Raw genomic sequence first — 282069 nt, forward strand, 5'->3', positions numbered from 1 at the left:
CCTTCAAATAAAAAAAAAAAAAGCAGTGGCACACAGTTTTCTGTTGACAAAAAGAAGGGAGGGAGCTTCATATTTTCTCTCCATCCTAGATATAAAGGGGAAAGCGGAAGGGAGACAGAGCTCTTGAACACCAAGGAATGTAATGGGCCTATCCATAGGACACACACTGATCCGCTGAGTTTGATTCATCCAAACAAATGTCACCTGTCCAAGGAGGACTCATATCCACGGTCAATCTCCGCATCACCCCCAAACGTGGAGCTTCTCCACCGTCACTCTCCCCATCACCCCCAAACGTGGAGCTTCTCCACGGTCACTCTCCCCATCACCCCCAAACGTGGAGCTTCTCCACGGTCAATCTCCCCATCACCCCCAAACGTGGAGCTTCTCCACTGTCAATCTCTGCATCACCCCCAAACGTGGAGCTCCTCCACGGTCACTCTCTCCATCACCCCCAAACGTGGAGCTTCTCCAAGGGCCTCCTCTCAGAGTGCAGCCAGTTATAGGAGCTAGCATCTTGAGGAATGTTCTTGAAATCCTCCTCATCCTAACTCCTCGCGTAAAATCAGTGCAATTCAGATCAGGTCCTCAGTTACTATTAAGCCTGCTCTGAAATGCACTTGGAATTCAACCATTCCTCTCCATCTCCACGGCCTCCATCCTCTCCCAAAGCACCATTACCTCTCATCGAGACTGAGGCAATGGGCTCCTATTCTCTCCACATCCAGTTTTCCCTTCTCTAATGCATTCTTCACACAGAATCCAAAGAACTCCTTTTCCTTTAATGTATTCTGTTTTATTATATCACTATCCTCATTAAAATTGTTCAGTGGCTTCCCACTGCACTCAGAATAAAACCAGTTCTTACAGAGACCCATAAGGCTTGCCTGGGCTGACCACTGCCCTCACCAAACTCATCTCCCTGTTGACCTTGCTCCAGTGACTCTGGCCTTCTCTCCAACCTTGAACACAACGTTGCATGTACTGTTCCCTCCGTGTTTACCCACAATCTGCCCATCCTTAGAACGACCATTCTAGACCTCACCAAACTATATTAGTTCCCCTCGTTAGTTTCTCCTGTTTAGAATTCATCTGGCTACATAGGACAAATGATCCTCTAGTCTATGATTTTATGTATATTTATATATTTGTATGTCTAATATCTTCTTCACCCACAGACAATCAAGGCCATGAGAACGGAGACATTTCTCACTATATCCCTGAGGCATAGGACAAGTCTAATACACAGCATGAATCCAATAAACACTCGATAAATAAATGAATCTAAAATGTAAACTCCAATAGGGTAGTAGTAGTCATCTATCACTGGTCTACTGTTGTATCCCTACTGCCAAAGGATATGTATCTTAGAAACATTGGTAGATGCCCTCAAAGTATTAGTTCAATAAATAAATAAACAAACTGTTTTCCCCACTAATAGCTAATTCCATTGAGAGACAGGCCTAATTACAGAAAATTCCTTCTCAAAGTGAGTTGGAGTCTCTCAGTCTGTCACTTCTGTGGTTTTGCCCTTTGATCTAGACCTAACTACACAGAATAAGATTAGTTCCTGTTCAGTATGAAGTTGGGACATGCCAACTTCCCTCAACCATCTTCAAGTGAATGACGTGACTTCCAGACTTTTCTTTACTTTGCTTGTTGTTCCCTGCACATACTCTAGTTTTATAATTGTTTCTCTTGAAATGCACTGTTCCAGACTGTACCTGTGACATATACTAAGGTATTATTATCCCCATATTTTCATGCTGGATATTTTTATTAGCAGTGCCTAATTACACACCCTGGCAGGCAGGCTCTAGTATTAATTTACATTGAACTTTCAGCTTACTATTAAACCCCAGGAATGCAATTAAATCAGGTCCTCTATGTCTACTACTTATGCATTTGATTTTATGAACCTAAGTTAGGATTTTCCACTTATCCCTAGTAAATAGCAATGAGATTTAACTCTAATTTTCACGCTCTTGAGATCTCTTCAAGTCCTGGTTCTGTCATTCAGTGCACCTGCTCTCTGTCTCAGTTTTATATCATCCAGCACCCCAAAATGTTGACTGTACCCACATTCTTAAAACGCTCTCCCTTATGAGAAATCACTCTCTCTTAGTACTCTGTCATCTTTCTAATGCTCCTTCTCAGTCTCCTCTGAGGCTTTCTTGTACTTACTTATTCACTCGTCCATTTGATAGGTCATGAAATAAAAGTTTACTGAACACCTCCTCTGTACCAGGGACTGGGCTAGTGTTCTGGATGGAAATACGAAGATGTAAAAGACACAGCCTTTGTCTTCCAGCTCATTTCCCAAAAGTCCCTTGGCCTTCACTTACTACTGTGCAATGTTACTTATAAACATTGCTAAAAACATACATTCTGCTAAATTCTGAATCAATGTATCCATCTTTATAATCTCTCCTAAGCTCTAAATGCTTATTTTCAGTGCTTTACTCGGTTTGACTTAATTATCCCCCAAAAATCTCAAACTCAACATGGCCAAAACTTAATTCATTATTTATCACTACACCTGAGCACCTCCGGGATATTTTCGATATTCCTGATCTTGATTGATGGTATCATCATTTGCCCAGTCACCTAAACTAGCAAATTAGGAGTCACCCCAGATTTACTGTTATTTAACTTTCACATAAAATGGGTCACCAGGTCCTGTCAATTCAATCTCATAAATACCTCGAATACTTCTCTTCCTCTGTATCCCTACTGCTACTATTTTAGTTATCTTCTATCAGATGGATTATTTTTATATTCTAACTGACGTCCATATTTCTAATTCCATTCTCTCCAAATACATCCTTCATACTGCTCTCTGAACACCAAAAGGAATTAAGGCATTTTTATAAAACATGTATCCTGTACAGTAGTAAGATTTCAACAAACAAAAGAATAAAACATGAGGCCAGGCAAAAATAATCTAGGAAAAAAAGATGGAGCCTGGAATAGTATCTAATGTTTATTCGTTCTTCCTGGGACTCTGATACTGCTCTAAGTGCTCTGCATGTGCTATCTCTTAACAATCATAGCCACCCCTATGAAGATTGATAAGGAAACTGAAAGGTTAACATGTCCAAGGTCATTTGGCTAGTGACCTAGTAGATCTGAACCCAAGATGTCTGTCTGTAGAGCTCATGTTCTTAATCACTCACTATGCTGCCTTCTAAAAATGAAATAGAAGTACAAAAGTTATGCCATGAAATTTTATAAACTTGCTACAGGTGACCAACAGATTTAACTCTTAACTGTCAAACAGTCAACACAAAGAGGAAAGAAAACAGATACAAGGTTCATAGTGTTGTAAAGTAAAACAAACCAGTTACCCATGGAAAACACAAATTAATGCTAAGACCAATTTAAAAAATGGGAGCAAATTGACATAAGCCAAGTTGGCTGCTCAAAACTGTTAGGTTCTCTTGGTAGGATCTGTATAGCCTCTGACAGTCAGAAGTAGGTAAGGGCTATAGGTTCCTTCCAGGAGCCACCCCACACCATGTTGGTATACTGTAATGAGAGCAAGTCTCGATCTAAATTCTGACATTCTTTTCAACATTTCGTAGCACCCAGACAGAAGAAAAATATAGTCACACAGCCTTAAAAATCTAGTGAAATCTCAGCTTCCACCTGAAGCACATTGCAGGAATGGTTTACTCAGGCCAGATGTAGTGATGTTCTAGCAGCTGAATCGCCAGCCTCCTAGTCTGACCAAGTTACAGGATCCTCGTGGAGTGACAGGATGTTTCTATCCGTGTTAGGTTGCTTCCATTCATGCAAGGACAAGGGTAACTTTACAGCATTTCCAGCACATCTACCAGTATTGAATGCCGGTGAAACATCAGTGAAAATTTATTTCTATCATCTCTTTGCCAGGGGTTCTTAAATATTTTGTGCCATAGACCCATTTGACAGTTTGACACAGAGTGGACTACTTCTTGGGATAATGTTTTTACATATATTTAGGGGGAAAAAACCCATGATATTTCAAAGAAAGCCAATTACATTGGAATGCAGTTATCAAAAATAATGTAATAAAAATTGTGCTTCTCTTTTAAAGCATTGAATAGTAAGGCTTAAAAACTACTGTAGATCTTCTTAAGTAATGAATCTAAATTTTACCTTGAGATATCTACAATAACTGTAATGCTACATGAACATTGATCGGATTGTTGGTGAAGGATGCTCTTTCGATGTCGCCAATATTTCATGGTATCAGATGACGATGGCTTAATGTATCCATCTCAAGTTAGACATATTCCTAACACAGAGATCAGAAAGAAAATAAGTCCATAGATGTAAGTAAATGTTTTCTAGGCCAAAAATAAGAAGAGCAAGTAACTTTTATTGTAGCTTAAATGACAGTTTTCACATATGAAAAGAATCCAGCAAATGATGGGTGTGCAAAATCTACATGTAACAGAAAATGTGAAGGTAGAAAGCCTTGCTCACCGAGCACCATCCAGGGTCCAGAATCCTGTTTATAGAAAACATTTAGTTGTAAAGGTGCTTTTGACTATACCTATTCTTACCTACTGTGTATTGAGACTTTTAGTTTAACTCTCAAAATACGGTGAGGAAGAAAGGGAGTTGCCTTTGCTGGTCCCCTTATACTACAAGGACCTTTAGGACTTCTGTGGACAGTCATCAAGGAGTCTCTGATCGTCCTGAACATGGGTACAAACTTTAGTACAAATAGGTAATCCACAGCTCTCACCAGATTCTCAAAAGGGACTTGACCTGCCAAAAGATAAGAAGCATTTTTCTAAACTATTTTTTCCTTCCAGGGCACACCTGTTGATCTCCTTGGCAATAGCTTTACATTGCTCTTTTGGGTATATTTTCTTTTCTTCACAATTTCAATCTAAATCTTTCTTAACCTGGTCAAGAAATCTCCTGTTCAGTCTTTCAGAACTTTGTGAAGGGCACTAAATTCCTTTCTAAAAAAGCCCCTCTAGTGTGTGAGCACCAGTTACGTACCACCACCACCTGAAAGAGTTTAGAGTGGGCGCTCTCTGAATTTGGAGTCAACACAGGAACCGTGTAAAAAGAGAAAACCTTCCTCTTCCCAGGTTTTCCTCTTTTTAAACTGAGGTTCATGCTTGGGACCCCAAGAATCTAGATGAAGAAAGAGAAAAGATCAAAACCACATTGTTCTAAACACATAGCTATTTGGAAGCACATAGAGAACGATAAAGAAGCCCATGTAACTAGGAGCAAACTACAAATGCTTAGAAGGGGATTTGTCATGCACAAATTGTGGATTTGTCTCTATTGTCCTGGTGGCTCCAACCAGGCAATGTCTGTCCCCTTGTTGACATAGGGCGGTCCTAGAACAAAGAAAGTTGATGACATAAACACATCCTTTTCCCAGCACTTGAGTGTGTGTGATTTAACCTTTAACTCTTGCTTGTTGATGTAGGTGAGAAGTCAAATACTTTCTACTGAGCTGCTGGCAACTGTTTAAAGTGTTTTCATCACTCTTCCACTAAGATGAATCCAGGCTCAGTCTAACCCGTCGCTGTAATCGAGTTGCCTCCTCCACTCTCTCTCTTCTCTCTCTGCCACTTCCTCCAGACCCAACAGGAAAGCGGCGACAAAAACCAGGGTTCAACCTGGTAGTCACTGTAAAACTGCAGTTACTTCAAGTGTTGCTTCCTGTTTTTGAAAGAATACATTCCTAGCACGGAATAGAGACTGCGGTCTTGTGACCAACTGTGAACAAAGGATTTAAACTGTCACACAAACAATAGGGAGTCCTATCAGATACTGTAATCCCGTTTTCATCCTCCTTTAATTCTTTAGACTCAGAGATAAAGCCTTTTACTTCCTCTGGATCAAACCTGCCATGAAAAGACAAAACAGTGCCTTCTACCCACTTCACAGTTAAACCCATTCCAACTTTTCCTGAGGCTGAACCTAAACCCATCTGTCTACTCAAAGTTTTAAATGGACATTTCTGTTTAATGTTTAAGCCAAAAGTATAAAGTTCTTGCTAGTTTTGCCTTTGCAAGACAAAGGTCCTTCCACCACCAAAAGAGGGGCAAAAGCATGAAACTTCTCAGCAGTGTAATGTCATATATATTTTTTTCTTAGTGGTCATTCTTGCTACCTTAGAGATAGGAGACAATCCTGCTAAAAGAATTAACTCTTAAGAGACCAGCAAAATAACAGCACTTATTAGCACATACCTGGAGAAATGAACTTGTATAGACTAAACACCGCCATCCACATTTTCATGTTTTCAGTCTGAAGCTTGCACTCATTTCTTGGAAAGGAAATCTGTTTCATTAAAGAAAACAGGTTATGCCAAATATACAAAAATAACAGTGGGAGGTGGTGGGCTGAGGGTAGGGTGGAAGAAGGGCACTGCATGACTCAGAGAAGCCTACCTTCTATAATTAATACTTTAAAGCCATTTTAATTCATATTTAAAATAGAATCGTATGGTCAGAAGGGAAACAACTAACACACAGCTAAAATAGTGTTTCTAAATCATACATATACACACAGATACTATCACAGAGCTAAAGTGGAATGTGTCAAAACTATATATATGTGTATATATATATATATATACACACACACACACACACACACATATATATACATACATATATATATTGTTCATTTTTTTCTGTATGGATAACCAGCTTCTCAAGTTATATTCTGTATGGATAACCAGCTTCCCAAGTTGCATTTCTCTTGGCATCTTGTCAGATACCTATTGACTGTATATGTATTGGTAATTTCTGACTCTAATATTTGTCTATTCTTCCACCAAGACCACACTTAAGTTTTGTAATTTTATACTGTAGCAGTTCAGTTCTCTCTGTTCAGTTCTGCTTCCTTCCCTTCTTTAAGTTTGTTTACAAAAGTATTCTTCATTAAAGTTTTGTGCGCACACACAAAAACGATATACATATATATGTATGTCTACATGTATATAATCACACGTGGGTAAAGTACGGTGTGTCTTTTATGTGCTTATTAAACATGGATTTTTAAATTATCCATACCACATAATAAAAAATGATCTCAGCTGAACTGTCTACTGGGCAGTCTACTCATGAAAACCTTTCCACAAGAATGTTTAAAATAGCCATAGGTTCAATTCTTATTTCACCAGTCATTTAAAGCAGTCATATCCATTACTACACCTTGAGAGGAAGAGGTGGAAATTTAGGCACTTTTGGAATCATGACGCCTGTCTCAGATACCATCTATAACCACTCCATGCACTAAATAACCCAGTGGCGCAGTAGCTTTAAAGAGTTCATGTACATCTCAGAAGTGGCCTCAAGGATTACCACTTAAAGATATCCCCTGACATAAAAAATTCCATCTGTAGAAAACAAAACTTAGGGAATTGATAAAGTATGGTCCACACTTGTTAAATATTAGCAGCCCCAATTTCAGATTCAAGGCATATCAAATTTCTAAATTACAAGCTAGAGAATGTGAAAGTTTATATGGTTCAATTTAGTAACTATCCAGGGAGGTAAATACTTCATGGGGTTCATATTTTAACTCATAGGTAGACAAGAAAGGGCAAGAACAAAGGGCAGAGGTAAATAGAGCTCTGCACGATACCAGAGCAGACTGTTTAAGTAACACAGTTTAGTCCAAAGCCAATATCACTTGACTGAATTTAACAGATTTTTAAAACTGAGATTTAGTCAAATTATTTTTGATATACAGACAAAACCTGCAACATCTCAAATTGTATTTTGTTTGTAAAAAGTATCCGTTAAAGTGATATGGTAATATGTATATTTTGTGGCATTTATGCGCATCAAGGTGTTAAGACAAGACACAAGTTTCTTAGAAGTACAACAGCATCATACTTAAAAGAAAAAAAAAAAGAAAGGAAACCAGAATCGGGGCACTGGTTGAAGTACCTCAACAACTGAGGAGCTTGGATGTCAAAGCAGCAGCAAATGGAAAGTGACTTATCAGGTCATAGAGAGCCTGACTCTGTTCCTTATCAAAATGTTCACTTCGGCAGAGTTTGTCAGGCATGCATCCTGACCCCTTCCCTTCCTCTGCCTTTCCACTCCTTCCCAGTCATTCCGGGGATCCCCTCCCTTATGTTTCTCTTACCTGTTCCATTGTTCTCCTTTCTCTATGCTCCATACTGTTGGCAAAACCTATAATTCATTAGACACTGAAATGTCATTTTATTATTGAAATCATATGCCCACAAATCCATATGTATGCATACAACAAACACACACATGTACAGTCTGCTTACTGTTGTAAATCAAACACATAAAGAAATTTGTGGCTGTTTTTAATAGCATACGTAATAGACGAGTGAATTAACCATTACGGCATTACACTTCACCTAGCGTGTGCCTTGGTGCCTCATAAAATAAGGAACATACCAGACCCAATTCCGTAAGAGACATTTGGGGAGATGGAGGAGAAATCGGAAGATGGTTCATTCCCTTTTCCTATCGGCAGCCCCAGAACCGCATAGTGTTAGTACCTACCTCTCCTTCCGCATTTCCTGTTTCAGTCCTACAAGCCTTGGCCTGATTCTTTTAGTCCTTGGCCTGATTCTTCTTGACACATGATATTTTCACATTATTTTAAATTTGCTTATACCATACTGATTTATATGCTCTCACTATTACCAAGTCCTATGGTATTGTTCACAGTTCCTCAATCATTCAGGTACAAGTAATGTTCATTTGGGGATGAATGTCCACAGGACAAAGCATACAGTAGTTGTGTTTGTGATATAGTAGGTCAGCATATCAAGAAAGTTCAAGTGGAGCAAAGGATCAGTTTACTGTAGTGGAGTGAAGAAATTCATGTGTGTTGACCTCATGTTCCTCAAAACAAAGAGCTGATTGACCAGCTTTTTCTTCCCTCCTCCCTCAACAATTTAGGTTGTTTTCATGTTTTTGAAACCTAGGGTTTCATGGGAGTCTCTTTCTCTAGACCTGAATAAGGCATATTAAAGAGGAAAAAGACAACCAAGAACATGCTTATTTTATTTTATTTTTTTATGAACATACTTTCTGTTTTTAAATTTTTATTGAAATATAGTTGATTTACAATGTTGTGTTAGCTTCAGGTGTACAGCAAAGTGATTCAGTCAGGTATACATATATGCTTTTTTAGATTCTTTTCCATCATAGGTTATTATAAGATATTCAGTATAGTTCCCTGTGCTATACAGTAGGTCCTTGTTGGTTATGGTTATCTCTTTTATATATCATAGTGTGTATATTTTAATCCCAAACTCCTAATTTATCCTGCCCCCACTTATGGTTACCTTTACCATAAGTTTCTTTCTATGTCTGTGAGTCTATTTCTGTTTTGCAAATAAATTCGCTTGTATCATTTTTTTAGATTCCACATATAAGCAGTTATATGATGTTCGTCATTTTCTGTCTGACTTACTTTACTTACAATGATAATCTCTAGGTCTATCCATGTTGCTGCAAATGGCATTGTTTCATTCTTTTTTTACAGCTGAGTAATATTCCATTGCATATATATATATATATATATATATATATATACACACCACATCTTCTTCATCCATTCATCCATCGATGGACACTTAGGTTGCTTCCAAGGAACATGCTTATTTTAAAGTTAGCAACAACAGCAACAAAAGCTTTCACTTTAAATAAGAGGAAACAAGGTCCAAGCAACATGCACACACACACACACACACACGTAAAAAAAGAAAAAAAATGAATACAGTGTTTACTATAAAATTTGCTTTAATTTACTGAATTTACTTTTATTTAATTTACTTTAACAATAATATGGAATGTTGGCAACGGCGTTATAAAATGGTATTCTTATTAGAGCCATTACACATTGGCATGTCGTTTTTGGAAAGTAACTGCCAATATGTTGGTAAAAATCGGAACATAAGTTGATGGTTTATTTAAAATTTGCATGCACTTGACCTGGTAGTTGTACTACTATTAGTGTAGTCTATAAATGAAAATCTAAAATGAACATCAAGATTTATGTACAATTCTATTATTCCTTACAGCAGTGTTATAAACAGCAAAAGATTGGTAGCAACCCAAATTCTGAAAATAGGTGTATATTTAAATTATAGTCAATCTATAGAATTTATGTTCTGTAGACATTGAAAATTAGATTTTCAGAGTAGTACATGACATGAAAAGTTAGTAATGTTCAAGAAGAAAATACAGGGTATTAAACTGTGTATGTAGCAATCCCCATGTATAAATGTATGTAAATAAATGCATATGAATAAAATACAGATATAGATAAATGATAGAAAAAAAGAAATTGGAATGAAATATATCAAAAGTGATTATATTTGGGTAGTAGGATTACAGGTGATTTTGATACTATCTTTCTACTTTTCTGTGTTTTCCAAATTTTCTTCATTCATATGTGTTAACATTTTTTTTAATCCAAGCAACATTTTTTTTATCTATCTCTGCACTCTCCACCAACTTCTTTCAAATCTGTCAAGTAACCTATCACTGATGTTTTCTTTTTCTTACATTCTTACCTTAAATTTTGTTTTCTTTAGATACTGCTGCTGACAGTCTCCCAATTGCTCCCTTTGTCTTGCCGTATAAACTCTGATAGGGACCCTTCTCATACTTTAGACTCCTATAGAGCTTCTCTTTGTGTTCTCATCATTCAGATATCGTTGTTGATAATCAGAGTGTCTTGGATAGGAGGCCCTAAAAAACCAAGGCTAGGACAGGGCTTCAGATATATGTGACTTATTAAGGGAGTAGTCTTTAGGAAAAACCTGAAAGGAAGTAGATCAAGCTGGAAAGAGCTAAGGAAGGATGCGGACTCAGGTAAAGTGTAGCCTTGGCTGGTGCATGGGAGAATGGAACACAAATCCCACCACAGACTTGTCTCACCTTGAGGATATGTGGCCTTGAGGATTTTATATATCTAAACCTGTCAGTCATTGGCCACTCAGGACAGTGGGGGGAATGGTGACGCTGTCACTGTCCCAGCAGTTGACTCCCATCAGCTATTGGCAATTCTCCAGAAAGAACTCAAAACACTTGAGGGGCAGATGCACCAGCTGGCGAAGGCAATCAGGGTGAGGAACCAACAGAATCTATTACCCATGATGATGAAGGTGGAAAAGAGAAGAGAAGGAAATGGAGGTGAGGAGGAGAGTTTCCAACCAATCCAGGTAGTGTCAAAAGGGCACACTTTCAAAGTAATGCTCCCATCCCAATTGGAAGAATGCTGATTCAGGGTGATGCAGCTGCAACAGTCCAGTATTATAGGAGACCATGAGTAGACTGGAATGATAAATAAGCCATTTAAAATCTCAAAGTTTTTAACATAGGAGCTTAAAGAGATTCCTGTTTAGATGAACCCTCTATTTTCTCTGAACTCCTGAGAAAATATTAAGCAGGTATACTTAATTTCTTCTAACACTAATACTTTTTCCATGCAATTGTGAGCCTTAAAAACAGCTGCTATACTTCCCCTAGAGATGGCTTCATTTTGGAATCAGATGAAAGGCCTTCTTGGTCCAGTGGTACAAATTACTGAGATATTGGGATAAGAGGATCTATAAACTATGCTATAAAAAATCTACCATTCCTAGCTTTGACATCTTGGTGTTGCCAACAAATATGATATACTTTCCAAATGTTCCTCTTCATTCCATCATGCTCTGTGGGCCTAGCTGTCAGGGATAGTTGAGTCATCCCTTTGGTAGCAGAAATGTTTAGGTCTTGTGAGAATTCCTTCAGATCTTTTCAAGGCCCAGATCTACAGGTTCAAAGTCTGCTGTCACTTGAGGGAAAGAAGGCAATCAAATCTATTACTGGATGTTCGGTAGGTCGGAGAGCTCCTTACTTTTCAACATATTGTGATCATATCATGTGGATCCAAAAAAGAGCATTTTTTATTTCTCTTCACTCCTCACAATTCAAAGAGGAGAAACCCTAAAGCAGACATTGAAAATATTAAGTATTAACACAGAAGGTGCAGAAGTAGGGAAAAACATTATTAGAAATGCTAGAAAAAAAGGAAGAAAAAAATGGAAAAGAGACGTTTGAAAAACATCTTTCTCTTTACTAAGCAATTTGTTTCCTAACTTTTTTGTGTCTCCAGTGATAGTCTTCAGGAAACTTGGTGATGTCATTTCCTTTCAATTGGCCAGTTACATAAATGTTGGGAAAAAGCCAAGTAAAACAGCCCTGAAACAGATGGCCATGTGTGTAAATGCCAGAAAGTGAGAACAGCCATTTGTAGTTATTTTTTTTTACCCCACACATGGTATAATGTTTATTTTACAACCTCTCTTATGGACTTATGTGGACCATTCTTGTCATTTTTCTTGGGAAAAAAGAAATCCCAGAGGAAGCAGTGATAAAATATAAAAGACAAATCATGAAATAGTGAAAAATAAGGTAACGAGAAGAAGTGAGCATTGCATTGGGAGAATCTAAACCATCAAAGAGTGGTCCCCACAAAGCTCTTTGGGTGATGACACATGCTGGGAAGGGAATATCTCTAACTGTCAGGAAATTTCAAGTGAGGGAGACTTTACAAGGCAAATGAATTCACCTTATGATCCACAAGAAGTTAGAAATGAAATACCCCCATGGCTTTCACAAAAAAGCACACTTTCTTGATTTACTTTTATTCCTTCAAAGCAAATCAAAATGTAGCTGCAGAGTTCCTTCACAATGAGTGGTCTACATACCTCCCTGTTCCAAGTACATATTGATGTAATCAAGAGGAGTTTACACTATTGTAACTGTGAAGAATTTCAGTTATGCATAATAAAACACAGCAAGGAGTTTGAGGCTTTTCAGCTTCAAAACCTAAACTCTGTTCTTGTTGTCTGCAAGGACTGATAATAGCATTTTCTGTCCTTGCTGCTAATGAAAAGGAAACAAGGGTATTCTTTTAACACCTAGTACAGCACATGGCACACGTTACGTTAATGCAGGTTCAAAGTAAGTTAATCCTTCATAAATTCTATCAATTAGCTTCCTCTGATGTTTCAATATTTCAATTAAATAAGGACATGTAAATTTTTTTTTAAAGTCTATCCTCTTAAATCCAGGTGTCATAGAAATCAGCAGTGTGGGGGGGGGGAAATAAGAGTAAGCTAATCATGGTCCTTCTTTTGATTATTTTCTTCTTTGTTAAATTGTTTCTTTTATTTCCATGGAGATTAAAGGATTTGCTTTCTCTTTCATCCATCAAATTTCCACATGTATGTAGCTATGCATTCTAATCTCTACTTGAACATACAGCAGTAAAATGTCAGATTTATTTGTTCACAAATATTTATTAAACAACAATTATGGGCCAACGACTGTGCTAGAAATGAGAAATAAAGTGATACCAACTGAGGGATCATTACTGAAACAGGTCAAATATTTCACAAACTCTTACTTAAACATTACTTTTTTGATCTTTTCAAAACTTCTACCGACTTTTGTGCTATTCTAACACTTGAAGCCCAGGAAAATATTTGGAACTCTGCTATTTCCTGTGAGAGTTCTATACCTCTTAGGTCAGGGAAGGACAGTTTTAGAGACCCTGTTACCTTTAGGTAGGATTGTGTCCTCAAAAGGTTTTTATGCTTACTTTGGACCCTGCTGCCTGAACTCCACCAAGCAGTGTAATAAGTTCCATATGCCCATTTTTTTGAAGAACACATTTTCAAAGCAGCAAATGTTTTGACGGATTGGCTCTTGGAGAGTCTGAATACTGTTATACACATCGTTTAGCATTTCACAAGGCCCCTACTGTTAAATTCTGGGAATGGAGCCAGGGTAACATACCTACTGGTGCTCTAAGTAACGTTAAAATATTGAGAATTCTTAACCATCATGCTTCACTAAGACATATCTGGAATGTGAGGATTTCTTTGCTGCCATGGAACTGTGCAAATGTGTGTGCATGTGTGTGTGTGTATGAACGCACGCAGGCGTGCATACATACGTGAAAGTCAAAGAAAGAAATAGACCTTTAGAGTCAACAAACGAACAACAACACGAAAAACCTTAATGATGGGAGTTTTGAATGCTTAAACTTTTAAATCTTTCATCTAACGTAGTTACTGAGTTCTGATCTTAGATGTATGAGAAGCAATGGAAAGTGACAAAAATACAATAGTGAGCAGACAGTAGGTTTAATTTTCTTTACGTAAAGAATTTCATAAAGTCTTCTTGCTTGCCTAATGTAATCATCTCTGAACATCCTGTACTACTCATATAATAAGCATTCTCTGGCTCAGTCTTCCCAAATTTGCTTAAATCCAATATTCTTCTGGGATACCTCTTCCTTCCTCCCCCCCACCCCACCCTGCGATTCTGAATCAGTAGATCTGGGGTTGGGCTCTGGAATTTCTGTTTTTAAGAATCACCTCCAGTCTTTCTCAGGACCCAGTATGAAACATTTAGGAACTTTTAAGAAACCTTACAAAAGCCAAAAATAAGACTATACCTGTGAACAGCCACCAAATCTACTATTCCTGGTTATTTTTCTTCTAACTTATTAGCTTCTGAATTATTTTCATGAAATCTATCCTTTTGTTAAAATCTGAAATCTTATTACTATTTCAGTATCTGACCTTCCGCATTGTTCCCACATCTTTCTCTTAGCCCATGTATAATGAAAATATTATAGATACATGGCTTATAAACAACAGAAATTTTTTTCTCACAGTTCTGGAGGCTGGGAAATCCAAGACCAGGTCACCAGCAGATTCTGTGTGTGGTGAGGTCTCACCCTCTGGTTTATAGACGACGCCTTCTAGCTGTAACCTCACGTGGCAGAGGGGATGAGGGGCCTCTCTGCGTCACTTTTATAAGAGCACTAACGTCATTCATGAGGACTCCACACCCTTATGACCCCAAACACCTCTGAAAGACCCCCACCTTCAAATACCATCACATTGGGGGAAGAGGTTTCAATATATGAATTTTGGAGGGACACAAATATTAATTCTATAAATGTCTGTCTGAAAAAAATATTAGATACATTGATCTGAGTGTTCAAGGTGTTACATTTTAAAACCTTTTTTTATGGTAAGAAATGATATACCGTGGTAACATATTTCTTCCAGAAATGTGGTTCATTAGGGAAGGGGGTGCAAAGAACTTGAAGATAAAAATGTTAAGAATTACTGCTCACTGAAGAGTAATACAATCTAATAGTCTCTGATAATACAAGGCAATGAACATGTTTTGCTTGATTTATTAAATATGGAAGCATATTTAATTAGGAGGCAGTCCAGCAAGGAATGCATTCAGATGTTGAAATTAAAATCCCAGTTAACACCCTTAAGAACATTGAGATCTTGAGCCTGTTATCTTCTCTAACTTCTAAGAAGCCTCTTTTTTCCTCCTTTGTTGAAATGAAAATCCACCTCACAGAGTTGATTTGAGATTTAGGGAGATAATCTAGGTAGAGTGTGACGTGTAGTAGATGCCCATACATTTTTAGGTTTATCATTAATATTAATGTTATCATTATTGAAATATTAATTGATGGCCTACTATTGGCCAGGCATTCATAAGATAGCCCAAGTCTTCTGTTCTATGCAGACCCTAGTGGAATGGAGAGAAAATAAACAAATATTGAACATAAATAAAACAGAATTTCAGCTATCAGTAAATGCTGGGAAGAAAACAAAACACGGTAATGTTCTGGGAATTACTAGGAGTCACCATTAGCTAAGATGGCCGAGAGAGCCTATTCGGGATATGGTGCGATACTCTCCACAGAATAGGTGATGGCTAAGAATCTGTTGTCCAAGGATGCAGGGAGAGCAGTCAAGGCAGAGGTGGGAAGGAGGCCCATGTGGATGGACGGTGAGAGTGAGGGGGAGTGGGGTGAGATGGAATAGGAAGGAGGCAGGAATCAGATGCATGCTTCCCCATTTGACTGTTTCTTTTCAAAATGGAGATATACATATTTGTTAAAAATAAATTATTCTCATTGAGGATGGGGACAGGAAAAATACTTTTATGTTGTTTTTTTCTTTGATTTGGTTTAGTGTTTTAAGGCTCGTATCCAGAATGGTTATTCTTTGTGGTTGACATCTATTCTGATTGGTGGGAGCCCATATGCCATACATATTGTTACAGATTTTGAAAGTCACAGCTTCCATCTAATATTTCATTTTTGACTATGAAAAGTACAGATGGATTTTCCTTTAAACCTAAAACAATCAATGTGCCCTATGACTTGTCAGTGAGGGAAGAAAGAAAAAAAATGTACTTGTTTAGTTAGAATGTAATCTCAGCATTCGCCCCTTTTCCCATTATGTTGGGTCACCAATGACCTAATTTCAATTATGTTGGGTCACCTATGGTTGTTCAGCTTTCTAGTTAATTTGCCCAGGCTGTTAAGTCATTGCCCACTCAGTTATGAGGACATTGTGCTCTACCATAAGGAATGTGGCTTTCTAATACATTGAACAGTTGTATATACATTCTTAGGAATAATTTCCATACATTTCTACAAAGGAGGAACAACAGATAGCAAAATTAACAACTGCACATTTTAGATTAAAAAATGAGGATTTTTTTTACAGAATTATAAAATTTCAGGGTTGGAGATTGCCATTAAAGTTTACTAGTCCAAACTGTCATTATAGAGATAAAGAAAATTAAACCCAAAGATGTTAGCCACTTTCAAAAACCTGCTTAATCAAAAAGATAAGGTTCTAACTAAAATCCAAATTACTTAATTCCATGGCTTTTGCTCTTTCTATTCAGAAACACACAGGGACACATACGTTTGCTGTGTATGAAGGAAATTGGATTCTTAGGAAGACATAAAGGAAAAATAAATTAAAGCTTTCATTCAATCATTATATGAGTCCATTTTATTGAATATTCATCTAGGACCAAATTATCCTCGTTGATCCAAGCTTCCAACAGAATGAGCTTCATAACCTATACATTTCATGTCTTAGTAGCTCTAATATATAAAAAATGGAAGACTAGATAGCAGGAAACTGTGTGCCCCACTTTGCCAAGATTTAGAGGAATTTGGGATAAACATGAATATAGATCTTGGTTCTCAGGCTGTGATTGGACTTCTAGATTCATCTGTTTTTTAAACTGTAGGAAACAATTGCAATTACGCACTGAAGTCTCCCATAAGATTATAGCCAAAGGGCATTATAGCTACTCGAAGAAGAGTGTGGCCATTTCAAAATTGAGACCCTCAATTTTTCTTTTTTAGCCAAACTGAGAAATCTTCTGAAATACAACAGGGTTTTCCACTGATAGCTGCTCTGTTCCAGCTGGTAAGTGGTAGGACAAAAGATCACTGACCTCCCAATGGCACCATTGCCATGTCAACATGTCCTGGCCACCAGAGAACGATCTACAGGAGATATTTAGATTTTATGCCCACTAATGCAAATCAATATTAGGTAAGGAATGCTGATGATGTCATTCTGTAGGGTAGCTGGATCGAGGGCCTATGGTACCCAATGCTCAGTAGTGACCTGAAGGACATAGAAACCGGAGATGCCCCAGAGCAGATCATGAACACCTACAGGTAGGCATAAACTTTGTCTATAACTCAAAGGTGGAGAAAATGGCAGACAGCAATGTGAGGAACAGACAAATGTGCATTAAGGTGCAAAGCACAAGGGAAGAGAGGAAGAAAATGAGTATGTATTAAATACTTCCTATGAGCTGAGCTCCATGGGAGTCACTTTGAACATTATATCATTTAAGTTTCCCAATACCCTTTGAGGAAGGGATTATAGCTGTTTCACAAAAAAGGAAAATGAGGATCAGAGAGTTTAAATAAGTTCCTCAAAATTACACTGTTCCTCAGTGGAGGAGCCAGAATTTGAACTCATTCCAAACCAAATCTCCTCTCACTGAACTGAGCCTTGAGTTCATAACCCAGTTCTGTATCCAATGAGGGCATCCAGGTATGAAAAGCAAAACAGCATGTGTGGGTTTGGTCAAGTAATTCCAAAGAAGAGTCTGTGAGCGTCTGTTTTGTTTTTCTGAGACATGGCCCTGCCAAGTTTTGGACAGGACAATAGTCTTGATTCTTAGATTTGGGATTAAGTATTTCTGATCCTCTTTCTTGCAACATCAGAAATGTGGCTTTGCTTCAGAAAATATGTCTCGTACGTAAAAGGGAGGATTTATATATAAGTGAGTACTTATCCCAACTGCTGACACGACCATCACTGCCTCACAGCTCTCAAGTCTAAAAATTTTCTGCATCTTCCCTGGGCCATCACCACCAGGAACTGCCACTCCCTAACACTGGTTTCATAAATTTTCATTCTCAAATCCACCGGTTCAGCCCCTGTAATAAAACAGGTCAAATCCGCCAGGACCTGTAAAGTGATGATCTTCAGGTACAGCCCATTGCTCCAACAACGGTTTTCTTTGTAAAGAAAATAATCAAACTCTATCCCTGCTCCAGTGAGTAAGAATGAAAATGGGTTATGCTTCAAGGGGTCTCATAACAGAGTAGGGAATTAAGGTTAGATGGCTTCTCACCTTTTGGTCAGGTACCAGCAGGATCTGACAATCAAGGTCTGAAAGCTTTATTCACTGTGAGAACCAGTACATCCAAGAAGCACTTGATCCAATGGCTCTCCTTTCTTAATGAATATTATATATAATAAATATTATTTATATAATATAAACATATATAATAAATATTATAATTATAATATTATTAATAATTTATATTATTATATATTTATTATATATATTTATATAATATAAATATTATATATAATAAATACTATATAATAAATAGTCCTATTATAGCACCAAAAGAATAATTATGACACTAGTCAGTATTTACTGAGCACTTAACATGGGCCAGACCTGTACTTCATATTTGATCCTCATATGGGTCTATGAGGTAGGCATTATTATCCTTGTGGGCTGTAAGAACGCTGAAATTCAAAGTTGTTATGTAACTTCTCCAAGTTTGCAGAGTCAATGACAGTGCAGGCTGTGAAGTCCATGAAGTCCAGCTGGACTTGAGGTTGAGCCTTGGGCATAACTGCTTAGTGGGTCCAATTTCCTCTGCATTAGTCAGATATTCAGACTTTAGTAATCTGCCTACTGTTCCAGGGAACTCATAATAGGGAAGCAGGTTGTACAGCAAAGTGTAAAAGACTACTATTTTATGATGAACATGCATTTTAAGATTTACCTTATGGGTCAAACCTATTTTCCATCCAAACTGGTGATACGCCTCTGCCTCAAACGTTCTAATTTGCCTTGAAAACACCAGTGCTTGTGACTCCTTCAACCATGAGTTTATGTGAAACTTTCTTCAACTTGTGTTTTTAGTCTCAACCACCTCTTTGATTACTTCAGTGACACACAATAAAAATGCCAATAATAAAAAAAGCAGTTAGTACTTATGGAGTGCTTCTTCTGTGCTCACAATTATGTTGATTAATCCTCACAGCAGCACTGTGAGGAAGATAGTTCTATCAATCTCTATTAGCGATGAGGAAATCGGGGCTCAGTGAGGTTAAGTCACTTCACCAAGGATATTCAGTTCGTAAATGGTGAAGCAAGGTCTCCATCTACCTCGAAGTCCACAAAGTGTGCTCTAAACCCTGATACTCAAAGTGTGGTCCCCAGGCCAGCCCCAGCATCAGTATCATCTAAGAACTTGTTAGACATGCAGAATCTTAGGCCCTACCTGGGACTTACCAAATGTGGATGTGAATTTTAACAAGTACTGCAGATGTAGGGGGTGCATCCTGAAGGATGAGAAGCACCGTGTTAAGTGACACCCTTGACTGGAGGGTGGGGTGGCCAACTGTCCCTGTTGACTCAGGACTAAGGGCTGCTTGGGACATGGAATTTTCAGTGCTAAAACTAAGCAGGTCGCAGGCAGACCAGGATAACTTGGTCACACTAGCTCTAGGACTAGTGCATTGGGCCCCTCTGCAGAGAGGTCAGTAAGTACTTTCCTCTTTTGTGGGCCTGGAGTGCATCCTGTGCTGGCTTTCCACCCGCCATGTGGTCACAGGAGATGTTGCGTGTGTCTTCAGATGGCGCTACTCATCCCCTCACTGTGGATGGGGAACACCATCCAGAAAAGACGGACCTTAAGCCCTCAGATCCCTGTGCACTATCAGTGTCCACCTCTGGGTTCCTGAATCTTGACATTTGACCTAGGCCATGAGGGGAAGCATTCTTTTCCCTTTTCTCAATCTTCCTCACTGCGTTATAATCCCAAATGAACACATTAAAATTGCAAATAAGTACATTCCCACTCACTGTCTTATGGGTTCATTCATTCAGTTCTTGAATGTTTTTCTAAAGCTTCAGAAAACTCCAGATATGTGAAAAACCCTCATTATTTTAATACTAATGATTTCCATAAGAGAAATATAAGTCTGTGTGTTATAATTCGTTCAAACATCATCATCCCAATGCTTTTTAGAAACTACTAAGGTTTAAGTCATTGCTACAGATTTCTCCTCATGAAGGAGAAGTTGTAGATTTTTTAACCCAAATCATGGCCTAAAAAGAGTTTGCACATTTTCAACAAAGATAGTATATGAGTTCTACCTGTGAGTTCTAGAATGTTTCTTTGTCCCAAGGGGGGGGAAAAACTTTTAATATATTTTAAACAGTAATATTTATATGCAGAAAATACAGCAATTTTTGATATACGGAGCAAAATGATTCCACTTTTTGGCTTTAATTTACTTTGTGTGTAATGAGGTCTTGGCATTATTCTCAACTGTTAATACCCTGTGGAGAGAGGACTAAAATCTTCAGTGGCCAAGATTAAATCTCCCTGTCAATTTCATTACTTTGTTCTCCTCTGAAATTTGCAACCAGTTGCTCAGACCCCTACCTGGTACTAGCACTACCTGTGATTTCATTGTCATTTATGTTTAGGCTTTTATCTTGCCTCTCAACCACACTGAGAAATTTTAATACAATCACTGCCATTCATTCATTTATTCAGCAAACATTTATTGATCACCAGTGCTGTGTGTTAGGTCTTACATAATAAATAATTAAAATGTCTTCGATGCCTTAAGTGACTATGAGATAAAACTCAGAAAAATAACCATAATGCAGTATAGAATGTTTTAACAGGCGTTACAGATGTACATAAAAAGAACTTAGAAATTCAAAGGTCCAAGAGATTTCTTCTTACTGGGAGGAACAGAGAAGAATATTAAGGAGAATATCGTATTTTGAACTGGCCTCCTTGCGAGATTTATAGAGAAGGAAGCCACAGACAGAAGTCGGGGCGCAGGAAAGAACAGGGCATGCCACGGGAATAAAACATGTCTGATCTGGCTGGAGTTTATGAAAAGGAGCTGGAAGAGCTGAGGTTTTAAAGGAATTTGGAAACTGATCATGTGGGTTTGAGATGTAATCCAGTAAAGATCAGGAAGTCAGTGAGGGTTTCTGAGCAAGGAATTTTCACAGTTGGACAAAATCGTATTCACCCAGCAGGAATGTATAGGAAGGACAGAGCAGGAGACAAACTTATGGCACAGAATTTATTCAGAGCCTGTTAAAATAGTCCCAGGATAAGTAATAAAACCTACATTAGAATCTCTTTCTGCCATACTTAGCCATTGGCCTCTCTTTTCATCAGATACACTTACCAATGATTTATCCATATGTCTCTCAGCATCTTTGAAGGAATATTTGTGCTTTTTGCACTTTTGTTTATTTTTGTTTTTTGGCAACGAAGAGCCTTCAAGTGATTCTTAGTTAAGAAGTACAGAAGAGGGTAGGTTTAACCGCATACACAGAGAGACACTATTGTTTTCAACAGAAAATTAATAACTCATTTATGAAGGACATATTATATTATGTCACACACAGTATGCTAGGCACTCTGCATATAGCTTGCTTAATTCTCAAAACAGCCCCATGAGGATGGCATTATTATTTCTATTTTAAAGTTGGGGAAACTGTGGCTTAGGTAGGCTCATTCCATGCATGAGCTAAGGATATTGGGTTAATGTTATTTTCAACAGGAAGAATCCAGTATTCTTTCATTCTGGAAGAGTTTAGAACCTTGCTCTATTTTTAATTCTAACCTTCAGTCAGAATGAACTTATAATCAGTGCTCATTAACGCTGAGGGCACCCAGCCGGAGAGGCTATGAGGGAATAACGAGGAGACAGGGAATGGATGGCCGTCTTAGGACACGAGGTTCCAGGCAACCCTGGGTGGAAATGGGGCAGAAAAATTAGAATGGTGATGACATTGTTAATTTTTAATATAAATAATTCCTTAGAATAGAACTGTAGATGTTGTAGGGACATTGGGGAAATTGGAGACTTTTAAGCACCTATTCTCAATTGGATAAAACTCATTGAACTAAATGGATAAAATTAAGGCAAAGTTCAATATTCTCAGTACAAGTAAATAATCTTTGGGTTTCTGTTGTCCCCTGTTTCTGCCATCAAGTACCCCTTAGAATGGCCCCTACAGTGGGTCTAATACCCAGCAGTCTTTTCTCCTAACTTCATGTAAAATTGAGGAAGCATACTTCATCTCTTTGAATTGACTATAGCCATGAAGTGTCCAGTGAAATCAGATCATTTGGAATAATGAAAGCATGAAATCGCTCCCATTTTTCACAGGAAAGGCTAGAATATTTAACAGAAACCAGGCAAGAACCAGGATCTATGAATCCATTTTATCAAAATGTCCCCTTAGCCAGAATTCTCACGGAAATAACCGTGCATCCTTTCTCTTGGCAACTCTAAATATTCCTGTTTCATCCTCAGAAATAAAGGAGGGCTCATGTGCTATCAACCAGAAAGCTCAATGACCAGACAGTGAGGTAGAGCCCATTTTCCCTTTTTCTCCTGGCTAGACACTTTTCCTGGGGTCTTTCTCTTTCTGGAGTCTCTAACTCGCACTCGCTGTAATCGGTTGTGTGTCTGAAAATGACACCACATTTCTAAACGCCACAGTTTTGGGAGGAGGGCTCATGGTACCATATTCATCATGCTTTTCCACTTCACAGAGCTGGAAGCTAAACGTCGCAGGAAAGCCTTCCTCAAGTTTTTATGGGGTGGAAGATTTTGACTCTACAGAAAATCAGCCTAAAAATAATGTATTCAGTCTTCACCTATCTATTTCACAAATAGTCATTATCTACGCGGCACTCTGCTGGGTGCTATGAGGAAACTTTTGAAAAGTGATTTTGTACAATTACAAGTTATACTTAGTTGACACATTCCAATGGATGTGCATGATGCTTCTGGAGATTAACACAGAAATGACCTAAACTGTGAGAACACAGCCCCAGACTGGGCTTAATTAAATATGTGTTCGTAAGATGATGATGATATCTGTCATAGCACATGCTAATGGTATTCCATCAGTGTTGTGGCCATGTCTTTTCCAAGTGTGGATATGGAATAAACCATCTATCTTACTTCCAAGACATCATGTCTCAGATGTTATTATTTTTATATCTTTTATTCATGTAAAATTGGAATATGGTTTATTATTATAATAGTATGTTGCATATATTATATAAAATCACATTTAATTTATGTGCACATATGTGTGATGAGTAGGTACAAAGAAAATAAGGACAGGGTGGGGGATGGAGGAAGGAAAGAAGGGAAGAGACCGTGAGAAGAAAGAGAGCCTGTGCTTTCCAGATGTTTCCATTCCTCCTTACTCTGTCAAGAGAATGCAGTTTTCCACAAATTAAGCCACAAATGTCACATTACTCTTTCCTCAATAAACCTAATTTCAGTGCCTCACTCAGCAAGGTTGATAAGAAGTTTGATATCCATTGTTCTTGGGGTCTGAAGTCTCATAGATGTCCAGAAAGAGGACTTTCCGTCCCCATCCAACCTTCTATGTTTTCTCCTTCTAGGACCTTGAAGCTGGTTAGGTGTGGCACTCCATCAGGGGTCTCACACCGTGGACACTTGTGCAGATGTTTGCCCAGGACACTTTGGATGGGCTGTGTGTTGTTGAGGGGGGCAGGGGTGGTCCATGGGTATCATGGGAACCGCTAGCCTTTTTTGTTTTAAGTATAGTTGATTTACAATATTGTGTTAGTTTCAGGTGTACAGCATAGATTCAGAGTTTTTGCAGATTATATTCCATTATCAGTTATTTCAAGATAATGGGTATAATTCCCTGTGCTATACAGTATATCCTTGTTGCTTATCTATTTTATATATAGTATTCTGTATCTGTTAATTCCATACCCCTAATTTGTCCCTCCCACCTTCCCTCTCCCCTTTGGTAACCACAAGTTTGTTTTCTATATCTGTGTCTGTTTCTGTTTTGCATATGTATTAATTTGTAATATTTTTTAGATTCTGCATATAAGTGATATCATGTAGTATTTGTCTTTCTCTGTTTGACTTGTTTTGCTAAGCATAATATCCTCTAGGTCCATCCATGTTGCTGCAAATGGAAGTATTTCATTCTTTTTTATGTCTGAGTAATAGTCCATTGTGTATATATATACCACATCTTCTTAATCTATTCATCTGTTGATGGGCACTTGGGTTGCTTCTGTGTCTTGGCTATTGTAGATAGTGCTGCTATGAACATAGGGGTGCATGTATCTTTTCATATTAGTGGTTTTGTTTTATTAATATACATACAGGAGAGGAATTGTTGGATCATATGGTAGTTCTATTTTTTGTTTTTTAAGGAAACTCCATACTATTTTCCATAGTGGTTGCACCAATTTACATTCCCACCAATAGTGTACAATGGTGGGAACCTCTGGTCTTAATGCCAAGTTTTTTAGTACAGATCCCACCCCCCAACCTGAGAGTCTGCCACATTTGAGAGATAGAAAGTTGCAACCCTTTCTTTCTCTAGTCCCCACCATCCAACCACCTTTTTGAGGTGAGACCACTGCTCTTTATATCCTCAAGAATCCTCTCCATTTTAGACAAGGCAGTTTAAACATCTCTGCAGGTTAAAACTTGAAAAAATAAAGAAAAAAATAATGTTTTCCCTGACTTGAGAAAAATCCAGACTAAAGAATTCAAAAGCTTCTCTCTCCTCTTGGGAGGGAAATGAAAACATTTCTATATCACAGATAATTATTTATATTTATAGCTATTATCAATGTCTACTCATCTACTTCTATATATTAACTATCTGCATCTTTCTATATATCAATCTATAGCTATATCTACATCTCTATTATCTATCTGTATCTCTCTCTGCATAGCTACCTGTATCACAGATTATATCCTAACGGATCACTTGCCATATTGTGTTGTCAGCAAATCATCTTGATGCACTTATTATCTCCTATTAGCCACACCATTCCTTTGGAAAGATTGCAAAATCAGAGGAAGTGTAGGGCTGAAAAGAATCTCCGAATTGACTTATTTGGTATTTCCTAAACTTTTAATATTTCAGCAAATATCTGGTATTTCCTAAACTTTTAATATTTACAACTTTTGTTATACTCACATGTCATAGTCTATTATTTTCTTGATAACTTCTTTAAACCAACTCATTTATTTTACTAAAATACAATATTCTTTAAGTAAATCTTATTAACATAAATGGAGAAAAACTTGCAAAATAATTTCCTTGAGAATAAATAAAATGAAAACAAGACATTGTTCAGTCCTAGTTGCTAGAGTAGGCAGACTCTGAGCTTCAGACTGTTTCTTGCCCCATTTCTTTGTGACCTAAAGGAAAATTTGAAAAGAAATGACCTTCTCTGCTTGTGATTTAATCATACTTAATTCTGAGTCTATATGTCACCAAAAAATATATATATTATGCATCACACTTTGAGAAACACTGAAGGAATTTTTCCCTTCACTTTGCTCAAGAATTTAGCCCCAGAGAAAATGGGTTCCTACCTTGCTTCTGACAAAGTGAGACTAGTCTTCGAGTTTCTTGATCTTGAGCTCTGTGCACTAACCCACGTCATCCAACTAACTTACCTATAGGTTATTACAGGACCATTCCTTTATCTGTGCCCTGTCACTCTAACTGGATGGCAGGCTCACTGAGGTCAGGAGCTGTGACCCTGTTCTTTACATACTCTCCTGCACATGGTGTCTTTCACTCCACAGATGCTCAAGAAGTAAAGTTGGATTTGATGTGAAATGCTAGTGGTGTCACCAGGAAATGTTTGTGAGGAAATCAGAATTGCCCCTCTGTCACCTCCAGGTTAGGACAAATGCCAGGCATTGTGCCAGAGACTTGGGTGACTGAGACACAGCCTTTGCCCCCAGGAAAGTCCAGGTGGTGGCAGGAAAGAAGACAGATGGATGGTGGAAGGGTTGCATAGATATAATTGTCCTAAAGGCAAGACATGCAGTAAGAGGGCTAGTCATCAATAGCTTAAGGAGCACAGAGGGAAGAACCATTATGAGAACAAAAACAGATGAGGAATTAAAGTAGGATGTGGAAGAAGAGGAAAGTGAAGAATAAGAGAAAGAGGAAAACCTATTGGTTCAGAAGACTAGAACTCTCTATGACGCCGACGGAGGACTAGCTCAGCTCAAATCAGAACACTTGAGGAACCTCAGCTATAAAGTTTGGATTAAAATTAGAATATAATACCCAGAGCTCCCCCAGAACAAGGGAATTCAGTTGCAGTGATGTCCAAAATCTCTGTCTAGCCTATGGAGCTGGGTTGACCACATTGGTCCACAGTCTCTCTCTCTCACTGACTTAACATGACTGTGCTGATCTCATGTTGGTGGCCTAATGATTTGCTACAGGGCAGACTCTAGTGCCATATGGGAAGTTTGTAGCCGTGGACCACCCAAGCCTCAGGTAATGGAGCAAGTGTTGGGGAAAGTCCACCCAGGCAGCTGAGGTAGATCCAGCTCTGCAGCCTGACCTGACAGAAAATTGTCTTGTGTCCCATATAGAAACTTTTCTGTTTGCCTTGTTTCTTAACTTGCCTAAAGGCCAATTTACACTTCTGACAAAAAACTCGTTCCTTGGGTAATATCCATCTACAATTTCCCTTAACTGCCATATTACTGTAAACAGGAGAGAGCTCAGGGCAGCTGTGTTGGCAGAATCTATTACTGCTGTGTTTTTATGAAAATCTAGCAGCTTCTCAATCCCTTTTATTTTAGCACCCCCCTATAACTTCCCACCCTCACACTCCTGCCACCTATCCCCACCCCTGCTCCTTCTCTGGACTCATTATTTTTCTTGGAAATATTCTTTGACATATCAACCAACTACAGGAATTGGCCCTGATGTACTCCAGCCTGGAGAGGATTCACAGTTAATGTCAGAAGGAAGCAATTGTCCAAGTTCACTCCAAGAGAATCAATTAGCTTCTAATAACAACCCATCTCCAGAGAATGCGATGGCCTAAGTGTTTGAGCAAAAAACACAGGCCGAATTCCCCACCTCCTACACTCATTTTTCACTCCCAGATATAACAATCAGTTTTTCCACACTCTTCTTACAGACTCTCATTCATTTTTGTACCCCCACCCCCCAAATCTAACATCATGGTGCTGAGCAATGCTCAACACAGAAGCTTTGCCAAATGAATGATTCATAAGAATTCAGGAATATTCCAGTGAGTTACATGTAAAGGTAAAGTAGATATGTAGATATCCAGTAACTTCCTGGTAATTCAACACATGGTTGTCGCACTACCTAGAGATTTCCTGTAAAGTACTCATAATTGAAGTACTTGTAGGTCATATGTGACTTCTTGGTAGTGTTATTCGTTGTACTTTGTGCATTCTAAAGCACAAAGTGTTGCTTTGACCCGTATGATTTATTAGTTTAATTAATAACGCATATCGCCTGTGGAAGCACTATTGCTGTTTGGAGAGGTCAGCTGTGAGGCTGCAGAGACGCTGCCTGCACAGAGCTGTCTGAAGAAAGAGTATATGAATAAGTAAAGAAGACATTGAGAAACAGAGAAAGATGGAGAGCACTAACCTGTCTACAGAACGGGCTTCAAAACAGGGGAGAGGAAAGAGGTCAAAGCACTGAAAATAGCTTTCAAGCCATGCCAGATCTTTTCCTGGATCAGCACTGCTTTCCAGGGGGGTCTGATCTGGTAGACAGAGCATAAGGGCAAGATTCTAGGCTGGGGTGCTTTGTGAATCAGGTGGCCAGTGATCAATATCATGATTCCAAGTGGTCCATCTGGCTTAGAGCTCAACTCCTGTGAACAGCTAGGGATGCAGATGGGAAGTTGCAGAGATAAGAAAAATACATTGGTAAAAAACTGGGCAAGAATCCTGTTATGGGTTGGATTGTGTCCCTCCCCCGTTCGTATATTGAAGTCCGACCCCCAGTATCTGAGAACGTGACCTTATTTGGAAATAGGGTCATTGTAGATGTAATTAGTTAAAATGAGGATGTACTGGAACAGGGTGGGCACCTAATCCCATATGACTGGTGTCCTTATGAAAAGGGGAAATTTGGACGCACACACACACACACACACACACACACACACACACACACACAGGGAGAACACTATAGAAAGAGTGGAGTAGTATGGCAGAAGCCACAGAACACCAAAACTTGTCAGCAAACTACCAGAAGCGAGGACAGAGGCATGGAACAGCCCTCACAGCCCTCAGAAGAAACCAATTCTACTGACACCTTGATCTCAGACATCCAGCTCCAGAACTAGAAGACAATACATTTCTGTTGTTTGAAGCCACTGGTTTTGTGGTATATTGTTAGGGCAGCCCCAGGAAACTAATATAAACCCCCAGTCAAGTCAACTGGCAAAGCTCCAGGGAGCTGGGGCACCAAGCAACACTTGGGACGTAAGGTAGAAGGGCAGTCACGGGCACTAGGCAGATGTGGCAGAAGTAAGGAGGGGATAGCTACAACTTGTCCATGCCACCTCAGTCCCCCCCACCCCCAAATCCATGCACTGGAAAGAGAGCAAGCCCGATCTGACACACTACCAACTGGGGGCCCAAGCCTCCCCTTACACCCCAATGCTTTCGCCAGTCCAAGGTCTGAGTGGGTCGAGAACAAAAGGGCTGAAATTCCCTGCGCCTGTAGGGAAAGATAGCAAAGCAGGCACAGCTGATGCCTCATAGAGAGGGTGAATCAGAGGTCATTGCCCGCCAACTCGGAATTCGCAGTTCTTTTCCTGACACCCTTTTACAACCATCCCACAGATTTTTTCTATGATACCTAACATCCCTTTGGTTCTTAAATGGGTTTGGGATTTAAATTTAAATCCCTAAAGCCACTAAATGGCTTTGGGGATTTAAATCTGAGTTTTTACCTGCCAGTAGCCTAGGTTCCCCAAACATCTCTCTTATAAATGCCAACCCCAATATTTGTTTATAATACTTGAATTTCCTTTGGTTCTTAAATGGGCTTTGCTTTTTGGTTTAAGATCTGTGTATACCTGCTACTAGCTTAGACTACCCAAATGTTCACCCTCTGTTCACGATTACCCCATTTGCCTCCTGGGATCCTTTCTGACCTCCACCCTCCCATCTCTGGTTAGTGTATCCTTCTCTTTGACCTCCTGTAATGGACTAGTCACACCCCCAGAGACTATTTCTGCTAAGTTCTGTCCAGTGGGACAGGACACCTCCCAAACAGGCGGCCACCAGACAGATTAGGAAATCGTATGAGCCAGAACAGCTGCTGTGGGACATGCTAACAGTTCAACACGATGCGAGTACAGAAAATTACTGGCTGTCCAGAAGCAGAGAATTTTAGAAATGTACCTCCTACAACTCTTATTATACAGATCGGGAAACAGATCAGCAATTTCATCATACTCACAGAGCTAGCAATTCAAAGAGCTGGCGGTTTGCACTGTACCTGGTAGGACTTGCTGTACTTGGGTGGGCAGCAGGTTCTACAGAAAGGGGCCAGCAGCAAAGGCTTGGACAGGAACGGGAGAGTAAATGAATACTCTGGGCACAGGTATGGGGATGGAACCAGCCAGAGAATGTGTTTACAGCAGAGACCTCAGCAAGACGTGCCCAAAGGGAGCTGAGGTGGGCAAGAGAAATACCCCAGAGCCACAGGATAGCTAAGATGGATAGCTAAGATGGATAAGTGAGACTGCACTCTTGAAATAGTTCGTGGTAGAGGGCAGAGTGATCGGAGAAGGAGCTTTAAAAGAAAGGTGAGGGCTTCCCTGGTGGCGCAGTGGTTGAGAGTCCGCCTGCCGATGCAGGGGACACGGGTTTGTGCCCCGGTCCGGGGAGATCCCACGTGCCGCGGAGCGGCTGGGCCCGTGAGCCATGGCCGCTGAGCCTGCGCGTCCAGAGCCTGTGCTCCGCAACGGGAGAGGCCACAACAGTGAGAGGCCCGCGTACCGCAAAAAAAAAAAAAAAAAAAAAAAAAAGAAAGGTGAAAGTCTTACTGTACTGGGTAGAGACCACGTTAGAGAATTAATATATCAATTGTTCTTAGACTTTGGTGTGTAACATATAGATATTCAGTCCTAAAGATGCCGATCGGAGCCTTTGGAGTAAAGACCTGGAAGTCTATGTTTTTTACCAACACCCACCTCACCTCATGATTCTGAGTCTCATTACTGCATGTGAATATGATAAAGACCCAGTTTGTCTTCCAGGCTTTTGCGGCCTATGTGTAGGTATGTGTTTGTGCTGCACTCAAGATCCTAGGGGAAGGGAGTATATGATTCTCAAAATAAAACCTTAAATTTGTTAAATTTAAAGGAAAAACATTCAAGGGATTATTATTTATTTATAGTAACGGCATGATGTATTTGCTAAAACATCATGAATACAGAATTAATATTGAATCAGAGTTGGAAGAAGGGGCTCGGGCTGCCAGTGACAGACAGGCAAGGAAAGAGGACAACGACATGCTCATCTCTTTGCTGCCGTGTGTGGAGAGCAGCTCTGTGATTTGATGGACCTCCTGTAATCCCAGATACTGACAGCGCCCAGTTTGTCAGCACCTGAGCCCTTTAAACAGCTCTATGAGCAGAGCTTCCAAAGAGAATAAAAAGGCAAGTTGTCCATGGCTGCCTACAACTGAAACCGGAGCTGGACAGACCCAGGCCAAGAGCAAACCCGAACCCAGCCTGAGACATGCACGTGAGCACACACGCAGGCATGAAAAAGAAACCCACGCTGGCTTTTTTTAACCATCAAAGTGTAGGAGTCACATGGGTAATACCTTTGCAAACAGCTAGCACTTAGTCATTTTTCACAGCTGATGGATGGTGTTTCCTTTAACCTTTTGGATTACATTAAAAAAAATAAAAAAAGAGCGACCACAGGGTCTGCACTGAAATCACCAGGGACAATGAACGGCATTGAATCCACCAGGGAATGCACCCTTCCCTCTTTATCTTCCTTTGCCCTGTGTGTAAAAATACTTACATTTTTCAAAACAAGAAAGAATTTGAGACCCTGTGAAAATTTTATAAATTGTTCCTGTGAATCACCCTCGAGTCACCCTCGAGACCTCTGCATCCCATTCCAGTAAGTGTTATATCAGTTCATGACTGTGCTTGCTGGCCGCTGCGAGATCCCTGGGAACAGCTTGGACCTGGCAAGATGGGTCCTCAGGGTAATGGCCTTCCCTGCCGGCTGGAAAGAATCATTTTTAAGTTCAAGAACAAATATTGTCTTTTGCATTTCAGTTGTTGGGTTTTATTAACCAACTGTGTCTGCTGAAGACATCTTGACCTTAATACTAAAATGTCCATTTGAATGTTTCTATATCTTAGTAATCGATTTTTTCATGTAGTCATCAACAAGTTGATATTGAATACCTACCTTCTTCTCTGCATTGCACAAACATTATCTGGAATGAGCATTCTATAGGAAATAAAAAACTTATACACAGCCAAAAATTCTTGGTTCATGTAAGATTAGATATATGATTAAGTGTCAAGATTAGGTAGACATTCAAATTCCAAGCAATATTCTCATTTGTAAGTGTAGTAGGCACATAAGGTGTCACTATGTCAGAAATTACCCAAAGTGGAGATTTTAAACCCAGCTGTAAAATTAAGCTTTGGTTCACATGCCAGGGTTTCAGATGATGCTGGATTCTGTGAAGGGATATTAAGCAGTAAATTTAACATGTTAAGTAATTCTGTCCCTGCTTTTTTAACGCACATGGATGGATTTTCATCTAAATCTGAAATTGTGGGTGTTCTATGAATGCATTTGTTGCTTCTCAATGTATATTCTGATCAATAGTTTTCTCATTTCATGTCTATTGGGTGACCTTCTTGTGATAGAGGGAGAGAGGATGTTTCTAAGAAAAAAGGTTGACACTGAGTCCACTTGAATAAGACTAATGATAATTTTGATATGATGAAATGTATTTACTTATTCTTTTTTTGTTTGTTTGTTTTTGTTTTTGTGGTACGCGGGCCTCTCACTGTTGTGGCCTCTCCCGTTGCGGAGCACAGGCTCCGGAAGCGCAGGCTCTCCGGACACGCAGGCTCAGTGGCCATGGCTCGTGGGCCCAGCCGCTCCGCGGCTTGTGGGCACAGGCTCCCGGATCGGGGCACGAACCCGTGTCCCCTGCATCGGCAGGCGGACTCTCAACCACTGCGCCACCAGGGAAGCCCTACTTATTTATTCTTTAAAAAACAAATTACATGGCTGGATTTGCACAGGTTAAATTTAAACTGTTCATAGTGTAGAACTTTCCAGTCTCTCTGTGATTTAGCCATTATATATCTGTGTGTTATTTCAGGATTGCTTAGAAGTAGATGCCAAGACAGAATTAGATATGCAAGAGATTACTGGGGAAGGAAGCAGAAAAAGACAAAGAGATCCTTGATATGGGGCTGCAGGTCTGCTACCAGTAGGAGGAGAGAGGAAAAGGAGGGTTGGGTGGAAGAGTTGCAGACGGCAATGAAATTTCACAAAGTTTTGGCCAGGCCAACGGGAATTCCTTGGGTCTGATGGAAAGTCCTGCATCTCACAGCAATTGGCCTGTGTTAGTCTCCCCCATCCCCAGCTCACACCCTGTACTCAGTCATGGCTAGGAGCAGTCCTTGGGAAACATGACCAGAGCACAGACACAGTGATGGATTCAGAGGGGTGGCAGCTGAGGCCCTCTGTCAGTTATGCTCCCTAACAGGAGTTGACTTGAACAACACATTCTAATGCCCACCACTCTCTGTCAATAAAGGCCTCATCAAGGATGTGGAGAAATTGGAACACTTGTACACTATTGGTGGGAATATAAAATGGTTCAGCTATTATGGAAAACAATACGAAGCTTCCTCAAAAGATTTTAAATAGAACTACCATATGATCCAGCAATTCCACTTCTGGCTATATATCCCGAAGAATTAAAAGCTGGATTTCAAAGAGATCTTTGCACACCTGTGTTCATTGCACATGAACCAAGTGGTGGTTATCTTCACAATAACCAAGAGTTGGAAGCAACCCAAGTGTCCATCAGAGGATGAATGGATAAACAAAATGTGTTATATATGTACAATGGAATATTATTCAACCTTTCAAAAAAAAGAAGGAAATTCTGACATATGCTACAATGTGGATGAACCTTGAGGACACTATGTTAAGTGAAATAAGCCAGCCACAGAAAGACAAATACTGTATGATTCCATTATATGAGGTATCTACAGTAGTCAAAACTTAAAAACAGAAAGTTAACAGTGGTTGTCAGGGGCTGGAGGGAAAAGGAATGTGGAGTTGTTGTTTAAGGATATAGAGTTTCAGTTTTGCAAAATGAAAAAGTTCTAGAGATCTGTGGCACAACAATGTGAATATACATAACACTGCTGAACTGCACCCTTAAGGTGATTAAGATAGTGACTCTTATGTTTTTTTAAACCACAATTTAAAATTTTTTAATTAATAAAAGCGTCATATAACCAAAGTTTGTGGATCACATTTGTTCACTCATTTATTGAACAAATGTTTACTGAGACTTTACTATGTGTCAGGCACCATGTCCCTTACTGTAGACTCTACAGGAAACAAGCAAAGTCTATACCCTCATGGATTATATTGTAGAGTGTATTAATACCCTTGAAAATACTGCCTGATAATGAGGCTCTCCTTCACTAGAGACATGTTGCCCACTGCTGATGGTTAAGAAAATGACTACTTTGGATCTTACTTGAAAGTGTCTATTTGGGGACTGAGTTTGCTGTCATTTACTTATTAGAATCTGCACACAACTATATAAAATGATCCTGCCTGCGTTCTACCCTAATCTTTTAATTTTAATACATTGGATTGAACAATTACATAAGTCAGTATTTCTTAAATGTATTTGACCACACGACCATTCCCAATTCTGTGTGTTTGTGAATTTTCCCTTCGATAGTTGAGTGTGAAATCTAGAATAGTGGATGACAGAGACATACAGAATTGGGGGAATATAGTAGGGATGAGAAGAAGCCATCCTAGTTTTGTTTTTTTTCCCCAATGTATATCCTGTTTCTACCTCAGTGTGTGCTCATTCCCATGTACTACAAAACCTGAAATTCCATCATTAAATATTAATCCCTTTGATGTAAGGATTAGACTCTCCAAGTTTTTCTCTTTTTTTTCAAATTGCAAATGGTTTGAGAGAAATAATATATACATCATTAACACCTTTGTGTGGTTGAGGCTATCAGCCTACTTTTCCTGGATGAGGGGAAAGAATGTCACGTTGGGATTACAAGATGCCTGGAGGTGAGAGGGACTGAACTGATAAACTCTAAGTTTGTCTGTGGTCAAACAGAGAACGTCAGAAAACACAAGTTGCAACATCATCAGTGAGATGGATGGTGATGGTAAACTGGTCTGCTGGATCCCAATAGGAGTGTTATCTCTGAACATACTCTGGCATTTTTCTAATTCTGTCATTGCAAAGGTATGCAAAAAAACTCAGATTTCAAACCAATCTTGAATCTGCAGAACAGTAAAAAACTAGATAATGCTGACCTGTCGAGTGCAATAACTATGGCAGTTTTCACTGATATTCACAACTTTCAGAGTTATCATCAAGTAAAATTGTTAAATAGACGAAAATGGGTTTGGATGGCCCTTATCTCTGCTCTTGACACCCACCAATTCCCCTTTGTTCACCCACCTGAAAATGCTGTATCCTGACCTCTCCCAGCCTCCCTGACCAGTGTATCATGTTTGGGACCCTTTCCAACTTCATACATCGTCATCACCATCACCATCATTGCCAGTATCCATCTAGTGTTTTCCCTGTGCAGGCGTATTCCATGCATTATCACATTTAACACCCACAGCCCTATTAGGTGTCTAGGTTTTATTATCATCCACGTTTAATGGATGGGTACGTTGAGGCTCAGGAAGGTTAGGCAACTTGCACAGGGTAAGGAGCTAGAATGTAGAAGTGCTGGGTTTCCGATCCAGACTTGTCTGGCCCATACACTTACCTCATACACGATCAATTTTGGCTACCAGTTTAGGGGAGGTGGACACCAGGCACATCCCAAAATCTATCTAAGGAGAGGTTCCTCCCCACGTACTACTCTGAATACTTTGTGTGCATAAACACATTTGTGTGCAAGCTGAAGACATGGCTTGCCCTTACTGGCCTGGGCCTCATAAGTCTTGACACAAGGGTCTATTCCATAGCAATTAACTCTGGGCTATGCATTCCCATCCCAGGATCGGGAATCGATTTGGGTTTTCAATAATAGCTCAGGAATTCCACACCCCCACTCCAAGTTTTTCTACTTCCATCTCCACCAGGTTTCTGAGTAAAAACTGCAATTTGTTATTCTCTTTCTTTAGGAGAGAGCATCGCAAATGGTAAAAGGTCTCTATCATGATTCCCTGGTTTTATTTGCAATCAGATGTGATCAGGCCACAGGAATGGCCTCTCGCGCATTTTACAGTCTGGATAAGGATGGCCACGTCAAGCGTGTGATTCATTAAATGACAAGTAGCTACTATTTGTGGTGCTTTAATCATTCAACACATATTCCATGAATGCCTTCTCTGCCAGGCACTGTGCTACATTCTGGGCATACAGTGAGCAAGGGAGACTTGCTTCTTGGCCTCACAGAGTCTACTGTTTGGAATCCCAATACCCGATATGTGCTAATAATCACCATATTCTTTGAATACTTAGGCACTCAGTACTTTACATAAATCAGCTCTAATCTTTACAACAACTGTGTGAAGTAAGAAGACAATAGCCCCACTTTACAGATAACTAAACTGAGGCTCAGAGAGGTTATATAATTTGTTCACTGTCATGTGGCTAATAAGGACAACAGCTGGAATCAAAACCAGCTGTTTTTGACTAGAAAGTCCATTCTCTCCTTCATATCATTAACTATAAAGTAGGAGTGAGGGAACCTCAACTCCAGTCCCAGCAGTCTCCCCATGCTGCCCCCTCTGTATTACAAGGTAGCTGTTTTAGGGCCTAAGGAAACCCCTTTACCCCTTTATGTTTCATCTTTCTTAATTGTAAAATGGAAATGATAATTGCACTTTTATAGGAATGCTTAAATGGTGAAAAATCTATAAATACTAAATATCATTATTAATTTAATAATGTGCTCCAATTTTATAATTCCCCCAAATTCCCAGTGAAGATGAGTTCGTAGTCCTCTTGCATTCTAAGTGTGTGTGGAGTGAAGGCTCATACAGCCTCCTCCCACTCTAAGTGATGGTTCAAACAAAAATTGGAGTTGCCTTTGGCTTCTCATAAGGCAAACCTCAGCTTTCTGGAAAACTGTGCCAATGAGTATGATTCAGTTGAAAATCAATTTGACTAAACTGGTGGTCAAATGAAAGTTCTGCCCATTTCAGTAGAACACAGTAAAAAGAAAACATTGAAGTATATATAAAACAATTAACACTGCATCTGGGAACACTGGATTTGCTGATTCAGTTGGATATTTATGTGGTCCCAGTTTTCCTGGCACAGATCCAGTTTATGCTGTAATACTAATAGATTTCACTTTTAATTAATAATAGAATTATTAATTAGCTAGCAGAGTTTCCACACCAGAAGAAACCAATCCCAAGTATGGTGATTTTGCTGAATGACACAGCAGAACTACATAGATTTTGCTTTAAAGACTAAAAAAACTATGTGATCAGAAGCCTAATGAAGTAACTTAGAAGCATCTGTCACTCCTCAATATTCTGTCCCTGGGGGCTATGCATAATTCCAGCAAGGACTGGCACAGGGTTAGAGGCCATTATTTTGGAATGTTAAAATTATGAAATCTTAAAGCACCGTACCTACCTTTAAGCCCAGAGTCTCCACTTCCCCCAGTTAGTTCAACAGTGTCAAACAAAGGTCAGCGAAGTTGTTTACATTGAAATAATCAGCACCCTTGTAAAAGACAATCTGATCTTCACACTGATGAATCATTTTCACCAGCTCGCAGATGAGTTCTTTTAGAAAATCTGTAGCCACATGTACCATCCTCTTCTCCTCTTAGAATAACCAGATTCAGAGACCATGTCACTAATATCTGGGTTCCTTAAAATTTGAAAGCCAGAAGGATACCTTTTAGTGAGCTAACATACCTAGTTATTGAGGCCCTAGTAGCCTAAAGAGTTACTATGGCAGTTCTCAAAGCATGGTGCCCAGAATCACAGCAGCATCACCTACAGACTTGCTAGTAATACAAATTCTCAAGCTCTCTCCCAAACTCACTGAATCAGTAGCTCTGTGGCTGAGCCCAGAAATCCGCATTTTAACAGACCCTCCAGGCAATTCTGCTGCAAGCTAAAGTCTGAGAATCATTGAGTTAATAATACAAGTCCCCATCATTTCTGATTTATTCTCAGGATGTAAAACTTTTGCAGCTTAGCTCAGGAGCCATGAAGTAGAAAGTTCAGCAACTAACAGACAAAGTCGAGTTTGATAGCAGATTGACTTGCTTGATGGAATCTCTGTATGAAGTTTCAAAATATGGAAAATTGAGCTCTGAAATGTTATGATGTTGGTATTGGCAACCAGTACTGCTGAATTGCAGAGAAATACAGGATCCTCCTGCTGTTTCTTTTTCGCTGAATTCCTTTCTGGCCTCTTGGAAAGGTTCCCTTGAGGCATTTCTGAAAATATAAACCTCCCCATGTAAATGAGTTGTTTACCCTCCCGATCATTTGTTAGAAAGCATTGAATTTTGCTGAATCAGGAGAAATTGCTTTTGACAAGCATACACATAAAACAGTAAGTGATACTGAAAACACTTGGTGCAAGTCTCAAAACTTGGAACACTCTAGATTCTTAATAATGGGTCAAGCCATTTGGCAGATCTTTTCATGCAATCTTAAACAAAGTCAGGCCGACCAACAGAATAACAAAGAGTGAATATTAACAGTTGAACACAAATGAGACCTTATCCTGGTAGAGAGACAGAATGCAAGGCATATTAGAGACTGCAAAATGCTGGGGCTTTTAAATAGGGTAAGTTTAAGCTAGTCTGTCTCAATACTACTTAACTAGGAAGAGACAAATCTATAGATAGAAAAACTGGACTCAAGGAAGTGGACAGTTTTTTACTGCTCCAGGAATAGAGAAAAAAAAAAAAAAAGGGTAAATTAAAAGAAAAAAAAGCAAACTATACTATTTAAAAAAAAAAGTTATCTTCCAAATGTAGTTGCATTTTAATCCTTTAGTAATTTTAATTTATGTATAATTTAGTTCACTTTTTCTTTATTTTTTAATTATGAAAGCATAGTATTAAATGCCAGTATTAAATTCAAATATATGTAGAAGAGGAGAGAATAAAAGGTGAAATATGCCCCCCGCCCTGTTCATTTCTTCTTGTTTTTCTATCCATACTCTATCTAAGACGTTGCCACTGAAAATTGTTTGGTGTAAATATTTCCAGGCTTTTATATGTGCATGTCTTTAAATTTGAATCATATTTCTGCCTTTCGGTCTTTTACTATATCACGTGAAATTGGCTCAGTGAATAGTCACCAAATTTTGAGTATATACTTGAAGACATCTTAAATAAAATAAACAAGAGCCGTTTGCAATATTACTCCACATTGAACATGAAAAGGGCAAATATTTGAATTCTATGTATTTTTATTTGGAATTAAGCTGCTTCTCATGTGAGCACTGATCTACAGCATAAGCCAAGATAAATTACAGCAGGTATTTGTTTAATTAATAATATTTAGGTGTCTTTTCAGAAAAAAATGGACACAATAGCTTTGTTTTATGTTTATTATGAAATAAGTGACTGTACATATTGTCATGTATCATGAATTTTTTTCACTGTATTTATTGTGCACAAGTTTGCACGTCAGTTTATACAGATTTACTTCATTCCTGTGGAAATGGGATAACAGCCATCGTATAAATGAAGACTCTACCATGATTTACTAAGCCTCTCCCCCTTGAAAGGCCTTGGTTTTTTCCATATTTGCTACCATAAACGATCCACCTATAGCCATCCTTGTACATTAATTGTTGTGTATTTTTGTGAGCATTTTGGTAAAGTAGATTCATAGAGGTAGACTTTCTGAATAAAAAGCAAGGAACATTAGAGTTTTGTTTTGATAGGTACTGCCAAAGCATTCTTTTAAAAGGCAGCAGGGAATGAAAGCACCTATGTTCCCACAGTCACCAAATCTGAACTGTATCACTGCTAAAATACTTCTGTTCTAGTTAGAAAGAGGTATTTTGCTTCAAGATTCATTTCTTTGTTAGAAGATTTGAAAAGCCATTCTGTGGGTTGTCTTTTCACTTTCTTCATGGTAGCGCACAAAAGTTTTTAATCTTGAAGAAGTCTAATTTATCGTTTTCTTTTGTTGCTTATGTTTTTTGTATCCTATCTAAGAAACCATTGCCTAATCCAAGGTCAAAAAGATTTAGTCTATATTTTCTTTATGGTTTTAGTCTCACATTTAGGTCATTGATCCATTTTGTAATTTTGTGTATGGTGTGAGGTAGGAGTCCAGCTTCATTCTTTTACAAGTGAGTATCCAACTGTCCCAACTCCATTTGTTGAAAAGACTCTTCTTTCCTCCATTGAATTGTCTGCTACTTTTGTCAAAAATCAGTTGCCTGTGGTTTATTTCTGGATTATCAATTCTATTCCATTGACCTGTATGTCAATCTTTTTGCCAGTGTTGCACAGTCCTGACTGATGTAAACTTGCAGTAAGTTTAGGAAATTAGGAAGTGTGAGTCCCTTAAATTGATTCCTTTTCAAGATTATTTTAGCCATCCAGTTCCTTTCCATATGAATTTTATGACCACTTTGTTGATTTCTGCAAAAGCTATCCAGGATTTTGATAGGGATTATATTGAGTATGTAGATCAATTGGGGGAGTATTACAAGCTACAGGCCCCAAGTTTTTAAAAATATATTTGCCTAATGGCATGGTGACCAACTTGAATTTATGAAACTTTTATAGTTTTATTCATTCATTCATTTAACACACTTAGTAAACACTTAGTATATTCAAGGCACTATGCAAGGAATTCCAGGAATTCCAGGATGAATAGGATACAGTGATTCCCTTCAGAAATTCATATACATGTATGTGAATAGATGACATATTCACAGGTAATTGCAATACAAGGCAATATAAAAATGCCATGTGAAATATGGCATCTTTCATGTGGCATCAACTATGGCAGGGAAACTTCTTTGAAGAGAAGCATTCCATATACAGAGTGAGGAACAGTAGCTATAAGCCCTTCCTAACCTAAGATTATAAACATTCTTTTTCCCAATCTACTTTAGAGAGTTGTTCAATTCTTACGGGTCTATTTCATCATGCTGATAGAAAAGAAAGAATGATAAACTGAGCTTCAGTGACTCTGTGCATGTTCAAGTTTGCTGCCTCATCTGATACTTGGAGGTAGTGTGGCAGGGGCGTGCTTCTAGTGCATGGAAGGCCATCACAGACTTCCCTCTGGCTAAGGCCCCAGGAACAAGTTTCAAATTCTACCATTCATCCTTCACCTGCTGGAATAGTGGTTTGCATATCACGGTGGCTCTTGCCCCCGAGTTTGATCCTAAACCTTTCGGTCTGGGCAGATACTTAGAATCGATGTTAATTTAGGAGCACACATATGTATTCCAGTACTAAGATATGAACTAAAGCTGAAAGTGGACCAAAGAATAAACTGCCCACCCAGAAAGCCATGTAACCCACACTTGAATTTAACAGAAGAAGAAAAATAAATCCCTGCCATTTACTTTGAGCAAGGCAGTAGAAAGAATGTGGAAGACTGTTGAATCATCTATTCACTTCTCAGCTTGAGATGTATTTTTTTTTTTTTTACTAATCATATTCCTCTCCACCTCCCTCCTCTTTGCTGAGGGAAAGGGATGGAATCAGTACCCCGAACAACCATAACTGTTTTAGGTTGGCAGTGGGTGGGAGAATGGCTCCCCCTCTATGACCGGGCGGTTGACCTGCTGGGCTGTGGCAGTGCGCCACGCATACATTATCCAAATAGCCTGCGGTGCAGCCAGCAACCATGCGCGAGGGCAGCAGAGTTACCCCCAGAGGAGCTCACTGTCCCCTCTGGAGAAGAACATTGCTCCACCCACGCTCGCTGGCCAGCGTCTGTGTATCAAGGATTGAAAAAAGTGTGGCTAAGGGTGGTTTCTTCTTTTAGAATAAACGTTTATCCTCTTGGGTTAACATCCACTTAAATATCCACCCCAGTCCCTCAAACACAAGAGCACATTGCTGCTTCCAAATGAATCTGTATAAATTGCGTCGAAGGCAGAGGAAGCCTGGTGCCCCCTACACCTCCGCTTAAATTCTAGGCTTTGCAAGCGTTTTGTTGGTAACTGGGCCGTGGCTCTCTCTAGCCAGGGATAAAAAAAACATTCCTGAGATGAGCGTGCCAGTAATCAGTCTTAAAACCCCTTCACCATCGCTCAGTCAGAAGTGTTTTCCTGCCCTCTTCAGTACATTTTCCTTGATCTGTCCTTTCCTCATTTTACCCCCTCTTTAAGACAGTCCTTGTGCTCACTGTAATCTGATTTCAGCTCCATAAATGATGTTCTGATCTTGTCTTCATTTGAAATTTTGATACAGTGATTCCCTCCGGATTTTGTTCACTGTGGATTTTTTTGCACTTATTTTCTTTTTCAAAATGTTGCATTCAAATATTATTTATCTTGATGACTGAGGTTTTTGGCACTCTGTACATTCTGTTCCCAAAGCAAGTGACTCCATGGCCTTGCCCTAGTGGTGGCCCTGATCAGCAGGGTTACACTCAGGGATTGGACAACCGTTACCCTCCCTCTGTCATGGCCCCAGCAGCCAAAGCTCTTTGGAAATACTAATATATCCATGAAAACATGAGGTTCTAATAATAAACTCCCTTGTACCAGAGTCAGTAGTGCTGGAACCCAGAAAGACAATAGCATGCCTACCTCTTCCTGCAGCTGTGTTTCTATGGAACCCTTCTAGAAATGTTCTGGAAAACATTTGAGTACAGCCTAAAGACACATTCTCTATAACATTATTTCTCTGTTCTCGTATTGAGTTTTGCTGTGAGGTGCTCTTATAATAAGTATAAAATTCGAAAGTACAGGGAAGAGAATATCTTGAGGCACATATTATTTATTCTGAGATAGAAGTCTCCTGCTGGTATATGAACACTGATCAAGCAAAGTGGAAACATTATGGAAAATAAATGATGAAGCAAAGCTGACAAGCTTATTTTCAAAGCAAGAGACGTGGATCTTGTAATAACTTTCCACTATTGTAACTCTTTCTATTATTTCACATGATTGATGTATGTTTAATGGTTTTTATCTGATGTGTCCGGGAACTGGAGAAATGCAGTTGCTTAGGTGAGTGTACATGTCTTTCTTAACAAGTGGAGATGTTTTTATCCACAAATCGGAGATCTTGCTTTTCAACTTACATTCTTCTTAGAGAATCACCTGGTATGGCTCCTTCACCTTGAGAGATGCAGTCCAGTCACCAGGTTTGACATAGCGGTCCCTGTGCTCCTAGTAACATCACATTTATGGGAAAGTTTTATGTGTGTGGTTTTGTTCACCTACTTATAACGCTATCTTGCAGTGGGTTCACAGGGGAGGAAAGTGGGGTAAGAGAGGATAAATGAAATGTGTAGGTGCGCATTGAATTGGCGGTGGGCTCAGACTACGTGCTCCAGCCTTCTGAGTGTGTGGCCTGTGCTCTTAGCTAAATGGAAGATTTAATTAACTTTTGTGCTTAGATTATTAATATACCCACAAGCACATGAGGTTCCATCTATTTTATATGTTAATTATATCCCTCTTTAGTATCTTGGAGCACAAGCCATGTCTGAGAGCTCACATCTATCTTTCTATTTTTATCTGATTTCCACTCCCTTAATCCTACTAAGAGGTCCTTCTACATTAAGAAGAATTCAAGGAGGGGGATATGTCCTGCGCAGCAGAAGCCCTTTAAAGTGTTGGTGTTTAAACTGATTTTACCAGAGATGGGATAAGACACTCAACCTACCGGATCAGATTTGTCTTCAGCACATTTTTCTTCTATTATATTTGTTGTTGTTCCTTCCCTCTTATTTATTCTGATCTCTTCCTTTGGGACATATGTTATTCATATTTGGAGATTCCTTCTATGCCTTTTATATCGAATGTCTTCTGAAATCATTTTTGTGTGTTTGTCCCTTCTGATTCTGGAACACATTTTCATCTGTGTCTTCCTACTCACTCCATTTATCTCCTACAGTTTGCATTGTGCCAGTTCTTCTTCTAATGTAAATGTAATCCTGTTATCCTAGTTTGGTTTTCTCTTATTCTTTCTCTATCCCCTTTACAGTTTCCTATTTATTTCTGCTTGTCTCCCAGCCAGAAAAGTTTTGTTGTGTTTTGTTTTGAAATCCCAGTCTGCTGTCATATCACCTCATACTTAGTTCACAAGTCCATAGGCTCTTGATTTTTATTAAGAATCAAAGCAGGTACTTGTAAAATTATTTCTCATTTCTGCAAATGCTTGTGGTTCCCACAACACCTTTAGTTAAATCTCTTCTTCCATCTTATGAAAGCTTTTAATGGGCCCCATGATGTTTTGTCCTGTTACTCATATATGAATAAGAAAAGGTGCATTAGGGAATTTCTCCAAACTGCGTGCGTACATGCTCCTGGGTTCCTAGGTTGCTCTTAAATACCCTTTCTCAGATATTAAGCTAGAGGACTGACCTATGTGTGTTCCCTGCCACCTGAGAAGTGGTGGGAAGAGAGGAGAGCCCCAAGGAACAAGCAACCTCCATGATAACCTCTGTACCTGCAGCAGCCTCCCCTGGTGCAGCCTCGGTGCTTGATGGAGGCCTCGCTGTTCATGGACCTTCGACTCAGGGGCAGCCCTGGACTGGCCAGCCTTCTATGGGTGTGGCTGCCTGTTTTCTCAGGGGTTCTGCCCACACTTTTGCTACACCCACTACTCACTGCTTCCTGTGCTCATGACATGAACCCAGGGCCTCCCAGAGGTACTAAAATGCCACTTAGCTGCAGGCTGCTAAATGGAACCCTAGCAGTGTGCTCCCCCAAGTAAGACATTTTGATGTAACCAGGTCAGGGTGAGATTTTGATGTAAGCTTTTGGATACATAGTCTTTTATCCAAATGGGCCGTAAGAGTGTATAATCAACGGTTCTCTATTACCAGCTAGAGTCTGCACAAACATCCCTGAACCCAATGCTGATTATGGTAGACTTCTATATTTGTTGTTATTTCTTGAATTTCTCTGTTGCTGATTTTTCCCCAAAATATAAAATCCTTGGGAATCAAGTCAGTACAAAATTTCAGATGAGTGTGAGAATCTAGAGTTAGACTTTTGAGATTAAACTCTGACTCCATCACTTACTAATTGTGTGACCATAAGAAATGTCCATGTACCTCAGTTTCCATAGCTATAAAATGGGGAAAATAATACACCAAACTTAGCATTTTTAAACTTAGAATAAATTAGTTAATATACGTAAGGCTTTAGACTAGTGCCTGTCACTGGCTAATCACTCGATCAATTTTAGATAACATTATATTTTTTAAAGATTTTTGTAAGTGGATAGATGCCCATTTTCTGGAAGAAATGTGAACACTCAGAAGATTATAAAAGAATTAAAGTCTACACTCCTAACCCTTCTAGAACTCATTCCCTTCCATCATAAGCTAGGATAGAGCAATAAGTAGTTGGGGGCAGTAAATCCTTTTTTAGGACTACCTGGTGCAATTCCTCTCACATATTGGGCATGCAATAAATGTTAGCTTATTTAAAGGGTCTATCTATGTGATTCCAGGGCATCTTATATATTTCTGGCCCACAGACCATTTCCATATGGCACAGGGCATCAGAGACCACATATCCTGACCAAAATGACTGAGAGATGCTGTTTTTAAAGAGACAGTGATAAGGGCTATAAACTGATTTATTCTAGACTACAGAGAAAGTATTAAGGTAGTTGTATTTAAATACTAAAATTATAAGAGACCAGCCCAACGGCCACCTGGAGGATCCATAAGGGCCACCAGTGGTCATCAGACCACACGTAGAGAACTGCCGGTTTATGTCTATTTTTATATCCCCATAGTGAGCTTCCTTTTTAAAATGACACTGCTCTATCATTTTGTCATGGTCAGTTTGGGCTTCACTTATACACTGCCATAGCCTTTTTCTGCTCTGGGGAGATACAGCAAGTTTAAAATTAGTTTTTTTGCTCTATTTCATTTTTAGAGTCATATAAAATACAGTTTATAAAGACTCAAGCACAAGCCAACAAATGCTTCTATTAATGCCATCAAGAAAACAGAATAACTCCTGAAAGCAGAACATGAAACAACAGATTTTTAATTGCCATTTCTCTAAGCTGTCTTCCTCCCTACCAAGTTCTAGTCCTATTTCCCTATTTCTTTCCTTTGAGGCCCAGCTTTGAAATTGGCACTGAACAGTCAGAGTGGCCATTAAAGATTCCATTGGACTAAGTGTGCCAAGCAGACATACATGCCGAAGTCCTGAATAAACACACTGCCTGGAGCCTTGGGAATCAAGAAGGGACGATGCTTGTATAGGTCAGGGGCACTGGGCCTCCCAGCAGCCGTAGACCACAGATGGATTCTGGATCTGAGCGACAGTGCAGATTTCTGGAATTAAGATCCCCAGCCCTCTAGGCAGGAAGCCTGATCGGAAAGCTTGGAAAGCCAGCGTTCTGTAGGAAATAAATAAGGGACATTTTCTCCCCAAGTATTTCCTGTTTTAAAGAAGAAGTAACAAAACAACTAAATTTGCTGCCATCTCCTTAAGACTCTGATTTCTTTTGGTTTAATATTAAAAACAGTTTTTAGGGAGCAAGCCCCAAAAAGGAGACTTATGCTAACTGGAATAGTGGGAGGAAGATTTCTTCCTAACACTTAACAACTCTTAAGAGCACTGGAGGAGGAGTCAAGACCTAGGATTCACTGCTTTGAGTTCTCGGGCACTTCATGAGCCATGACTGAGCCGCATTTTTAAATCAGCAACATGAATTTTTTGATGGGATTATGAATAATTACCTTTAGGATCCTTTCTAGGTCTAGAGTCTTCTTTTGTTCTTTTGCTGCAGGATCCTATTCTGCTAATGATTTCATACACTCTGAATTTGATAGTATAATAGTAAATAAGAAGGCAGTACAATATTAACATCAAGCCAGTGTCAATCTTAACACTCTTTTGTCTTCTAAATCCATATCAATCATTATATTAGCACACAGCCCACCCTCTATTCTTAAAGCTCACTGAAGAAAAGATTGGAGATTATATATATATATATATATATATATATATATGAATAAAATAGAATATATTCTAGTACATTGTGGGAGATTTTATATATATACAATGTGTGTGTGTGTGTATATATATATATATATATATATAATTTTATAATATATATAAAAACTGCGACAAAGCACTAGATTTCAAAGTATGTAAAGACCTACAAATCAATAAGGGAAAAAGGACAAGCTTACAGAAAAATGGTCAAGACTTGAAGAGTCATATCACAGAAGAGGGGCAACTACATCAGCAATAAACATATGAAAAGATGCTCATCTTTGATAACCAGGAAAATGCAAATTAAAACCATGATGAGGAATACATAGATGAGCAAAGTGAAAAAGTGTCACGAGTTCAAGTGATGGTGAGGGTATGGAGAAAGAGAAATGTTCATGCACCGTAGGTGGGAAGATAAATTTGTGTGACTCTGGAAAACAGTTCTACATCATATGGTGAAGTTGAAGCCTGTGATATAGCACCATGACCCAGAAATGCGGGACGTTTTCTCCAAGGCACATAAACAAGAATGCTCATAGCATGCTCATAATAGCCCCAGTCTGGAAACAACACAAACATTAACCAACAGTAGCATGGGTTGTCTTTATACACTGGAATACTATACTGCAAAGCAAATGAAAAGGCTCTAGCTAACCAGCATGAATAAATCACAATATTGAGTAAATGAATATCTATAGTATGTTTCCCTTGACGTAAAGTTCAAACATAGGATGAATAAGACTATATTAATTAAGCATGTGTATAGTGGTAGTAAAACTACAAAGAAAACCAAGGAAAGTAATATCATAAAAGTTATTATAGTGAAGGAGAGAGGATGTTATGATGAGGAAAGAGCAGAGGGAAGCAGTTTCAGGTGGGTTATGCTTTGTATTTCTGTTCTGGGTGATAGTGGTGTGGATATTCTCTTCATAACCACTTTGTTAAACCCTAGTTTTAGATTTTGTTTTTCTGAATATACATTATATTTCACAGTTGCAGAATTTAAAGTTTAAAAGAGAGAAACTTTTTAAAAAGACTAGCAGATTGATGTCTGAAAATTAGAATCTCTACTGAAGAATCAAATGCTTGGTTGGAGTGGAAATGACAGACATTTGGGGGTCAAAGTGTGATGTAGGAAGATTCCAAAATTAGGAAACTAACTTCTACGATTAGGAGCGTATTCATTTCCCAGAACAAGGCAAACTATGAGCCAAAAACATTCCTTTTTAAAAATTTTACTTTTATTTTCTTTGGGAAGGAATTCAGAGATCTAAACTGGCTCTACATGTAAAACTGTACTTGGTTGAAATGGTTAAACAAGTTATAAATATTAACGTAATGAGTAACTTCTCTGAAAAAGTCTGTGTAGCCAGTAACAATGCCAGAGAATCAACTGAATGGGTCTCTAAAGAGTGAAGCGCTCACTCTCTTCAATTCCTGCATATGATTCACCCATCCGAACACTTACATACATCCCTAGTTTGTTAGTTCTTTTAAATTTTTCATCAACAATCTATTATGTCGACTAGTTTACCTAATTCCTCTGTGCTCCTGTTTAATCTATCTCCACAGAATATGGAAATGGACAAGATATATATGACTTCATATATATATATATGATTTCAGTTTCTTTCAGTAATAATGCGGTATCCTCAGCCTTAGCTACTTGAGCTTAAAAGTCCCAGTTTTTGGCCGGGTCCCTGTAAATCTCAGCAGTTGTAGGACTTCTTATAGTTCTCCAATTAGTTTTTTGGTTCACTTCCTGCCAATCTTTGTAACATCTACAACCATAGGGTGGATGTTTATTTTCTCTTTACAAAGTTTGCCTATTAAATTAAAAATATTTTAATGTGAACTGCTCAAAAAAAAAATAAACACAGAGGTCATTCATTATCAAAACTCCTTATTTGAGAATGGATTTGTCATGCTATGCAGACCGTTGATCGCCCAGCACATGCAGGTGATGATCCCGTCATGTGGCCCCGTGGACAGTAACACCACGTGTGGACAAAACATCGTTTCTTTACTAAAAATATGGGAGCAGGGGCAGAAAAAGGGAAAAAACAGCTACTAAAACTTTGCTTCAGATGGCTGCAATTTAAAATGTTTCCTAATAATTTATCCAAAGTTATGGGAATACTTTCTTTCTAATCCTAAATCTAGACTATATGTTTTTTGTTACACGATTTAAACACCTTTGTTACGCTTTCTCAATTGCGTCCCGAAGTTCAACTTTGACACCTCACCAGCAAACATTCTTTTGCTCAAGCTTCGTATGTGACGTTCTCAGGAATATTTTCCATACTTGAGGACAGACCATTAGAACATGTTATTTTGCTCTGGACTCACCAAGAGAATCGTTTTCCTTAACGTGGTTTCACCCTGAGATCTGAGACCACCCAGTGTTGAAGTGACAAGGATTCTACAGCTTTGCTGTCTCTGCTCCCCTCCCCTTGAGCCTATGCCTGAAGTTGGTTAAGAACATCTATGCCAAGGGGGCAAGATGTGCGGGCAGAGAGGTGGCGAGGAGGCCCGTAAAGGGAGCTGTTCTGCTCGTTTCCTCCCCCTGCACCTCATGCTGTGACCCAGGACAGGGGACACAGTTACCACATCCTGCCAGATGGACGAGTGCACAGAGTCAGCCCTTTCTTCCTATTTCCTACATGTAGAACACCTGAGTGTGTGGTAGTCAGAAAACTGTTTCTATTTCATCCAATTATTTACTCCTTTTAAATATAGAAAAAGAGAGATCAAAGTGTCTTTTCTAAAGCCTCTGCCAGTTTTCTGGTCATCCGTATCCTGACCTAGTTGGGTTGAATAACTGCAGTGCAAAGTTATTCTTTCACTGTGGCCACAACAGAGAGGTAAATTGTTAACAAAAGACCAGGTGAGTCCATAATTGCTGACATTCTCGGTCTCTATGATGTCAGTTGAGGCCACTGTGTAATCAAGAGCCTGGTGTGATGGTTGTAAACAGGGCTGAAATGCTATCAGTACATCCAGTCTTCCCATCCAGCTCTTCGTTTAAGTTACTGAAATTTCTTTCAGCTACCCTTCCTACCAATCACCCACAGTGTATTCTCTCTCTGGACACAAGTGAAAGTTGGCTGTGGTAACCACAGTTTACCATGCACATTCTAGTTGCGTTTTATGTTGTGGATTTCACATGTCAGTCTAAGGAGTTAAGTTTCTTCAGAAAAGTCTCTTTTCTAGTTGACTAAAACTCAGGAATCCCCAGTGCAATAATAAGAAAGTTCATGCGGGCAGTCTTTCATGATTAGCTCACTTGTGTTGGACAGGACGAAAGGAAAATTTCCTCCTGCGTGTGCAGGGTGGATTGTGTCTCTCCAGCAGCCAGTGTCTGCAATTGTGATGTGCTGAGACTAGAGGAATCATAAGAAATACATTCTGGAAGACAGAATGAAGGCAAGGCAAGGAGAGGGAGTTCAAGAAGAGAAAGAGAGAGGGGCTCTTTATTTCAGGGTGTCAGGAGACAGAGCCTCCGTAAAGTCTGATGAGGAAACCCTGCCAAGGAGGGGCAGAATATGGATTTAGCCAATGGCGGGGCACTGCTTCAGAGGAGTGCAATCCGGGCTTCCGAAGGGATGCTCTGAATTCAGGGCATTTCGCAAGACCATTGAAAATGCTTAGTAATTGTTTGCAGCTGCTCTTCAGCCATTTCCTTTACATTCCATGGCCCGGGAGACAGAAAGAACAAATTCTTTATGCCTGGTTTTGTGGATCATAGCGTTAGTTGTAAATCCACTGTAGTTTGTAAGATATTGTTTTTATTTCATTGTTTCCACTTCATGCCAAATCATAAAATTTTTAAAAATAAAATAAAATGAAAGGAAGAAACAAATGTAAACAACAGAACGTCTCTTTCAAGGAAATTGCCCTTCATATACAATAAAAATTCAGTGATTCAGATCTGTCTAGATCAGTGAAAAGTCTGGATTGCAGGCTCTAGAGTCTCAACGTTTAGGTTCTTAGAGATGTAGGTGCATGTGTGTGCATGCGGGTACTTCTTTTCTAGGGTAACACAGATGGCCTAGCACGTGAACTGTGCTGGACCGGGCACTGGGACCCCTAACAGTCTCTGGGCCTCAGGCAAAGTTCCCTGAAATGAGAGATTGGGCCAAGGCAGGATGGCAGATACGTGGTATGTGCAGAGTAACTTTCCATCCTTCTCCCATGGCCAATTTTACTAATCTGTCTCAGTTAACTTTCTATTAGGCCCAGAAGCAGCCTCAGAATGTGTCTTAGCATAGAGTTCCAGGAAACATTCATCAATCTCTCAGCCTCAGCATACAACATTAAGTCTAGGATGGTACTAAGATGATTTCAAAGATTCTTGGAGCACTGTAATTCCAAAATGCAGATAGAGCTCCTGAAGGAACCCACGTTAAGGAATGCAAAAACATAACTAATATATGGTTTATAATGTACAAACCCTTTCCAAGTTGCTACAGTAGTTCTCACCAGACTAAAGAGAAGGGGTGGCAAGGAGAAGGAGAAGGCGGGCGCGTGGAATCATCTAGGGAGACTTCTAAAAATACCCAAACCTGGGACCCACACTGTCCATTATCTTTGCTTAAGTCTGCGATGGAGGCAGGAGAATATTCTTGCTTAAAAATCTGTTTGTTAAGTTTTGAAACAGACTCCTGTCCAAAGAGCATTTTCTGGAGTCTTGTTTATACGATTTATTTCTTTAGACCGCCTATTATTTCCAGAAAAAGCAATGGTAGATGTTATGTCAACCCCTACTTAAATTAAATTTACACGTTTCCAATGAGTACAGTGCAAATAAAATGATGTTACCATTGATTGAATTTGCAGCTTTATTTCTGGACCAAAGACATTGAATTTTTCAGATAATGGTGTCCACTCAACCCTTCCAGTTTTTCGGGCCAAAAACCCGGGAGTCATTCTCAGCTTTCCTCTTTCTTTCACAGACCTCATCCAGTATATTCTGCCAATTCTGTCAGCCCTTGCTGCTTCTCACCACCTCCTTTGCTAGAGCCTTGTGCAGATTACTCCGCTATCTTCCTAGCTGGTTTCCTGCTTCAGTCCTCGGTCCCCAGTGTCTATTCTCCACCCAGGAGAGAGAGATCCTAATAAAACTGAAGTTGGACCATGCCATTCCTCTGTTTAGAAACCTCCAACTGCCCTCGCAGCTTAGTCTCATTCACACCCAAAGTCATCGGAATGGCCTGCCAGACCCTGTAACTCTTGACACTCCCCCTGCCTCCTTTACTCCTTCCTTTGTCCACTCAATCCTGGAGACTTTGTTCCTAAATTTGCATGTATCCTTCTACTGAAAGTCTTTGCACATGCTGTTCCCTTTGCTTGGAAGGCAAATCCCCCAGATACCTGTATGACTCTCTCCCTCATCTCTTTCAAGCCTTGAATCAAATGTCATGTTATCAGGGAGCACCTTGCTAATCACCACTCTCATTAAAATTGTAACCCTACTCCCCATCCTGCTTTCCTGTTTTAATGTGCTTTATAGAATGTATCACCATATAACATAATAGGCAGTTTAATTACTTATTTTGTCAGCTCCCCGAAGGCAGGGGTTTTGGTCTCCTTTGCTCACTTCTCTATCCCTAACATGTAGAATAGTGCCTGGCACATAGAAGATGCTCAATAGATATTTGCCTAATCGAAATAAAAGAATGGATCAGCCAATAGATAATATGATTCAGTGATCGGAGGAAGCAACATTAATAAGCAATGAATAATTGGGCCAAGGTTCTCTGGGATATTCCATGTTCGGTTTCCCCCACCATAAAACTGACTAATCATTCCTCCCTTTCACCAGGTCACAAAGTTGCAGTTAGAACAAACAGGGATTTATTTTAACACTTTGGAAGAAATGTTCTGTCTTATCTAAATATACAGGAAATAATTATGCAATTTGCTATTTGTGTCATTTACCTCTTCTTTTCTTTCCCTGCACTATTTCACTTAGCAATTTCATAAAACATCAATAGTTAAAGAAGGGATAAAAGTAAGTTTCAAGCAAATCCATTCAGTTACTCACTCATTTCTTTGTAACTGAGGAGAAGAAAGTTCAAAATACGAATTTAAAACAGACATGGAGATTATCTGTTTAATATAATCTCCATTCTCTTTAGATAGAGTCATCATATTTTACAAATAAAATACGTTAGGCCTCAAAAATAATTTGGGGAGAGTTTCTAGATATAAAAGGCAATCTAGAATAAACAGTACGACCCCAAAATATTTGAATTAACCAATAATAATGGCTAATATTTATGAGCATTTTCTAGACAGCCATTATACTACAACTTTGCATGCATAATCTTATTTTATCCTCAAACTCTAAAATGGAGGAACATATGAAAAAATTGAGGCTTCAAAGTGTAAAACATCTTACCTAAGTTCACACAGCTTAGTGGGTGGCAGAGCTGTGATTCAAATTTCAGTCCATCCAAATCCAAAGACAACATTTGTAAGAGCTTCACTTTTCTAAGACAGTGGTTTATGGGGATGGTAAGATAAAATATTTCAAATGACGATAGTTCTATAAAAATTGGGTCATAAGCTTAGGGCATTTTACATTATCCTGAATTTCTAAGTGTTGACTGTAAAAACAGAAGTTATTATCCTAACAAGTCAGAAGGAGAAAAACTGCTGATAGTACCACAGGGTGACTTTCCCCCAGGAACCACAAAGTACTTTCACAAGACATACCAACCAAAAAGGCATTCACAGCATAAAGTAAAATGGGGATTTGGCATTTGTCCAGATAATTGGATCAATGGGGTACAAACTGGATGACTCAGCTCTCAGATTAATTTTTTTCATTTTGAATTATTCAACTTATCTTTTATTCATCTTATATCTATTATTCAACTTCAATGAATTGAAGCTGGGACTACAATGTCACCTCCTGATTTCCTGTCTGGACCATAACGTATTTCCAAGTGAAGGCATTTTGTCAAATTAGCACATCAAGAGATGTCTTCAGTAAGTCTGTCATTTGAAATTATATGCCTATTCCTCTGCTTACTTTAGAAAGAGAAGGAGATATGGGACCTTGCAGAGAGAAAGGAGAAAAGAGTTGAAGCATACGTATGTGGTGTATGGTGTGGTGTGTGGAGTGTGTGTGTGTGTGTGTGTGTGTGTGTGTGTGTAGAGTTTTCCTGGCAACTCATGGCATACCAGAAGTGAGTGTGTAATGGGGTAGGGGTGCTATATGGGGGATCTGAGTTCCTGCCATCCTGTTATTTCCCAGCAAGTTCTTAGGAATTCCTACGATCTTCAAATACATTCTCTACCAAAACACACACCACGAAAGCAATCAACATGACCTTCATTAAGTCTAAAGTTCTTGTTTTCTTTCCCTTTATAGATGACTTATGTGACCATTTCTGAATATTGTGAAGCTATTTGTTGCTATAAAATATTAAAAAGGACTTTCTCCCTATTTAATATATTTTTCTATTTAGAACTTTTCAATCATTCATTTATATCCCAGTAAACCTCTCACATGAAAAGACAGAAAACAGAGACTGTGAATCAGTATAATTTCATGAGTGGAAGATGAGGAATCTTGGTGAATCTAAGAGAAGGTCCATGGAAAATCAAGGAAGTGTCGGGAAAAGAAATGAGTGGTGATGACGAATGGCTCATGGGCTACTCGATACTGGCCCCCGTGCCATCTTTGGATCATGAGCTAAACAACATGACTTCTGCCACAAAGGGAGCTGTCTAAATGTAATGTGGGCCCAAGGCTTTGACCTTGAATTAAAACTTTTACTTCTTTTAATGTATAAATGATTATGCTGAACATTAGCCAAGAACAATTCAATACACAGAATGACGTCATATTTAAGAAACACTTGACACGACAGAAATAAATCATCTTAGAATTAACGAGGATGAGAACATATGATATCTTACTAATGAAGAAAATACAGCCTCCATTTAGGGGAAAGCAAATGTTCTAATTAACACTATTAAAAAAAAAAAGAAAGAAAGAAACTACTAGCTTAGAAAAAAATTTTTCTATATTTACGGGAACTGTTTTTGTAACTAAGGCTAAAAGTATGCAGTAGGCAGGTCTTCAGTTTCAAATGTCCTTTCCGAGTTCTGCATCAGAGTGGAATGAATCAGGTGGAAGCATTTCCATGGAGGGCTAGGTCAAAGCAGAGATGTGCCACTAACGGGGGCTTTGTAGATGCAACCAGAGATTCCATGGTGATTAAAAATACAGCCTCTGGTGCTAGACTGCCCAGGTTCAAAACCAAGTTGTGCCACTTACTAGCTGTGCTATACTCAGAGATATTATTTAATTATTTAACATCTAAACTGTACCTCAGCTTTTTCTTCTAGAAAATAGAGATACAAATGAAGCCTTCTTCATGGGGTTCTCAGGAGGATCAAAAAAGTTAACTTCTATAAAGCACTTGGAACTGTGCCTTGCACAAGGTCAATGCCATATAGTATTAGCTATTGTTATTTTTATTGTTACAGGCGAATAGAGAAACAAAAAGAGAGCTGGAAACATCACTGTTGTACGTGAATCACTCCTGTGACAGGAGGTGAAGTAAGCCAAGATGACAAGTCACAGGGTGGTACATGGCACAAGACAGAGGATTAATAAATATATGTTGAATGAATATATTAATAAGTGAGGGTCCTATTTGTAGGCCAAGAAGATTTAAAGCTAATCTGTATGAATATGAGAACAGCAAAGAAAATAGAAGCAAACTAAGATGGCCAAGACTTGGTTTCATTGTCAGCTCTGTACACCTGGAGTGAACAGGGCTAGACTGTTGTCAAAAAAAAAAAAAAAGGAATACATATTACTAACCTGAGTCCCTCACTGTTTTAAAAACTTGTGCTTTGATTTAAGTAATTCTTTTTCTTGTACTCCATTCTCAGTGATTTGATGCATTTAAGAAGTCTCAGTAGTAATGCAAAATGACACTGCAATTCACTGGATAATTTTGGTACAATAACAAATAAGGAAATGTGACTAATCTGCCTTCGTCTTATCTTTTTCCTGTAGTAATGAACCAGCTATTTTGGGATGGTTGAATATTGTTTTCCCTTCCCATACACTCCCTTTCCTAAAACACTTTTGGAAGTTTTGTTCGTCAAAAGAAGTGTATTCTAACTACTTCATTCACAACATGCATTTTACAAGCTTCTGACAGAATTCCCTCTTGTACTCTAAAATAGTTTTTTCCTAGAACTCTGTACCAAAAAGACTTTACCGTGTAATGGTTAATATTTTCAAGGTTCCATCTAGTCATTACCACGGCCTGGACAGGTCAAATAAAAAGTAAAGAGAATGGCATAACCATCTAGGGACAGTCCAGAATGTCCATTTTACTATGCTGGGTCTTAGTCCGCTGGCCAGCAGTGTAGGCGGGGGTTACACTCTTCAGGTTATCAACACGAATTCTGATAAGTTAAATAGAATGATGAGGGATTGGGTAGTCATGACGTTGGCAGAACCCAGGATCTCCAGGACTCAGATGCAGTACAGAAGATGCAAATACTTTAATTGCAGATTAAATTAAATGCAGATTTAATTGGCATGTGGTGTCTTGGATAGTCTAGGGGGCAGCATAGTGGACTTTAGTCAAATGAGTCAGGAAGCAGGGCCTGGCTTGGAGCAGCTCGATGTCTCCAAGCAAGAATTGTACTGCAGCTTCCAGAAGCCTCTGCTGCCTTTTCTCTTAGGACAACTGAGGCACCCCTGCTCAGTCTTCTTATTCCTGGCCAGCCTTTTGGGCTTACAGGATCTTCTGTCTTTCCTGAATAGGTGGCCTCACCTTCTCTATCTTTTGGCAGGTGCATTCCCTGAAAAAAGCAGAGGGGGATTTGCAAGAGAAATTTAAACATTTGGGGAAAAAGGTCTTGTGTCACAGACTCCCACTCCTGCCACTATTGCAGCCAAGTAATATCCTAAGATAGGTCAACAGTTATGAAAACGAAATTAATTTTAATATTAAAAGACAAACGTCTGCTTTATAATAGTTAGGGATTTTTGATCAAGGGTAGAAATAATACAGTATGAAATTTCAAAAAATTGGATGTAACTATTTTGCAAGTCAAATGAACGTCAGCCAGAAAGTCTCAGAATGGGAAGTTTGGGGTCTGATTTGTCTCAATTCAGTGGTCCACCACCCTGGCTACATATTAGGATTGACTGAATGGCTTTTAAGAAATTTACTCTTCAGATAAGTTAAATCAGAATCTCTGGGAGAGGAACCCCCAACACTGGTATTGTTAAAAGTGCCCCAGGTGATTCAGCATGCGTTCAGATTGGAAACCCACTGGTAGAAATTATCCTGATTCGTTAGTTGCCTTGACTAGAGGTTCCCAGACATAGCTGTTTAAATGCTGTTGAAAACAGACTCCTCAGTACAGAAGGATTGAATCAAAGTCTTTAAGAGTGGGAGTGGGTGAAGGAGGGGTTTGGGGGTGTGGTGACATGGTGGTAAGAGGCAGAAATCTGTATTTTAAGAGTACTTTATGGGAAGTCACTTCATTTCACCATCCCAACTCTTAGGAACAATTCTGATTTCATGTTTTGGTTTGCTTAAATGAGTAATCTGCTAAGTCATACTCCTTAGTTCAGACTGTTTTCAGTCTTATTGAGAATATTACCTTGAGTTTGCTTGATACAACACAATTCAAGATTAACTTTCCAGATGGCTTTTCTCTGTCAGCTTTTTACAAGATAATGAGACTGCTTTGATAAAGACCCGCCCTTATAAATCTGTGTGCTGGGCTTTTGGAATTCCTTGCTGGATATGCTCTGTGAACACTCATGCCACATGTTATGATGAACCAGGAAGGAAACAAAGGCATCGGGTTTTTAAAAACTGAGCTTCATCATAGACCCTTACCATAATACACCACCCTACCTTTCTAGACTCTCCCCCCTGGACTGACTCTTCTGAAAGTTTCCCTTTAGCAAACATTAAAGACCGCCCTGCTCTCCTAAAGGACCTCCAATGCTGGAGTGTCATTCACTGAACCACTGCTGGAGCAGAAGGTTGACTTCCTGATTTCCAAATGTGCCTATTTCCATTAGGCAGCAATATTTTATTCTTTGTGGTTTCCCAGGCCTCTCAATTGACTTTTTCTCTATAATGGAAAAAGTAGAAAGACACCCTCTCTGCATTTTTCTCCAGTTCTACTATGACCAAGCATACTTCCTTTTCAGAGGGGAGGTTTATCCACTGGCAGAAAAGTCCACTTTCCCTCTCGCCGCTGACTTCCTCTACGTGGGGCTAATGGATTTTAAACTCTGAGATTTGGGTGCTCACCCATACTGCCTTACTTTGTTCTGAGGCTCTCAGAATGCAATTATAGCTAAGAGTCAACCTAGTACCGCAGAAAGGAGAAAATCTGCAAGGGCTGGGCAGAAAGTAGCTGTTTTATAAACACACTACAACAAATACCTTTGACTTGACCTCCGTCTTATCAAACAGCAAAAACAGACCTGTGGCAGAGAGTCCTGAGGCCATAAATTCAAGAAAGGCTTGCCTCTTAACCCAGTAGAAGAGGAATTTTGTTTATCCCAGAAAACTTTTTTAGTTCTTAATATACAAACTTTCTATTAGAAGATTGGGCCTAAATTAGTGATGAAGGCTGCCTACATTGACCAAAAACCCTTGAAAATAGCTCAACTTTACACTTCAGTCAACCACTGAATATAACCATAGTCAATCCAGTTTCCTCACATAAAAAAGAAATGATGGTAAATGGAACTTTTCAGGGAAAATTGAGATCAGAGTGAGTAAGGTCAAAGGGAAGAAGGTATTGAATACTGACAATCTTCCAGGAGCTCAGTTTGTACTCATAGAGAACAGACATACAAAAATGAGGAAGTGATGGAGAGAAGCACTGCATCCCCAAAACATTCATTTTATAGTGCATCCACCACAGGACAAAGCAAAGCAAAACAAAACAAAACAAAACAAAAAAAATTGAGTTATTTCCTTAAAAATATTATAGTCTTTGTAGGAAGATAAGGCAGACACCCTGAAAGGTGAAATAAGAATGCAGTGTAGTATTTGACTAGATTCTAAGAAATTGGAAAAGAGAGCAAATGTTGTAATGGTTCAGAGGTTCTTCTTGGTAGGGTGTTGTCTTGAACCAAGTAGGATACAGCTGGGCCGTCAAAGACAGGTAAGAGCTCTAAATAAGGAACAGATTTTACCAAAAATAAATAAATAAATAAATGACTATAACAATCATCATAATCTTACACTCACTTGAAATAAAGAATAATAAAGGATTTGTTTCTTCATATGTAGCTGTTTTGAATTATTTTATCTTCATACAACACATATAAGCTGGTTCTAGAAGCTCTCTCAGATTCCATGCAGATCTGAGAGAGTCTTGGATTCCACTGACATCACTGTTGATCCAAAGGACAAAGCTTAACTTTAATTAAAACCCTCGGAGCCTGTATATCAAGTCACTCAAGAAAACAGGTCTCATTACATGATATTGACCATTATCACCAAACTTGATCCCCACTTATTCACCAAGCTGAATTCGAAATAACGGGAAAAATTAAATCTGTTCTCAAAGGAAAATATTTTACCACTAATGAGGTTATTCAAAGAAACATATGGCAGGTTACAAAAATAATTGCATGAAAAGGAATTCCAAAGTGGTTTCAGGCTGTGGCATCACTGCTGAAATAATACATCCTCTTACGATGAGTACGTGAAGCAAATGCCCTTCTTTGGATCAATGACCATCGTTTTGTAAAAATTCAGGCCCATTTCTCTTCAGTCATACCTCATGTAAATGATGTGATTTCAAGACTTCCTTGGGCTCCCCAGTTTTCCATTTGATTTGGGGTTGAGGGAGATTGGACTGAATCACTCCTTGTTGCTTACCTTGAGCCCACAGAATGGAGGCAGGGAGCAGCATGGTGGAAAGGGCCTAAGCCTTGGAGTCAGACTGACTATTTCAACCTGGGCTCTACCACCTATTAACTGTGGGGCCTTGGATAAGTCACTTAACCTGTCTGATCCTCAGATACCCTATCAGAAAATAGGGATGATATATACTACATAACAAGGACCTTATAAAGGTAGATTCCCAATACGCAGGAGTAATCACCCTGGCATCGTCATTAATATTTACTTGTATTATTACTTCTGATGTGATTCTGGACGAATCACTAACTCTTTCCAGATTTCAAATGCCCTGGTTGTGCCTGAGTGGGATGTTATGACAATCTTTTCACTTCCTTCCAGTTCTAAGATTTTATGAAGGAAATCACATCTGCCACCAACCTAAACCACAAACACAAGCTAGGAATTTCTGCTGAGAAGTAGTTCTACTTCTGCATTAATGGAAATTTCACAATTTACTTAAAGAAGACAGAGCAGTGGAGGCAGAGGGTTTGCTAGCTACATATTTCTCCAAAACACACTCTCCAACCTGGGTTCCGGGCGAAAACCCAGTTTAGGCAAGGGGAAGAATACCATCTGTTGGAAACAGGAAAACAGCCCTGATGTTTTCCATAGGACTTATTTATACAATATTCACATTATTTTTAGTGAACTTCTCACACAAGATTGTACGTAAATCAGGATGCTGTGGCCAGGGAAGAAGAGACAGACAGGCCTGGAAGAAAGGAGGCCCTGCTTTGATTCCCAGCTCTCCTCTCTGCTAACTGTGTGACCTGAGTGTCCCTTGTCTTATCGTCAGGAGTAAGAACGTACACATTCAGGGGTGCTGTGCGTTGGCATTGCAGCAGGTCTGGAACATAGTGATTCGGTCCCAATGATCTTGTCTTCGCCATCCACAGGGACAGGCACGTCACTGTAGTCTTCTTAGTCAAGAAAACTACCAGCGCTAGACGGTCAGATAATAGATGTTCAATAACCATTTGCTGGGTTGAATTGGACACACATTCTTTCAGGAGTCAGTTGACTTCCAGAGAAAACTGCAAAAGTTCATTTTTTTAATGATGACCAAAATAGTGATCTGCCAACATTTTATCCCACACATCTAGAATCAGGCTGATTTAAAAGCAGCATTTCCCAAAATGTATGGACAAGAGCTCTTGGAGAAAGGAGTGCAGCTATCAAATGTTTTTGAAAAAGCTGGTGTTCTGAAAATGTACTACCACCATCCCTCCACTTCTCCCACCCCTTCACCCTCTCCCCACCACACACACGGACTTAGGAATTCACAGCGTTAAATAACTGGTTAAGGGCTCTATGAAATGCTGCAGCAAGAAATTTGTTTTGCTGTTTAAGCCAGTAGCATTTGACCATGGAACCCTTAGAATTTAAATTGAGAAATACTGTTTTTTCAAGAAATGGGAAGGAAGTAACAAGGATGCTTAATACGTTCAGATTTTGAAAGCCATTATAAAATACGTTTTAGAACTTCAGTCAGTGCTCAATTGGGCGCAATGTTTAGATATGAATAAGAAGCTTTGAATAAAGCTTAAAAATAGAAAATTAATGTTCCCAGATACTTCAGATCTTTTTCCCCAAACAGGTATTATCATTTAATATCTGGAGGAATTATAGAGAGGAATGAGCTAGCATTGATCAGTGAGCAATAAATATTCTGAAATTAACAAAAAATAAGTTAATAAAAATGTGACTAGGCTTCCCTGGTGGTGCAGTGGTTGGGAGTCCGCCTGCCGATGCAGGGGACATGGGTTCGTGCCCCGGTCCGGGACGATCCCACATGCCACGGAGCGGCTGGGCCCGTGAGCCATGGCCGCTGAGCCTGCGCGTCCGGAGCCTGTGCTCCGCAACGGGAGAGGCCACGACAGTGAGAGGTCCGCGTACTGCAAAAAAAAAAAAAAAAAAAAAAAAAAAAAATGTGACTAACATAACGCCACAATTCATGAAATGACAAGACTAAGAAGAAAATAAATATTTTAAGATTTAATAAGTATATGGTAGATACATTTTCATGTATTTAGGTTTAAATCTCTAAAATTAATTCAAATTGAGTTCACATTATATTTCAGGTAGGGTGCTGGTTTCTAGAAACAAAACAGTGGGGAAAAATTCTTGCTTGCATGAAGGTTAAGAGATATAAATCTAATAATAAAAATAGGCGTTAAGTTCTGCTTGCAATAAGTCCTGTGAAAGAAGACAGACTTGTGCTCTGATTTCCACTTTGGACAATGAGATCAGGAACCACACATGCCTCACTTGCTATTGTATCCCAGGCCCGGGCACAGAGCCTGGCACAGAGAAGTTGCTCAGTAGGTATTTGTTGAATTATTTGAGCGAATGCGTAAGTGAATAAATGAATGACTGTAGGAGGATATGACAGAGTTGTCAAGGAAGAGGACCCCTTAATGAAACTAACTTCTGAAGGTTGTTCATCGAGTAAAGAAGGGAGGGAAGGCTATGCCAGCGAATTCATGTGCAAGGGAGGAAGCATGGCACAGGAGGGCTGGGGTGGGTGTCATAAAGAGGAATGGAGTCATCCATGCAAGATGGCACTGGGAGCTAAGCAAGCGGGGGGAGGAGGTTTTCTAAGACCAGGTGGGGATTTTGTTTTTATCTTAAGGTCAAAGGGAAACCACTGAGTACCTTAAGCCAATAGGAAGTGTAACGCAATCAGATTTGTATTGAAAATAGCTATTCCACCTATTGCATCGAGGTGGGGTGGGAGGAGCAAAAGGAATTGTAGGTGGGCGATCTGGGAAGCTAGCGCGATGGTGTGGGTAAGATGATGGTGACATGGGGCTTCCCTGGTGGCACAGTGGTTGAGAGTCCGCCTGCCGATGCAGGGGACACGTGTTCGTGCCCGGGTCCGGGAAGATCCCACATGCCGCAGAGCGCCTGGGCCCGTGCGCCACGGCCGCTGAGCCTGCGCGTCCGGAGCCTGTGCTCCGCAACGCGAGAGGCCACAACAGTGAGAGGTCCGCGTACGGCAAAAAAAAAAAAAAAGTAAGTTGGTGGTGACATGGATTAATGCAGTTTATGAGGGAATGGAATGATTTGAGAGGGGTATCAAGGAAGGCCCCTGGATTTATGGTCTGAATAACTGAAAAGATGGTGTGTCATTCACTGAGTTAGGAAATAATGTGAGCATGGAGGGGCAGGGACTCATGGATTCAGTTACAATTATGGAATGAATGGTTGTGAATGAATAATTTAGGGCTAGAGCAAAAGAATCAGAATATATTTTTTTGCCTTATTCTTTCCTGTTTCATACATAGTTAGTGAGCACTTCTTTTAGCCCAGGTTGTGGTAGTCATTGCTCCTTAAGGCCACTGGTCAGTGTGTGTCCCTCACTTGTTTAAAAAGCCACAAGATAAAAAAAAGTGTGTAACTATGTGTGGTGATAGATGTTAACTAAACTTATTGGGGTGATCGTTTCACAATATGTACATATATCAAATCATTATGTTGGACACCTTAAACTAAAACAAAGTTGTATGTCAATTATACCTCAATAAAACTGGGGGTGAGGGAGCCAATACAATGCTGGGCACATGAAAAATGATTTTAGGAGTACTGATACTTTCCCCATACAAAGACGAACAGAATCTCTCTGTAAATGTGATTTTAGCATCATTCTTCTTTTAGCATACCTTTTTAAGAAGCCCGTAAAGGATTGAAGAAATGACTGTAGAAATACAAACAAAATAATTTGTTGTTGAGGGTTAGAGGTAATCCCCTAAAAGTTCACTCAAAATACTGAAAATGGGGGAAAGAAAAAATAAAGTCCCAAGAACAACTAACAAGAGAGTAATAATAGTGCCCCCTACACAAGGTTGTTGTAAGGATTTTAACTGAGACGATTATGGGCCTATTGTATTTCCTGAATGTTAGCTGCTGGGATTATTAGTGTTATTAAAGTCATCACATCAGGAGGTGATTGAGACTAAAAGCACACATTAGTTGAAGAGTGTTTTAGGTAACTTCATAGTTGATGGATTCACAGGTACTGTAGTTCTCAAGGCAGATCAGAATGTTTGAGGCTAAGGCATATCACTGTGGTATCTGATCATTGAGTTTAACCCACTAGGTAAATCTTATATTCTATGTTCATCATTTCTCATTAATCTATTCAGGCTGCCTGCCCAAATACCAATGCTGATAAAACAGAATTGTACCAGTTTCTAGACACAGAGGACTCAAACTGTCATGACAGGCATCGACTCTGTGTGAGAAAATTCAACTGCAGGACTATCATAAGAATATGTTTATGCTCAAACAATTGCATGCTTCTATAATAGTAAGACTTTTCCCCTCCAATTCTCTCCCAGTGAAATGCTTTTGTGTCCAACATTAGAGATGCATAAATTACCCGGATTTAAAAAAGCATGTGGAGAGAAGACGATATACTCAATCCATCTCATTGAACACGCTGTGGATTTAAAGGGAACTCTGACTCTTTTTGATATGCAGTGTGCCCCACAGGTCCTTCTGGGACACAAGGGGGGTGAAAGTCCTTCAAAAATAATTTACTTATTGACTTCAGTTAGTCTGAAGGAGAACAATTAAGTGCTTTCAATTCATTTTATCTCGAACAATTGTGCATTGAGAGTCAACTGTACGTCTGCCATTGTCCTAGGGGATGTGTAAGGGCAAGAAGTTTAAGAGTCAGTTCCTAGGCCCAATAAGTATATGACTGATTTGTCAGAAAAGTCACCCACACATGAACAGCAGCAATGCGCAGGGTGCCATGTGACTGATTATCAAAGTGGCATTCACAGGAGGTACCAAAGGAGGACAGAGACGGGAATGATTGGGATTTGTGGAGAATAGCATCTGAGGAATTTGATTTGGAGCTTAGAGAGTGACAGGATTTGGATAAATCTAGAAGTCGGATAGCCATTCCCGGCCAAAGCAATAAGAACAAGCCTGGCAGCACGTGGCGGTGGAGGACTTGGCATCACTTTGGGCCTGCAGAAAATAATGGAAAATTGTAAACTAATATCCTTTCAGTATAGTGGGGCAGGACCGGGGAAGGAGTTTGACAATCAACTGAGGAGACTGGAATGAGAGAGGGCAGTGCACTGGAGGAATAAGGGTGTGAATACATGTATGGTTATAGATGTGTATGTACATGTGTATTTAGTTAACAGCTGGGGAAACTGTTGAAACTTCCATTTCCAACATAACATCAGGTGATAATGCTAACATATAGATTATGTACCTGTAGCACGTAGCACTTAAATCTTGTCGACAATGAAAGAATTCTGGTGTCAGAGTGTGCGTTCATCCTACTCTTCCAACCAGGAACTCATATCTAGCAATATATAGAAGGACCCTTTGACTTGAAACTTTTGTAAGATGATGAAAGAATTTACCTAAAATGATTACATCCTCACTCTCAAATAAGAATTTTAGGCACTTTAATTTTCTAATTATAAACAATGATGTAAAGAAGACCATCAACATGTTCTACTAAGCAACTAGTCATAAGACTTGTCTACATGACTAGGGGCTATGGAAACAGATCTGATCTTGTCTGATGCTCTTCTGCGTGTGCACAGTTATCTGCGCAATGTGTTGTCTGGTTTGGGTTGTCTGGCTGGAATGTCCATTTCTTTCTTCAGGATCCTTATTCCTAAGTCTAGGTCATTATTCATGCCACGGTTACTCTTTATTGATGAAATTCTTCATAAAGTTCTTCTTCCCTTAAATGCTGACTATACTTTGCTGCACTCTACTCTGTGTCTGTAAGTGCCTTCTCCCTGGCAGCTGTGTTTCCTCTGGGAGAACAGTGGTCTTCTGTCTGCTGTCGCAAGCAACAGTCACTTCTTCTTGTAGTGAGAACTGAAACCAGAGCCACCATATGCCATTTCCTGGACACTTTCTATTAAAGTCCCCTTCCCCTCACCCAGAGAAGCTGTAGTTTAGTGGTTAGGAGCATGGGTTCTTGGATTTGAACGTCAGCACTGCCACTTATCAACCGCATGCTCTTGGACATTTAATATTTTTCTGTACATCAGCTTTCCTTTTTTTTTTTTTTTTAGAATGGGATAATAGTGCCCACCCATAGAGTTATTGTGAAGATTAACTAAGTTAATATGTGTAAAAGGATTTAGAAGAGTGTTTGGCACATGACAAGTACTCAAAAAAGGTTGGATTCTTTTTCTTCTTCTTATATCTCCTTATGCCCCAATATCATGTGGATATCACTCAATCACTAACTTTCTCCACTCAAGATAGATTCTACCACTGCAACCCATCAGCTAGTTGACACATCCCTGAACCTGTACTCTGGGGCAAACTGAAACAGTGTAAAGCAATGTAATTCCTATTGATGATGTTATAGAGATGAGATTTTTGTGTATGAAAAAATTAAAAAGCAATACAAAATTGAGCACATTATGAGAGGTCAGGAAAGAGTGAGATAAAACAGGCTGAAATTGTAGTGTGAAGAATGGAGAATAAATACCAGGAAACATTTATGAACAGTCAATGCTATTAAAATGGGGTCATTACAATCTCCTTCCCCAAGAGCCTTAACAAATGAGGATTTAGATATAATCCTGTTTTAGCTCAATAATTCAATGCATACTTTGGAGGCAAAGGGAGTGGATTTGATTATCTCGTTAAGGGTCCTTTGGTGCTGTGATGCTATAATGCTGAAAGAAACTCCTTGGTACCTAAATCTCATGTTTCTCAGTTAAAAACAGAAGAATAGTAACTTTGTGTCTACAGCGCTCCGAGATCTTTGAGCTGAAGGTGTTATAAGCAGCAAGGGCACATGTATTTATTACTAACTGGGGGAACTGAAGAAAAAGGAGGCCCTCAGAAATTTTTACATACTTACGTCTTTCTTAGCATTTCTTGATTTTAGAAACATTCATCTGTAACCAAAAGCATTCTACAATATTTTTAAAGCATGTTATATTTCAGTAAAGTTTTTCTTACAGAAGAAAGTTACTAAAAGCTAAACTCTAAGACTGAATCAAGAGGTATTTATTTTAAAAGCATTATAATTGTCTCTTCTGAAAATATAGCACCACTCTCCCCCGCTAAGGTAGAGAATCCGTAAGGAATGTGCACCTACTGCTGATTTAATCAATAACCCAGCTTGGAGTTCTAGTTACACTGTGTACAAACTTGGAAGATTATTAAAGGACTTCTTTACGTATCTTTCCTACTGTGACCTTACAGAGAAAAATTTCTCCTCTTTGTATTCATTTTGGAGCACATAAAATATGCCAGATGCTGTGTTGGATGTGAACTAGAGAAAGACAGATAAAAAATAAACAAATAAGGAACTTTCAAGAATGATATGTGCCGTGATGAAAAAACAACAAGTTAGGATGTGTCTGGGTAAGGGTGGCTACTTTAAGTTGGGTGATATACCTATCCTTTTTTTTAAAAAATTAATTAATTTTTGGCTGCGTTGGATCTTCGTTGCTGCACACGGGCTTTCTCTAGTTGCGGCGAGCAGGGCCTACTCTTCACTGTGGTGCGCGGGCTTCTCATTGCGGTGGCTTCCTGTGTTGCAGAGCATGGGATCTAAGCATACAGGCTTCAGTAGTTGTGGGGCACGGGCTTCAGTAGTTGTGGCGCACAGGCTTAGTTGCTCTGTGGCATGTGGGATCTTCCCGGACCAGGGCTCGAACCCGTGTCCCCTGCATTGGCAGGTGGATTCTTAACCACTCTGTCACCAGGGACGTCCCGATATACCCATCCTTGATCTGATTCCACTCAGATTAATTTCTCCTCCATGTCCTGCTCTGCTCTGTACCAGAGTGGGGCTGACCTTGCGGGTTACATTCTGCAGGCTCTTATTAACATAGCTAACCTATGGCTGGGTTTAACAAATGGAATCACTGAGATTGGAGCACTGCAAGAAGGGAGAAGTTAACGTGTTTTTCCCCTCTCTCCCTGCCTTGGGTAGTGTCTTCAGCAGAGGCTACATCCCTTCCCTGACTCTTGCCAGTCATGCCTGATGTGCTTCTAGCTTCTGCTGTGGTCCTGGACTTCAGTCAACCTACCTCCTCTTTTTGCCTCTCCAACCCAGAATTGGTAGTAGCTTTCTGTTGTTTTCAAGCTCTGGGTTATTTTTCCATCTCCTTTTTGGCTTCTCAGCTCTCCCACCACATGTGTAACAACACTGCGTGTTAAAATTCCTGTTTTAAATACTTAAGAGTGGTTTCATTTTCCTGGATAGACTCTGACTGTGACAGAGTATCGGGAAAGACTAAACGGAAGAAGCAAGATTTAAGAAAAGAACTAGGAAACTAAAAGGATCCAGACGTATGATGCTCTAGAAGGAGGACAGTCCAGGTTGATAAACATGAACGCCCATAAAGAATGAATAGCCTTGGACTTTCTAAGAAGCATAACGCAATCCAGTGCAGCTGTACCATCGTGTGAGAATGGACAGCGATTAGTTAAAGCCGGAGAGGCAGATGGATGCAGGATCACATAGGTTTTCATTCTAAGTGTGAGAGAGATGGACAGACATGCTTTGATTTGAATTTTTTGAAGATTACTCTGGCTACCTTGTCTGTAGTGGATTCAATGTTGGGAGGAAAGATAGTCCAAAGTAGCAGCTAAGGAGATGAAGAAGAGTGGGAAGATTCACAAAGAGCTTTTTGAGATAGCGTAAACCCAATTTATTAGCAGTGTCGATGTTGAGTGTGAGAGAAGAAAAAGAAGAACCAAGGATGACTTTGTAAATTTTTATTGGAGCAACCAGGTGGATCCTGGCACCATCAATTGAGAAAAATGAGGAAGAAGCAGGTTGAAGAATGAGAAACGGAGAGAATTAAGAGTTCTGGTCCTGTTAGGTTGAAATGCCTCTTAGACCTCCCAGTAGAGATGTATAAAAGGCAGCAGGTATTTGAGTCTGGAGTTTAGGAGAGAGGTCAGAGCTGGAAAATAACTTTAGGAGCTCTTGGTATATAAATGGTTTTTTAAACCACAGATTTGGATAACATTGCCTGAGAAGGGAGTGAAATTGGAAATGATTTATTGCAAGCCATCTGTGATTGTTCTAAACACAGGATTTTGAAGGGAAAAAAGTCATTAGACATAACCATGTTGTAATAAATAGACTTTTTACAGAACAAGTAGAAACTTTTTGTATGTATGTTTAAAAATAGCCTGAGAACCCAAAGGCTAGCCCTACACAATTAATTTGATTAATGTAGACAGCTTTTCAAATAATTTAGAACACATGACAGATTGCCTGAATGGTCTTTGCCATGTATATGGTCTCAGTGAAACAGATCCTAATTAGAAACTCTTTTCCTTCGGATACATAAATTTTCCCAGGAAATCAGTCATATGTGATGCACTTAAAATGAGTGTAGAAATATCAACTGACCCTGAATATTACAAAGCTTTAACAATTTATCCTCCATTTCCTGTATCTCTATCAGAGCAAGTCATGAATCATCTTTCAAATATTCTGAGTATGGACACTGAGAAATCTTCAGCTTCTTACTGTCTTTGGCATTCTGTGTTCAGTCAGTTAACCAAACACGACATGTACTTTCTGTAGCTCATATCTCTTCTTCTTTAATCCAACTGCTCCACTTCTAACCCTGTGGCTCTCACCTTCTCTCATCTGGATCACCTTCCTCCTTCTGGGCAACCCCTTCCCAACACCATCCCCTTCATATGTTCTCTCACTGCCATTTCCAGAGCAGCATCTTATCCTGTTACCTGGAAATCCTAGAAGGGCTTTCTAATTCATTCCTGATTACATCTTCTGTGTCTCTAGTCCTCCAAAAGAGCATCCACATGGCCTTATCTGAAATCCCAACCTCTCGGACATCTCCAAAACATCGCTAGCTGCTTATATCAGTGGAATACCAGGCGATTCAGTGTAAAATGTTTGCTATGCTTTGTTCAACATGTGTTTTTAAACAGTCAGAGAATAAAAGATGTAGTCCCTAAATAAGAGTAAAGTTTATTTTAAAGATTTAGAATTATAAAAGAGGCTGCATTGCAAACTGAGTATTGGTAGTGTAGGGAGAGGAAAAGTAAATGGAATGAGTCAGTCGTGTGTTTATTGGCTGTTTTCTCTTAATTGAAAAGCATCTCGGGGTTGGAGGATAGTTTTAGCAATGTAGAGAGTGGGATTCTCCCCCATACTTTTCTGACCATGCTAAGAAAAAGGAAAAAAATAAAGGCACTCTAAGTGTAGAGAAGAGATAAATATAAGCCTTCCCAAAGATTTTAAGACAACCCTATTTCTCACAAAAAAAATATAAATTTTGAGAACTGAGGAAGAGGAAGCATTAGATGAAAGCAAGGAAACGTTGACACCCCATACAGTACAGCTGGATACACACCAGGTGAGAAGAAATAAGAAATTCCTGGTCATAAAGAGGAAAGTTAAGGGTAGCATGATGGGGAAAAAAATGAAAATAGTTTTATTATTTATTTTATTTCTTATTAAAATTATATATACAAATGTAATTTTAATTGTAGGTCACTTAAAGAGATCAACCATCTTCACCTAGGAAAATACCTTGAAAGTTTGCTCTGGGTAGAAAAAATGAGACCTCTCCCAAAACATGGTGTGTAAAATGACAGGATTTTCAGAGATTAGATAAGCTGCTCTTCACAAACAGCTAACAGTTAATCAGTGATTGGGGTAAGAAAAAAGAGAAAAGAGGGATGAAAATTAGAGAAGGATAAAGGAGCTAAGAAACACAGCAGGCTGCAAAGCCTGTAGAAGCGGGGCTCCATGAGAAAGCCCAGTGGCGGGGGACTGGGGGTTACTTGTGAACAGCAGTGTGAACGCTCAGTTTAAAGTTATCTGTAGCGCTGTGATGGAAATCCCCTGCATTGCCCTAAAGCGTCAGCAAAATCTGTTACACACGTGTGCACCAAGGCTTTTCAAAAATTACAAAGTAATAGGCTTTGTTCAACCTTAGAATGGCCTGGAGCAGAGAGAAAAGAGGAGCTTCAGTTGATGAGACAGGAAGGGAAACACAAGCTTTCCCCCCGCCGCACCACCAATTCCTGGATATATTGGAGGAACAGTAAGAACAGAAAATAAGGTATAGGACCTCATTTGTATTTAAATCTGAAAGAGAAGACGTCCCCCTTGACATGTGGATTACGTAAGCATTAACGATAGGTAAATTCATTGGGAGAAATTATTTAATTTCCAATGCAGCTGTTTTCACGTCTCGTATTATGTCATATTGGCATGTTTTTAGCTTGTAAAAATAGTAATTTATAATTATCTTTGTTGAAATCCTTACTTTTTATGAAAATGTGCATTGAGTGGCTCGTGGACTAAATGTTACACCGGAGAAGGGGTTACCTCTTGCTTGCATATTCTTTGCCAAGCAGAGAATTTTAGTCACAGTGCCTAGGAGGTAATTATTACCGATGCCTAACTGGTTCTAGTTCCACGGAACTTTGAGAATCTTTTTTAAACTGTGGATCTTCCATCCAGACGAAGAACACTCACTTAAATTTAAAAGTTTGCATAACATTTCAGGGCTTTATTTACTGCCCTGTATCTAAAAGCCCAGCTCTATTGTGTGTGTGTTTAAAGGGGATGGCGGGGGTGGGGGGGTGGGAAATTGGGAGATTGGGATTCACATATACACACTATTATATATAAAATAGATAACAAATAAGGACCTACCGTATAGCACAGGGAACTCTACTCAATGCTCTGTAATGACCTATATGGGAACAGAATCTAAAAAAGAGTGGATATGTGTATATGTATAACTGATTCACTGTGCTGTACAGCAGAAACGAACACAACATTGTAAATCAACTAGACTCCGATAAAAATTAATTAAGAAGGGCTTCCCTGGTGGCGCAGTGGTTGAGAGTCCACCTGCCGATGCAGGGGACACGGGTTCGTGTCCCGGTCCGGGAAGATCCCACATGCCGCGGAGCGGCTGGGCCCGTGAGCCATGGCCGCTGAGCCTGCGCGTCCGGAGCCTGTGCTCCGCAGCGCGAGGGGCCGCAGCAGTGAGAGGCCCGCGTACCGCAAAAAAAAAAAAAAAAAAAAAAATTAATAAAATAAAAAAAGTTGGGAAATGTGGCTCCCTGGCCTGCCTGCCTGCCCCAAACCAATACAACCAATCCCTGTTCTCAACAGTTGACTCCTGACCCCCTACCTCATCCAAACCAACTTCCCAAAGTGATAAGAAAAAAAAAAAAAAAAGGAAATGTGTTGCTTTTCTTTATCTTTTTGCTAGAGGTTCTAGAATTTTTTTCAAATATCCCTGTTTGGAATTCATGAAAGTCAGTATTGGTTGGATTCTGACCTATAGTTCAGAGAAAAATGGACTTTACCTTCATCCTCAGTCTGAGCGTGGCATAATAATGAATGAATGGACTATTCGTTACCCAGCTTCCATGGTTCTTGGATCCCAGCACTAAGAGTTCTACCCTCACTGATAGAACATGGAGAACATCATTTAGGCTCTCTGGGCTCTACCTTATTCATGCAAAGAGGAAGTTTACAATTTCTTCCGGCTCTAACATTTTATTCGTCATAATATAAAATTTTATCAGAATAGATAAATATTCCTCCTTCTGATCATAAATTTCTGAAAGCAAAGCTGTGCCTAGTGCCTCAATAGTCCCTGTTTTTAAAATATATGCACAGAAAAACAGACTCTCGTGATTATAGTCCTAGAACATTACCCATTGTGGGGAAAGGATGTTCAAATCTACTACTTTCCAAATACTGTATATTCTTTCATCACAAACATCACACTAAGGAAAAGTAGATCAGATGAATATACCAGTAATGATGCCATGAATTATCAGGATGACTATTTCCATCCAAATACAGCCCTTATTTCTCTGTACTATGGCATCAGCAGTTCAGATTGTTTTCCTGCATCCAAGAATCATGGAGTCAGGAGTCAGGAGGGTTTGGTGCTGAGCTTGCCAGAAACTAAAGCATTAAAGCCAAATAATATGTCATCTTCAGTCCTGAAATGTGCAGAAAAATTCTAAGTGCCTTTTAATAGGTTATGTAACCTATCCTCTATTAATGGGCCTTTGGATTGATTCCAATTTTTTTCATATAAACAATGCTGCCATAGACATTTTTGGATAAATGCCTTTGTGGATACATTTGAATATGTGTATATGTTACGTATATGACCTTCATTTGGTAACCATATTATCAAGATGTATGAGGTCTTTCAATCAAATCACAAGCAATTAAACAAAGGTAGTTGAGATTCAGATGGATCGAAACCAATGCCCCGCTTTCTTCTTGTCAGTAGAATGTCCTTTGAGGTTGCAACTGAATAGCAAGGGAATGCCATGGGACAATATACAGGTTCAGTTGATATTATTTTAATATATAAAAGAGTTACATTTGAAAGTATATATAAAGAATGCAGGCTCCCACCAAGTTTTACAAACTGTAGAGTTAGATATGAAAATCAGTTCCTATCTTAAAACTCAAAAAAGTGGCTAAGCTTCTCAGGTAATCAATTAGATGAGAGATAAGCAATCCTTTCAACAGACCATGGATCTCTGCTAACACGAGGTAGGACTAAAATACCAGACTTCAAATTATGAAGTCCCTGTTATGAACTCTTAAACAGGCCTCAGATGTTCTATCAGAATTCAGTGAATGTCCTGACCTAAATTTCTGGTTGTTAAGTCACCTCAAGCAAGCTGAGACATCAACTCCAAAAATGATATTAGATGACATAATTCCTTTCGTAGCTAAGCATCCTTCAACCCTCGAGAAACTTAGAATTAAGTATAGAAACGTTTAAGAAGATCAAAACAATCTTATTAATGTTTTTGGTTAAGTGATATATCCATGTTTGGAAGGAACTTGGCATATTAAAATGAGAAATGAGGTCAGTAATTGCAATTTAAAATGCATAATGAAATAATTGATATAGACTTGCAATTTTAACTCATACAATATATATATAAAAGCTTTGGAATATGAAAGAAGATTAACCTTCACTATTTTTATGTGCTTGGTATTTTTAAAGATTTTTAAAAATATTAAGTATTTGGGAAGGTTTTTCAGATAGATGATCGACATACTTGAAAAGGAAGTCAAGCAGATGAAATTTACAAAATGAGTTTAAAAATATATGGAGGAGGACTTCCCTGGCAGCGCAGTGATTAAGAATCCGCCTGCCAATGCAGGGAACACGGGTTCGATCCCTGGTCCGGGAAGACCCCACATGCTGCGGAGCAGCTAAGCCCGCGCACCACAACTGAAGTGCTTGTGCCCTAGAGCCCGTGCACCACAACTACTGAGCCCATGTGCCACAACTACTGAAGCCCGCGTGTTCTAGGGCCTTGCATGCCACGACTACTGAGCCCGTGCGCTGCAATTACTGAAGCCTGTGTGCCTAGAGCCCGTGATCCGCAACAAGAGAAGCCACCGCAATAAGAAGCCCGCGCACAGCAACGAAGAGTAGCCCCTGCTGGACAGGACTAAAAGAAAGCCTGCGCGCAGCAACAGACCCAACACAGCCATATATGGAGGAGTTTAGTTAACTAAGTGCATAAATGTGATTACACACACTCAAAATTTCCCTAAAAATGGTTACTAAAACCATCCAGATTTATAAATAGAGTAATAAATGTGTAAACTGAATTTAAAAGCTTAAGTAAGAAGTATGGCTTTGGATTTTTAATTTTAATCAATTAAATGCTAAGTTTTTAAGCAAAAGCAAATCTCTGAATAGTCTTTTCTACATACAGAAACTACTTTTAAGACAAAAATATTCATACTTAATAGTTGTCACCTACACTATATCCCTCATAGCAATGTAATAGGGCTAAGAAATAAATTTTTAAAAAGGAACTCCTACACATAAATAAGAATAGCCCATTAGAAAAATTGGCTAATTTTAAAAGAAACGAAATACAAACAGCCAAAATATATGAAAACGTACTTAACCTCACTCATAGTTAAAGACAGGGAAAAAATCAAAAGTGTGGTCCCATACAGATTCAGTGAGACACAGTAACTGTCATATGTAGATAAACATGTTAACTAGAACTACTTTTTTGGAAGACAATTTGCCAAAAACTCATGTTTGAAAATGCACCTATCTTTGGATGTGACATTTCTACTTCCAGGAATTTATCATGTATACATATTTGAATGTGTTCACAAAGGCATTTATCCAAGAATGTCCACTGCAACATTGTTTGTAATTAAAGAGTTGGAATGACCATCAGTAAAGGACAAGTCAAATATATTATTAAATCCATGCAGTGGCTTCTTAGCACACAGCCATTCAAAAGAACAGAGTAGCTTTTCATATATTGATATAGAAAAATCTTCAATTATGTTAATATAAAAATAGATAATAAAGCCAAATATAGAGTAGATATGATATACTTCCAATGTATACTGGAAGGAAAAAAGATATCTATGTAAAGATATTTACATAGAAATTTTCTGGAAAAATATAAATACATAGATGTCTCTTATAGGTGATTGATGATAAGGAAGATGTATCAGCTTCTTAGAGCTGCTATAACAAAGTACCACAAACTGGGCGACTTAAAACAACAGAAATTTATTCTCTCACAGTTCTGGAGTCCAGAAGCCAGAAATCAAGGTGCTGGCCAAATTGATTCCTTCTGAGGTCTGTGAAGGGGAACCTGTTCCATGCCCTTCTCCTAGCTTCTGGTGAAAGCTGGCAATCCTTGATGTTCCTTGGCCTGTAGATGCATTACTCCCATCTCTGCCTCTATCTTCACATGACTTTCTCCCCATGTCTTTATGTCTTCACATGGTCTTCTTTTATAAGAACAATAATTGTATTAGACTAGGGACAAATGCTTTTCCAGTACGGCTTCATTTTAACTTAATATCTGCAGTAACCCTATTTCCAAATAAGGTCACATTCTGAGATACTGGGGATTAGGGCTTCAACGTATTTTGCCAAGGGGGTGGGGGGCAGAATTCAACCCATAACAGAAGGATATGGCCATCTGGGCTTAGAGTAAAACTGGTTAATAAGAAAGAACTACTAGTTAAGTGATACAGGCATGATTAAGTGTTATTTGTGGTCCTGATCCGTTCTGAGATAAACATTTGGACAGCAAATACCATGCTGTATAAACTGATCTTCCAAATCTCAACATTTGGCATTCAATTAATTTTAACAGTGTTTCTCTCCCCCACTCAGAAGACTTCCTTTTGGTTCAAAAGAACAAGTCATTAAAACTCAATTTCCCTCAAATGATATTTTTAGTTCATGGAGTCTCAGAGGTAAAAGGGCCTTTAGAGACCATTTCGTATATGCCTGCAGTGCTTGACAGTATCTTCAGCAAAAGGCCCAGTCTCTGTGTGAACACTTCTAGGAATGAAAAACCTACTGCTCCCAAAGCAGCCCTTTCTGTGCCAGGACAGCCCTGATGGTTAGAAAGCAGATACTGAAATTCTGCCTCCCTAAAATTTTCACCATTCTGCCTGTAGTCAGCCATCTGAGCTTTGCAAAATCACATGTATATTTAATATTTAAAATTTTATATATACGTGTATGTAAATATATATTTTATAGAATGTATTAAAATATATTAAAAATACATTTACACTACTACTACTAAAATATTGTGGGACATCTTTGGGCTCTATCACATGTCTTACTTGAGTGGCAATTACAACCACTTCTTAGAGGTAAATATCAAAAAATCAAAAACACAGAAGTAACAACCAGATAAAGGAAAAATGCCAGAATGAAAGTATTGGATAATACAAGCAATCAGCTATCTAAAAAACAGTACGTGGCCACATTCTCATTGACATTGATCCTTTCAAATACATGCGTAGCAAATGCTCATCACACAATTTGATTAACATTTTTATAAGAAAATATCCAGTATAAATGTAAGTTCTACAACTTTTCTTTGAAGACTCAAGTCTTATTTCCAAGATGTTCCTAAAGAGATATATTCTCTTGGGGAGAATGTTAAGAACCGGAAAGTTATCTCATGTATATAAGGAAGAGCTGAAAGCCTTGAAAATAATAGGGGAAATTTTGTGGGAATTTTGCCCAAGAAATCTTTTAGAAAACTTAAATACTTTAGGCAGCTTGAACAAAGGCATGAATTCTGTATGTGAAAGGATTCCATAAAATTGTGACAAATTGTTGCATTCACAGTTACTCCGCCAGATTTTGTCACACAGTTTGAGAGACATTAATAAGTATATGTCAGCTTGTCTTTCCTTGACAAAATACTCCCTTCACCCAAATAAATGGAATTGTTTGAGGCTACAGTAGCTGTCTTTGTCTAAGAAACACTCACTCAGTTTGTAGATGCAGGCTCTTTGCTTGCAGCACCAATTCACACAAAACTCTTTACACCTGGGCAAAAACAACAATGATGCTTCTTTGGAAATATGAAATATATCTAGAGCTCTCAGAAGTGCTGTGGGAAAGTACAATCATGAATCACTTGGACTTTTCAATAATAGTCAGAAAATCAAACCTAACGTGTTACAAAAATGAAGCTCTGTATCAAAGTAAGTTTGCCACCCAGTTGTACAGTGAAGTAGCTCAGAAAATTGACGATCTAAATTTACCCTCTTTCTTTAATCAATTGTAAAGGATAACATTTCTTCATTGCCTCTCTGATTTAAAGAAAACAATAAAATGTCCCCTGATAATTAAGGCCTGAGAATCACAGCTTCACAGCAGGAAAAAAAAAAAAGAAAAATGATCACTTAAAAGATAAAAATTCTACCTTTACAATAATACCTATGACTGACGTGATAAAAACTAATGGTTGTACAATCTGTGAGCACTTTAATGATATATCCCACTGGCTAAGCAACACCCAATCATGGGCTTTTTCTGCTGTACTTAAACAGAATTTTCTTACCAGGAAACAGTTGATTCGGTTCTTAGAGGTGAGCTGTTTATTCCCAAAGATCAGTTTACTCAGCATTAAAAAGAGATACCACTATTATTTAGTCCTTTTAGGATTCATGTTTTAAAAATGGTTTGTTGGTTACTTCTTTGTTTTCCCTTTAACAATGATTTTTGTAGAACTACTCATGACTGTACATTTAGAACTAAATAAAATCTAGACAAAATGTAAAAGAATAGAAACCTTAATAAAGTGATGGCGAAAGGAGGGAGTATATGCAGTCAGGATATCTATTAAATTCTGTTTCAGGTTAAGTTAATCTATATGTCCTACATCGTACACTGCCAAAAGCCGCTGATGGAAGTCCTGCTTATCTGGAAATATATACTATTAAGTTGCTCACAAATTGCCAAAATAAATATTTTTTAGCACAATCAAGTCTCTAATATTATTGTAACCTGCCGTCACTAAATTTCAGTAGTGGTTCGATGGTAGGGTTTGTTCCTTGTGGAGTGAATGTTCTGCTATTCTTCTGAAAAATACTTTCTAAATATTGTCTGTCACTTGACTGTACTCAGCCAGACTTGGTTTGGGACTAGGTTTTGCAAAATCAGGGGTTTTGTCCAACAATGGCTAATTTGGGTTTTGGTTTGGCGTCGTGGCTTATAAGAACATGGAGGGTTTCCACTTTCCAAGTTTTCTTCACTGATGACGTAACCTGAAACAAGAATCCCTGTTTTTCTTTTCAATAATTTGTTCCCCCTTCTGGCAGGGTGGCCTGTGAAACTCAGTTAAAACATGTTATTTCAACACTACCAAACAATAAGTGAAACTAAGCTTTACAACTTACTTTGTCATAGACCTGGATAAGTGTATTGCGGTAAGGAGTTTTATCAACCTGCAGCCTATCTTGTTTATTTAGGAGAAACCCCACAACTTCCCTACACTGCCCCCATTCTTCTTCCATGACTCTGTTTCCTCTTTTCTCTCTGAGCCAGGAAACTTTGATAGCTCCATGGTCTTACAGCCCTTATTCCTTGTGCTCTAGAAGTCCAACTCAGGACTCCCATTCTATTCCTTCACAAACTTGGCATACATATTATACATATACTTAACTTATATGCGCCACAATTCATGAACTCTACCACTCCTTTATTGCAAGATGCACCATTATGTTATCTACCACTAAAAAGGTTGGTAATGCTGCCGCTTAAAAAATCTATGCAAGCCATCAAACGTATGACATATTCCAACTTCAGAAATATTAAAATGTGAAAAAAATTTTATCGTAGAATTGATGAACTATGGTAATTTAAGGCAAGAAGAAAAGAGAATACCTTTAACTATCTGTAGAAAGGCATTAACAGAACCACTGACTTTCTTCCATTTTGATTTACCGATTGTCTACAGCCCTGACTATCTCATCCTTCACTCACTTTCTGCATTCCAAAAAAAAAAAAAAAAAAAGAAGCCTACCATGTGCAGGTCCTGTGGTAGGTGCTGAGGACACGCAATAAACAAGAGACAGTCTTTGTGCTCGAGATGTTTTCACTTGGGGAATGGATACCGAAAGCAGCTAGAGAATTATGATAGAGTGACTATCACTATACTAGGCAGAAGCAAGAATTCTATGGGAGCACAGTGAAAGGTGACCTAACTCAGCCTTACAGAAGTTATGGAGAGCACTCCATAAAGAAAGGCAGCGTCCTTGTTCAAAAGGACAAGGCAGATGAAGAAAGGATACTCAGGTAAAGGAAATAGCATTGTGTTCTGGCAAATGCAAGAATCTCCATAAGACTCTGTTGGACTGGAAGAAGTGAGGTGAGCTAGGACCAGCTGGTGAATGGCCTTGCCTACTGTGCAGAGGAGATGAAAATTGATTCTAAAGAAATTGGTAAACAAGTGAAGGTCTTAAGGATAAAGTGACAAGATTAGTTTAACCCTTTATTTTAATTTGTCTTACTTTTACTTTGTAAGGATCAAATTAATCATGAATAATTGGGTCATCTCTGTCTCCTTGGCTTCTGAAGTTTCACTGTGTTTGTACTGAATACTCAGCTTTGTTTTTTCCTTCTGCAGATGCCTATCTATCCATTTTGAAAATTTCCTTTAATCCTTTAGAATTGTCTTCCTCTAATATCTCTTTCTGAAATTCCTACAAGTCAGATAGTTGACTCTCTAAATTGATCTTCTATGATTCTTACTCAAATTTTCCACCTCCTCATCTTATGGTTCTACTTCAGGGAGCATTCCTAGAATTTATCTTCCAACCCTACTACTCATTTTTTATGGAAGGAATAGCACTATTGTATTTTTAATTTCTATGAGCTCTATAGGGTTTATTTTACAACAATCTGTTATTGTTTATGAATTTAATAGCTTTTCACATCTCCCTAAGAATATTATTATAGAGTTTTAGCATATGTATTATCCCTGCATTGTCTCCATTTTCTTCTTTTGCCCTGTTTTCACCTCATTTACTTTGGCCCCCTCTCCGTGGTGAGAGCATCCCTTTACATTCTGGTAATCCAAGGCTTTTCATTCATATTTAAGAGTGGAGCTTCAAGACCTGAGTGGAAACTCAGTGTACATGGACAGGGTTAGCTGATTACCCTTCAAGTAGATCTTGTAGGCAGCTGGCCATTCCATTAGGGCTTCCCAACCACTAGTCTATAGGGGGTCTTTCTTCTACATGATTCAGTTTTTCTAGAGACCTTCTAACCTCTTGTCTTGGGGACAGCTTCCTGGTTGTGGTGTTGTGTGCATAGGAAGGAAAAAGGGGCTGGAAGAATCAAACTATTCTAGAAGTTTCCAATGAGAGCAGATTTTATTTGTTTCCTTGTATTGAACTATGACTCTCACCTTCACACCCTCCACCATGTCTGGTGTCTATGAATCATCAGCTACTCTCATCCAATTTCTCCAGTTAATAAATAAAACTCTGGTTTCTTATGGTAATGACGGGCAAAGTCAGGGATATGGTAGGCATTGATGTTCTGTTCATGGTGGGCATTGGGGAGTTGAAAGGACCTGGTTGTTAGTGTTCTATTACTTGAGGAGAGGATCGATTTATATAACCTTACCATCTACTCCCTGGTCCAGCCCCATGCCTCAATCCTCCATCTACCTTACCAGCTACTGCTGTGAGTTAAGCCTCTCCAGGGTTCTGCAGTGCCAACTGCTTCTTTATAGTTATTGTGCTACCTGCATGTACATGAGGTCTGGATTTTTCTGCCTTAATAAACCAACGTCTACACCTTCATCCACTCTCCATTATTCAATGATTTGTTCAAACAGCTTGCCTGCTGATGCCCTCTTCTCTTCTCTTTGTCCTTTTGGGTTTATAGCCTTGTACTCATTTAATAATAGTTTAATGGGGGCTTGGGAGAGAGACGGGGTAACACATGAGTTCAGTCTGCCTTCTTTAACTGAATACTATATTTGCAATTTAGGTTTGCAATATTTTAACTCAAATAATTTCTTATGCTCATATATGGAATAAACATATTTTATGAATCATAAATTAATAAGCATGATATGAACGTTATGAGAGACAATAACCACAGAACATTTGCAATCAGAGCTACCCTGAAAAATTAAGAGTGTACAATCATATTTCCTAACTGACACCTATTCTCTGCTTCATTTTCATACTTTTTATAGCCTTAATTAAATTTTCTAGTCATAAGCCAAAATGAAACAGTAATATGTCAGAAAAACTTGAACCCAGGCAACTCTCACCCCCAATCCCAGCTTTCTCACTTTCTTCCCCCAGAGTACTTTCACCAATACTCCAAGGAATTTATACATCCAATTTCAGACTTAGACATATTTTTAATCTAGATAACGGCCAATTTTTCCACTCTTGGCTCAGAAGGATATCTGTTTTTACTTTTTCACATGTGGCACAGCACAACTGAACCAACAACTAAGGCTTAAAAATCTGTACTTTGTGGTAGTCAGTGAGTTTATCCAGGATTCACTATTCTCTTGCTCAGTTGTTTGAATTCTTCCGTTATCCTTGTAACCTTCTCAACAAAGGTAATGTAAATGGAGCAAAACCTGGAAAGATTCTCAGACACCAGAAACTTTTAAATATATACATATATTTAATATACATATATTACATAAATATATGTACATATATTATATAATATATTATATAAATATAATATAAATATTATATGTGTTATATAAATAAATATATTATATGTATAATACATATATTAAATAAATATATTACATAAATATACATATTCCCCCCAAGGAGGGAATAGTTTAATTTAAAATGTCTTGGTAAACCTTTGGGGTGGATGATAAGAACTTGAGAGCGTGAAAATGCTTCAAGTAAAAGAGATAAACATATATCAGCATGTCACCAACAAGAATTTAGAAGTTTGCATAATACCCTCCAAGTCTTTCCATGTTTTGCAAATGGCAAAATTTCATTCTTTATTATGGCTGAGTAGTATTCCACCTTCTTTATCCTTTCATCTGTTGATGAACGCTTAGGTTGCTTCCATGTCTTGGCTACTGTAAATAATGCTGCTATGAACATTGGGGTGCATGTGTCTTTCTGAATTAGTGCTTTCATTTTCTTCAGATATATACCCTGGAATGGAATTACTGAGTCATATGGTAGCTCTATTTTTAGTTTTGTGAGGCAACTCCATACTGTTTTCCACAGGGGCTGCACCAGTTTACATTCCCACTGACAGTGTACAAGGGTTCCCTTTTCTCCACAACCTCACCAATGTTTGTTATGTGTGGTCTTTTTGGTGATAGCCACCCTGACAGGTGTGAGTTGATACCTCACCGTGGTTTTGATTAGCATTTCTCTGATGATTAAAAACGTTGAGCATCTTTTCCTGTGCTGTTGGCCATCTGTATGTCTTCTTTGGAGAAATGTCTATTTGGGTCTTCTGCCCATTTTTTTTAATCGGGTTGTTTGGTTTTTCGATGTTGAGTTGTATGAGCTATTTGTATATTTTGGATATTATCTCCTTATCGGTCACATCACTTGCAAATACTTTCTCCCATTCAGTAGTTTTTTTGTTTTGTCAATGGTTTCCTTTGCTGTGCAAAAGCTTTTAAGTTTAATTTGTTCCAGTTTGTTTATTTTTGCTTTTGTTTCCTTTGCCTTAGGAGATAGATCCAAAAAAATATCGCTACAGTTTATGTCAAAGATTGTTCTGCCTCTGTTCTCTTCTAGGACTTTTATGGTTGCAAAGACACTAGGGAGCAAACAAAAGGGATTTCTAAACACTCTGTGTATGAAAAGAACAGGAATTTGGGCTTGGGAAAAGAGTTTGGCTCTATAAAGGAGCAAAGAATAAGACTTTTAACAATAGGGATTCTAACCTTCAAATATATATTGTGTTGTATATATGTCCAAATGAATATATATGAATTTTAATATCTATTAAAATATATATTTAATTAATATATGTACATCAAATAAAAAGTGTATATTCAACACAAGTCAAACAGAGAAAGATAAATTTTGTATGATTTCACTTATATGTAGAATCTAAAAAGAAAACAAAACAACTGACAAACATAACAAAACAAACAGAGTTATAGATACAGAGAGTAAACAAGTGCTTGCCAGAGGGGAGGGGGGTGGGAGGAAAGAAAGAACTCATAGAAAAAGATATCCAAATTTGTGGTGACCAGAGGCAGGGGGTAGGGGGAAGGGAAATTGGATGAAGGCAGTAAAAAGGTACAAATTTCCAGTTATCAGTGCTAGGGATGTCATGTACAACATGATAAATACAATTAACACTGCTGTATGTTATATATGAAAGTTGTTCAGAGAGTAAATCCTAAGAGTTCTCATCACAAGGAAACCACATTTTTTTTCTATTTCTTTAATTTTGTATCTATATGAGATGATGGATGTTCATTCAGCTTACTGTGATAATCCTTTCATAATGTAGGTAAAATCATTCTGCTGTACAGCTCAAACTTATACAGTCCCGTATGTCAACTATACCTCAATACAACCAGAAAGAAAAAAAGAACACCTTAAACAATAAATAAATAGGGGCTTCCCTGGTGGCGCAGTGGTTGAGAGTCCGCCTGCCGATGCAGGGGACACGGGTTCGGGCCCCGGTCCGGGAAGATCCCACATGCCGCGGAGCGGCTGGGACCGTAAGCCATGGCCGCTGAGCCTGCGCGTCCGGAGCCTGTGCTCCGCAACGGGAGAGGCCACAACAGTGAGAGGCCCGCGTACCGCAAAATAAATAAATAAAAATAAATAATAAATAAATAAATCCCATTTCACTTCCATACACCTTCAGAAAAGACTGCTGTATCACAAACGTCTTTATTTACGTGGGTTTCATATGCCGTACAGTGATATGATCAAGGAAGGATGTTGAGTTTGACATGGTGCAAAACAGACAAGGCAGACAAGGAGCAGCAGGGTGAACAGTGAACTGAAAAAAAAGTAGCAGAAACATGAGCTCCAAGCCAGCCAAGAAAACTGTAAATCATCTCCCCTCCAGAATCCACAGAGAGATAGGAAGGAACTCAAGGTTCCCACTCTAAGTTCATAATACATCAGCTGACATCTGGGTTAGTTTTATGCAATGTCTCTGAGCCTTAAAAGACAAAGATGCAAGCAAAACCTGTAGCTTGCAAAAGGAGGCTGAATCTTCTCCTGTATCTGCTTTTGATGAGAATCAAACAGAAAAGGTATTTAAGCTAAGTAAAGACACAACAGAATGCCTCAGGACATCCCCTTTGCTGAGAGTGTTCTAGGGTAAGGTGAATAACTTCTTAGGGCAGGGAGGGTACTGTAGAAGAAATGTAAGGGCTGGCTGGGAGACTGGACTGGATGGGGTTCTTTAGGATCCTGAAAGTCTATGGTTCTAGGTAATATGCATACCATTTCAATTTTCCCCAAATGCAGCTAAAGTTAAACAGATGTTATGTATAATGCCTCAAAGCTCTCTTAGCAAAATTCAACACCACCACATGGTAGTCCTTATTCTTGCTCAAGCCAGTGGTGGAGAAATGGAGGTCTTGCAAAAACTATTCCAGTATTTCCTGTTGGATAAACTCTATCATTCTCTAAAACACCAAAAGGAAAAGTGAACAGAGTCAGAAGTAGAAAAGCTTCCAAAACCAGGAGGGCTGGGCCAGGTTGAAAGAGCAGGGCCAGTGGCTTACACAGAGGTCTCCTGGTCGGAACTGGGTTTTTGTTCCTCTGAAAAAGGTTGGCATGCTAAATTATTATTTGTATTTATGATGCTTTCTCATAAGCACCCTCTGGGGACTTGCATTTTAATTCAAGCTGTGGTCTTTATTTTAGGGATAAATCAGTAAAAAGGGTCTGTGCTAACCTGTCATTTTCCTCTTCTATTTTGAAGCTCTCTGTATGGGAGTTAACATCTCCCAAAAAAAGCATTTGGAAAATTCCTGGTTAGGCCACTTGCTTGTTTTGTGAATGACGTTTGTGGTCAGCTATATCATATATAGCATGCCTTCTTCTTATTGCTGCCTTTTTCATGCATGTTTTTCTTATTTTGGCATTTTTATGGAAGTGATTAAATATTATTGGGTTTTAAGCTGGTGTAGAAATTGTGGAGATGTAGAAAATACTCTCTAGTTGAAATCCAACATACACATACCCACACAATCATAAACACACACACATATGCATGCAACATTCCTAAAATATGTCCCAACAGCTTTTGTTTGATTCAGCTTGTCTTTCTTTCTTTGCTTTTTTTCCCTTTCTTTCTCTTTTGAGAGAGAGAGAGAGAAAGAGAGTGGAGGGAGGGCAATGAAAGGAAATATGATTTCCATTTCATTTTAGGCCCGCTTTCTAATAGAAGCAGCATTCCTTGGATGTCCAAGCCTCCTGCCTTCTTCCAGAGTTAAATGTTGTTTCAAGTCTTATTCAGAATAACTGAAATGTTTTTGCAAGGTGTCACCTTCCGAGCTTTCATTAATGTTTACGGTTTCAAATGCAAAACTGTATTGCTATAGTAACTCTTAAAGGAGTATTCATTCTCTACCTCAACTTTAAGCTGAAGAGAAAGTAAATCCTGGTGTTTAGGCCAAGAATTCCGGACACATTGATTAATATTTAGTAACTTCCAAAACATATCCCCAAGAAGCAGAATGTTTCTTATTCTATTAAATCAGTTTCATATCATGTTGTATGATAAAATCTAACTATTTTAAGAGAAACTCTGGTTTTGGTTATTACAAACATCAACCTCTAATTGATACAAAGAGGGAAGCATGAAAGAGTACAATTGGGAATGGTGCCAGAATAACATTTTTTGTGAGGAATCCTACAGCTATCAGAAGAGTTAAAAAGTCTACTCAATATTTCATAGCTGCCTGTAGACATAATAAGAGAAAAAAATCTATTTCATTGGATTACTTCCTAGAAGGTTGAATTGGAATATTTTGGCTTCATCACTGTATAATCCACTAGTTGGGTCTGCATAATGTTTATAACTGAAAGGAGATTATATATTTGGATACATTTTTAAACACTCTGTTTATATATGTTATAATAATAGTAGTGATTAAAGTCAGATTCAGAATTTTTCTTTACCTATCCATAGTATTTAGTTGCTAGGAGATAAATATGAATCATCTAATATCATTATTGATAAATGAGCCATAATCCACTTTCAATTTCCAATGCCAGCTGCTTTGGGACATGTATTTATTTAGACTCTGTAGACATATTGTATACTCAATGCAATAAGAACATCTTTCTCTGCCTGATCTTTCATTTGTAATTTGGAGAAAGGTTAATAAACATAAATCTTGCTAACTAAGCATGTTGAGGGTCCCCTAAAAAGTAAAATGATCTCTAACTCAGAGCATTGTCAAATTATCTGCAATTTAAAATTTTGATGATTTACATAAACCAGTTGAAAGCAGAAACATATGTTTCATTCTCCTTTCACACCAAAAATGTGTAATGAGAGGTCTTCCAACAGTAGAAGTGTTCTATATAACATTTCTCTCATGATTGATTTTATCTCTTTAATCACAATATGCAGGACAGGTATTTTTCAAATTGAAGAATGCCACATGTAGAGATCAGTCATTTGCCACAGGACACAAAGTAGTGACTGGGACAGTATTAATCACCATGTCAACTCTACCTCAGCCCAGTGTACCCTCTATTGGATTGAAAAAGAGTATCTTTTCTACTGAGAAATCTCAAACTTCAACCTTCTTTGTTAAGTAAATTATCCTATGATTTTGTGTCCTCATTAGCTTTTGTGTTCTTTACAATGTCTTCTATTATATTTTAAGAAGATCCATTCAGATAAATAACAGGTATATCTACTTACTTCTTTACTTAACATAATACTTTTATTGCTTTAAAAAAAAATTCTTGAATTTTTGTTGTGTCTGGACTTACATGGTAGTTCAACTTGGAGACTATTCAATAATAATAAAGAGTACAAATTCTTCGGGCTTCCCTGGTGGCGCGGTGATTAAGAATCCGCCTGTCAATGCAGGGGACACGGGTTCGATCCCTGGTCTGGGAAGATCCCACATGCTGCGGAGCAACTTCAGCACAACTACTGAAGCCCATACGCCTAGAGCCCATGCTCCACAACAAGAGAAGCCACCGCAATGAGAAGCCCACGCACCACAGTAAAGAGTAGCCCCCTCTCTCCACCACTAGAGAAAAGCCCATGCACAGCAATGAAGACCCAATGCAGCCAAAAATAAATAAATTTATAAAATAAAAAGAACTGCCTGACAAATTCTGGGTTACTACCTATGCGACCTCAGGCAAATTCCTAAGCCCGTGCACCACAACTACTGAGCCTGTACTCTAGAGCCCGTGAGCCACAACTACTGAGCCCACGTGCTGCAACTACTGAAGCCCGCATGCCTAGAGCCCGCGCTCTGCAACAAAAGAAGCCACCACAATGGGAAGCCCACTCACCGCGACAAACAGTAGCCCCAAAATGCCGCAACTAGAGAAACCCTGTGCACAGCACCCAAAGCAGCCACAAATAAAAAGAGTACAAATTCTTAAAAAAGACAACTTCAACCCCAAAGTTTTCCCAATCCAAAGAGTAAGTTTTCCACCTGATTCATCTCAGGCTTTACTTTTTTGTGTGAATAAACACTTCTTTGCCAACCCTACCTCTATTTCCTCACATTGCTTTTCTTGCTTGGATCGAAGGCTATATCTCTTTTATGGGCTTTGCTTAGGAGTGCCATAATCAGTGAGCATTCCTCAGCTAAGAAGAACCAGATGGCCATGAAGAGATGTTAATATTCCCCTCACATCTCCGGGCAGTCCTCATTCATAAGGGACAAGTGTGCTGACTTACCACTACTTACCACTACTCTGAGACTTACGTTAATCCAAATAACCAAGGACAGTTTTCCTATTTTGATGGCAGGCATAAGCCAGAGGATCCTACCTTTGTCTAGCAATTAATCAACTTGTTTGGAGACAGCCCTGAATTGTGCCGTATATTATATACGGTACCAAAATAATATTCGGATCCAATGAAAATATTTTAGGCAAAATAGAAGACTCTATGAGTTTACATTATAATGCCCAGAGATTCTCGGAGATTAAAAAGAGAATGTGGGGCTTCCCTGGTGGCGCAGTGGTTGAGAGTCCGCCTGCCGATGCAGGGGACGCGGGTTCGTGCCCCGGTCCGGGATGATCCCACATGCCGCGGAGCGGCTGGGCCCGTGAGCCATGGCCGCTGAGCCTGCGCGTCCGGAGCCTGTGCTCCGCAACGGGAGAGGCCACAACAGTGAGAGGCCCGCGTACTGCAAAAAAAAAAAAAAAAAAGAGAATGTGTCTAGCACTAATAATAATAATAGTAATAAAACATAGCTAAGTTCACAGCATCTGTGTTAATGAAGACATGGATAATTTTAAAACTCTAATATCTATACGCTTCTTCCTTGCTTTTCATCAAATGTTTAAGAGGTCATACAGAGTAGTTGAAAGGTCACTGGGTGGGGTAATAAGACTTAGAAGAATTGGTTTGAATCTTGGCACCGTCACAAGCAATCTAAGTGCACTTGAAGGAGTTCCCTGACTTTTCTGAGATATAATTGTATCATCCTTAAAATGGAGACGGTTATACTGGTTTAACTTGCAAGATGAATATTAGGATCAAATAAGAATATATTTGAAAGTCTATTAAACTATAAAGTTGCATGCAGAGAACGCATAACCAGCATCGTCTTCATCGAGGTCAAACAATTTCTGAGTTCTATCCCATCCCTCTTCTGCCCTTGACAGAGGTGCCACAACTCTTGAGCAACAGGAGGAAAAGGAAGAGAAGTGAAATCCCTCACACCTCCCCCCCGCCCCCGCAATATCAGCAGTAACTTTACAATGTAGAATTGCCTTTGGTAGCCATATCCTGACTACCAAAGACACCCCTGAAAAAAAAATCTACTTGAAGCACTGTGGTTGATTTCCTGACTTTATGAAGCCAGAAAAAAGAAAAAACAAACTCTGGAACATCTCATCAGACAAGCACATGACAGCACTATGGGCCTCTGTCTAGGGCTCAGAAGCCAAACAGACTTTGCACCTATTTGTTCTCACCCCCGTGGTGTGAAGCAGACAGGAGAGACAAGGTCCTTCTGCAAGTCATCTGACTCCAGCCTGAAGTCAGTAACCCAGAGGAAAAAAATCTTGGGACCATAGGGGCGTCAAAGAAGGGGCCAGGCCTGGGCTTGCTGATAAGGTCTAATGTTGAGTGGAGGGTGGTGGGTATGACTCAGTTGATCATTCAGCCCAGAAGGTACTCCTCCAGCAAACACAGATGTCTGGATCCCCTCTGGAGAGGAATTAGGGTAAAACAAAATCACCCTCTCAGACACGGGGCACTATTATATCCGGAGTCTGATTCCTGAGCTTCTCAACACTGACAGAATATTGGTTTTCCTATAAAATAGCTCCATGTGAAAAGTTCTCTGAGCTAAATCATGGAACTCCTAGGGTAAGTTAAGGCTTGTTTATCTACAGCACTCACTGGTAGCCCAACAGTAACTAGCCCATGGAAAAATGGAATGAACGAACTCCACGGAACACCTAATGGTAGCAGTGATCTTTAACTTTTCTTATTACGGAAATTTTCAAATATAAACCAAAATAGAGAGAATTGTATACAGAACCCCCATATACCCATCACTCTGCTTCAACAATCTTGTTTTGTCTCTTCTCCCTCATTTTGGGGGATGGAGTAGGTTATCATTTTACCCGTAAACACTTTACATCTCTAACTCATAAGGACAATGCATTCACACACCTGCAAAATTAATAATTCCTTAGTATCTTCTAAAATTCCAATTTTTCTGCCTCAGAAATATTTTTTAATGTTTGTTTGCTAGAATCAGAATCCATACAAGACTCACAAAATTGCATAGTTTTTTCCTTGTCTTCGTAAATCTATAGAGGTCTTTCCCACCCACCCCACTCCATTTTGTTAATACCATTGACTTGTTGAAGAAAGCAGGCTTTTTCTGTAGCATGTGCCGCATTCTGGATTTGGCTTACATGCCTGGTGGTGTCATCTAATTTGATTCACTATATGTGTATCTCCCCTAAACTGGTAGATGTATCTAGAGGCTTTCTCAGATTCAGTCTGCTTCAAATATACTTCATAGTTAGCTGGGTACTTCCTACAGTATCTCACAGAAGTGATCTTTGAAAAAGCATCAAATGGCAAGAAATCACTTTGGTCTGTCTATATGCCATATATAGGTTATAGCAGGCGCATATTCCAGACATACTAGAAATTCAGTCCTCACATTAAATAACATATACTCTCTCTTTTTGGTCTTATTTGTTTTAATGGATCTGTATTGGTGCAGTAACTACACACAGCTATTTTCTTGAACCTGAGACAGGAGGAACAGTAGAAGTTAGATGAGTTTAGCAGGTATTCCCCTTACTAAGGAAGCAATGTCACACATGTAGGGATAAACATTTCCAGTTGGAAGAGAAGGTGAGAAGGGAAAGTTAAGTCACGTTTGGAGACTACAGTGATTTGCTAATCGCCACAGTCATGAACCATATTGCTCAAGGGAAACTTAGAAACCATCAGGCTCTTGTCAGTTAGTGAGAGGTGCTATGGAGAAATGTAAATCAGAAGCTATGTAGGAGGTAGAAGGTAGAGGGGCAGTAATTTGAAATCAAATGATTTTATTTGCTTTCCGGGGCTGCTGTAACAAACTACCAAAATCTAGGTGGTTTAAAACAAGAGAATTTGATTCTCTCATAGTTCTGGGGGTTAGAAGTTTGAAATCAAGGAGGCATTGGGGGCCCTGCTCCTTCCGAAGGCTCTAGGGAAGAATCACTTTCATGTTTCTCCCTTGGCTTCTGTTAACAGCCTCAATCTGTGGTTACCTAGGCTGGCGGCAGCATCATTCTAACCTCTGCCACCATCTTCACTTCGCCTTCCTCCCTATGTGTCTTGTGTCTAAACTTCCCTTTTGTTTCTGTTTCTTTCCAGTTTTACTGAGATATGATTGACGTACAGCTCTATAATTTTAAGGTAAACAACAGAATTATTTGACTTATGAAATGATTATCACAATAAGTTGAATGAACGTCCATCATCTCATATAGATATAAGATTAAAGAAATAGAAAAAAAATTTTTTTCCTTGAGATGAGAAGGCTTAGGATTTACCCTCTTAACAGCTTTCATATATAACATGCAGCCATGCTAATTATCTTTATCATGTTGTACATTACATCCCTAGCACTTATAACTGGAAGCTTGTACCTTTTGATTGCTTTCATCCAATTCTCCCTCCCCCACCTTCCACATCTGGTCACCACAAATCTGATCTCTTCTTCTGAGTTCCTTTGCTTGTTTGTTTTTGAAGTATAATTGACCCATAGCACTATGATATCTCCTGTTACCCAACATATACACGCACACACACATAGAAATGTATATTTCCATACATTTCAAAATGGTCACAGTAAGTCTAATTACAATACAGCACCATGCAAAGATATTACATAGTTATTCACACTGTACATTTCATATCCATGACTCATTTATTTTGCTGCCAGAAGTTTGTACTTCTCGGGAATTCCCTCATGGTCCAGTGATTAGGGCTCTATGCTTCCACTGCAGGGGGCACGGGTCGATCCCTGATCCCTGGTTCGGGAACTAAGATCCCACAAGCCATGCAGAGTGGCCAAAATTTTAAAAAGAAGAAGAAGAAGAAGTTGTTTGTACTTCTCAATCTCCCCCACTTATTTCTTTTCTCTCCCAACCCCTGTCCCCTCTGGCAACTACCTGTTTTGTTCTTTGTATCTATAACTCCGTTTTGTTGTTTGTTCATTTTTTGTTTGTTTGTTTTTTAGATTCCATAAATTTCCTTTTCCTTATAAGGACACCAGTTGTTGGATTTAGGGTCCATCCCAATTCAGTATGACCTTATCTTAATTTGATTACATCTGCAAAAACCTTATTTCCAAATAAGGTCACATTCACAAGTTCCAGGCTGGACATGAATTTTTGGAGGACACTATTCAACCCAGTACAATGGTCAAAAGTACTCTCCATGAGAAGGTGACGATTGAGCAACTACCTAAAGTAGTTAGAGAGCTAACTGGTCATGAATCTGAAGAAAGACAGTCCAGGCAGAGAATAACAAGTGTGAAGGTCTGAGATGTGAACAGGGCTGGTGAATGAAGCAAGTGAGGGGAAGGTCAGTGAGAGTGGCAGTTACATAGCACGGGGGTGGAGGGCGGTCAGTACAGCCGTGGAGGCCATTTCTAAAGACTCTGGCTTTGACTTTGATGGAGAAGGAGTTTTGAAAGGTTCTAAACAAATGTGTGATATTATTGGACCTTTCTCGTGAGAATCACTCTCTCCTCTGATGACAATAGACTGTGGGAGGGATAAGAGCATAAGTAGTGAGAGGTTATTTCAATAATCCATGTGCGGAATGATGATAGTTTGGACCACAGTGGAGGCAGTTGGAGGCTATCAGATAATAAGAACTATAAATTAAAAAGTTCCAATCTGTTTCCATCAATACCTATCTACTACATTATCGAGTGTTTTGTCACCTGTTAGTACTCACCCCCAGACAGTGGAGGCAGCACCAAAAGTTTAAGAATTCTTTTTATAAGAAAATCTTCAAATGAGAAGAATGTGAGTTATTTGCCAAGAATTTGTTATCTCACATCCATTATTATATCATTTAATCCTGAAAATAAACCTGTACCACAAGCATTGTTTCCCGTTTTACACATAAGAAGTTTAAGGTTCAGAGAAGTTAAGCAATTCATCCAGTCATATGAACAGTTAACGACAGAGCCAGAGTTTGAATTTATACACACTTAATCTCAATCCCATGTGATTTTCATTGTACTACAGTGTGAATTAGGAAAAGTCGTTATTCTGTTTCCGTATCTAATCATTATGGCCCAGATCTTGTTCCAGAGAAACATTCTTCATTTATAGGTAGTTGATTCATCAATTTAACCGATGGTTATTGACCAGGAATATTGTGAAAATAGACCCTTCAGTAATGAAGGTATTGGGAGAGAAAGAGCCTAGTACATGCCTTATACCAGGGCTGTGCTACAGCCGGCACCCATGCTCACAAGAGCAGATCTTTCCATCTCTACATTCAGTGATGTGACGTCACATCATACCACATCATACCTTGAAACAAATGTGTGATATTATTGGAAATAATAAGCCCTGGTGGGTGTAGTTACCTCGTGGAAATCAGCTAACACACTAAAGCGGAGCTTTCTTTCTCAGAGACCTGGTTTACCAACATACTATTGCCTATAACTCAATCACAACTAAATATAAAGGTGTGGGGTGGGGGGCAGAGATGGGGGAGGGGCGGAGATGGGGGGGGCGGAGATGGGGGAGGGGCAAAGTGTTACCAAATTACTAAGTATAGTTAATGTCTAACAGTAGTTTAAGGACTGCCTCAATATAAAACGAAATAATAGAAAGTGTCCGCTTGACAGATAAACACATTTAAAGTTTATGATTACACGTTTCCTGGTTGGCCTCAGCAAAATGACTATAGGACTTAAGCGCACTCACCTGCAACTGCAGAGTTCTAGACTGGTTTTCCCTAAACACCAACACACCTAGCCTAGCTTTGGCAGGTGGTGTTTCTTCAGCAAGTACACCTTTGGTGAGCTCGGTTCCTCCACGGAAGATCAAAGCCACAGCAATCCTGGCAGAGGCAGGCCAATTGCCTGGCTGGCCTGGAGGAATGCTCTTTCACCAAGGAGAGACTAGGAGAGGAAACAGCCTGAATATTAACCAAAGTAAGTATGCTTTCCTTGCCGTGGGGAAAAATCAGGATACCTTCATCTAGATGGAGTGATGACCTCTGAAAGCCAAGGAGAAATGGTTTGAGGGTTATGGGTTATTTTGAATCATCCCCACGCCTTGTATCTTCCACCAGGATTTCTTTTTTTTGCCACTTTAAAATTATTTCATTTGCCGTAAAACACATATAGCATAAATATGTAATTTAACCATTGTTAAGTATACAATTAAGAAGTGTTCATTACTCTCACAATGCTGGGCAACCATTACCGTTATCTATTTCCAGAGCTTTTTTTTAATCACCCCAAACATAAAATATGTACCCATTAAGCAATAACGCCCCATTCCACATCCTCTCCACCTAGCTCCTGGCAAGCTCCAATCTACTCTCTGTTTCCATGAATTTGCCTATTCTAGATATTTCATATAAGTGAAATAACACAATATCTATCCCCCTGTGTCGGGCTCACTTCAGTTAGCACAATGCTTCCAAGGTTCATCCACATGTATCAGAGTAGCATGTATCACAACTCTGTTCCTTTTTATGGCTGAATAACATTCCATTATATGGATATATCACATTTTGTTTATCCATTTATTTGTTGATGGACACTTGGGTTGTTCATTGCAGTATTATTTACAACAGCCAAGATATAGAAACAACCCAAGTGTTCATCGACAGATAAATTGAATATTATTCAGCCATAAAAAAGCATGAAATCCTGCCATTGTGACACCATGGATGGACCTTAAGGGCATCATGCCAAGTGAAACAAGTCAGACAGAGAAAGCCAAATACTGTATGATCCCACTTATACATTTCATCTATTAAAACCAAACTCACAGAAACAGAGAACAGACCGGCAGTCGCCAGAGGCAGGGGGTGAGGGAAATGGGTGAAGGTGGTCACAAGGTAGAATGTTCCAGTCATAAGATAAATAACCTCTGGGGATATAAATGTACAGCATGGTAGCTACAGTCAACAGCACTGTATTGTATATTTGAAAGTCGCTAAGAGGGTACATCTTAAAAGTTCTCATCACAAGAAAAAATTTTTGTTAACTACGTGAGTGATTGATATTAACTAAACTTGTGCCAATCACTTCACAGTGTATGCATATATCAAATATTGTTTTGTACCTTGGACTAATACAATGTTATATGTCAATTATAGCTCAATAAACTAGAAAAAATATAATATGAAAAAGAAGTAAAAGAAAAAAAAGGCAGATTCCTGGGCCTCTCCAAAGACCCGCTGAATCAGAACCTCTGAGGTAGGACCTGGGAGTGTGCATTTATTCCACCTTCCTGGAGACTCTGAAATGGGCCAACATTGGAGAATCCATGCCCTACGCTGTACTGCCTACCCCTGCACTGGACCAGGGGAAGGGAGTGGGGAGGCCACTCTAGCAGAGGCTATTCTGCTGAGACCTATTGATGTGGAAGACTGTGGAGCTTTCAGGGATTGCAGGAACAATGGGCGTGCCTGAGGATCCACTATCCCAGACGTGCTGGAGGCCTGTTGACCCCCACGTTCTTTTCATACTCACATCTCTAACTTCCTTCACCAGGTCCAAGACAAGACAAATCCCTGGTGTTCTTCAGGGGCACTTGCTTTCACAGAACCCAGAAGGCAGCATCAGCACTGACCCACTGGACACTCTTAGGCTGCCGACCCTGATCTAAAGGCTGAGCGTCCCTGAAGGCCTTCGGTACCACGCCCCCTACTCCCATTGTAGCCCGCTCTGAACTTGGGGCTAATGGCTGCTAATGTGGCAGCCATCCTTAGCAGGGAGGGGACCAAAGGAGTTAGAAACATCCTTTTGGGGATGTCATGACACTTTACTGGTGTCATCTCATTTTGTCCTTCAACAGCAGGTGAGAGAGTGTTGATTATCCCCATTTTACAGATGAGGGAGATGAGGCCTGAGACAGGGAATGGGGAGGCAGAATTCCCTGATTGGTCCTGAGATAGGGGAGAACTGGTGGCTGTCACGTAAGTGGTCACTGTGTGGATATAGAGCGGGGCCCAGATCCCCACCAGTATTTCTTTTAAAAAACAGCAGCTTATATCCTGAACCAAACAGCAGCTTATATCCTGAACCAACACCACACACACACACACACACACACACACACACGCACACACGCACACACACACGCACACCTGCTACCACCTCTACTCCTTCCCAATCTCTCTTAAAACCTTTCTCAAAGAAACACTCCTTTGCAGGGCCTCATCACTGCTGTCCTCAGCTGGAGTGTATAACTTCCCATTTTCTCTTCTCCTTCTCATGACCACTGTCCAAAAGGGCCAGACCCAAGGCTTCTCCTTGTGCTCAACATCTAGACACCAGAGATGGCCTGGAACGATGCTGAAGTCATGATCAGAGACAGACAAATGAATCCGAATGAGGTCATAGATCCAGGGAGGGGAGAAGAGCAAGGAGAGATGAGGTGTGAAGCCCGAGTGTGTGGGGGGCAGCGGAGGGGCAGAGCAGCCGCAGGAACCAGCAAGCGGAAGTGACTGGCGTGCCTTCCAGAGTTGTGCTGGAGAGTCCGTGTCACTTACAGCCTTCTCATTTCTCCATAACTTCTAACAGGAGTCAGGATCGCATAGGGGTTAATTCACAGACCTTGGAACCACACTTCCTGGCTTTCAAACCTGGCTTTGGCTTTTTTTTAGCCTGTTATGTTCATCAGTTTCCTCAGTTTCTTAATCTGTGACATGGAGAAAATAATACAGGTTTTACCTCACAGGATTGTTATAAGGATTAAGTAAGGTAATATCTATAATGTGCTTAGAAGAGAGTCTATATAAAAAAGCCATAAAGGGGCTTCCCTGGTGGCGCAGTGGTTGAGGGTCCGCCTGCCGATGCAGGGGGTTCGTGCCCTGGTCCGAGAGGATCCCATGTGCCGCGGAGCGGCTGGGCCCGTGGGCCGTGGCCGCTGGCCCTGCGCGTCCGGAGCCTGTGCTCCGCAGCGGGAGGGGCCGCAGCAGTGAGAGGCCCGCGTACCGCAAAAAAAAGCCATAAAAGTAAAACAGTACATATCCATGCACCCTGCGGCAAGTCTTAGAAAAAAAATTATCAGCATGATTGGACCTCTCTTTTATTTATCTCTCTTCCTTCTCTCAAAGGAAAGCACCATCTTGAAATTGTGACTTATCATCCCCAGGCACCTTTGTATTCATTTATATGAGTATCGTGTCTCTAATGCACAGTTTTATTTTTTGCATTTTAAACCGTCTATGAAGTATTTACGTGTTCATCTATACCTTGCTCTGCTTACACAGTTCATCTGTGTTGATGCAAGCAGATCTGGGTCATACATCCATGTCATTGCTATTATTGTTAGGGTATTCCCAAAGGATGCCTGCACCACAATTTGTTTATCTGCTGTCCAAATGATGGACACTTAAGTTGCTTCTACTTTTTGCTATTCTAAGCATTCTTAGACATATTTCTTCGCAAATGAGTTAGAGTTCTTCTAAGCTTATTTAGAAGAGAAATTTCTGAGGTTTAGGGTAAGCTTATTTTCAAAATTACTTGATATTTTAGAAATTATTCTTTTAAGATATTCAGACAAAAAGCACGTTTTCATCAGCACTCTACTTGTGCTAACTACGACTACAAGTCTTTTCGACAAATTGACTTGTTTAATCCTCATAACAACACTATGAAGGAAGTTCTATTATTTCCCTCGCTTTACTGAAGAGAAGTTCAGCAATTCTCAGATCTCACATTTGGTAAGCTGTGGAGCTGGGATTCACACCTAGATACACTGGTTCCAGAGTTATGCTAAATGAAAATAGGATATAACAAAAAGCCAAGAAATTCTGACCAAAAAGTATCACAAGGCAGATAAAAAGGTTTCATTGAAGGAGATGAGACTTCATATAATCCAACTGAACTCATCTTAACTAATTACATTTACATAGACCTTCTTTCCAAGTAAGGCCCATTCTGAAGTTCCAGGGTAGACATGAATCTTGGGGGGAACACTATTTAACCCAGCAAAGGATCCCCTTCTATCTTCTGTGGCCAAAGAGAAGAGTCTAATCTACTTTCTACAGGGCAGGCCTTCGGATACTCGGAAAGAGCTCTACTACCCATAGATCTCCACTCCCAGCCCCTGGCAAAAAGCGCCCGATTCAGTCAGGCCATGCTGGCAGCCATCCAGTAGTTCTCAGTCCCCAAGAAAATTCCCTTACTGTCCAAGTGGCCCTGCTCTGGACACTCTTCCATTTGCCAGTGTCTTTTGCATGAAGGGGTATCTACAGCAGATATTGGACAGACCGATACAGGAAACAGTAAACCCTAAGTGGTTGGGTCATGACTACGTAAGCCATACATTCTAGGTCATTCAGGAAAGTTGAGTAATAGTTCTAGCTCTGTCTCTAACTTTGTAAACAAAAGTACATCAAGGTTTCTGTGCTTATATTTCTTAACCTTTAGAAAAAGGAATGCTTGCCCTAACCTGTTTGACAATGATGTTGTGAGGACACAAATCAGATTGGTACAAAACACTCAGATAAAAATCGTCAGATAAAAATGAATAGGAGGAATGTGACTAGACAACCAAAATGCAATGGAATTTAATCTTCTTTTACGCCATGGGGTCCTTTGATTATCCAGTGAAATCTGTGGTGCACCTCTTCAGAAAATGCACATGAGCGTGGGCACACACATATACCTGAGCTTCAAAGTAATTGGGGAGGGAATTCCCTGGTAGTCCAGTGGTTAGGACTTCATGCTTCCACTGCAGGGGGCCCAGGTTCCATCCCTGGTCAGGCAACTAAGATCCCACAAGCCATGCCGCCAAAAAAATAATAATAATTAGGGAGTTAAATTACCCTGGAGTCCAGACATGGTTTCCCTTCATTCTTTAATTAAGAAGTGATTTTGAGCCTGAGGATTAAATGAGTGCAGCAAATAGTATTCCCCCTTGATTCCAGTTTAGAACTGAGATTATTAAGCCAACCCAGGAACCCCAGCACAGCAGGTGGCCATAGTTGGAGCAGAGTGGGATCTGTTTTGGATCGAATTGAGTGTCTAGATTTTGAGACCTCTTTCTCAGTAGTAGCAACAGATCTCCGAAGTAAAAGAGGTTGGTGCTCATTTTCTGATTTTTCTGCCTTTCCCCTGCTTTTAATATCCCCATTTCAGCAGAAATTCACTCATCTCTCTTTGACAGGATGAAACTGATCCATTAAAGTAATCCTCACTAATATGTTAGAAAATCAGGGTCTGGGATTAGCCCAAGGGATCAGCCTTAGGAAAGTTCACTGCAGCCAGAGGAGCATCATTATCTAAACACATGATTTACTAGTGATAGAATTTCTGATGTTGGTGGTGGAAATCATTTGGGACAAAGCACCTTTCTTGTCCCCCTCCCCCGCAATAATGTATTTTTTGAATAATTTTTGCATAATTTATGGTATTTATATAATGTCAAACTTTCCAAAGTCCTCTCAGGTATATAACTTCTTTTTCTTCCCACCAGAAGCCAAATGGGAGGGGAAGACAGGGCATGCCCATTTTATAGATAAGAAAATTGAGTCCTTGAGAAGTTAGGAAACTTGCAGAAATCTTGTAGTTTGGTAAGAGATGGAGCCTGAATTTTAACCCAGATCTGATCTTAAATCTCACTTTCCTTTGCTGTATCAGAAAAACAATTATGTACATAATATACAGCTTCAATTTTCGAAATTGGCCCTTTGAAGCCAAGATGTAAAATGACGTCAGGGATAGCAGAGGGCCATTCCAGGAGTTGGAGGTCCTATAATCTTCTCTTTCTAGGTAACCTTATGCTGGATACAGAGTGGAGTTGACAATCACCTCCACCTGCTCAAAAATAGGAAAAAAATCGGTCCCTGCTCTTACTGATGTCTGAGATCCTTTTAACACTGGGCAGTGTCTTTCATACCAAGTAAGGGTCATGGTTGGAAATGCAAATATCTCAGTACAGGTCCATGCAAATGACTGGTATCAGATCCTTCTCTGAAAACAAGTCTTGACAGGGGAGGGGGCAGGGAGAGAAGTCACCACCAGAGCCAGGACACTGAAGCTGCAGAGAATCAGGGGAGAGAGAAGGGGCAGTATCTAAAGACCAGTGGCACCTGCTTCCTCTCAACCTTGCTGTTTTCCCTCTCCACACAGTTCTCAGGGCTCAGAGAGGAACAAAATGAGTGTCTTCTTGACCACAGGAGAAACTCAGTGTTTCTCAAAGAGGGTCCCCAAAAACACAGCATCCGAATCACCCGGAAGGTCTGGTTAAACCTGCAGATTCCCATGCACTGCATGCCTCTCCTCCCACACCAACCCCCCCACCACACACACACACACACACACACACACACACACACACACACACACACACCTTTCCAGGCTCTGGGGCTGGACCCAGGAATTTTCCCGGAAGCAAGTTCCCAGGAGGCCTGAGGTGAACAGTAAAGTTTGAGAACTGTGCTCTAGAGGCCAAATTAGATCAGGAGGGCACTGATGAACACTCACTTCTGAAAGACCTTGAGGAAAACTCCTCAGGGAAAAGCCATTTTATAGCTTTTACAACTCTTCTCTCTCCTTATCTTAAAATCACTTGGTGTATTTTTTTTTAATTATACAAACCTATGGATATATCATTTCACTTAAATGCACAAATGAGATCTATAACTATATCTGCATACAGGCTCTTTTAATTTCTTTTCCCTTTTTGCAGGGCTCTCACCCTTCTCCTCCCCCTGTCTACCCTCATCTCCATTGGGTCCCCAGTAACCTGTATTGTCACTAGTCTCTAGTGTCCCTGATAACCATGCATACACACACTCACACACACACACACACACACACACACTCAAACCTACATAGCTAAGTGTTGCTTTTTGTATTACTAAAATAGAAACATATTTTACATTTTTTTCTATATCTTGTTTTTCTCACTCAACACTACCTAATAGAAATCCTTCCATATTACAAGGTTCAACTCCAATTTTATTCTTTTAAATGATTGCATATGATTTCATAGTGCAGATGAATTGTAATTTATTCAATCATCCCCTTACTGACAGACATAATTTTTTCCCAGGTTCCTGCTGTTGTGGACAATGCAGCAAGTAACATCTTTGTATTTTTTAATGTATATTTTATTTCTAGGGGATAGATTCTTGTTCATAGGATAGAGAACTGTATAAGCATTTGCTACAATGATAATTAATATTAGCATTTTGTAGTATTACATGTATTTTTATTTTTAATAACTCTTTCCAACATACCTTCCAAATAAGACAATATTTTAACGAGTAATTCATTATAAGGACTCTTTTTCCCCTTTACAACTTCTTATTATAAAAATTTTTATTATAGCAAAATGTAACTAGTTATGTAAACCTATCACATTGAATTTTTCCTTCACTTTACAACATTCCAGCTTTTCAGGTAACATCTGAGTTTCACTAATGTTTCACATCAGAAGCAAATAATAAATATTGAGTTCTGAGGTGCGATACAGGTGTAACCAAGAAACCAAACAAAAGCAACCAACAAAAGAAAAAACAAAAACAAACAAACCAATAAAACAGGCTGCCTTTAGTAGACCACGCTCCAAATATCTTAGATTTTAGATAGATAGATAGATGAAAGGGAAAACCCTCCAATGTTTGCCCTGCCTTGCCAACAGCCAAATCTGATAGGGCCAGTTTTTCTGCATCTATGAATGTGCAGAATGAGTGAAGGTCAAAGAACATTTTCTGGGAACAATAGCTATTCTCTTCTTTTTTTTTTTTTTTTTTTTTTTAACAACACCGAGGAGGGAAAAAAAAAAAAGATGTGACCTTGCTAGATCCACAGACTTCAAGCAGTCCCTGTTTGATTAGAACATCTGGACGCATCCAGCAAGGAATCAAGGTGCACAGTCTACCTATGGCCAAGTCTAAAGAAACATTTACAATTCATGGGAAATGGCAGGATTCAAAATGGGATGTTTAAGGGAAACAAGAACAGTAGGGAAGGAGATAGGAGAAAACCTGGAGAAGGGAGAGAGAAAGCCTTTCGTCTGTGAGCTATAGGGGGAAAAAAACAGCTTAATTATGGAAGAAAAGACACACACATAGGATAGCTCGCACAGGCAGAGTTGCTGTGGAAGCACATTCCAGGAAAATCTTAAGAGATTACTTTAATAATAAACCATGCATTCTTCAGCAAACCATCACGGGATTAACTACCCCTTTCCTAGGCTGGGAACAGTCGTCAGTTTTTTTGGGGGGGTTTCTTCCTTTTCCCTCACAAGCAGGTTTTGTGCAAAGAAAGAGTCATGCAAGGACCACAGTTTTTCAAACATTGCACTCAATTTTCCTCACCTTAATTGTCTAAACATTAATTTCAGAAGTGATAAGAAAAGACCGTGGTTTAGGCAGGGTTAATGTCTGGGTGGGTTTGGGTGTGATTCTCCAGGAGCAAGGATGTTCATTTTAGATTTACTGAAAAGCCAACAACTTCCATGGGACAGGAGACTATGCTCTACCAGGGATAAAAAGGGTTACATTTATTTTCATTCTTCTCTCTTTCTTTCTTTCTTTCTTTCTTCCTTTCTTTCTTTCTTTCTTTCTTCCTTTCTTCCTTTCTTCCTTCCTTCCTTCTTTCTTTCTTTCTTTCTTTCTTTCTTTCTTTCTTTCTTTCTTTCTTTCTTTCTTTCTTTCTTTCTTTCTTTCTTTCTTAATGTGAGCAGGATACTGAATTACTGCCAGAGTAATATCAGAGCCCTAGAGATATAAAAACACACTTCAAGTCAAATCAGAGTTCTCCACTGTTGACTCTTAAGATATCTGTGTGAAATGACAGAGCTGTCCACTTCCAGCTGTGTGTGTGAGCCCACTGCTCACAAATGCACTATTTTCATCCAAAACCTTCTCTTGAAACTACAGGTTATGGCAGATGAAATCATTTTCTTCCTCTGGCTTCTTAGACATATCCCTTCCATTTGGTGGGGTAGAGCAAACATAAGTCAACATTTCTTGATAAGAGTCTTTCGATTAAAAAAAAAAAGATGTGGGTGGTCATTTCTGAGAAAGTGTTACATAGTGAGGTTAAAAGAGAGACCCATTTTTTTTTCTTCAAATTGTCAAAGCCTCTGTTTGCCTGAAATCTGCTGTCATTTTTCCAGCTACTTAGCTTTTGGAAGGGAAACCAGCCCTCTGTACTTCTGGATCTTAAAAATAAAGCACTATGTCCTAAAATGTACCAAAATTAAAGTTCTTTGCACAGAAACTAACACACCACTGTAAAGCAATTATACTCCAATAAAGATGTTAAAAAAATAATAAAACAAAACACAGAATGTGGTATAAAATAAATAAATAAATAAATTTCTCTGCACAAATGTTATAAATACAGTCCCAAGACTAAATTTTATATACCTCTTGTCATTCACACAAAGTCATTTTTTTTTAAATAATAGCAAATTACCTCAGAGGAATATTGAAAACTGTCAGCACCACCCTCCTCACCTCTACCTCCCCAGGTATGAGGGGATGAGACAGGTGGCAGAAAGAGTAAAGGTCAAAAGAGGTAGTATTCTCATCGTTGACAGGTTTTGCTGCCCTGCACGCCTGGCTCCAGGGCTGTCCCAAGCCTGACCTACTTGAGAGCAGGGACTGTCACTCACACTGAGCTGTCCCAAATTACGTGGTTTTGCAGTCGGATCTAGGCTGGGACCACAAAATACATATCTGGTGTCCCATGAGCCTGATTTGAACCCCCAATTTCCAGAGGTAAAATGCAAATCCACTGTGTGTTACTTACTCAATAAAATCAATAACCCCTTCCCATCCAAGTCACAATTTAGTTGTTTTCACATTTAGTACACACTGTCTAAGACTTAAAGAAAAAAAAAAAAAAGAAGGAAACATAGACATACTTTCACAAGAATAATTTCATAACTCTTAGAAATCAACAAAGCTTCTGGGGATGTTTTACAAGTGTTCATGATTTTAAAATACGGAGAAGATGAATCCCCAGGTTGTTAAGGTCCACTAAGATACGCCATGGAGTGCCTTCTACTGCTGAGTACTGTATGTCACTATTTTCAAACATTTTATTTCTCATATTTCAGATTTTTCTTAGAAGTATAGGAAACACTATAGAAATCACTGCAGATAAAGTCATGTTATGTGTCTACCCAGGGATGCCCATACTGTGGGAGAAGCCAGTATATAATCTCTCTGTTTATATCAAGTATATAGCTTAATTAGTTAGGTTATATAGGCGTGCATGTTTTTGTTTATATCCATTTCATAGAGAGTATTGTCTTTATATCTGTATATACAGGATTATATTTCATGCATAAATACAGTATGTTTTACATATACACACAGATTACCCACCAATTTAAATTGGTGCACTTAAGTGCACCCACATCTGCCGTGAAAGAGACACGAATTCCTTTAAAGGGGGCAATCACACGTGCAACTGTAGCGACAGCAGATCTGAGCTAGCATCCACTGCTTCTTGCCAGGAAAGTCAGGAGTAGAGGCAGCCCTTTGTTCAAAGGGCCCTACCGGGTTAGGATGACTTGGGACGCCACATCACTGGAAGCGGCAACGCAGAGAAGGAATTTGTGAGATGAAGGTCGCTGGGTCCCACCCCTTTCCTGCGGAGTTTCCCTTTCCTGTCCTTAAGCGCACCCTCCCCTGTCCCTTGTCCCCAGCCCCGCGAGTCTGGGCTCCGGACGGCGCCCTGACTCCTTCCTCCTCCCCTTCGCTGGGCTCCGGGCGATCGCCCCGCGCTGGTGGGGCTCCCAGTCCACGGGAGCCGGCTCCTCTGCGCGGCCCCAGCTCGAGTTAATAAACAGTTAAGTTTGGAAGACTCAGCAGACACGTTGAGGGGGAGTTACCCAGCCCAGGCAGCAAAAACATCCCGGCGCATTCCTGGGGAGTCCTCAGCTGCCAGCATCTGATTAGAACCATATCTCGCCGGGAGTGGCCCGCGGCTCCGAGGCTCCCGGGCCGGCGGCTATTTAAGCGCGGCCGCCGTGTCGGCTGCGCGGTAGCCAGGAGGCTCAGGCACCACCGGGAAGTCATGCTCGCATCGCGGAGGCGCTAGCTAGCCTGTGAGTAGCTTTCCGATCCTTCCTCCCTTTGGCTCCATTTTTGGCGACCTCTTTCCCTCCTTTGCTTCCCTCCCGCTCCGCGTTGGGATGCAGACCTGGGACTGCTGGGGCATCTTAGAAAGGAGACGGTGTGCTTGGGCAAAAGGCGGTTTTGTGGCCTGACATCCGAGGAATGCTCCCACGAAATGCGTTTATCTTTGGGGTCGGAATCCAGATGTCCAACTAGTGACATTTAACAAGCGCCTCGTGTGTGTGTGTGTGTGTGTGTGTGTGTGTGTGTGTGTGTGTGCTTGTTTAAAAGCTCTGTGGGCAGCCCGGATCGGACGCTGGTGTGGCTGCTGACCGCCTAATTAACTCCTCCAAGGGGGGTTATTTTTGCCGTGTGACAAAGGCTGGGGACCTGGTTTGTGCCCGCGAGAAGCTTTTTTCCGGTGACTGACAACGTATGGCATCAAAATGTGAACTTTGTCTTACACCCGATTCTTAAGAAAGTATCTGCCCAAGAGACTGAACAAACTTGTTTGAAATACTCTGAGGGTTTAAGTGGTGTCTGCCTGCTTGTTGTAATCTGGAAAGATTAAGTAAGAATTTTGGAAAAGGGGGAAAAAAAGAATGGTTGACTGGAGCCCCAGTCAACATAGCGGGTTTCATAAGCCTAGAGCTGACTCTGTTATTTGTTTCTGTCGTCCTTTCCTCTTGACTTAATTCTTAGCCTGGAATTCAGGTCCGCAGTCAATTTTAGAAGGGAGCCCTCTGAGTCCAAAGGGAAATCGAACTGGATTAAAAACACTTAAAGAATCTGGATGTTATCTGCACCCCATCCTTTCCCCTCCTCCCCCCACCTTATCCTCCTTCTTCTTAGTTTGTGTTTGGAAGGAAGAGAGGCACTCTGTAAAACGAGAAGAGCCGAAATAAGCTTCCAGACACATGGAAAGACTTAACAATTACGGAGGGGCGACTTCATGAATAGTAAATGTTGTTATTGCACTATAAAGTGACTTAATGAAAAAATTTCTGGCCCTAATCAGGCAAAGCAGGGGAAGGGGGGAGAGGGAGGTAAGACAGAGCTAACTCAAACAGAAGGAATGGCTGAGGAAAGAAGGCAGCTGCAGAAATGCCCTCAAGAGGTCCGATAAGGCTCTTGGAATGGCTTTGATGGGGTATGTCATTGATCTTCCTGCAGGCTTGAGGTTTGCTCCCCACACAGGAGCATCTACTGGCTGTTGGGGCAGGAGGGACTAGCTGGGAATGGGGGAGCCTGACAGCCACCAAATGGCTTGCCTCCACGCTCTGCGACACCTCCACCTGGCTTCTGAAACCAGCAGCCAGACCTTGATGAGGCTACTCTTCTCTGGGCGTGGTGCCTGCCCCCTACGGCCCCAGGTTCTGTCTCTCCCTCCTTGAGGGGAGATAGGCCTCTATGATACTGCAAGAAGGTTTATTGCCATGAGAATTCAGACGTATTTGAGATTGAGCTGTCCTTCATCTTTGGGGAAGGATCCTTTTGGTTGAAGTGCTACGTATGTGCTAATAAACAACGGTACACCTAATGCAATGCGCAATCTTGTTGAGAAAGCACAAAGGAGGCCTAGTGGTTGTTTCCAATGTGTATTTCTGGAAGAGATTACTTCTACATCCCTAGCCAGCATCCTCCTAAGGCAGACTGGATTCTTTTTCTTGTTGGTGATGACTAACTTCACTTCCCCTTCCCTTCCCACTCCCAACTCCAAATGGATGCCCTAGCAACCAGTTCTTCTTAAGCTATACCCTCCTCCGTTTTAAAGTAGATGGTAGGAGAACGTCTTCCAATTTTGAGCTGTGACACATAGGTAGTCGCCATTCTGGTGATCTTGGACACAGCTGATCTTCTCCTGAGGATGTGAGAGAGGAAGGGAGCCACAGCGCTTGTTCAAAGCCTTGCCTCACTGTTAAGGACAGAATCCAGGGTCTGCATTTCCACTCAAGACTTTTTATAGTTGGAGATTCAACTAAAAGTCCAAATTCCTGTGCATAGGCCTTATGTCTTGCCTTGCCCAAAAGGTTGAATGGATTTCAGCCACCTTGTTTGGGTTGAAGGGAATTGCTTTCAAGACACTTGTTGGCATGAAGGAAGGTGGTACAGGGACCCGTGGAAGCTGCTGACCAGCTGGTTGGGGTGATATTATTGGCCTGCTCGGCCATGCCTCCCATTACCTGAAGACTTAGAGAGCAGGAAGACGGAAGCCTTGGTCACGGCTCCTGCTCAGCAGGAGGCTTTGTGGAGACTTGGGCTGTTGGTGGTACAGCCAGTATGGGCTGCTTCACTTCTCTTTCTACCCTCATATGTCTGTAAGCCTACACTTGCTACCATGATACTTTTCACCTGGGTAGTTTTGAAGTTTCCATGTGTTTCCCTTCCTCAGTCTCTAGTGACTTGAGGATTTAGTTAATGCTTTTCTTAAAGACAAACCTAGGATGCTGAAATACTTGAGAAGGCTGCCAAAGACAGAGCTCCAGGGTGTTAAGTTGCCCTAAGGGGAAGCAGAAGATGCCTCCCCAGGTGGAAAAAGCCTTGAAACTGGACCACTTAGGGAGGTTTTGGTATTTGACCAAAGGCATAAGGCTGTCTACACTCCAAGCAGAACCAGAATGAGAACTCGACTCGAAATATGAAACACCTGAGGAACAGGATGTGGTATTTGAAAATTCTCTGGCGCTGCTGTGTAATTCTAAAGTTGAAGCCGTGCCACTGGATTGCACAGAGGTTGGCCAAAATCACATTTAGCCGAAATAGCTGTAACCTCAGATCTATGTATTTAAGGGTAACCTAACTCATGGTAATGTTTCCTGACTGGATTAATCCTGTGACTCAGAAGGAAAGCAGGCCATCGAGCCCCCTCCTATAAAGAGTACGCTGATTTCTGGTGAGGGGAACACATGACGCTGCGTGTGGACACCAAGGGCTGGCACACAGGCCATTTCCACCTCACACCTTGCTTGGCCGCAAGTGTGGGTTCGGGGGCCCCATTGCCTGAGTTCAAATCCCAGGGACAGCACTGCTGCTCATGTGACCTTGAGCAAATTGCATCATTTCTCTGACCTTAAGCTTCCTTATCTGGAGAGAATAATAATACCTACCCCCAGGTTTGTTGGGAAGACTGTTAATCCGGTATGCTTAGAATAGTTTACTCCGATGTTTTGTTTTCATGTTGCCCCCTGAACCACTGAATTATGTATCTTTGTGAAAACTAAATGCAGAACGGGGCATGTCTTTGTCAAAGTTGGACACCGCCTGTCTACCTGAAAAATGTTAATCACTTAAGCACTTAGTATTAACAAAGCCAGGGAGTTTGCTGTGCTTAACACTAAACCGCCTGGGAGTTACTCTCTGTTCTCTGCCTGGAGCCTGCAGTTTGCTTTGGTCAAGCTGACCTCCTCTGGTCTCATTTAAGTCTTTCCCCCCACCCCCTACCCCCAGACCCCCTACAGAGAAGGAGCAATCCTTCTGCCTGAAGCCAGCATTATAGCAGAAGGAAGTGGGAAGGGAGAGGACCACGGGAACTAAACTGAGGGACTAGGCTAGAAATAAAAAGTCTTCTGAGTACACAGGGCCCCATGCTGTCCTTGCCCACGTAGCTGGGCAGGTTGCCACCGTTACTCCCCTTCCCGAATCTTTCTCCTACCTTGGAAGGAAGCCTGTCACTCTAGGGTAAGCAGAATCTGAACAAACTGCTTCCTGGTCTAAAAATGGAAGTTACTTTTTTTTTATTAAGTGAGGTAGAATCTCCTCTCTACCTACCTCATCCTTCTCTTCTCAAGTTATTTTCATCCAAAACTATCATCCAAATTGTCCAGCTCTTGCTAATTCTTACATCATCACGACACAAACATTATGGCTTATGAAATTTCAGGAACATAAAAGCTGTTGGCTCAATACAGAGCAAGCCAGTTAATGTTTTTCTGCTGCTGTAACTTATAACTTAGCCCCTAAGCTAGCTAGAGGCAAGTGACCTTTAACTCCTTTAAACTAGTAAGAGTTCTTTCTGAGTGAACAGAGCAGGCTGAGTGAGCGTTCAGGGCAGGGGAGCTACGGTGAGGCAGAATGCATTGGGGCTGTCACTTATATTTTTAGGTAACCATGGAGCTGGTAGGTTAGGAAGTAAGAATACTGGAAAAGCTGGGTTTGAAATGTTCTCCAACCTGGAAGAGATTTGGGTGAGGAATTTACAGTTTAATGTTTTCTCTGGGTAAAACGCTACCCTATTTCTCCCTAGCAATGTGACACAAAGTGTTATTCTGAAACAGACTTAGAACTTTATGTAACCGATGAGCTGTGTAAGTTCTCATTTAACAGTCAGATTCATTCAAGAACTTTATGTAACCGATGAGCTGTGTAAGTTCTCATTTAACAGTCAGATTCATTCATTCTTTCAAGATTGGACACGTAGTTAGCTAGAGTGTATTGTTCACAGCTAGAAAGAACTCATCTCAGACTAGCTTTCAGAGTGCGGTCTCCGGACCAGCTACATCAGCATCCTTGGGAACTTGTTTGAAATGCAGATTCTGGGTTCCCATGCCACGTCCACTAAAGCAGATGTGAGCAGTAGGGCCCGTCCAGCTGTATCTCAGCAAGCCCTTCACGTGATCTAAGACTAACTTTCAGATTTCACTTGTTCAGTGGAAAGCATAACAAAGTAACTGAATTCCTACAGTCATGGAAATAATAAAGCATTTAAACATCGCTCAGTTTAACTGAATCTGAGAAAGATGAAAAAGCACAAACCTTGCCATTCTTCCTGCTATCTCACATAACTGCTTTCTTGATTCTAGGAAAACCGATCTACTCCTTAGTTTTATATTGTCAGTTCGCTTCCAAATCCTTTTCCCTTTGGGGTTTTTAAAAAAACATAATTAATCTCCGTTTATTAGAAGACTGTCCCAGTTGCTTCTTTTTAAAAAGATTTCCGTAAACTACATCATTACTCTTGAACCAGATGGTTCTCTCTAACCTATAAAACTTTTTATTTTGTTTTTTCATGCCTTGCCCAGAGTGCAGATGTAGGCCTTGCCATCATGGTAAATGAATCTGCTGCACTTAGTTTTTATAGCTCTTTATGGTTTATGAAGCACTATGCCATTCTCCCATTTGACTTTCACTTTAAATCACTTAAGGTAGAAAAGATATCTCCATTTCTTAACTCCAGTATGATCAATAGATATCAGCCTGCCCAAGGTCATACCATTAAGTGGGAGAGCCAGGATTCAAGCGTGAATCTTTATGATTCAAACCTTGATGGTTGTCAAAATATTTAGTAAACACCTGTCACATGAAGTATGTTGCTAGGCTAGCAACGGAAGAACTCCCAGTCAACAGAAGTCTAGAAGAAATTCTATTTTACATGAAGTAAAGAATGTAGGCTCTACTCCTGCAGTGGAATGACAGCACGGCCATTTCTTAGTCCCTGACCCTTAGTCACCTCACCCTCCTTGCAAAACAGTCCTAAGAATGACCAGTGTTCATCAGAGACGGGTGTTTAGCAGAGATCGCGCCTTAGACTGAAAGATACAAGGGTGTGATCTAGAAGGAGACAATTGGAGCTCTGGCTTTGAAGAGGCAGCATAGGTTAGTGGTTAAGAGCTTGGGCTTTGAACTACAAATGACGGTGTCCACAACCCAGCTTTGCTATTGAAGGCGAGGAATATAACAACTGAGCTTCATTTTCTCCGTCAATAGAACGAGTTGCCTCCAAACTAAAATTAAAGGAGGAGCCATGAAAAAAAAAAAAGAAAAAAACAACTTCCTCAGAGCTGCTGCTTCAGAAGTGCACCTGCTCTAGGACTATAATTCTCAATGAAATAACTAAATTGATATTGGAAAATCGTCTTGTTCTCATTGTTTGTGGTCTTTTGGCAAGCTAAAATCTGGAGATGAACACATTCAGGCTGAAAATGAGACCATCTTTCTTACCTATCATGAAACTATTAAATGTGAAGTTCGAGCAGGAAAATGTGGCCATGCTTCCTAAACAAGTACAGGCACACAGATGTTAATTCTTAAGGTACCACTTAAACCTCCTCTGGGCAGGACAGTTGAGTCGTCCTGAGGTCTAGAATTAATCCATGCCCAAGTAACTGGAAAGTTAAAAATATCTTCACTAATGTATCCGTGCTGGGTATAGCTGCCTTCCTGTTCTAAACATTTCACCCAAAGGATCTCACTTATTTTTCATATTTGAAGTTTCCCACTAAGGGACCAAGAGCTGTTCTAATCCTCTATAATATGTAACGCAGATGCTAACGTGTTTTTTTGTTACCATTTAGGGCAGCAGAAATAAGCCAAATGTGTCCGGCTATTTGTCAGAGGGCTCTCATAGTCCTATGAAGAATGCCAAACCAGTCTGGCTTTGGGGCACAATGTTAACCCAGATGAGAAACGTGTAACTTACTTGTAGATCAGAAGTTGGAATGGTACACACAGTAGGCGCTCAAACCTCCCTGAAAGGAAAATGCCAGCTGTGCTTCACTACATCAGCATTAGGTGGTGATCGTGTTATTTTTTGTTTTTGTTTTGGGATTTCTTTTTTTACCCTTTGCTTCTGAAGTCAGATATCTTAAATAAAATCCCAGTTCTGAAGTAGAAAACAAATAGAACAGGCTCTTCCATCCATAGCTGGTTGACGATAAGGAGATTTAATATGGATTTCTGCCTGGACCAAGGTTCAACTATAGCTAAGGCTTTTCAGAAGAATTCGTGTACTTGAATTGAAATGATAGTTTTATTCAATGTCCAGCCTGTCTTCTGAAGGATATCTTGATGCATAGATGTTTGCTCGGCTGCCTGATAACTTGTTCTTGGGGTTTCTGATTTGTCCAGGTGATCTAAAGTTTTCACTGGTTGTAATTGAAAGTTGGCTGAAAGCATTTACCTAACACCTGCTAGGGAACACGTAAGTGTGAACAGTTGCTGCCTACCTGAAATTCAGAGAAAATGACAACCGCTCAACTAACGTATGGTTTTATTATAATTAAGTGGCACAGAGTGGTACAGAAAGAAGAGGACGCAGGTGTGATGATGGATTTGGCTTTCAAAGGAATGGTGGAAGTCAAATCAGCAAAGGTAGGAAGAAAAATGCATTCTAGGCAGAAGCTCATAAGTACATCATGCAGATGTATGCCCAAAGAATACTGATTGGCCAGTTTGGCCAAGAGAAAGTACAGGTGGTAGAGAGGTAAGGGGTGATATCATTTGGAAAGGAGAGATGGACTGCACTGAGCTTTGGATGTCAGGGCAAGGACTTAGATCTTTATCTGCTAAGCGGTAGATCTCTTTATTAAATCCGGAAAACAAAATGCTGACTCAGATCAATTAACCTGGCTGTATTGGCAGGAGGAGTTTGAGTAGCGATTGCTTAGCAGTTGAAGAAAGACCTGTTCTTTCATGGAAAATCAGCAAGGTAAAGATTTCTATATTAAGGAACAAATTGCAACTGTGTATTACCTCTAATGTTTTAAGTGCACTCCTTCTACCAGACTGCATGGGGGCTAGAAAAGTAGGGTAAATGATTCCCTGACCTCAGAATTTCATTGAGTTAAGGGAAGAGTTCCACAGGAATCAGAGGACAACAATAGGTCAAGTGTGGAGAAGTGTAGGGCCGGTGAGAGGTAAGTGAAGACCTAAGACAACACATCTTGAGTGAACTTTGAATGACAGGTAGGAATTTAAGTAGGTGAAGGCAGTAAGTATTACAGGCTAGGGAGGTAACAAGAGAAGGCACTGTGTACTTGTGTGTGCACACACACGTGTGTGTGTGTGTGTGTGTGTGTGTGTGTGTGTGTGTGCAGGGTAAATGGAAGAGATCAGCTTCTCCAGGCAACAGGTGGCTATGTATATATCTACTGTGCATTCTAAATATACAAGGCTTTGCATCTCAGATTGACTGTAAATAGAGGAATTGAACACTGATGCCTGATTAATACAAAATCAGGAAGACCCTGAGGTCTGATAGGGCGCCACTACAAGAATTCAGCCATGAAAGTGGGTCAGAGACAACTAGAGGCTCTTACAACTTAGATTCTCATTGGATCCTTTTGAGAAGATGGAAGGGAGAATTAATCCCACAAGGAGCTTTTTTTACTTCAAGTATTCTAAATATGAAATACCTGTGCTGTGTGTATAAAAAATATAACACTGTACTAAGAGTTGGCTAATTGTCAGGAACAAGGTACGTGACACAAGATAGTATAGCTTTTTTGGAAGCAGGAACTCGTCGGAATGGCGATGAAGCAAGACTGGGGAGGAATCCCGGAACTAAGTAAAAAAAATTTTTTTTGGTGGAGAGGGAGCAGAGGTATGGAAATAAAGGGTAATTATGGAAAATAGAGGGTCGAAAGTTTGCCAGATTCAGTAGATATGTGAACAGTCTAAGATAAAATCTTAGCTTCATTCTAAGCTACAGACAATACTGTTGTGGGTCTTTTAGGTATATCCATGAACAAAAGAAAATCTGTACTTCAGTTTCCAGATAGTGTATAGAGATAGAAATCTTCAGCTTTGTATACAAGAAGTCTTTAACAGAAACAATGGATGCAACTGTGCTCTGTTTTAGGATCCAAATTCTTATATTTCATGCAGCCAACACTTGTTGAGCGCCTTACTATTTGGGGTGATAATAAAGTCCATGTTCTTGATGAAGGCTAACCTTAACCAATTGTTACCTAATATTCTCTTGCTGATCCTCTCGTAAACTAGGTAGTGCTGCTTAAATAACTAAAGCCACTAGTAGGGACCCACGGTTACGTTTTCAAAATATTGCTTCATTTAAATCCACAGTTCAGTAGTTTGGCCTGATCTGAAAGTGACCCTGTTGTACTCTTAGAAAAATCTGGTAATTAAGAGTGCCACAGAACATGTTTGGTTCTAGAATATAGAGGTTTGTGTCATCTCTGAATTGCTTGTACTCCTGAAGTGGCAAAACTGATGCCAAGTGAGCATATGTTTCTTTCCTGTGTTTATGAAGAGAGTGTTGATTCAGAACTCTGGATTTTAAGATAACTTTGCAGGAAACATCACTGACATTCCTTCATAACCTAGCATATCACAAGATTTTTTCCTCCCACTGGCTCTGTCACACAGATGGTCTTCCAGATTGCCATATTATTATAGGAGATTCCCAAATATTTAATGTAAATATCTCCCATCTAATTAATGTTTTAAGTAAATGTCATCATTTTAAAACTGGCTATTGAAGAGGGTAATTAAACCCTCAAGACAAAATTTTCATCTTTCCGTGGTTGATATTAATAGGAAAACAATATATAGAATTCCTTGAAGTAGTCTAATTTTGCCTTCTCTTCTAAACGTTATTAATGGCAGTGAAACTTTCTACCCTAATCAGAAACATTTCCTCTGAAATACTTAGTAGCAGTTGTAACTATTACTTGCTTATTCTCTCTCCCCTGTTTATACTGTAAGCCCCTTGAGAGTAGAGACCATATCTATTTTTGTCACTGTATGTACAGCATAATACAGTGCTTGGAACACAGTAGGTATTTGGTAAACACTAACCAGATCGCCAGGTTAATGAGTGACTCAAGCGACTCTCATCTGCAGCATTAATTGGAATTTATTGTAAAGGGAGCAAAACAGAGAACTTCAGCTTGCCTTATCTGTTGGTATAAGCAAAATAGTTTTGAGTCTTTTTTTGACTTTAAGGTTATTTATAATGAGCAATACCCCTAGATTCCTCTAGTTTATATCTGCTCAGGGCCTGAGAAAAGCCAACAAGCTGTTACTGAAATTCTCCACATGGTGTGGTCAAGCCTTTGGTTTAACTTCTGCCACTGGAGTATTCATCATGGCTCATACATCTATCTAACCCAATAGATATTATCACAAGGGCCAATAATAATCATAGTGGCGAATAGTTTTCAACCTGGTATTTCATCAGGTTGTCCAAGGACAACTTCTTATTCTCCTCCTGTTTTCTCCTTTTAAGAGCGTCTACCAAACTATTTACTAAAGAACTAATAAAAATTGAGAAAATAGATGAAACCTTTGGCTCAGTACCGAATAATTAAGGTTATCCCTTTGACTTAACACAATTTCTGCTCAGATCAAAGAAAGCTGCTTTTTTAAATTTGTATGTGCAGCTGTACTGAACATACAAATTAGGTTCTTTAATTCTTAACTTAGGTTGCCAACTTGTTCCTATCTACACAGACCCCATTGGATCCAAGAAAACCAGTCTGGAAATAGGCAATAGACCGTACTCTGATCAACTTTGAAAATGCTAGCATAAGAGTTTTTTCAAACCCCAGTGAGCAATTGATTCAAAACATACTGTTCATTTGTTTTAATATATCAGGAGCTTTTCTCAACAATTTTGGACAAGTAAACATTTAACGAAGTCTAAGATGACAGTGTGGAAAGCTTTCTGTGAGCAGCGTTCTGCACGCTTGCAGAGATGTTCAAGTTCAATTTGTAGGTTCTCTTAGCTTTTGAGTTTAATTTCATGTGACTGATACTAGAGTAGCTTTATGATTCTGTCTTTAGCCCAAGTAAGACTACAGATTTGCCTACATTTTAAATATTGCTATCTGACAAATTAGTACATCCCTAAGGAATTTAATTTTAAAAATGCGGAAAGGCACACGTCACCCTAATATCACTATTCTAAATGTATAAGAAGCAGAAATCTGTCTCTCACCCTACTGCCACCCTTCTTGACCAGCATTTCCTTGTGACTCTTCCTTCTAGTCTTTCAATAGTTATATGGAGAAGCATATATACAATGGGAAAATGCTATCTGTTCTGCTTTAAGCAAGGAGCTACAATGACATGACTACTTTAGTCAATAGCTCCCTTTTACAAGTTCCTTTAGTCGCTCACATTTCAAATATCATTATACTTACGTAAGGTTTTCTAAAACTGACATTATGGGAATTCTTTTTCTAGGGTCTTAGAATGAAAGTTATAAGACATAATGGCCTTTGATTTTTTTTTTTTAAGCCACCTTTAGGACATGTTGTTTATTTGAAGTTTGAGGGTCACCAAGCATCATAGCTCGGCAAGATGGGATAACCTTGAATCTGACATTTGAGATTGTTAGACCTTAACCTTTCAGTTAAAAGGCTTTGTTTCCAAAAGATTAACCAAGTAATTAAATGAAAGAAACCGGCAGTTTTGAATCACTCAAAATGGCAAGTTCATGCAACTATCATACTACAAAGCTATCTGACTCTTTGATACCACGGCTCCACACACAGATTTGTCACCACCCCGACCTCTACACCATTGCTCAAAACCTCAAAGTCTTCTCAGCACCGTCTAGACAAAATAGAGTTCTGTTAACCCACCCTAATCCAGTCTGACCTACTTTTCAACCTTTTCCCATCATATAACCCAGCACGAGTTTGGTATTCTAGTCAAGATTCCATAAATATCCTTTTCCCATTGCTATCAATTCCTCTTTCCCAAAAGTATTTTCTGGCTAACACCCATTCCACCTATCTGAAGAACTAGATGAATTCTCTCTTTTGCCTGTATTGTTCTAAAACAAAGACATTAAAAGCATAGATATTAGACTCATGTGACTTTGAGGGGGTTGATTAACTTCCATACTTCAGCTTCTACTCTTGTCAGAAAGGGATGAAGATAAATTTAACTTTTAAAACGTTGGTATTCCTTCTGTGTTTCTTAAAAAACTATTTTTTTTGAATTTAATTTAATTTATTTTTTTATACAGCAGGTTCTTATTAGTTATCCATTTTATACGTATTTGTGTATATATGTCAATCCCAATCTCCCAATTCATCCCACCACCCCCCTAAAAAAACTATTAAAGCCATCCCCAACCCTGAACTCCCAACCCGCTTTACTCTGCTCTTTTTCCAGAGCATCTGTCACCTTCTGAAAGACTATAATCCCTTTAAGGCTTTCCCCTGCTAGAGTGTAAGCCCTATAAGGGAATAGATCTTTATTTTGCTCCCTGACATATCCCAAGCGCTAGAAGAGTGCCTGGCACATAGTAGGGATGTAGATTTATGACATGAATTGACTTGTTGGCACTGACCCCTGGCGTTCAGGAGCTAACTTTGTTTCCAGTCTCTAAATCGTAATGGCTTTGAGCAGGGATCCGTCACCAAACCCCATATGCTCTCAACAACATATGAAACAAAGCTGCCTGTATTTGAAGGCCTTTCTGATTTTCTGTTAGCATGGCTTCAGAGCAAACTCTGGGGTAGCCAATGATTTACCATCTGTAGAGTCACACTGACTGAGCACAGTGTGAGACAGATGACATGCTCTTAAAAGTCAACAGGGGTGGGGACTTCCCTGGCGGCGCAGTGGTTAAGAATCCACCTGCCAGTGCAGGGGACACGGGTTCGAGCTCTGGTCCGGGAAGATCCCACATGCCGCGGAGCAACTAAGCCCGTGCGCCTCAACTACTGAGCCTGCGCTCTAGAGCCCGTGAACCACAACTGCTGAGCCCGCATGCCACAACTACTGAAACCCATGTGCCTAGAGCCCGTGCTCCACAACAACAGAAGCCACCACAAAAAGAAGCCCGTGCACCGCAACTAAGAGCAGACCCAGCTCTCCGCAACTAGAGAAAGCCCGCACACAGCAATGAAGACCCCATGCAGCCAAAAAATAAATAAATAAATAAACTTATTTAAAAAAAAAAAGGAGAGTCAACCGAGGTGGCATTTGACTCTTAAGGGATTTCTTAGGTGGAGGTGCAAATGTAGAATGAAATTTCAGTTAGAGAACCTCAACGCTGGAGAGAATGACCCTGAGAAAGAAATTTTATTCACATCCTACTTGTGATAATTAGTCCTGAAAGTAAAACTTTGCTTACCTTAGAGAGACTGAGAAAGCATGTTAGTGTTGTTTCTCTCAGTGTTTTCTTTGGTGGAACTCATTGTCTACACACATCTATAGTTTAAGGATCACATTCTGTTTTTTAAAGACATTACAACTATGTTACAAACCACTATATATAAAATAGATAAACAACAAGGTCCTACTGTAGAGCACAGGGAACTATATTCAATATCCTGTAATAATCCACACTGGAAGAGAAGAACAAAACATTAAAACTATAAACATATTCCTAACTTCAAGTTTTACTGCAGTAGAAGGCATCGTTGGGTTATAGCAAAGCTTGATCATTACTTTTTTAAGGATTTGTCTTAACCTCCTGGTCCATAATATTGAGTCTTTTTAATAAAGATTGGATTAGGAACTTAATAGTGGCTTTCAAAGACTTGTCTTTGCACAGGACTATAGAGTTCAGCTAAGGAAACAAATGATCTAATTGCATTCTCTGATGCTAAAAATGCCTACATAATAAAACTAGAAAATAGCAGATGCCACTGTGGAGTGAATCTAAATCTTCAAGGACCTACTGAAGTTCCTTTTATTTAATGACCATATATCACAGGGATCGTAAAGAGAAGCTACAAATGAAGGCCTTATCTAATCACTTATATCCATTCATGTTTTCCTCAAGTATTTAAATGTCAATTACTTAGCAGACACAGAATTTTGCAACAGGTCATTAATGGTTCAGAGAACAGATGAGATTGCTCTAAAAGCTAATGAAACCACTTGCTTAAATATTACATTTTTTATGAATCAAGTAAATTTCCTTCACAGTGAATCATTGATGTTGACATTGCTGTGTAGACTAATGAGAAACCTTTTTGTAGTTGAATATAAATATGACATCTCATAATTGGCCAGGAGGTCTCAGTGCAAGCCCAGCAAAGTGGCCGGCAATAAGGAACCATGCCTACTAGTTCATCTCACGCTAAAACTATAGAGCCGTGTGGCACCCCCATGATTTGTCATCTTAAGAAGGCAATGAAACCCAACAGGGATGGTGTACATGCAGCAGGCCTGGGAGAAGGAAGAATTCTCATCTCATCTACTTATTCTGGGAAAGTCTCCTCATAGTAAGTCACATTTTTGACCAATCGCTTGCCCTAAAGCCAAGCTTTGACCATTGGGTGATACTTGTGACTGTGAGTGCTAGGCAGGTTATAAATAATAACAATATAAAGGGCAAATACTCGACACAATTTCTTTTTTTTTTTTAATTTTGTTGAAGTATAGTTGATTTACAATGTTGTGTTAATTTCTTACAGTTTCTAGCCAAAGCTCTGAGAGCTAGAAAACAGACACACTTCACAGGTTTTTAGTGCAACTGTTAGACAATACAGTATTCTCACTATTAACTTAAGTCAAATTCATTTAACGGGGAAGGAGTAGAGGGTGAACCAGCATTAGACTCACACTAACAACATCTGCAGCTGGAGATGATTTTGAATAACAAATTTTAAAAGACACAGACATAGATCTAATAAATGAATCTTTACAGTCCCAAAAGCCAGAGAAACTAGATTGTCTTAGTATATAAATTTATCATTTCAAATCTGTTAAGCTCTTTGGGAAGTAGCAATTCTTTTGCCTCTATATGAATTGATGGTTCATTTAGTTAAGGCGTTTATTGCCTTTTAAAATACCCAAACTGAGTTGTTTATCAGGCTACCAGTGCAGGTTTATAGGAAACAGCATACTGCATTGAACATTACTTCATGTAAGTATAAAGTTAAGACACTGATTACTTCTTCAATCTTGCAAAATAATATCTAGGTCAAAAGTAAAAAAAAAAAAAAAATTATGCTGGACCTGGGGAAGAAAAATCTCATTTTCCTAGGCTCCTCCAAGCCATTGGTTAAAGCCACCCGAGGAACTTATCTTTAAAAAAAGAGAAAAACAGTAAATGAAATATTCAAGACTCGAGCCTTTGAAAATGGTGTATAATGACATAACCAGGGCAATTTTCTTAGATACCTTGTTTTTATGCAGCTGGTACAAATTTGATTTTTTTCCCCCTTTCTCCCAGCTCTGGAATGATTTTAATATTAGAAGAAATGACTTAAGAAAACAATCCAGTGGAATATATGTGTTAGAAAACCTTCAAAGTCACTCTTTAAATCCCAGAATAAACTTTTCAAAATCTGTACAGATTAAGGTGATACTTGAGATCTTTCCTTGTGTTCTTTGATTATTGCAACTAAGAAAGAAAATCAGTAAGCTGTATCTTCATTTTCTAAGAACTCTTAACTTGGTGCTCTGAAACACCACCTCCATTATTTTAACTTCATTTGTAGAATCACTTAAATGATTGCCAAAGGTGGAATAGAAATTGACTTCCTGAAACCTTCTTTAGATTAATAATGGTTAATGTTTGGAATCATACAGGGGTGGCTTTTTCCCGAAGGCTTTAGTAGATACAAGGTTCCCTGAATTACTCTTCCAGACTTGCCAATTGTACACCATGATCCCTAAGGTAGATGTCTAGACATGTTTGTGGAAGGGAGGACCAGTTAATGGTGATGACTTACATGATGGTAACAGGTAAAATTTTGGTTGCATTCTCATGAATTTATGCATAGAATTCATGAAACAAAACCTGTCTCACCTACTTAGACTTTATAAGCGAAAGTCTGATATTAAGTGGTAGGATTTTTTCTTGTAATTGGAACTTCCTTTGCTCATCTATCTCTGCAGTGAATGAACCATATACAGATATTTCGATAAACTAGAACACTTTGTTACATACATTGTTCAATGTAGGTGCTTCAACTGTGAAGCAATTAAAATCCCAAATCTGTTTCATTTAGCATGAGTTAATGTGCTGCCGTATGGAATTTTTCCATCCCTCAGTTTAAAAATGCACTGACTTATCCCCATGTGCTTATTTGGTCCAATTCAGGGGTTCCCAACCCCCAGCCGCGGACTCGTACCAGTTTGCAGCCTGTTAGGAACCGGGCCACACAGCAGGAGGTGAGTGGCTGGCAGGCGAGCCACGCTTCATTTGCCGCTGCCCATCGCTCATTACCACCTGAAACGTCTCCCATCCCCCATCCCCCCATCCCCCCAACTCCGTGGAAAAATTGTCTTCCACAAATCCGGTCCCCGGTGCCAAAAATGTCAGGGACCGCTGCAATACCATTTCCAAAAAAATGAGAGAATAATGATGGCATGTGAACCTTAGTTCAAGTTCAAGGATGCTTGTGCATTTCCAACACTTTGTCCATCTCACTCTGCAGTAGCTTTTTTTTTTTTTTTTTGGCTGCATGGCATGCAGGATTTTAGTTCTCCAACCAGGGATGGAACCCGTGCCCCCTGCAGTTGGAAGCATGGAGTCTTATCCACTGGACTGCCAGGAAAGTCCCATGCAACAGCTTCTTAGAGTATTTGTGTGCACACAAGTTCAAAGCAGGTGGGCTAGCTATTTCAGACCATTTTTGGAACCTGTCTCCTAAATTTTTAGTACATGAGTAGAATTAATATATCACCACAAGAAGCAAGAAAAGAAGTTGGCAGAGTCACCCTTCTCCTTGTCTAACAGAATCTGCAATTACCTGGGGATTTCTTATCTGTTAACTTATCTAATTTGGCCAGCAACCAAGAAGTAAGCAAATGATCCTATATGCTTATTTCTTCTGGACGAGTTCCCCTGGCCTTTTAGATAGCATTCTGGAGACTTCCTAACCTTCGGCATGGTAGAGCACTGGTGTCGGGTGGGGGGAGAGGGCTGGTTATCAGGTTCCTGGTTCTCTGTAAACCTGAAATTCAACAAATAAATAGAAAGTCCCTTTTTATTTTTATTATTTTTTAAAATATTTACTTATTTATTTGTTTGGCTGCATTGGGTCTTAGTTGCGGCACACAGGATCTTTGTTGTGGCGCACAGGCTTCTCTCTAGTTTTGGTGCTCTGGGCTCCAGAGCGTGTGGGCTCAGTAGTTGCGGCACACTGGCTTAGTTGCCTCACGGCATGTGGGATCTTAGTTCCCCGACCAGGGGTCAAACCTTTGTCCCTTGCATTGAAGGGTAAATTCTCAACCACTGGGCCACCAGGGAAGTCCCCCTTTTTATTTTTAAATGACTCCTTTTTCCTTCATCTTGTTTGAAAACAACCAAATCTTCTCTAAGGGAAATCAGCTAAATCATGAAGATATCCTTTGACTCGTATATTGAATTATGTTTTGGCTTCTGTTTTTCTCTGTGGATTTCACTGTAGTAACTACTAAATTAACCAGGTGATTCAATCTATGGTTTTTATTAGTAGGCTTTTCTCAGAGATTTGCATTTTTTCCTGTTTCTCCTCCTTAGGGCAGTTTACACTAATCACTTTGCAGTAGCATCTTTCTCAGGCTACAATAAAAGTTCATTTTTAAAAGGTTAAAAAAAAAATTCTTAAAGTGATAGTTAATATATTCAGCACACAGGTAACAGTAAGTGTTTTAAAAAAAACACAACCTGTTCTTATCTATGGGGTTAGCAGGGCCATTGTCATTCTTGAAGATGAAGCCCAAATGCCCTGTTGGCTGTAGATATCTTGCCCAACTAGAAGAGATTGTGTCAGACGTGGAAACAGGAGCCAGTGGCAAAGTCTCTCATGGAAGGTTAATACCAACTCTAAGGGTAGATTGAACACGAAAACAAAGGGCATATTCTACTGAAAAGGCCACTCAGAACCAGAGATAACATATTAGAATCAAATAACTTAAACTCATCTTATGTTGGGTCTACATAGGTATAATAACTTTTTTCATGGTTTTGGTCTATGTACAGAAATGTAACAAAAAAGAAGTCCTGACTGTCTACACACACTTACTACATACACCTCAGTTTGACTACTCTGTGCAGGTGTTACAAGGCAGCTGGATTCTTCTTCCTTTAAACTCTCCAAAATACAGCACATCTCTGAAACGTGAGTTACAGAAAGATACAGAAACACTCAAGCCATGGCTTTGAAGATTATATGAACGTGGGGCTCTGCCTAAGAACGGAAACCACGTTGGAATTTAACATAATTCAGCCAGGTTATTAAAGAAGAAACTAAATATCAAGCAGTGTTTCTTGCACTGGTTTTGGAAAGTTTAAGATGACTTGCCTGCTTTTAAAATGGCCTGATATGGTATATCATAAAATAATTCTACTAGTGTATGTTTGTTTATAGCTTAATGTTTAAAATACAAGTGGCTTATTGTATAGTACAGGAAACTATACTCAATAATTTGTAATAACCTATAAGGAAAAAGAATCTGAAAGACCATATATATATATATATATATATATATATATATATGAACTGAATCACTGTGCTAGATACACCTGAAACTAACACCACATTGTAAATCAACTATACTTCAATAAAAAATAAAGTAAAATAAAAAGAAATGCACACATACATGCATCAAAAGATACGTAGTAGAATATTCATAGAAGCACTGTTCATCACAGCTCCAAAGTGGATAAAATTTGTGGTGTATTCATACAATGAGATATATGGCAATGATAATGAACAAGACACAACATGGCTGGAACTTCATAAATATTATGTTGACTCAAATAAACCAGACACAGAAGCAAAACAAATTTTTTAAGTAAATAAATAAGATGCAGGTGCTTCTAAATAACGTGCTTTCTTGAGCTCTTCTAATATCCACGTGGACTTTCAAGATGACTATTGTAATGGCACTCAAGTAGAAAGTGCAACATGTTTAACAGTTAAGATTTACATATGCAAGCATCATAGGTGAAATCACAGAGGGGCTCAAATGAATAAACTGTGTATCCTGAAGTCCATGTGCTAGGTGTTGCTACATGGCTGGGCTGACGTCATTCAGATTATTTCATTTGGGAACGAGAAAGCACAACTTGATACTGTGCATGCTAGGAAACAAACTGCTAAGATTCATTTGTATGATTTATTTAAAAACTAGCTTGGAATTAGGAAGAGGGGTGAGTTTTGGTAGAAGTATGTTAAAGTAACCTGGGAAGGATAGACATGAAAACGATGAAGTATTTGCTGGTCAGCTGGGTAAGTACACGTAGATATGAGGGAAGATTATTGAAGGTAGGAATAGTGTCAGTGTATTGGCCTAGAAATCAAATGTGCAATGACAATCCTTTTCCCTCATTCTGATTCGTTGGTATTTTGACTACATTTTCCTGTAAGGGACAAGCATAATATCCACTGTACATTTAGATGCCAAATTCAAAGTAAAAATCATGTATTTTTGTGTTTTTGTATCATAATGCTTCTCAAATTATTGCCTCAGAGGCCCTGCGATAGAAAAATTCCAGAGGCTTCCATGTTAGTAGTTTTGGCTTTTTTTTTTTTTTAATTTCAAACCCTAAAATATTTCATATAAATTGTTCAATCCTTAGAATACTCTCTTCCCTTGCCTTTAGGATGGGAGGGAAGCAGAATGAAGTATAGGGTTCTACTTTACCATCTAATAGTACAAAATAGAGTTCTTCTAAACTCAGATTTTAAAACTGATTTATTCCATCCACCCATTCTGGTTATCTCTGAACGTTTAGCTTTTCAGAATCTTATTCCTTCCACTTGCTTTTTTGGTATACTTTCTAGTTACTATCGCTTCATAACTAGACCAGACTCGGTGAGGACCCCCTTCTGTCACTGTCAGCATGGTGTTCCCAGCGTTATGACAGCACCAGTGTGAGCTACTGTGCTACCACTATACCATGATGGGTTTGGCCACTAAAGCAAGTGCTCTGGTGACTGAGGCAGGTGCTACTCTCTCAGGTCCTGCAGTGGTGACTCAGGGTGGGGGGAGAAGTGCTCTGCAGAGTTCCGTCATGTCCCCACAGGCCCTCTAGTCACACAGCTCGTTCAATGTGCTCACACATATCACCTACCAGCCAGGGTACTGAGGCCTGCCCAAAGTGCCAACATACCTTCTTGGCTGGGTTCGATGGGAACCCTGACATTTGAGCCCAGGTCTTGAGTCTAGACGTTTTGTCTTCTACCCGTTCCTCAGACATAAGGAGTTTTTCCACCCCTCCCTCCCATCTCTGCCCACACACACCACCCCATGTTGGACCACTTCAATCCACTGGCCATTTCCCAGAAATGTCTTGGCTTGGTATACATATTTACCCACTAGATCGTCAGCCTTTGTCAAGCCTCTCCTACCCCCTCAAAAGCCACACTATCCTTTCCCCCAGAACAATGGATTCCTAATAGCCTTTCCTAGAATTAAAGGGAATCACTCCTAGCTCCTTCCATAGGTGACTTGGTAGCTCACTAATAGAAAGAGAAGCAGCTAATAAGGTAGTTCAAGATGATACTTAATATTATGAACTTCACTCAAGGATGCAGTCATTACCTTACCAATCTCTCTTCCCCACACAGCTCCTGAGGGACAAGTGAAAAACGGACAATAGCAACAGATAAGGAACAAATACCACATCGTTAGGGGGATCAGGGCCCAATAACCACCAAATGCAGAGCTCTGGTAAATCTAGGTTGAAGCACACTGCACACTAGACCAGAAATCCCCCATTCTCTTTTCCATGTCAAGTTGCACCCACTACATCACCCTGCCCAACTCGCTCGAGATATACAGAGCACATGTACCATAGCCTAGTTGAGCCAGTCCAAATGGTCCCTGGTGTCAGGGTTACCACAGCTACCCCAAATGATCCAATGCTAGCAATGTAAAGCAGTGGCACAAACATGATTTTCAAATCTCCAAAGTATCAATGTCACTTCCTTCCCTTTGTAGACGGGAGCTAAAGGATAAAGTTGGATTTCAGTTTTCCTATTCTGTTCAGTCTAAGCTGGAGGAAGTCATACTCAAAAACTGGGGTAGAACGATTAGCTGAGATGTTAAAGTTGAGATGGGTATACTCTCTCATGGCAATTAATCCAACCCCAAGCTTCATGTGTCTGTATTCACAAAAATTCCACACAGCCCAACGACCGCAGAGATATTCCAACAGTACGTTCTCTCTTAGAGTTTGATTAGGTGTAAGGAGAGATTCTAGAATCAGTCTGCTATGCCTTTGTTCATACAAGCATGTTAACTTGTGCCCAGCTTGCCAAGAGGCTAGAGCATACTCTAATTGTGAATCTGCACATTCTACTTTTTCTAACCCTAGTAAAGTGTTCAAAATAACAGTCATGGCACTGAAACAACTAAGTAATGTGATTGCAAAATTGATGGTAAATAATACTTCAGTTAGACTAGTGAGCTATTTTTAGACATTTCTAGTGAATCTGCTGCATTGCCCAGTCTAGAGAATGGGCCTTCATTCAGATAACATTAAGCTCCTTCTTAAAGCCTTAAACTCTCCCAAACACTTTTATTATGATGACTATTCTTTAGGCCCTGTTAGGAGATACTCCTAATAAAAAGTTATTTTAAAAACAAAATGGGTGGAGGTGAATACAAAATTAGGAGAGGTCATAATGAGTCAAGAATAGTGGAAAGGGCTTCCCTGGTGGTGCAGTGGTCGAGAGTCCGCCTGCCGTTGCAGGGGACGCAGGTTCGTGCCCCGGTCTGGGAGGATCCCACATGCCATGGAGCGGCTGGGTCCGTGAGCCATGGCCGCTGAGCCTGCGCGTCCGGAGCCTGTGCTCCGCAACGGGAGAGGCTGCAACAGTGAGAGACCCGCGTACCGCAAAAAAAAAAAAAAAAGAATATTGGAAGTTGGAAGTTGCCAACTCAAGAACTCAAACTTCCTATCGTGCTTTAAAAACAACAACAACAACAAAAAAAAACCCACTAAAAGGCCAAGCCCTGAATAGTAGAGAATGTACTGAAATAATGTGAATTCTTTGATCTGTGGGTTGCATCTCAAACCTAGCCAAATACTTTCTTCCAAGCAGCCAAATTAACATTAATGAGCCAGTTTGACCAAGCAGGACTCCAGCTACATAGGCAAAAGAGAATCCAGTGACAATGTATCATTAGACCACATAAAATCCTTTTTCTGTTTTGGTTCAGAAAACATCTATGAAAGTCCATGTTCAAACTATTCTGCTAAATTATCTTCTTGTTGTTGGCTTGGTATATCTACTAAATGGGAGGTGTTCTTGGTTCAGTCTCTATATCATGGGCCTTGTACAGCCTTCTTAAAACACAGTTTTAAAAAAAAGCTGACTCGGGCTTCCCTGGTGGCGCAGTGGTTGAGAGTCCGCCTGCCGATGCAGGGGACACGGGTTTGTGCCCCAGTCCGGGAAGATCCCACATGCCCCGGAGCGGCTGGGCCCGTGAGCCATGGCCGCTGAACCTGTGCGTCCGGAGCCTGTGCTCCACAACGGGAGAGGCCACAACGGTGAGAGGCCCGTGTACCGCGAAAAAACAAAAACAAAACAAAACAAAAAGCTGACTCGTACATCTCCAGAAATAAGACACTACAGTCTCATTTTAGGATCTAGATTTCTCCTGGTACCAACTCTTATCCACAACCAGCTGTTTAACAGTTAGACAAGTTATATACTCTTCCTTGCCCTCAGTTCCCTAATCTTTATAATGAAAGGGTATGACCAAATTATTCCCCAGGTCTCTTCCAGCTCAGTAGTCTAACCCACTTGGTATTTCTTTAAGGGGACAAAGGATTATGGAAGTTAGACTACTGTACCTCAAAGTTGTCGGTACATTAGAATCATCTGCGAATCTTGAAAATATATTGGTGCCTGCATCTCTTCCTTCATGGATTCTGAACTAACGGATCTGGGTGTGACATGGACTTCAGCGTCTTAAGAGCTCCACATAAAATTCCCCAGGGGGTGTGAGGTAGACCTTCTCAACTGCCAGTGGTAACGATGTAGGCTGAGATTTGACTCAGGATTCATTAGAGCAGGCCTCTCTGCATAACTTAGAGTAGTTTTTATGCCCACAGTCCTGTTCCTGTCAGGACCTACCTTAGTCACAGAAGCCAGAGTTGGACAGGATGTGGCTCTAACAGTGTTTCTTCTTACTAGCTGTTCACCTATTGGCCCTGCTTGTTCTAAAATCGTTTAAACACTTGCTGTGGGAGAGCAGTGTTGGCTACAACACAAGACTGCCTACACGACACAGTGTCCATGAAACCTAGCTGTGATTTAATCGCAGCTGCCATTTGTTGAGCGCTTTCTGTCTGCGAGGCACTGAGGTCTCTACATCAGTCCTTACTGATGTTTATAACAACTCTGCAAGCTGTATTCCCATTTTACAGGTGGAGAAATGAATATTAGATAAGTTGCCTCAAGCCACTGTGCTAGCAAGTAGTGACAGTATGTAAGATTTCTAAGCCTGAACTCTGAGCTGCTACACTATCTCACCTCTACGCAGAATGACCTGTCTGAGGAACTCTTAACTCTGGTCTGACTTGATTCCAAAAATAGGGGAAAATTTTCTGGTTCAGAGCTTTATAGGTCCTATCAGTCCTGCAGCATCCTTCCTAGGGGTTAACAGCAATGGTACGTGCTCTCTGTAAATGCGTAACTAGTGTATACCTCCTTGACTCAGGCATGTTTTGTTCCTGAGGCCCCTACAGCAGCGTCAGCATTTACAAGAAAATCTCGTAAGGACTCCTTTTCAGTGTGTGTTAACATAATCTTATTTCCCCAGTTAAATAGGCTGCAAAAATCTTACTGTCTACTGTCAACTTGGCCTTTGCGGAGAAGAATCAACCTTCCTAAAAGCATAGAAAGTCAAGCAGTTAAAGGAGAGTAGCTTTACATCAAATACCAGAAACTTGGCTGCATCATTTCTGGCAAGGTCCCTTATTCTCAAAAGGCTACTTTGAAGATAGTGGTGAAGGCTGTTTGCTGCCCTCTTGGACCTCGAGATCTGCCCTAGCGGTTAATATTTCACATGTCCTAGTTCATTAGCTCAGCTGAGACAGGCATAAAGTTCCAAAGGACAAGAAAGCACATTTCTGACCTGTACAAAGTGCTGGACACTAGCAAAGACATTTATGTTGCTTTGTTCTTGATTCTCCTTAACTCGCTTTCCTGTGTCTATTTTACGTGGCTCTGTCCGGAAAGTTAATTGATATGTTAAAGTCAATGGGCTTATGACTTTGAGACCAGCTGAAAAAATACAGGTTAAAATCAGTGGAATTAAAAAAAAAAAAAAAGTTAAGTGCAGCAGCATATATAGTAGGAAAGGGAACACAGATCATGTTCAGTTTGAGCCCAGCGACTTATTAGTGGTTGATCTTGTGTTACCGAGTCCATTTCAGTATTCATAAAATAGATACACAGTCTATTCCATAGAGCTGCCAGGGTAAGTGTTTTAAGGACTTGGTAGGTTAGGTGTTTGTGCCATCCCCCTTAACATTAAAAACAAGTCCTCTACCATTTGTGGAATGGGGCTACCGTTAAATAAGTTCTTAACTCAAGTTATTCCTTTTACCAGCATTGAACCTGACCAAGAAAATATCTCTCTGCTCAGGATAATAGGTGAAAAGATAGACTGGGAGGGAGGTGGCAAACATGTGTCATGATATTGCTTTAGAACGCTGTAATCATTAATTAGAATCATTGCTGATACCAATACACTCCTATTGGTGGAAAAGGTAAGGAGGGATAAGGAGGCACCAGCCAAATTGGTCCCTACACAAATTTGTCCCTTCTGAGTATTCCAAAGTGATTGCATGAATCACTTTAAGTGCTAAATAAACTATAGCAGATTGTTTTCTAGTGCAAAGGACATAGTCATCTGAAGATGACTCACACAGTCTTCTGGTATACATTTCTCAGAGCCTTCTCAGAAATCCAAAAAAAACGTGTTGCAGAATCTCTCCCGGTCATCTGATTCTTGTGCCATGGAAAGGGCAAGTCCCCACATGGTTTGTATTAAGTCCAAAATCCAAGTTAGATATCTTCACTCAAATGAAGCTAATTTTATTGACTCAGCATAGTTTCATTTACAACTTTCTATTCTATATTAGGCCTTAAAAAGGAGTCAAAAATGATGGCGAGCTGTTCGTGTGACCTTTTGTATATGTTTTTGAACTTTAATTAGTAATCCCTTTTTTATGATAACATCCCTTGTGTGTCTGTTTCCTGATTAGTTTTTGGTCCTTGACCAGAAGAGTCCCTGGGACTAAACCCAGTGAATGAGAAGGACTAGACCTGCTGGTTGTCCAACACCCACTTGTTCCCCTTTATTAAAAAATCCCTTAGCTTAATGCAATCTAGACACTTCCTTCAGCAATGCCTAGGTTTGGGAAAGCAGTCACGGGAAATGGTAGGGCATCTTTTGGCCCCCAGGTCCCTTTTTCACGCCCAAAGCCTTTCCAAAAATCAGTTCATTTTAAAACCTGCCAAAGGTTTTATGAGCACAGCTGACAATTCTGTAACATTGTTGGAAGGATTATGCATTTGAATTTTAAACATTGGATTTAAGTTGATGATTCCTACGGAGGGACCTAAGTCTGGAAGCAAGACTTCTGTCTACCACATGTCAAATGGTAACTTGGACATTTGGGAAATCTGTTCTCTTTAAACCTGTGGAGAAAGAATGTTTATCACTCTGGTACACACATAACTGGATGTACACTTCTGTTAAAATTTTTCGATAAACTTTAATGGTTCTTTGTAAGGGGATTTATTTTTGAGTCTTGGAGCCTATGGGCAGAATCTACCTTCCAGTCATTTCAGGGAGCATGGATACCTTTTAAATTGTATGGCCTACAATGGAGACCTGCCCTTGGCTATTACAACCCACCATACACATCCATTTTCTTCAAGGAATAAGCTAAGATGCTAAAGAAACCTTTTCTCCCTACTTTTTTCTCCCTTGCCCCTTGTAACTGCTCATCCCCAACAGTGAAAGGATATAGTCAAAAGATACCAAGTACCTTAAAATAATCCCAGTGCTGTGAAAAGTTGTAGTTCAGTATCTAACAAGAGAAATTTTTTGCTGTAAAACCAAGGTAGCACCACTCACTTTAGAGCTCTTCCATTTTGGCCCTGTCTGCCGACACCAGATTTGATGCTGGTTTTGAGTTATAAGGTTGTTACATCTTGTATCACCTTTATGACTAAACCGCACACCATTCCCTCCCTCAAGCCCCCTCAAAGTGCTCTGTGGCGCTTCTCAAATTCCATTAAAATACTGTCACTTTAGGACAAAACTTCCCATGTTTAATGAGCTAGTAAGTCTTTTCTTCTCAGAAATAATATGTATGCTACAGAAAAGTATGGTATCAGCTTCAAATGTGGGTGACAAACTCTTATGCCAGGTTACTTTCCAGCCAGAATTGGAGGGGAGGAAGGGAAAGTCTTCAGGGACAAATAGGTAACTGGGATGGGCAGGAAAATGGGGGAAAAGGGAGCTATGCTAATTTGAAAAGGGAAGGAGTCAAAACCAAAATGTTTTCTAAAAGAAATGAGAAGTATTGGGGTTTCTATCCAAGAATGAAAGAGAAGAATGTTGAAGATAAGTAGGGGTAAAATATTTGAGTCTCATATATAAAGTGAAAAAGTCTCAATCTTTGTCCTAAATGCAAGGGGAGCCCCAAGATTAAGTAGGAAATCTTTCAATGTTATTCTAAAATTTAGGGGGCTTCATCATTTAACAACAAAAATCCGGATTATCCCAATTCAATAAACACAAGCCATGGACTGGAGCTTCAGGGTGGTCATGGGAGCAAAAAATGGTGGGAAAAGGGCTCTCAAAGAGGTGTAGGTATCTGATGCATGCAGTCGGATACCCCCAAAAGGATGAAAGCGAAGTAATTGGATTTGGTCAAGAGAGCCATTAGCAGCTGAAGTTGACTTCCTGCGACTAACGTTAAGAGGAACAGTCCTATGAGGGGAAGGGGATAGGAAAAGGTGGAGGGTAAGTGCCCATCAATTTTAGATGTTTAGATCATAAGATGATAACTGGAGGACTACAGGGTCGCACAGAAGTGTTTTCCTTATTTCTAAGATAAGATGAGCCACTGATAAAAGAAAGGGCCCACTGGGGAGAAGGTGAGGATGCAGGAGGATGAATGTTGATGTGTCTCCTTAGATCAGAGCTTATCTCACCTCCTGACATTGTTAATGTGGGCAAATATCCTCTTGATTTGGGATACGTTTTCTGAAATTAAGAAAATGATTATTGGCTTCCTGACATTAGAAGAGTGTGGATATGACAAAGAGATTTATCATGTTGTCAGGAAATAAATCTTGGAACCATGAAGCCAACCAAGGCACACAAAATAGAGGTGGTGTATTCGTTTCCAAGGGCTGCCATAACAAATTACAAAAAACTGGGTCACTTGAAACAACGGAAATATATTCTCGCACAGTCTTGGAGGCCAGAAGCCCCCAAATCAAAGTGTCATTGGAGTTCATTCCTTCTGGAGGCTCTGAGGGAGAGCTCATTCCATGCCTCGCCCTTAGCACCTGGTGGACGTTGGCAGTCCTTGGCGTTCCTGATTTGTAGGTGTATCAATCCCATCTCTACCTCTGTCTTCATATCACTTCCTCCATGTGTCTCTGTGTCTCAAACTTCCCTTTGCCTTTCTTTTATAGTGACATTTGTTACAGAATTTAGGACACTCCCTAAATCTAGGATGATCCCGTCTCAAGAGCCTTAACTTAAAGACAATTGCAAATACCCTTTTCTCAGATAAGGTCACATACAAAGGTTCATGGGTTAGGACTTGGATGTATCTTTTTGGGGGGGAGGTGAGGGGCACTATAAGTATATAATAGAGCATCTCTGTAGCGAACATGAGGCTTCCCATGTGAGACTCATCACTGTAGTGTTTAAGGAACTCTGGCTTGGGGCCAGACAGCCTGGGTTGGAGACCTGGTTTCAACTTAGCAGCTGCGTTGTTTAAAACCTCTGTGCCTTGGCTTTCCCTCTGGAAAAGTGAAATAATACTGTATCATAATACTCATAGGGTTACCGTGAACGTTCTGCAGTTAATACAGTTAAAGGGCTAATAGTGCCTGGCCCCCAACTAAATCTTGAGTAAATAAGGCTATGAGTCCCCTATAGTCTTCACCTGTAAATAGACTGCCTCCCCAGCCACCTACCAGTCAGGTGTCTTTGGGCAAAATTAACTACTAATGGGACTTCCCTGGTGGTCCAGTGGGTAAGACTCCATGCTCCCAATTCAGGTAGCCCGGGTTCGATCCCTGGTCGGGAAGCTAGATCCTGCATGTTTACCAAAACTAAGAATCTGCATGCCACAACTAAGAAGCCTGCATGCCACAACGAAGATCCCACATGCTGCAACGAAGACCCAGCACAGCCAAAATGAATAAATAAATATTTAAAATTTTTTTTTAAATTTTTAATAAAAAAAATTAATGACTAAATCTTCAAATGAAATAATTCAGATAACATTAATCATATACAGATTTGTGTAATTGTGTATGTATGTATTTTAAAAGACTATTAAGATTATAAAAAATGAAGAGAGCTTTTGGGGGTAAGATGAATGTACCAGCCCATTCATGGTCTTCACAGGATTACAACACCATGAGTGGCTTTTCTTTGCTTTAGTCTTCAGTTCACATCGAAAGTTAACCTTTCCTAGCGCTCTCAGGAGCTGTGTAGAAATTTTCACTCCTGGGAGGTGAAAGAACCTTTTGAAATGTTAGTTTTGACTTCTGTGTGCTAGCAATGACGACTTTTTTTTGTTTTACCTACCGTGATACATAGGGGAGCTTTGTGGAGCACATACCAAAGGGTTCTGAGGATAGTAATACTAAATAATAGCACAAGATATGTACAATGAGACACCCCAAAAATCTATTCTTTCCCTGATATGTGCGTTAGTGTCAAAAATGGATGGCTTTCAAAATACAGTGCTTAGATAGCTCTGGAGATCATGTGCAGAATCTTAATACTTAAAAAATATTTATCTATGAATAAGACAAAATTCATAACTCTGCTCATCACTCTCTATATAGTTACATGATATTTTGAGGAACCAGAATTTTTTTTTTTTTTTTTTTTTTGTGGTACGCGGGCCTCTCACTGTTGTGGCCTCTCCCGTTGCGGAGCACAGGCTCCGGACGCGCAGGCTCAGCGGCCATGGCTCACGGGCCCAGCCACTCCGCGGCATGTGGGATCTTCCCGGACCGCGGCACGAACCCGTGTCCCCTGCATCGGCAGGCGGACTATCAACCACTGCACCACCAGGGAAGCCCAGGAACCAGAATTTTTAATGCCCAATTTCAGATGCCAGTTGCAATCTTCTCAGCTCAGCATTCAATTTATTTAAACTTTGCTATGAAAACTTATTCATCTACGTGTGACACGTTTTGATCCCTATCTTTAATACTACATTTTTATGCCAAAGTTCCGATATGAATTTCTGAGCTAGATAATAACATTATTTTTAAATTTTAATGAGATATAGTTGATTTACAGTATTATATGTTTCAGATGTACAAGAGTGATTCACAGTTTTTAAAGATTATACTCCATTTATAGTTATTATAAAATATTGGCTATATTCCCCATGCTGTACAATATATCCTTGTAGCTTTTTTATTTCATACATAGTATCAATAGTTTGTACCTATAATCACACTAAATGTTATCAGATATCAACTACTTAAAGAAACATCTGGTAAATACCCTCTTGGTATTTTGGAAACTACAAAGGAAACAGTCCTACCCACTCCCCTGCTGTCAGAGTTCAGTCTAACAGAGAAAAAAGAACAAAATGAGTCTGAAGAACTACGCTCCCAAATCACGGGTTGTGGGCCTATTAGGACATAAAGTCTGGGTTTGCTATGTTATGATCTCATTATGCCTCTAAACTCTGCCCACAGGTGTCTGCAGCAGGTTATGTTTGTTTGAGACGTCTCCATCGGGGATCACTGGGTGTCACTAAGTGTCTGCTGGTGCTGGAGTTGGCTGTCTGCCTCCTTGCCATGTCTAACGAAGCAGAAACAAGTGCAACTAATGGTCAGCCTGACCAACAGGCCGCACCAAAGGCACCGTCAAAGAAGGAAAAGAAGAAAGGTATGGAGAGGTCCTCTTGAGGCCAATGAGGGGAGCTAGTGGTGGTTACCAGTGACGAAGTGTGACGTTCAAGGCAAAGTAAGAGCTGGCCCTTGCCTTAATTCAATCTCAGCCAAGTGTCAACTTTTCCTAAACAAGAAAGTAAGACTTTGGCAGAGGAGATTGGTCCGATCCATATACCATAAGACGTATCTCTGAACTCTGTGGTTGCACCAATTTGGGTCCTGCTGGGAAGCTTTCATACATCTTGTTCAATTGGGAAATGCAACTATCAAGTATTACATGGTTATCTTTCAGTAACCTATATACCACTTTGCTTTACTGAAGTAGCCGTTTTATAAAAAATCAAGATCTTTATTTTATGACACCCTCTTCTTTTGACCTGAAGTACCACTAGAAAGTGTCAGCATCCTTAATCATTCATAGTTTGAGAATATGCTGTGATTTCCTTGCCTTTCATGTCCACGCTTTAGAAATGGGAATGAGAAGAGAAGCAGAAGAAGTTCTAAAGATGGATAATTGTCTTAGTTATTTCCAAGGGAATTTACCCACAATTCTCTTTCACTTTATTGACAGTTCAAAGATGCTAGTAAATTGTGCAGTGGCTTGTTTTCCTTTCATTAAAAAAAAAAAGTATTATCCTCCTTATATTCTTTTTAAAAAATATTTTTAAAACTATGCTGAAGAATATCCCCCAATCCCATCTCACATATTCCCGTAAGTTTCCCATAACTCAGCCCAGTCTGCATCTTTTTTTTTTTTTTTTTTTTTTTTTTTTGCGGTACGCAGGCCTCTCACTGTTGTGGCCTCTCCCGTTGCAGAGGCAGAGGCTCCGGATGCACAGGCTCAGCAGCCATGGCTCACGGGCCCAGCCGCTCCGCGGCACGTGGGATCTTCCCGGACCGGGGCACGAACCCGCGTCCCCTGCATCGGGAGGCGGACTCTCAACCACTGCACCACCAGGGAAGCCCCCAGGCTGCAGCTTTAAGAGTTTATTTTCTCTCCGCCCCAATGCCATACACAGTTTTACACAGTGTGATTTTTTTTACTCAAAGGAAGTAAGGATAAGGGTAGAATATTGCATATTTGATCAATTGTAGAATAATCAAGATATTTACTACTCAGATTTTTAGATCCTGGGGCATATTTGGTCATACCTGGGGCTGATATTTCAATACATTTATAAACTTTATCCTCTATTTCGTTCTTTTCTCAGGCACTGAAAAGACAGATGAATATCTTTTGGCCAGATTCAAAGGGGATGGTGTGAAATACAAGGCCAAGCTAATCGGCATTGATGATGTGCCCGATGCAAGAGGGGATAAAATGAGCCAAGATTCTATGATGAAACTAAAGGTAAAGGGGAAAAACATACTTTGTCTCTATCTTAAGCAAATACGCAGCAGAGGAAATGATATTAGGAGTTTGTATTTACCTATATCTCAATTATTTGAAAGAAAAACTTTTCTAATCACGTAATTGATCCAGCGGTGCTGCATTTTATGAGAAGCCATGGGTTTGTTTGCATATATTGAGTGCTGTCTAGAGACCTGATTTAATCAAGTGTAGCAGGACCCTAGATGCCTTTTCCTTTGAGAAGACCAACTTTCTGAGCCTGGAAGTATTCAGGTAAAATTCAGGAGTCGGCTTCGAAACTGGTGTTCTTTAGTGTTAGCCCTTTGGTTTTTTTAAAATTTTAAATTCTAATATTGCCATGCTGTGAAACTAATTAAGGAAGTGATACTCATTAAATAAGACAAGGCCTAGAAGGAACATCTTTGAATATGTTTGAAGATCTCTGGTCCAGTCTTCTTGTCTTTGCCAATGACTGTTTGGAGGCCAAGGGAATGAGGACTTGTCCAAGTTCACAGAGCTGACTAGTAATTGCCTGGCTCAATGCCTTCTATTTCATCCTGCTGTCTCTTATGAAAGATGCCTAATCCTTTCATAGATGGTAAACCAAGCTGAAAACAAAGCTGATTGCCTTTTAAAATTTGAGAGTCAGAAGCATCATAGCGTTCTTTTAACTAGATTTTTCTTGTTTTCCCAATTTCATCAGGGAATGGCGGCAGCTGCTCGGTCTCAGGGACAACACAAACAAAGGATCTGGGTCAACATTTCTCTTTCTGGAATAAAAATCATTGATGAGAAAACTGGGGTGAGAATTCACTTTCACTGACACCTTTCTGACCACCTGAGTTTGACAAATAATTTGTGACATAAATTTCAGCTCTCCTTTTCCCTTTTCAAAATTCTGTAGGGAAAAAAAAATTACATATTACTGCACTCCTCCAGAAGTAACAGGCAAAAAACAGATAGGGTAGGAGGTGAGGGGTCAAGATACTTTATTTTGAAACTTTTTTCCTATAATAGATGCGGACCTCACGTCTATAAGTCTAACCTAAACACTGGTATGCCATGGATATCAGTTAGGTATTTTTTGGACCAAGATATACAGCACGAGATCAACTCTAACCACTGGCTTGTGATGCTATCATAGATCTATGTATGGGTCTCATTTTAATATAAGGTCACGGGTGAACTTACTGGCTAACCAAACAGAATACTATCTGAAACACATCTTCTTTTTTCTCTCCTTCTCTCTTTTCCCTTCCTCTTTACCCCATAGATGTAAGCTTGCTCATTTTTTGGGGTTACTCTTATTCTATCACATGAACAGTCTTGCTTATTTTGTGTTTGTTTGTTTGGGCCTTATCAAAAGCTATCATACTTCAAGTCTTCTGGGACTCTTTTCCCTCTACTCAATATAACATCATAAGATTCATCTGCTTAAAATGTTTTTCATTGCTGCACAATAGTTTATTGTATCAGGATACTGTGGGAAGACCTCAAGTTACTATTCAACCCTTCCTAGAGATTCCCATTATCTAATATGCAAAATCCATTGGTCAAACTTAGGGCTCTGGAACCCTGGTACACGCTCACCCACCCTGCTGTCCTCATGCACTGCTGTCTCCACTGTCCCTTATCTTTTGACTCTTGTTTTCACAAGCCTGCCAGAGAATGGTGGCACTTTTCCCACACAAGCATTCTCTCACTCCCAAACCTCCTAAGATGCCCAATCTAAACTTTTCAGTGGTCTTAGGTGCTTGGAAACAAAAGTCAAGACACATTCTGAGCATCTACAAATATGCATGAAGAGTTGAGCCCTACCATCTACTTGAAAGGGTCAAGAGAAACGGGGGAGGGGAATAGCAGGGAAAGCACTGCTAAACCAATAAGCCCTGCCACATGAAACTCCTGTATAATGACGTGGACATCTGTGTGATGTTGACAAATACTTGATGACAGAATCTGGTGACTTCCAGAATGTATTGGGGGTAACTGTACCAATAATACTTAGGAGGGTTCTCTGGCCAGTCTGAGGCAGTCAAAGGATCCTTGTGAACACTCCTCTAGCTTAATTATGCTATTCACTTGAGTTTGTTGAGTTGAGAAAGTAGACCTCCCTGGAATGCTTTAGAGGTGATATGTTCCATCTTCGTTTTAGAAATTCTTGGTCTCCTAATCCTCGGTCCTTCCTTGCGATGTGGCATCACGTCTTTGCGATAGAGAGAATCAAGTATAGATAGTTTAAGAAGGATCATTCTTTCTATTTCTGTTTTCTACTCTTTGTTGTTAGGTTTTTTGTTTTTTGTTTTCCCCTTTTGAGCCCTTCCTAGCAACGATAAATGTAGCAGTAGCCTTCAACCAGGAGTGAAAAAATCTTCAAATGTTTTAGCCTTCTCATATATGCCTTGGTATCTGATGCTTAGTTGTGCTCCAGAGAGAATCTACAGATAGATTCTAGTTTTCTCAATACACCATTTTTGATGTCCCTTTTTTAGGTAATAGAGCATGAACACCCAGTAAATAAGATTTCTTTCATTGCCCGTGATGTGACAGACAACCGAGCATTTGGTTATGTGTGTGGAGGGGAAGGCCAACACCAGTTTTTTGCCATAAAAACAGGGCAACAGGTAAGCTCTAAGCCTTGAGGTATACCTGGAGGGGGACTTGAACATGAGAGTGTGTGTCTCTCAACTAGAGAGCTTACTGGAAACAATTGGATGTAGGAGGACTAAACAGTACCTCAGAGGATGACTATCTTTAATTAGTCTAAGGAATCTTCTTTAAATGTCATTGATACCCATGTAGTGTGTGGCACAAGCATTGTTAGAACGGATCTTCTCATAAGATCATTGCTGATTTTAGAACGATAGTCAATTATTCCCAGAAATCTTGAAAGGACTTGGAAAATTATCATTGTGCTTCTTGTTTTATCTAAGTATTTTATGTATCTGAGGGCTGGGGTGGGAGTGGTGGTGATCTTCCACAAACCAGGGGAGGGTAGGAAGGAGCTTTAAGAGAAAGGAAGGAAACATTACTAATCAGAACTGATGGGGGACAAAGGGAAGAAAATAGTAAGATTAAAATTCTGATAAAGATGCTTTCTCTTGCTTCAGGCTGAGCCACTAGTTGTTGATCTTAAAGACCTTTTCCAAGTTATCTATAATGTAAAGAAAAAGGAAGAAGAAAAGAAAAAGGTAAGTACTATCTAATACAGGCTCTATTAGACTTAATACAACATTCAAGACCATGTCTGAACATTATGTGAACGCATGGCCTGCCTGGAGTGTTGGCGTCTATGTGGCTCTTCAAAGTATAGAAAGTGATATAATTTTTGTTCTTCCCAATAGGGCAATATTTGGATGTTATAGTTAGGCCCTTCTGATTTCTAGTGCCTGACTCTTGTATTTTCTCCCTATAAACTTCACATTGATTCCAGGACTACCAAGTCCAATAACGCTATTCAAATCCAGTATTGATATGAAAAGGGGAGGAGAATGTAGGGCAGAAATAATATGCAAGACTCTCTCTTGCTTTCTCTTTGTGAACCCATAGGTATATTTATTCCTTTATTTAATTCTCTTTAACTATAATTTACTAAGATCACTGAATTTGCGTCTTTCTTTTTAGATGGAAGAAGCCAGCAAAGCAGTAGAGGTAAAACCGCATCTTTACTTCTCGTGAATTGCACGTGTGATGTGTATAAGCCCTTGTTTGCCACCTGCCCAAGCAGGCTTCCCTCCTAGTTTTATTACTATGTGTTCATGACCCTTCTGGTCATAGAAGATGTACAGTTGAATGACTAGTGCCAAAATCTAAACTTCTTAGCAAGCCAATACACTAGGAAATTAAACTGTGTAGGGAAGACTCACCAACTAAACCTTTAATATTTGCCATCTTTTCAGAATGGGAGTGAGGCCCTAATGAATCTTGATGACCAAGCTTGCAAACTGAAATTGGTACGTATGTGATTTTTTATGATTCTTACTTACCTGAACATGGGATTTGCTTCCTAAAGATGTTGTTAATAAAATCCAGTTGCGACAACTCTTTCCCTAACTGTTAGTATAACATTTATGTCAATATACAAAGTGATCTTTTTAGTAAACACTCTGAATCTAATCCAAATACTTTTTTAAAAGTGTACATCAGGTGGATTTGTTTGGGGACTTGTCTACACTTCCTGACCTAAATAACCTAATATCAAATCTGTATTAGTTAAGTGAAAATCCAGTTGTGACAACTATTTTCCTAAACTTTAGTTTAGGAAACAATTACAACAATATACAAAATCATATTTTTTAATAGACACATCTGAATCTAATCAAAATACTTTTTTAAGGGTGTTGACCAGATGGATTTGTTTGGGGACATGTCTACACCTCCTGACCTAAGTAGTCCAACAGTAAGTGTCTGTTTTTAAATTTGCAATGTAATGGAAATGACATCTATAACTCAAACTGGCAATTAACCAGAAATCTTGAGCATCTCATTGAAACTTGGAAGGTGACTGCTGATTTTTCTGCATAAAGTGTAAATGGCTACTAGAACAAATTTGCATCTTAAGTCACCACGGGAGCCTATCAGCACTACTTCAGATACATTAATATTGCTTAGAAGTTAAATCTGAGCAATAGGTCAGGCAATGTAGTCCATCTGGGTATTACTTAGGATCAGAAGGAGGAGCTGAATATTAGTCCTTGATGTAAGCCTACTTGAAGGAAACATGTTTGTTAGATGACTAATTGTATAGACTCCTGGCCTCTTCATTATTTTTTTTTTTTTTTCTATTCTTTCTGTTGTGATTTAGCAGCATAAGCTTGGTGTAAAATAAGACTTAAAACAAGAGGCTCAGTTATATTTAACCAAAGCTTGTCTTTGTTAAAAAAGTTGCTCATCCTTTACAGGATATTGTAGTATATCAAGTCTTATTATTGATTGATCTGTAACAACTCTGTGAGAATGGAGCAGTAGTTTTCTTTCCAAATAAGGAAGTGGTGATTCAAAAAAACTCTCATTTACCCAAGCAGAGGTCCAGTTTCAAGGCTTAAGCCTAAGTCTCAGACCTTCCAAAACAGTCCTCAAGTGAAATTGCCTGTAATTTTGAATGACTTCTTACAACTTATTTTATTTATTTAACAGTTTCTTGAGTACCTGCTGTTTGCAGGGCACAATGTCAATGACATCATGGAGTTTACTGTCTAGCAGGGGGACCAACATTAAAACTTATCACAAAGCCTAACAGTTGATGTTACTTACAAGGTATTTATCCAGTTTAGAGGTTCAGGTAATGCCTCTGAGTAAGTGAGTTTCTGGACTTGAACATAAAAGATGAGAAGGCAATAACTAGACATAAAGGGTATCAGTCTAGAACGTTGGGGAGAATGTTTCTCTAGGGGTCACTTATATCAGGGAATTCTCAAGCAAGCCTCTGTGACCAAGAGGGTCATAGGAATTAAAGCAGCAGCAGATTGAGGACTAAAAGTCTCACTTGCTGGAGTACTGCAGAGAATGGCATGCCTATGCGATTTCACACAAATGCCCAGGCCCAGTGAGACGGGTAGGAGCAGGGACTGCAGACCCTCTTCTCTACCCCTCCTTTTATGAGAATCACAATGCATAATATAGCGCTTAGAGATCCTAAAAAGCCCGCATTAGAGAAGCCCATTTAATGTTCTTTCAAGTAGTGAGTCCTAACTCGTTTGTCTGTAAAACTTTTTGTAAAACCTTATGTTTGTCTGTAAAACATAAAATGTTTTTCGTAACATTTGTTACCATTGTAAGGATAAACTTTTTGAAATACCAGATTTGATAATCCTGACAGGTCCATCGTAGATCTGAGGTTTTTTGATTCCTAGGCAACTTTGCCCCTCCTCCGTGAGTAGCTCCCTTCCCAAAGTAAATTGACTTCTGAATGACCTTCATTCCAAGTATTACTGACATTGAAACCAGTAGTATATTAAAAGAGATCAAAACACTCAAGCTATGATGTAGAATTCCAGTGGGATAGGCAAGGAGGCACTGACTGTTTAATCTGCTTCTGTAGACTTCTAGAAAGTTCTAAAAAAGGAAATGGAAAACAACACGAGTAATCTTGAGTCTCATTATTATGAGACCTTACGCATTCTAAGAATTTTTGGCTTGTTGAAATAAAAGGCAAGTTTTAGCTAAACTAACAATAAATTAAAATGATAAATACCATCAAAGTGATGGTATCTGATAAGTAAAAGAATGCTAATGGCGCTAATTATGTGCTAGTTAGACTTTGCCAGTGTGTTCTTACATACTGACTCCATATTCATAGGTCACGAAATAGATTTATCTCTACTTGATAAAACCAGCATGTTTAAAAAGTTTGAAATCTCACATCAGTTGCTCTGGAAGAGATGAAGAAAGGCAGAAATCTAAATTAGCTAGACCTTATTAGTGGTTCCCTAACCCAGCTACCCTTCCCCCAACATTTATACAAAATAGTTTTCTGCATTTCAAGTAAAGCTCATGTTGCAAACTAAGTAACATACCTTAGAATGTAATTTTTTTCGCCAAACAACTTGAACAATATTCTTCCATACTGTATCTCAAAAAAAAACAGGAAAGAAAAAAAGACCAAAAAGACATGATCTCTAACTTTAAAAACTTGACCGTTTGAAAGCATAGTTATTATGAAAAGAACATAAAGTGTGGTTTCCCCATTAAATCTGGTATGGGGATGGGTATCAGGGCACAAAGCACAGTGTCATATATACGTAAGATGCCATGGGTGGGCACAGGTGAAGCTGAAATAGAAGGATCAATGGGAAAAAGCTTTGTAAAGAACCTGAACTTGAGTTGGGTCTTTGAAGTATGTAGGAAAGTAGAGTAGTAGTTAGGCTAAAAGTAAACGAGGTCTCCTGGTGGGTCATTTTGAAAGTCTGGCTAATGGAGATTATTTTAATACTGGGGAGTAGCAGGAAGTCACTGAAGGCTTTGAGTAAGGAGGTCCAGGATTTGGTAGGCTGGAATGATTAGGCAAGATGAGCTACCTGCAGAAGAGCTAGTCTAGAACTTAGTATTTTAAACCTTGTCTGTGCAGACACACCTTCTTGGTTGCCTGCTTGACCCTCTTACTGGAGCCCCTTAACAGCAGGGACTATATTTCATGCTCAGTTCTTGTCTCTCAGGTGCTTACATGACGGCCAAGTGGATGCAGTGTTTACAGTACAGCAGAGAATTAAAGAAATGCTGACCAAGGGGGTGGACGAGAAGTCTTACATCTTTCAGTTGTAGTCTATGAATCAGACTCTTAATCTTGGATTAACAACGACCTCAACCTGAGGAGAGCCTTATACATTTTACTTATAGGGTGACTATTCAGAAGTCTAACATTGTGGTTCCTGTTTGGTGTCCTAAGGACTTCTTCTGAAGTAAATGAAGGAGAACTCTACCAGCTGTGAACACCCAACTGTTCTAACCCAGAGGTGGCTCATAATAAATGAATAAATATTACAATCACAAGCTTTCATAATACATTTTGTCCTACCTTTTGATTGTTAAAGACCCCTGCATTAAGAAGCCTTCCAATCAATTTCTTTGATTTTTTTTTAAGTTTTTTGTTTTGTTTTGTTTTGTTTTTTAATTACAAGTTCTCTCTTCTGACAAGTTCTTCTGGTTATAAAGAGAAAAGCTGGCTTTTAAAAATTGTGCCTTTATACCTAACAGTGAAGGAAGCCAAAATATAGAATACCAATTAGGTCTGATTTAGGACCTAAACTTTTAAAAATTTTGTTCTTTTCTCTTAAAGCTGAGGAGACCTATTCAGTCTCCCTTTTTATTTACTAGTTTGAGAATTTTATATTCCCTTGAGATCGTCTTGATCATTGTCCCAATGACCAAAATATTTAATAATCTGCCCAGGATAATACTAGAAAACTAACTTCCACTTCAGCTCGACAGTTTTTATTGTTTATATTCTTCTGTGGCTAGCATAGTTAAGTATTTAATTGATCAAAGTCAATCAGAAGGAAGGTCTGTCAGTATGATAGCTATATCCCAGGGTGAATCCTAATTAGTTGTGTCATTGCCCTGAATAAAGACATGTCAGATTTATCAAATTTGCTGCTTTTATGCTGAGAAGAATGTCATATCTGACAATTGAGAATCCAAATAATTAACATAACTGAAAAATGATAGGGAAGGAATAGAATTTGTAGAGTTATTCATTTAGTATGTCTTTCAAATTAACTCTTACACCCATATCTCCACCTTATACATAAATTAAAGATTAGATTATACATAAATTAAAGGTGACTTCAACATTAGTTGAATTTATCCACTAAGTAGAGGAGACTCCTGTCATGACACAGGCAACACTAAACTATATTATGAAAAAAGGTACAACTATGAGAGGTTAATGTGATATATTATGTTAGATTATATCAGTATTTTGAGTATCATGTTCTTAGAAGGACATAGACAAAAGAGTACGTCCAGAGGAGAGACTAGGATGATGAGAATGAGAGACCCAACTTGGCTACACTTTTAAAAAGATCCTTAAGTATTTAAAGAGGCATACCTGGCAGGCTGTGATGTGAGGGGAAAATCTTCTTTGCCCCCCTAGAGGAAAGACCAATTGTAGGGAAATATATTTGACCTTAAACTTTATTATAACTAGAATTATAAGATATGACTATATTAGGCAATGAATTCACTCATTTAGAGAGGTGATATTAGGTGACTCTGGGGGTACAATAGGAATGTACATCATGTAGGAAGAGGGGCTAGGCCATTTCCTTCAAGCTCAATATGCTTAGATAGTCACTTAGAGTGACTCGAAATCAATTCCCTTTAAGACTGTCAAAGGCATGAATTGAAACAATGATGATTATGAACTCAGCCAGTCTGAAAGGGTGAGGGGAGACATGTGAAGTAAACAACAGTAAGATTTCACTGAATGAAGGGCCAATGAAGTTGAGACTTAAAAGGGCCTGGGAGGGGCAGGGAGGACCTATTCTACAACTAGTAAGTGCACTCAGGGACACGATGGGAGGAGGTAATGGTCAACCAGTAAGACTGAAATCGAATGGAAATTTTGATAATCTTAGTCATCTTATGTAGCTTTCTCATTTGAAGTCACAACGTGGACTAACATTTTCTTTTTTTTTTCTTTCCAAATGTGATAGGAAAGCAAAGATATCCTGTTAGTGGATCTAAACTCTGAAATCGACACCAATCAGAATTCTTTACGAGAAAATCTATTCTTAACAAATGGCATCGCCTCCTGCTCTCTTCCTCGACCAAAGCCTCAGGCATCTTTCTTGCCTGAAAATGCCTTTTCTGCCAATCTCAACTTCTTTCCCACCCCTAATCCTGATCCTTTCCGTGACGATCCTTTTGCACAGCCAGACCAATCGGCACCCTCTTCGTCTGATTCTCTCAAATCTCCAGATCAGAAGAAAGAGAATTTGACTAGCTCGTCTACCCCTCTGAGTAACGGGCCCCTGAATGGGGATGTTGATTACTTTGGTCAGCAATTTGACCAAATCTCTAACCGGACTGGCAAACAGGAAGCTCAGGCAGGCCTGTGGCCCTTATCAAGTACGCAAACACAGCCAGCAGTGAGAACTCACAATGGGGTATCTGAAAGAGAACAGAACGGCTTCCATATCAAATCCTCCCCGAACCCTTTTGTGGGAAGCCCTCCCAAAGGACTGCCCGTACCGAATGGCGTAAAGCAGGACTTGGAAAGCTCTGTCCAGTCCTTACCACATGACTCCATAGCCATTATCCCACCTCCACAAAGTACCAAACCAGGAAGAGGCAGAAGGACTGCTAAGGTGAATTGTCTCCACATATCCATTGGCAGAATGCATGTTCGGTACCAAAGGGTGGTGTGATGCAAGCTCTCTTTCCTGCTGCTATTGTAGTTTCCTGTGTGGCTGTAACATAGGAGGTGGGATAAGGCGCATCGTTCTCCAGGAATACTTTCCTCTAACTGTCACCCTTTTTAAGCTTCTCACTCGGCAGTGTTTGTCACACCCTGCTTTCTGTTTGCATGTCGTCACATATTATTAACTAAACACAAGTTTTTCCGTTTTTAATGCTGCTATGCTTCTGTACCTCCGGTAAGTTTGATCATCATGTTCTGGGAGGGGAGGGGAAGGGTTCCTGTGATTCCCTTTGTACCTTCCCCGTACTAACACACGCCTCCACACACCCCGGCATATGGCATTCGTGTCCAAGGTGGTGGTCTAAAATTCTCGAGTTTTTCTCCTCTGATTAATGACTGAACAATCCATTGTCTTAAAAGAAACTTATATATTTACTATTACCACTTCCTTCAAAAGCAATTTAAAATGGGGTTTATATAAGTTTCATTTTAAAAATCGCATTGGAATATGCTGGCCTAATGATTAAACTACTGTATCATCTTTATGCAGAATGATTTAAATCCAGAAGAAGGATCAGAATATTTAGGCTGCTTACTTACAGTTGCCCTTTCTCTCCCAGCTTCAAGCTTTTAGCTGATAAGGAGACCAGACAGAATCAAATGTGTAAATGAGCAAAGTAGATTTCACTTTGTAGGTCCTCCATTGCGTCAGTCCCCAGGACCCAATATTCTGTCCATTGCCAGGATCCGTGTCTTTTTTTTTTTTGTCTTTTGGAGTTTGTTATAATAATTTATCAATAATGGGGAAAAGTTTCTCTTTTTGTGTTCGCAAATTCGAGGTACAGAGTAGGAAACAGAATAGAGCTGGATTTCACTGTTCCTGAGTAACTGCTCTGTGTCCCTCTCTGCCCTGTCAGTCTCCAGCAAAAGACTTACTTGCATCAGACATCTTTGCTCCTCTCGTCTCAGAACCTCCAGGCCAGACATCTCCAGGACAACCTGCAACCATACAGACCAAGCCCCTGGACCTCTTCAAAACAAGTGCTGCTGCCCCAGTAGGGCCCCTTGGGGGTCTAGGTAGGTGTGTAGAGATGGAGTTAGGTTTGGCTCTGTTACTTTCACTCCTAAGATGGTAATTCATAGGAAGGAGCACTTCATATCCATGGGGGTTCCTGGGGCATAAGATTTGAGCATCCTAGGGAGCCTTTCTCCCACTTTTACTTCTCTACAACCCACCCCTATTAGGTACTCTTGACCTGTAACTGGAATTTGACTCCTTGAATTGGCATGTGAGAAGAAATCCATTTTTAGTATCGCACTTACCTGAACCAACCGGTCATGGCTTACTGAAGACAGTAGGAAGGGATTCTGAAGCCCAGACCAGCTTCATTGGAGAAACAGGGTTGAGATGAGAGAGCCTTGTCTATCATCTCTATTTGAAGAAGTAGCAACATGCATGTCTTCCATGCAATTTGCCATTACTAAATTGAAGCGCTATCCCCTATTTAACCTCTTGGTTAAAGGAAGGGATATACACCCCAAGAGGGCTATAAGTTAAATCTGAAGCAAGTGTGAGTAATTGAATGAAAGTGCCGGGTTCTGAGCCCAGCTCTGTTTCTAGGCATATGGTGGGTGTGAGACAGGCATATATCTTGATCAGTCTCTGAATAGTTCAGCCTTAGCAGCTCCTTGCTGGTATTTTGGCTAGATGGGTGTCTTAGTAGAGTTAGTAAGTCCACAGTATAGAAGTCTGAAGTTGAAGAGAACACAGAAATAAGGCAAGAGATGGAATTTTATCAGATACCCAAGAGGTGATGCTGCTGTCATTCAAAAATGTGTCACCAGCTCTGCAAGCCACTGGGCCACTCTGTGGCAGGACGTTGGGGAAGGCCACTTGGCCGAGGGCTGGCCCTGCTACTCGTTGCCTGAAGCCTCCAGTTCTTTCCTGCCTCCATGGAACAGTCTTCAGAAACCCCGACAATGGTCTTTGCTCTCCTGCTGGGGCTTCTCTTTGTTTTTCTACTTCTTATCTCCTCTACAAGCTCCAAATAGACTCTGTCTTGGGAGGGGGCTGGGGGGGGGGGGCTATGGGTGAAGAGAGACTTTCCCCTATTTTGTAAAATCTGACCAGGGATCTTGGCTTTCTCTGCCTCCTGCTGAGTCAATCATCAGGACTCTTTTTTTTCCTGCTGTTTCCCGCCAAAGGAAAATATTTTGGTTCTGTCATCTTAAATCCGCTCCATCCTATCTGGAGTGTGGTAGCAACAGGAGGGTTGGTTCCCACCTGCTGAGTGGCTGAAATCCCTGCAGGTGTGAGAAGCCCACTTGTTCCAGGTCTCTGCTTGGCGTTGACACCATCAGGAGACTCTCCCCAAGCACTTCATATCTCTTGGGGTCTTCCCCTTTCTGCATCCCTTTCTCCTCCACCCTCAAGTGGAGCTGGTTGGTGCCTTCCCTGCAGAAGGATAGAGAGCTTGTATGCAGTGCCTGCGACTAGGTCACATCGCAGAGCTTTGTAGTTTCATATCAATGCCCCGAAGCATTTTTACAGCCGATATTTAACAAGTCAGCCTGAAAATACAGCTGGACCCTATAACTGTTAATTTATTCAGACGAAGTGAAGCTTTCTGGCTAGGTGCCCCTGTTGAGGCCTTGGGGTATACAACTGCAGAATACTGATGATTCTTCCCAGTTTGGACATGGGACTCAAACTGAGCCCTACAGTATAGCCCCTGTCCACTAGCAGGGACCCTCCGCCAAGCCATGGAAGGTTGTAGGTCTGGCTTCCGCTGGACCCAGCTGGGGGACCGTTTCCTCTGGAGAACTGGGGGTGGGGAAAGGGCATTGTAGAAAGCTGAGCCTTTGACTAGCTGCCCTGCGCTTTAATCTAGCATCTAAAGGTTAATAAAACTAACTTTTTATACCCACACTTTCTTTTTCCTTACCTTTCTCCAGCAGGGCCTTAAATATCTTGGAAACGTGATGCATGGGACCTGGTAGACGGGAATGAAGGCTGGCCTAAGTATACACTGGGAAAGCCTTTAGTTTCTCTCAAATGTATTTTTCTCTTTTACCGCCACTCCCACTAATACCATCTAGGACTAAAGCCACACATTTTCCTAAGGGAAGGCAAGTCATCCAACATGAAAGATGGTAAAATTCTATCCAATTTTTGCACATCCAATTGGTGTAAATTATTAGTGAGTGACTCTAGCTTCAGTTAATAAAATGTAAGTAATTTGTTTTAAAATGCCAGCAATAACTTTGTTCAAACTCAAGCCACTTCTAGAAGCCTGTATTATAGGATCTAAGAGAACTGTTCCCTTGATTGGTTGTGAAAGGAACACAGGCATACCTCGTTTTATTGCCCTTCGTTTTATTGTACCTTGGAGATATTGAGTTTTTTACAAATTGATGGTCTGTGGCAACCTTGAGTCGAGCAAGTCTATCAGCGCCATTTCTCCAACAGCATTTGTTCACGTCGTGTCTCTGTATCACATTTTGGTAATTCCTGCAATATTTCAAACTTTTTTACTATTATTATATTGCTATGGTGATCTGTGATTGATGATCTTTGATGTTACTATTGCAAAAAGATTATGACTTGCTGAAGGCTCAGGTGACGGTTAGCATTTTTTAACAGTAAAGTGTTTTTAAATTAAGGTATGTACGTTGTTTTTTAGACATAATGCTATTGTACATTTACTAGACTACAGTATAGTGTAAACGTAACTTTTATATGGGCTGGGAAACCAAAAAATTTGTGTGACTCACTTTATTGCCATATTCCTTTTATGGCAGTGGTCTGGAACCAAACCTGCAATATCTCTGAGGTCTGCCTGTATGTATACTCTTGAGTGTACATGAAGTCTCATTTCGGTATATGTCAAATAAGTATTTGGATTAACATGCTAATAAAAAATATAGTTCTGTTCCTTGATGCCAAGGAGACAGAACAGGAGGATAGGGTGCTGGCTTTGGAGGTGGTATGCCTGAGTTTTAGTCTCTTTCACAGACTGTGACCCTCTCAATTGTAATAATATTCTTGTGCCCAGTTTCCTCACCCCAAAAATAAGCATGTTGATTTAGTAAGATGACCCACCTCTGAAACCCAGCAGCCTTCGTGAGCACACCTTGTGTTCACGGCCAGATGGCTGTTGTTCCTGATGACGATTGAGTCAAGTGACACCAGGCTCCAGTCCCAAGAACATTCAAGATACAACATCTTACCATATCGGCCCCTGAACGTTGTTTTAAAAATATTTCTCACTCTGGAAACAAAAACATTCCTAACCCAGGTTTGAAGGCCTTCTCCTACTTTGGTTAGAAAACTTTCATAACTCAAGAATGCTCTGCTCCAAAGCTCAAAGCAAGTAGGTTTTGAGAGCAGAGTGTCGTTTGTGAATGGGCATGAGGCTGAATTTAGGTTTTCTGTTAGTGACGACAGTTTAACTGGGTCATTAATACACTTGGGAAGAGGCCGAAGAGAAAATGTGCTACGTATTAGAACAAGATGCAGGGAATGAGCTTCTCAAGAAGAGGAGGGCGCACACTGGCGAGACCTAGATTTTAGTGATTTAATGAATTACAAATCAACGATGGCAAGGGTGCAGGTGATAGAGCCGTTTCCCCACAAAGAGCAGATGCCTGCAGACAGGCAGTTAGTCACATTGCAAGGGTTGTTTTTTTTTGTTTGTGTTTTTGCTTCACTTTATCTCGTCTCCCTCTCTTCCTCTTCCTCTTTTAAATACTCTGTTCTAACTTCTGGCAAAGTTTAGTGAGTGACACATGGCAGGAAGCACTTTTATTTGAAACAGCTCTCCTAGGAAAACTAGCCTTTTCTCCATTTTTGTATATAAAAGTCTAAAGCTATCTTGGCATCAACCAAATTTTATCATCCTTTTATGTAGCTGTGTCCACCTTGGCAGCATTTAAAAGCAAGGAAGCTTTGAAATGGTTTCTTCGGGATGTAAACATGTTAAAGCCTAATGCACATGCCTGATAGCTAGTCTCCGTAAGACCTCAGACATGAGCCAGTTGCCCAATGAAAACATTAAATCAGTTTCTCAAGAGTATCTGATGGATTATATATATATATTTTTTCGGTACGCAGAAAAAATAATGTTGTGACCTCTCCCGTGGCGGAGCACAGGCTCTGGACGCGCAGGCTCAGCGGCCATGGCTCACGGGCCCAGCCGCTCTGCAGCATGTGGGATCTTCCCGGACCGGGGCACGAACCCGTGTTCCCTGCATCGGCAGGCAGACTTTCAACCACTGCGCCACCAGGGAAGCCCTGATGGATTATATTAATTTACTTCATAACAAGCATGGTTTCTATATGTAAATGTATTTACTCAATACGTAGGTTCATGCTATTGACAGGCTCTGTTCTAGCTGTTTGAATGATGTCAGTGTACGTACGAGAAGGGCTCATTTTCTTTTTTATGACTGGGTACTTATGGACTGTATTATCTATCTAATGAGGAAAGTGAAAAAGGTGTGGAAGAAAGAAAGGGCTTCGAAATGCAACCAGCATTTAAATGCTTGCTACAGCTCCTTCATCTTTGGAGTGAAATAATCTAATAAAAGCCATGTCAGCCTCAAGGCTTAATAAAGGTTTGGCATGTAGATGCTCTCTAAAAATGCTCTCCGGAGAGTTGACTCTCTGAAACTCGAGGATCCTCTTCAGGCTAGTTTCCTGATAAGTCCTTTATCCCATTTCCCTCCTTCAGGTGGTGTACCAGTTATATCTGCTCAGACAGGACCGTGGAACCCAGCGCCCTTAGTCTTTAGTCAATCCACTACAATGGTCCCGGGCACTATGATGGCTGGCCAGCCTTCAGGATTCAGTCAGCCAAGCGTCTTTACCACAAGCCCAGCTGTTCCAGGTTGGAACCAGCCTTCATCCTTTGCAGCCTCAGCTTCACCTCCAGCCCCTGTAGTCTGGGGCCCGTCAGCATCCGTGACACCCAATACTTGGTCATCAACCAGCCCGCTGGGGAATCCTTTTCAGAGCAATGTTTTTCCAGCTCCTACTGTGTCAGCCCAGCCCCCTTCTATGCTCTCCTCTCTCCTGGTCACTCCTCCTCAGCCACCTCCCAGAACTGGCCCTCCGAAGGACGTCTCCAGCGATGCCTTTGTTGCCTTGGACCCACTTGGGGACAAAGAAGTGAAGGAAGTGAAAGAAATGTTTAAGGACTTCCAACTGCGGCAGCCGCCTACTCTGCCAGCAAGGAAAGGAGAGCAGAATTCCGCTGGGACTTCAAGTGCCTTCTCCAACTACTTCAACAACAAAGTTGGCATTCCTCAGGAGAATGCAGACCATGATGACTTTGACGCGAATCAACTGTTGAGAAAAATCAATGGTAAGCTACCTACTTCTCTGTCAGCTGTACCAACAAGTATTCCACTGCCATATGGGCCCACAGAGTCCCTCAGAAGAACCCTCTCCCGACCCACCAATAGCTTTACTCTTGCTTTTTTTGCCTAGCAGGGGTTATGGAGACAACTTAACCATTTACCTTACGGAGTTAACTTTACCTTAGTTAGCTGTTTCTAAGGGCTGGCCCAATGCTGCCCTCTTGTGACAATTCTTAAAAGGGCTGCCAGGAGCTATTGAAATTCAATGGGTCATGGCACCTGGAGGCTGTATGTGTGATAAGGACTCATTTTTTCATGAGTAGGTGTGTATGGACTGCACTACCCATCTAATGAGGAAAGTTAAAAAGGTGTGGTAGAACGAAAGCGCTTCAAAATGCAGCCAGTATTCGAATGCTCGCTGTACTGTATTAGTGACCTAACCTCTCGGAGCTTTTACTTCTGTGTTGGCCTCAAGGCTTGGTGAAGGTTTGCCATGTACGTGGGCCTCTCACTGTTGTGGCCTTTCCCGTTGCGGAGCACAGGCACCGGACGCGCAGGCTCAGCGGCCATGGCTCACGGGCCCAGCCGCTCCGCGGCATGCGGGATCCTCCCGGACCGGGGCACGAACCCGCGTCCCCTGCATCGGCAGGCGGACTCTCAACCACTGCGCCACCAGGGAAGCCCCACGTAGGTACTTTTAAGTGAGGGAATTCTGAATCTCTTCCACTTCAAGCAAATATGCACGGCTTCCTCTTCCAAGAAGGGATGAATTTGCCTGTAATAATCACTGGGAGTCTTGGTATTTGGTGGTGATTTTTGTTCCATTGATGTCAATTTCAAAAGTATGGAACTTAGGGCTTCCCTGGTGGCGCAGTGGTTGAGAGTCCGCCTGCCGATGCAGGGGACACGGGTTCGTGCCCCCGGTCAGGGAAGATCCCGCATGCCGTGGAGCGGCTGGGCCCGTGAGCCATGGCCCCTGAACCTGTGCGTTCGGAGCAAGTATGAAACTTAATTTCTAAGATAAGCCTGACTGGAGAACTTGTGCATGTATTTGACTACTTTTTCACCTTCTAGAACTACCAAAGCCAGCTCCCAGACAAGGTGCCCTGCCAGTTTCCAAATCTGCTGACAGTGCATTTGAGAACCCCTTCTCTAAAGATTCTTTCCGTTCATCACCAGCGTCTGTAAGTATCAACTATTAGAAGATGAGCTCCAAAGTACACACCACATAGAGTTACCACCTCCTGAATTAACCTTGCTTGTATCTTTGACAGTAAAGGACATTTGAATACGATGGATCATTGAGGACCATCGCAGTGTAAACCTCAACTCAAACTGGGGAAAGATTATTTTTGCAGGAACTACTCTCCTGAACTTCAGAAACAAATAACATATAGAAAAGTCCTTTGTATCTCACTTAACCTAGCTCGGGAAAGCACTTTGAAAGATAATTGAGCCAAAATAGTATCTTTAAAATTTTTTCAAAGATTTAAGTTCCTAATTTCCCACCCATAATTACTTAGCTCATAAAAATAATATTTTGCATTGGGAGGCAAACATAATTCTGAAACTTGGTTTTGATGTAAATAATACACACACACACACACACACACACACACACACACATCACAGGCAGGCAAACACAAGTCATCACAGACCCACATACAATATCTGATTAGTCTGTGACGTAAGTGATTTTTTTTAAAGGGATCTGAGAAGTCTTAATTATAGTTGTTTTCTTACGATTGTAATTATGGTTATTGACTAGATGGTTTTATCTCCATAGATGGCTTCTCCTCAATCCACATCTTCTGATGTATATAGGGATCCATTTGGAAATCCTTTTGCCTAACTTCTGTAAGTAGAAGACCCTCCTAAGCTTAGGTTTGGTGAAAAAGGGTGGCATGGGGGTAAGGGTGAAATTTTAATTTTAGAATCGGAAAGAAGTTAAATCTCTGTAATGGAGAAGTAAAAGATATGGAACACTGTACTTAACTAGTTTAGTAATGAATAGGCTGGACATCTGTGAATAGAGTTCTCATACATATGAAAAACAGTACTATACGCATGTGGATGTGGATTTCTGTCATCCTGTGTTTTTGGTATTTCACTTCTGTATGGGAGTAAAACTCAATATAACACATAGCCTTCTAGATTTTTGACCTTCACATTGAAGTGATTGCAAAGCTTCCTGGTAATTAGTTTTCTACAGAAGCTTCAAAATCTGGGGACCTTCTGAAGCCACCAAACAGGTCAGCCAAACAGCTCATGATCACACTTCTGCCTCCCAAATCAATACATATTTCTCTGTGAGGGGCCTCAGATTAGTCTGAACTAGTCTGGCGATGTTAAATCCCAAAGTGGTGACAGCTGCCGGTACCTCCTTCAAAAGTAGCATGAGCTCACGTGAGTCTGCTGGTGGGTTTCATCCTCGGTCAGTTATTGTGTGTAACCACCTTAGACTGAGACCCGGGAAGGGGAAAGGGGGAGGGCTGTTTTTCTTTCTCAACAGTGAGTGGAAGCAACGTTAATCTTGAAAGGTTGAAGTTAGTGGAGGAGAGGAGACTTATCTGCATTTTAAAAGGGGTGAACAACAGGAAGAATGAAAAGAACCCAAACCCATTTCTTTTTCAGTCTTGCCTCATTCAAGTGAGACTACCAAACTGTCTTGACCCACGTAGAACTGAATTCTTTTAAATAGATAAATATCTTAAATCTGAGATCAACAATAAGATTTGAGTTTTTTTGCAATTTGGATTAGCCCCCCTCACTCCACTTCTGTAATTACAGTATTTCTGAAAGTGCTTTTCCGTAAAATCAGCTTCAGAGAACCGAGTGAGATTACTGAAAAGACAAATTCCCGGGCCCCAGCCCTAAGGAATCCCCCTCGGTGCTGAGGAAAAGCTTCATTTGAACAAGCGTCCAGATGGTTTCTAATGTTAATAAAGCAGTGTAATATATGGAAGATATTGAAGGGCTAGAAGTCTTGACAGAGACTCATTATTGCTTCCTCTCCAGGGGAGGCACACACAGACAATAGAAAGGAACAAACCGCACTGAAAATCTAGGAGGATTGTTTGTGCTAAATTGAATTGACTATAGAGTTCTCTTTGGAGGCACTTTCTTCTTTAGGTCATGAAGGAAGGATAATTTTGGTCAACCTGCTAAATATATAGGTTGAGGGGTAAGGGGGACAATTGCCATGGGAGAAAATAGCTAACATTATTAAGTACTTGTGTTAATCACTTTAATTACAGATTCTACATCGACTATTCTATCCAATCCTCTTGAATCGGTCCTAGGAGATACTATGACTGACATTTTAAAATAATGACTTAATATTTAATACATTGATAGTCAATCCAAAATCTAACCATGGGTTTTTTTCTTCTCCACACTTCTCTAGGAACTTGGCATGCTGACTGTCCAGAGGAACAAAAAGGTTGGCCTTAGTAGTCAAGGACAAAGCTAATAAGCAGACAAGTCCTGACCTCTGCCCTTGTTCTAGCTTTGACGTATTATCTGTTGCCCTATTTCTTGCTGCCTCTTCCACTTGTAGAATGCCTTCCACTTTCTGTTTAGCTAAACTGAATCTATGGATTTAAATAAATTAAGAACCTAAACTCTCTAGCTTAAATGTAAATGAAGTAGTTTCCCTCCTTGAACCCTTGTTTATTGTGTCCCTAGAATCTTCTAGAGCACTGTGCTGTGTACCCTCTGGCTGGGCGATGCAGCCACCACAACCCCTCAGATCATACTGTTTTGAATAAATTTTAAAATCCTTATGGTTCAGAGTGTTTCGGGGTTCTGTTTCAGAGCATAAAACCTAAAGATTGTGGTAGAACAAGGCACCTTCTTAAACCTTGCTTCAGACCATCACCTACAGAGTATTTTTAAAGTAAAATAAAGTAAAAGTTCGGTTTCTCTCTGGGGACTTTGAACACACCTAAGAACGTTTTTAAAGATATAACTTCTCTTTCTGAACATTATTCTTCTCTCAAGGGCAGGATTGTCTTCTCCAATCTCTTGCTAGCTATTGCAAATGAGGGAAAATCATTTTTCATCTCTCTTCTTCTTTTCCCTCTGATTCTCTTTTCAGTCATTTTTACTCCTGGGTTTATATAATATTACCTCTCTTTCACAAACAACAGAGTTTTATGGGGCAAAAAAAATCTAATGATTCACAGATCTGAAGCCTCTCTGCCTTCTCAGTAATCTCTAATCCCAGTAACTAGAATTGCAAATGGGCACAACTTTTATCCTTTCTATGGAATAGGAGGCCATCCTCCTGAGCTGAAGTTCCGGAAGAGCAGTTCATGTTGAAGAAAAATTGAACTCAACTCAGCAAAGAAGGACCGTGTTCTGAAGAGAAACATCACAAAGTGAAATGTGATAGTGCCAAACATTAGGTGCTTATTTGGGGTAATGCCAGGCCTTTATCAAGTAACTGGAAAGCTTTCTTTATGCCACACAGTCTCACAGTTAGTAGGATGATAAATGGGAGAAGAAATCTGCAGTGTTATCATTAAAAATCTAATGCCTGCAATATTTTTCTCCTCATAACCTTGGAAACCTTTCCAGTTCATTTTCAGTCCTATTGTCAGCACAGTTCAAAGGGTTTGTTCTTGCCATATGAGTTTTGTTTTGTTTTGTTTATGTTGGGTTTTTTAATGTTGTCTCTTGACCCCTAGTGCTCAGGTTCTTGTGGGTGTTAATCAACCACATACAATGTTATCTTTAGGTGGAAGAAGAGGATGACTGCTCAGGAACTAAACGAGATGGTGGCCTCCTGAACCTCTACTGATTAGCTCCAAGTAGTCCGAGCTAAAGGCCTGTGGCTTTACGTTGAATGATAATAGCTGATCACGTATGGCATCATTTTCCATCTGACTTCCCACTCAGTCATTGTTAACACAGACTTGAAATAGTATTTTATATGTCCACATACCTAAATGTGCTAACTGGAGGCAACTATTTCTAGGGAATTGAATTTTTGAAAGTGATGGACAGCCACACAATTGTTTTGTACATACTTATTTTCTTGTGCACTTTTCTGTATGCAAAGAAAGCTATAAATTTACTCATTTCAATAAACTGGAATGGCAGAATCTCACGTGTTATCATCAGTTCATTTGACCCCTGCTTTCGGTTGATGTAGTAGAGTCAAGGTACAGCGTACACCAGGGTAAGGTCAGCAAATGTTAGTTATAATAGCTTCTGGATTGTCACAAGAATGAAAAAGTGGAAATCCATGAAATAGGACCACAGGGAAATTACTGTCTCACGCCTTTCAAGCTTCTATTTTCTCTCTCAGACCTATACATAGTCCTTCCCTGGGAGTTTAATGGGAGTCTAGCGGATAAGACCTGTACCAGAACAACCTCAATTATGTCTAGTATAAAAATCATTCTTTAGTGAACTGTTGGTTCATGCCTTTTACCCTTTGCCTCTCCTTGTTCTTTAGTTAGCCATGACTGATTTCATCAAAACACAACTGTGTGGACTGGTCCAGACTTGTATTAGCTACTCAGAAGAGACTTCTGAGCTTCTGAGTTAGGTGGTCAGGCCGATGCTCAAATGTCTTTAACACTAGGACACTCTTAAACACTCTCCCCTATTAAAAAAGTTCAAGGCTCTCATTCATTTCAAGAAGACCTGGAGCTACAGGGAAGATGACCCCAAGGCAGACCCTGCTTGACTGTAGAAGTCTTGGTGTTAAACCTGACTCCTCTAGGGAATAAGATGAACTTGACAGAGTAGGTGTCGTTGATTGGCATTTACTGTTAGGGGATGTTTGGTAGTACTGCCTTACCTTTCCCTTTAACTGAAACATTTGGTCTCTTTCTGACAAGGAGTAGAATATAGAGAAACAGACTCCACATGTGAGCAGCTTCCAGTAAACCACAGATGAACTGGAGAAGGCTGCTGATAAGCACAGGTTGCACAAATTATGTGGCTTATCCAAATGGTCTGCAGTATATCTAACCCACTGAACCTGTGTGGTATTGCCATGTGGTTTAAGCAAGGTCTTGCCAGAGGTTAAGGGATATGTGTACAAGGGATGACATTCACTTCAATGCAGTAGGAGCTACTGTTGACCAAGCCGAGGGAGGTGCTTCCTGAAGTGTCCCTGCAAAGTAGAAACAGACCTCTTTAGAGTCTCTTAGTAGCAGTGGTGTTCACACCTGTAAGCCGGGAATTCAGCTTTGAGGGTAACACTATTATCGCAGAAGAGGGTTTCATTTAAGCATCACATAGCTCTAAGCTAAAAGCTGAACTTTAACAGCCAGCCTGGGCCTCCACTTCTCTCACATACAGGCAATACAAAGGGAGAAGGTATTGATTTTCTCAAAATAATCTTGCATCTGTGAAGTGCTTTACCATTTACACAACATAACCTCATTCTGTTGCTACTGTAATTCTGCAAGGTGGGATCTGTTATTGTTCCAGCTCATCTGAGAACGTCATCCATGCTTTAAAATGGCTACAATTTGCTTCAACTCTTTGAGTGGTTTCCAAGGTATTTGATTGTGGAACTGTGCATCTTAACTACTTTTACTGTGGAAGTTGGTAAAGCTGAAAGCTTCATTTCCCAGCCTCCCTTGCACGTAGCTGTGGCCATGTGACCACATTCTAGACAATGAGCCATAGCTGAGGTCTCATTCAGCTATGCAGGGAGATCTTTTCAGGCAGTGATTTCAAACTCCTCCATCAAAATGTTAACCATCATGTCTCGAGAGCCAAACAGAGTATGATTGTGTGTCTTTCCTGTTCTGACAGCAGGTAGGGGAAAGAACAGAGGATATGCCTAACTCAGGAGTTTGGTTGACCCTGCAATAAGCTGACAAGTGAGGACTCTGACCCATATTCCTGGAATAGCTTCAATACAAAGTCTCTTAGTGAAAGACAGGAGCTCCCCAACAGTCCCTGGTAAATATTTAAGCTATTATAACCATTGGAGGAGATTGCTAAATAATAAAATGCCTAATTCTTGCTGGGAAAGGCTATGTTTTAACGAACCCCCTTCTATTAAAAACAACTACATCTCACGTCCTAAGTCAATATGCCAAACATGGACACACATGGGCTGTGGCGGCAGCAGCCCTGTTAACGTGTCCTAATTACAGCAATGCTGATGGACAAGACCCACCCAGGTGTCGTCTCACTTAATGAGGGACTGAGCCCCTTGTTCTCCCTTGCTTCTCTGAAAGTATGTGCTTAATTACTGGACCTCTATCATGTGCTGAAATCATATGAGTGACAGTCCCCAGAGAGATGACAGTGTCGGCTGCTCGTGGCAAGGAAACTGGGCTTCTGCGGGGACCAAAAATGGAGTGATCATAAAAGAAGAAGAAGAAGAAGAAAAAAACTCCAACTATGAAGGGCTCCAGACTAAGTTTTCCTTATAATGTTAGCTGTGGAGTTTTCTGTGAATTCTTTTTCATTTGCTTGACTTCAATCTCTATTATCTTACCTTAATTGTAAGAAAGAGAAATTACTGCTGGTCCAAAAGTTACAGGGTGACCCGACTGGTCTGAGTCTGGGTTTTGGATGTCTCCAGGGTGTGTCTGAGGCTGCCTCCACCAGGTACCTACTTACACTGATGGATCATCACAGAACCTTTTGTTTGGGAGCAGCTAAGAGGAGTGCTGGAACACAGGAGCTATAGCAGAGAGGGGTGAGAAAGAAAAGGAAGGGTCAATAGGACATTGCCTCCCTGTCTCCCTCACTGGCCTGTGAAACTGGTAGAGAGCCTTGATGGTGGAAACAATAGGGCTGAAAGAAGGAGGAATTTTCTTCTTCTGATGAAAGAACTTGGGCAAGGCAGGCAGTTCAGGGCCCACGAGTCCACTAGTAATGAATGGACAAGAGTAATGGAAGGCTCACAGTGGCTAAAATTAGTAGGGGATTATTTTTTTCACAAAAAAGTCTAGATTGATGGCTGCTGGTGTTGGCTCAGCAGCTCAACAAGACCCTCAAGGACACAGAGGCTTAGCTTTTCACTCCAACTTTTATAGCCTTTGGTTTTTTTCTTATGTTTATTTCCTAATGGTTACAAGACGGCTGCATAGCACCAAATAGGATATTACTGTTCAAGGAGGGCAGAAGGGGAAATGTAGTACAATCAATGTCTGCTCCTCGAACTAGGCATTTCGGTTTTCCCCAAGCCTTTCCAGTGGACTTCAACTATGGCTCGCTGGCCAGAATGTGGTCACGTGGCCACTGCTAAGTGTAAGGGAGGCTGGGAAATCAAGCTTTTAACTTTACCAACTTTTATAGGAAGGAAGAGGCAGGGCTGGCTGGATCATTTGTGGGGCTCAGAGCAAAATAAAAACAAGAATGGAGCAAAGAGCTTCCCTGGTGGCTCAGTGGTTGAGGGTCTGCCTGCCGATGCAGGGGACGCGGGTTCGTGCCCCAGTCCGGGAAGATCCCACATGCCGCAGAGCGGCAGGGCCCGTGAGCCATGGCCGCTGAGCCTGTGCTTCCGGAGCCTGTGCTCCGCAACGGGAGAGGCCACAACAGGGAGAGGCCACAACAGTGAGAGGCCTGCGTACCGCATAAAAAAAAAAAAAAAAAAAAAAAAAAAGGAGCAAAAATCCATTGTTCAAAAAGCAGGGGAAAAAGTACCATTAAAGGCAATAAAATATAAAGCTATCTCCTTTCTTCTGAAATCTCTCTCTTAACATGATGTATTTTGTTTGCCATTTAATGTTGTTTAAGTAAAGAAAAATTAAAAAGTTAAAATATTAGTGCGAATTTTAACTCTAATCTGTAACTTATATGTGGAATCACTGAAATTACACAATTTTTGTATTTCATAACTCATATATGCACATGTATTTGCACATATTTCATTCCTCCCAGAACTGTTAGAAACACTGCACAAAGCTAACTCAGCTGTTTTTAATTCACTTCTTGACACACGTGCATCCTACCAGCACATCTCACTAATGAGTAAAAAAAAGATAGAAAAAAAGAAACTACGTGTTGCCCTATTTTTTCTTTCCTTCTATATTGTTATTTTCAGCATTACATGAATGCTGATGCAGGGAAGGAACACTAGGAAGAAAGATATGATAATGTTTCTTGGTCATTTGTGGGGTTTTGTGTAGGTTGGAAGGAAGTTCTGGTTCAGAGAGTGTGACTTCTCAGGGCTGTCAGTGTCCCACCCACAGCCACTTCACACCCCCAACTTAGTCTTAGACGTAACACACTTGTTATACTCACTTTTACTTTGAGCCATTGAAGTCCCACACATCATAAATCCACCTGAATCCCATGTTCACAGGGCAACATAAACACCCTGTGCAAATGGGGTGTCATGGAAAGGGGGACACACAATGCACGTTTTTTCTGCTTGTGCACAGGCTCCACTTTCCCATCAAACTTTGCTTTCAAAACAGAAGTCCCAGCGTAAAATTCAGAATTTCAAGATGGTACCAGCAGAGCATTAAACAAAGCCTGGGGCCCTCCTGAGTGCTGAGCCCTGTGCTACTTCCCATGCCCATGAAGCCAGTCCTGGCAAGAGGGCCTTGGAACTGGGCGATAGATCAGCTAATGTGTTTCCCGCATGCCTGGGTCATAGGTTAACCCCAAGTTGGCCAACCTCCAAAGATAGATCAGGGCAGTCTTTGATTCCATAGCACCCTCAGGGCAGAAGAGAAGCACAGCTGAGAGCACAATAAGCAAAGCTAATGGTAAGGCACTTTTACTAGAAGGTAGAAGCTAAAGAATGCAGAGGACTAGTCTCTGTGAGTTAGTACCATGAAGGTCACCACACATAATAAAATGGAAGGGAGCGGGAAACTACAAGTCACTGCACAGGAGGCTTCAACGTTTTTTTTATTATTTATTTATTTATTTATGGCTATGTTGGGTCTTTGTTGCTGCGCACGGCCTTTCTCTAGTTGTGGCGAGCGGGGGCTACTCTTCGTTATGGTGCGCGGGCTTCTCACTGCGGTGGCTTCTCACTGCCGTGGCCGGTGTGGAGCACCGGATCTAGGCACACAGGCTTCAGTAGTTGTGGCAAGCGGGCTCAGTATCTGTGGCATGTGGGCTCAGTAGTTGTGGCTTGCGGGCTCTAGAGTGCAGGCTCAGTAGTTGTGGCGCACGGGCTTAGTTGCTCTGCGACATGTGGGATCTTCCCAGACCAGTGCTCAAACCTGTGTCCCCTGCACTGGCAGGCGGATTCTTTTTTTTTTTTTCTTTTTAATTGTATAAGGTTTAAGAGGCTCAGTTTTCATAAATATAAATAGATGAATCTTCAACAACATTGATATTTAGTAAATGAAAAGTCACACAGACAAGGTATAAGAACATAAATGGTTCTGAGAGAAAAGAGTACCTAATGTTTAAAGATAAGATATGTCCCCTGGCCTATAAAAGCTAGGAGCTCATTACTAAATCTTTTCATAAAACTGTTTTATAGCATGTAAAAATTCCCACTATAACTAATGCACTTCTGTTTTCAAAATAAATAGGATTTTTGTTATCGTGCCTTGGGCAGTTCAATAATCATATCACATGACTACAGCTTATAGCCTACCTGTTACCACTACTTTTTTTTTTTATTCCAACAGAAAGTCACAAAAATTATAATCATCCTCATCGGTTCACTCAGTCCCATGTAATTAATTTTTTTTCATCTTGATCTTTTGTTAGCACTTTTATGAATTCATCAGTTTTCCATTAGAGTTCTGAAAATGCTCATTCATTCAGTTCAGCAGCATAGTCAGTTCCAGAAACCTGTACTTGTCAGAGTCTTTTCCATGAATTCCTTGAAGATGAAACCCTTTTATAGGAACATTTTTGCAAAAGCATCAGAGTACACCCAGAACTGTCTGTAAATGACAGAAGACTTAAAAATGACCATGGTTAAAGATTTGATGGAAATTCATAATAATGCAACTGACAAGGAAATTTAGTTATTTCTGAGATATACATTTTAAAGTGATGACTAGAATTATGACTTATAACATTATACCAGAACATATAAGATTTTTAGAAATTTCATGTAATGTCTGAAACATTTATATTAACATATTTCCATACAAATAACCCAAAGAAAGTTTAGTATTAGTTGTTTTTTTTTGTTGTTTGTTTGTTTTTTTATACCACAGGTTCTTATTAGTCATCAATTTTATACACCTCGGTGTATACATGTCAATCCCAATCGGCAGGTGGATTCTTAACCACTGCGCCACCAGGGAAGTCCAGGAGGCGTCAATGTTAGTACAACCTAATTTGGACTCAAAGGGATGTGCTATTTCAGTTAAAAGGATCCTGAGGGGAGGACTGTGAAACTCCTGAGTAATTACTTGCTAAAGGGCTTTGAGCTTCTTCATTCTAAGGACGTTGCAATTCTTCATTGCAGGCACAGTGCCGCCAGATTTGAAAAGCAAGAGTAGTGGATTCAGGGATGGTCCACAGGAGTCGTGGAATAATACCACCAAACAGCTACCCAGCATGTACCACAGGCAGACACTCTTTTGAGAGTGTAACAATAAACAATTTAATTTCATATTAACTCTATGAGGGGGGCTGCTACTACCACCAGCATTTTATAGAAGAGGACACTGAGGCACAAAGAACTTGAGTCACTGCCCAAAGTCATACAGCTAGTGGCCAGAGTGGAATCCCAGCCCAGGCTCCAGTGTCCTTGCGCTTAACCTCAAGTTAACCGCTCATCCACTTCACTGCCTCCAAAAACTGGTACCATTGCCTCTAGGCTGGCATACCTTACATTCACCCAGATTGTATTCTCCCCACAGTACTTCTCTCCTCCTTTTTTTTTTTTTTTTTTTTTTTTGCGGTACGCAGGCCTCTCACTGTTGTGGCCTCTTCCGTCGCGGAGCACAGGCTCCGGACGCACACACCCGGCAGCCATGGCTCACGGGCCCAGCCGCTCCGCGGCATGTGGGATCTTCCCAGACCGGGGCACAAACCCGTGTCCCCTGCATCGGCAGGCGGACTCTCAACCACAGCGCCACCAGGGAAGCCCCTTCTCTCCTCTTATACTTCCTATAACCAATATGCTTACCATAAAATTGAATGAAAAAAAATTCAATCCCCTATTATATTTAGCTGGGTTTACATATCGTTAACTAATAAGTCTGTATATATTTTCGTCCTCAAATGCTAGTTTCTTTCTGTCAAAGTCCCAAGTTCCAGAAGCCAAATATACCTGAAGCAAGTGAAATCAACCAATCATTCAGTAACTATAAAATAAGTATGAAGTAACTGCTTAACATTTCATATACTGTCAGAATATTAATGCAATAAAAGACAAAGATGATTTTGAGATATAGAAACAGAAAAACAAGGCAGGTGGTGACTCATTAACGAAATAAGGGATATAAGAAGAGCTTCCTTGACAGGAGCAGGGAAAGAATTACGCATCTGATTTTAGACATGGCAAGTTCAACTTATGGACAAATTAAAATCCACCTGGAGATTTCTTAGAACTACTCGAAGATTGTTAAGCTGGAAAGTAACACAATAAGCTTTACATTTTTGAAAATTATTGCTTCTAGATATCTATACTTTCAAAATAAGAACTCAGAAGATTTTGGTAAAGGAACTTCAACAGACCACCCTTTGAGACTTCTGGTTCTAAATGATAGGTTTACTCTTAAAGCGTAGGTAAGAAAAGTAGGTAGATATTGAGAAGTGAAGAAGACAGAGGACAGACCTCCCTGGGGAATGGTACAATTTGCATGATGGACAAGGGAGAGGAGCTAACGATTGAGAAGCAGAAGAACAGGAAATGTTGTATCACAAAAGCCAAAGGAACAGAGAATTTTAAAGCATAAGAGCGGCCAGTAGGGTCAAATGCCTCTATGAGACAAAGATAGGGCCAAAACATGTACCTCAAATTTAGCAGTAACTAGGTCTTCAATGGAATAAAAGGCAGGCTGCAATAAGTTGAAGGTAAAGGAAGAACCATGTAGTAAAGGAAGAAAATTGATACAGACTGCAAAAGTTTGGCTGGCAAGGGTGGTAGCAATGAGAAAAAAATCAAAGAATTCAGTAGAACTCTATAAAGATAAAAGAGATTTGAGCATATGCACAAGGCTGAGGAGAAGAAATTGATCAAACTGAAGAAATGGAGGATATAAGGGAAAGCACAGCTAATACAGCAGAATCCTGGCAAGTCAAGAGGTAACTACAGAGCACCAGATTTTCCTAAATAAAAGCAAGCCTGCCCTTCCTCTGAGGTTTGATTGAGGTGCATGGAAGTTGACATGACAGGCACCCACTGGAAGCCAAAGTGTTTCTGAATTTCTCGGTAGAGCAAGAGGTGAAGGAGCCTTTAAGAGAAATGGAGAAAGAACCTGTCCAAAGTCCAATGAGTAAACAAAGATGAGTGTCCAACTCGATTTAGGCAGGGCAGCAGAAAACTGAACTGGTAGGACTGATCCCAGGATGAGAGTTTGTAGATGGTGGTCCAAGGGATGGAAGAGGTGCGAGGGAGTTGAGCTTGTGAGAAGGGCCCATTAATGGGCAGGGAATCCACACAGAGGAGGAAAGGAAAAGAAGCCAGCAAGAGGGTGTTAATCTGGGGGAAAATGGAGAAATCGAGGAGCTGGATGTCTCAGTAAAGCCAGAGAAAGGGGATGTTGAGAGTATTATGAGAGTGAGGTAGCTGGAAGAATTGGAAATTGTGGTCAGAGAAGAGATCATGGACGTTCTCAAGGTAAAGCCATGACAGGTGTTGGGATGAAGCTGAGCATGGCAGTGGGCTGAATGGAATTAAGACAAATATTGATAGAACTGATGAAATCAAGGCAGTGAGTATGGTGCCTTTAAGAATACTGAAATAACTAAAGTAAAGGCTGGGGTGTGAGTGGAGAGGGAGATTCTAACGTGATGTCAAAGCCTTCCGTGAAGGTAGGTAGTCAAGAGTGTTGGTAAACAGAAAGATAGGAGGTAACAGAGCCAGACTTTGTGAACTTCAAAAGAGAAAGGGACTGTGTGGAATCTTCCCTCAAAATGAAGTGCTGTGATGCAGTCAAGTGGTTCCCAAGTAGTTCCATGTGATTGTAAACAGATCTGAGCCGCAGGAATCCTCGTTACTGTAAAGGGACAGCCAGACTTACATCACCCCATTGAGCTTCACAATAGCCCCAAAACCACTCCATAGAGAAATCCTTTCCCCTTTCTTGTAAAAGAGCTCAGCTGAGAATATTGTAATGAACAGGCACAGAACCAGCAGTGAAGAGAGCTGGAATCTGACGCTGCCTCTGCCCCTGACTGTGTGACCTTGGATGTGTCACTTACCTGTCCTGGACATCACTTTCCCCACCTGTATTCATTCATTCATCTATTAATGCATATAACTTGCAATATCTATTGAAGCTTAATATGTGCTAGGCACAATCCTCGATGTTAAGGACCTAGCAGCAAGGAAAACACACCTAAGACCAAGGGGTCTACAGTGGACAGTCATCTCCAAGTTCTCCCTGTTCAATGATTCTAATTATCTACAGCAAGTGCATGTGTTGTAAGTAAAAGCACAACAAGTCCATAGCATTGGAAGACACATGGATCTTTTGGGACTCAGCTAGAAGCCTATATGGAATGAGACAACTGTTCCCAACTTGAAATCTCTGGACCCTAAAAGGGAGTCCATGAAATTACTAATAATAAACTTTCAAAACACTGATTCTACCACTTTAAAAGAGCCAAATGGAAATTTTGCTCAATGCATTTATATCACCTCAGTAAAAATTCAGGGTTTCTGCCTGACGGGCACACATCCTAATGTCCACGTGTGCATGCCTCTGCCTTAAAAATGGGGGAAAGTATTATTATTGTGCGATAAATATAATTTAACCTCGCAAAGTTCCCCAGCAAATTGAAACCAGTGGGGATTCTATTTTTTTTTTTTTTAATTTTAAAAGGCCCCTGAGTGGTGAAAACTTTGAGAACCCTCAACAGAGTGGGAAACCCTGGAATGAGAGTTTGAAGACATGGTTTGTTCAAATCCCACCTCTGCCATTTCTTTACAAGTCACCTTGCCTGTTGTTTCTATGAGCTTCATCTGTAAGACTAGACTGAAAGCTTACCTTTTATGGAGTTGAGAGGATTTAGTGAGGAATTTTATAGTTTCATGTTGTTTCACATTACATAATTAGAATAATAACAACAGAACTGATGGACGAGCCTGAGATTCACCAAGTTCAAATTCCAGCTACTCACCACTGGGGGTGGGTGATGCTGGACAAACGATGTCATCTCAGTGCACCTCAGTTTCCTCAACCGTAAAATGGGTTATCTTGAGGATTACATGAGATTACGCATATATAACCTGGCATATTACAGAAATTCCATAAACATTTATTCATTCTGTTCTTTGGAAGCCATTAAGTATTACACAAATTAAAAATGTTACCATTTTCACTGCTGTAGTCTTCATTTCCCTGAGATAAACACAAACCTCATTTCAAAACATGTCCTGTACATGATAGATGTTAAGGGCAAAGAAGAGTTAAAAGTGCTACAAAAATGTAAGACATACTATATTTTTATAATAATTATTATTATAGTATATTATTATTACACTTTACTGCTTCCATTACTTTGCTACATTACATTTTGCCTGAACCATGGAGAAAAAAATAAATATAACTTCTACGGAGCAATTCAACATTCAAACCAGTCAGCGAAGAAACACCCCTATACTCCATTCCCCGCCTCCAGTGAGTCAGTCTCCAGGGAGAGAGGTGATTTTTTTCAATCTCCAGTCACGTCTAATTGTGAAGTCAATTATCATGAAGTCTAATCAATTAGCATTAAGTCTAATTAGCATAAAGCATCGTTGTACCCTGCCTGCTTCCAAGTCCTTCTTTCCATACATATCCTGGCAGGGTTCAGAGAGGCCATGTAAGAGAGGGGGCTCAGCATTCTTCCATTATATCTGACAGATTCCTACCGTATCTGGATACAGCCCACTTGTCATTTGCAAAGATTCCCAAGAAGTGTCTTGTTGCATAGATTTATTCATCGATGTAGTTATAAGTGTCGCCGCACACATTTGAATCACCTTATTACTTGGCAACTGCATGACCTACATGTCGACCATGAAAATTGTCCACACAGCAGACTCAGGAACTGATGAAATTAGTCCCATTAGAGAGCTCTAGCCCTGCATAAAAAAAGAAAAAGAAAAGAGGGGGCAAGAAAGGGTGATAAGACGAGGTAATTTTACTCTAGGTAAGACCATTGAAAAGATCAAAAGGTAGGCAGTACTGGAAAAACTAGCTCTATATCTGTTATCTCCTCAACCCTACCCTCTGTTTTGCTCGTCTTTGTATGTGCTAATGGTTGAAAATTGCCTATTTTTGATTAATGAATACTTATGAAGTCCCCTTAAGTGTTAGCGAATTTTTAAAAATCAATAACATACCGCATCTCATGTGTTTTTTCTCCAGGTAGTCATTTGAATTCTCGACCCTGACCGCACATTCGAATGACCCAGCAAGCTTTAAAAAATACTGATGCGGGGCCCCATCCCAGATCAATAATTAGTGTCAGGTGGGAGCAGTCAGGCACCAGTGTTTTTTCACAAGTCCCTAAGTCATTCTATTGTGCAACCAGTGTTTTAAAAGCCGCTGTGGTGTCCCCATTTTCCGGTAATTCCAAAATATCCTGCCCTTTCCACAAGTCCTGAAGAACATAAAAGTGAGGGGAAAAAATTCTTTCCGATGGGTTTAGAGCAAGTTATTCCATCTCAGACTCTATCTTGCTGACAGGTGTGTTTCTGAGATAAAGAGACCATATCCTTCTGGAAGATATTGGAAAGGCCTTAGGGAGGGTACCTGGATTCTTCAAAATGACCCACTATACCTGTTAAAAAAAGCCAGGTTTGTAAATGCATTTTGCACTTTGCCCATGTGGAAATAACCCACACAGCTCATCCTCAGACTGGAACATCTACGTCTGTGCCTCCATTTCTGGTCGGTGCAATTCTTTTACTAATTTTGAGTTTCTGCCTCTATGGGAATCATCCACAGACCTTTTTTCCCCAAACTACACAGTCTCTTATCATCCCTTCCAGAGTCTCCCAAAATGAAAACCACCGGAGTCTTCTGTTTGCTTGGTTTTTTTTTTTTCAACACAGTACTGCTGCTAATCTCAGCCGTTTAGCATTCACAGGCCCCTTGCCTGAAGGTACAATTGATAAGTATATTCTTGGCCAAAACAGTAAGCCCAAGTTATGAAATGACTCTCCTCTGATTGGACTTTGGCACCCAGGAAGCCCAATCTGACAAAAGTTCTAAGCAAAAACAAACAATAATTGTTCCCCAGTCCTTTGCAAATAAATGTCTTCCAGGAACCCTCTGGCCATTCCACTCGGAGCTGCCTAGCTAGAGCAGATGTCTACCAGCCGGAGGTTCGCCTTTGCAATATGCATTTTAGAAATAAGTCTGCTGAGAGCGGGGCCCCCTCCCAGGTGAGTCGCTTTTCCCTTTGTCTCTGGAATTTCCCTGTAGGCTTCGATAGTTCAGAGTTTGCTTTAGTAGCAGAGCAGCAAAGCAGGTAAAACATTTTTACGCACATCGAGACATAGAGCCCCAGAATTTAAACTTTGAAAAAGGGTGAGAAAAAGCCTGAGGGTGTCTTTCAAAGTCTTCTGAGGATATCTGCTGCTGTTTCCAGGGATTTCTTTTAAACAAGGTATTCAAGTGTGAAGGCTGAGATGGTCTTCAAATACTGGACTTAGGAAACAAAGTTGGTTTTTACTAGAGTATAATAAACCTGGGTATATCAGTATCTAAGGTCTGAGAAGTTTAAATTTAAGGCAATAAATCTTTCCCTCACTCTGCCTCAGTGTCTAACACTCTTAACTATTGGCTACATCCTCCTTTTGCCCCACATCAGGCAAAGCTTAAGCATTTTGCTTCTCCTCCGTGACATCCCAAGTTGTATCCAGAGGCACACGTTTTGTCCTTAGGTTTAGGGTGGTATTTTCTTCCATTTGAGAAGAATCACCATGATGCAGACCTGTTGGCCAGGCTTCCAGGAAAGACACTTTCTCTTCTTATGCTCTGATCCTAATTGGGAACATGAAGCCCACACCAAGCCCACCCAGGAGATAAACCAAGCAGACAAGACGTGCTCACTGACTGTCTACACTGTACCCAGAGTGTCTGGAGAACACACAGTCCTGTGTCATCTGATACAGCATGATCTCATCCGGTGATGGTATTAAAATATTCTGGCCTTTGACAATATAGCTGGGGGAAATTATCTACCCAAACACTGTCCCTCTGCCTGCTGTGACTGTGACCTGTATCCAATTTCCCTTTGGTCATTTGAGTCTCGGTTTCACCAAATTCTATTTTGGATGCTAATGTCCATCTCAGGCACATTTTTGCCAGCCTCCCAACTGCAGTGGAGGCTGCCATTCCGCCTGGACCCCACCAGGCACGTGGTTTGCTCACAGGGTTGCATCTTCTAGGAGGGGGCACACAGAGGCACTCTACGGACCAGCCAGGGCTTGGGTGAAGTGCTCCGCCAGGGTTTCCTTCATCCCTTCACTTCCTCTTCCCACATTATTTAAGAAACATTGTTCTAGGGCTTCCCTGGTGGCACAGTGGTTGAGAGTCTGCCTGCCGATGCAGGGGACATGGGTTCGTGCTCCGTTCCGGGAAGATCCCACATGCCACAGAGCGGCTGGACCCGTGAGCCATGGCCACTGAGCCTGTGCGTCCAGAGCCTGTGCTCTGCAACTGGAGAGGCCACAACAGTGAGAGACCCGTGTACCGCAAAAAAAAAAAAAAAAAAGAAGCATTGTTCTATTCAGAAAATATTTGCATTTACTGGGCATCAGGTACAAAGGGGATCTGGGAAGGCAGTTACTGAAAGTGGCTTTAGCCCTCTTGTACTTACCCTGACCCTTTCTTAAGTTAAAAAAGTAATTTAAAAACCCGAATTCCTGGATTGTGACTCTTGCTCGTCAGAAAATGAGAGGCCATGAGGAAGGCTTCCGCCGCTTTGAAGTTTGGACCCCCTGGGTCCTGGCCACCCTCATCTGTTTCAGGGAGGACCAGAAAGCCCCCTTGGCTGCCCCCCAGCTCTGAGCAGCTGCACCTCTGGCTGGGATTTGGTTGCAATCACTCTCACTGCCATGCCCTCGGGAGTGTGGTAGGGTTGTCCTGCTCCAAACACTCTGTGCTCTGCCCTTTGATACGGGGTTGAGGTCAAACAGAGTGTTCAGACCAGCCATGAAGCAGGACATGCAGTTCAGCCAAAGAACTGAGGTTTGCAAATGATTTTAAGATACAGATTTGATCAGAATGAAGCATTCCTCTGGAACCAGCCTTCCCAAGCTCAGGTTGAGGCGCCAATACTTACTGACCAACTGTATAAATCTGGGCAACCTCTACGAACTGTTACTCAGCATCTCTGTACCTTGGTTCCTTCCTCTGTAAGATGGTGATTGTATTCATTTCCTAGTACCACAAACTGCGTGTCTTCAAAGAACGGAAATTTATCATCTCACAGTTCTGGAGGCTACAAGTCTGAAATCAAGGTGTCAGCAGGGCCACGCTCACTCTGAAATTCTGGTGGGGGATCCTTCCTAGTCTCTGGTGGTGGCCAGCAATCTTTCACATTCCTAGGCTTGCAGCTACATCATTCTGATCTCTGCCTCTGTTATCACATGGCCATCCTCACATCCTCTCCTGTCTGTGCATGTCTGTCTGGCTCCAGATTTCCCCTTTTCAGAAGGACACCAGTCATACTGGATTAGGGTCCATCGTAATGAGCTCATTTTAACTTGATGACCTCTGTAAAGACCCTCTTTCCAAATGAAGTCACATACTGAGGTACAGGGTATAGAACTTCAACATATCTTTTTGAGAGAACACAATTCAGCCCATAACAATGACAAGGAAAGTCCCTACCTAATAAGGTTCTACGTGAACATTAAATCTTTATACATGTTATACACTTACAACATCTGTGCTTGGCATGCTGTAAGAACTGAATAAATGTGAAGTATTCCTTAAAATAATAACCTTGCTATCCCTTTCACTTTGATATGCTTTCTGGTTTAGGACAGGAGGGGATGGAATTACAGCTAGCCTTCGGGGGAGAGCACATGGCCACAGACATTGTATCTTAAGCCATTGCTACAATAAGCTATTGCAACTGCTGAACAGTTGGGGATTTCCAACAATCACTTGTTTGCAAACACAAGCATGCCCATGAGACTAGGTCATGAGGGGACATCATCTCTTACGTTTCTCAAGGTAGAATAGAAATGTGAAAAAACAAAAGCAAAAACAAACCCTGTACAAGTAGAGTAACAGCTCATAATATAGGTTCCAGAGCCAGGCAGTTGGGTTTGAGTTTGAGGTCCACAATTTACTAGCTGTGTGACCCTAAGCAAATTCCTTAACTTCTCTAAACCTGTTCCTAGCACCTGCACAATAGGAATAAAAATGTGACTTGCTGTGAAATCCCTGAGATAATAAATGCAATGTGCTTAGCACAGTGACAGGCAAGCTGGCTGTGAGTATAGCTATCGTTAGTTTCTTCCTTTTCATTTGTAAATAACAAAATATTTACCTGGTTCAAGGGTCAAAAAATATAACAAGTATACATTGAGAAGTCTTAATTTCCCTACTCCTAGCTTTTCATGAGATTTGTGTTATATGTAAAGTACTTAGATCACTCCCCGTCTCCCACCTCACCCTTTCCCCACAGGGAATACCCTTTATTAATTTCCTGTATCTTTCCAGTATGTCTTTATGTGGATTAAAGCATGGAGCTAACTATAATCTTCCTCTTCCTCTTTCTTTCATAAAAGGTATCATATCATATATACTATCTTGTACTTTGCTTTTCTTCTTTTTACTTTGCAATATATCCTTGAGACCTTTCTGTATCAGTAGAAAAGGAACTTCCTCTTTCTCCTCACAAATGATTAATTTTCCATTGTCTGGATATACAGTTCAGATAACCGCTTTTATTAACGAACATTTGGGTTGTTTCCAGTTTTGTATTATAAGCCATGTTGCAATGAATATCCTTATTCACATATCATTTTGCAAATGGATAATTGTACCTGAGGATTAATTCCGAGAAGTGATATAACTGGATCAAAAGGTATCGGCTTCAAGCTTTTGCTGAAATTGCCCCACAGTCCCGTGGGTGGGTATTATTTTACACTTTCGCCAGCAGAGCGTAAGAGTGCTTGTTTCTCCAAAGCTTTGCCAATGGGAGCTCTAGGCCAACAGCTTGATATTTGACAACCTCATAGGTGAAAAATGGCATCTTTGAATAGTTTTAATTTGCCTCTCTCTTAATCAGGTTACACATCTTGTCATAAGTTTAAAGGCTATATGTATTTTGGGAGACAGTGAACTATTTATATTCTTTGCCCATTTTCCGATTGAGTCTCTTGTCTTTCACTTAGAGATTTCTATGATGACTTAGTATATTAGTCCTTTTTCTCTGGTATGAATTACAAACGTCTTTCCCAGTTTGTCATTCATTTTCCGGCTGCATATGTGGGTGTTTATAGTTGTCATATTTATTTTATTCTTCGTTTTCTAATAGTTAAGGAATTCTAGACTGGGAGTTAGAAATCCAGAGAGTAGCTGAGTAGGTCACCTCTGGAGAGAAACTGCCTGGGTTTGAATCCCAACTCTGCCACCAAGTAGCTGCTGTGTAATCTGAGAAAAATTACTCACCATTTTTGTGGTTTAGTTTCTCATCTTTCAAGAATGATAATACTAGTAGAAGATATCTCATAGTGCTGATGTAAAAAGTTAAATGAGATAATGAATATAAAAGTTTAGAAGAGATCCTGCCATAAACTAAGCACTCAGAAATGCTAGAAATTATCATTCAATTTATTTTAATCAAACTTAACAATCAGGAAAAATACCCAAACCCTCACTAAACTTGGGAATAACTATTAAATTGAAAATGTCCAGGGAATTCTCTGGCTGTCCAGAGAATGGTTAGGACTCCATGCTTTCACTGCAGAGAGCATGGGGTTTGATCCCTAGTTGGCAAACTAAGATCCCACAAGCCACACAGTGTGGCCAAAAAAAAAAAAAAAAAAAAAAAACAGAATTGAAAATATCCAAAACATCAGTTTTTTTTCTCCTTCTTTGGTTGTATCCATCTGTGTTTTTAATATCCATATTTAATATAAGTTAACAGGTATTTGTTTATGAATTATTATTGGCCAAGTATGGTCTTTTTTATTCACCCATTTAATACAGGAAATATTTATTGTTTGCAACGTGGGCTGGACATTGCTTCAGGAGCTGTAGTGTAGTACAGAGCATGTAATTACCAAGGGTCTCTGCCCTCAGTGAGCTTACAGACTAGAGGAGAATATCAACAAGTAAATGGCAACTGCAATTCAACCAAGTTCTCTGAGTGAGGCCTGTGATGCTAAGGGCAGCACGCTCCCCTGAGCCTAACCACTCACTTGTGCACTGGCTTCATCTGCTCCAGCCTCATCAAGGACTTTGCTCTTTTAATTCTGACCCCTCTTCTGCATTATCAGTATCTCCCTTTGTACCAAATCATTCCCATCAGCTTGCAGACATGTTGTAACATTTCCTTTAAATGTTTGCTCTGTCCTCAGACTTACTCAACACACCCACTCACTTCCAGCCTCATGGTGTGAAATATCGCTTATATTCTGACATCTCTCAAATTTATATCTATGATTCTGATCTCTTTCCTGAGCCCAGTGTCCAATTACTTAGTCAACATCTCTTCTTGAAAATGTAACAAGCATCCCAAACTTAACATGTCCAGAACATACCTATTGATTTCTCTACCCATCCTCATCCAACCTGCACTACTACTCAACAAGTTACTCACATAAAAACCAGGGAACAATACTTGACTCCTCTATTTGTGTCATTGCCACATGCAATGTAACTGCAGGTGCTGTTGGCCTTACCTCGAAAATATGTCCCAAATCTACCCACTTCTCCCTGTCTCCACTGTGACCATTTTAGCCCAAATCACTATCCTTTCTGCCCTGCATCCACTTTTGTCCACTCCCCAATAGTCAACTCTCCACCCAAAAACCAGGGAAAGCTTTTGAAAATGTAAATCTGTTACTGTTGCTCTCATATTCCTCTAAGGATTCCCATCAAGCTCCGAATCAAATCCAACTTCCTCACTACAGCCTACAAGGCATGAGCTGCTGCTGCCTGTTCCTCCAGATGCACCTCACTCTCCTTTGCGGTCACTCTGCTCTGTTTGCTGTGCCTCCAACATGCCACCTCAGGGCCTTTGCACTTACTTTCCCCTAGCTTACAACACTCTTCTCCCAGATCCTCGCATAGATTCTCTCTGATATCATTCAGATACTTAATCAAACAGCACCTCCCTGTTCTGGTCACTTTTACTGTGTAACAAATCATTACAAAACAGTAGCTTAAAATAAGACCAACTATTTCTTTGGTTCTTGAAGCAGGGCGTTGGCTGGGCTCAGTTGGGCGGTTGTCATGGGTCTCTCACATGGATGCAGGCAGATGGTGGCTGTGTCTGAGGTCATCATGACAACTTCTTCACTCACGTCTGTCACCTGGGCTGGGAAGACCCAAACAGCTGGGGGACTAGAGAAATTGAGTCTCCCTAGGAATCTCTCGTGTGTGTGTGTGTGTGTGTGTGTGTGTGTGTGTGTGTGCTCTCCACATGGTGGACTCAGGGTAGCTAGCTTCATACGTAGTGGTGAAAGGCTCCCAGAGCAAGTGTCTTTAGATAAACCAGCATGGGCTTCTCTAACCTAGACTTAAAAGGCATGCAGGCTCTCTTCCACTGCATTCTACTCCTCAAAAGCATTAACAAAGACCCTACCAGCCTCAAAAGGGGGACGCATAGACCCCATCTTTGATGAGCCTAATTTCAAAGAATTTGTGAACACGTTTGTAAAGCGCCACACCTGCTCTGAGAGGGTCCTCTCACCACGCTCTATAAGAAATGCCCAGCCCTGTGGGGCTTCAGCGCAGCCCTAAGGCACTTTTTGTCCCCTTACCCTGGTTTATTTTCCTTCACAGCTCACAGGTCTTAACTGATACTGCATGTTGTATTTCCTAGTATACTCTTTCATTGTATCTCACCCACTGGAGCGCAGGCTCCGTGATGGTCAGGATGTCGCCTTGTGGCCCCAGTTACCAGAACAATTCGTGACATAGAGCAGACCCTCCATAAATGTTACTGAATGTTGGCTCATTGGAAGCACATGAGAGAAGCTCTTGACTAAGACTTGGGAAACCAGAAAAGTCCTGAAATTTTAGAGTGTTGGCCACTGCTGTTATATTATCTCTTCACCTTGATGAATTGCAGGAACTAAACAAACTGGCAGATCCATGGGTTAAGGATGCAGTCTTAATTAGCTTCTATTTCTCCACTCAAAGGAGCCACATTGTCTTATTTATTGACAAAAAGCTTCCTTCCTACAGCAGGTGTTTTCCTGCCTGGGCCCACCACAAAGTGTCCTGGGGTGTGAACTGCTCCTGAGGTTTTCTTTTTCTAAAGTTGGAAACCTCTCTTCATGGCAGGGTGATGGGACCAGGTGTACATCAATGGCTCTTCATTCAATGCATTTCTGGCCCAGAGTTAGACCTCCTGCCATGTTGATGTACATCACTTTGATCTAGGAAATGACTTTCAAGCTGAGATTGAAACACTTGGAAATAGGCTTTACTTGATAAACACATTTCATCTACGAATCCAGAAAGTGCTTCACAAATACTTCTCCACTCAGCCTAATAGCTCAGCAGGGTGAAAGGCAGGTGGTAAGCATTGTACATACACAGTCTTTGAGCTACAAAAGATTGTCTGTCTAGTGAGTCAAAGGGGCTGGGGAGGGGGTACTGGGCTCAGAAGGAGCTATCCAAGATCACTCACCCTCTTTCTTAATATTTATGGAATGCATTCATTTCAATAACATATTCCCCTTGCATAATCTATTATTTCCTCTTAATAATTGCCTCAAGTCCTGCCTTTATTTTGCCTCTAAATATCCAGGTACCTGGTGCAGTGAAGGCAAAACATCCAGGTGTTCCCACAATTTTCAATTTATTTTTGCCTAATTTGACAACATTTAGGTGTAAGCTTCAAAAAATATACCCAGGCAAGAGCCAGATTGTCCAATTGGTGTGCTTTACCTGGAGCTGCTATATTTTAAAAATGTATTCTTAAATAAAAATGTAAATACATTCTTTAAAAATATATTCTGCTATATTTTAAATATATTCTTATTAACTTAATGTGTCTCCAAATGTCTACAAATCATCAGACTATTACATCCAGCAATTATTGGATAAGCCATGACCCTTTAGATTATTTCAAAGGGGATTTGAGTTGGTTGGTGGTGGGGGGGAAGGCAGCACAGGAGAGAGAGCAAAATTGCAGTAAACTAGGAGTGGAGAGACATAGATTCTAAATCCAGTTTTGCTACTAACTGTCCAACTTTGAATAATTAGCATAATTCTCTGTTTTTAGTTTCCCACCTATAAAGTATAATACCTACAAAATTTACCCTCAGTGGTAGAATAAAGGTTTAATGAGAAAATGAGCTTTGGAAATTATCTAGTAAAACTAGTAGAAAACATAGGTATTGCTTAATCAAAAAACTTTTATGAGTGTTATGGGCTGAATTGTGTCCCTCCAAAATTTAAATGTTGAACTTCCAAACCCCAGACTTCAGAATGTGACTGTATTGGGGGTCATTGGGGCAGGCCCTAATCCAATACAACTGGTGTCTGTGAAAGAAGAGTAACTTTGAACACAGACATGTACTGAGGAAAGACCAAATGAAGATGCAGGAAGAAGATTGTCATCTGCAAGTCAAGAAGAGAGGCCTCAGAAGGGACCAACCCCACAGACACCTTGACCTCAGACTTCTAGCCTTCAGAATTGTGAGAAAATAAATTTCTGTTGTTTAAGCCTGTGATGCCTTGCAAGTAAATGAAAGACTACACCGAGCCTGATATCTAGTGGGGTGCAAGTCCCACTCTGAGGGCAAGGGTGGGATCTGTGCAGACCTTCCCACAGGACCAGGTTGGATCATTCAGGAAATGAATCTAAATCACAATCTAGGAGGGCAATAAGAGATCAAAGGCGAAGTTCTGGTGCTCTATTCTAAGTCCAAGGTGTGAGTCAAATATGTAAAAAAAAAAAAAAAAAAAAAAAAAAAAGGAGTCCTGAAGTTAGAAGGAAGGGAATTAGTGTGCACATTGTTAATATGGGGCTATTATTAATGTGACGGATGTTAGAGAATCATATACAGGCAGTGTCAGTATCATTGGAGCAGGGTCCTGGTCACTGATGTGTAAGACAGATGAACAGCCTTTCTGATCGGCCCCCTTCACTGACTGGGCTCTCGGCTTGCCCACCAAAGGACTGTAACTCACTCTGCAGTATTTGCAGTGAGTTTTACCTTCCATACATGATCCCCCAGTCTGTACTGTACTCTCTGAACTAGTTATTCATTGAAGCTGGTCTCAATGGCAGGTGAGAAAGATTTAGGTGTCATACCACAGGTCTATTTAGGGTGTGGTTTCTAGAACAAATCTCTCTGGGGGAGATGCTGAAACAAAATACTAACATGATCTTCTAAGTAAGTGATATATACAAAAAGGATAGACAGGAACAGATAATCCAGCTGACGGCAGCAGGCCTAACTAATACTGGAAGAACTAGATCCACAGATTGCAAAGATCCATAGGGACACTAATAGGCAAAGCCTAGAGTAATTCCTAAAACCAGTGATAAAGCAGCTCAGTGACTCAGGTCAGTGGCAACCTCAAGCTTGGGTTATGTGATGAAATGGGCACCCCCATACTTGAATTCCACCCCTTCGGATTTCATGGATACCCACCAGATGGTGCCAAGAAGTTTTCCTCAACATTGTGTGAACACGAGAATCACCTGGCCTACTTTTTAAGAACATTGATGCCTGAAGCCCATCCTCAGAAAGCTTGATTTAATTCGTGTGGAATGGGGAATCTCAATCTTACAGTTCCTATTTTTATTCTCTGAGGATTATGATATGCAATCAGTAGTGAGACCTGCTGCTATAGGTCATAAAAGTGCATCTGCCATTGCCTCTTGATGAGGCCGGTCAGTTCCAGATGAGGATTTAGTCTGATGGAAAAGTTCTAGCAGCAAATTTCTCAGCCATGTGGTTTCAGATAGATACTAATACTCAAACCTCCATGAAATCAGTTTCTTCAAGGAGTTTTGGCAGCTTGTCTAATACGTTTTTAACCTGCACTTTTAGAAGATTGAAGCTCATCAAGGCTTCTGATTTTCTGAATGATGTAGGCAAGGGTCAGGCTTACAGAAATGGTATCTCCAGTCATTAGGGTTGCCTAATGACAAGCAAGTCTTGCAAAAATATGATATGAGTGGTCCACCAGGAGACGATAACCTAGAGAAATACAGACCTAGGTCTGTCCTAGACCACACGATCAAGAACTTTCTTCCTCTTCATGCACTTAGTTTTTCATTTATTCATTCGTAAAGCATTTACTGAGCACCTACTATGTTCCAGACACTTGATATGTAAGCTGAGCAAGATTGAAAATTTCCTTAACTCACTGATATTTTTACCTAGAACATAAGATCTGTTAGTTTGGGGATCACGGTTTCTGTCTTATTTTGTTTTGTTGTTTTGCATACCATTGTATCCTCAAAGCCTAGAAAATAATAGACAGTAAATATCTGATGAGTGAATAAATGAGTGAATAAATAAATTAAATTAAACATGTCATTGCAAAGACACTTATGTTATAGGGAAGAACAAGACGTTATAAGAATATGTACGTAGAAAGGTAAATTACATGAGGGGTTAGGGAAGGTTTTCTGTAAAAAAAAAATATGTTGAAGATGAGATCAGTGTGGTGAATAGGAAACAGTAGGTTTAAAGGCCTGAGGCTGTGAGAAAATGTAGCTTATCTTGGGCATTTCAAGTTCGGCATGGCTGGGGGAAAAGTGAAGGTGAAGAATTAGGAAGAAGACGGGCCATGTAGAGAGCTCTGGACCATGTGTGTTAGTTTCCTGTAGCAGCTGTAACAAATGACCACATGTTAGTGGCTTAAACAACACAGATTTATTATCTTACAGTTGTATAGGTCAGGCATCTGAAATGGGTCTCACTGGCCTAAAATCAAGGCTCCGGCAGGGCTACGGTCCTTTCTGGAGGCTCTAGGGGAGAATCTATTCCCCTGCCTCTTCCAGCTTCTAGAGGCTGCCTGCATTCCTTGGTGAAACTCCTTCTGTCTTCAGAGCCAGCAAGAGTGGATGGAGTCCATTTTCATGCTTTGAATTTCTCCTGCCACTTCTGTCTGCACATCTCTCTGAACCACTCTTCTCCTTTTAAGAGCTCGCATAATTGGAATGGGCTCATCCAGGTAAAATACAGAATAATTTCCTCTTAATCACACGCTCAGAGTCCCTTTTTCCATGTAAAGTAACATATTCGCAGATTCTAGGGATTAAGACACAGATGTTTTGGGGGGTCATTACTCTGCCTACCATATCATGTTAGAAAGTTTGGACTTTATCCTCAGAACAGAGAGAAGCTACTGAAGAGTTTCAGTGGGGGAATGAATGATAAGCTTTGCATTTTTAAAAGATCGCTCTGGGGGCTTCCCTGGTGACGCAGTGGTTGAGAGTCTGCCTGCTAATGCAGGGGACACGGGTTCGAGTCCTGGTCTGGGAGGATCCCACATGCCGCGGAGCAACTGGGCCCGTGGGCCACAACTACTGAGCCTGCGTGTCTGGAGCCTGTGCTCTGCAACGAGAGAAGCCGCGACGGTGAGAGGCTCGCGCACCGCAATGAAGAGTGGACCCCGCTTGCCACAACTAGAGAAAGCCCTTGCACAGAAACGAAGACCCAACACAGCCAAAAAAAATAAATTAAATAAATTAAAAGAATGTTCAACATTTAAAAAAAAAAAAAGATCGCTCTGGGCGATTTAGGGAAACAGGATTAGAAAAAAATGACTGTCATCTAGGAGAGATGAAATGTTAGTGTAGACCAGAGAAGTGTCTGGAAGAGATGAAGGGTGGAAGGATTTGAGAGTCATTTATGACTGTAAAGAACAGGTTTTAGTGGTTGATTCGATATGGGGGATGAGCTTCGATAAGACAAGTACCACCCTAGTCTGGTTAGGGTGACTGCATAAATGGAGACACTGTTTACCAAGACAATAAATACAGGAGGAGAAGCCTTGAGAGAAGAGGAAAAAGAATGGATTTGTCTGGGGATACATTAAATTCATGAGCCATGAAGACATTTAAGTGCAGATGTCCAACTGGGAGTTATATCCAAGGGTTTAAAATTCAGAAGAGCTGTCTGGCCTGCAGACTTAGCTCTGGGTGTCATTAACATATACATGGAAACCAAAGCCCTGGGAAAAGTGTAGAAAGAAAAAGAAAAGAGATCCAAGGACAGGAGCTTGAGGAAAAACAGCATTTCTGAGACTGTCAAAGGAGAAGGAGCCTGAACAGGAGAGTAGGAGAACAGGATGCAGGGGAAAGAAGCAATAAAAGGGGTCTAATGTCATTCAGTCCAAGGGAAGAGATTATTTTAAAGAGCAAGAGTGGTCAACCGTATTGACAGCTGTGAAGCAGTTGGTAAGATAAGAACTGAGGGAAACCACGGAGCCGGCCACTTGAAGTCATTGCTGACTATGGCAAGAGCGATGACCTTGGGTCAGGAGGGTTGAGCTGTAATTGGAAGGTAAGGAACAAGAAACCAGGGTGCAAACTACTTTTTCCAGAAAGTTGGCCTAAAAAAGATGAGAGAGTTTTGGAGGTAGCTAAAAGGAGGAGATGAGACTTGTTTTTATTTTGGAAGAGAGAGAAACAGAAATATGTTTATAGCAATTCCTTTGAGTGTCATTGTGAAGGGTGGGAGGGAGGTGGGGTAGCTTGAAGGAAATGTAAAGTTCAGGAAGAGTATTCTATTTGTTCATTCCTTTGTTTGTTTATGTTTAATGTCAAAGACTTGAACACATTGTATTACAAATGGAAAGGAGCTGATTGTAAGGGAGAGGTTTAAATGGAGGAGAATCTCGGTTCTCAAGAGCTCAAAGAGATGCTGGGATCTAGAGCTGTAGGGGAGGGATGGGCCTTACCATCTCTCTGAAATAAGAGGCTGCACCAGAAAAAGGATAGGTGCCCGTTCGGGGAAAGTGGGGCAGGAAGTTGATAAGATTCTTGTTTCATGGCTTCTGTTTTTGGATTTCTTTCTGTCACTGAATAAGATAGTAATCCAAGAGGGTGCTGCAACTACAAGAGATCCAAATGGTGAACCAAGAGAGATAGAAGAGTTCAAAGCCAGAAAAGCACAGCTGGGGGTGGGAGGGAAGGTTAGAAGTGCCAAAAAGTATACCTTGAAATTCAGAAAGATGAGGAATAAGTCCAGATACGGACTGTGAAACGGGAAGTTCGCACATACAGAATCTAGGGACAGGAGAGCTTGATTTATGAGGCGCTTACCACAGGAACGGCTGGGTGCGCTGGCTTAAATTTGCAAGAAAACCCAGCAACTTGAGGATTTGCCAGACTCTCTGGGGGGTACAAAGTGAAACAAGGCTTCTAGCTTCAATGAGTCTGTACACTAGTTGGAAATATAAGATTAATCAGAGAAGAACACACAGCCGGATGACTTGCTAGTTTTCTTCATCACCATCATCATTATTGTTGTTGTTGTTAGGGCGAAGGTTAAATTACAATGCAGTACAAGAATTAAACAAAAAGTTGAGTTGAAAATACAAAATAGCACGTGATCAAGTGTCAAAATGCGAGATGGAAGAAAAGGATAAATACTGTGGTTCAGAAGGGGGAAAGGAGTAAATAAAATTGAACGGGTTTGTGAAGACTTTTTAGAAAGAAGCACACATGATGGTCATTATAAGCTGGTGTGTTTTATTGTCTTAGTTATGACTCGGAGCTCATGGAAAGCAGTGACACGTCATTGCCCATAGACTGCAAGATGAGCTCCTGGAGCAGTTGGTCCAACTGTGACCCTTGCCTCAAACAAATGGTAAGCATTCGTTGCCATTCCCCACTGATGTCCCCAAGTGGAAACTGTACTGCCAGCATCTCCAGGAAAATGACTATGAGGCAGGGAGGGCCCCAGCTGAGTTCCAAACCCGGAAGGAAAGAGAAATACCTAAATGGATGAGACTAACCTTGCTGGGAAACCTGAGTGTCGCACAGTGACTAAATGAGTATTGGGAGGAACCATATTCTATAGAAGAGCCCGCCAACCCCACCATGTGAGTTGTTCCTTCAAGTGACATCAGGCTTCTATCTTAAAACCTTTGACTCAGCTGGGTTTGGAGGGCTGCAGTGGTGTGGATGCAGTTTTAGATCAGAATCCCTTCTTGGCCTTAGAAACGCTAACATTTCCAGCTGTTCCTGGGCAGTTTCGCTCAAGGAGCATTGAGAACTTTGGACAATTTAACGGGCAAAAGTGCGTGGACGCTGTAGGAGATAGACGTCAGTGCGTGCCCACGGAGACCTGCAATGACCCTGAGGCTGACTGTGAAAATGACTTTCGATGCCATACAGGTAATTCTCCCGTTGCCTAGTGTGGGTTTCGATGTCCCCTCATGAGCGAAAAGAAGAGAAATGTGCTTCCAGACGCTCATGCTTCCAAGCATGAAAAGGGGCTGAGAAAAGGGCCATCTATATAGTCTATACAAAAAATTCAAATACAGGTGTGGTCCCTCCCCTCTATCATTAAAGTATGTTTGATAACTTAAGAAAAAGAGAGAGAATTTGGCCTGAGAGACACGGTGTCTTTCTGTCTTTCCTGATTTTGATTGCAGGCACATGCATAAAGAGGCGACTTCTGTGTAATGGTGACAATGACTGCGGAGACTTTTCAGATGAGGATGACTGTGAAAGTGACCCTCGTCCTCCCTGCCGCAACAAAGTGGTGGAAGAGTCGGAGCTGGCACGGACAGCAGGCTACGGGTCTGTACCCCACGTGGTAGAAGGTTTGAGCTGGTACAAAGAGTAGCCTTGAGTCTGTATTCTGTTTGAATTACATTTGAGCATGAAAGAAGGTAAATGCTGAATCAGTATCTCAAGACCATTTGGACAAACTGCCTGGCCTCGGTAGGCATCTGTAGAATAGACTAGACCATCAGGATGATAGGTGATTACTTCCGAGTCCAGTAAGAGATGAGAAACCTTGTTTATCAACCTCTGGAAGACCATAGCAATATTGAAATGACATGTTAACATTTGAAATTGAACTGCCAGTAGTAGGTCTGACAATTCGATTCAAATATTTGTATAGCCAGGAAGCCTGTCTTCTGCTGGAATTTCTCTTGGATATATACCTGGGTAGAAATTCTCTCTCAGGAGATGCCAGCGTTCTGGAGATTACCCAAGAGGAAAAGGACAGAGGAAACAGTTCTGATGCCAGATGGGGCTGGTGTTGGGACTCTGGTTCTCATCAAAGAACCGAAATTTCACTTGTTTCCCACACAACCTATAGGCATTCCAGCAGCAGGGTCAGCTCGGATGAGACGTCTTAGACAGTTTAGAACTTAGAGTTACACAGAATAGAGACCATTTGCAGAGATCTGTGCTCTCAGAGTTGGAAAATAACATAGGCCTGAGGTTCTATACTGTTCTATTTCATTTAGTTAGAGAACATCCCAGGGATGTCCACAGCAAAGTTTCCATTAGCTGTTCTGATCTGTTTTCAGTAAAGGTACTTTGGGTGGATTTGTTGGCAAATTGTCCCCAACAGAGACACAGGTGTTCCCCCGTCCAGTGGTATATTGACAGCGATGGCACATGGCTGTGTTTCATGGTCTGTAATGCAATGTGTCTCTTCATCCTCATAACCCCAGTGCCTTGTTCATAATAGACACTCAATTAATACTGGTGGGTTGATAAATAGGTGAATTAATTAATTAAAATAAATGCTTCTAAAATACTGTCAATTGCAACAGGTAAGATTGAAACTGGGTCTCTGGAAAGAAATTCAGGCTCAGGACTGGAGTCCTGGGAATGGAAATAAGGAGAGGAAAGAAGATGGGGGTGATGGTAAGATCAAGGCCTGATAGAGGGACTAGGGCAGTGGTTCTCAACCAGAGAGGATTTTCCTCTTGGGGGACATTTGGTCATGTCTGGAAGTTGTCAGTGGCCACGACTGTGGGATATGGAAGTGGGGAGCTTTCCGGGGTGGAGGGGTGAGGGAAAACTACTGACATCCAGTGGGTAGAGACCCTGGATGATGCTACAATGCACAGGACAGCAACATGTCAGGAATGCTGAGGTTGAGAAGAACCCTACACTGAGGAACTGGGCAGTTCCTAAGACAGGACCTGTGTATCAGGTTTGGCTGAAAAAAGAGATGTCTCCTCTCTCTAAGGCAGATGAAACATCCACTTGTTTAATCACCATAGGAAAAAAATTTCAGGATACCAAGAGTCAGACCCCAGATAAAACATTTCACGTATCCTTTATCCCTTCATAAAATCTTATCCTAGCAGAGTCCAAATATAACCCACAGTGCCTTTTCCCAGAGCCTAAAAGTAGGAATCTCGAATCACATGGGATGGTCTTGAGCCCTACACTCAGCAGGGCCTCTTCATAGTTGGCAGAAATGGAATGGGGGTTGTCCAAAACCTTATAGCCACAGCATGCTCCAATGAGTCCTGACTCTTCTTGCTGCTTTCCTCAGGGAGAGACTGTGAGTCCATGGTGAAAGCCCATTACTACTTTACTTGCTTTATTTGGGATCCAAGAAACGGTTTTCTCTCTAATCTAAACAAACAGGCTTGAAGCAGGGCATTACCTGTGTTACGTATGTCTCCTTCTATGCAAATTTACATCTGATTTTATAGGAAAAGGATACAGAAACCGTAGCCCTCTTGGCTGAAAAACAAACATTTGTAATCTATAGGTTTCCTTCGTTCGGGGAAGAGAAAATTTGTTCTATCGCCTTTGCCAGGGAGTTTCATAATGAGGCACACCCGAGAGTGGCCAGGACCCCTTAAATGCCTGCCTTAGCACGGTCAGGGCTGGTGATGACGGACGTCACAGGGCTGAGCCTTCAGGACTAAGTGAGAAAGTGGGGACCCAGCTGCGTGGAAAGGTTGACTGAGAGGTGGAAAATGAGGTAGGCTCTGATAGAATCAGCCCACCAACGGTTTTGATTAAGTTCCCCATTACCATGAGCAGTCACCTATAGCTAACTTAGTCTTTATAACCTATTGTTCTCTGACAACTTTCATGTGCATAATACTTTGAATTTTTCAAGATCTTTTTGCACATTCCCTCTGTTGGCTTTTCATAAAAAACCTGTGGAGCTGGTTAGGGGTGGTATTACAGTCACCTTATAGATCAGAACTGAGTGAAATAAATAAGGCTATTTGACACATTTGTTGCTAGCAGAACTAAAATCCAAGTTTCCCTGACTGATAGAAACTACGTTTTTTTTTACCCTGCCACCTAACCTTCTCTTTCTCCCCATATACCCATCAGCACTGACGTCACTCTCCCTACATCACTACAAAGACCACAGGTCAATTCCCTGACTTCAAAGCAAAACTAACCTTAGAAGATGAAACTCCTTAAGTAGCTATTTATTACCCAAATATTTGAATTAAGAGCATAGAAGAGTAGCATAAATCAGTAACTAAGATTTAGGCTTTGTGACCACCTGGAGGGGTGGGATAGGGAGGGTGGGAGGGAGGGAGACGCAAGAGGGAAGAGATGTGGGAACATATGTATATGTATAACTGATTGACTCTGTTAAAAAGCAGAAACTAACACGCCATTGTAAAGCAATTATACTCCAATAAAGATGTAAAAAAAAAAAGAGATTTAGGAAGAGGTTTCAAAATAACATGTTTTGTTATAGTTATGATATTGTTCAATACCATTGATATTACATATTTATTTACTATACATCTTCATTATGCTTATATGGGGCTATAGGACTACACCAAAATTGAACTAATAATCACAGCAACATGCTTCTAAACTGTCCAGTCTGGAAAACCTCAACAAGTTTTATCAGAAGTAATATACGGTCAGATTCTTTTACACATGAAAGTCACAAGTACTCATAGTAATACATTTATACTTGTTTTCATTTGAAGGACTCTCATTTAAGTTCTCATGCCAGGAGAATCCACCTGTATCACACGTATTTCAGCCTCTTGTCTTGTAGGAATCTGAGATTCTCCACAGGTGTTCTGGGAAATCCCCAACCCATCTTGCATTCATTGAAAAAAATATAAATCCAAACCAGCTGTAAATGATGTGCTATACACAAGGAATGACTTTTGTGTGTGATCTAAGCATAACACCACTTCTGTGGAGGGAGCCTGCTCTTCAGTTCACTTGGTAAATTGGAACTGCCTACGGTTCTAGGTGCAGGTGTGAAAACAGGCATCTCTAAGTGCTGCCAAGGAACACATGCTTTTTATTTCCCAGGTGATGACATTCCATCCATGAGAAGTTTTCATGTTTCTTGGCAGAAAAAAATATTGGCTCATTCTAGACTAGACTGGCTGTCTCTGTAGTAGTGGAACCAAATCAGAAGTTTTGAAACATTTCTTGCTTCACCGTAACTTTCCAGATGGATCTAGCCTAGTGGGCAATTTGCTGTTCTGTGAAACAAAAACCTTCAAGCTGGGGTATGTATAGCATGGGGTACAAAGTGACTTTCCAAGGGGGCGATAGGTGAGTTTTATGATAATAGTTTCCTCAAGTAAGTCAAGCCTTGTAAGTCAAGTGGTCTCCGATTCTTTTTACCAACAGCATTGAGTGATGTCCTAATCAATTGTCAGGTAATGGACTATAAAAATAACTTTTAATGATAGACTAGTATGTGTTCTTTTTTTTGGGGGGGGGCATAAAACTCAGAAGATCAAAGAATTGAGTGACATTGCTGTGACAAAATTCTTTCTATTCTTATCTACTTATTTATGTGAGTTAAATTTCTCAGCATTTACCTCTATAAAAATGGAAAGTAGAAATAAAATTGGTACTCAGCCCTATCTTTTTCTAGCAATAAGGAATATTCACCCATGGGTACAGTAGCTAATCAATTAATTAAAAAGGAAGCTCCATTCATTTCATTGAGAGATAACTATCCAATAAAATTTTACTTAGATTTATTAACTATTTTTTAAATTTTAATATACTGAAATATACTACTAATAATGGTAAATCAAATCCAGAAGAATTTTTTAAATACTTAGACCTTATGGTCAAAGGATATTTAATGTTTTAAAATTTTCAATTAATACCTTTTTCATACAGAAAAGTATGAAAAAGTGATCAATTAAAACTTCCAAGCATAAAACTACATTACATTAGGTTAAAATTCTGGAGCAGAAATGGAATACAAATATAGATTCAAGCATAAAAGGGGGATAAGGGCATATGGGATATCTCCCTATCATCCACTCATCTTGCCATGAATCTTAAAACTGCTCTAAGAAATAAGGTCTATTTTTAAAAGAAGAAAGAATCCAAAGGAATACCATAAAACATCCAACTGTTAAAGAAATATAAACATTGTAGTCACTTGATACCCATCATCACTATAGAATTTATATTCCATTGGATTTATTTTTAAGAGGCAAAATAATTATATTTTAAAGCATAAATATTTACAGCTTGCTGAGAAGTTATATCCTTTGCAACTACTTAAACTTAAGAGGGAACATTTTAGATGTCCGACTAAAACTGTTTAAGGAGGCATAGTTTATCAACATTTTTAATAGATCAGAACATGCAGAAAAATCTGAAGACCGCTACCCAAAAACATGCCATATACATTTCCACCTGCAGAATTTTGCACCCTCATTCCTTCTGCCCTTCAGGCCCCATCCTTCAAAACCCAAATCAAAACCTACTCCTTCTAAAACCCTTTTGATGACCCTGCCATGGGGACCTCTTCCTCTTGGGAACATTGTACATCACTTACCTGTACTATTCATTTGGCACATGTATATTCGTCCTTGGACTACTGTTTGAAATTGGTAATTATATCCAACCCCTTACCTTGAATATAATTTTAATGAGATCAAGGACTGTATTAACTGTCTTAATATTACCCACTGTTTATTACAAACACTACACTATCCGTAGATATAGTACTCTTAAGAATTCATCACCACTATAAGCAAGGATGAATGTCCTTATTCACTGAACGCGAAGAAGTGCAGCATCTCCGTTAATGAGATATATGGAAGACAAGTTCACTACAAAATAAAGAAAATGTACTTGAGGTCTTGTTTAAGAAACCAACACAGATCATTTGTTTCCAGTATTCTATGTCTTTGTATTGAAACCTTAGTAATATTTTTTAAACTATTGCTCACATGTTTGTAGATGCAGGGATGGGTGAAAAATTAAAGCCAAAATTTTAATCTCCCATCCAGGATAAGAGATTTAAGAAAGTAAACTAGATATATAGTGTTTCTTTTTTCCTCTCTTTTTTATTCGAGTGACTAGGTCTAATTTTTGGCCCTTTATTAGAAATTAGGGCCATAGCGTTTTTCATGAAAAGTATTTTTGGGAGAGCAAAAAAGTGAGAACGAGTTAATTCTAACTATACAGTCAGCCTTGAGAAAGGTATTCCTGAATCAGTTCCTTAACTTGCCTTTCATTCAAGTTGAGCTATAATGTTCATTTTCTGTGTAGATTCAAAGTTTATTAAGAATGTGCTGTTTATATAAAGATGTTTTTTAACTAACCAACTGGCAATAGGATACTCATCCACTTATTTTCCTTGCATTAGCAATGGGTTTGCAGTAAGTCATCCACACTCTTTGACAAATTGCTCTTGAAACCAACAACCGGCTTTGTAATCCAGCTCATTGGAGTTAGGGATGTGGTCCAGAACAATGGAAGACTTTATGCTTTTGTGCCAAGCTAAGTTATAGATGTGAGGAGCAAACCTCCATTTGGCCCCCCTGCCCTGGGGCCATTTATTCCAGATACAGTCTAGACAGCAATGACTATTTCTCCAATTAATACTTCACAAAGAATGAACTGCTTCTTTTGCATACATTGGTTTTTGGCCTACGAATCAAAGTAAATACTTTTTGGGCTAAACAAGATTCCTATTTCTGAATTAAAGCTTGCCAAATGAAAATATTGTGCTGGGAGAAAAAAAGTAGAACATTTGAGAATGCCTTGCTGGGTGATGACATTTTAGTGTTCCTCTTGTAAGTATAATAGGAGGAAAATAAGCCTGGAGGGAACAAGGTTCTTGACAATCAATGAGACAGCTGGATGGAAAGGTTTAAGTTTAAAGAGAATGGAGAGAGAAAGAGCCCCAACGTTGATTCACAGATTAAAAATTATATGCATGAGTTATTCTGCCCCCATGAGATGCTCTGTTCTCAAATAATGTAAAGCGGTGGTATTAGCTCACCAAGGGAGGCTAGCTAAGGGTTACATCAGTGGAGTTCCACTCTTGAAGCCAGATGGACCCTTGCTTCCTACTTACTGCATTTCTTTCATTGTGCTCAACGGTGCCCTAGTTGCCTAGAAGAGTTTATAAGACCTTCTTAATATGTACTTCCCGCCCAGGACACAGAGCAGAGGTGACCAGGCTCTTGCTTCTATTCCTGATTATATCCCATCATCACATGGGTGATGGGGACATGAGCTGAAGCTCTCTTCCCCCAGTGACTGAGGGCTGCCTCGCGTTAGCTCCTGGTGTCTCCACGCCTACTGTTACTCTGTTCACTCAGGATCAACGTCTTAGGGATGGATCCCCTCACCACCCCTTTCAACAACGAGTACTACAACGGACTCTGTGACCGAGTTTGGGATGGCAACAGCTTGACGTACTACCGCAGACCCTGGAACGTGGCTTCCCTGGCCTATGAAGTAAGTATCCTCAGAAGAAAACACATTGTTCAGCTTTAGCTGAAAAATTGTTTCCATAAGTTTCCTACTGAAAAATATGAAAAATTCAGTAGAATGAAAATTTAATGTGAACTGACTTAAAGAAGAGGAGATGTAGCTTGGGTCTCTTTAGAAAATATGCAATAGGGCTTCCCTGGTGGAGCAGTGGTTGAGAGTCCGCCTGCTGATGCAGGCGACACGGGTTCGTGCCCCAGTCTGGGAAGATCCCACATGCCGCGGAGCAGCTGGGCCCGTGAGCCATGGCCGCTGAGCCTGCGCGTCCGGAGCCTGTGCTCCGCAACGGGAGAGGCCGCAACAGTGAGAGGCCCGCGTACAGAAAAAAAAAAAAAAAAAAAAAAAAAAAAAATATATATATATATATATATGCAATAGTCTACAATCAATCTTCAGTAACATGCGCGCAGTGATAGAGTTTTGGGAAATACTTAAACTCTGTAAAAAGAATCATCTAAGGTTCTGATGAAACTAAAAATTAAATGAGTGCTGATTTAAGGACTGTGTACACTGCTTCCATGCTGTTGAGGCTCGGTTTTCGCTAACCTACCAATGAAAAACCATCTTTACATTTGTTTTCCTTCACTAGTCTCCCCTGTAAAACCTGCTTGACTAGTGTGAGTGGCTGTAGTCACTCACCTCAAACCCCTCCAGTTCTGGTGAAACTGTTTCTTAAAGTGATTTTTACTCTACAAAATGCTACCTCAAACCTACCACCTTTCTACAAGTCACCTAAATTCTCTAGAGCCATCCACAAACTCTACCTCCTCATTCAAAGGATTAATATTTATCACCTTTAGAGATATTTGGGGGGCTCTAAACAAGATATAATAAAAAATAATAGTTTATTCTGAACCAGTAGCTACAATAATCTGTTTCTCTAATTGGTCCCATTGGTGACCCACAAAATTCACTTTATTCAGTCATTCCAATGTTCTTCATTATCATTGACACTCCCACCAGTTTGAAAAACATATATACTTTTCAATAATTGTAGCTAATATTCCTTTTATCTCTAACAATGTTGTAAGTCAAGCCCTACCCGTTGCAGCCTGAAGTGATCATGCTCTCCCATGAATGCTAACGACTTAATGTCCCTACTTATTTGACTGGCATCTTTTTTCACATATGACCACATTGTCATATTTTTGGTGCCTATAAGTCCAGAATAAAATCAGTTTCTCACAAATCGCAGGGAACATTTTGGATTATTGATCTTTCCCATAATGCTAAGTTAACCTTCTTTAAGTATATGTCTCGAGGGGAAGATTATCATCTTTCTAAGAAGAATTATACATGTTCTACTTTCTTCAAAAGAGTATGCCAAAGATAAGAGAACCTCTGTCACTTCTGATGCAAGAAGGGTTATTGTTGTGTTGTTTTATTTTTTTAGTTCTCAGGTCTGTGCTGTACAGCCTTCCTGTCTTTGTCACTGTCACCAGCCTCCTAGCTTCTCTGTAGGGTTAGTAACGGGTGTGAACCAAGAAGTGAGGGCTGGGGGCTTGCCTGGGACTGGTCTTGAAGTTGCATTTGGAGAGTAAGCATGCTGTTTTCCCTTATCTACAACCCTGGAAACAGATGTACTTCCGCATTCAGAGGGTTTGGATCTTACAAAGGTGATGTGGTACTTACGCTGTATATCACTTACACCCCAGGCGGAGCTGGGAGCAGCATCTTACAATCAAACACATTAATATGTCTGTGGCAAAATTAACCCATGTTCGCACAAAGTGGAAGAAATGAAGACGATAACTTTTTATCAGTTCAGATCAGATGAAGGCCTTCAAATGAGCTTTGGCATCAAGCTTAGAAAAAAACCGACAGGGATTGTGGACCTGAGTATTAATTTGGTGCCACCTGAGAAAGAGCGCTGATGGAGTTGGCTGGGGGCTTGTTAAAGTCCCCAGATCACACCCTTGGTGCTAGTAATACTGATGCTCCCCTTATTCTAATCTGTTATGGTCTTGGAAAATGAAGAGCTGAACATAAAAGAACGTGCGTGAGCTTCTTGAGTGGACATCTCGATTTTGACTTCTTAGAGAGGGCTACGTTCTGCACGTTCTAATATTCAATGACATACTTGACCTACTTTTTCGTGTATGTTATTATTATAGTGCCGGAAGGCAAAGAATGCATATTTTTCTTCCTTCTAGCTATTACCAATACTCAATATATGTATAGGGTAGGTGCTCAACATTTTACTGGATGAATTAATTTTTTAAATCTTGTTTTAGTTACTTATTGGCAATAACTTACTGTCTTTCAGTTTTTGAAAGAATTCTACGGACCTATCATTCCATGGGGAATATCCCTTGATAATGACACCTTACTCTGATACATTCACACTCCCTCAGTGCCTCTTGTTTCAAATGCGGCTCTGGCTCTAAAACACACTGCATAGGTTAGAATCCCAACTCTGCCCCAAACAGGAGTGAGATCTGGGCAAATTATTTATCCTCATCATGCCTCAGTTTCCTCATCTGTAAAACAGAAATATTAGTGCCTACCTTGTAAAGATAAATGAGTCTATGTATGTGAAACATTCAGAAAGTTATTGGCACTAGCGAACACTCAATAAATATTTGCTATTCTTCACAGGGAACTCTCCTTAATGCTCTGTGGTGACCTAAATGGGAAGGAAATCCAAAAAAGGGGGGATATATTTATACATATAGCTGATTCACTTTGCTACACAGCAGAAACCAGCACAACATTGTAAAGCAACTGTATGCCAATAAAAAAATATATTTTCTATTCTTTTTTAGAATATAAGAACACTTAGCTATGGTAAAAGACTTAGCTATGGTTAAATGCATAATTAGTGGTTACATTCTAGGTGAAAGTTTACTGGCTGCTTTGTAAGTAATGATCAAGAACAACTGAAGCTTGCAATTAGGGGGGAAAAAGTGATGATTACATCTAGGAATTAGTTCCTTTTCACTTGTTTTTCTTTAGTCTTCTCTGCTTTTGTTGTTGAAAGTAACAACTTGTAAATCAGGTTTCAGGTTTTCATTATAATTCTCTTTAAATCTGGATCTCCATGAGAATGTAAGATTTTGTAGGTCAACAAATGTTTGTAAAATGCACCTGGATTATAATCATCCTTTCCACCCCAAATCCTCACAAAATGCTGAATAACTTCTTTTTTTTTTTGTAAAAGGGCTTCAAATGCTTGGCTTGTTTATTTATTTATTTATTTTTGGCTGTGTTGGGTCTTCATTTCTGTGCAAGGGCTTTCTCTAGTTGTGGCAAGCGGGGGCCCCTCTTCATCGCGGTGCGCGGGCCTCTCATTATCGCGGCCTCTCGTTGCAGAGCACAGGCTCCAGACGCACAGGCTCAGTAGTTGTGGCTCATGGGCCTAGTTGCTCCGCAGCACGTGGGATCTTCCCAGACCAGGCCTCAAACCTGTGTCCCCTGCATTGGCAGGCGGACTCTCAACCACTGCGCCACCAGGGAAGCCCCCTGAATAACTTCTATATCATGTGAATTGCCAATAATGTCTTGCTATCCCTTAACTTCCTATATCTGTCCCACTTGAGTCACTCACATCTCCAGCCACATCCTTAACCTTGTGTTCACCAGAACTACGCTGCCTCTGAAATCTGTTGCTTAAATTTGGTGACGTCTCCCTGCAGCCTGCAGGATAATAATCAGTCCCCTTGACACGGGGACAAAGGTCATTCCTGATCTGGGTTTTGATTGCCACGTTACTCTCAGCTGTCTTCTCTGAATCCTCCATTACATGCCTTTTCTGCAAATTAATGCAATAGCCTTTGCTTTCCTTTCTGTTCTGGTCTTTGTTTTGCTGTATCATATATACCCTTAGTTGAATTTCTAGTCATTTTATTTACCATATAATCCTGAGAAACTAACATTGTAAAGTAGGCTAAACAAATGATTGTTGAATTAATAAATAAATGCATTCAGTATATTGACACTCTTCTTTCAAAAAGCAAATGCTTTTTTTTTTTTAAGGAAGGGAAGAACCCATATTCAAGAAAACATATAATTGGAATCGTCACTAAAGTTGACAGCAACTGAAAACAGAGGCTTACTAAACATTTCAACTACTCTTTCTACTATTAGCTGGAGCCCATTTAGAAAACCTGGGGGTGTACAGATAAAATTTATTATATACACAGTGATTTATTTATTACATATTGCTGCTCCCAAGGAATAAATAATACTGTGCCTATAGAAACTGCTATCTTGAAAGGAACTACAGCCTGCAACGAACTTATATGAGGTCAAATTTGGAGTCATAGGCAGGGGTCAATTATGAAGGTGCTCATACGCCATACTAAGTAACTTGGGCATAATCCTGAGCATGGTAATGGAGCCACTGAGGAGAGCAATGTGGTCATAGTTTCATTTTAAATCTTTGTGTTTTGTGGAGATGAATTTTAAGGAGACAGTACCAGAGATAATAACAGAAGGAAGCTATTTTATGGTCCAAGAAGGAGATGATGAAAAACTGAACTGTGTCTATAATAGTAGAGGCTGAGAGGAAGAGATGAGATCCAGCTCAGTTTTGAGAACTAAGAGTTCAGTACAGAATTGGAGATAGTGGAGCATATGGTCAAGTGCCCAGTTCTGAATGAAATTCCCTGGATTTGAATTCTGATAAGTTCCTTCACTTACCATCCATATGACTTCCAGGCAACTTATTTATCTTTCCTGAACCTCAGTTTCTTATCATAAAGTTGTATAATAATAGGATATACTTCGTAGGAATTTGGAAAGGTTAAATGTGTTAATAAGTGCAAAGTGCTTAGAAGAGTGTCTAACACAAAATAAACCCACAATAGATGAAAAGTATGGAGACCCCCAGTGGATGATAGGCCATCAAAGAAGACCTGAGAAGTGTGTGTGTGTGTGGTGTGTGTGTGTGTGTGTGTGCGTGTATGTTGGAAGGGGGAGTAGGGGATCTACCAAAAGAAGAGTTAAATCCAAGAAAAAGATAATGATTGACATCTGGATGGAGTTATCTTGCTAAGAGTAGATTATATGAATGTGAGGATGGAGCCTGAATTGGAGGCAGAGATTTAAGTGCCATCAGCATAGAGAGGATCACTGAAGTCTTGACAGTGCTTGAGATCATCCAGGAGGTGTACAATGAGAGAAAAGAACATAGAGAATGGAGTCCTAAAACGCACCAATATTGAAGATCTAGGCAGAGAAGATGATCTCTTGAAGATAATTGTATTCATTATCTGTTGCTAAATTTCAAAATACCCCCAAATTTAACGGCTAAAAGTTTAGGAATGTGGGTGTGGCTTGGCTAGGTACTTTAGCTGAGGATGACTCATAAGGTTGCAAGCAATCTGCTCTTTCCTGGTTCCTTCTCTCAATCAGTGAGAGATGGCTTTAATAATAATAGTAAATAGTATTTGGTTTTATCCTTTATTTGTACATACAAAATCTTAGTAGCGTCTTTAACAGTTTTCTCTTTACCTTTTATTCCCGCTTGCTCTCCAAGCCTCCTCAATTTGAACTTTGGAATGTGTGTTGAGGTGTTCTATCTCCTCCACTCCCAGTGCCAGAGTAATGTTTATTTCTTTTCAAGAAGCATTAGCTGATAAACCTTTAAACAGGATAGATTTCACTAACTCCTATAATATGCCTGGCCTCCTGGAAGATGTAAGCACCCTTGCCCCTCTCTCTGATTTCTGCTTCTCCAACATCTGTTTATTTGGTTCTCGTAAAGAAACTTGTTTCCATCCGTGTGTCTTCCTACTTTCTATAATCTTGCTTCTTGACCTCTCTTCAAAGACTTTTGCTCTTCTCTTCAAAACGATTCTACATATTTGTCCACCTCTGAATGCCTATCATTCAGCTCAGACTTCTTTTTGATGGATGGATGTTTGGCTTTTCAATCCAGCTCTTGTCTTTAGGTTTTCTGGGGTGACCCCACCCTCACTGTTTCAGACTCTACTCACTACTACCATCCTAGCATTAGTGAAAGAGGACCATTCAACAACGTTCTAATTGACACCCTGACCAACATTCCCTTATACCTGCAAGCAATCCTTCACACTGCTAAGTTGATCCCTGCCCAGTGCCAGTTCCTTTCTAACCAGTTCAGGTATAAGTGCAAGAGCCTACAAATTACGCCACTCCTATCCTGCAACAAATTAGAAGCCAGTGAGCTAAGAACACCTTAGCCTTCTAGAAGAGTGAGGGAAACGTGGTTTCCTGGTGCCATTTTGCTCAGCCTTGGCACTTGTCATCATGGAAGACTGAGTGGGATTGTCTTCATTTGCTTCTACTAGTCTTAGATTTCAAGGCAATAGAAATCTTATTCATTTTTCTTTCTTTTTTTTTAATTGAAGTATAGTTGATTTACAATGTTGTGTTAGTTTCTGGTGTACAGCATACTGAATCACCTTTATATATATATATATATATATATATATATATATTTTTTTTTTTTTTTCCAAGGCCATGTTCAGGGCAACATTTTCCATGAATCCTTTCTTCATTTTACCACTTAGAACTTGTCAAGCCCTCTTTGGCAGTATAGCATAAGAATGAACAGCTCTACCCTGGAATCAAACTTCCTGGGTTTCATTGCTGGCTGGGCCACTTCCTAGCTGTATGATTGTATGATCTTGGACAAATTTTTTAACCTATGTTTTCTTATCTGTAAAATGGGGATAATTATAGAAATTACCTTAAAGGTAGGAAGATAAATATTTATTCTACATAAAACACTTTGAACAGCTGCTGCCACAGAGTAAGCACTCAATACATATGAGTTACTATTGTTAGCTGTATTGGATCTGCATATTAAATTTAATACGTCTTTATTATAATCTACTTTTTGTCAGGCACTTTACTAAGTGGTGAGGCTATGGAGGCATGTGGGTAAGATGGATGTGGTCCGTGACTTCTTGGAGTTTACCATCTGAAGGTCTATTAAATAAGCCATTATAGGGCTTCCCTGGTGGCGCAGTGGTTGAGAGTCCGCCTGCTGATGCAGGGGACACGGGTTCGTGCCCCGGTCCGGGAGGATCCCACATGCCGCGGAGCGGCTGGGCCCGTGAGCCATGGAGGCTGAGCCTGCGCGTCCAGAGCCTGTGCTCCGCAACGGGAGAGGCCACAGCGGTGAGAGGCCCGCGTACTGCAAAAAAAAAAAAAGCCATTATAAAAGGGAAGCATTTTTCATTTTGTTTTATTTTAAAAGAAGAGCCATGAGAGCTTATAGGAAACAGATTTGTTAGTCTGTGGGATCAGTAAAGGTCTCCCTAAAGAAGTGATGGTTAAGCTGAGACTTGAAATAGAAGTAGGGATTCACCAGGCCAGGGGTATATAGTATGTGTGTGTGAGTGTGTATAATGTCTGTGTTATGAGAGGATGGGGGAGGCTGGAGGATTAAGGAACATTCCAGAAAGTAAACGCAGCATAAGAGAGCCCTGTGGTGGGACGAAGCATAGGCTATGGAAATAGAAAGGAGGCCAGAGGGCTGGAGTACAGTCAGGGAGAGATTAACTTGGAATAAGTCTAGTTTAGACTTTATCTTAAAGGCAGTGGGAAGGTGGAAAGATTTTAAACAGGGAAGTGACATGGTTAGGCTACTCTTCCCTTTGCATTGAGCATTTTTCCCAGCGTGCCTTTCTTTAACGAAAATTATATACGTTTTAGTCTTTCCCATTAGATGGTGACTTTAGGTTTCTTGTCTTAGTCTGTTTGGGTTGCTATAACGAAATACCAGAGACCAGGTAGCTTAGAGACAACTGAAATTTATTGCTCACAGTTCTGGAGGCTGGGCGTCTCAGATCAGAGCACTAGCAGGGTCGGGTGAGGGCCCTCTTCTGGGTTACAGACTTCTCGTTGTATCCTCACATGGTTGGCAGGGACTAGGGAGCTCTGTGGGGTCACTTTTATAAAAGCACGAATCTCTTCAAGAAGGCTCCTCCCAAAGGTCCCATCTCCTAATACCATCCCACTGGGCGTTAGGATTTTAACATATGGATTTAAGGGGAGACATAAACATTCAGACCACAGCATTCCTCGTGCAGAACAGTCACCCAGTGCATGCTACTGAGTTCAGTCTGTGCCACTGACTGAAGAGATGAGTGTCTCTTTCCGGACAAGAGTTGCAGCCTGTTACAGAGGACCTCTGGAAAGAGAGTTTGTTGAGATTTACAGCCCTCCCGTTGATGCCTGACAATAACCAAGTTGGCAAAAAAAGTTTTTATTTGTTTCTTTCTTTGTTTTATTGAAGTATAGCTGATTTACAATGTTGTGTTAGTTTCTGGCATACAGGAAGGTGATTCAGTTTTATTCTTTTTCAATTCTTTTCCATTATAGGCTATTACAAGATATTAAATATAGTTCCCTGTGCTATACAGTAATACCTCGTTGATTATCTATTTTACGTATAGTAGTGTGTATCTGTTAATCCCAAGTTCCTCATTTATCCCTCCCCCCTCCTTTCCTCTTTGGTAACTATAAGTTTGTTTTCTATGTCTGTGAGTCTGTTTCTGTTTTGTAAATAAGTTCATTTGCTTTAATTGAAAGTTTTAATTTTTAACTAGATTACTTAGTTTTTCTATGCAAAGATGAATGTGGTAAATAAATAAATAAAGTCCAAACCACATAAAAGATGATGCAAGAAAAAGCAAGCCTGCTGTCACTCCAGATATCCATTCACTCACAGTTCCCCTTACCCAGGGCTATCACCCCATGATTTGTCTATTTTTCCGGTAATTTTCTATGCACATAAAGGCTTTTTTTTTTTCTTTTTTTTTAAAATAGGCAGTAGAGTGTAAACGTTAAGAGGCAGTTCAGGGCTCAAGTCCTGGCCTTTCTACTTATATTAATTAACATGTACAAAATGCTCAAAACAGTGCCTGGTCCACAAGGCTTCAGGAAGGCTTAGCTTTATCATTTCTTTCCTTCTTTTTCTACACAGATGGGAGTATATGGTGCATCTGATCTGTTATGCAACTTGCTTTTTAATTATTAATATATTAACTCTTGAAAGCTTGCTATGTTCTAAGTCCTTCATATGCTTTTTTTCATTGACTCCTTATAACAACCTTTGGTCCAGGCATGGTGAGTATCCCGATTTTACACACTAGAAATCAGACTGGGCACAGAGAGGTTATCGTGTAATGTTCTCAAAGTCATCAGCTCTGTATTTGAACCCTCTCAGTCTCACTTTCTTGCCGTGGCTCAACTTCTTTGTTCTACTCCCTTTCAAATAAGTTGCCTGATTTTTGTCTTCTCCTGTTTATTTTGGGTGTTTTTTTTGTATGTTGTTTTCAAAAACACTTTGCTATTCTCTTTTAGACCAAAGCCGACAAAAATTTCAGAACTGAATATTATGATGAACAGATGCAAGTATTCAGAAGTATCATCCAAGAGAAGAAATCAAGTTTTAATGCAGATTTATCTCTAAAATACACACCTCGTGAAGCAATTGGAAAGCTTGAATGTACAGATTCAAAACCTTCTTGCAAAAAAGACTTTCCACGTCTTTCAAATGCCCAGGGTACCTTTCGATTTACATATTCCAAAAATGAATCTTACAAACGGTTGTTTTTATATTCTTCGAAGAAGGTAAGACCAAACATTTAATATAGAGAATATAATGGAATATTTTTCAAACTAACCAAATGTCCTCTTTTAAGTTTAATCGTTTAGAGCAGATAGAGCGCATAAGAGAAAGAAAAATAGTACTCAACAAATCCTCAAATGTGTAGGTAGTTTGAAGGCCCAGAAGAAGAATGCTAACTGGAGAAAAATCTCTTCAGTATAGCAGTAATAAGTGGGTGAGATGTTTGTGGCTGACAACAGAACAAGCATATTAAGAGTTCAGAGCATACTTTTTAGGACTTCCCTGGTGGTCCAGTGGTTAAGACTTCGTGCTTCCACTGCAGAGGGCACGGGTTTGATCCCTGGCCAGGGAACTAAGATCCCACATGCCGCGTGGCACAGCCAAAAAAAAAAAAGGGAGTTCAGAGCATGCTTTTTGACTGAGATTGTGGTGATAGACTGTTTAATTTATATTCTCTTCAGAAGTACAATGAAAAATCATACTAAGGAATTTTGGTAATTCACTGTAATGTCTTAGAATGATGGCTATTTACTTACTGTAAAGTGTATTTCTAGAGTAACGATGCCATGAAATTGTACACATTGCATATGAAATTGGTCTGCTTACTTTGTAATCATACCTTTAATTTGAGACTTTGAAAATGTGTTTGTTTTTTAATATTTAAGCCAGATTTAGAAGTTTGTTTCATTGCCTTTGGAATAAATATAGAATATACTTTCTGTAGTCAGTATGATGCTGGTAAAATGCTCACTCTTTCTTCTCTAATAACACAGTCACCTATTTAGATACCCTTCTTCCACTTAAAAAATAATACTCATTCACTCTTAGTACTTATACTATGCCTAATTGTATAATGGGTTGATCAATACATTGCCTCTATATCCACATGCACACTCACCCAAAGGGTGCAGTTGGAAAATCTTTTAAGTCATTCAACAAATATTTAATTGTGGACTTACTCTGTGGCCAGGCACTGTTCCACGTGCTTAAAATACATTTGTGAACCAAACTCATAAAGAGTCTTCTCATGGAGCTGAAAGTTTAGCAGGGGGAGATAGACAGAAACAAACATAACAGTAAAAAAGGAAGCTATATAGTATTTAGAAAATGATAGATGCTATAGAATACAATGAAATGTAGAGTAGCATAATGGCAATCAGACTCCTGGGCAGATGGCAGTATTAAAAAAGCAGCTTAGGGTAGGCTTCACCGAGGAGATGAGCTCTGAATAAAGATTTGAAGGAGAGGAAATAGTCAAATAGTTATATTTGGGATGATATATCTGGCAGAAGGATCTATTAAAGATAAGTCCCTAGGATGGGAACATACCTGCCCATTGGGCCAAAGTGAACAGAAGGAGAAAAGGTTAGAGAGGTTACCTTGAATCAGATCATAAAGGGCCTCACAGCCTGTTCTAAGAGTTTGGTTTTTTCAGTGAGTGACATGAGGGACCATTGGAATGTTTTGAATAGAAGGTTGACATATTCTAATATATCTTCAGTGATTACTCTGGGTACTGTTGAGAAGAGATTATGAAAGTTACGAGCAAAAGGAAGAAGGTTTGTTAAAACTGTTGCAAGAATCCAGGTGAGAGATGATGACAGTTCAGAAAGGACAGTTGTAGAGTCAAACATGATTCTACAAACGCCAAAGTTTTTGGCCTGAGCAACCGGAAAGATGGAGTTGCTATCAACTGAGATGGAGAAAATTTCAGGTAGAGAAGGTTTGGAGAAAAAGACCAGTAGTTAAGTTTTAGTTAGATTAAGTTTGAGATGTCTATTAGACATTCCACTGGAGATATCAAATAGGAAGTTGATGTTATGAGTCTGGAATTTGAGAAAGAGGTCTGGGATTAAGCTCTAAGTTTCAGAGTTGTTTATATATAGAAGGTGCTTAAAGTCATAGGCTTTGGTGAGACCACTAATGAAGTTAGTGTGGATAGAAAAGAGAAGATCAAAGACTAAACTCAGGGAACTTCAATAGAAAGAGGTCTGAAGAAAGAGGAGTGAAGGAAAGCAAGATGTGGCCAGTGTAATGCTGTAGAACCTTGCTACTCAAAGTGCGGTCCATGGACCAGCAGCAACAACATCACTGGGAAGTTAGGATCTCAGACCCTACCCCAGACCTACTGAATTAGAATTGTTTTTAACAAGATTCTCTAGGTGATTTGTTCACACTGTACATTTTGAGAAGAACTACCCTAGATAACAAAAAGTAAATAAATTCTATCGAAGAGAAAAGAGTGATAAACTGTGTCAAATGTGCTAATATGTGAAAGATGAGGACTAAGAAGCACTGGCTTTAGCATTGTGAAGGTCACTGGTGACCTTCAGAAGAGGTTTTGAACAAAAGAGAAGTTTTGTTGGAGTAGTGAGGGCAGCAGCATGACTGGGTTAGATTTAAGAGAAACTGGGAAGAGAGGAATTGGAAAGAGCTAGTACAGAAAACTCTTTAAAGGAATTTTGCTTCTAATGAGGGTGAAGAAATGAGTGGCAAATGGCTGAACAAGTAAGGCCAAGAGATTATTTTTATTCCTTTAAGATGGAAGAAACAAGAGTATATCTGGCTGGGAATAATCTAAGATCTACCTCTAAAATAAGTTGAGTCAAAGAACACAATGTCTTTCTGACAAGATACACCTAATTTTAGCAAAAACGAGAGGGATTCCAAATATGTTTTGTGCATCTTTGAGGTTGCATTAAGAATTATTATGCAAGTCATCAGGTGGAGAACATATATATATGGAGTAAGTTTCTTTAAGATTTTTGTTAGATACTGAATCACCCAAAATCACCTAAAGTTAAGTCACGCAGTGTGAACAATTGTGCTTCTAAAACATAAAAAGTTTGGTGTGATGTTTGTATACACCAAGATGTACCTTTAAAAGAATAATAAAACGTATTAAACTCCTATGCAATCAACACGTGCTAACCACAACTACAGCAGGAGAACTTCAAAAGAACCTTCCACAAAATCATGGATGTCAGTTGTAGTTTAGTTTTGGCCAGGACAGTCTATAGCATTAAATCACATAGTTCTTTGTGACCGCCCCAGTTTTCCTTTGGAAATTTAAGCCATCATCCCTGGGAACATTAACTGCTGAGGTGTTTAGATTGGCTTGAAAGCCACAGCTTAAAATATTATCTGTCCCTCCTGTTATCAAAAACTGAGAGGACTTAGTAGAAGGCACAGAGAGACCTGAGACCTAGGTTTTTGGGACAAATCTCTGCCACAGACTCTGTGTGATTTGGGGCAAATAATTTGATACCTTTGTATCAGAGTTTCCTCATGTGTAAAATAAAATTGGGCTTCATATATAGCGTCTACATTTCCTTCCATTGTTAACATTTTTAAGTCAACTTAGGGAGGTGTAATTTGCATACAATAAAATGAAAATATTTTGCGCATTTAGTTCCATGATGAGTTTTGACTATTGTATCCACCTTTGTGACCACCTCCTTAAACAAGATGTAGAATATTTCCATCACCTCAAGAAAATTCCTTCATGCCCTTTGCATCAATCCCCTCCTGCCTGAGAGGCAACTACTGACCAGATTTCTCTGACCACAGCTTAGTTTCACCTGTTCTACAACTTCATATAAATAGAATCATACAGTATATACTCTTTGGTGCCTGACTTTTTCGTTCAGTATAATATATATATATATTTTTTCGGTATGCGGGCCTCTCACTGTTGTGGCCTCTCCCGCTGCGGAGCACAGGCTCCGGATGCGCAGGCTCAGCGGCCATGGCTCACAGGCCCAGCCGCTCCGTGGCATGTGGGATCTTCCCGGACTGGGGCACGAACCCGTGTCCCCTGCATCGGCAGGGGGACTCTCAACCCCTGCGCCACCAGGGAAGCCCTCAGTATAATATTTTTGAGATTTATTTATATTTTTGCCTGTATCAGTAGTTTGTTCCCTTTTATTGCTAACTAGTATTCCTTTGTGTGAATAGACTACAATTTATCTATTAACTCCCCTGTCAGTGGACATTTGTCATTTTCAATTTTAAGCTGTTCTGACCAAAGCCACTATAAAAGTCTCATACAGATCTTTTTGTGAACTACTCTTTTACTGATCTTACGTAGAAGTGAAGTTGCTGGCCATTGGGGTAGATGTGTGTTGACTTTTACAAGATACTGCCAAACAGTTCTCCAGAGTGGTTGTACCATTTTACCCTTCCACCAGCACTGTGAGAGAGTTCCAGGTTCTGCACATCTTCATCAACAGTTTTGATATGATTTTAAGTTTGCCATTCCAAGTGGGTTAAAGCGATATCTTGCGGTCACTGCTAAAAACGTATTGACTATGGAAATTCTAAATTTTGTGATTTTTGAATTCAAAATAATGGTGATAAAACTCATATTTCTTTTCTTTGGCTCTACAACAAAGGAAAAAATATTTCTGCATGTAAAAGGAGCCATTCAGCTGGGAAGATTTGTGATGAGAACTCGGGACGTCATGCTGGCAACAACTTTCTTGGATTCTATAAAAGCTCTACCAGCTACCTATGAAAAGGGGGAATATTTTGCATTTTTGGAAACCTATGGAACCCACTACAGTAGCTCTGGGACTCTAGGAGGACTCTATGAACTAATATATGTTTTGGATAAAACTTCCATGAACCAGAAAGGTATAGCTAGAAATAGAGTTCTAACTTCCAACATTGTTGTAACCATCAACTATTTCTAGTGTTATCCTCTTCCAATGGTTAAAGGCTTTAGAGTTTTGTAACCTGCTTCTTTGAGAGAACTCTCTCCCTGCCCTTTGGCCTCTAAAATCCTATCAAACAGCAAATTGACTTCCACCTCAAACAAGATGACTTGGCCCTGCACTTCTCAGCAGCACTACTGAGAAATGCACAAAATCGCACTGCAATATAATATTATTTGGTGGTGCTGCTTTTAGTGAAATACTATTTAAAAGGTGAAAAGTACAAAAGACGTCATTTACATAACCTCTTGCTTAATCCATAGACTGGTTCAATTATATGTATGCCAATTATCTTCCAAAGTATTCTTCAGAATTGGAAAGGAAATGTTCTAAATTTTCTGTAAGAGAGGAAGGAAGAAACAATGCTAACAACATGTAAGCCTAAAGCAAAAGTGGAAAATTCGTTTTACCTCATATGATGACAATTCTAACTATGGGGTGGTAGTTGAATTGGGTCCATAAATAGGTTTCTGACCACACTTGAATCATGGAAAAGAGTCTATGATTGATCATCAGTGTCTGCCATATGCACAGGATAGGCCTATGTGCTACAGAATTACCATCCTGACCTAAAGACTTCCTCAAAGCCTTTTAAGAATAAACTAGATGCCAAGTTTCTATGTTAATAAGTTTTAATATTTATTTTGTGATTAATTAAGGCTTAGTTACAGCACTCTTTAAAGAGGTGAAAGATGCCAGCATAGCTCCTCTCTCTGCCCTCAAAGATTTGGGTTGTGTCTCTTAGGGAAGGAAGTGTTGCCAAAAGCACTTCCATGGCTCTTTCTCCTTAGTCTCTGGCTGTGTCAAGCAAAAGATGGGATTCAGCTCTGATCTTAAAGCCTGACACTGTCCCCACTGTGGATAAACCCTTTAAGGATGAAACAAATATGAATGGCCAGAACCAGTTGCTCTTGATGCCTCAGTCTAGTCTTGGGCCGGTAGATGCATTTCCAGGGGGACTAGAGTATGAAGTTTCTTGGTTTATACTGCCTCACAAGGTTATTCCAGTGAGACGGCATAATGGGGTCTCTAGGAGCCCTGCCCAGTAGGCTATATTGATAGATATCACATGGGAGAGGGGCACAAGAGGAATGTGTCTTGAGTAACTTGAAAATCAGAAGAGAAAGGCTCAGCAAGGGTGATCAAAACACAAAGAACTCTTCAGGCTAAGAGTTGCTTTGGTGAAAAAACTCCATGGGTTGAAATCTTTCATCTTGGACAACTCAGAGCTACCTACTTATATCTACTTACCTTCTGGCCTTAGTAGACAAAGATCATTAGGTGGACTCTGGGTCTTTGAAGAGGAAGTCATTCTTCTCACTTCTCTGCTTTGCCACACCCAAGATCCAAGCCACGTCCTGCAGTTTGGGGCATCCAGACTCCGTCTGGTCGTGGAGAGGTCCACAGCTGAGGTAGAGAATCTAAGCTTTAGGGGGTCACTTAGGTATTTTCATCCTCATCTTCGAATCAGAATTCTCATGCTTCTTAGGTTAAGGTTGGAAATCTAGTATTCTGAATTTCTAGCATTATCTTCCATTTTTATCCTCCCTCCTCCTTTACCATGGGAAATTCCACTGGATATTTCTTAAGTTCTCAGTAATTGAGGGTACACAAAAGATACTCGTTGAATGAATGAATGACTAAATGCCTCAGATCTCTACTTCTACATCTCACCATGGGATCCTGGGATTAACTTAACTTCTCCCTTTCCTTTTTCGTAGAGCATTTTGGCTTCCAGGACAAACAACCACGTGTTTGTATACATGTGTGTATGTGTGTGTGTGATCTGAAGTGATAAATAAGAGCAAAAACTGATATGATCAATGAGCTCAGACCTGGGAAGTTACTCTTAAAATGAAGAAATAATTTCCTCTTTTAAATCAGGAGAATAGACAATAAATTATATACTTGAGTAAATATTGGGATTTTTCTTCATTATAACTGGAGCAACCACACACCACAATGAGTCAGCTCCCAAGACCAATGTCTACTAAACAGCATTAGTAGGACCAGAATAAAGTGTCATATATTTAAGCCATCTGCCCAAAGCAACAAACTAGCTACCTCAATGATGAACTGAGTCTTCCAAAGAGGATCAGGAGATGTTGATGCATCCCATGACCAAATTATGAAGTTGATGCAGAGAAGTGCTTAATAGCCAGACAGCTCTTGTTTCTAGTACCTACTTGGCTAATTACTAACTGAGTACCATCAGCAGGTTCCTTAACTGCTTTGTTATTCCTCATGCTCATCTGTAAAATGAGGATAATAATAAAACTTATCTCAGAAAGTCAATAAGAGGATTAAATTAGTTGATTTACACAAGATGCTTAGAATGATGCTGGGCATATAATCATTCAATACATGTTAGATATTGTCTCCCTTTTATGGTATTAGAGGTAAGGATAGACTATAACCACCCTTGTCTGACTCATGTCCCTTTTAACAAGGGGTAAATTTATCGGTCCTTCACCATTAAGTTGACAAGCAAAGTCAAAGGAGACCATTAGATTCTAATATGAGGGCAAAGCAGGGCAGATATAACCTTGCATTTGAGTTCAGTAATAATGTCTAGGAATCCAAGTAAGTAAGTTTCTTACAAAATAGCAAAATTGGAATTTATTTATGACGTTGATAGACATAATCTAATAATTTCTAACTAAATATATTAAACAGGTGTTGAACTAAGAGATATACAGAGATGCCTCGGGTTTAATCTGGGTTTATCTCTGAATGCTGGAATTGAAATCGCAGGAGATATTAATTCAGACAATTGCTTAAAGAGGAGTGGTGATAAATTTCGTAAGTATGGTCTAACTTACTAGGGTGAAAAGAAGGAGGAAAGGTCAATGAGCACTGCCCTGTCACTATGAGCCTTCTTTGTTGTCTCCCCTCTTTATAAAAAACAACAACAACAACAACAAACTGAAAGTGCTTAAAAACTATTTTATCTTTTTTTTTCTTTTCTTTTTTTGCCAAGCCACACCAGCTTGTGGGATCTTAGTTCACTGGCCAGGGACTGATCCCAGGCCCTCGGTGGTAAAAGTACAGAGTCCTAACCACTGGACTGCCAGGGAATTCCCAAAAGCTATTTTACCTTCACAGTGGTTCCCAAACCATTATAAACACAAGTAACCTGGGGACATGTATTCAATGGTATCATCATTGTGCAGGTCGTGAACTGCACAGCTCTGGGGAATACAGCCATTCACACTGTGGTCATTGTAGATTTATATTTTTATCATGGCAATGGTAGAAGCCCGATGGTAGAGAAATATCTTGAGGAAAGTTCTCTTTTTTTCCCCTAATTTTAACAAAGCTTCCAAATGGCCTAGTGGCAGTGCTGTCTGTGTCCATCAAGAAAGGAGAAGGCCAAAGCCATCTCCCTAACTCAATCTTCCACATGACTCAAAATCCCTAATTCACCTTCACCCAATTGGTCAAAAGGTACAAGCTTCCAGTTATAAGATAAATAAGTACTGGGGATGTAATGTACAACCTGATGACTATAGTTAACACTGCTGTGTGATGTATTTGAAAGCTGCTAAGAGAATAGATCCTAAATGTTCTCATCACAAGGAAAAAATAATTTTTGTAACTATATGAGGTAATGTATGTTAACTAAACTTATTGTGATAATCATTTTGCAATATATATGTATGTCAAGTCATCATGCTGTACACCTTAAACTTATACAGTATTGTACGTGATTATATCTCAATAAAACTGGGTGAAAAAAAGAAAATACCTAATCCATCCTTAACAATAAATCAGTGCATAACATTTTTAAAAATATAATTTTTTGATATAAATATTACTTCTGTTGCTAATCATTAGCAGATTTATAAGCATGAGGTAGTGCTGGAGTTCTCAATTTTTACTCTAATCAGAAATACTTGAGAGCATTCTCAGAAATACAAATGCTTGAGACTCACTTAAAGAGTGATTTAAAGAGTCGGCTGACACAGAGCACAGGGAGATCAGCTCAGCGCTTTGTGTCTACCTAGAGGGGTGGGATAGGGAGGTGGGAAGGAGACGCAAGAGGGAGGAGATACGGGGACATATGTATATGTATAGCTGATTCACTTTGTTATAAAGCAGAAATTAACACATCATTGTAAAGCAATTATACTCCAATAAAGATGTAGGAAAAAAAAAAAGGGTCAGCTGATAGTGGAGAAGTAGAAGAGAGGAAAACCTAATATTTTTAAAAGCATACCAGCCACTAACATGTGGCCATGCTTGGAAACTACTGATGAAATGAAAAGAAAACTGACCTTGCCATCAAATGTCGTAATTTCAAAATTTGGCCATTAAGCTTACTGTGTGACCTTGGGCTAGTCACTCCATCTCTCTGAGGCTCAGTCTTCTCATCTATAGAAATAAGGAAGGATGAACAAAAATCACCTTGAAATTACTTTTTAGTTCAAAAAATTCACAACTCTAAATGATTCACCAAAACTTTTTAAAGCAGTTTAGTCTGGGAGAGACTGAGGGAGAAATAATGTAAAAATAGGGGTGGAAAGAAATTATGTTTTTTACTTTATTCTTTTTTATACTCTGAAGTTTTTTATAATATTAAAACAGTTTAAAGCAAACTTATACAAAATATAATTATGAAGCTAAGTCTGCAACAACAAATGTATCCATTCAAGAGTCGTGTTCCCATGTGTGCATGTGCTTAGGTGATGAACTTTAAATTATTAGTGTATCTCAAGCGTCATACCATTTATATTTTCTTTAAAAAGATGATTGGAATCTATAATTGACTACTAATAAAAATGACCCTTGGATATTTGGGGTGAAAAAAATTACATAAGTAATATTTATAAATAAAATTCAATAAATGTACTAGACTATACCTTATGAAAGGGGGTCAATAAATGTCTATCAGATATCACAGAACTATACATGCTTCACTTATATCTTCTTTCTCTTCTTAGAAAACGTCACGAGTGAAAGCCTCATCGATGATGTTATTTCATTCATAAGAGGAGGAGCAAGAAAATATGCAACTGAACTGGAAGAGAAGCTTCTCAGAAGAGGCAGGATGATTAATGTGACTGACTTTGTAAATTGGGCCTCTTCCTTAAACGACGCTCCAGTGCTCATAAATCAAAAAGTAAGAAATATTTATTTTCAAATGGAAGATTTTGTCATTTTCTTCCTAAATGTAATTGCTGGTTCAGATGAACAGTTAACTTCATCTGAAAGAGACGTGAGCATTCAAATGCACTCCTGTCCCATCCCTGAAAGAAGCATGGTGTAGAAGAAAGGCACAGAGGGGGCATCAGACCAACCAGGCTGAGTCTGAGTCTCTGCTCCTCACTAGATGTGTAATATTTTCTGACTTCTGCAACACTGAATTCTCCAGGGCTCCATGTTTATTTGAGGATTTAATGTGATTCCTTGTATAGAGACTATAGCTCAGATTGGTACAAAATAGTTGCACAGAAATTGTTGGTTCCCTTCCTTCTGCCCCAGTTGTCCCTTGCCTTCAGGTGACATCATACCACCACTTCCAACACAGGAGAATTGTATTTTTCAAGGGTCTTTATGAAAGGGAAGTTCATAAGTTCTCAGAAAATAAGACCAAGAGTGAACAGTTCTCATGGTCAGGAAATCCTTTCCTTTTTGTGTCTTGATTATAATAGTCTTCCGTTTATAAACCTTTTGGGACTTTACAGTCTTGGTGCTTATTCCTAAGGGGAAAAAGCTACATTATAATTATAAAGATATAAATGCCAATGTTACTTAGCCTCACCATTCTCTCCCCAAACTAACTATAAAGGCTATGTGTTTTCCTCTATTGCTGTTTTGTTCCTGAAATTATTAGAAAGTATTTTTCCTACTTTCTTCTATAGCTATCAATTTTCCCTGTATGTTTCACAATTTTCTTCCCTTGGGTCAAATTTATCTTTGATTGCCCCCTACTTCCTTTTGATTAACTTGAGTTATAAACATGTTGACTTTTTCTTTTTTTTTTTGGTCGCACTACACAGCATGCGGGATCTTAGTACCCTGACCAGGGATCAAACCCATGCCCCTGGCAATGGGAGTGTGGAGTCTTAACCACTGGACTGCCAGGGAAGTCCAACATGTTGACATTTTTGATAGGACTAGTTATTAGAGAATTGTGTTCCTTCATTCTTCATTATTGTCTTTAAAGAGTGAGTGAAACCACCAAAACTACTTCATTTATGTGAGAGAGAAACTCAGGAAAATTGTAGTGTACTCTCCCTTTAGGTTGTGGAAATCTACCCAGTTGTAAATATGCGAGCACATCTGTGAGAGTCTTCACATATTTTGTCCCAAAACTAGGACAAAGAGAGGAAAATAGTTGTCCAAATTAGCATGCCCATATATAAAATTAAAATCAGAAGAGACCCCTTTTATTTTGTCATATTTAAATAATATTTAAATTCATTATCTTGAACTCAGTGAAATAAATCTGTTTCAGAAGATCTTAAATAAAAAAAGAATTGATTCAGAACTCCCTGGCGGTCCAGTGGTTAAGACTCCACACTTTCACTGCCAAGGGTCTGGGTTCAATCTCTGGTCAGGGAACTAAGATCCCACAAGCTGCATGGCCAAAACAAACAAACAAGAAAAAAATTGATTTAGGTGGATGTTTACGTTCAGATGGACACCTAAAGTGTCTTGTCTTCTCATTTCTACAAAGGGAGTTCAACTGTCCTTGTACGGATCCAAGACTGTTCTCTGAGGAGGTCTTAATAAGAGTCCATCATATTCTAGAGCTGACTTTTAAAATCTCAAGTCAATAAAGTATCTGCTGAAGATTTACTACTGGATTTACTAGAACTATTCAAAAACCTTCATCAACTCTGTTGGCACAGTCCTACTGGCTGGATGCAAAATACAGTTTTATCCTATTTTTAAGGTCAACTATTGACCCCCAGATTTTTAGATTGGTGGGCATTCCATCTAAAATATCTCTATGTTTCTTTCTTCATGAATTGAAAGCCTGGACTTTTCATATCAATATTCTGCCTAAGCAGAAGGCAACCATAGATAGTCCACCATGAAACACTTTTTAAATTTATCTTCTTGGAGAAGTTCAAAAAATAGTAAAATATTATGTTTTTTTTTTTTGTTTGTTTTTCGGTACGCGGGCCTCTCACTGTTGTGGCCTCTCCCGTTGCAAAGCACAGGCTCGGGACATGCAGGCTCAGCGGCCATGGCTCACAGGCCCAGCAGCTCCACGGCATGTGGAATCTTCCCGGACCGGGGCACGAACCCGTGTCCCCTGCATCAGCAGGCGGACTCTCAAACACTGCGCCACCAAAGAATCCCCTCACTCTCTCTTTTATGTTTCCTATTGTCTTTCTGTATTTCCTGACTTTGTATCTCTTCATGCTTCATTGTCAATATCTTCTTCTAACCTATATTTCAATTCATTAACTTTACTTCAGTTGTGTCACATCTACTATTTAACCAGTCCATTAATTTGTATATTATAATAACAAATTCCAATTCTCTTTGTTTATTTTTTTCAAATCTTCTATTTTTAAAAATAATTTTCAGTTCTCTGCTAAAATTTTTAATCTTGTCTCTTATGCTTATGTAAACATAGCTGTTTTAAAGTTTACATCTGATAACTCAAATCTTGGCATTCCCAAGCTCTGTTTCTCATTTCTATTATTTCTACTGATTCTCATTCACGTTGGCTCATTTCCTTGTGTACCTAGTTACTTTTATTGTGGGCTGGATATTATACTTTAAAAATTGCTATCAGAGTAGCTTGAGGCCTGAGATGCTTTTATTGTCTTCAAAAGAAATACATATTTGTATCTGAAAAGCCTCTGGGGTCCTAATGACTCAGGATTATTTTAAAACCAGCTGCAGTCTTTGCCAGGACCACCTCAATTCCAATTCCCTTTTACTTCTAGGGCTGCAGTCCTTTGGGGCCCAACCCAAAGCACAGCTTTTTTACCTTTGCTGTCCTGAATTCCAACCTTTTTTCCCCAGCCCAGTAATGTGCTGCTCTACCTCTTAGTTCCTCGACTGCCTCTTCCTGATTTAGGAAATGTGTCAAGGGGACTGGTGACCCAGAAGTACTGGGCTCACCTCACTGAACTTCTACCTCCCCCCAGATCTTAGCCTAGTAATGTTTTGTTACCTTGTTAGTTCTCCAGGGTTTTCAAGCAAATTTTTTAATTTTACTTTTATCTTGTTCAGCTTTTCTCATCGTCCTCAGAAAAAGGATTAGTTGACTTTATTTAATCCATCATTACTCTTTGGCAGGAATTTGTGGTGTGTGTGTGTGTGTGTGTGTGTGTGTGTGTGTGTGTGTATAAAACTATTTTTTTAATAAATTTATTTATTTATGGCTACATTGGGTCTTCGTTGTGGTGCGTGGACTTATTGTGGTGGCTTCTCTTGCTGTGGAGCACGGGCTCTAGGCACACAGGCTTCAGTAGTTGTGGCATGCGGGCTCAGTAGTTGTGCCTCGCAGGCTCCAGAGTGCAGGCTCAGTAGTTGTGGTGCACAGGCTTAGTTGCTCAGCAGCATGTGGGATCTTCCCGGACCAGGGCTCGAACCCGTGTCCCCTGCATTGGCAGGTGGATTCTTAACCACTGCGCCACCAGGGAAGTTCTGTGGTATATTTTTTAATCTTGTCTTTCGATTCCAATTGCTTCTAAATTTTGTGGTCTCTTATTTCAAAGTACTGTGCCACCAAAGGGTCTCAATTTCTTACAGTTTATCTACTCAAACACCTTTACAGTCACACAATTGAATTTGCTTACATTAAATAGGCATATGATACAAGTTTTCTATACATGTTTTACATATGTACATAAAACATAGCCCTGTATATTCTATATGTGTTTTATATGTAACATAACTAAGCATTTTTTGAATTCTGCCCTATATTACTAGAGTAATCTTTCCATCTTAACACCCTCAAATCTCAACTTCATAGTCATTTTCTCAGGAAAGCCTTTCCAAACTTCCCTGATTCAATGGTAGCAACTATGTATCTTACTCCAGGAATTTAAGTGTACAAAATAAATCATTTTACTTCATTTATTTTAGTATAATTAAATTTGACATTGAGATCCCATCCTTCCATGCTGCTGGAAAATTCATCCTTCATTCATTTGTTGGATGGGGTTCAGGGTAGCTCTTGCTTGTCCTGATGCTTCTGTCTGGGAAATGAAGATACGATATATGTAAGTATTTAGTCCATGGTGGTCACCCTGATAACCTCATTGTTCAAGTTTACAAGTTCACTTGAAGTCAGGTGGTTGCAAACTTTCCATGCCAAGATTGAGCATCGGAGTCATTGACAAAGCTGTAGCCTGTTCCTTGATAGCCACCTTCCCTAGGGACACTCCAAAGATTTTGCTACTTCCCAAAATAGCTGCTAGAGATCTAGCTATGGTTTTCTGCTACTTGAGGTACATGCTAACTCTACCCCCTTCCTGGACTGAAGGAATGCCCCCACCTTGGTGGCATTCTTCCCACACTCCTTCTCCCAACAAAAATTTATCAATGAGTTCAAGCTTTTAAAGAAAAAAAATCAGTAAAGAGTTTGCCTTTAGGGGCATTCTGGACTTGGCATCACACACAAACCTCCTCTTTGACCAGAGATCGCAAGCACTTGCCTACCTTCTGGAAAAGGGGAGGGAGCAAAAAGGCAGCAAAAAGCCAGCAAAAAGCATTCACAATATGTCAGTAAATTAGCCTGCTAAAACTTTAAATCCCTGACTGTTCATTGTTAAAATACATATACCCGTCCTTTATAACACCTAGTCACAGTTTCCATTTTAAATTTGTCTGTATGATTATTTTAATATCAGTCTCCTTACCTCCATAATGGGATCTCCATGATTACAGAGATCATGACTAGTTTTGATCACTGGCAGTCTTAAAAGCTAACATCATATCTGGCAATAATAATCATTCAATAAGCCCTTGTTGAATTAATGAAGCAATGAATAAATAATTTAGTGAAAAATATTGCACAAGCTCTGTCTATAGAAAAAGACCTAAAATTAAATGTTTTGCTCTCCTGCAGCTGTCTCCGATATATGATCTGATTCCAGTGAAAGTAAAAGATGCACACCTAAAGAAACAAAATTTGGAAAAAGCCATTGAAGACTACATCAATGAATTCAGTGTAAGAAAATGCCAACCGTGCCAAAATGGAGGGAATGTGATTCTGCTGGATGGACAATGTTTGTGTTCCTGCCCATACAAGTTCAAGGGAGTTGCCTGTGAAATCAGAAAATAGAAAATCTATGAAGGTGAGAACAACTCCTTTGATATTATTATGGACAAAAATATACATTTGGGGGTTATTTAATTTGAAAACTAGCTATTGAATTAATTTGCGCTAAACTTCTAGATTATCCATATAAACAGAGGATAAAGATTGAATGAATAGTGGAAATGGACAAATCAGCCTTTATGTGTCATTTAGCACACAGTTTAAAAATCTACCTCTACATCTAAACAGAACTATAAACAAATAATAAATTGTAATGATTGTATTACTTTTTTTTTTACATCTTTATTGGAGTATAGTTGCTTTACAATGGAGTGTTAGTTTCTGCTTTATAACAGAGTCAATCATTTATACATATACATATGTTCCCAGATCTCTTCCCACTGGCGTCTCCCTCCCTCCCACCCTCCCTATCCCACCCCTCCAGGTGGTCACAAAGCACCGAGCCGATATCCCTGTGCTATGCAGCCGCTTCCCACTAGCTATCTATTTTACATTTAGTAGTGTATATATGTCCATGCCTCTCTCTCGCTTTGTCACAGTTTACCCTTCCCCCTCCCCATAGCCTCAAGTCCATTCTCTAGTAAGTCTGTGTCTTTATTCCTGTTTCACCCCTAGGTTTTTCATGACATTTTTTTTCTTAAATTCCGTATATATGTGTTAGCATACGGTATTTGTCTCTTTCTGACTTACTTCACTCTGTATGACAGACTCTAGGTCTATCCACCTCATTACAAATAGCTCAATTTCGTTTCTTTTTATGGCTGAGTAATATTCCATTGTATATATGTGCCACATCTTCTTTATCCATTCATCCGATGATGGACATTTAGGTTGTTTCCATCTCTGGGCTGTTGTAAATAGAGCTGCAATGAACATTTTGGTACATGACTGTTTTTGAATGGTTTTCTCAGGGTATATGCCCAGTAGTGGGATTGCTGGGTCATATGGTAGTTCTATTTGTAGTTTTTTAAGGAACCTCCATACTGTTCTCCACAGTGGCTGTATCAATTTACATTCCCACCAACAGTGTAAGAGGGTTCCCTTTTCTCCACACCCTCTCCAGCATTTATTGTTTATTGTACAACAAAATGTCTGAAACAATTATGTAGTTTCCTCAAATAAAGATTCACAGTCTCAAGTTTATCATTCAAACATACTTTCAACTACTGCTACAAAAATTTTTTTACAAAATTTTTAATATTACAAGAATGTCTTTTGCCCTTCTTAGCAAACAGAAACTCAACAACATGGTGACAATATACATGTTTAGATTTCTCTGAAATTTTAGGATAATTGATTTCTCCTATATACTATATCTGTCTCTCATGTATCTAAAATGTCAACCCACTGTTCTGTATTCCCAAAAGCATTAGTAGTCTCCAAAAATCCGTACTCAAGACCACTGTTTTTTACCTATTTCTCTCTATGTGGACTATTCTGCAGCTTTCTGTGATTTCTTCAGCTCTGTCTTCTAATTATTCAGTTCTTTTTTTCAGCTATGTATATATAGGCTATACCCTTTAACCAATCTATAGAGGATTTTTAAAAATTATTTTAATTATAAAATTATTTTAATTAAATTATAAATAAATTTAATTTCTGTATGTTTTGTTTTGTTTTAAGTCTATTTTTTTCTTTCCTGGCCTACTGGATTTTTCCTGTTTTTATTTCTTTGAACATGTTAAATATGTTTATATAGAAGTCTCTCTCAGATTGATCCAGAATATATAGTTTCTGCATGTACTCATTCTCATGGCATTTTTTTCTTCCTTGAGTGCTGAAGAATTTTTCATCACAGGCCTAGTCTTCAGTGGAATTTGTTTCCTGTGGGAACCTTGTCTACTCTGGGTAGTGAAGCTATTCCTAGGGTTGTTTGCTTCTGGGGAAGCCCCATTGTTTTCATCCCTTTGCACCAGTTTTTCATGTAAATGTCTTGGTTTGAGTTCTACATTTTGGATTTATGGATAATGAAAATCAAGGTGCCTCCTCCTATATGTATATCACTTTTTTGAAAACACTGGTATCTTCTGGTTGACTTTTCATGCCTGACCAATGATGGTCCACGAGTTCCTTGCTGCGACACTAGACCACAGTGAAACCTTTCTTGCTGAGTCTTTCTGTTGAGGGAGCTCTTCCAGGTATCCAGCTTTCTGCAGAATGTTCAGTTCCAGCTTTCCACACAAACTGGGCCGACCCCCTTCATGAGGTTGAAAACCTTAAGATGTCATTTTTCTTTTTGCATACTGTTTACCCAGGGTGAAAGGCTCTGCAACTTTCTCCTCCGTCAACTAATCCAACCTCCCTCTCCTTATGTGTTTCTACTTCTTCGAGACTAGTTGTTCTCAATCAAGTTGCTCATTGTATTTACCTGGTTAACTTTTTTAAAAAAGGGCAAAAAGAGGAGCATAACAAAACAGATATCCAGCCCAAGTCAATTAAACCAGAACCTTTGTGGTGGACATTGCTAGGCCATGGTTCTCTTTTTCTTCCTTTCTCTCTTTCTTTCTCTCTTTCTTTCTTTCTTTCTTTCTTTCTTTCTTTCTTTCTTTTTTCTTTCTTCTTTCTTCCTTTCTTCTTTTAAATCCTCTGGTTATTCTAATTTATAGCCAGGGTTAAAAACCTCTATTCTGGACCCAGGTCAATTAACACCTCCGATGAAATCTCCTCCAGCATCTTCAGGCATCAGTTCTCTGTCTACGCTCCCTGAGTGCTTTCCCCCTTGTTCTTTCAGCACTAATCACACTTACTCCCCCGACACAAGATGAACATCACCTCTAGTTTGGAAATGTGTCTTATATCTTAAATCTCACTCTTCTCCCAGCACCTAGACAGTATCTCGCACATTATGGTACAAAAAGATAAAAGGATGAATAAATGGGTGGGTGGATTGATCCGAAGTTGAAGTTCTATTAATCACTAAGATTTGATAATCTTTTGGTTTTTTCCTAGTATTGCCAGCCAAAAAAAAAAAAAAAAAAAAAGAGCTGCTGTTTGTTTCCCTAGGATCATATGGAAAGAAAAACATCAGGACCTTCCAGAGATAGTTCTTGCTGCCAAATGAAAAGCAACGTGCTTCATGAAAATCCTGCCAGCCTCTGAAGTCTCCTCTCTCTTAGATCCACAATGCTTCTTTTCCTCCTTAAACTCCTATGATATTTCCATTTTTTATTCCCTAATGAAGAGAGTCAGCAGTGAAATATGCCAGGACTGCTTTCTCCTACAGCCAATGCCAATCCCTTGCTAGCAAAACAAAATTGAATTAAAAAAAGAGTGTTGGTTAAAAAGAAAGTAATTGTGAAAGTTCTTTGTATGATGAATACGTTCTGCCAGTTCCATTACCACAAGTCTGTATCATGCAGTTGTGCTCTTGTTTACGTCCTTGCATCTTGTTCTGTCATTCCTGGATACATGCATGCATTCATTCTGCAAATACTTGACAAACACCTACCACAAGCACAGAACTCTGCTTGTTTAGGTCTTAGCTCTCCGATTTAACTCTATGTCTCCAAGGAGAAAAGTGTATTGTATTTGCAACCAAAAACCATTAGGTTAAATCATGTGAAATTGTCTCTATTTAGTCATATTTTACCAAAAACAAAACAAACTCCCAAATCCAGTGATTTCATATGATCCAACTTAATACCTAGCCTTATGAGTTGCGTAAGGTTAAGTCTACCCACATAAGGAGCTAATTAAAGGAGCTGGCTATACAATTTTATTCATTAGATAGCATGGTACTTAAGACCTGAGAGCTTTGAAAAGGTCCGAGAACCCTAAAAGAAGAAGAAGGAGAAGGAAGGAGAAAAGAAGGGCTCAAAGTACAAGGGGAAAAAAGCAAAATCAAAATTAATAAATATTTAATTATATGTCAACAACATTATCATGTCAATTCGCTCATTGTTTTTTTATTAATAAAATTTTCACACCTTTATAAATAAATTTAAGTTAGTTTTCCTCACTTCACAGAAATTCTCAAGAATGTACATGATTGCTGAGAAATCACAATACAAATAATTTCAAAAGCAAAATTTAAAAACTAATTTTCAAGGTTTTTTTTCCAGCAAAGGAAAATGTTGTTGGATATGAGATGTATTTTAATGTAAGGTAGGACACAGAGATAGTTCTCTAATAATAAAAGTGCCAGGCCCTTTAGGGTATAAAATAGCATTGGTGCTCAAGAAAATACCTATTTCCTGCCCCCCAGAAACCTGAGTGAATCAGAAAGAATTAGGATGTTAAATACATACAAATACTGAACTCTAGTGTGTTCTTAGACAATCCACTGTTGAGAGAGTTTCTGATGTAGAGCATCTGGATTAAGGTAGAGTTACCATAGTAACTACTGGGAATTCCTTGCATCCTTGTGAATTACAAATTGTCAAAAAAGAAAATGGCTGAGCCTCGACCAGACTCCTGAGGGTCAGCTTAATGATTTATCAGAGTCCCTTTCCTGTAAATGGGGGAAAGATTGTAGGTTCACTGTTGACAGTGAGACTCTCCAACTTCCTCCAAAGGTGGCATATCTGGTAGAGCATTTCCAGCAGGGTGCAACACTGAGACACCAGAAACTGCCCGGCAAGAAGCAGCATAGAGGAAGAATCACCAGAAACTGGGGGAGATGAGGACCTCCTGGAGGCTAAGGCTTACATGGCTCATCCGGGATTGAGGTTTCCTGAGAAGGGAAGTCCTAGCTTGGTCTGGCCAGACTGAGTGCAGTATTACCCACACATGCTCTCTGAGAGGGCACACCACAAATTCAAAGAGCAAGGGATGTGTGAGGGAAACAGTCCTCTAATGCTCAGGCCGTACATTCAGATCATTACACTGAGCTCCAGCCATTATCAAAGGACCTGGGAAAGCTGGATGGGCATTCATGTTTCCTCGGCCTTAATAAGAAAAAAACCTTCAGAGAATTGCTACATTTTTACGCTTTTCCCTTTTTATACGTAAAACTCAGGTTGCTTATTCATTCTACTGATGACATTGGTAGACATATGCCTGCTCACTGCCAACACACACCAGCTTTATACCATGGTCTCCCCAAGACCCTTTGAGTGTGTATTTGATTGTAAACACAGCAGAACACTGCATCCAAAAACCTCACAAGAGAAGCTCCTGAGTTAGTGTCCCAATATTTATGAAAATCAACCCAAAATGGTGAATAAAGACTAGGCTCAGCTTACATTTATTTTCAAAGAAAATAAAACTTCTCTCTCTCTCTCCCTCTCTTCCACACATTCACACACACAGACACACACACACACACATATAAATAATTTGTAGGACAACCATCTATCTTTCTGCCCACCAACCCTCTCCCAGCCCCTCCACCACCACCTCATGTTCATTACTCCCTATTATACTAAGAAATGGTTCAAGAGAATGGAATCGTGTGGCTTTTTAACACTAGACAAATTATTAAACTCCTAAACCCCGAGATATGCCCGGGGTTAGTAATATATCCTTCATAGAATTGTTAGGTTGATTCATTGAGATAAAGTATATAAAAACCTTGGTGCCTAATAGCAATAAATTGTAGCTGTTGCTATGGTATCATGCAAGGTTACTGATATAAATCTTCTCAAGTTTCACTCTAATGTTTGTGACATTAGACAGCCAAGAGGATTAAAACTGAAAATGGAGGATAACTGTATATGGCAGAGTGGCTTAGTACTCTCCTGTAAATAATTAGTGGGTTCAATGACTTTTTTTTTAAGAGGAGGTGTTTTCGGAGATTGGTTCAAGATATCTGAGTAGAAGGACATGCTCTCACTTCCTCTTGTGAGAGCCCAGAGTCACAATAACTGCTGAACAATCACCAACAGGAAGACACTGGAACTCACCAAAAAAGATACCCCACATCCAAAGACAAAGGAGAAGCTGCAATGAGATGGTAAGAGGGGCATAATCACAATAAAATAAAATCCCATAACTGCTGGGTGGGTGACTCACAAACTGGAGAACAATTATGCCATAGAAGTCACCTGGAGTGAAGGTTCTGAGCCCTACATCAGGCTACCCAAGCTGCAGGTCTGGCAATGGGAGGAGGAATTCCCAGAGAAACAGACTTTGAAGGCTAGCAGGATTTGATTGCAGGATTTTGACAAGACTTGGGGAAACAGAGACTCCACTCTTGGAGGGTACCCACAAAGTAGTGCGCACATCAGGATTCAGGGAGAAGGAGCAGTGACCCCACAGGAGAATGAACCAGATCTACCTGCTACTGTTGGAGGGTCTCCCACAGAGGCAGGGGGGTGGCTGTGGCTCACCACAGGGACAAGGACACTGGCAGCAGAAGTTCTGGGAAATACTCCTTGGCCTGAACCCTACCAGAGTCAACCATTAGCCCCACCAAACACCCTCTAGGCTCCAGTGCTGGGTTGCCTCAGGCCAAACAACAAACAGGGAGGGAAGAGATTAAAGTTTTACTCAGCTCTGCCGACAAAGCAACACCCAGCTCTACCCACCACCAGTCCCTCCCATCAGGAAGCTTACACAAGCCTCTTACATAGCCTCATCCACCAGAGGGCAGACAGCAGAAGCAAGAAGAACTACAATCCTGCAGCCTGTGGAAAGAAAACCACATCCACAGAAAGACAGACAAAATAAAAAGGCAAAGGACTATGTACCAGATGAAGGAACAAGATAAAACCTCAGAAAAACAACTAAATGAAGTGGATGTAGGCAACCTTCCAGAAAAATAATTCAAAATAATGATAGTGAACATGATCCAGGACCTTGGAAAAAGAATGGGGGTAAAGATAAAGAAGATGCAAGAAATGTTTAAAAAAGACCTAGAATTAAAGAACAAACACCTAGAAGAATTAAAGAACAAACAAACAGAGATGAACAATACAATAACTGAAATGAAAACTACACTAGAAGGAATCAGAATAGCAGAATAACTGAGGCAGAAGAACGGATAAGTGACGTGGAAGACAGAATGGTGGAATTCACTGCCATGGAACAGAATAAAGAAAAAAGAATGAAAAGAAATGAAGACAGCCTAAGAGACCACTGGGACAACATTAAAGGCACCAACATGCACATTATAGTGGTCCCAGAAGAAGAAAAAGAGAGAGAAAGGACCAAGAAAATATTTGAACAGATTATAGCCGAAAACTTCCCTAACATGGGAAAGGAAATAACCACCCAAGTCCAAGAAACACAGAGAGACACAGGCAGGATAAACCCAAGGAGAAACACACTGAGACGCATAGTAATAAAATTGACAAAAATTAAAGAGAAAGAAAAACTATTGAAAGCAACAAGGGAAAAAGGACAAATAACATACATGGGAACTCCCATAAGGTTAACAGCTGATTTCTCAGCAGAAACTCTACAAGCCAGAAGGGAGTGGCATGACATATTTAAAGTGATGAAAGGAAAGAACCTACAACCAAGATAACTCTACCTGGCAAGGATCTCATTCAGATTTGACGGAGAAATCAAAAGCTTTTCAGACAAGCAAAAACTAAGAGAATTCAGCACCTCCAAACCAGCTCTACAACAAATGTTAAAGGAACTTCTCTAAGTAGGAAACACAAAAGAAAAGGACCTATAAAAACAAACACAAAACAATTAAGAAAATGGTAATAAGAACATACATATCAATAATTACGTTAAATGTGAATGGATTAAATGCTCCAACCAAAAGACACAGGCTCATGAATGGATACAAAAACAAAACCTGTATATATGCTGTCTACAAGAGACCCACTTCAGACCTAGGGACACATACAGACTGAAAGTGAGGGGATGAAAAAGATATTCCATGCAAATGGAAATCAAAAGAAAACTGGAGTAGCAATACTCATAAGATAAAATAGACTTTAAAATAAGGAATGTTACAAGAGACAAGGAAAGACATTACATAATGATCAAGGGATCAACCTAAGAAGAAGATATAACAATTATAAATATATATGCACCCAACATAGGAGCACCTCAATACATAAGACAAATGCTAACAGCTATAAAAGAGGAAATTGACAGTAACACAATAATAGTGGGGGACTTTAACACCTCACTTACACCAATGGACAGATCATCCAGACGGAAAATTAATAGGGAAACACAAGCTTTAAATGACACAGTAGACCAGATAGATTTAATTGATATTTATAGTACATTCCATCCGAAAACAGCAGATTACACTTTCTTCTCAAGTGTGCACAGAACATTCTCCAGGATAGATCACATCTTAGGTCACAAATCAAGCCTTGGTAAATTTAAGAAAGTTGAAATCATATCAAGCATCTTTTCTAACCACAATGTTATGAGATTAGAAATCAATTACAGGGAAAAAAATGTAGAAAACACAAACACATGCAGCCTAAACAATACATTACTAAATAACCAGGAGATCACTGAAGAAATCAAAGAGGAAATCAAAACATACCTTGAGACAAATGATAATGAAAACATAATGATCCAAAACCCATGGGATGCAGCAAAAGCAGTTCTCATAGAGAAGTTTATAGCAATACAATCCTACCTCAAGAAACAAGAAAAATCTTGAATAAACAATCTAAACTTACACCTAAAGGAACTAGAGAAAGAAGAACAAACAAAACCCAAAGTTAGTAGAAGGAAAGAAATCATAAAGATCAGAGCAGAAATAAATGAAATAGAAACAAAGAAAACAATAGCAAACATCAATAAAACTAAAAGCTGGTTCTTTGAGAAGATAAACAAAATTGATAAACCATTAGCCAGATTCATCAAGAAAAAGAGGGAGAGGACTCAAATCAATAAAATTAGAAATGAAAAAGGAGAAGTTACAATGGACACTACAGAAATACAAAGCATCCTGAGAGACTAGTACAAGCGACTCTATGCCAATAAAATGGACAACCTGGAAGAAATGGACAAATTCTTAGAAAGGTATAACTTTCCAAGACTGAAGCAGGAAGCAATAGAAAATATGAACAGAACAATCACAAGTAATGAAATTGAAACTGTGATTAAAAATCTTCCAACAAAAAAAGTCCAGGATCAAGTGGCTTCACAGGTGAATTCTATCAAACATTTAGGGAAGAGTTAGCACCCATCCTTTTCAAACTCTTCCAAAAACCTGCAGAGGAAGGAACACTCCCAAACTCATTCTATGAAGCCACAATCATCCTGATACCAAAACCAGACAAAGATACAACAAAAAAAGAAAACTACTGACTAATATCACTGATGAAAATAGATGCAAAATTCCTCAACAAAATACTAGCAAAGAGAATCCAGCAACACATTAGAAGAATCATACACCATGATCAAGTGGGATTTATCCCAGGGATGCAAGGATTCTTCAATATACACAAATCAATCAACGTGATACACCATATTAACAAATTGATATACCATATGATCATCTCAATAGATGCAGAAAAAGCTTTTGACAAAATTCAACACCCATTTATGATAAAAACTCTCCAGAAATTGGGCATAGAGGGAACCTACCTCAACATAATAAAGGCCATATATGACAAACCCACAGCAAACATCATTCTCAATGGTGAAAAACTGAAAGCATTTCCTCTAAGCTCAGGAACAAGACAAGGATGTCCACTCTCACCACTATTATTCAACATAATTTTGGAAGTCCTAGCCACAGCAATCAGAGAAGAAAAAGAAATAAAAGGAATACAAATTGGAAGAGAAGAAGTAAAACTGTCACTGTTTGCAGATGACATGACAGTATACATAGGTAATCCTAAAGATGCTGCCAGAAAACTACTAGAGTCAATCAATGAATTTGGTAACGTTGCAGTATACAAAATTAATGCACAGAAATCTCTTGCATTCCTATACACTAACCATGAAAGATCAGAAAGAGAAATTAAGGAAACAGTGTCATTCACCACTGCAACAAAAAGAATGAAATACCTAGGAATAAACTTACCTAAGGAGGTAAAAGACCTCTACCCAGAAAACTATAAGACTGATGAAAGAAATCAAAGATTACACAAACAGATGGAGAGATATACCATGTTCTAGGATTGGAAGAATCAATATTGTGAAAATGACTATATTACCCAAAGCAATCTACCTTGCACAGTGCAACCCTCTTGCACTGTTGGTGGGAATGTAAGTTGATACAGCCATTATGGGGAACAGTATGGAGGTTCCTTTAAAAACTAAAAATAGAATTACCATATGACCCAGCAATCCCACTACTGGGCATATACCCAGAAAAAAACATAATTCAAAAAGACACGTGCACCCCAATGTTCATTGCAGCATTGTTTACAATAGCCAGGTCATGGAAAGAGCCTACATGCCCATTGACAGAAGAATGGATAAAGAAGATGTGGCACATACATGCAATGGAATAATAGTCATAAAATGGAATGAAATTGGGTCATTTGTAGAGACGTGGATGGACATAGAGACTGTCATACAGAGTGAAGTAAGTCAGAAAGAGAAAAACAAATATCATATATTAATGCATATATGGGGAATCCAGAAAAATGGTACAGATGAACCAGTTTGCAAGGCAGAAACAGAGGCACAGATGTAGAGAACATCAAGGGGGGAAAGCGGGGGGTGGGGAGGGAGGTGGTGGTGGGATGAATTGGGAGATTGGGATTGATGTATATACACTAATATATATAAAATAGATAACTAATAGGAACCTGCCATATAAAAAATAAATAAATAAAATAAAATTCAAATCAAAAAAAAAAAACTTAACAGCAAAAAAACCCAAAAAAACCTGGTTAGATTTACAAACTGTTAAGTTCTGAATATGCTTTCTGTTCTTATAACCACTTACCTGAATATAATTTTACCCTGATGATACTTTAAAAAAAAAAAAAGAAGAGGTGTTTTTTTCTGTAGCAAAATACACATTACATAAAATTTACCATTTGGTTACTATTAAGTGTACAGTTTACTGGCTTTAAGCACATTCACATTGTGCAGCCATCACCACTCTCCACCTCCAGAAGCTTTTCATCATCCCAAACTGAAACTCTGTATGAAGAGTTTCATTACAATACGCATCGTATTGTACACATTAAACAGTAACTCTCCATTCCCTACTGCCCCAGCTATGGTAGCTACTATTCTACTTTCTATCTCTATGAATTTGACTATTTCAGGTACCTCAGATAAGTGGACTCACAAAACATTTGTCCTTTTGTATCTGATTTATTTCACTTAGTGTAATATCTTTTGTGTTTGAGAGTTTTAGTTTGTTTTTTTAATAATAACCGTCCTAATGGGTAGGAAGTGGTATCTCATTGTGAGTTTAAAGTACACTTCCTTAATTATTAATGATGTTGAGCATCTTTTCATGTGGTTATTGGCTTTAGTATATTTTCTTTGGAGAAATGTATGTCCAAGTCCTTTGCCTATTTGTTAATCAGGTTTTTTGTTGTTGTTGAGTTGTAGGAGTTCTCTATATATTCTGGAAATTAATCCCTTAACAGATATTTGATTTGCAAGAAGTTTTTAATGTTGAAGTCTAATTCATCTACTTTTCCTTTTGTTGCCTGTGCTTTTGGTGTCATACTCAAAAAATCCCTGGATCCAATGTCAATGTCATGCAGCTTTTCCCCTATGTTTTCTTCCAAGAGTGTTATAGTTTTATTAGCTCTTATGTTTAGGTCTTTGATCCATTTTGAGTTAATTTTTGTATATGGTATAAGGTAAGATTCCAAGTTCATTCTTTTGCAATGTGAATATCCCAGTATCATTTGTTGAACAGTGATTTTTTTAACCGTGTGTTAGCCTACTAAAGTCAATCTACCTGGAAAGGACAAGAGAAAAGAGGGTCAGGGTGACATTGAGTCATTTCACAAATTGTGTTCTATTACATTTGTTTTCATAGCTACATTATAGATACCCCTAAGTCTGCCGTATAGCATTATTAAGTAGTAGTATTTAGTTCCAAAAGGTACTACAGAATTGAAAATAGAAATATTCCTATCCTTCTGACCAAAAAGAAAGTTATCACTAGGTTACACTCAGGTATGACCAATTTTGTATTGTCATAAATAATTTTGTGTTTAGGAAGGCTTCCAGTCTGACAAATCTTCATTTGAGAAATAGGGTACCAAAAAGACTAAGGTTGAAAGAAACTAACACAACATGTAAAGCAACTACATACACCAATAAAAATTAAAAAAAAAAAAAAAAAGAAAGACAGGTTGAGTAATTTTTCAAATGGAGAGAAGGAGAGAATAGGGTGATTCTAAAGTGAAAAAAAAGAAAGAAAGAAACTCAAGGAAAAAGAGTATAAACTGGAGATGCTTTTAAATTGACTAATTTAAACAAATTTGAAATATATTCTGAGTGCAAAGAAAGGTGTAAGGCTTCATCAGTATTTATCTTGTACTGAAATGGAAATATTTCTATTTTAAAATTAGACAACAGACTAGGAAAATGAGTATATTCACACCTGCACTTAATTGACAGTGGGACAGGATAAGAATTCCAGGAATGGGGGAGTGATCCATTTCCCCTTTGTCATCTTCTCTGAGTCTGTAAATTCCCAAAGCACATCAGTTTATTTTCCAAACTTTCTGGCCTAACCTTCCTGTTTGGAAGGCAACTGGGAATGAATGAATGAATGCGGAAGGACAAAGAGAAAAATAGATCTATTTTTCATGTAGGACCTTTTCTTTCTTTTATTCATTAAAGAGCAATTATTGTTAACAAATCTTCAAGCACAACAATCAATCCAATGAGGGTGTGTATTTTGATGGTGTCAGTTAAATCTTTTGTTGGAGATCCAGTGAGATAAAAGGATTAAAAGACTCAACAGACTCCCACAGAGCTCTCTAGGAGTTCCCCAAATCCCAAGAGAGGGTAAGATACAAATTATATCCCAAATGAGAAAGTAGTAAGTAAATTAATATATAACATAGGATTCTTCTAGAAGCTTTGTTCTTTGTCTCTTTGCTCTCCAAGTTAATTGGTTTGATAAAAGACTCCTTAAGTAAAGTTTAGATTATTTCTCCATTGTCCTATTTCAACAGGTTTTTTTTAGAGTTTAGTAAACATTTGCCTGGGGTTGAGTTTAAATTGTAGAGACAATTGTTCCCTGCCCTTCTTGAGTTTAAATACAGTTTACTCATCTTCTAAGCAGATAGGGTAGGGGGTCCCTAGAGAAAAAGAACCAGGCATGGCTTTCTTGGCATAAGAGAAGCCATTTTTGGCCTAAGCCATTTGGTGCTCTAAGCCTGGCCACAATGTCCTTTAACAGGTCTCAGTAATTAATGATCTTAAAGGAACAAATAAACGACTGTTATCAGGCAAGAAAAATAACAATAGCAAAGATAATATATCAGTTGTAAAGACTCCTAGTTCTATTTCAAGGGTAAAGATTAGCCTGAAGCCCTCAACCACCAGATCAACTGGGATCTAAGAGATGATGATGTTGACCTTTGCTGCCCCACGTGACTTCAGTCAACTAAAGCTTGGATTCTGTTGACTTCCCAAGCCCCTTCATGAATATGCATGTATCCTTACCTTAAAACTCCCCCAGTTTTGCTGTTCGGGGAGATGCTGCTTTGAGAAAGATCCCTGGTGTTCTGCTTACTGGCTGCAAGTAATCAATCCTTCCTTCTCCTGGGCTTTGGCTTGGTTGTGTCTTTTAGCTCAACACCCACCAAGAGGCAAACCCAGTTTTGGGGTAACAATCCTATTGAAATATAGTAGGAATTCTCCTTCTACTGAAAGATGAATTGATTTTTCACTGAAGTTGATTAATACGTTTTTTCTTCCTAGTGCATTGATGTTCTGAAAGGATTAAGGCCTCCTTTCATCAAAAATGGAAAGGAAAGTGCAAGAGTGAAAAAAATCCATTTTGTTTTCAAAACAAAAAGTGAAAGAGAAATAAGCCAAATCCAGGAGCTAGCCGTTTCCTCCCGCACAACTTTTTGAAGCGTGCCTTTTCTTATCCTGCTTTTATCCCGCTCCTTTCCATTTGGCTATTCCATATCTCTCCATGCAAGGAAACTAGAATTTCCTTGAATTTCTATGAATCTATTTTGTGAGTTTCAGTTTTTCTTTCCTGGCAAGGTTCAAATGCATGTCGATAAAAGACAAGTTTACAAAATAATGAAGTTTTAGCTGACCAGTTCCCTAGTCTGGAAACATAAGGGGTCACTTAACATTTCTGTGCTTTCACTTCATCATCAGAAAGCACCAATGTAGTGACCATCTCCCAGTGTTTGACAATATTTTAGCCAAGAGTTCTCCTACAGCTTCCCATAAAGGATGGGCTTCAAGGGAGGCTGTACACACGCAGAATTAGTGTGCAAACCATATACTGCTGTCATCAGATTCTGAAAGGAACCCGTGAGTCACAAAAAAAGCTTTAAAAATAAAAGCTACTCTAGGATATTAGGGTGACAGAAGGAAGTAATAAAATTAATTAGTACTGGAGGAGTTTCAGATCTGGTTAGGGAGCCAAACTTAATGCAACTGATACAATGGGAGAACCATAAAAGGGAAACATATCAAAGAGCTTCATTTTGTGGTGCAGTCTGCAGGAGTCCAGAAAAAGGGAGAGATGGGTGAGCCAGCGGCACAGAAGGCTTTCTGAGACTCAACATCCTCCTGTTCTCCTATCTCAGGGCTCTTGCCCAGGCCTGTGATTGTTGGGCACGTAAAGCAGATGATCCTCTGTTTCTTTTCTAAAATGTTAGCCATTCAGGTTATAAAGCTGAAACTGTGTAAGAGTTTATAAGTCTTTCTAACCCTCTGTGCTAACAACTTCAACCATGCTCCTTTTAAAACCTGATAGATACAACAGTGACAACGTTTTTAAATAAGGCTCGATAAGTAGTGTTACTTACACTGTCATCAGTGTTCTCGCCCTCCAACCCCACCATGTCTCTGGGCCTCACAGTCTCCATCTAGCTGTCACTTTGTACCAGGGAGACAGCCTCATTTTACCATTGCCTGAACAAAAACAGTTCTCTAGAATGTAAATTTATGAAGACATTTGAAGAATTAGAACCATTTTTGTGTTCTCTAGGCTACTTCTCCCTTCCACTAGCAGGAATAACTGCAGCGCCCATACCACAAAAAAATAACTTTATCTTCTTCAGATGGTATCGTTATACTGTGTGTCAGCTTTCTTGCATTTCCTGTTTCCTCTTCCCGCTCAAGGATTTACATACTTAATTGAGTTCACAGGAAATGTGCTCACATAAGTGATACTTGAAACATGTTTTTGTAAGTAAAATGATTATGCTCCAAAAACTAAAAATAAAAACTTATTGGTGAGTTATGGATGAGAGCTACAGCTAGCCTGTTTTTTCTTAGCCAAGATACTTCTCTTAAATATATTTTTGAGAGACTGCTGAATTTATGTCAATAACAACTAAAAATCACCTTAATCTGCAATTAGAAATAAACACAAATTGAAATGAAACTCAAATGAATAAATTGAAACTCAACATTCTTTTAATGAGAGACTTGTACAGTTAGCTACATTGTTAATGGAAATTGCTCGATTTCCGTTTATCGTGTAATTTTTGTCCAAATTACCGGCCCAGAGAGAAAATCATAGAATGACCAAGAATAAGTAATTATCATGGAGCGCATGGTGAAAATATGTTGGTAAACTTGGTAGTAAACAGTGTCAGAGCATCAGGATTATTTCTACAGTACTATCAAGTTATTGCCTCCTAATCTATCATCTTCCTCGTATGAGTCACTTGCTCCTCCTTTTAGAGCCTGGGCTTGCCTGCATTTTGAAGCCACCTGGGGAACTTTAAAAAACACTGATGCCTGGGTCTCAAAGTAGAGAGTTTTATTTAATGGTCTGGGGTTAAGCCCGGAAACTTGGATTTTTAAAAGCTTCCCAGGTGATTTTAACGTGCTGCCAGATGAAAACCCTCTGCTTTAGACCCTAAATTGTACTGTTCCAACAGATAGTGGATGAGAGGCTTTTCAGTTAAGCTAGAGAATGTCTCCATTTTAAGGTCTTCTGGCAATGGCTTATGTCTAAAAGAATGCATGGTTCTCATATCTGCCTTGCTTTGATCTTCCTCCTCCGTTAATTCATTGAGTATTTATTATGTGCCAGAGAGTGCAATTTCTGACTACCCTCCTAGTTCCCGACTATCCTCAAGCCCTCAAGCCCTACCTCTCTTGAAAATACCTACAGTTTCAAGGCAATCTCAAATTCCTTTCTACCCCTGGGACCTGACCCTTGCCCTGCCGTTCTGCCTTGTCCTGGCAATGATTCTATACATATTTCTAACCACATCTTGATTTTGAAAAATATTTTCATTTTAAGAAATAAATAATAGGGAGTATCCATTTAATAAAGAATTTTTATTGTCACAGTAGTAATTAATACTAGGTCAGGATCAAATGAAAAAAATTGGTGTCTCTCTACTAGGTTATTGCGGTAGTACATACAAGGTCTAGAAATTTGCAACCCAAAATTAAGAAGTCAGTTGCCTTTCCTTTGCAATAGGACATGAAGATGATCTTCTACTCTTAAAATTACTTTAGTATCAGTATATATATATATATATATATATATATATATATATATATATATATAGACTATATATTAAAAATAAAGGAGGTAAAAATCCATGTACCAGAATGAGTTCAAACAAGCACTAGAGAAGATTGGTGGGAACTCTGACTAGTTGGGATCAAATATTATGCCCTTAACTCAAGAATATCTAGTTCACCAGTGTAAAGATTGAGGCATCTGAGTGCTAACAAATATTACCAAAAAATTAATGCATGAACCTAGACTGACATGTACTTTATATTTTTAATGAAATGAGTAACGTCCTATGATAAGCTTAAAATATGTCCACTGTTCAAATATTGGTGAGATAGATTTAAATGCATTTGGAATTGATGATTAAAATTATCATGATCTTTTTGCTCTTTTTAAGATTATAGTTCTGTTTTAAATGTGCCATATATTCAAAATTAAAAAGTCAGAAAGTCAGCAAAGTACAAAATAAGGATTATTTGTAATAATACCTCCACCGAAGTGAACCACTGTTAACATGTTAATGTGGGTCCTTGGCAGATAAATAAATAGATACATAGATAGGTCCACAAACACACATTTTATATAAAATGGGTTAATAACATACACAGAGTTTACAATTCAGGCACTTTTTAAAAAATTCTGTGTCAATATTTAAGACTTCAAAGCTTCACCTGTAGCTGTTTTCATATTATTAAAGCATAATAACTGGATAAACCTGGCCAGTTATACAAATGCTCCGAGGGCTGAGATAACATGCAAATAAACCTTATATAACAATGTGTGAAAACTAGACAGACCACACGGTTCAAAAAAGGAAGTACACCCTGCATAGCTAACTTGCACATTCACTGTCCGAGTTACAGCATCTTCGGGGTCACTGTGTGCCAGGCACGTCAACTCTTTTCAATAAAAATGGTAAGTAATAGATTTTATGACTCTCTTTGGTCTCCTAGCAAACATCTAATCTTTTCTACATAAAGCGGAGAGGTGTGGGAGTGCTTCACGGCCAGGTCCTCCAAGCCTTTGGAATTTTCGCTTATCTCATCATACTTCCATTTGCTTATAAAGCTGCTAAGGCTTTATTATATCAGCTGAGGGACTGTGGCTGCAAGAGTTCCCTTTTCTGATTCTAGCCTTCAGAATAGAGGAAGAGCTATGCCTTAAAGAAAGAAAAGCTGCATTCTTTGTCTTGCCTCTTAAGATGGTTGGGTGCTATAACCAGAAGTGTGGTCGTTTCCTTTTATGAGCACTTTGGAGCCCTGAAGAGAACTCCAGTGATATACGTTGGGCAATATTGCTGAGGATGAGTGCTATTTTGGCAACATGGTGAATTTTACAAGAGGAGCTCTTTTGTTTAGAAAAATGCATTTTATTATTTTAATTAAGAGAAGCAAAGTCCAAGTAGTCCAAATCTTAGGGACAGGTTGTGTTCCAAAGTTAATTGAAAGTCATTATGTGGAGCGCACTTAAAATCATGACTGGGTTCCCAGTGTACCGTAAAAACTAGCTTAATCCATAAAGTACCTGAACTACAGCATTAAGATTCTGCTACAGTTTCCTATTATTTCGCTGTATAATTGGCTGTGTTCTTATACGTGTGGTGTTCTCAGGTTCACAGAGTCTAGAAGAGAGTCAACTTTCTATCCCACACACCCCTCCCAGACTCCTCAGCCCCTAGAAGATAGAGACTGGTTATCCCTTCTCTTGTTATGAAGAGGATTACTTCCTTTGCCACCTCCCAGTGGGAAGCTGGGGACTGAGGCAATGATCCCTGCAGGTACTCAGTGGGGCAGGGAGTGCACTGTAGGCTCTGGAATAGAGAGGGTAGGAAGATTCATGGCATGAGTATGTAGTCTAAAATCTCTTGCACCAGAATGGGGAAAGGGCAGAGGTGAGAGAACGTAACCTCACCACAGGGGAAAGAGAAGGAGAGAAGAGATGAGGTCAGACTTGCAGAGTCATGGGGAGGGGAATACCACAGAGAGGAAACGGTAGCCCGTGGGCTGTCCCTGCAGCCCCATCTGTAGAGGAGGGTGGTCACCTATCAAGATGGAATTTACAAGTCCCTCTAGTGTTTCCAAACTCGGTCTTCAGATCCAGGATTCTTAGAAAAGATCTTGACCTTAATTATGATATCCTCTTCAAAAATAAATAAGGGCACTGTGGTTGACAGGGTAATTTGCATTTTCTTAGGGAAAAATAGATGGTAATAGAAGAAAAAAAGGAGAGAGGTTTAATTGGATAGTGTGTGTTTGGTGTTACATATAACGTTTTCTTAAGAGATCACCATCTTATTACAAAAGTAACGCATATTACTAAAGAAAATTTCTTAGAAATGAAGAAATGACACAATACTTGTTTTCTATAGTTCTATCACTTAAGGGGCAATCATTGTTAAATTAATACAGATCCCTTTAGAATTTTGTCATTTAAAACTATATCTTATAAATATAATTTTCTACAAGTACTATCATACTTTATAAACTATTTCCTTATTTGCTTTATAATTTAAAATATCTTGAATAATATCTGAATTATGATAGCATTTTTAATAATGAATCATTTTTAATGACTGCACTGTATTCCATAATTTATTTTAGTTCCATATAGCTGGACATTGAGATTGCTTCTTATTTTATTTTTCTTTCTTTATGGTAATATAGACAAGACTGTCATAAGCATTCTTTTATATACATTGCCTTATAATTTTCCATTGTCAGAACTACTAGAAGAATAGGTAGCTGAAAAAACATATATTTAGACTCTGAACACACTTACCCTCTTGTTAAACAATATATTTTAAGTTTACCTACTATATAATGCATGGCAAATGAATTTGCCAGTGGCAGTTATGGTATATACGTGCCTATCTTTGTAGCATATCAAGGATATACTTAAAGAGGAAGTAGATTTCCTTTAATTTCTCTCTCCCTAACATTGCCTCTGACATTCTACGACAAGTTACAGAAAGGCACATAGCATATTACAAGAAGGAAAGAACTCTTTCTACTTTTTCTCCTTGGAAGACATCATAGATCAGTCAAAAGGCCATATTCCTGGCTTTTTTTTGTGTGGGGGGGTGCTGCATCAGGTCTTCGTTGCGGCACACAGGCTCTTTGTTGTGGCCCACAGGCTTCTCTCTAGTTGTGGCGCACGGGTTCCGTGGTTTGCAGCATGCAAGCTCTCTAGTTGAGGTACAACGGCTCAGTAGTCGTGTCACGTGTGCTTAGTTGCCACACAGCATGTGGGATCTTATTTCCCTGACGAGGGATCGAACCCGTGTCCCCTGCGTTACAGGACGGATTCTTTACCACTGAACCACCAGAGAAGTTCCTATTCCTGGCTTCTTATGCTTTGCTTACTAGTTGTATGTTTTTGTCAACAATCACTTGAGCTCTGAGTTTGTTTCCTTGTCCAACCGCGATGAAGATGTTGATGATGATGACAGTAACTGTCTCGCAGGGTTGTTTTAAGGAGTGAATAAAATTGTGATTACAAAGCACCTATTAAAGTGCAGGCCCCAGCCAGACACTGAATGAATGTTGGTTTCTTTCTTTCCAGCCCCAAATAAATGATTTCCTAAGGAGGCATAAAGACTTCAATGAACACAAAGAGGAGAATACCGTGGAAGTTAGCATTTGTGAGCCTTGACATACGCCATCTCATTAAATCCCTATAACAATCCTTACAAAGAGTTAGTTACTGCTATCATCCCCATTTCCTAGGTGAGAAAACTGAGTCTTGGGAAGGGTGATTCCCTTACTCGCAGCCACACAGCTACTGAATTTCCAGAGTCCACAGCACTGGAATTTGAGCACAATTCTGTCTGCTCTCAGAGCCTGAGTTTTTCTGCATTATGCTGCATCCAAGAAAAAGTAGGTACAGAGGAAGACAGCAAGGTGGTCCTAGAAAAGCCCGGGACTGGCTTTCAGGAGGGCCAGGGGCCTTTCCTCAGGCTGGTGACCACCTCTGTTTGATCTGGGAGTCAGTGGTTGTAACTTCTTCTGCTATTACCGTTATGAATTATATCCTATTTTCAGAATGCTCACTTTATTGAAATCTTGCAGAGCCACTGGGATAAGAGACTAAATGCGTTCCTGGTTTTGTGATTCTCCACCCCAGGGTTTAGAGAGGGGGATTCAATGATCAAATGCCTCGCCTTCCTTCCAAGCTCTCCTGCTGTGTTACTGGTGTGACTAACTCTGCCTGCTCCAGGCTGAGTGCTGGAAGGGAGCGTCAGAAAGTGGAACCACATCATGGCCCAAGTGGTTATTGGGAAATTCACCTGTTATCACCCTCTTCGTATAACTTATTGGCAGAGGAACTGTAGAAACTTGTGGGAATTAGGTGGAAAAGTACATGGGGTTTTGTGAGTACAAGGATATCAGCTATAAAGAATGATAGATTTTAGCTACATGGTGGCAAGGAGTGCTGGGCTCCAGGCCCAGCCTCCCCATAACCCTCAGTGGGATCTTGACTTGGCTTTCCAGCTCTCTCAAGCAGCTCAGTTAAGGTAGAGGGTGGGCTAGGTGTTCCATAATGTTCTTTATGATTCCACATTTCAGAAGCAGAAGGCAGTGACAGTAAGATTCTACTTCTCAAACAGATGGTCCTGTGGAAATTGACTTAATCTGCGACCTTAGACAAATTATGTCACTTAACAGCCTTCACTGGAAATAACAGAATGATACCTGTCCACACGACAAGTATGTTTAGGTACCTTTCAAGTTGTAGATTTTCTGAAAAAGAGGGAGGGGCAGATATCGAATCGTGCACAAATTTTTGTATGTTCCCAGTTAGTGAGGGGAAAAATCTTTTATCAATAAACCTTAGAAGGTTTTAAGAAATGAAGTAAAAATTGGTTTGGGGGTTTTATTCATTTGTTTTGCTCCTTTCAGTCAGCTGGCAGTTCACACGTGAGCAACTAACAAAAGAAATGTGTTATCACTATTCAGTGAGGGTTTATTGAGGCCCTGTTCCACGTTGGGCTCTGCTGGACAAGAATGCAGGGTGAAGACAGGTGGGTCCTGGCTTCCTGGAGCTCACATTGAGCACAGTGGGTCCAACTTTAGCAAGCATCTGAATCACCTGGAGGGTTGGGGAAGGAGCCTGGGAATTGGTGTTTCTAAAAGGTTCCAAGTGATGCTGATGCTGCTAGTCAAGGGACCACACCTGGAGAACCACTGTTCCCACATCTGGAGAACCACTGTTCCCCGGAAGACGGAAAGTTAATTCAAGTAAACAGATAAGTAAACTAGCAGGCAGTGAGCTCTGAAGGAGGTAAATAAGGAACTGAGATAGAATATACGAAGGAAACATCCTCTTTAGATAGTGGTCTGGTCTTCGATGCCGTGATACTTACCGCGCTGGTTCTCAACCCTCCTTGCACGTTAGAATCGCATGAGTAGCTTATAAATCGTACCCATTCTCAAGGCCCCAGCCAAGACCAGTTAACTCGAACCCTTAACGGGGGAAGTGGCGTCCGGTGCAGGTTGAGAATCGCGGCACCAAAGAGCGAGAATAAGCTGGGCACAGGGAAGGTGGCAGGAAAGACCATTTCAAGCACAGGAAATGGCAGGGACAAAAGACAAGAGGCAGGGGACAGCTTGCACCTGCAAGAAGATAGGGTGGCAGGAGGAAAAGCAAGAGAAGAGGAGGGAGGCAAAGAGGTGGTTTCTAGAAGCAGGCAGCAGTCACATATTGAAGGGTCTCGAGGGACATGACAAGGAATTTCATCTTATTTTGTTCACCCGGGCAGCCGTTGGAGGCTCCCAAGCGAAGGAGTGAGTGTCATTATCCGATCCACATTTTGAGGGGAGGGCTACTTCTGAAGTGACGCGCATCCTTTCCAGGAAGCCTTGACCATGGTGTGGAGCTTCACTACTGACTTTCTCTCCCTCATCCTTTAAATTTTGACCCCAAATTTAAACACAGCCAAGTGTTTAATTTGTGAAGGATTTCTGAGGGGGAGGATGGGTTTGGGGCCCCGCAAATAATTTGAGGGGCTGCAGTGGAGGCCCACTTGAGAGCTGGTGTTCCAGGGAAATCAGAAAATAAAATCTGAGCTAGAAGAATCCCTCTGGAAGCTGGGGTTCCAAGCCACTTCTTTCATGGAGAGCCGTGATTCCTGTGCTTATCACATAAGTTGGAGGGGGTCAGTCACAGTCCTGAATGACACACTACTGTCCCCAAATAGAAATTCACTCACCTCCACACACTCCCTTCACGTACACCCCTACTCTCTACTCTCGATCTATTTATATCCTCTGCTTCTGCAAAATGGGCTGCTTCCCCTTTGCTGCAAGGTCTGTACCAATATGTTAAAAAAAAAAAAAAAAAGCTCCTCTGTTATGACAAGCGAGTTTTTTTGTTTTTGAGTCCCACGTTTTTCTTTTTTTTTTAAAAAAACATCTTTATCAGAGTATAATTGTTTTACAATGGTGTGTTAGTTTCTGCTGTATAACAAAGTGAATCAGCTATACATACACATATATCCCCTCCCTCTTGCGTCTCTCTCCCTCCCACCCTCCCTATCCCACCCCTCTAGGTGGTCACAAAGCACCGAGCTAATCTCTCTGTGCTATGCGGCTGCTTCCCACCAGCCAACTATTTTACATGCGATAGTGTATATATGTCGATGCTACTCTCACTTCACCCCAGCTTCGCCTTCCACCCTATGTCATCAAGTCCATTCCCTATGTCTACCTCTTTATTCCTGCCCTGCAACTAGGTTCGTCAGTACCATCTTTTTTTTTCTAAATTCCATATATATGTGTCAGCATACAGTATTTGTTTTTCTCTTTCTGACTTACTTCACCCTGTATGACAGACTCTAGGTCCATCCACCTCACTACAAATAACTCAATTTCATTTCTTTTTATGACTGAGTAATATTCCATTGTATACATGTGCCACATCTTCTTTATCCATTCATCTGTTGATGGACAAGCAAGTTTTAAGCCAAGAGCGAGAGGTTCAAATTCTAGACCTCGTTCATTCACAGGTAAATGCGCGTAGGAGGAAACGAGAGGCACTTGTTTAGAGCACGTATGAGCAGCCGCTAAATGTGCAACACTTGCTCTTGAAGCGAACGGGTGTGGGGCTCCAGCTCTGGATTTGGTAACTTCAATATCACTTCCCTAATTCTTGGAGGTGCATTCCATCTGCCCCTTCTTTCTCATGCGCTTCTCTTTTTCAAATACTATGGTATGTTAAGAAACAAATAACAAATACTCACCACCCAGAGTCCACACATATTACCATTATTTCATATTATTGCCATTTTGCCATCTTCTCAAAACTAAAAAAGGCAAAGTTGAAGCCCTCTTTTTGCCCTTCCCAGTTCCATACCCCTCTTTCCACAAGCAGAGGAACACCTGCTCTGATAGTGCTGTCTCGCCTTCTCCGCCATGTTTTTATATTTTTATTTCATCTGCCTGTATCCATAAGATACTATATAATATTGTTTTGCCCAGTTTATTTTTATGATTTCTGCATTTGCAATCTTTCACTCGACATTGGTATGTTTTCAATATGTATCCATTTGGACCCATGCAGCTCTGGTTCAACCTATTGAATTTCTGTGTAATTATATTGCAATTTATTCATCTATTCTCCAACGTTGAATTCGCTGTCATTATTTTCCATTTTGAACAGTACTCTAATAAATGTTCTTTTGCATAGAGGGTCTGGGCACCTTTAAATTTACTGGATGTTAGCAAATTGTTCTCTAAAATCATTGTATCAATTTATCTCTCACCAACCTTGTATGAGAGTTGCCATTTCTCTGCATCATCCCTAAAACTTGGTTTTGTCAAGTTTATTGATAGAGTTTTGAGAATTTATTATATGCAAAACTCTACTTCATTTAAAAATTTTTTTAACTGAACTATACTTGATTTACAATACTGTGTTAGTTTCAGGTGTACAACAAAGTGATTTAGTTATATATGTATATAACTAAATCTTTTCCATTATAGGTTATTTCAAGATATTATAGTTCCCTGTGCTACAGTTCCCTGTGCTATACAGTGAATATAAATTCACAGTAAATTCTGACAGAATATAGTTCCCTGTGCTATACAGTAAATCCTTGTTGTTTATTTATTTTATATACAATGGTGTGTATTTGTTAATCCCAAACTCCTAATTTATCCCTTCCCCTCCTTTCCCCTTTGGTAAACCATAAGTTTGTTTTCTATATCTGTGAGCCTGTTTCTGTTTTGTAAATAAGTTGATTTGTATTATTTTTTTAGATTCCACATATAAGTGATATCATAAAAACTTGTCTTTATCTGACTTACTTCACTTAGTATGATAATTTCTAGGTCCATCCATGTTGCTGCAAATGGCATTATTTCATTCTTTTTTATTACTGAGTAATATTCTATTAGATATAGATACAGATATATCACATCTTCTTTATCCATTCATCTGTCAATGGACATTTAGGCTGCTTCCATGTCTTGGCTATTGTAAATAGTGCCGCTAAGAACATCGGTGTGTATGTATCTTTCTGAATTAGAGTTTTCATCTTTTCTGGATATTTGCCCTGGAGTGGGATGGCTGGATGATATGGTAAATCTATTTTTAGTTTTTTCAGAAAACTCCATACTATTTGCATTTCTCTAATAATTAGAGATATTGAGCATCTTTTCATGTGCTTGTTGGTCATCTGCGTTTTCTTTGGAGAAATGTCTTTTTAGGTCTTCTGCCCATTTTTTGATTGGGTTGTTTGTTTTTTTGATGTTGAGCTGTATGAGCTGTCTGTCTATTTTGGAAATTAAGCCCTTGTCGGCATAGCAAAACTCTACTTCATTTTGGTTTCAATTTTCCTGATTATTACTAAGATGGAATGTGTTTTCATAAGCTTATTGACTGTTCAGGTAACTCTTCTGTAAATTCGCCTCATGTGCTATGTTCATTTTCTTACAGATTATCTTTTCACGTTGATTTATGGGAATTCCTTATATATTCTAGACATTAATTCTATGTCAGTTAGTGCATTGCTAATTTTATGCTCTGAATCTATGGCTTCTTTTTTACTTTATTTTTAGTGTCTCTTTTTTATACAGAAGTTTTCAATCTTAATGCTGTCAAATTTTACAATAAGTCTATAATTTCTGCTTTGATGTCGTTTTGAAAAAAGTTATTCCCTACTCTCAAATGTTAAAGCTGTTTTCCTAACCTTTTCTCTAAATATTTTAAAGATTTGCTTTTCATATTTAGGTCTTTAATAATCAGGACTTTATTTATACTTGTGGTGTGAGGTAGGCATCTAATATATTCCCAATGGATAACCAATTGTCAAGTACCATTTATTTTAGTCTGTTTCTTTCCCCTACTTCTTTCTGTTGCCTCCTTTGTCATATGTCCATTTCCCACATATGTGTGACTCTGCTTCTAAGCTCTTAACTCTGTCATACTGGTCCATGTACTTCGTAAAACTCCATGTTTATCACTGTTTCTTACATCTTACTCTTGTGCTCTGGATTCATATATCTTCTTACCCAAGTACACATGCTCTTACCTATTTTCTAACAATTTCTACAACTATTTAGTATTTCTGTTAATATTCTCCCAAACACAGCAAGAACCTAAACAAAACGCACTTTTGCTTGGAAGAGATATACTTCACTTTTACTCACATTTAATCAGCCAAAATAAGTTGCATAGTCATGCCTCAGCTAAACAGGACAGAGATGTAGGGATGTATAATTTTTATGCATTCAGGGTAATAGCAGAGATGGATACCCATTTGGAAGAAGAGTAATATTATATACTGCAATGTATATTGGGTTTTGTATAACTGAAAACACTTTCATTTTGACTTCACTCTTAAATGATTGTTTAGCCGTATATAAATATTCTAAATTGGTAGTTACTTTTCCTCAGCACTTTACAGACTTACCCCATTGGCTTCTGCCTTCTAGTGTTGCAGAATTGTATGCTATCAAGTCTAATTGTCTTACCTTGTAGGTGATATTCTGTCATTCCTTTCAAGATGTCTCTTTGTCTTTGTGTTTTGCAGCTTTACTATGCTTCATAGGCATGTGAACTGATTTTTATTTATTCTGCTTGGTACTCAGAGTAGCAATTTAAAGCAGGGATCTACAACATTTCTGTGAAGAGCCAGATAGTAAATATTTTAGGCTTTGTAGGTTTTGTGGTCTCTGTTACAACTATTCAGCTCTATCTTTGTAGATGAAAGCAGCTGTAGACATGGCATAAACAAATGGCTGTGGCTGTGTTCCAATAAAACTTTATTTATAAACACAGGTGGCAGCCTGGATTTGGCCCATGGACTGTAGTTGCCAACCCCTGATGTAAAATCTAATGATTTTCTTCAATTCTAAAAGATTCTCAGCTACTATTTCTTCAAAAACTATTACTCTACCATTTCCTCCTTCCTAGTTTGTTTCTTTAGAATCCCTGTTAAGTAAAAGCTAGATAGACTCAATCTATCCTACGTGATTTTAACTTCTCTTCCAAATTTGTTTATCTGTGTTCCTCTGTGATGAATGCTAAATCAGTTTATCAACTTTTTCTTCCAGTTCACTAAGTTTTTCTTCATCTGTGTCTAGGATGACCAATTGTCTCAGTTTGCCCAGCACTTTCCCAGTTTTAGCACTAACGTCCCATGCCCTAGAAACTTCTCAGTCCCAGACAGACCAGGATAGTTGCTCATCCTATCTGTGTCCAAACCATATTTTATCCCATATATTGAATTTATGTTTCAATGGTTAAGTTTTTATCTCCAGTCTTTAAAATTGGTTGCTTTTGATAATCACCTGTTTTTGCCTAATGTCTGCCCATTTTTGTTTCAAATATTCTTATGCTCTTCTATAGGTATTATTCATTCTTTTTCTTGATATATCCTAAATTCTTAAGGTCACTTTCAGATTGTTCTATTATTTTAATTTAATTTGAGGTAAACCCATCTTTCAATTGTTGATTTCATTGTGTTTTTATTTCTTATTAATAGTCTTCTTCCTGTAGTTTGGAATTGTGTGGTAGACCCATCTGAGAAGGTTTTTTGGTTGATTGCTTAGTTTTCGCTTTCTATCTGCCATCTCTAATATTGTGCTTACCTCTACTACGTCTTTCTGAGGTTCCTCCAGCCCAGAACCAGGTCTGTATTGACAGCTGATACAGGCCCACAATAATTTGGCACATTTAGTATATTCATTACTAAGTCAACTGGCATCTTGGTCCAGATCCTGGTTCTAGCCCAGCATTTCTCAGCTTTAGCACTTTTCTGCATTGTAGGATGTTTCCCAGAATCTCTGGTCCCAACCCACTAGATCCAGTAGCACCCTTGTCCCCCTCATTGTGACAACACAAAGCATTTCCAGATATTACAAAATGTGCTCCCCCCCTTCCCTTGCCATGTTCTCATCCTCAGTTGAGAACTGCTGGTCTATCCCCAGGCAATTCTTAGCACTGATCATTTGGTCTCCTTTCATGGTGCTAAGGATGGGAAAAAAGCATAACTGTCCTTGCCCTTGGTTTCAAAGAGTGACTATAGCTCAGGTTCTCAGATTACCTATAGGAGCTGAATTAATAAATACTTCTGTACCCTAAACCAACAGCCCGCCTTGCCAGCCCTCCAGTCTTCCAGTCTCACTCACTATTTTATGTTTCTTTTCTGCTTCTGACATAGAAAGGTGCATTTCTTTTTGAGTGTCACTATCGTTAAATTTTCTCATTTCGTATTCTATCATTGACAGGTGATTAGGTCGGTGAGAAATTCACAAATTTTAGTTTACTGAAGAAGTTAATTCCTCTTCTATCTTTTCCCTCACTTCCCTTTAGCTTCATATTTTTCCTTTTTCTTTTCTTCTCTCATCCTCAGTTAGTGTTATTGGGTAAATCAACAAAGTAGTGGAAATATGTCAGCATCAGGGCTGATGAGATACTAGAATTAGTCCAGTTTCCTCCAGGTCTCTATTACCCACCTTTATCCCTATCCCAGCTTATTAAGACAGTAGTTTTCAAAGTGTGGTCACTAAATCAGCAGCATCAACATCATTGAACTGGGAACTTAACGGAAATCTTTGGGCTCCACCCAAGACTGAGTAAGTTCTGGGAGTCAGACCCAGCCGCTTGTGTATTAACGTGCTCTCCAAGTGATTCTGATGCATGCTCAAGTTTTAGATCCCCTGTACTAAGACTTAGCTAGAAGTTTTGATCAGTGGCTCTCGATCTGGCAGCACATTGGAATCGGCTGTTTGACTTTAAAATACACAGTTACATAAGCCCCACCCCAGAGATATTGATTCAGGCTGGCCTGGGTGGGGGTCAGCTACTGTTTTTTTTTAAGTTCCCTGAATGATTCAAACATCCAAAGTTTGCTTTAGTTATTTATTTATTGCTTAACCCATTTTGATGATCACTTATGCCAAGTCTTACCCAGTGTTTCGGGAACTCTAAGTGGAAACTGGTAAACTTCTAGTGAATAGAGTTTAAAGTGAGTCTGGTCTGGAGTTGGACTTCCTTATTTGAATCTCAGTGCTGCCCATTTTCAGCTATGTGACTTTGATCAATTTACCCTCTCTGTGCCTTGGTTTCCCTATGTGTAAAAAATGAATAACTATACCTACTACTTAGTAAGGTTGTTATGAGGCTTATTTAGGTTTACAAATGAATGTCTTCAGAATAATGCCTGTTGCATAGCAAAAGCTACACAAAATTTTTCTAAGTTATTTATTTATTTTATAAGCAAAATATGCAAAGAACTTGCAAAACAAACCAGCCAAAATTAGTGTTTTGAGAATGGGAATTTTAAAAGCATTTAAAGAATTTTTCTCTTTTTTTCATATTGGGACCTTTTGCTTTCTATGACTCACTTTTTCCTCAAAATGCTATATGCTCTTTTAAATATTAATTCAATAAAAAGTAACATTTTTAATTAACATGTTCAGAATTTTACTATATGGCTTTTAAAACCAGCTAGTGGGATTGTAAAACCACAGCTCAGAATCACTGGTCTGTAGTCAGTTTTGAGCTACAAAAACTGATAAGCCAACAATAAATTCAATCCTTATGTAAATCCTGGTAGAAATCAAAAGAAGTGGAGTTGAAATAAACATCTGCTGAATTTGATCTATGACAGACATTAAGTTGAAAGAATTCATGTGAAATCTTGTAAAAACCCTTTACTAGATAGACATTTAGGAGGTTTAACTTACATTAATACATTTTGATTTATCAATGTATGGGCATAGTCCAAAAGAACTACTGGCAATTTTATTCATTATAACTTTGGAAGAAAAGGAGTTGAGTTTACTTTATCACAAGAGAACATTCACCCAAAAGAAACTAATTTTATCACATGTACCCACAACTGCATGAGACAGCGTTTCAGGCCTGGGTAGAATTTTTTTTTAGTAGCAGAACTAGCTATACCAACACAGTAAGGCTGAGATACACACTGTTTAAATTAGTTTCCCGGGGTGGGGAGGGGGGTTGGGGGAGGGGGAAGTTTCCAAACTATCTCTTGTTAATTATCAAGCATACAAAGAAAAGACTGTGAGGGTAGAATTGTAACTTCTGATTGCTAAGCAACGTCCACCTGTAGCTACTGCACATGTGAAAAGTATCAATAGATGGTTTCAGTTCTCAGTAGATGTAAAAGTTAGCCAACCTGAGCAAACACTGGTTGAATTTGATAAGCAGGGCAAGGAGAGAGGGAGGAAGTTCCAGAAAGTAGGCCAAATAACCATGTCTAGGTGGCTAATGGGCATGAAAAACCAGACATAGTTTCTATACATCTTGACCCTTCTACATCCCATTTTTCTCACCGTTCTTCCCCACTTCCACACGGTAACGCCTTCTATTTAATTTGTAAGCCACACAGACCAAGAAAAAAAAAAAAAAAATATATATATGCAGGCACATTTCTGAGAAATGACGCTACATCTACCCTTTGATCAGTGAGAAAACTGGTTTCTCTCTTCTTTGGGTTCATTACAGACAGGTAGTCAATCCACCAGAAGTGGGGGAATATTGCCTTCTTGGGCAAGCAACGTGCAAAAACTAGACATATATCACATCATTGCATTTATAATATCTGTGCTACTGTTTGTACCGTTAAGGTCTGTGTTTAACTGAGAGGCAATAAATACTGCATCCATAAATACTTTTAAGTAAAGAAAGATTCTACTTAACAGCGTACACTTTCAGTTATTCTAACAAATACGTGCCTTTAAGAGGTGTCCTAGGCCCTCAGAGGAGACAAAAGGGAGCTGTGGTTAAAATGCCAGGCCCTTGGAACCACAGGCTGAGGCTGGAAGCCTTGCCCCAGTGTTAATTCTGTTTTCTCAACTCCCTGGGTCATTCTGCTGCTCCTTGTCGCCTCCCCACACGGAGGCGGGTCAGTCTTCGTTATCAGATCCACTGGATTATCTTACAGGAGACACCCACATTTTATACTACCTGCTTAGTTCCTGGAAAGGTTGGAGTTGCTGACCCCACAGCAGATAGTTTCCCTTTCTGGCTTTAATATCCCAAGAGTTGAATAAATTACATAGTTCTGGATATATAGAAACAGTCAGGGTAAAGTTTGGCAAACTGCCTTCTGGGTTGTCAGCCGATTTGGGATGTGTTTGGATTGGAAGCTGTGTCTAGATATGGGAAATGAGATCAGATTTCAGTGCATAACAGCCGGCTGGAAGGTTCTGGACTAGTGTATGTGTGCAGAGGGAATTGGTGGGTGGATAAAATTTAGTATCAAACAGGGTATACATGTCTGCAACTCACTTTGAAATGCATCAAAAAACAAAGATGAATGGATAAATGAATAGATATAAAGCAAAAGCAAGAATAGCAAAATGCAAACAATTGTAGAATCTGGGGAGGGGGGATGTATTTTGGCATTCACTTTCAATTCCAATTTCAACTTTTGGACATGCTTGCAATTTTTCATAATAAAAAGTGGGGTGAAAAGTTTAAGGTCAAAAAACTGGGCAAAGGGAGCTGGGTATTTTAGTACAATACTCCACTTTTTATATTCTTAACCAGTGCATTTATTTATACAGCTTCCATTTATCCACTGAGATATCAGCAAAAAATGTTTTTTCCTCTAAAAGTATGTAGCTTTATTGTTTCCCCCTCTTATAAAAGTGAGAAGCATCATGATGATGAATATTTTCCAAAAATGTAGAGAAAGTAAAGGAAAATGTAGAGAAAGTAAAGGAAAATAGGAAAATATAGAGGAAGTAAAAATTTCACTATCTGAAAAAAAAACGCAGTTAACATTTTAGTAATTATTTTTCTAGACATATCACTACAGAGAGTTTAAGATCTTCCATATGTGCCTCTTGTAGCTATACTTGTGCTACTTCTCCACTTTCTGCTCTGCCCAACCAGCTCTGACCCTTCCTTTAATGCATGGCTCCCATTTTCTTCCCTCGAGAAACCTTCCACCTTTCACTCTTACCCCACTCTTTTTTTTTTTTAACATCTTTATTGGAGTATAATTGCTTTACAATGGTGTGTTAGTTTCTGCTTTATAACAAAGTGAATCAGTTATATATATACATATATTCCCATATCTCTTCCCTCCTGCATCTCCCTCCCTCCCACTCTCCCAATCCCACCCCTCTAGATGGTCACAAAGCACTGAGCTGATCTCCCTGTGCTATGCGGTTGCTTCCCACTAGCTAGCTATTTTATGTTTGGTAGTGTATATATGTCCATGCCACTCTCTCACTTTGTCACAGCTTACCCTTCCCCCTCCCCATATCCTCAAGTCCATTCTCTAGTAGGTCTGTGTCTTTATTCCCATCTTACCCCTAGGTTCTTCATGACCTTTTTTCTTTCTCAATATATGCAAATCAATCAATGTGATACACCATATTAACAAATTGAAGGAGAAAAACCATATGATCATCTCAATAGATGCAGAAAAAGCTTTCGACAAAATTCAACACCCATTTATGATAAAAACCCTACAGAAAGTAGGCACAGAGGGAACTTTCCTCAACATAATAAAGGCCATATATGACAAACCCACAGCCAACATCGTCCTCAATGGTGAACAACTGAAAGCATTTCCACTAAGATCAGGAACAAGACAAGGTTGCCCACTCTCACCACTATTATTCAACATAGTTTTGGAAGTTTTAGCCACAGCAATCTGAGAAGAAAAAGAAATAAAAGGAATCCAAATCGGAAAAGAAGAAGTAAAGATGTCACTGTTTGCAGATGACATGATACTATACATCGAGAATCCTAAAGATGCTACCAGAAATCTACTAGAGCTAATCAATGAATCTGGTAAAGTAGCAGGATACAAAATTAATGCACAGAAATCTCTGGCATTCCTATACACTAATGATAAAAAATCTGAAAGTGAAATTAAGAAAACACTCCCATTTACCGTTGCAACAAAAAGAATAAAATATCTAGGAATAAACCTACCTAAGGAGACAAAAGAACTGTATGCAGAAAATTATAGGACACTGATGAAAGAAATTAAAGACGATACAAACAGATGGAGAGATATACCACGTTCTTGGATTGGAAGAATCAACACTGTGAGAATGACTCTACTACCTAAAGCAATCTACAGATTCAATGCAATCCCTGTCAAACTACCACTGGCATTTTTCACAGAACTAGAACAAAAAATTTCACAATTTGTATGGAAAGACAAAAGACCCCAAATAGCCAAAGCAGTCTTGAGAATGAAAAATGGAGCTGGAGGAATCAGGCTCCCTGACTTCAGACTATATTACCCCACTCTTAATCCCCCTTGACTTGCCATGCCTTCAGCATTTCTCTTGTCAATGCCTTGAAATTCTCATCAAGCACCTCTAATATTCAAATGCATTTTCTCCCCAGTTATTTTGCATCCTTCCATGCTATCTTGCATACCTTAAGCTGCCAATACATGTTTGCTGTTTGACTCATAATTTTACGTGAGCCTAATCTGATTAAAGTAAATATCTTCCTGATTTAATTAGTAACTACATAGTTTAAAACAAAATTCTCACTTGAGACAGAAATGAGGATATACGTGCCAATCCATTTCTGCTAAATCTTGGGAAACACAGAGATTATAACACAGAATTCTTATTTCAGAAACTGTAAGCCAACCTCTCAGCTCACACAGTTTTATCTTAGATTTTGTCATTGACATTTCCCAAGGGTTCATAATGAGTAATTGGTATAGTCTCTGCAGAGCAGGGAAGGTTCAGGCTCCCTAGATGGGTATTGGAAATTTTTATCGACATTTTTATTTCATGGAAATAAAACTAGATTTTTGATTCTTTAAGAGCAAAAAGAAATATTCTTTACTCATATTCGAGAATTATCTTTAATAAATCTACTTCAAGGAGTTTCTATGAGTCCACTTTTTTGCACTGTAAATTTTTAAGTGGCTTCCTGATTTTATAGAAACATCTTACTTGTTCCTATCAAAAACTTTCAAGGAATCTCAAATAATAGATTAATAGGCTAGATAATCTTGGCAATAAAAGTGTATGTTTCTTTAGGACTAGAAAAATGGATTGTTTCTATCTTCCTCCTTTTAGTATAGCACTGTCCGGAGCTATATCGAGGTTTGAATCATTTTTCAAATTTTGTACTAAGGAAATAAGAAATATAGTGACAATACCTAACATCTTACTAAGTGCTTCCTATATGCCAGACACTGTGCTGTGTTTTAAAAATAGCAGTTCATTAAATTCTTACAACTCTGGGAGATATACTACTTTTGCTCCATTTTATGGATCTGGAAACCAAAGGAAACTAAACAATTCGCAAAGAGCAAGTAAGTGGTAGAACTAAAATCCAAACCCAGACTGGCTCCAGGGCCTCTGCCTAAACCATTTTACCTGGCTGACTCTCTAGGCTACAAAGAAATGGCACTAGAATAGCCTAGAGGTAGGGCATGATGGGAACTTACTGTTTTGTTTCATAAAGTTAGAATGAGTCTATCTTTCTCTAGGTGGCTGTTAGTAGGTTAGTATCAGATTACTAGTTAACTGTACTAAATTGTTGCTAGGAGCCTTTCTCTTAAGACATATGCTTCGACGTTTTCTAAAAAAATCAGAATGAATTTATGTTGGTTGACTTCTGCTTCCTTGCCTCTTCTCCTGTGCACAATGGATTTTTCTTCTTTTTGTGTCTGTTATGCAAAATAAAAGAAATTTGAAAAGAGAAATAATCCAGTCATAGCTATTTCCCTCATATCATATGACCATTCATTTTTTTTTTTTTTTGCGGTACGCGGGCCTCTCACTGTTGTGACCTCCCCCGTTGCGGAGCACAGGCTCCGGACGCGCAGGCTCAGCGGCCATGGCTCACGGGCCCAGCCGCTCCATGGCATGTGGGATCCTCCCGGACCGGGGCACGAACCCGTGTCCCCTGCATCGGCAGGCGGACTCTCAACCACTGCGCCACCAGGGAAGCCCTCCTTTTAATTTTACAGTCTATTTGCCAGTTATTTTGACTTACAGAAGTAATTCACTGTGAAGTTAAAATAATATCTATTTGCATATTCTGTTTCCCTATTTTTGTTATTTTTAGATTATCATATATTATGGCTCTCTTCTGAGCCATCTGTATCTTATTTTTGTAGTGTCATACCGTTTCAATTATTATTGTATAATATATTCTGATATCTAATAGGGCTAATCTCCGTCATCCAACCTAGTGAGCCAACTGGTCACTGGTGATGAAGAAGGTCCTTCTTTTATTTTTGTTGTTATTGCTATTATTGTTGTGTTATTGTCATTCAACTTCACTTTTCCCTTGCTGTGGTTTAGAGAGGTAAAAGTCATTTAAAGTGTTCAGAAATGTGTGTTCCTTAGATCTTCATGCTCTACTAAAGCAATTCCTTCAGGAACAAATACCAATTCTTATTCTCTCACGAAATACTCTTGAAAACCACAAGCATGTTTGTGTCAGTTTTTCCATATTTTAAGACAAAATTTTAAACAGCAAATCATGCAAAGTTTGAGTGAGTTATATTCATCCACTAGGCATGTAAAATATTTTCCTAATATAAACCTCTTCGAGGTGGCTATAAATCACTTGAAACTCCTCCATTGAAGGGATGACTAATCCTTTGACCATTAAATTGTGAAATGGAGTACTCCCAAATCACATGATTCTATTTTAAAGCTGTTATTATCTAGTTTTTTTTTATTAAGGTGGATTCAGGATAAAACATTTATATATATCAAACGTGGTTCTTACATAAAACTCGAGGGTTCCTTGTCTTAAGAAGTCCATTTTTGTTCTCACATACCCTAAAATCAGAAAACATATCATTTTAAGAGGCTATCTAGCTGCTTTCTGGCACTCAAAGCATGAAGCTCTCCCAAGAGGTTTGCACAAAGATCACCTCATAAAAGACCAGTCAAGATCTCAGCTGCCCTTCCAGCCACAAATAGAGTGATTGCTGGACCATATCAACGTACAAGGGCAGATTCAAAGGACCCTAACCTTCTTCTTGCTTTTAAGGAATCCTAATGTTTAAACACACACACACACACACACACACACACACACACAAACCAAGAACATGAAAAGTCATAGCTATCATTCCACTAATATATCTTATTTCCTTTTATGAAATCTATGCAGGAAAACATTCTAAAAATGACTCCTAATTGCCAAACATAATGGAATCCTCTTAATCTTCTCAATAGCACTTGACAATCTTCCCTTGATTTCTGCAATGCCATCCTTCCCTGGTTTTCCTCCCTGTGCCTGTAACAATTCCTTCTTGTTACCAAATGTCTTCCATTTTGGTAACACTCAAAGCACCATCATTTACCTCCCTCTCCCTCTGCCCGCCCTCTCTGGGTATTTTCTGTCACTCTCAAGGCTTCAGCTACTACCCTCTGCTAATGACTCACATGTGTGGCACCTCAAATGCCACCTGACCCAAAGTGAAGTCATCATCCTTCTCCAGATCTGTTCTTCCTATATTGTATAACTTGGTGCAGCCAAGATGATACAGCCACGCCTACCCAGTCACCTGAGCCTTGTACTTCCATGTCGTTTAATCTCCATTGCCACCAGTGCCCCACCACCTAACTTAAAAGCGCATACACATTCCCTTCTCTCCAGCCGTATTCAATAGGCTGCATTCAGAATTCAGGCCCTCATCCTCTTTGACAGGACTATTAACAATCTTGCATCTCACACTCCTTAAATCCATCCTTATTCTGCTACTAGAATGGTCTTTCTAAAGCACACATCTAATTATGCAACTTTCTGGCTTCAAACCCTTCAGGGGGTTCCTAACGGCCTAGTGCAGGGGTCAGCAAACTGTGGTCTGTGGGCTGAATACAGCCCATTGTCAGTTTTTACAGATAAAATGTTATTGGAACACAGTCACACTTGTTCATTTATATATTGTCTGTGGTTGATCTCATGCTACAACAGTAGAGTTGTATAGTTTCAGCAAATATTATGTGGTTCTGAGAGCCAAAAATATTTATAATCTGGCCCTTTACAGAAAATTTTGCTCATGCCTAGCCCAGTGGGTAAAGTCTGAACTCTGTGGTATGACATGTGAGACCTCCATCCTTTGGCTGCAACCTCTGCCCCCAGGCTTAGCTCTTGCCACGCACCCCTTAAAACTGACCCTCTAGCAGTGCTTGTCTGCTTTCAGTTCCCCAGCCCTGAACAGTAGAAATTTCTGTGGTGATGGAGATGTTGTGAGCCTGCGCTGTCCAGTGCAATGGCCACTAGCCACGTGTGCCTGTTGAGAGCTTAAAATGTGGCTAGGGAAACCAAAGAACTAAATGTTAAATTGTATTTTGCTGTAATCAACATAAGTTTAAGCAAAGCTACATGTGACTAGCGGCTGCTACATTGGACAGTGTTATTCTAGACTGTGTCTCCAACCATCTCTTTGTTCACTCTAACAGGAATATTTAAAATAGTTAGAATACCCTGTCAATCTGGGAGACACATTTCAACAGTGAACTTAAGGTTCACCTCTTCTAAGGAGGGTTTTCTGACTCCTAAACCCTGGTCTCTTCACAAAGGACTGGGTATTTGTCTGTGCCCTCACTGGGGCATCATATGACCAGGAAAACTTTTCTTTTGACTCTGATCTCCCCCAACCAGAATAGCAGTCCCCGAATGCAGATCCTGGCCCAACTTGTCTCCGTCTGCTTAAAAAGCCCCTAATCCAGTGGCCAGTTTGTGCCAGAAGCTTAATTAATATTGGTCAAATAGATAAATTCCACATTCAAACTTCTTTCTCAACATGTCAGTCTCTTTTCTGCACTTACAGTTCTTTGACAGATGAAGAATGGCTGCTTGTGCAAGGGCTAAAATATCCTAGTAACCCCTCTCCCCCTCTCCCCCTCCCCCGCCATGAGATGTTGACTTCTGTCTGGGAAAAATAACCGATAACAATCCCCTCAGCAACTGATTTTGTTCACACATTTTAAAGTTCACTTTCATAATAGCATCGTTCAGACTTAGAGTCAGAAATGCCACATTCTTCTAAAAGTAGTAATGAGGAATCCATGACCGTTCCGCCAACCTACTTGTTTGACCTCTATGACGTGTTCATTCAGCCTTTTTTGAGAACACACTGGTTACTTGTGGCTTATGTGACCCCTTAGCTACTATCGCTAATTTGTTTTTTATTTAGTCGTAGCAACTTTTAACATTATCTAAACTAAGGATGACAGGAAACTCTAGAGTTTGAGTTTTCCACCGACATGAGCCCAGTGCGTTGAGTTGTGCACGTGACACAAATGACAACAATCAACAGTCCGGAAGAGCCACAAAATGTCAATACCAGTTCTGAGAATGTTGGAGAATGTAGCCCAGTCAGCTTTCAAAGTCAGCCAAGAATCTACAACTACACATGTTCTCAGCATTCAGAATATCAAAGCAAAGCTTCCACACACTTCCTTTTTGAGGTTCCAACTTAAATACTGACAATTTTAGGAACTCCTTTCTGCCTGTGTAGAATTAAGAATGCTTTAAGGTAAATTACTTCAAAATGCTTTACACTTTCTCAACGCTGACATGTTTTCAATCATTCAGGTTTAAAATCAGATAATTTTAATCCCTTTCAAGTGGTTTTTAAGGCTCTAATATCGTATTTATACTCTAGTATTTTATCCCTGTAGGATCAGGAATGTAGAGGAAAAGGATAAAATGATGAATGATGAGGGTGCAGTTTGTGTATCTGATCACTTCTGTTTTCATCCTCCTACCAAGTAGTCAGTGTTGCCCATACACACTCCTGGACATCATCTGTCTCATGCATTAGCACAGTGGTTGTGAACAGTCTCCAGAGCCAGACAGTCTGTACAAATCCAAGTTCTCCTCTTTGCTTCCTGCTTCTCCTTGGGCAAACTGCTTCACTTTCAGTGGCCCAGTTTCCTTCTCTGTAAAATGGGGGCAATGATAACCTCCACCCTGTGGGTGCCAATGCATATCAAATGAGCCTTTAGTACTGAGCCTACCACAGAATAGGCACTCGTGGAATGTTTGATATTTTGTCTTGCTTAAAATGCTTCAAACCTCAAATACAAATGCTTTCACAACCTTGGTTTAAAATTAGAAAGCTTTTGATTCCCTTCAAAATGGTTTTGAGGGGTTCAAAATTCTTATTTAAAAAATCAATAGTGTACTTTCTAAACAATGCTCAGAAACAGCTGGGATTTCTTGGGGGATATGGAAGAAAGAACCAAATATTATCAGTGAACTTGAATAGCAGGCTTTGAGTTTTAGAAAATGGATTATTGTGGAATGTTTCCACCTGATTCCTGACCCACCCAGAGAGTGGCCACAGAGTAGGGACCCCCTTAAATAGGAATACTTTTCCCTCTATTACACAAGAGCTACCAAAGAAGTTTGCTTTGACTTCTTCTAAGTTGCTAGACCAAATTCCCAAAGCCTCAGAAGAGGGAAAACAGGCTCTCTGAAAAAAATACAGGAAAGTATACCCAGAGCTTAGTAAAGGAAATATTGCCAATGGATCAAACTGTCAAATATATATAAGTACAAACTTTAACTAAAAGCACAGTATGATCTTGGCATATACTAGATGCCCAACAAATGTTTGGCAAATGAAGTTTGCTAAAATTAGCCATGAAGATGTTTATTTCCCCCATGTAATATATTAAAAGATGGTGAAATGTCACAGTTGACACATAAAGAAAAATGCCTATAAGTATACTTCTAGGGTAAGAAATGTCCAATATAAATGACACTTTATAAAAGTGATATTTCTATTTTTTTATTTGGGGAGATTTTTCTTTTTATATCATAGATCTTACCATTTGGGGTACTAACCTGGAGACATGAACTCAGTTTATTGAGCTGAGCTAAAACTATAAATATTTATCCTGTTTACAACTAAAAATCTTGGAATAAGGACTTAAGGCAAATAGAATATTGGACTCCATTTGTAAATACAAACTAAAGATTTTATCATGTGTCAAAATAATGTGGGGATCAATTTTTCATGCATATGCTATGTAATGATGGAAAATATTATCAGTTGTGCAGGGCCAAATAAAAATATGCAAAATATAAAATTTTCTAAATATTTCAAAAACTAAGATCTGGGAACTATAATTCATTAGACAGGAAAGTGACCATTTTTGAAAGGCATCTTTTTGGGGAGTATTTAAACTTTAAGACTTCCTTTGAGTGTGTAGCATTGTCCTATATTCACACGATTCTTTGACGGTACTCTTGTCATCATTATTCCCATTTTCAGATGAGGAAACTGAGACACAGAGAAGTAACTTGGCCAAGCTCCCACAGCTAATGCTGAAACCCAGGCCGTCTTGCTCCAAGGTCCAGGCTCTAAAGCTCTGTGTTATTCTGCCTTGAATGGGATGATGCTGTCTCCATCTTGTTCCTTGTCACATGACTGTCATATGATAGTCTTTTCCCTTCAGTTCATATGGATCTATAGCACCTTTTTTTTTTTTAAGATTTTTTTTTTGATGTGGACCATTTTTAAAGTCTTTATTGAATTTGTTACAATATTGCTTCTGTTTCATGTTTTGGTTTTTTGGCCTCAAGGCGTGTGGGATCTTAGCTCCCAGACCAAGGATCGAACCTACACCCCCTGTGTTGGAAGGCGAAGTCTTAACCACTGGACCACCAGGGAAGTCCCTATAGCCGGATAATATTCCCTTATCTCAATATACTACATGTTGTCTAAACCTTTTTAATAGCCGGATAATATTCCCTTTTCTCAATATACTGCATGTTGTCTAAACTTTTCCCTATCTGTGGACTTTCAATTTTTATTTTTTCACTATTAAAGTCACTTTCAACTCTCAGAACAATTGCCTGTGTGACATAAGAGAGAAACCATGTGAAAAGAGTGTGTGGACAGTATAACTTGGAGCTCTCCTGGGAGGAAATGATATCTTGTGTGATAGGAGCTCAGAAGGATTAGGATATTAATGTGGAAAAATTACCTAATCATTTGTAGTTATCATTATGATAAAAATGAAATTGGCAGGCAATAGACCCAGGCTGATTTGTAATCATACAATTATGTTTATTATGTAATATATGCCCATGCATTTATTGGTTATCATACAAGGGAAAAGATAATTCTTACACCTGGGCTTTAAAAATGACAATTTCAGGGAATTCCCTGGAGGTCCAGTGGTCAGGACTCTGTACTTTCACTGCCAATGGCCTGGGTTCAATCCCTGGTCGGGGAACTAAGATCCCACAGGTCATGCAGCACAGCCAAAAAAAAAAAGAAAAGAAAAGAAAAAGAAAAAGAAATAAAAATGACAATTTCATGATTTAGGAGACACAGTGATGAACTTGTAGAACACTTCTGAGGTTAGGGTCTTTCTTAGCCCCAGGAGTCCCTTTCCATTTGCCTCTAAGCTTCATCCTCTAATTTAGGGTTTTGTCATTTTTATCCTCTGGGCCACCTGTCCACCCCAAACAGAGGTACACTGCTTTACTTTTTCTCTCTATATTAGGCATGGACAAAACAAAACAGAGGGGAAAAAAATCTTTTTCTTTATCCTTTGGCACACAGAGTTGCTGTGAAATTTCTTCTTTTTTTTTTTTTCAGGTCTGTAAGTTATTTATTTTTGCTCACTGGTCTTTTTTTATTATTAATGTTTATTGGAGTACAGTTGCTTTACAATGTTGTATTAGTTTCTACTGTACAGCAAAGTGCATCAGCTATATATATATGTACATCCCCTCTTTTTTGGATTTCCTTCCCCTTTAGGTCAGCACAGAGCATTGAGTACCTAAAGCATTGAGTACAGTAGGTTTTCGTTAGTTATCTATTTTATACATAGTATCAATAGTGTATATATGTAAATCCCAATCTCCCAATTCATCCCACCCCCTCACTTTCCCCCTTGGTATCCATACGTTTGCTCTCTACGCCTGCGTCTCTATTTCTAAAGAAGAAATTAGAATTCTTCTAGTAGAATTAAACGAAATGGCCCCCTCCAAGTCTTACATGCAGTCTTCTTTGAAGAAGGATCCTCTAGTAGCTACTAACTCTGCTTGCCAAGCTGTACAAAAGCCTGTCCCTCCTCATCCTGCTGGGACATCCCAATCCAGGAAGCCTCTTCTCTCAGGTGTCCCTAAATGCGACTCCCTGCTCTGCCGTCTCTTGTCTAAGGGGCTGTTGGGTCATGTGAGACCATAATGAATTCTCAGCTAGAACTCATTCAAAAATTCACAGGTCTGGGCTTCCCTGGTGACGCAGAGTTTGAGAGTCTGCCTGCCGATGCAGGGGACACGGGTTCGTGCCCTGGTCCAGGAAGATCCCACATGCCGCGGAGCGGCTGGGCCCGTGAGCCCTGGCCGCTGAGCCTGGGCGTCCGGAGCCTGTGCTCCGCAACGGGAGAGGCCACGACAGTGAGAGGCCCGCGTACCGCAAAAAAAAAAAAAAAAAAAAAAAATTCACAGAACTAACCATCTAACTAACTGTCATCTTATTCTTGCTTCTCTCTCAGAGAAACCTGATAAATCATGTTCTCCATCTCCTCTACCTCACTTTCCCAAAGACACACACACACACCCACAAACATTGACGAATAATTACTAACAACTTGTTTAGTGCAGAGATTTATAGTTATTATGACATATGTCTCATTTTGAGTTGGGAAAATATTCCGTACAAAATGAAAGAACCCCCTCCCCCAATTCATGCGCACACATACACTTTTTAAAAATGAATTTTTAAGAAATTAACTCTGGATTCCAGCATTTGACAGCTTTAAGAAAATTGTTGAAATAGACTGAAAAGAAAAACTCTGGGACAACCTAGGAGACTTGGGATTATTTGAACCAGAGGGGGGAAAGAAAAACCAACAGTGAAGTGATTAACAGTTTCTGGATTGTGAAACAGCATGTAAGAGTCCTGAAGGATCTCAGCAGCATATACCCTCAGGATGACTGAAAAAGTGAGGGGTGGAGGGGTGGATTACAGCCAAGAGGGAACATAATGCAAAATTCTTGGCCTGATAAAACTTCCTTTTGGGCTTTAATGTAAATTTACAGGAGAATTGTACTTTAAATAACAAATTCTCTGAACATGGTTATAAATAGGTGCCCTTCAGTAATTAAATGTAGCAGGAAAAAATCAGATGAGCCAAAATGATAAGGCTCTTTTCCAAAGCACCTGCTTTTCAAATAAGGTAGGTTTCTCACTGGGAAGTTTTCCTCACTGTATGCCACACTGTGAATGGCACCCCCTAGGGTTGTGCAGAACACAATCAACTCAACCATACCTGTTCCTTTGCCTGCGCAGAGCCACCCCTAGAAATGAGAGAAAAAAGGAAATAAGGTGGAACCCCTCCGCCACTCCCAAGCTGGACCTCATTTCCCTTCTTTTTTACCACCTCTCTATCACTCTAGGTTTTGAGGAACAAGAGTAAAGGGGAAGTGGAAGAGAAGGAGGTGGAAATAAATGGGAAATTGGCGGGAATACACTGAGCTGAGAACACAGAGCTCCAAAGCCCAGGAGTGGAACTGAAGCTCATGTCCCCTTCTACTTTGCCCATGTCCCCGAATCAAGTCTGGGACACCCTGGGGTGGGACACTTCCTTTAGAGTAGCTCCACTTATGCCCAAGCCTCCATAAACAAGCTGGATTGACCAACAAGACACATTGGCATGTGCAGAAACCTTCAGCGTTATCTGACACACAACAAGCCAGTTTTTACGTGTTAGAGGGGAAGTGGTTTGAAAGCCTACCTGTTGGAGGCAAGAAGTAAACAAAACTTAAAGCTCCATTCTGATACCCTCTCACCTTTCCTATGGGCTTAGTAAAACTTTCTCAACTGTGTTACTTCATTTTTGTTTGTTTAATTATCCTGGAGAAGCCGCTAGACACACTTTCTGCTGATTTGATGGGGTCTGTTGAAGAAATTATACACAGATACTTAGAGGGCTTGAGAGCTCCTTTTTCTCTCCCTGCATCCTGGTAAGAGTTCCGTGTCTGAACACAGAGACTGCATTGTCTCATTCAGCTTTCTCCTCGCACAATAGCTGCTCTTTATTGCCCCTTCCTCAGGAGGCAGGTAGACGGTCCCACAACAGTGATGCAAACAAATGGATCTTGGCTTAATTAAATATTGTGATCTTTGTCAAGTTAGGAGTGACTTATTTAAGAGAGACCCGAAGAAAGAAACTAAAAGTTTACTTAGCAAAGGGTAAAGCATTCTCTTTTTCTTCTCAGGCTTCCTTAAAACCTACACCCACAGTAATTTTATAAACATATAAAATGTGTGTGTGTGTGAGTGTGTGTGTTTATATATACACACATATATATATGGAAAAACCCGAATGAACCTTTTGGCCAACCCAGTATATATTATAGTTAAGTGGCATCAAGTGCATTTGCATCGTTAGGTACACTTACTTTATTTTTATCTTCTTAGATTAGGGTCAATGAATCATTCTGAATCTTGATGATATCAGCCAATGTTTTAGCTAGTTCTCCCATATTTGTATGATTTGTAAATATCAGAATGCTTCCATATCTTTATCTACAATGAAGGTTAAAAGAATTACTAGAACAGACCTAAGGACAAAGGAGTTAGAGCAGGCTGATAGCAAACCATTAACTCACATCCTGTGAGTAGTGCTTTAACCAAATGTAGTTGACTGTATTCCATTATCAGTTAAGTGGCATCAAGTACAATTGCAAATAATCTCTATCTCTAAGATATGTCTCTTTGTTCTAATCCTGTTTTCCCAAGGACCTATTCACACAACTATTTCACATGCAGAGCCCCTGAAACACCCAAAACAAAATTCTCTAAACTAGTTTCCTTCCCTACCTATGCCATTTCTATCCACACCTCCCCATCTTGTCTTGAAGAATGAAAATGTTGTGGTCGTTATAATTCTTTCTTCCCTTCTTTCCTTATATCCAGACTGGCATTAAGCACTTTAGTTCAGAATTTTTCATGTCCCGCACAGGAAATGACAATATGAGATTGGCTGGGTAAAGAAAAAACACTACTTGTGTCTGGAATTTATTGCCTGATGGTGGGTAAGGGGTCCCCCACAGCCCCCAAGGCCTTTGCGGATCAGTATCTCAACTGACCTGTAACACCTGGGCACACAGCTGGGAAGTTCAAATTTAGTCCATACTTTCTTAAAATATCTCATATTTGCCCTTTTATTTCCATTTCTGCAGCTACCATCTTAGTCAAGGTCATTATCTCATACTGGGATTATTGTAACATCCACCTAACTGCTTTCCTTGCCTTTTCCCAAGCTTATCTTTGGTGGTGCCGTTGATGAATCTACTTACCCACTGCTTTTGGCATGAGTCTACAATTGTCTCCCGTTACCAATGACAGTAAAACCTAAATTCTTTTGTCAAGATTTCAAGGAAAAGAAATTATTTAGGCCCATCTTACCTGTTAAACTTATCCCCTACTACTTCTTCCAACAATCTCTATTCAAGTTAAATTCACTTATTCACTGCCTATCACCATCAGAATCACATTTCTTATATTTGTTCTGCTTCCAGAAGATCCTGGTGGTAGTAGTTAGTAGCCATATCTACTTGAGTAGTCTTGTAGTCCTGAGTACCTATTAGGTGTTAGGCCCCGTGCCAACCTTCACAGCAATCTTTCCTGTTAGCTAATGTTATTCCGATTTTATAGATAAGAAAGTTGAAACCCAGGTTAAGTAACTTGGCCAAAAAGAAAAATTGATTTAAGTAGTGAAGAGCTAAGACTTCAAATCTCAGTGTAACTTCAAACAACACACTCTTTCTACTGCCTTTGTCCAATGTAAACTTAGCTTACTCCGAACTCAAAACATTTCTTTCCAAACTTCTCATTCGGCAATTAAAAATTTGCTATCATATGATAATCCTTTGATCATTCTTTCTTCTTCTCTGATTCTTGCATTGTTATGTAGCCATCTGCATTTTTGTCTTCATTTGTCCAGCTGTACTGAGAACCTATGACTGCAAAACCTGGAACCCCTATAAGTCTTAGGTGTTGCTACGTCTCTATGGATACATCTCAATTTCTGAATTTTTGCCAAAGCATTATAGTTCCTTTGGCCCACATGTGTTACATCACACTATCCCCAAGAAATTGAATTTACATTAATGGCCTTTATTTTCTGCATTTGCTTTTACTCTTTTGCCAGTTATTTAATACCTTAACTTTTCAGTTCATAGATTATTATAATATCAAAAAGCCCCAATGCCTTCTTTAGCCTATGATAGTCCAGGCTGTCTGGCAGATTTTCCAAGAAAATTGGTCACTGTAAATGAGAGATCTAGTCCCATAAATCTTCTAGTGATTATTTCCAAATCAGTTCTTTTTTTTTTTTTTAACAATTTTAAATGTTTATTCACCTGATAACATACTTTGAAACACACAAAGCAGGAAGCTGGAGGGAAATTTTGAAATCATTTATCTAGTCCAACTGCTTTCTTTCTTCTTTTCTTCCTTCCTATTTCCCTCCCTCTCTCTCTCGCTTTCTTTCTTCTCTCCTTCCCTCCTCCCTTTTTAGTTCATCCTCCTCTTTCGTCTTCTCCTTCTCCTCCTCCTTCTTTCACTAATGAAGAAACTGAGGCCAGAGGTGAAGTACACATCCAGTCAGAAGCAGACGGGGGTCTAAGACCCAGGTCCGGCCCTCCAACTTCTTATCTAGGACCCTTCCCTCCTCACTGCACTTTACTGAGCTTGAACAAACATTGTCTTGATACATTAACAACTCTTAAAGTGAAGGTTCGAAATCTGTTCTTAATTTCAGAGCAAAGTAAGCAGTGAGTTAATCTTCTCATTAACCCAGATTTGGGCCTTAATAACAATATGACTAATATAATTTAATGTAAAAGTATCTTTTAAAACCCCATTACCTCTGCCCAAATTGATCTCTTCATTGCGCTCAAGCAACCAACATGTCAGGGTGGGAGTCTTATTACAAAAATCAGGGTGATGAGGAAGAAGAAGATCAAGAGGAGGGCCTTGAAGCAGGTGGAGATTATAAATATTCAGGAAGACATAGTTTGATTTTTTTGATTGATGCTTCCGAGACCATGTTTGAAACTCAGGATGAAGATGAGTCGACTCCTTTTGACATTAGCATCCAGTATATCTGGAGTGTATACACCAATAAGATCATAAGCAGTGATCGAGATCTCTTGGCAGTGGTGTTCTATGGTACCAATAAGGACAAAAATTCAGTGAATTTCAAAAATATTTACGTCTTGCAGGAATTGGGTAATCCAGGTGCTAAATGAGTGCTAGAGCTTGACCACTTTAAGGGGCAGGAGGGGAAGAAACATTTCCAAGACCTAGTTGGCCATGGATCTGACTACTCCCTAAGTGAAGTACTGTGGGTCTATGCCAACCTCTTTAGCGATGTCCAGTTCAAGATGAGCCATAAGAGGATCATGCTTTTCACCAATAAAGATGACCCCCACAGCAATGACAGTGCCAAAGCCAGCCGGGCCAGGATCAAAGCTGGAGATCTCCGTGACACAGGTATATTCCTTGACTTGTTGCACCTAAAGAAACGTGGGGGCTTTGACATATCCTTGTTCTACAGAGATATTATCAGCATAGCAGAGGATGAGGACATAGGGGTCCACTTTGAGGAGTTGAGCAAGCTCAAAGACCTGTTGAGGAAGCTTTGTGCCAAGGAGACCAGGAAGCGCGTGCTCTACAGGTTGAAGCTTAAGCTCAACGAAGATGTAGCGCTTACTGTTGGCAATTATAATATGGTCCAGAGGCTCTCAAACCTTCTCCAGTGAGGCTTTATCGGGAAACAAATGAACCAGTGAAAACCAAGACCCGGACACTTAATGTAAATACAGGCAGTTTGCTTTTGCCTAGCAACACCAAGAGGTCCCAGACCTATGGGAGTTGTCAGATTGTATTAGAGAAAGAGGAAACAGAAGAGCTTAAACGGTTTGATGAACCAGGTTTGATTCTCAGCGGTTTCAAGACCTTGATAATGCTGAAGAAGCACCATTACCTGAGGCCCTCCCTGTTCGTGTACCCCGAGGAGTCCCTGATAAATGGGAGCTCAACCCTATTCAGTGCTCTACTCACCAAGTGTCTGAAGAAGGAGGTCATGACAGTGTGCAGATACACACCCTGCCAGAATATCCCCCCTTGTTTTGTGGCCTTGATGCCACAGGAAGAGGAGCTGGATGACCAGAAAATTCAGGTGACTCTCTCAGGCTTCCAGCTCATCTTCTTGCCCTATGCTGATGACAAACGGAAGGTGCCCTTTACTGAAAAAGTCATGGCAAACCCAGAGCAGGTAGACAAGATGAAGGCTACTGTTCAGAAGCTCCACTTCAAGTACAGAAGTGACAGCTTTGAGAACCCAGTGCTGCAGCAGCACTTTAGGAACATGGAGGCCTTGGCTTTGGATCTGATGGAGCCTGAACAAGCCATGGATCTGACATTGCCCAAGGCTGAAGTAATGGACAAAAGACTGGGCTCCCTGGTGGATGAGTTTAAGGAACTTTTCTACCCACCAGATTACAATCCTGAGGAAAAAGTTCCCAAGTGAAAACAAGATGATGAAAGTTCTGGAAGCAAAAGGCCTAAGGTGGAGTTATCTGAAGAGGAGCTGAAGGCCCACGTCAGCAAGGCACACTGGGTAAGCTAACTGTGCCCACACTGAAGGAAGCCTGCAGGGTGTACAGACTGAAGAGCGGGATGAAGAAGCAGGAGCTGCTGGATGCTCTCACCAAGCACTTCAGAAGGCCTGACCAGAGACCATACAGCCAGTTACCCTTCCACATTGTAGCCAGGCTGCCTGGTTTTGTTTTTATGAAATTAAAACATGTTTCGTCTGAGCCAGGAAGAGTCGGCCTGACAGAAGCCAAGGACTTTGTTTATGAGACTTTCTGTTGCCATGGAGACCGCATTGCCATCTCACTGTGCTGTGCCCTACTCTACTGTCTGAATAAAGAGCCCTAACTTTGTACTATTAAAAATAAAAACAAAAAAACCATTACCTGCCTAGAATTCATGTTGCTAAGAGGTTTAGAAAACAAAGGTAGAATGTGTGGCCCTGGTACTCTAGAATGTGGCTGTCCCATACTGTAGCCACTAGCCACATGTGTGGCTATTAAAATTTTTTTTTAATATTTATTTAATTTTTGGCTGTGTTGGGTCTTAGTTGCAGCACACAGGATCTTCCATTGCAGCGTGTGGGCTCAGTAGTTGCTGTGCGCGGGCTTAGTTGCCCTGCAGCATGTGGGATCTTAGTTCCTCAACCAGGGATCGACCATGTCCTCTGCATTGGAAGGTGGATTCTTAAATCTGCCTAAATTTAAGGGACCACCAGGGAAGTCCCTAAATTTTAGTTAATTAAAAGTAAATAGATCAAGTGGGGTTTATCCCAGAAATGCAAGGATTCTTCAATATAGGCAAATCAATCAATGTGATACACCATATTAACAAACTGAAGGAGAAAATCCATATGATCATCTCAATAGATGCAGAAAAAGCTTTGGACAAAGTTCAACACCCATTTATGATAAAAACCCTACAGAAAGTAGGCATAGAGGGAACTTACCTAAACATAATAAAGGCCATACATGACAAACCCACAGCCAACATCGTTCTCAATGGTGAACAACTGAAACGATTTCCATTAAGATCAGGAGCAAGACAAGGTTGCCCACTCTCACCACTATTATTCAACGTAGTTTTCGAAGTTTTAGCCACAGCAATCAGAGAAGAAAAAGAAATAAAAGGAATCCAAATCAGAAAAGAAGAAGTAAAGCTGTCACTGTTTGCAGATGACATGATACTATACATAAAGAATCGTAAAGATGCTAACAGAAAACTACTAGAGCTAATCAATGAATTTGGTAAAGTAGAAGGATACAAAATTAATGCACAGAAATCTCCTGCATTCCTATACACTGATGATGAAAAATCTGAAAGAAAAATTAAGGAAACACTCCCATTTACAATTGTAACAAAAAGAATAAAATACCTCAGAATAAACCTACCTAAGGAGACAAAAGACCTGTATGCAGAAAACTATAAGACACTGATGAAAGAAATTAAAGATGATACATACAGATGGAGAGATATACCATGTTCTTGGATTGGAAGAACCAACATTGTGAAAATGACTCTACTACCCAAAGCAATCTACAGATTCAATGCAATCCCTATCAAACTATCAATGGCATTTTTCACAGAACTAGAACAAAAAATTTCACAATTTGTATGGAAACACAAAAGACCCAGAATATCCAAAGCAATCTTGAGAAAGAAAAACAGAACCGGAGGAATCAGGCTCCCGGGCTTCAGGCTATACTACAAAGCTACAGTAACCAAGACAGTATGGTACTGGCACAAAAACAGAAAGCTAGATCAATGGAACAGGACAGAAAGCCCAGAGATAAACCCATGCACATATGGCCACCTTATCTTTGGTAAAGGAGGCAAGAATATATGATGGAGAAAAGACAGCGTCCTCAATAAGTGGTGCTGGGAAAACTGGACAGCTACATGTAAAAGAATGAAATTAGAACACTCCCTAACACCATACACAAAAATAAACTCAAAATGGATTAAAGACCTAAATGTAAGGCCAGACACTATAAAACTCATAGAGGAAAACATAGGCAGAACACTCTATGACATAAATCACAGCAAGATCCTTTTTGACCCACCTCCAAGAGAAATGGAAATAAAAACAAAAATAAACAAATGGGACCTAATGAAACTTAAAAGCCTTTGCACAGCAAAGGAAACCATAAACAAGACCAAAAGACAACCCTCAGAATGGGAGAAATTATTTGCAAATGAAGCAAATGACAAAGGAATAATCTCCAAAATTTACAAGCAGCTCATGCAGCTCTATATCAAAAAATCAAATAACCCAATCTAAAAATGGGCCAAAGACCTAAATAGACATTTCCCCAAAGAAGATATACAGATTGCCCACAAACACATGAAAGAATGCTCAATATCACTAATGATTAGAGAAATGCAAATCAAAACTACAATGAGATATCATCTCACACCAGTCAGAATGGCCATCATCAAAAAGTCTACAAACAGTAAATGCTGGAGAGGGTGTGGAGAAAAGGGAACCCTCTTGCACTGTTGGTGGGAATGTAAGTTGATACAGCCACTATGGAGAACAGTATGGAGGTTCCTTAAAAAACTAAAAATAGAACTACCATATGACCCAGCAATCCCACTACTGGGCATATACCCTGAGAAAACCATAATTCAAAAAGAGTCATGTACCACAATGTTCATTGCAGCTCTATTTACAATAGCCAGGACATGGAAGCAACCTAAGTGTCCATCGACAGATGAATGGATAAAGAAGATGTGGCACATATATACAATGAAATATTACTCAGCCATAAAAAGAAATGAAATTGAGTTATTTGTAGTGAGGTGGATGGACCTAGAGTTTGTCATACAGAGTGAAGTAAATCAGAAAGAGAAAAACAAATACTGTAGGGTAACATATATATATGGAATCTAAAGAAAAAAATTAAATGGTTTTGAAGAACCTAGGGGCAGGACAGAAATAAAGACGCAGATGTAGAGAATGGACTTGAGGACACGGGAAGGGGGGAGGGTAAGCTGGGATGAAGTGAGAGAGTGTCATGGACTTATATATACTACCAAATGTAAAATAGATAGCTAGTGGGAAGCAGTCATATAGCACAGGGAGATCAGCCCGGTGCTTTGTGACCACCTAGAGGCGTGTGATATGGAGGGTGGGAGGGAGACGCAAGAAGGAGGGAATATGGGGATATATGTATACATGTAGCTGATTCACTTTGCTAAAAAGCAGAAACTAACACACCATTGTAAAGCAATTATACTCCAATAAAGATGTTTAAAAAATTAAATTAAATTAAAATTTTTAAAAAGTAAATAAAATTTAAAATTCAATTCCTCAGTTGCACTAGCCACATTTCAAGTGTTCAGTAGTGGAAAATGGTTAATGGCTACACATGGGACAGCATAGATATAGAACATTTCTACATTACAAAATATCCTGTTGGACAGCACTCCTCTAAGTTTTGTTGAAAAATATGTATGTTTGATGTAATTCATAGCAGCTGATGATATATTAGCTACAAGCTCTGGTAAATGAGTAGCTAAGTTAAGGTCTTGTTCACGTTTTATTCACTCAGTGTAATACCTGGTGCCTAATAAGTGCTTAGAAATGTTTAACAAGTTGTGTAGGATAAAGATGGCAGCTCCTATACAGATACTAGATACTCAGTTGTCTGACGTCACAATTTTTTTTTAAAAAAAGGAAATATTTAAGCAGCATATAGAGAAGCAAGCTATTCTATACACAAGTAATCTACATTTCATGAATTCTGCCAAATTCTAAATGTAAATTTGTGGCAAATTGTCGACACCCCCTCTGCCCCTGCTTGGACAGCTGTGAATGACATCTGCATCAAATCAGCCAAGAGTTATTTATTTTCGAAATGTGCAATGACCCGCTTCTAAGCCCAAAGGGTAAAAATGTCACCTTTGTTCATTTCTCAAGAAAAATATTTTTAAGATCCAGCACTGACTGGGAAAGGAAAAGCTGTTCCTTAGGGTGTTATCCATAATTCCCTCTTCATTTCAAGCTTTCTGACAGTCATCACTTCTTGCCTCCATTCCTAGTTGTAATACAAACAGGAAAGTAATTCCATTGCTTCACGAGCCAATTGACCTCTTTTCTTCCATGGAATTTAAATTGATCATTGCATTTATGTTTAAGAACTGTATGGTTTTGTGATTACTTGTTCATATTTCAAAGATTGTTAGCTTTGGCACAATAGGGCTGTTTGATTCAGTTTTATAATCCCATTACCTAGGACATGGCCCCATAGGAGATAACAAATAAGTTTTGTTTGTTTGTTTACCAATAAGTATTTTTAAATAAATTAACTAAGATTAACAAATGTCTCCTTGCCTGGAGTTAAGTCTTTCAAGTCAATCATATTAACAATAAAACAAAAATACAGTTAAAAACAAAACAACCTCCATGAATGACCTTTTTTCAGATTCCTCATAGTTTCATGCAAAATCAGACTATCTGACATATGTGTGCTGTGGTCATGGGGCCATTATAATGGAACTAGGTGGAAGATTCTGTTAGAATACCTAGAAACAAGCCTGGAAGCCTGAATATCATGCATTTGGAGTGCACACTTAGTTTACTTGAAGAATCATCCACAGATAACAGGAAACCCAGTGTCCCCTGGAAATACATCTGGCCCGTATAAAGCTAGAGAAAGGCTAGAGCAGGGCTTCTCAAAGTATGGTCTGAAGACCCCCTGGGAATCACCAACTCCCTTTCAAAGAATCCACAAGGTCAGAGCTACCTACATAATGATACTAAGATTTTATTTGTCTTTTTCGTTCTCATTCTCTCATGAATGTTCAGTGGAATTTTCCAGAGACCCCCAAATTATCTGAAAAGGCTATTAAGTTAGTTTTCCCTTTTCCAACTGCATATCTGCATGGGGTCATATCTTCATATATTTCAACTAAAACAATATGTCACCACAGATTGAATGTAGACCAAATATGAGAATACAGCTGTTTTCTATTACCCCATACATTGAAGACATTTACAAAAATGTAAAACAGTGTTATGCCTCTCACTAAATTTTTTGTTTTGGAAAATACATTTTTCATAAAATGTATATTTTCATAAAAATTATTACATAAATGTAATAATTTATTATCGTTATTTTAAATGAATTAATAAATAAATGAAAATTTTGTCAGCTATTACCCACCTTAACAAAAACTGTTTAGGGTCCTCCAATTTTTTTTTTTATTGAAGTATAGTTAATTTACAATGTTGTGTTAGTTTCAGGTGTACAGCAAAGTGATTCACATATATATATATATACATATATATATATTTCTTTTTCAGATTCTTTTCCCTTATAGGTTATTACAAAATATTGAGTATAGTTCCCTGTGCTATGCAGTAGGTCCTTGTTTGTTATCTATTTTATATATAGTAAGCACTATCTATCTATTAATCCCAAACTCCTAATTTATCCCTCCCTGCCCCTTTCCCCTTCAGTAACCATAAGTTTGTTTTCTATATCTGTGGGTCTATTTCTGTTTTGTAAATAAGTTTGTTTGTATACATATATATATATATATTTTTTTAGATTCCACATATAAGCAATGTCATATGACATTTGTCTTTCTCTGTCTGGCTTACTTCACTTAGTATGATAATCTCTAGGTCCATCCACGTTGCTGCAAATGGCATTATTTCATTCTTTTTTATGGCTGAGTGGCATTCCATTGTATATATGTACCACGTCTACTTTATCCATTCATCTCTTGATGGACATTTAGGTTGCTTCCATGTCTTGGCTATTATAAATAGTGCTGCAATGAATATTTTTAAGCAGTCAATGTGGTTTTGAAACCAAAGAGTTTGAGAACCACTGTACTAGAATATGAGTATAAATATAAAATAAATAGGCTCCCAAACAATGATTAACTGAGGAAGGGAAAAAGCAAATGGAACCCTGTTTCTAAGCTTGACCAGAAGACTCTGCTAAAAATGCTGACCATTGTTATTTATCCAATCAACTAATTACACATAGCTCTTTGAAGGCTGCATCTAAGTCTTACTTCACTCTCTTCTCATTAACCAAGCCATTCATTTGCCAGCCAAATATGGGCCAACTCTTTCCAGTTGCATACAAATTGTGTTGTTTCATAAAATATTTACTCTAAAATGTCATACTTACAATGGTTTTCAATGACAATTCAGTTTTTTTAAATTAATTTTTATTGGAGTACAGTTGACTTACAATGTTGTGTTAGTTTCAGGTGTACAACAAAGTGAATCAGTTATACATATACATATATCCACTCTTTTTTAGATTCTTTTCCCATATAGGTCATTACATAGTATTGAGTAGAGTTCCCTGTGCTAGACAGTAGGTAATGACAATTCAGTTTTAATTTGAGAACATGGTCAGGTCTGTAGGCAACCTGGGCTGAGGTTGGACGTGTGATCACAGCGCACGGATGCTACTTCTGAGACCTGCTGCACCTGTGGGTTACTGCAAAGGGAATGGGTAGACTGGTGCCCAAATCAGCCCTGACTATTTTCCTAATGGCTTATTAGTTCGTTTAGCTTCACATGATGTATTTTTAGTAATACTGCTTTCCCAGGAATGTTTATACTAAATTGATCCTTTTTATACAAGAATGCAATGTTCATTTCAATAAAAACTGACTATTGAAGGGCATTGGTATTCACGTGCATGTGTGTTTGTGTGCCTGTGTGCATATTCTCAAATAGATGTCTTTCAGTCTCCTTTTTTCAACCAATCTTATCTTTGGCTCAGAAGAAGTTTACCGCTCCTAATTGCTCTACACTGATGCATTTCCCAAGAGCTCAGAACTAAGCCGAAATATTTGATGATGTACTTCTCTGTGTCTTGTAGCTTCTCTTCTGGCTTGTATCCTGCTTACAGTCACTTTTCAAGTCTCCTCACCTATTTAAAAATCTATTATTACTTGGGTGATCCAACCTTCCTTTACACCCCTTCAAAGACCACATCGATGGCAATGTGGGCTAATGCCTGACACCTAGGTGGACAGGGTGCATGTGGGAATTGCTGACTCTGTGAGAACATAGACTTCCCTCTATCAGTTCTCCACTCGGTGAAGAGAAATACTTATCTGTTTGTCCATTCACCTCCCAGAATTATGTAGCCTCTGAGGTCCTCCTTATTAGCACCCTTTCTCCCATTGTTTACACTGTTCTCCTTGTCTCTCATCCCACCAAACCCTGGCCATGCCTCAAGTAGCATTTCAGGATCACTTCAAGTGCATGATTTCTCATGTCTGGACTTCTTGTTTGGTGCTTGAACTCTACTGCTCTGTAGCAATCATTATACTATGAATTTTCCAAAAATGTGTTGTTTTTCCAAATAGCCTTGAGTTTCTTGACAGCAGAGATTTTCTCTTATTCATCTTTGATTATAAAATGCCTTGTAAGCCTGAAAAGTACTCAGTACAGATGCAACATTTATTCCATACCTGCCATGTGCCAAGCACTGTGCCAAGTGCTTTTGCATAAATCATCTAATTTAATCCTTGAACTTGAGGCTCAAAATGATGAAGGGACTAGTCCAAGATAACACAGCAATCCAAGAGTAACAGCAGTTGGGGCTGGCGGCTAGCGTTGTTTGGCTCTGAGCTAAACACCTTTTTCTATTTCATCACACTGCCTCCCTAAGTAAGTATTTCTTGATTAATAGCTCTTCTCATATTTATCTTCCTCCTCTTCCTAATCAATATCAATCAATATCATGATATAAAATGAGTATATTTTCCTGTTAAAGTGAAAAGATATTTGTACACGGTTATGCTCCATTCTTAGTGTGGCTAGCCTAGGGCAACCAGACGTCCCACTCTCCACTAATACTATAGCCCAGTAATTTCAAATTGCCCTGAGGAGTCCTGGGAATTCCAGGGAGACAAATCAGCGGGTTGGGGTAGGAGAAATGAGTTTTGACATCTCTGCCTCTACTGGAGTGATTTTAACTTATATCTTTTTTTTTTTTTTTGGCTGCGTTGGTTCTTCATTGCTGCACGCGGGCTTTCTCTAGTTGCAGCGAGCAGGGGCTACTCTTCATTGCGGTGCACTGGCTTCTCATTGCAGTGGCTTCTCTTGTTGCCGAGCACAGGCTCTAGGCACGCAGGCTTCAGTAGTTGCAGCACGTGGGATCTAGGGCACACGGGCTTCAGTAGTTGTGGCTCGTGGGCTCTAGAGCACAGGCTCAGTATTTGTGGAGCACGGGCTTAGTTGCTCCGCGGCATGTGGGATCTTCCTGGACCAGGGATCAAACCCATGTCCCCTGCGTTGGCAGGCAGATTCTTAACCACTGCGCCACCAGGGAAGTCCTAACTTATATCTTTTATTAACACAAGTTTCATTTAAAAGAAAGTCTTCTACAGCTTTTAAAATTTTTGAAATCAGCTATAGCCCAATCTCAGATCTTGGGTTCTATGCTGCTATAGGAACCAATCTCAGAGAGAGGCCAAAATGTGACCTCATCATTGCTAGGTGTCCCATGCCATAGAGGTCAGAGAAGACACCAAACACTGATCTAGGCATGACTACTCCAGAGCCAGCCTTACAGCAATGAAGGGCAAACTCACTTCACCAGCTTTATGACTTGAAGAATGCTACAGAAATCTCCATGCACCACAATATTTCTTCTATTGGTCAGCTACGGCCATATTTGAATGCTTACTCACAGGGCCTGGGATTCTAATAACCAGAAATTCTAGAGGTAACATACTACAGAGAAAGATCAGTGCACTCAGGGATCCAAAGACTAGGAGTCAAGTCCTGCCTCAGTTGTCGATTTCTCTGTGCCTGTTTTACCCATCTGTGAGATGGAGATGACAATCCCTGCCTCACACCATTAGTAGGTTTTCAGTAAATGTTTCCTGAATTGATGGATAGATGGGTGGGTGAATGGGTAGGCAGGTGTATGGATGGTTGGATAGAGAGCCATCAGCATATGTAAAATTGTCTGACACATAACTATACCACTTCCAGTATAAGCAAAAGGTCACATTTAGTGGCTTAAAACAACACAAACTTATGGTCTCATAGCTTCATAGAGCAAAACTCTAAAATGGGTCTCACTGAGTCAAAATCAAGGTGTGGGCAGGGCTGTGTTTCTTCTGGAGGCCCGAAGGGAGGATCTTTTCCCTTGCCTCTTCCAGCTTCTAGAGACTGCCGCATTTATTGGCTCATGTCTTCCTTCCACCTTCAAAGCCAGTGAGGGCTGATAGAGTCTTTCTCAGACTGCATCACTATGACATTGGCACACCTGCCTCCCTATTCCCTGTATAAGACCCATATAGTACATTGGATCCACCTGGATAATCCAAGATAATCTCCCCATCTCAAGATCACTTTCCTGCAAATTCCCCTTTGCCATGTAGAGTAACATATCTACAGTTCCAGGGATTAGAATGTAGACATCTTGGTAGGCGGGGCATTACTTTGCCTACCACACTATAGGACAGTTTTGATTATACCGGAAGCTGTGCAAGGTAAGTCAGAGATTCCTGATCCTGACTGAACATTAGAATTATCTGGGAGCTTTAAAGAAAATAGATGCCCAGGCACCTCACCCAAATAATAAAATTTACTTGGGCCACATGGGCCCGGCCATCAGCATTTGCTAAAAGTACCCTAGATTATTCTGTTGTGAAGTGAGATTTGAGAGCCACTGGGTGTATTTAAGAAAGTGGATCTGGACCAACACACAAATTTAAGTTTGCGGACCTCTTCAGCCCCTTAGGTCACTCACTTTATTTTTCTAAACCCGAGTGCCCTTATCTAAAAAACAGGCATCATAATCATACGAGGATGAAATTAGATAATATACATAAAGTCCTGTGTGCCTTGCCTAGAACACGTTAATCCCTCAATAAAAGGTAGTCATAATTATCAATTTTACAGAGCAGGCCAACTTACATCCCTAAGCAATGGCAAACATAAATATCAAAAGTGAATCTCCAAGAATAGGCCCCAAACTCACCCGTCTTGATCAGACTTAAAGAAGTTTAGGGTTCCAACTAATTCTGCTGAGATTGCCTATAAACTGATATGTCTCAGGAGAGTTACTAGTTTCTGCCATCCTTGCATTTGGTTCTGGGTGATGACTGGTTTCTCCTTGGGTTTTCTCCTTTCACACAGCAGAGCCTGCAGGACAAATCAGCTTAGCATCATGTGCACGCAGCCAGCTGTCTCTATGGGGATAGTATAAACTCAGGCCCATCCCAACAAGGCTCATAGTCCTACTGGTGTTTTAAGTCCTTCCATTAGTAAAAGAGTACCATTCCCCATTCTCTAAAAGACTCAGCTCCCCACGCCTGGGATCCCAAGCCCCAGATTCTTTTAATCAGCCCAGGCCCCATCCCAGCCCATGAGGTGGGACGTTCAATCAGGACTGACCCCAGTCTTGTGGGGCAGCCACACCCTGTCCCACAGAAAGATGAGACCCTCTGCATGATGTTACCACTAGACAAACCCCCTTTACTATCCTGCTTTATTTTCATGCATTGCTGAGAATTAGAATGGGCCAAAAGAACCTGCCTAATTTTATAGTGAGAAAAGGCTATGCTTAGCTAAAGTCATCAATTGTAGTAGAAGAACTGTGTTTTAAGATTTTATTAGCTTCCAAAATCAAAAAAGAGGGGAGCTTACATCATAAGTGAGGGATCTTACTTTATTAGTTTCCAGAGTCAGAAAAAAGAAAAGGGAAATTATATCATACATAAGAAAGATCTCCCACATTTTTTGTCTTGTATTTTCCTTTGCTAACCTCTTCCTTTAACTGCTGGGAAATTAAGGGGAAATACAGTATCAAAAAACATTGACCCTGGTGATTTAAAATTAAAATCTGTGGTTCTTTGTCTTCAGGAAAATTAGGGCTTATGATTCTACTTCTGCTTCCTTCAGTTCTGGAAAGAGACTGACAGCACATTTCTGTAGGGGACAACATTTCCCAAGTTTGCATATCCAGGGCATGGAACACTTGTAGGAGGTAGAAGCAATATTTTGGTTTGTTTGTTTTTGAGAAATTTTTAAAATAAGAGAAAAAAGCACAAAAAAAGTATATAACAAATACCAATGGATCCATGGCCAAGAATTTTGTCATATTTGCTTAAAGTCTTTTTTAATATGAAAAGAATAAACTGTATATAGGAAGTTGACATCAGTCATCATTCCTCCTCAAGCCTTCCCAAAGATAGACTCCATCATGATTTCACTGTGATTCTCTTAGGGTTACTTCTTTACCTACTAGCCAAGGTCAGTGCTGTTCATCCTGACTTGTGAGGCCAGGATCCCAAACCCCATTAGATGGACATGATGACTGCTCCAGTTAAGAGTGACCCATTGCTGCTGACTGGGTCTTTCACATCATATCCTGATCTGGTTGTTGATCTTGGAGAGATGCTCTAGGTTCTGTGTGTGCCAAGAACAGATGCAGCCTACATGGTGTGAGCCCAAGCCTGGTTCCCTGGTTCCCACTTGGCCTCCTCAAGGTGGAAGGACTTGCCCAACAAAAGACACTTTAGATCAGTCTTCTTGGATTCAAGAGACACAATCCTATAAAGAGAGTCCAGGAGGAGAATTTCAAGGGCTCTTGACCTTCATCTCATGGGTTGCAAATCAAATGCCTCCTCTGGCCAGGTAGGTGACTTTAATGAGCTAAGTAGTCACAGCAAATTGTGGAGGCTCCGTGAAACTCCTGCCAACTGTTTTATCGGGAAATTGGACTTTTCAATGAAAGCCACAAATATAAATAATTACGTGAAATCACTCTAGGTTTTCCATTTCCCCATTTTTTTAATATTTAAAGTTTTCAATCTACAGAAAAGCTTGAACAATAGCACAGCAAACAACTGTATTCCCTTCAGCTAGATTCACCCAATTGCTAACATTTTGCCATATTTTATGTATATGTATAAATAATTTCCCGAACCATCTGAAAGTAAGTTGTGCAAATCATGACAATTCATCTGTAAAAATTTAAGCATGCATCTCCTAAGAATAAGGGCCTTCTCCCTTTTAACCATAATGCCATTATCACACCTAAGAAAAGCAACAATTTCTTTATCTTTGAATTGCCCACATGAAAATTTCTCCAATTGTCCCAACATTATTTTATAATTTTTTTTTTGTTCAAACCAGGATCCAATCAAGATTTACATACTGTGTTTCATTGCTGTGTCTCTTTGGTATCTTTTAATCTAGAAGAGTTCTTCTACCCTCTTTTATTTTTCAAAACTATTTTTAATTGTCGGTAATGAACATGATTTATATGAATGAGTGTGTGTGTGGAGGGGTGTATGCACCCACACACCCACACATAGGCAACGAAAGCAGTTCCCCAGGCCAATTTCACACTGTGGGGTACATCTCTGCACCTAAGCGTAGTCCGTCAAAGGTTCCACTTCCAAAAGCATATGGTCTGTCTCAGCCCATATTAGTGCATTCATTTATCAAGGACGGAAAGATGAGAGAAAGAGAAAGAGAATTCCTTCTCTCACTGCTATTAATTGAAGGTCGTAGCACTGATACCTGGTGAAAGTCTGAGGAGGAATTGGATGAGAGTCACTAGGGAGAGGGATCTAGTTACAAATGCCAGTGGCTGGCCTCCACCTCAAACCTGCTCAATCTGGAATCACATTTATTTTAAAAACACCTCCAGCTATTCTTCTGAACACTGAAGTTTGAGGATTACTATTCTAAAGACACACAGATAAATTAAGGATGGGGCCCTACCCCTGGCAAATTCTAGTAGAACCAAAACATAAAACGTTATCACTGAGGCAATAAGTTCTCCGGACACCCAGAGGGAAGGTCAGAGAAGGCTTTGGGATGGGGATGGGGAGGTGAACTCTGAGTGGGGTTTGAAGATGGAGGCTGAGTTAACCAGATGAAGGATGGGGAACTGTATGGCAATGAGAGAAGCAGAAGCTCTGCCACGTGCACCTGGAGGTATGCCAAGAATGGGTGAAGGAGCGTCTCATCCATGGTGAGGGGTTTTAATTTTTTTTTTTTCTGAAGGGTTGGAGAGCCACTGGAGGGCTTTAAGCAACCATGATCCAGTCGATCATAGGAAGACCATGTTTGATAGGCCTGAGAAGGAAGGATCAGAGGCAGAGCAATTCTGTAAGAGGCCACCGCAGCTACAGAGGCAGGAAGTGATGGAGGCAGCGCAGTGGGGCAGGAGGGCAAGCTCTTGAGACAGAGAATACAGGATGGGCAGTGGAGACATGAGCCTGGGAGTTGGAGGAGGGAGGCTAAAGCTGATTCTGGGCTCATGTTTCGGTCTCATGTGAAAAGGTGATTGCAATGCCTGCTGGACATTTAAGTGACAACGTTCCTTAGGTGGTTACCTGGTTAAGAGAGCAGTAGTGAGAGCCTCAGACCCAGGAGAGACCCAGGAGAGGCCATGCATTGGGGCAGAACAGTTTGAAGAGCCAGCCTTTGGATCAGACAGAGGGTGTGCTTGGATTGCCTGCTACAGAAAGCGAGTGGTGAATCCATTTGAATGTGTGGAACCAACCACTAGGGGACCCTGGTTTTGTTGATGCCCCTGTGCCCTTTGCTGACTCCTAGTGCTACAATTTCCTCTCTCCACTCCTTTCTCTAGTGGCCTCCAAAGTGGAGGACCCTTCAAAGGAGGGTTTAAGACAGTTTGTTGAGCATGAAGAGAAATTGTTAGAAATACTAGATTTTTAAAAAAACTCATCTTTTCTATTTTTGTTTACATTTTATAATGGGTAAAGTATATTCCCAAAGCAAGATATATGGATGGATGGATAGATAGATAGATAGATAGATATCAGTAATAAATACCCAGATATTAGGGGCACATGCTCAAATATATATATATTTTTGCTAGCCTTACACAATGCATTCTCATCCTAATCGCCAGTGTGTCTGGCAGTAGGGTGTTTCTGACGGCAGGCAGTAGACTCATTCCAGGAACACGCACCTTCGATGACCTGTGATCAGGACGTCATTGGCTTAGAGACAGAATGCTCGACACTCAGGCATACGGAGCAGGGCAAGGGCGAACTGTTGGAAGGGCGTGGCTTCATCTTGCGCTCCATAGTCTGGAGCGGTGCGGGCCTCGGGCTCTCCTGCCCAAGGCGTTCGCGTGCTGAGCAAGCAGAAGGTCGAAGCCCGCCCGTCCCGTGTGTCTTCACACTACACCCTGATGCCCCTAGGAAAGGAAGCCATCAGGATTGCGCGAAAGCCTAACTTCAGGCCAAATCATTTTCACTCTCAAACACATTCAGGATTTGTTTTCTGAATAAGTCGCTAGAGGCTCTAAATGGCACAGCAGAGCGGGCGTAGCCCCCGGAAGCAGATCACCTCTCCTTGAGCGGTGGTTGGATTGGCCATCGGCTTTGTGTCACTCCCATCGGAACTAGAAGATGAACTTTATCATTTTTTTTTAACTGAGGGAAAGTAAACGTCATAATTGCTAAAGTGTAAGAACTATAATACACAGTATTTTCATTTAGAATCAGAAAAGTAAGCTTGTTCGCGGGCCATAGGTATAAACAGGCCAGTGCTATAGGTAGTAATTACCAGATAGAGATAGGGTAAGGTCCTCAGCCTGGGGTAGAGGAGAGGATGGGATGAGATAAGGATAGTAGAAGAATTTGCCTGAATTATAAAGACCAAAATTCTGATATCCTAAATAGGTATTGCTACCAGTAGTCACGAGTTGAGTAAACTGACTTCCTCCAACCTCATCCATAATCCCCCAACTCACTAATTTTCCTCCTATAGTATTTTATTTCCTTGTGTGGCACAACAGAATTGATCAGGATGGGGAAGAAAAAGCCTGGCACTCAGGTGCACGAAGAATGAGCTATTCACTGAGATCTTCATCATTTGCTTAGAATTGCTTTTGCTGGGGGCGGGGGAGAGCCCTAAACATTTAATAAAATACCCAGAAGCACTGAGGTGTTAGCTATGATTCTGTAGCAGATGTAATATAAGATCTAACATCTGATTTAAGAAAACTTTGAATTATTTTATTTTTATTTTATTGCTCAGGGTTCCTTGTAATTTTTGAAAAGTTTTAGGGAGTAACTACAAAAATAATGAAAAGTAGATATTCAGTTACTAACCCCATATTACATTATTGGTTCCTTTAAGAAAAAATAGTACAAGTAATTCTTTCCAACTCTACCTTCCGTTAACACCACCTCAAGAAGGATTATATGTGAAAAAAAATATGCCCCTCCTATCTTGTATTCTTTCCTCTAAATAATGGGAAAAATACTACTGCTATATCACATCTTGAAAGTCTTATATTAATTTGTTGGTTCAGAAAATTGGTTACATGTATCCAGAGCATATGGTAAAAGAGGTTGACACCAAAAACAGTGTTTTTGTTTTTGCACTTATTGATTATAAGCTATATAACATAGAGAGGAATGGGGAGAACCCAATGGAATTTTTATCTTCATTATTATGTAATTGTTATCAATAATAACAGATTATTGCACAAATTTTCCTTTAGAAGGATTTATAAAAATAGGAAAAAATTGAGTGCTTATTATTCCATAATTATAAGATTAGCTCAAGATAAGATAGATTTGGGAAAATGTCCATACTTCCATTTATTTCAGGAACATATCATCATGTTACTAAACTGGCTTCATGGCTTTTTACTTGTTTTTATTAAATCTTCAAACCTATTCAGAACTATCAGCAAACAGAGTTACCATCCAAACCCAATAAAATAGTCAATTTTTAAAATATAATCTTTCTAAATGTGTATATTTCTTCTCCCCATTTTGGAAAGCAAAATTTATGTCTACACCTCAGAGGCAGAAATTGCTAGACTCACCTTTACCTGGGATAAATGCATAAAAAAATCAACTGCCCCACAAACCAGGAAGCCATCCTTGGCCTCTCATAAATTAATTCAATTCCACAATGTTTATAAAGTACTTTCTGTGTGCCAGGCACCGTACTAGAAGCTAGGAATCAAAGACCAAAATGTCGCAGACCACCCTTACAGAGCTCAAGGTCTAGAGAGAGACAGATTCCAACAACTAAAAGATAGCACAGAAGCCAAAGAAAGGCAGGCCACCTTCCCCAGTCTTTAGGGACTGAGGTCAGAAGTCAGTGATAAGTCTACACTGGGCTTTGGGGCATGAGTGGGACTTAACCAGGTGAAAGAAAAGAAAGGAGATGCATTCCATGAAGACAGGGCACATTTTGGGTTCTAGGATTTTGTTTTGATTTTGACATCAGGGGCAGGTTGGTGCAGGAGCAGAGACATAAGGCTGATTTTCAAAAGTTAACATTTTTCAGTACAGATGAACCTATTTGCAGGGCAGAAATAGAGATGCAGACATAGAGAATGGACTTGTGGACATGGGGGGCAAGGGAAGAGTGGGACGAATTGGGAGATTAGGATTGACATATATATACACTACCATGTGTAAAACAGATAGCTAGTGGGAACCTGCTGTACAGCACAGGGAGCTCAGTTGGTGCTCTACGATGACCTAGATGGGTGGGATGAGGGGGTGATGTGCGTGAGAGGTCCAGGGGGGAGGGGATATATGTATACATATAGCTGATTCACCTTGTTGTACAGCAGAAAGTAACAGAACATTGTAAAGCAATTATACTCCAATAAAAGAAAAAATTAGAGAGTGAAAAAAAAAAGTTAACATTTTTCTTCTTTCTCTTTCTCTCCCTCATAACCATCCAGTAAATCCAGGGATAGTAGAGTTGCTCTCTGGTGCCAGGGCCCAGCCTCCTTCCATCTCTGGCTCTGCCATCACTAGGGTATTAATAAGCCCTAGTCATCAATAAACCTGAATGGCTCAGGCCCGCACAGCATTCTGGCAGAGAAAAGCATGGTGGACCCAGCTTAAAAGCACTTCAGATTCAGAAGCTCTTCAGATCTCTTCGGCCTTGATCCCACGGTCCAAAACTTAGTCATATGGCCACAGCTAGTTTCAAGAGGGGTAGAAAATGTAGTTGTAGTTGTATGCCTGGCTAAAAAGCAAGAATTATCTTACTATAGAACAGGCGTTGGCAAACTTTCTGCAAAGGGCCAAATAGTAAATATTTTAGGCCATATATAGTCCTTGTCATGTATTGTTGCTCTTCTTCTTCTTTGTTTTTCTTACAACTCTTTAAAAATGGGAAACCCATTCTTACCTTGAGGCTCTGCAAAACAGGCCACAGGCCAGGTTGGGCACACAAGTCAAAGTCTGTCAACCCTACGGAAGAAAGGAAAATTATATAAGAAGGAAAGTGGCCATTCCTGGCATAACCTCTACAAGACTATAAACCACTCAGGGGAAGAGCCTCGTCTCATTCACCTTTCTGACTAGCACGGGGCTGGCATATACAGTAGGTGCTTAACATGGATGACTGATGAATGAATGAATGAATGAATAGAAGGGAGATAGGGGAGGTTAATTTAATAGCCACAATTTCTTAAAATCCCATTTTGTGCCAATGGCAGTCTCTTAACATGGATTGTCATTTGAATACTCCATTTTCTCCAGAGTTTGAAGAAAAGTCTAACCAAGAACAGACAAGAGTGAATCCACTGGGCTTTCCACCCGCTGCAATCCCCTTCAGTCCCTGCAGTCAAGCAGCCCACTTCACCTCCCAACTACAGATGCAATTGGGTCCCAAACATTCCACATGTTGGAGTGGACATCCCTAGTCACAGCCCCCCGTCCTTGACCTCCACGGCAGGTGGACAACCCCGGGTGCGCAAGCAGATTACAGAACCAAAGGCCTTCCGGCTTCTTCCCTTTGACATCCATGGTGGCAGCAGAAGCGCCTTGACTTCGCTTTGCTCTTTTAAATATATCACATGCTT

General features: G+C 39.8%; 2 protein-coding genes and 1 pseudogene across 6 annotated transcripts; all 3 read left to right on the forward strand.

Moving 5' to 3' along the window:
* The first annotated feature begins 104488 nt into the window (after positions 1-104488).
* On the forward strand, positions 104489-157337 carry DAB2 (DAB adaptor protein 2). 5 transcript variants are annotated; one of them, XR_009519017.1, is made up of 16 exons: positions 104489-104876; positions 134469-134661; positions 135878-136017; positions 136721-136819; positions 138510-138641; positions 139128-139208; positions 139642-139668; positions 139917-139970; positions 140354-140416; positions 145170-145823; positions 146794-146953; positions 151609-152241; positions 153311-153420; positions 154023-154093; positions 155643-156645; positions 156978-157337. XR_009519017.1 is itself a non-coding variant. In XM_060009554.1 (16 exons), the coding sequence occupies exons 2-14, from the start codon at positions 134571-134573 to the stop codon at positions 154086-154088; spliced, it is 2310 nt and encodes a 769-aa protein (XP_059865537.1). In that variant the 5' UTR covers positions 104489-104876; positions 134469-134570; the 3' UTR covers positions 154089-154093; positions 155643-155678; positions 156513-157337. The 5 variants fall into 5 exon arrangements, 4 of the variants coding, with proteins under 4 accessions (XP_059865537.1, XP_059865538.1, XP_059865536.1 ...); XM_060009554.1 differs by having other exon boundaries at positions 155643-155678; positions 156513-157337; XM_060009555.1 differs by having other exon boundaries at positions 155643-155678.
* A 12213-nt stretch (positions 157338-169550) lies between these two features.
* On the forward strand, positions 169551-218981 carry C9 (complement C9). Its single transcript, XM_060009557.2, is given in 12 exon segments — positions 169551-169691; positions 183179-183284; positions 183670-183814; positions 184075-184222; positions 190987-191125; positions 200456-200725; positions 205118-205358; positions 208115-208240; positions 210382-210560; positions 215481-215583; positions 215586-215709; positions 218643-218981. Coding segments are annotated over 11 exon segments (1632 nt in total). The 5' UTR covers positions 169551-169614; the 3' UTR covers positions 215684-215709; positions 218643-218981.
* Positions 218982-262548: 43567 nt separating this feature from the next.
* Positions 262549-264586, forward strand: LOC132421635 (X-ray repair cross-complementing protein 6 pseudogene; annotated as a pseudogene).
* The last annotated feature ends 17483 nt before the right edge of the window (positions 264587-282069 follow it).

The sequence above is a fragment of the Delphinus delphis genome, chromosome 3, assembly GCF_949987515.2.
Source record: "Delphinus delphis chromosome 3, mDelDel1.2, whole genome shotgun sequence".
NCBI lineage: Eukaryota > Metazoa > Chordata > Mammalia > Artiodactyla > Delphinidae > Delphinus > Delphinus delphis.

What these genes read in the sequence shown, in the direction of transcription:
- DAB2 (XM_060009553.1), top strand. Translation starts at nt 134,571, where the DNA reads ATGTCTAACGAAGCAGAAACAAGTGCAACTAATGGTCAGCCTGACCAA. An exon ending in AAAGAAGGAAAAGAAGAAAG is followed by an intron (nt 134,662 to 135,877) that starts GTATGGAGAGGT and finishes TTCTTTTCTCAG; the next exon opens with GCACTGAAAAGACAGATGAA. An exon ending in GAGGCAGAAGGACTGCTAAG is followed by an intron (nt 145,824 to 146,793) that starts GTGAATTGTCTC and finishes CTGCCCTGTCAG; the next exon opens with TCTCCAGCAAAAGACTTACT.